Below are 287773 nucleotides of genomic sequence, written 5' to 3' on the forward strand. Positions count from 1 at the left end.
GGCCCTCAGCAATTTAGCGAGAAATAAAAAATAAAAAGGACTGGGGATGGTTCAGTGATTGAGAGAGCCCCTGGTTTCAATTCCTGGTACACACACACACACACAAAACAAACAAACAAACAAACAAAAACAGCACTCATCTTTTCCAAAATCTATTCTTTTGTGTTCATTCAGTACTCTATCATTAGTCAAGAAACCAAGCTGATAAGCCCTCATGTCTTTTTCTTTCTCCTTTTCCTTATTTCTATCCCCACTCTATCCATTAGTTGCTCACTTCTATCTTTCTGTGTCTGAACTGTACTGCATTCTGCCACCCCCCAAATACTCCTTTCCACCACCATTTCTTTAACACAAATCTATTGAAGGTCCCCATTGGTGCTCTGTTTCCTAAATGTATAAAAAAGCCCTGTCCATATCTGGACATCTTTGAACTTAAAAAATTTTTAAATATTTATTTTTTAGGTGTAGATGGACACAACACAATGCCTTTATTTTTATGTGGTGCTGAGGATCGAACCCGGGTCCCACCCGTGTAAGGGAGCGCTCTACCGCTGAGCCACAATCCCAGCCCCTGAACTTAAAATTAAGCAGGGAAACTTGGAAAAGTTACATTGACTGAATGGAAGATCAAAGAAGTATTTAAAACAGAGATACCAAAGTGAAATGAAAGTAATTTGGGGCCCTTTCTGTGATCAATGGGTTCTTTGTTGAAGTGCATCTCAGTTTGGTGTACATTCAAGGGTTTTCCAAGATATTGGAAATGTATTTCCAACATATTTCCTTTATATCTCCTTGGTCCAATGAAGTTTGGAGAGTGTGAATGACAAGTGTAAATGAAGTTGTATGGATGGTTATTTAATTATTATGTAGTTCCATGTCTGGATGGTTATTCAATTATTATGTAGTTCCATGTCTGAAGTTCAAAAGTTCTGAATAAATGGCATGCAAAAAGACACGTATGTAAAAAAAGTATACCATAAAAAAAATATGGCCCAGGAAATGTGTGGCAGGACTGGAGAGGTCAATTATTACAAGAAGTATGTGTCTAGATTTGGGAAAGCCTGCTGAGAATTATAGACTAAACCTGAATAAGATAACTGAGATGATTATATGACTAGGAGAAAATAGAGAATTGGGCTAACAAAGGAAAATGCAACACAGAATACTAACTACACTAAGAAATTGTACATGTTCACTAGTGGGAAATTGCATAAAGTTTTGTAAATCTAGCACTAGGAAGGGAGGAGCTTAGAGAGAACAGTGTGCAGTAGAGGCAAAGATGCTCCCCTGTGAGATGAAATGGTTTTAAAGAGAGTCAAGAAACAAAGACAATTTTGGCACTCTCTACTTAAAATTAATTTAATAAAGTTTAAAGTCTTGTTGATATAGTTGGCCATTGTGACAGAAATGAAGCTATCAATCCCAAGTGAATTCTGAATCCATAGCACACGGGGATGTTCAGGTTGTTTAGAAATTTCTTTGCCACTAGGCTCAGAGATAATCATTACCAAATTAGGCTTTCCCCACTCAATATATACTGTATATATGCTAGCAGATTTATCTTAGTTCTGGCCTTGTTGCTCCTTCACTAAGGAAATTTGTTTTAGGGCTGGGGTTGTGGCTCAGAGGTAGAGCACTTACCTAGCATATCTGAGACACTGGGTTCGATCCTCAGCACCATATAAAAATAAAGATGTATATAAGTAAATTTAAAAATTTTTGTTTTCCCATGGAGTCAAGAGTAAAATTTCAATGCAACATGCAGTCCAGCTTTTAAAGAAGTACCATAAACATATAAGAAAACTGATTTTGGAGCAAAAGACCTGGGTCCAAGTACTGGTTCTGACAACTATCTACGGTAATTTGAGGTCTATGGTCAAATTATTTTAATTCTGAGAGCTAGTTTCCCCATCTGTAAAATGTAGATTATACTCAATTTCACCCCATTGTGAAAAAAAATAATATAACATATGTCTGGTACATAGTATCTCATTTTATAGTTTTCCACTTCCCTTATTGACTCAGCTTCAACCTACTTTCTAAGATTATTTTTGTCAGTATTTCTCTTCATGCATTATTCGTTCCAACCAAATAGGGCAGTTTCCTGGAATCCTTCCAGATTCTTCAGCGATCTTCACTTAAGTTTATTCATTCAAAACATATTCATCAAAGGTCTGCTGCGTCCCAGGAAGATCCTAGAGAAAACATGTTTTCCTTCTAGACTATCATCCTTCTCCATGGACTGCTCTTTTCCTCTATGTATCAAAATTCTGACTTCAAAAATTAACATAAATCCTTCCTCATTCATTCAACAATGACTTGCTACAGACTATGTGCAGAGTCCTGGCTTAGGAAGTAAGGATACTCATTCATATGAGATCTACAGGGGATAAAAACAAATAAAGAAGGCTAAAATAAGGGGTGCTATGTAAAAGCCCCAGAGTAGGGAATGCTTTGAAAAACATCTTGCATCACAGCACATATGGAAAGAGTTCTTCACTAGCTGCCCCATCCCCAGTTGAGGGGATCACTGTCCAGCCATTTATACTCCACTCACAGCATCCTTGTTGGGCTGGTCTGGATTGAGACCTAAAGAATAAGTAGATGATAAAAAGAAGAGATAGTTAGGCCCCTCAGTCATTCATTTAACAAGTTACTTATTGAACTTATACTGTGTGCCAGATACTGTGCCAGGGGCTAGGAGTATAACAGGGAACCCAGAATCTGTTCTTAAAGAGCATTTCCTCAAGTGGAACAGACAAATGGACACACACTTACAATAGTATGGGATCAGTGCTCTGAAGGAGATAAGCTCAGAGAGTCATGGGATCCCAGAGGGGGAACTTACCCAGGTTTGAGAAGTCAGTGATTTTCAGGGTGGTAAAATTTAAGTTTAGATGTTTGATTAGGTGGTAGATGTGGGAAGTGAGAGAGGTCTTTCAAGAAGGGAATAGAGGGCTTGGAAGTAAGGAAATTATGGGACATAGTCTTTTCCTATTCCAAAAACACTATATTCAATATACCATCTTCTTTTAGACCTCTGTGCCTTGCCCATGCTCCCCTTCCCTGCCTGGCTAACTCATACTTTAGGAGCCAGTCCAAAGGTCACCTTCTTTGTAAAAGACTTCCCCAGACAAAATTAGTCATTTTGCTCTCTGCTTCTGCAGTGATGACTCTTAATTTGTGAGCCAAATAACATTGTCTGACACTAAATTTTTTTCTGATATCTATAGTGACTTTATTAGAAGCTATAGTTATAAAAATGAAATCATGTTTTTATTAGTTTAACAAGCTGCCTTTAATAAAAGGGAAAATTACAGAATCAACCAAACATTATATATTATTAGTATCATTATTTTGATTATTAATCTACTGAAAAAACTGATGGCTGTGTATAGTGGCACACACCTGTAGTTGTAGCGAGTCTGAGGCAAGAGGATTACAAGTTGGAGGCCAGTCTCAGCATTTAGGGAGACCATGTCTCAAATAAATAGTTGGAAATACTGAATAAATAGTAATTTAAATAATTTATATTGCTAAGAACTACTTACTCATTTAAATTTCCTTTCCTTTTTTTTTTTGGTATTGGGGCTTGAACCCAGGGGTACTTAACCACTGAGCCACATCCATCCACATCTTTTTTTGAATTTACTTAGAGACAGGGTCTCACTGAGTTGCTTTGAACTAGAGATTCTCCTGCTTCAGCCTCCCAAACTACTGGGATTACAAGTATATGCCACTGCACATGGCTAAATTTTCACTATTTTATGCTAGGCTCTGAACATTTATTTAGGTTATAACTGTTTAGAAACATAGTTATTTATTAACTTTCTAATTGTATATTGGTGAGATAGAATGATTGAAATTTTTGAAATATTGTCTCAAAAATATGTAAGTACTTTCACTAGTAATTTTATAATTTCTTCATCAAGTCCAGCTCTTTAATCTTGTGACTGATTCCTCTCCCCTGGTATGGGATGAATATCACAGAAGAGGGTGCTCTGGCGCACACTCAGTCCTGAAACCTCTTGCTTTCACCTTTGAATCTGTTGTGAACCCTCCTCAATTTTGGATCCTAAAACCTGATTTGGCTCTTCTGACAATGACTCTGGGATTCTCTAGGTTGTTACTCTGGATATTGACTGATGGAGTACCCATTTATTAGTACTGATGAAAATTTAGATTTATGCAGTGAAGAAATTAGCATTAAGAATGCAAGTGTTAGAACAGTGCATGTCATGGGAGGCTGTGGCAGAAAGATCACAAGTTCAACATCAACCTGAGCAGCTTAGCAAGACCTTGTCTAAAAATAAAAATAAAAAGGGCTGGAAATGCAGCTCAGAGATGATATATCCCTGGGTTTGATCCCCAATACCTCAAAGTCAGTTATTTAAAAAATTTAAAAGTGGGGCTAGGGATGTGGCTCAAGCGGTAGCTCGCGCCTGGCATGCGTGCGGTCGGGGTTCGATTCTCAGCACCACATACAAACAAAGATGTTGTGTCCCCCGATAACTAAAAAATAAATATTAAAATTCTCTCTCTCCCTCTCTCACTAAAAATAAATAAAAAAATTAAAAAAATAAAAAATTTAAAAGTACTTACTAGCCAAGTGATGGCAAACCATAGCATGGTTTTTATTTCCTTTTGCAGTGAGGATTCAACTTGCTGTATGTTAGAACTTTTAATATTGCCCCACAAATTCCTAAGGTACTGTTCATTTTCAGGGCCTGGATGGAATTTGTTTCAAGTTTTGGAACCCAAAGATTGTAGAGACAATTTTGTGTGTGACTTGGCAGCACTCAACTATGCTGTAATAATATAGTGATGAACAAGGAAAATTGGAGTCTGACTTAATAACTATCTGTAGAATTCTGACTGACCACTCCTCAAGCCACTTTTTTGGATACCTATTTCCTGGACCTACAGCTTTCTTTCTTCCCCACTGCTGTAGTTCAGGCTCTCATTAGTCTCTACCTCCTATAAAAAGGGCCTCCTAACTGTTTTTTTTTGTTTTGTTTTTTTTATCTATCCAAGTATTGAGCCTATAATTTCTAAAACACAGATCTTTGGGATGACTTTCAACGGTCCACAGAATTAAGTTCTGGTTCTTGGGCTTTCTAAGTCAGCCCCAGCAGGAAGAAGCCTCTGTCATTACTTCTGGGCATTCTCCTTTCTGCTTTAGGTCCCAGCAGTACCTCCGCTGCTTGCAGTAAATACCCACCAGGGTAGGTAGAATTTTGTCTGGAGGGAGGGGATTTGAGGGCAGTCAACTAGGAGATTCATAATTATCGGTGAAGGGAAGAGCACCACGTGCAGACAGGCAATGGATGCCTCAAGTTTGCTTTAAAAGTACACCTTTTTTTTTTTTTTCGGGTCATAAGTAGATCACATTGTTGTGACCTTATGATCCCTTCTCTAGCAGAACACTCCAGACCACCGTATTCCAGCTTCTTCTAGCCACCCAGCATTTTACAGAACGGTCTTGTGGCTTTAATCTTCGGTTACCTTGGCCTGGAACGCCCCTGAGGCCGGGCGAGCGCTGACTCCCGGTCCAGTTCGCGCCCTAGCGGGGCCTTTTCCCTTCAGCCCCCTACGTAGGTCCTGCGCTTCCGCAATGGAGCGCGCTTGGTAATTCTAGTATAGAGTCGCGGCCTCGGTGGTGATCGGCCACTCTCTGCTTCCCCAGGCCGTGAGTCGTCAGCCCCGGGGAGCCGTGGCCGATGTCGCGCACCACGGGTCGCAAGCAGTTGGAGCTCCACATCCAGGCCGCGAGACGGTCCAGCCCCGGTCGCCGAGAATGAGACGTCTGGGTCACGTGACACGCCGATTGTCACGCGGGCGCCGCTCACCTGACCAGGCTCTCACGTGGCTCAGCCCGCTGTAGGGAGAGGTCACCGGCGAGCCATGGCAGGCCCCAGGCTTTGGTTTCCGCTGCTGCTGGCGGCAGCGTTCGCGACCTGGGCAACGGCCCTATGGCCCTGGCCCCAGTACATCCAAACCTCCCACCGGTACTACAACCTTTCGCCCTACAAATTCCAATTTCGGTACCACTCCAGGTCCGCCGCGCAGCCGGGCTGCTCTGTTCTCGATGAGGCCTTCCTACGCTACCGCAAAGTGCTCTTCGGTTCGGGTCCTTGGCCCAGTCCTAACTTATCAGGTGAGTCACACCTGCCCGATCTTGTTACCCCGCCCTGAAAGAGCTGCCTTGGGACAGCCCCCTCAAATCTCTGCAGACACCCACCTTTTGTTTTTGCCCAACACTTTTATCACACACTCCATTTCCTCTTGCCCTTCTCCTACTGCTTGCTGTCCTCTCAGGCACTCCCAGGTTTAGTCCATTCACCCCTTCACTCAGCTGACTTCTAGGGCCTGGCTCGTCTGTAATCCTTCCTTTGGCTATATTAGGTACTCATCCCAGAAATGTCTACGGTAGAACTGTAGTTCAACGAAGATATCAAATTGTGGAAAATTGTGCCAGTAGACATCTAAGATGAGCATTCTGATCATATTCAAGGGAGGCTGGGGCTCCATGAATCGACCAGTGCTAGGTAGAAGAGACCAGAGAAGACCCTCAAAATTGGTGAGACAAGATTCAAAAACTTATGCCAAAGTACATTAAAATGTCTGGCACATAGTACGTCCAGTAAATGTTTAAATTGTGAGAGAAATCAAAGAATACTTTCACAAGGAAGTGAGTTTCCAGGAGCCATTTAAAATGAGGTGGTAGGTATAATTAGCTGGGATTGAGAGGAGGGTATTCCAGGCCAGAAGAACCTTGAGCAAAGGGTTATGACTGAGCACAAAGTTCTAACCTGGTGAATGTGATGGGCTGGGGCCTGGAGAATGGGTAAGGATGGGATTGGGAAAGTATTCACACAGATAGATCTACCAGATACTTAGGACATCATTGTTCCTGAACAGAATAATCCCATCCCTTCTCTCAGTCCTTTTGTTCTAAAATGGAAGATTATCATGAGTATCTGTATCCTTCTGAAGGCATTCTTAGTATTTGCATTGCTCATCCTTAGATATTAAATAAGTGACTAAGTTAAGTGGCATTTAATCAATCTCCTAAAATACCTCTTTTGGTCATTCCATAACTATGGCTGCAACTGGCAGATATTTTGTAATTTTTTAAATTGGCTATATTAACATAAACGGCTACTTTGTGTAAAAGTTGTTAAGAAGGCATTGATATTTTTGTTTATTTCTAAGATCATCAAAAAGAAGATGATTTGGGCTGGGGATGTTGCTCAGTGGTAGAGTGCTTACATAGCATACACAAGGCCCCAGATTCAATCCCCAGCACTGGAAAAAAAAAAAAAATGACTTGCTGGTTTTATTTAGTATTGCCTTTCAAGTTTCAAATTAGAGCATTAGCATGTGATTCCAGAAAAAGGAGAATCATATGACTCCAACTCATAACCTAAACTCATGTTGCTCTTAGCTCATTATAGAATTATGGATACATTGAGATAACCTCTGGGTGATGCAGGAGAGAAACAGATAAGTTCAGGTAGCTAGGCCGGGGAGAAAAAAGAATGTGGTTAGTGTGCTTCACTCTAATTGGGCTAGTAATTAAGTACTTTGTAAGTATCCCCTGGCAAAGATACTTCCTGTATAATGCCGAGTTGCCAGTAAGTTTATTATTTTAAAAGCAAAGAGGAAGAAAGTATGTAGTAGAATTATTTTTCTTATGAAAGGTCATGTGGAAAATGGAAGGAGACATAGGGAGGAGTCATGAATAGATTGTCTTTGGAAAGGTGGTAAGTAGCAGGAGCACAGTTTTTAGCTGAGGAGCAAAATAATTGTATTTAATTTTGTATTCCAGGGCCTGGATTTAGTTAATAGGAGTCCTCAATTAACCTCTTTACAAGCTGCCCTGTTTTTGCCTTTATTACCTAAATCATAACACTTTTCCAATAAACCTGGATAATTGGAAGTTACGCCCAAGCAGCTCAACTTTCAAGGCATGTATGTGTGTGAATAGGCGAGGTAGTTTGAGCCTTGTATATATAAAAAAAAAAAATCTGAGTCTTATTTCCTTAAGCTCTCCTTCTGGCTTGGATATTCTGGAGGATCCAAGGTCTGAAATATGGCTTATTTAGGAGGCACCCAGAGAAGGTTATTTTATTATTTGTTTATGTGCCCTCAGGCACATTGCCTAATTTCCAGGCTTTTGGGTTGCTACTACTTTTTTTCCATATTTTTTTTTATTGGTGCATTATAGTTGTACACAGTGATAGGATTCATTGTTACATATTCATGGAGGCACACTTGTAACAATGTAATTTGGCTAATATCATTCCCCAGTTCCTCCTAAAATCTGCTTATATTCCAGGCATAAGAAAATAGTTATGAATGTTTTGCAGTCTTTGAAAGACTTTACAATAGAGGGAAGAACTGTTGATTTTAAAAGTAAAACGGGGCCAGGGGTATAGCTCGGTGGCTGAGCACTTGCCTAGCATTTGTGAGACTCTAGGATTGTTCTCTATATCACAAAAAATAAAAATAAGTAAAAAACTAAAAATAGCCTGAACCCCTGTGATACCCTTTTGTCCATTTCCTTCCACCCTCTTCCTCACTTCCAAATAGAAGAGTGAAGTAGGGCATGGGGGGGAATTTTGTCAGTTGATGTCTTGTTGGGTTAGTTTTTAACAGCAGGTGTGGACATTTGAGCTGTACAGCCTCATGCTAGGACATGTTGTCAATTTCTTAGCCTGTTAAAGGCATAAACATCAATCCCCTTCATCCTCAAGAAAAGGTCTACTCTGAAAAAAAAAAAAAAGAGGTCTAACAAATGAATTAAGAACTGTCCGGGAGGGGAGGGCTGGGTTTGTGGCTCAGCAGTAGAGCGCTCTCCTGGCACATTTGAGACCCTGGGTTCCATCCTCAGCACCACATAAAAATAAATAAACAAAATAAAGGTATTGTGTCCAACTACAACAAATAAATAAATAAATATAAAGACTTTTCTCCCTTTTTTGTTGGGCCACTGACAACAAAAGCAGCTAAAGAGAAAAGCAGAGGTGTGAGAGGTGTATGTGTGAAGAGTTTTCTGTACCTCAAGGTTTATGGGTCTTTAGTCCATAGAAATAAATTTATAGAAATAAGAGAATTAGATTTGATTTTATTCTCTTCCTAGGTGCAGTGCTTCTATCGTAAGCTGAGGCAGTGCTTAAATTTCAACAGTCAATTGAGTTCCTGTGGAAGTGTGTGCTCAGATGCAGGAAGTGGGGCTGCTTGTAAGCTCAACTGTCAGAGAGCAACCTCCTTCTTTCGTAAAGTTTTTGGGGTTGTGGGTGAGAAGGATACTTATAGGTGAAAAGTATAACTACTGTACTATTAAATCTGGTGGTAACTGGTAATAGGGTGCCACAGTAGTGGCTTTCTTCTTTTGACTGGAGCTTCAGTCCTAGATTGGGGTGGATTGAAGAGTTCAAGCCTATGTTCTTCGTTTCTTTTTTGTTTTTTATTGTTTTGAATACTTTTTAGTTGAAGATGGACACAATATCTTTATTTATTTTGAGGATTGAACGCAGTGCCTCTTGTGTGCGAGGCAAGCGCTTTACCACTGAACCACAACCCCAGCCCCACCATATTCTTTTATATGTTGGAATGTCACTTGTTGATCATAGAGGATAACCAAACACATGCCAGTGGAGTCTTCAGTCTCCTGTAAGACATTCATGAAAAACTCTTCCGAGAAGCTGCTCCTTTGATGCTGTTAGACCCCAAGGTAACCTGCCCTGGGCTACTCCAGCCAAATGATACACAATAGAGGTTTGCTCTGGAAAAACTTACTTATTGGAAAAAAAGGAAGTAGAAAATGGAAGGGAACTAGCATTTATTGAATGTCTGGCACTCAATGTTTATTATGCCCTTTAATTGTCATAATATCTTCTTGAAGTCAGTGTTATATCCCCATCTGTCAGAACAGGGCATCTCACAAAGTGACATGCCCAAGGTTATACAGCTAGTAGTGTTGGGGCAGAAATTCCAATCAGAACTGTTTGTCCACAAAGATTTTGATCTTGTCACTGTGCAGTCTTGAAGTAAAGTCATAAATATCTTTGACAAGCCAGTTAGCAATTTGGAAAACTACTGGCCTCTGGTAGGGTTAAGCTCTGATCACATCTTAGTGCTAATTGCTTCAAATAATAACCTCTGACATCTAATTGCTTATTAATGCTCAGGTGGTGAGTGTGTTTATTCCTGCCCCATTGTTATCAGATTCCAGGACCATTTCTGACTCCCTTCATTTTATCCCTTCTTAGTATAAATAGCATTTATTAACCAACCATAATTTGTCAATAACAATAGGTCCATATATGCGTGTGTGTGTGTGTGTGTGTGTGTGTATAAAATTTGTGTGGGACTACAAAAAAAATTTTTTTAAAGAATGTAAGATAATTTAGGAGATTCTTGGGGTTTACATCATCATTTGTAGTTTAAGAAAATGAAAATCTACTCTTTAGGTTTTTGGCGTTGTTCAAATTTAAGTCCCTGAAAATATTAATAGAATTACCCTCATCCTTGAAGAATTTATAGTCCCTGAAAGTGGAGATACAGATATATAATAAAGTGTGTGTGTGTGTGTGTGTGTGTGTGTATGTATGTGTGTGTGTGTGTGTGTGTGTGTGTGTGTGTGTTTTGTTCTGTGGTAACTGAAGTGTAGGGTTCTTTGAGGGCGTGGAAGAGGACACTTGACTCAAGGGTGGAAGCATGGGAGGAAGGTGTGTGTGTGTTTTGTTTTTTTTCCCCTAAAAATGCACCTTTAGTATATCACAGTTTCTAGGGTCAAGAACTTGAGAGTTACTTTGGTGGATATTTCTGATTCATACTCTATTATGAGGTTGCAGTCATCTGAAGGCTTGACTGGTACTTGTGCATCCACCTAGAAGGTGTGTTTTGAATGGCTTTCACAAAGTAAGAGTTCATGTAGACAGACATACTGTTTCCTGTAGACAGAAGACCGTATGAAAGGCCTTCAGGTGAGAATCTTTCCAACATATTTAAGAAACTGAAGGTCAAAGTATAGCTCTAGGGTAAATCAGTGAGTTTTGAAGCTAGATACATAATAGATGAAAGGCCATTAAATAAGAAAAGTAGTGAGATTAAACTCTGGTTGCATTGGGGATTTGTGGGAATAGGACTAGAGGAAAGCCCACTACAGTGATCTAGGTAAGAAATAATAGTGGCTGGAGCAGGATGATAGGTATAGGGACAGAGAATACTAGAAAAACTGAAGAGAGATTACTGGTGGTATGCTTGGAAGTTGTGAGGTACATTGGAGGGAAAGATGCTGAAGGATGACTCTCATATTTCTTTAGCAGTTTTGTTTTAATTGGTTCTAGAGATTGAACTCAGGGGCACTCAACCACTAAGCCACATCCCTAGTCCTATTTTGCATTTTATTTAGAGGCAGAGTCTCACTGAGTTGCTTAGCGCCTCTCCATTGCTGAGTCTGTCTTTGAACTTGTGATCCTCCTGTCTTAGCTTCCCAAGTTTCTGGGATTACAGGTGCGCATGTCACCAGCACCAGCATTCTTTATCAGTTTGAGTGTTCTCATTTGCATGTTGCTGCCTCACAAAGAAAGAGAAAAGGATGGAGTAAAAAGAGAAAGATTGATTAAGAGGTTGAGAGGTGAACTGAGTATGATAAAAAATTTCTTTTTGGATTTGTCAAGGGAGGTGTATCTTAGCAAACAGCTAGCTACATGGAACCAAAACTTGGGAAATGAGTTTGAACACTTCCAAAAGATAAAAGATATAAAGGTGACCATGGAAGGATGGTTGAGGAGGAGAAAAGGATATTGTTGGAAAACTGCTAAGCCAAAATGTGGGTTAGTTCTTCCTCCAGGGTATTAAAGTCATCTAGGTGGAGAGGAAGGCTTGGCATTAGAAACCAAAGTGTCCAAGTAAATAACAAAGTGACTAGGAAATTGCCATGTTGTGATAAAGAGAGGCTCTAGATTCAACAACTGGATGGCATGAGCCACAGAAGGGAGCTGTGTTTTCACTTGATGGTGGGGGATGGATGACCTAGAAATAGCACCAAGTCTCAATCTCGGTATGAAGAGACCTTGCCTCTCAGAACAAATTGTAGAGATAGTGGTGTGTGGTGTCTCTAGGGAGAGCCAGGCTTCAGTTAGAGAGTAAGCAAAAGTGCTGAGAATGGTTGGTAGTTAAATAATCATACAACAAAACTTCAAGAGTTATTCAAGGGTGGGTGATGTGGTCAGTAAAAAGGAAACATTTATGGGAACGGGAGTGTGGGACCAGAAATGGGCTTATATATTGAGCAGAGTGACAAAAGATGTTAGAGGTAGGACATTGATTTCCCTGACTGTAAGACTGCCAAAAATCTAAGTTCCATATACCAAATGTGTAAGAGTGTTTTTCAGTTTGGAAAAAAATTAAATTCTTATATCAAACACAAAGTAAATTCCAAGTAGATTAAAGATCTGAAGATTTAGAATATACCATAAAAGCATTAGAAGGAATCCTAGAATTTATTCTTATAATCCCAGGAGTAGAAGAGGCCTTTCTAAGCAAGCAAATAAAGAAAACTATAAAGGAAAAGACGAACATATTTAACTACATAAGAATTAAAGCAAAGAAACCACAAGATTAAAAAGATAAAGGTCAAAATGGGGCAAATAGTTGCAATCTTAAAAGATGAGGCTAAAATCTAGAAGAGCTCACAAATCAATAAAAGAAAATTAACCAAGAAAAGTACAAAGAATATAGTTAGTAATTGCAAAACAATGCATAAATTCAGTCATTATTAAAGAAATGCTAATTAAATTTGTGTTTTTGTTTTGTTTTGTTTTTAACCAGGCTGGCAAAGATGAAAAAGAATTGAGATGATCTAATGTTAGAAGGATGTGGAGAAATGGGCTCAGATATGTGGGTTTGGGTAAAAAATCAACGCAATAATTTGAAGAGTAATTTGGCAGCGTCATGACCGAACTTTTCACATCTTCGGCCTAGTATTTGCATCCCTAAGAATTTGTCCTATGGAAATCTTTCACAACTGTATATACACACAAATATTTGTTTATTAGAACATTGCTTCTAATATTAAAAATTTAGAAACCTTACCAAATGTCCACAAATGGGAGAGAAGTTAGTTAAGGAGTTTTCATCAATGGAATTTTATTTAGTATTTATAAATAATGGTGTGAATCTCTAGATATTGACATTGGAAGATCTATAAATCATTTTGGTAAATGGAAAAAAAGTTATATGTATTTAGATTCCATTTTTGTTCTAAAAATTAATATCAGTGTATTTACAAAAAATTGGAAGGCTGTTCAAAATGATGACTGCAGTTACCTCTTGGAATCTAGAATTATAGGAAGATTTTTCTCTTTCTAATAAGAGTAGGGTAAGGAGGGACAGATCAGAGTTTTTAAGTAGTGGGGAAAGGGAGCTGAAGATGTAGCTCAGTGGTAGAGTAGTTGCCTAGTAAGTATGAGGCCCTGAGTTCAATCCCCAGTACCATGTCGGGGAGGGGGGTTTAGAGAAAGTTGGGGGGAAAATGCCTTTTTTTTTTTTTGTACTGAGGATTGAACCAGAGGCACTTAACCACATCCCCAGCCCTCTTTTGTATTTTAGTTAGATATAGGGTCTCACTGAGATGCTTAAGGCCTTGCTAAGTTGCTGAGACTAGCTTTGAATGGAAAAAAAAAAAGTCTTAATTACAACTTAAAAAAAGAAAAGCAGCAAGATGGGAATGAGAGAAAGGGAAACATTCAGCATTCACCTGTGGACTGGAGAGAGTACACTATGAGTAGTTAGTCTCTGGAACGTGAAGAATCTTAGGACTCATGGGCAACTGCACCACAGTCTAAACTGAATTCAGCAGCACTGAGAAGCCCCAGACTCAGGACAGTCACCTTCTCATTTCCCACTTTACTGGATAAGAAGTTTCATAGGGATGCCTTTGCCTCCTCCCTTAGCCACACTGATGTGCTTCCCATGCTTGGAATGTATTTTCTCCTCTTGGTGCTTAGCAAACACAACTCAGGGTTCAGATCTTACTCAGAGGTTAAACCTTCTTCCCTTCCGGAAGAAGCAACAGTATGTACCACAGCCCTTATCACACTGTTTAGTAATCATTTGTATTTGTCTCTCCCACTAGAAACTATGAGCTCCTCAAGGGCAGGGACCAGGGCTTGTTTTTCTTTTTAACTGCCCCAGCACCTAGCACAGTTCCTGATGCACAGTAAGTGCTCAACATATCTTGGTTGGAATGAAGAAATGAGCAGGCATGAATGATTTCCAGGCCTCTCATTTGGCTGAGTGTGGGGAGATGAAGCCTGCTTGTGGTGTGTATGAAGCTGTGTATGTGTGGAGGTGGGGAGACAGCAAAGTGGGTGTGGGAATAAACTTTGGCATAGCCTAGGAGAGTATCAGGGAAGGGAAGACATTAGAGTAATAAGGTGTCAATGGCTGAGTTGACTTTCCTAGTTTTCAATCCAGAAGCCAAGCCAAATGCCAATTTGTAACTAAATCCAATGTGTTTCCTCCAATCTGCTAGGCCTCTGTGAATTAAGTGCATTAATATAATGGAAATGTCTTGATTCAAGAAGGAGCAGGGCTGGTGGAGGAAGAGGCTATTGTACATTAAGATAAAGATATATAGTTTCCAGATACCCTAATGCAGCAAAGAGTTCTCCCTTCCATAGAAGTGGAGATACCTATATCTTTGGACTTATGGACTTAGAGGTTTTTAGAATATTGTTTTGAAAAGTCTGTGTGTCTTTTTAGCATCCTCTAACCTAATAATAAGACTTTAGAAAAGTTCTAGGTTTGGGTATATAAAAGTGATCTCTATGTTAACCATGTTTCCCATTTATGCTGATTATTATGTAGCATAATCATTATGCATATGTCGCATAAAATGCACTTTTTTTTAATTCTAGTATCATTCATTTTTTCAGCAAACATTTATTGAATGACTACCGTGTGTCAGGCACTGGGAGTACAGAGACACTGAGATTGGTCCCTGCTGTTGAGGAACTCACAGCCTAGGTGAGGAGATAGACAAATAAACAGCATATATTAAGATACGCGTTATGAAAAATGTATGTGTACATTGCTTCGTGATCACATAGAAAGGTCTCTAAGGAAAGGGTGGGGAATGACAGAAAAGTTGTATAGAAGGAAAGCCAGAGTTATTTCTTAATGAGGAGAGGTATGGAGGGAATGCAAAGTTTGTTTCAATAGGAGGAAGCAATATATGGCAAGAAAAGTATGGAGAGAACACGGCATCTTCAAGGATCTGAAAAAGCTCATTGAGTTGTAAGTGAGAGTTTCTGCACAGGAGTAGGGAAAGACAAGTCTCTTCTGATGACTATTAGTGGCTTCTGAACTTCACCTCTAAGAGGCCATTTGTTGTTTTTTGGGTTTTTATTTTTGTTTTTATTTTTTTGGTATTGGGAATTGAACCCAGAGGCACTTTACTGCTGGGCCATATCCTCAACCGTTTTTTATATTTTATTTAAAGATGGAGGTCTCACCAAGTTGCTTAGGGCCTTGCTAAGTTGCTGAGTCTGGCTTTGAACTCATGTTCCTCCTGCCTCAGCCTCCTGATTCACTGGGATTACAAGCATGTGTCACTGCGCCCCAGGCTTCATGCTTGCTAGACAAGTGTTCTACCATTGAGCTATATATCCTCAGTCCTTTTCATTTTTTTTTTAATTTTTAGTTGTAGATGGACACAGTGCCTTTATTTTGTTTTATTTGTTTATTTAAATGTGGTATTAGGGATCGAACCCAGTGCCTCACACATGCTAGGCAAGTGCTCTACCACTGAGACACAATCCCAGCCCTCATTTTATTTTGAGACAGGGTCCTGGAACTTGTGATCCAAGAATGTGCTACTGTGCCTGCTCATTGAAGGGTTTTAAGCAGAGGCTGTCATAACCTGATCTTTATGTTGAAACACTCTAGTGGATAGTAGAGTGAAATGGGGTATAGATGGAGGCAGAGAGAGATCACCTGGGAGACGTTTTATAATCATCTAGGTGAGAAATTTCAAGATGCTAAGTTAAATCTTTGGCCCAATAGGGGCAGGGGAAGTGGCATGTGTTGAGAAAATAAGGATTTGGTCTGGGGCTATAGCTCAGTGGTAGAGTACTTGGCTTGCCTAGCATGTGTGAGGCCCTGAGTTCAATCCCTAGCACCACCAGGAAAAAAGAAAACAGATAATAAGTATTTTGTAAACATGACTTGAGTCTTTTTACTGTTGAAATCTTACTGCTCAGCAATGTTTGACACATTGGAAGACAGTTTATAAATATTATTTTGAGTGAATGAATTTGTGATCTACTCAGGTGGAAAGTGTGGTAGAAGGAGGAGGTTTCTTGTTTGGGTAAATAGACTGTGCTGTTATCAAAGCAAGAGAGAGGATCAGCCAGTGAGAAAAGAAAGAAGAGTTTTTGTATTTGTTTTTAAGATTCAGGGTGCATTTGAGATAAGCTGAGCAGAAACATACGAAGTCTAGGGCTCCAGAAGAATTAGCTTGAAAAGATAAATTTGTAACTTCAGAGTACTGTGGGAGTGGATGGCATTTCCCAGGAAAGTGTAAAGTAAGGAGAAAAAGAAATCTGGAAGCTTAGAAACCCTGGAGAACACCAGCACAGAGGGATTGGTAAAGGAAAAAGAGAATGAGGAAGCATATTCAAAGAGGAAGAAGGAAAATCAAGAGAGAACAGTGTCCCTCTAGTGAAGTGAGTTTGTCAGTATCTTCTGCTGCCAAGTGATCCCAGAAGTAGTGAATGGTGTCTAAAATATTAGCTCTCTGACAGCAGAGAATTTTGTCTGTTTTAATCACTGCTATATCCCCAGCACTTAGAAATAAGCTTGACACATAGTAAACATTCAATAAATAGCTGTTGAATGAATGACTGGATGAGTTGGAAAGATTCCACAGAACCTTAGTGAAGCCATTTTCATGGGAGTGATGGCAAGGGAAGTCAGATTATAACAGATTGAGGGGTACATAGGATGTAAAGAAGTGTGGTTATAAAGAGAAAACAAAGAATGACCACGTCCATGAGCACTTACCTTGTGCCTGACACTGAACTAAGCACTTTACATATATTAACTCATTTAATCTCCCCAGCAATGCAGTAAGGTAGGTACTATCATGAGTCCCATTTTACAGATGAGGAAACGACAGCTCAGAGAGTAAATAACCTGCCCAGGGTCCCACAACCAGAATTGTTAGGACCAAGATTTGATTTCAGATTTGTCTGTCCTTGAAGTTCAGCTTCCAACAGCCCAGGCTACATTTCTTCTAGAGTTTCTTTGTGACTGGAAGTTGAGAGAAGGGGTGAATGTTTGAGATGAACTACAGTTGAGACCAGGAAGACTGCAAAGATTTTAATGCTGATGGGAAAGAATTGGTAGAAAGAAATAACTCAAAGACTTTGGAAAAAAGAGAAATAATTTATACAAGAGGAACCTGAGGAGAGGTCCAGAGCACAGGTAAAAGGAGACCTCTTTCATCAAGATGGAGAGGAGAAGGTTAAGACAGGTGTGTGTTGCAGATATCTGGGGGAAGGGAGAAGGTAAGCTGGATGGGAGTTATTTTTTAATTATCTGCTAGGACTAAGGAAATTGGGGATCAACTTGAGGAAAGTGGTACAAGATTGAAATAGCTATTGTGGAAAATAGAAAAAAAAGTGATAGAAGATTTTCAGGGCAGCCTTGAGGGCCCAGCCAAGATGGGAGACCATGATTTTACAGTGACCCAATCCTGCTATTCTGTTTTTTCCCTTCCCTCTGATAGGGCTAGTAAGCCGGGATAAGGGGGCACAGAAGGCAGAGGTTAGATTGATCCAGGGTTGAGGGTTTTGCACACTGGATATAAGTAAAACTAAGACAGGTTGTTAAGAGTATTGGCTAGATTGCATCTGAGGTGATGGATGTCCACATCTAGGCCAACAGGAAGTTATGTGAGGCTGAGAGAGGACTAAAGACAGAAAGGACTTGAAGAGTTGTACAACTATAGTCTGGAGAACGTTCTATAGGGACTTTAATAATAAGAGAGTCCTTGTTCTCAGAATTCCATGTCCAGAGATGACCTGTCTATGATGAGGAAGGCAGAATCATGCCAAAAATGGAGAACAGACATAGAATGAACGGCATGTTATCTCCACACTGAGAAGACTAACAAAGGATAACAGAGATACTTTTGTTTATTTTTTATTGTAAATGCTTGTGTAGTGTTTGAATTTTTCAACTAGTGAGTACTACCATTTTTTTTTATCAGATACAACATTTTTTATACCTTTATTTATTTTTATGTGGTGCTGAGGACTGAACCCAGTGCCTTTCACTTGCTAGGCAAGCGCTCTACCACAAGCCACAACCATAGCCCCTACCTTTTTAATTAAAAAAAAAAAATGCAAACTTTTCAATGGAAACTCTACCTTCCCCTTCCCTCTCAAAGAGAAAGAGTTTAGATAAAAGCTGTGAGATGAGTGAGCTGCAGAGGTAGGAGGCTGTGATAATGAAATGGAACCTGGAGTCACGAGGTTTTAGTAGACGGAATCTTGTTCTGCCCTGCCATTGTTTACAGGACAGGAAATGGAAGTCCTGAAACTTGAATCTTACTCGGCTTGGTAGTAGCAGAACCAGAACCAGACCAGCCTTTCCTGATTTCCCAGCCCACTACTCTGTGTTCCTCAGCACCCGAGGCTTTAGAATTCCCTGCTGTCCCAGTGGGGTCCACGGTGCACGTGTGCATGTGATTGCCCGCTCACCTGGCTGTTTGCCATACCTCACTTCCCACATTTCAGTTCTCAGCACAGGGGTGTGGGTGTGGGTGTGGGTGTGTGGAGAGGCAGCTGGCTGGCCCCTGCCTATTTCCTGCTCTCTTCAGAGCTCGTACAGTGGCAACAACGAGGCGGAAAACCACAGTGATGATACTCTATTTACATCCTTTTAGATGACCCAGTGTCCCTCCTGTTTTGCCACCTCCCTCAAATCTTCTCTCTCAGAGTTTATCTAAGCAGCAGCTGAGCCTCTGAATATACTTCTTTAACAGCCACATGAGTCACTGAGAGCATTTAGGACAGGATTCTTTACCATAGTGGTGTCATTCTGGAAAAAAGTGCTTTCATATCCTTCAGATCATCCAAGAAAATCTGTGATCTAGGACTATAGACATAAGGAATAGAGTGCAGGTGTGTTTTAGAAAAATAAAAAGATAATATAAAAAAAAAAGTATTTTCCTATGTTCCAAGTGATAGTTCGGATAATCCTGCTGTTTGTGCATCCTCTCCTGTTTTGTCCTCAGGACAGTGACCATGGTAGTTGCATGTGGATGAGTTGGGATTTCTCCTCATTTGGCAAACGAAGGCCCAGAGGATTAACAGAAAAGCTCAGGACTTTTGCCCTCTTTGGATGGCTGCCAGAGATAGCTCCACACAGTGATATTGAGGCTCCCAGATGGGCTCAGTTAAAGGGGTGCCAAGGAGGCAAGGGGCATAATATAGTTTAAGGAGAAGGATTCTTTTATAGTTTTCTTTGCCCCTGCCATCAGATTAAGTCCTCAGTTTTCAGAATTTGTTGCAATGGATTTGGAGAGGTTCCCTGTCTGATTTGGGGTGCTTACGATGAACCTACTGATTCTGCCTTGAGAGCAGTCTCTGAGGCCTGAGAGCCTGGTTGTCCTTGCATGAAGAGGGGATGTATTTTTAGGATTAGGATATAGATAAAAGTTAACCATACCCAGAGTTGCCTCAAATTCCCATCTCCCTGCAGGGTTTAGGCAGGCATTGTTGGATTCCTTATTGGCTTGATTCTTGGCAGATGTGAAAGCTGAGTTGCAGTCATGTGGGAATGCTCAGGAGCTTTGAGCTGGCTTCCTTGAGATGCTCGGAGGCTCCCAGTTTTCTTCTGCTTGGAGAATGGGTAACATTGGGATTCTGGTTTGGTTCTGAAGTCTCTCTCTCTGCTTTCTTCCAGACCATCTATTCCTTACTTTGTAGTTCCAGAGAAAGTCATGGATATTGTGCTACCAGTGGTGTACATATGATTTCAGGAAAGAATAGGGAGGGGACCCATTAATTTTGGCACAATAAAATCAGAATCACAGAAAAAAAAATCACAGAAAACTGGTAGGAGGGTAGAAAGAGATGCACATTTTGACTATGGCATTTTTTTCTGCATAGACTGGGGTCTGTAGAGCTACGATATGTTAATTCATACTTGGTGGCTTTCGTGTTGAGCAGAAGTCTGCCTTGGATAGGATGGGGAAGAAAACAGGTTGGGCTGGTGATCGTGGGCCTTCTTTGAGGCATCAGCTGCATTCTCTGTGTGCCCTGTGTGTGGGAGGTCTGTCTGTGCCAATGTGAAGGAAGACCAGATGTTGAGCTGCAGCTTGATGAGAAGCAGTTTTTGAGGCCTTGGAATTGTGTGTTTGGCACAGTCTAGACAAAGTTAGAACTACCACCTAAATCATTCCTGTGTGAGTCGGGGCGGGTTACTGGGGAAGAAAAAAGCACAACCAGAACAAAAGTTGAACATGACCAGAAAGGGACAACACCATGGGTGAATATCACATCTTCCCTTTCCTGTCACCACAGTATATGAGCTGAGGGATTAGAGCTAGGAACCCTTCTGCAGGGTCTTGGTTTTTACCTATTGTTGCTAGTGGCAAGTCAGCCATACTGTTTACTCTATTTTTTTTTTTTTTTTTTTTTTTGCAGAAAAACAGGAGAAAATAAAGAAGAACAAGTTGGTTGTCTCTGTGAGCACAGCGGGATGTACTGACTTTCCTACTTTGGAGTCACTGGAGAACTGTAAGAACCACACTGCCCCATGTCCTAAAGAGCAGGCACTTGTCTGGAGATATGATTCCAGATGTCCTGACCTAAGCTTCTCATGACCTGAAGTGCCAAAAGCCATAGAAGATGAGTTTTTCTCATATGACCCTCTAACCAGTACTTAAAGGTCGGCTGCAGAGTGTTGCACTAGCTCTTCACTGAGTCCCATAGGACACTTACCTTTTGGACTGGGTACATTACTTTTTGAGGACTGTGCCAGAGTTTTGGGTTGTGTATGCTGAAACAAAGCTATGTCATTAGTCCTATGACTGCCTCCTATCTTTCCTGAGCAGCAGATTGGGAACCTTTCCAAAGTGAATATTTGAGTCTTTGCTTCTTTCTCACATTCTTAGATGAAGTAGTTGAAAGTCTAGAGAAAAAGGGGAAACAAAGGCTTTGGGAATGCTGGATGCTGGACTTGCCCCTTCAAACAGCCCTATCCCCTTTGCTGGTAGGAGATACCATACCTTCTGCTGGAGGCTAACAGGACCTCATGTTTTGGTTAGGGGAAAATGACCCATAATCTGGGTGTTGCTTGCAGAGAACTCTGCTCCAGCCTGACTCTCTTCATGCATCATCTGCCAGGGTCTGACCACCCTTCAGCAGCCTGCCAGGGGCTTTGCACCTCTCTGAAATATTAAAAAAAAAAAAAAAATGTGATCTTATTGTTTTTGTTTCTGTTTTATCCAAGGATTTATATAGACCATCTTGTCTATAGTCTGAGTAAACCTTAACCAAATAAATTATTTTTGTTATTTCAGACACCCTGACCATAAATGATAAGCGGATTTTACTCGTCGCTCATAGTGTCTGGGGAGCTCTCCGAGGTAACAAGTTGGGGCTGATTAAGGAAAGAGAAAGAGATGGGGGTGAGAGAATGATGTGGGAATATTGAAGTTGATGGGATGGGAGAACAGGACTGGGGCCCAGTGAATACTCCCAATATGGCTTTCTTTATAGAGACAGTTGGAGTTTCCCCATTCCTTGCTGCTACTTCCAGAAGCTCCCATGTGGCGCACAGTACAGGGGGAGAGTGCAGGGGACAGGCAGCTAGCTATGAGAATAAGCAGTACTATCACAAAAACCACCTGTCCATCTCTCACTCCAGGCATATGACTGGAAAGGGTCTTTGAAAAGGAAAACTAAGCCAGGTGCAGTGGCATGGGCTTGTAATCCCAACACTCAGTGGCTGAGGTGGGAGGATCACTTGAGCCTAGGAATTCTGGGCCAGCCTGCACACAGCCAGACCCCATCTCTTTAAAAAAAAAAAAAAAAAAGTGTGTGTGTGTGGTGGGGGGACTAATAAAAATATATACAGGTAAAAGGTATTTTCTGGAGAAAATGAAGGCTTACCAGCCTATAGGTGATAGGCCCCTACCCTTTCTCTAGATTTACTGAGAAGGTGTTTGGTCCCTAGACAAATACTTAGCCAGGTGCCTCTACTACTTTTGGTAAAGCCTCTGCCAGTGAATATGAGCTAATTCTCACTGAATTCTTTGTTTTAGTTGGGCTTTATTACACTGCCTTTCCTCCCTTCTTTGGAGATGCAGCATATTCCCTTCTCTGCCCTCTCCTACATTTTTAAAGGTGCTCCTTAGTTTGGGGAAGGGGCATGTCAGACTCTAAAGTGCTGGGTATCAGAGTGGGGAGGGGCCCATATCATAGGTTCCAATGAGCTTCACATTAGGTCCTGCTTGACCACTAAGGTCTTATGGATTCTTTCATTTCAAAATTTTGGGACTCTGGAGATCCTTCATGGATTTTCTGGTGGGTTTCTATAAGTGGGGCCTTAGCTGTTGAGAACATGAATCACTGTGCTTGCACCTTGATGGTCTCTAAGAGACTATGTCAAGGCAGTCCTTTGGGGGGGCAGTTGCCACCCAGCACACTTCAGCTGGTCTCAGTCACTACAGAGGAAGAGTAGTGAGTCCTTATCTTCCAGATCCAGCCTCAGGCTCCTTAGAAGCTCAATCTAATGATTACTTTCTCATAATTCAGTCTGAAAGAAGTAAGACCAGTAGACCAGGGTCCCTCTTATTTTATTCTCTTAGCTCCTAATGGGCTTTATCCATGGAAAGCTTTAACTCCTTGCAGTCTGGCTTGGCCATGAATTAGCCATCTTACATCTTTTTATTATTATTTTTTTAATCTTTATTTATTTATTTTTATGTGGTGTTGGGGATTGAACTGTGCTAAGCGAGCACTCTACAGCTGAGCCACGACCCCTGCCCCCATCTTACATCTTATTGTAACTTTAAGGCTCAGAAAATATGGAGGTGGTATATGAGTTTTGAAAGTTAGTGTGTTGCATGGAAAGGCACTAAAACTACCTTCCAAAATAAAATACAGAAGCAAAATGTAAACTGACTTCTTGGTATCTCCTTTTTATAAGTGTTGAGAATCGTGAAGCCTGCACTACATCCATTTTCACCCTATGCCTACACATCATATTCTGCCTTAGTTACAACTTTCCAAGACTCCCCAAATTTTCACCCTCTCTCCACTTCTCCACAGGCCTGGAGACTTTTAGCCAGGTGGTTTGGAGATCGTCTGATGGCGCGGTGAGTATGGGCCCTTAAAAAGTACTCCCTGGGCTGGGATTGTGGCTCAGTGGTCGAGCACTCATCTAGCATGTGCAAGGCCCTGGGTTTAATCCTCAGGATCACATAAAAATAAGTAAATAAAAGAAAGATAGTGTGTCCAACTACTTCTAAAAAATTTTTTTAAAAATAAAAAGCGGGGGGTAGGGGGCTTCTTTATGCACTCTGGGATTTTCTCAAAAGTCCTGGAAAATAATGAGAGTCCTGGGAAGATTTTGTTTTGATTTAGATGGGGTCCTAGTGGATTTGGATAAATATTAGAGGAGATGTGAATGGAGAACTTTTTTGATAGATTGGTCTATTTAGAGTGACTATAATGGATTATTCTGAATCATTTAGTAGTGACCTTGATACCACATTGCTTTGAAGAAAATAAACAAGTTAACAATCAGGAAAATCTAATCTGTATGGGACACTTGTATTTGGTATATGGGACAGTTATATTTGGCTAAGTGAGATGTTTGACCTCTGGGAGGGTGGCTGCTTATGGTCTTTGATTGGTGGAGGGCATTGTTTAGGGACATAGTTATTCTTACAATATCCTTATAGTTATTCATAGGTTGGCTTTTCAGGGATCTTGGGATAATCCCTTTGAATTTTGACATATTCAATGTTTGATCTGCACAGTTCTTTGTCAACAAGACGAAGATTGAGGACTTTCCTCGCTTCCCTCACCGGGGTTTGCTGTTGGATACATCTCGACATTACCTGCCACTGTTTAGCATACTGGACACACTGGTACACAGGCCTTAAGGCTTTATTCATGCATAGAGTTCTGGAGCCATGGGGCAAGGGATTGATCAGGTTCCATATTCCTAAAGAGTAGGGGAGAAATATATGTAACTCTCGAAGCCCCTGGGGAAAATGTAGACGTGACCTGCTCCAAGACTCAAAAAATATCATGAGTGGTTTAAATCTATGCCACAGGTTACTATGAACCAATGTTCAGTCTGTTTCCAAGAGTACAGTGAGAGTTTTAGGGAATTGGCTCCTCAGCATTCTTTATGTAGGATGAAGTCATAGGAAAGATGTGTTTGAAGCCTCAGCTGAGGAAGTTCCTAAGTCTGTTGAGTTTAATGTGGATTCTTAGATAACAGTTGCTCATTAGTTCATGGGTCTGCCTTTTCCTTTCCTCCTCTGGTGGAACCAAAGGAGTTGACACATGGTTCAGAAGCCTCAGATTTATGAGTTTGGGGGAAACCAAGTTCCCAGCAGGTATCATGATTTGATAAACATCAGTCACATAACCCAATGCATATGGTAGGAAGAAGTAAGTGTAGGTCCTAAGACTATCTGGGGACTTTTGGAAGATAACAGCCTACCATAGTAGTTACAGTGTTCATCTCTATGTGGCCAGAATTCATCTTTCAGCTGTCTTTGGCTGTGTCCTAGGAAAGAAGAAATCCCCTGAGTCACCCCTCCATGCCAGGCCCTTTCTGATGAGGTGGTTTGATAGGCTGTATAAATCTTTCACTGCAGCTGGGGCAGGTTGAGGCTTGTTGGGGTGTGTGGAATTGCCTGCCAACCTGCCCAGTTTGAGGCTGAAATCGGAGAAGCTGTGATAGATTCATGGTGTGTGCTCTGACCTACAGGATGTCATGGCATACAATAAATTCAACGTGTTCCACTGGCATATTGTAGATGACTCTTCCTTCCCATATGAGAGCACCACTTTTCCAGAGCTCACCAGAAAGGTATGTCTTGTTTCACTCAGCCTAAGCTTATAATAGGTCCCTGGCTGAGCGTGGCTAGAGCCCCTGCTGGCAAGGACAATAGCTCTTATCCTAACCAGACACACTGACAGAGGGAAAGGACAGTAGCTTTGGAATCAGGACACTTGGATTCGGGTCCAAATTTTGCCATTAATTTGCTCTATGACCTTCAGAAGAAAATTTGCTGTCCTCATTTGCTTTTTATTTATATTTATTCTGTTAAATGGAAATAATCTCTACCTTGTTTATCTCACTGGCATTATGGTGCTCAGATAAAACAGTAGATGTGATAATGGTGGGGGATTATGATAAAGATTCTTGAAGATAGTTTTGGTATCTGGGGAGTGGTGGAAGCATTTTGAGTATCTTCTATTCTGATAGCCTTCAGGAAATAAGATCTGAATCGTATCTTATGCCTTCCAGGGGGCCTACAACCCTGTCACCCACATCTATACAACACAGGATGTGAAGGAGGTAATTGAATATGCTCGGCTTCGGGGTATCCGTGTGCTGGTAGAATTTGATACTCCTGGCCACACTTTGTCCTGGGGACCAGGTAAGAATAATGTTTGGGATTGGAGGGATCTTCTGATGGTTCTTAGAGTGGGGCTTCAGGGCATTGGCTCTAGGATGTGGCATGTTCCAGTTGTGGTCCTTGGAAGAATGTTTTCTATAAACTTTTCTTACCTGGGAATTTAGATAGGGAAGAACTTACTTTTGGATGGACAAAGGAGTCCACTTTTTATTATTAAAATATGGGCAGATTCGTCTCAGATCCCCATGCAAAAATTGTTGTGCCCCAGAGCAGATACTGAGGAATCTAATCTCATTAGAATCTGATAGAAAGAAGCTTGGGGTGGCCTCCAGAGGTTATTCAAACAGCCACTACTCCTGCTTACTCTCTTTTTCTGTGTAGCTCCTTTAACTAGGTTTTAGTTTGGACTAAAACCTAGTTAAAGGAAGATTTTGAAAGAGGCTGCCACCTGGTCTCAACCCCAAGAGGGGAAGCCTCTGGGCCAAGAGAAATGCCCCTTAGGAAATGTAGAATTCTGCGTAATAATTGATCCCACAAAGAGGAGGAGATAGGAAAGATTGTACCAATTTGGCTCCATTAGGCTCAGTCCCCTTTATTGCTTAAGGCCATTTGAGAAGAAATGTCCTTTTGGAGCAAGGGTGAATTCTATTGGAAGCAGTGTGTCGAGGCAAGAGTGTATCCATTAACAGTTGTCTGGTTGTAACCCAGCCTGTCTCTGATTGTGAACATGTTCATATTCCTTTGATTGTGACTGAAGAGGTGGTCACAGTTCCTATGAATGCCTGTGTGTGACATTTATGAACACAAGTGTCTCACTCTATGAGACTTAATGTCCTTACATGTAGAACTAGAGTGTACATGGGTCTTTTTCTTTTCTGGTTTTTTTTTTTTTTTTTTTTTTTTGGTACTGGGGATCGAACTCAGGTATTTGGAACACTGAGCCACATCCCCAGCCCTATTTTATATTTTATTTTAGAGATAGGGTCTCACTGAGTTGCTTAGCACCTCACAGTTGCTGAGGCTGGCTTTGAACTTGCAATTCTCTTGTCTCAGCCTCCCAAGCCACTGGGATTACAGGCATGCCCACCATACCCAGCTTTTTCTTTTCTTTCGAGACAGGGTCTCACTAAGTTGCCCAGGCTGTCCTCAAACTTGTGATCCTCCTCCTTCAGTATCCCAAGTATCCGAGATTACAAATGTGTGCCACTGTGCCTGGCTGGTTCTGACACTCATGTGGGGTTCTCTGTTGGCTTAGGTATCCCAGGGTTATTGACTCCTTGCTACTCTGAGTCTCGGCCCTCTGGCACCTTTGGACCAGTGAACCCCAGTCTCAACAATACCTATGAGTTCATGAGCACATTATTCCTGGAGATCAGCTCTGTCTTCCCAGATTTTTATCTTCACCTTGGAGGAGATGAGGTTGATTTCACCTGCTGGTATGAGCCCTTTGATCTTCCCACCCTCCCTGATGAATTGTTTACTCAGAGTAGAGGTCAGCCCTGCATAGCTGCCTGGGTCAGCTGCTGCTGCTTAGGGCCTAACCTCTAGGACACAGCAGTCTGTCTCAGCCCATAGAGGCCCTACCTGACTTTGGCAAGGCTGTCAGTGCAAACCTCTCTTCCTCTGTATTTTCAGATTCTTGAGATATTTGTGGAAAAATATCCCAGCTCAGAATTATCTTGGAAGAATCCAAGATAGAGATAAATAATCCCCGTTTACATAGGCTTAAAATAGTCTGATTGAAAAATCAAGAAAGAGAATTCAAGATTAATAGATAACAGTGTACAATTAATATTAAATCATAAAGTCCAAACCCTCAGATCTAGTGAGCTTAAAAGAGGCTGTGAGGGCTTCATCTAGAATTAGGCACTAAAGTTGGATTCAGGGAAATAGTTTGGCTTTTGGGACATGAGGAGTGGAAAATATTTTTGGAAGAGAACAATGTGAGCAAACAGATGTCAGGGGACAAGGATTTGCAGTAGGTAACAGACAGCAACTCTTGGCTCCTGCTGGAACAGCAGCAGATGGGAAGTCAGAATCCAGTGTGCTAGAGCTCCCAGATGAGTCTTGGACCCTAAGGATGAATGTGAATTCTCTTTGGGGGTTTGGATTTCAGACTCTTTCAAACTCAAACTCATCCTTTACATATCTTGTTTGGTCACACTTTGCTCATTTACAACTTTTGAGATCCTCAGTGATTTGGCTCTTTTAAGTGAAAAAAGATAGTTTTAAGAGGCCAGGTCATTAACCATCAGGCTATAGGCCTTTGGGGTGGTAAAAGAATTAATTTTTTATTTTTTCTTGGGATTCAGGAGATCCAACCCAGATATCCAAGCCTTCATGAAGAAGAAGGGCTTTGGTGATGACTTCAAGCAGCTGGAGTCTTTCTACATCCAGACGTGAGGAAGGAAGGAGGGTAGAGTGTGTTTGGGGCTTACCACTTTCCATATCAGGGCTGGGCCCTGCTTGACAACTCTATGGGCACCTGAAGGGTCACCATGCTCTATCTTTTCAGGTTTGGAGTGGTTGGGTACCAGCCTTGGGAAAGAAAGATACCTTCCAGTCAGGGATGGGCCCCCTGGCCAGGCTCAAGTCCTAGAGTACGGACACACAGCCTAGAGCCTGTCTGAGCTGAGCAGACACTTTCTTGACACTTCTCTCATTCCCAGGCTGCTGGACATCGTCTCTGCTTATGGCAAGGGCTATGTGGTGTGGCAGGAAGTGTTTGATAATAAAGTAAAGGTGAGCCAAGGGCAGAGAAGAAAAGGAGCCTCCAGTGACATCTACCTCTGGTCTCCCTACTCCTCCCTTGCCTCTGCAGGGACCGATCCTCCAGTTTGGACTAGGTTTTAAAAGGTCCAGGCACTTTGGCCGTCTCTCCTTCCCCCTTTAGAAAGACTGCACAGGTGTGAGCCCCAGGTTTAGATGTCAGGATCACTATAGACTAGAATCACTGGTTACTTGAGATTCCTGAGACTTGACTTGATGGGTTGGATTTTCCTTCCTGAATCAGAGACTAGGGTCTAGGAGAGGCAGATTGCCTTCATCCTTGGACCCTAAGGATGAATGTGCCTTCTCCTTCATTATTGTTCAGTAAGATCCCAACCCTTGTCTTACCCCAAGAAATATCTGGAGACTCTTGGACATCCTGAGCCCCACTGCTTGCCTCCTTTGGCTCCCAGACAATATTACTATCTCCATGTGGGAGAGGAGAACAGCAGAGAGCTATCTTAGGGTTCTTGGACTCCTTAGCTCTGCAGTGGGGTATGAGCTCAGTGGTTAGGAGTCACAGAGCTATCCTTTGTGCCAGGAAACAGAGGGTACATACATAACACCCTTTAGCCTAGTTTGCTTGCCTAAGAAAGAGGCCCAGAAATCTTCTCAGTTCTATACCATTAATGCCCTTTGACCTTTTGCAACAGATTCGGCCAGACACCATCATACAGGTATGGCAAGAAGAGTTACCAGTAAACTACATGAAGGAGTTGGATCTGATCACTAAGGCTGGCTTCCGGGCCCTACTTTCTGCCCCCTGGTACCTAAACCGTATAACTTATGGCCCTGACTGGAAGGACTTCTATAAAGTGGAGCCCCTGGATTTTAAAGGTGAAAGCAGGGCACTCTCCTTGCTGACCAAAGATGGCTGGGACTCAGGAGGGAGGCAGGAAGCTCTGGGCTAGACATTCCTAGAAATGAAATGACCTGTCTGCAGAGAGGGCCACATTGGGACAGTGGTGGTAAAGGAAGCCTAGAGTTACACCTCTCACGGGCCCACTGTGGTTTCCCCTCAGGTACCCCTGAGCAGAAGGCTCTGGTGATTGGTGGAGAGGCCTGTATGTGGGGAGAGTATGTGGACAGTACAAACCTGGTCCCCAGGCTCTGGTAAGGGCTTTCTGGAAGATATGGAGGGTTGGGCTTGAGGGCAGGGGTCCTCCTTTTCACAGTCAAATCCATCCAGCCACTTCCACACTAGTACCTTCCTTTTAGGCCTGAGAGAGTAGGTGCATTGCATTACATTCTGTTTTGCATGTAATACTTCCCGTGTGACTCCATATGTCCCTCAAGCAACCCAGTAGGTATGTGGAGTAGTGATTATTATCACCACTTTCCAGATAGAGATAAGGACGCCTGGAGAACATAGGTGATTTGCTCAGGTTCCAATACTAAGGGTCCATGATACTTATAAGATTTCTCTCTGCTATAGTAGCCTCACCAAGCATGGCAGGTGTACTGAGTTTACATTTGAAAGACATCTGCTGCTGCTGTCAGTACCAACTAATGATGCCTTTAAGGCTTACTCTTGTTCCCATTTCTTTGGGAGAGGAGGAAGGCTAGATCACTATCCACATTTTAACAAAAACGGAGCTGGGCCCCAGAACTGCCTGGGAACCAATCAGCCAGGCTCTCACTTGGAACAAGGTGTCTATCACATTCTTTGGTTTTGCGCCACTCTGGGGCCTGAACAAAAGGCAGTAGCCTGTGGATGTCCAGCACCCTTCCAGGGAACACAGGGCCAATCTGCCACATACATTTTTTCCTTCAGGCCCAGAGCAGGGGCTGTTTCTGAAAGGCTATGGAGCAAGAGTTCAATGACTGATGTGAAGTTTGCCTTTCAACGTTTGTCACACTTCCGCTGTGAATTGCTGAGGTAAGCAGGCTTTGGGTCCTTCCCAAAGTGGGTGAGGCAAACTCAGAGCTTGGGATCCCTTACTGAGAAGAACAGAATGGTAACAGTAACACTTACCTTTTGACAAGCACTGTGCTTTACAGTGTACCTTGTCTCACTGGATTTTTACTACAACCCATAACGTAGATAAATTTTACCTCCATTTTAGAAACAGATGACTGAGGGGCTGCGGGTATGGTTCAGTGGCAAAGTGTTTACCTAGCATGCACGAGGCCCTGGGTTCCATCCCCAGCACTGCAAAAATAAAATAAGATAACTATAGCACAGAGAAGTTAAGTACCTTGCCCCATAGTCACTCAAAAGCAAGATTTGAATGAGGTTGGCTTTTATGAGCTCTCATGATATCCATGCCTTTCGGCCTTATGAGAGTCATTTTCTTGGTTTAGTCATTGACAAGGTTTTTAGAACATAGGGAACATCGCTTAGTTCAAAGTCAACTTTTGGGTTAAGAGTCAAACATCCTGGGGTCTAAGGCTCAATAGTCTGTGATGTCCTGGATGATTGTTAGTAGGTTCCTTGCCATCTGTAAGCATGTTGCCGCTAAAAGAGATTGTCAGGGCTTCAAACTAGTGAGTCTAAGACCTAAGGACAGGTGTTCATGCCCAGTACCTGGGCTGGACAGCACCTCAGTCTCCACCATCACTGCTTTAAGCATATTAGAATAGAACCAAGAATGGATGGCTAACCAAGAGCACTGGACACCCCTCAAGCATCTACATCTTCCAAAGGGACTAAGATATCAGGGGATGAGGCACAAACATAGGCAAGCTAGAAATAGGTGTTTCCCAGATCACCTGGGTACCTATTTACAATACAGATTCTTGCCAACACTTTGTCTCACCCCAAGTGAGAATCTCTAGACGTGAGATCTGCAAGTAATTTTGGTACACGGTGACCATTTGAGATTTACTGAAATGGGGAAAGAGGCTTTTGACTGTGGTAGAGGTGTTATTGGGGGTATAAGACTATGGGGCTCACCTTGTTATTTCTTCATGTCCTCTTGCAGGCGAGGTGTCCAGGCCCAGCCCCTCAACATAGGCTACTGTGAACAGGAGTTTGAGTAGACCTGAAGCAGCAGCCCCAGGCACCAAGGAGGGTGCTGGCCCTAGGAGAGCAGTAGTGGGGCCAGGCTTCCACTGCATCCTGGCCGGGGGAAGGAGCCCCTTGCCCACGTGCCCCTGTGCCTGGAGAGAAGAGGGTCAGTGCTGGCACTGGTGTTCAATAAAGAGTGGTGTGTCATTTTTCTATATGCAATGTGGATTATCTGTGTAAAAAGAAAAGGGGGAAAAAAGTGAATGGCCCTAGGGTAAGGGAGCATCCAGGACTAGCCTCTTAAGAGCAATAGAGCTCAGCAGGGCCCAGCCAGGTTGGGGTCAGGACCTGCCCCTTGAAGGGTCTTAAAGTTGAGGGCTGGGAATGAGATCTGTCGTCTTTCTACTGCTCTGCTTGGCCTATGAGTTACGTCAATCCTTTCCCACCCCCCATTCTCAGCCTGGTCACTTCACTTCTGTGTCACCACCTCCAAGGTTTTTTAATATATGGGGCCTGAAGTAGTGGTGGGCAGAAGCAAGGGCTGCAGCCATACCCTTCTCCCCAGGCAGACTCACTTCCCTGTCCTGAAGCTGCTACTCTGCCTTGGGTTTCTTGCAACTTCAATTTCATTTAACCACTATTTAATGTTATTGAGCCCATATTGTGGTCCAAACACTTTGAAAAGTTATTTAATTTAAAGGATTTGTTCCTCAAAGGCCCTTGTTAACTCCAAAATGATGTAGATTCCAACTCCTTCTTTCTACCCTGTTTTTATTTAGCCCATAGCATCTTCCCAGGAAATGGATAGTACAGTTGTCCCTAAGGGGCAAGAATATGGGCACATGGCTCTGGAAGAAGGATTTTGCACACGTGACCTGTTTTTTCTCTAGATTTCTCACTGTGGATCAGACTGCCCACTGGTGGTTTCCTGTACAGTGACAACATAATCTGAAAGCTGGGGCAATGGTGGGCAGAAATCCTTGAGATTTCTTTGGACCTATTCAGTTCTTTTGCCTCCCAGGCTGGGAAGACAATGGAGAAGTTCCAGGCATTTCTTTCCAAAAGCTTCCAGTGTGGTAGATACAGAAGCTCAGGGAAGGTAGGAGTGAGAAGGGATCTGAGCACCAACCTATAGTTCCTCAATCATGTTCTTTGGGGGGGATCTGATTGGAGGTAAGCCAGCTCTGACTCTTGTGCTTTTTCTGCAGGGAAAGGGTGACCAATTTCTATTAACATAATTCTCTTGGAATTTTCACTGTTAAGCCTAATCAAGTCTAAGATTCTAGTCTAGAGAGCCATAGGCTAAGGCTCCACACCTAAGGAGCCTCCTTACCACTAATATTCAGAAAACTGGGGTGGCCCCAGGGAAGGACCCTGTAGAAACGCTGCTACTCTTCAAATCCCCCTGCTTCTCTCCTGATTATAACTATAGTGCTCCTATTTTTTGGAATAATGTTCAATAAAATGAGCAGATACTATTGTCAGTTTTAAGTCAATGAAAAAAATCATAAAAATATCAAGTTACAGCACAAAGGTTCTGGGCTTTCTTAGTCTGATTGTAAACATTTTCTTTATTGTTATGTTTACCATTAAAAAAAATATTGGTCAAGACTATCAGTGGGCGGAGGAGCATGCTGGACCCCCACCTCCACCATTGTCTCTCTGGTCCATTAACCTGAAGAGATCATCATTATATCTTGAACTCTCCACAGGTCAGAATCAGTGATCCACAGAGAGCATCCAGTCTCTTCAATACACAAATCAGTGTTTCCCCATCTCACCTCTCCTCACTTGGGTTGTGCACTTAATGTCCCATCTGTACAGGCCTAGAATACTTGGGCTTGCTAGTGTTCTCTGTGCACCACCTGGGGGCAGGAAAGTGCCCAGATGGTTCCCTGGCTGCAGTCATCCTGGGAACAGTCCTCACCCATCCCCTGCTCTCCTAACTCTATTAAGGAGGCAAAGTGGGCCCCGAGGAACAAAGTAAGGGAGCAGATGGAGACCATTTGTACCCCTCCCTCCTTGGTAGCAGTTGAGGCTTTGTGCCACATATTATCCCTTCCAGGACTCTGATCCAGAGTGGTGTTACTGATGTCTTCAGGGGTATGTCAGTAGATTCCTTTAGGGATAGGCTATCAGGATTTAGGGAGCACGGGTGTCACCTTAGCATTAGTTATGCTCTGTCATTGCCCCCAGACTTCTAGGACTGCAGGGATAGGAGGAAAGCTGAAATGATGCTGGGAAAGGGTGAAATGAAGGATTTAGACTGAATTTATGTTTTATTGATGTAGAGGCATATGCTTATGGCAACACTCCTAGCATTTTTAATGTCCAGAGTTTTGTTAATAGCTTTGATAAGCTTAATCAATACAGGACATGACAAGTATGTGTCATTTTTTTTTTTCCACTAAGAAAATAAGCAAGATGGGATGAGATTTTGGCTCAGCGGTAGATCACTTGCCTAGCACATGCGAGACACTGGGTTCCATCCCCAGCACCACATAAAAATAAATAAATGAAGTAAAGATATTTGGAAAAAAAGAAAATAAGCAAGAATTAGGTGCTTTGTTTATTAAAATAAACCTGTATTTTTCCTTTATCAATAAACTCTGAAAGGTTGAAAATTAGTATCCTTTCCTATACTATTATATAGTATAACATAAGAGATTTCTTTGGACCTATTCATGTAAATAAATACATATTAACTAATTTTAATGAAATGTGTACTTGTTGAATTTCTTCATTACTATTCACTCTGTATATACACATGCTATAATGTGTATATGTGTATACCTATATGTACATACATATAGGACATACATAAACATACCTCTTCATAATTGTCTTAGTTGTTTCTAGAAATCCTTTTTGAAGCAGTCCATGGGTGTGTTTCTAATTTTTCAATCTGATTTTTTTAAATAAACAATGTAAATGAACTTGCCTTTTCTTTACAGTAATCATTGAGCTCTAATCACATCCATGTTATATCTTCCTTAAGCCCGTAAATAGTCTTATTTTTAAATTATTTTAAAAGGTTCAAACAGAAAAGTGTAGAGGATCAAATAATATACAGTATAACCACTGAACTCTAGCATATCTCAGTAATCTTATTTGTTTCTGGATTGTATTTGTAAAAAGATGAAGCCTACATATGTCCCCCTTCTCAGTTCTATTTCCTTCCCCAAAAATAACTCCTTTCCAGAATTAAATCTCATCTTCTCTGGAGTACCTGATATGTAGGTGTGATTTTTCTTCACTGTTAGTAAATTCTTTATGAATCACTTTATAACAAATTAGAAAGGGGGGTTATGAAAGTCACTCAAAAAAGGGTGTGTGAGGTCTGGGGTTATAGTTCAGTGATGGAGCGCTTGCCTAGCATGTGTGAGGAACTGGGTTCGATTCTCAGCACCACATAATAAATAAATAAATAAAAATAAAAGTCCACTGACAACTAAAAGTATATATTTTTAAAAAAGGGTGTTTGAGAGGAGTCTGAGCTGCTGCCAGCCAGGTGTGGGTGGGAAGGGGTTCTCTGTTCGACTGCTTGCTCCTCTGGAGTATATAAGACAGAGCATGTGGCCAGGTGTCTGGATAATCTATTATGAAACAGGATCTTTGAATGTAGAAATTCAGAGAAAACTGCTGATGTTTATGTAGTCTCATGTAAGTCAGAATTCTAAATGGCAATGTATGTGGAGATCCAGCTAGGGGAATGAAAGTGCTTTGTCACTTTTAGGAGTCTGCATGTCAGGCACTGTTACAAGCACTACAAATAGTGGTTTGGGGGCTGGGGGTGCAGCTCAATGGTAGAGCACAAGACATCCCCAGTACTGAAAAATACAACAGTGGATGTTAACTTATCTCATTCCAACTGATGAGGTAGGTATCAATATTATCCTCATCTGACAGATAAGGGAATAGATGTAGGAAGGTTGAGTGACTAATTTATGGTTACACAACTACCCTGAGACAAGATTTGTACTCTGAGAATACAGCTCCAGGCTCAACTAGCTAATTACCTTCTAGAGCTGGCATCCATGGGCTGCTGCCCCACTTCACACCAGATGTTTTCATGCGCCAACACCATATACAGATGTACCCATAAAGCCAGGGTACTCTGCTGTATCTAGGCTCAAGTCCATTTTCTCCCCCATCTTTTAAATGAATAAAATTAAAACCTTAACTGTTTTCTTCACTTAAGTTGCCTGAAATAATCAAAAGTTTATCTCCAGAGGCTGAGATTGTATCTCAGTTGAGGAATGCTTGCCTTGCATGTGTGAGGCACTGGTTTTTGATCCTCAGCACCACATAAAAATAAATAAAATAAAGGTATTGTGTCCTTCTACAACTAAAAAAAAAATTTCTTTCAAGTTTGTCTACTGGGGGCTGGGGTTGTGGCTCCGTAGTAGAGTGCTTGCCTTGCAAGTATGAGGCTTTGGGTTCAAGCCTCAGTCAGCACCACATAAAAATAAATAAAGGTATTGTGTCCATTTACAACTAGAAAAAAATTTTTAAAAAAGGTTTGTCTCCATTTCTCTACTTCCCATTCAGGCCTCAGAACCCTGCAGGGCCTCTCTCACCTAGGCCAGCAATAACCTATATTTTGCTAAAGCAAGGGGCATCTCTTAATAACACATTATATGTCCTTTCCTTGGACTTTTCAGATTTTGATCTCTCCTTTGAAATTCTTCCTTGCCAGACTTCTGTAAAACCGTTTTTCACTAAGTGTTCTCCTCAGCTTTCGTCATTCTTTCCCAAACTCTGTTGCTGTCTCCTTCAGCAAACCCGCATCCCACAACTATTTAAGCCTTTAAGGATTTGTCTTTTTTCTTCTATGCAATCTCATTTATACTTGGACAAATCTTCAGCCCTCTCTGTCATCTGTGTCTACCTATCTACCTACCTATATCTATCCATCCATCCATCAATCATCTGAACTGCTGGTAGCCAATATCTACTTCATTTCACCCTAATGTCCAACATAAACTTTAAGTTCATGTCCTAGGCAGAATTTCTCTTTTATAGCTTCCTACCCAACCCTCCAACACTATTCCAGTAGCTATTACAGCTGAATCAAAGAACTGTCTTTAATTTCTTTCTATCACAACTGTCACCAAGATGTGCTCACTCTATACCATAACTCTTAAATTCATTTACTCTTTCCATTTCTAGACATTGCCACTGTCTTTGTTTAGGCTTATCAACTTCCTCTGGATCCTGACAGACATATCTGCTTCAAACCTTCCAGACTTATTTCACGTTTTTTAATTTTTCAAAATGAACGCATTGTCCAAATCGCTCCTTCAAGATGATATGTCTCCTTACTATGATCTATGGAGGATACATGCCCACCCTATGGGGGTGAAAGTTCACTATATCAGAGGACACCCATAAATTCTTTCTCCATTCACAGCAGCTACATCAGTAATGGCATCCTTCCCAGGATGGGACTAAAAAGGTCACTGTCCTTAAAATCTGACACGCCACCAAAGCCTGCCTTTGTTGCTCAAACCATGTCTGTTAGAGCACTGAATAAGTAACACTAGGGGAAAAAAATGATGTCTCTAGAGCTCTCCATAATAACTTCCTATTACTCTACATGTTTTAGTTGCAAGGAAATAAGCTGGCTTAGGCAAAAAGATAACATTGCCTCATTATATATTTCCACATATATATTCAAATGTTTGAGTTATAGCAGTCTAGATAAACAACAGCATGCCTCCTGTAACAGAAGTAGAAAACTAAGCCAGGTGTGGTGGCACATGCCTGTAATCCCAGCAGTTTGGGAGCTGAGGCAGGAGGATTGTGAGTTCAAAGCCAGCCTCTACAAAAAAAAAAAAAAAAAAGCAAGGCCCTAAGCAACTTAGCAAGACGCTGGTTCTAAATAAAATATTAAAAAGCACCACTTAGCTCAATCCCTGGTTAAAAAAAAAAAGTGAACAATTATATGATCCCAGGAATAAACCTATTAAAATATGTATAAGAACTTTATGGAGAAAGTTATTAAACTTTTGGAAAGATATAAGAAGACCCAGATGTAGAATGTTCTTGATGATTCAATATTATCAGGATTTTAAATTAATCTGTAGATTCAATGTGATTCCAATTAAAATCCAATTTTATTGTTTAATTTTGGAACTTGAAGCTGACTTTAAAGTAAGTGGAATAACAAAGGGCCAAGAATATCAAAGTCAATTCTCAAGTAGGGAAACATTTGCAATGTGAAATAGAGTTGACAAACAGCCAATACATTTTTTCTTACTGGTCTCATTTATTCTCAGATGTATATGAAACTGCAGATAATCAAAGACAAAATCTTGAAACAAAGTCAAAGGAAATATGACATTACCTATAGAGGATCAAGGACAAGAATTACATTGTAGGGGGCTGGGGATGTGGCTCAAGCGGTAGCGCGCTCGCCTGGTATGCGTGCGACCCGGGTTCGATCCTCAGCACCATATACCAACAAAGATGTGTCCGCCGAGAACTGAAAAATAAATATTAAAAAAATTCTCTCTCTCTCTCTCTCTCTCTCTCTCTCTCTCTCTCTCTCTCTCTCTCTCTCTCTCTCCTCTCTCACTGAAAAAAAAAAAGAAATTACATTGTACTTCTCTTCAGAAAACATGTGAGGAAGAAAAAGAGTAGAGAGAAATATTTAGGAAGGAAAGAAGAGCCCAACCTAGAATGAAGAAATTAAATAAGATCTAAATAAATGGAGAGGCATTCCATATTTGTGGATAGGAAGAGTTAACATTGATAAGCTGTCAGTTATTTTCTAATATGGTCATAGATTCAGTGCAATCCCAGAAAGCTATTTTATGGGTATTGACAAGGGGATTCTAAAAGTTTTTATAGAAAGGCAAAAGACCCAGACTATCCAACATGGTATCGAAGAAGAACAAAGTTGGAGGACTGACAACATTCAACTTTGAGTTTTACTATAAAGTTACAATAATCAAGATAGTTTAGTGTTAGGTGAAAGTACAGAGGGATAGATCAATGGAACAGAACAGAGAGTCCAGAAATATACGGGGCTTTAACAAAGAAATTGATGTAGATTCTATTTAATAAATGGTGCTGTTGCAAGTGGACATACACAGATAAAATATAAACATAATTATAATTCATGGTGCTAGGCATGAAACCCAGGGTGTCCCATATGCTAGGCAAGTGCTCTACCATTGAGTCTACAAACCTCAGCCGCAAATGGAAATTTTAGAACTGAAAAAATACAACAAAATGGAAAACTCAATGGATGAGCTCAGCATTAAATGCCAAAGAAAACAAACAATCTGTGATTTTGAAGATAGAACAATAGAATTTTTCCAATCCAAATAACAGAGAGAAAATAGACTTAAAAAATGAACAAAAGATGGGCGTGGTGGCACAAGCCTATAATCCCAGCAGCTCAGGAGGCTGGGAATGTGGCTTAGTGGTTAAGTGCCCCTGGATTCAATACCTGGTACCCACTCCCCCAAGAAATTAATAGTCTCAGGGACCTGCAATATTAACACAAAAGATCTAACATTACTGTTTGCATAGTCTTAGAGAGAAAGGAGAAAAAGCATAGGCCCATACAAGTACTTGAAAAAATAATGGCTGAAACTATGAATATTTAGCAAAAGACATAACTCTACAGATTAAAGAAGCATAGTGAAACCAAAAGGATAGAACCAAAAATATGCACAACAGGACACATAATAATCAAACTTCTTAAAGCTAAAGACAAAGATAGAATTGAGAAAGAGATGTCATCTGACTATAAGAGGAAAGCAATTTGAATGACAGCAGATTTCTTATCATACTAGGAAAATCAGAAGGAAGTGGCACATTTTCAAGAGGCTGGTGTTGTGGCTCAGCAGTAGAGCACTTGCCTAGTATGCATGAGGCTCTGGGTTCAATCCTCAGCTTCACATTAAAAATAAATGAATAAAATAAAACTATAAAAAAGAAAAAAAGAACTGTCAAGTTAAAATTCAATGTTCAGCAAAAGTATCCTTCAGGAATGAAGGGAAATCAAGACATTCTCAGACAAAGGAAAATTTAGAGAATTATCACCAACAGAACAACTCTAAAAGGATAACTAAAAGAAATTCTTAAAATGCAAAGAATATGAAAGAATGAAGGAATTTTGGACTACTGGAAAGGAGGAAAGAACAATGAAAAGAGGAAAAACATGAGGAAATATAACAGACTAATTCTTTCCTGAGGTTTTACAAATGGTGTTTCAATAACATTTCCTGATGTGGTTCTAAAAGTATGTAGAGGAAATATTTAAAACATAAATGGGGGAGATGAAAGGGACTTACATGTATGTAAGGTTTCTACACTTTACTCAAACTGATAAAATATTAATGGAAATAGACTATAATAAGCCATGTATATACAAGTTACTCCAGGAAGGCAGGAGAGAGGAATCAGAAAAGAGAACAAAAAGAAAACGAAAAATTAAATGTCAGACACAGCCCTAAAATATTGATAATTAAATGTAAGTGGCCTAAATATATCAACTAAAACAAAGATTGTTATAGTGGGGTGAATAAAAGACCCAGCTATATGATATTTACAAGTTATTATAACTGTGAGGCTAAACATATAGCTCAATGGTAGAGTATCATGCATGAGACCATAGGTTTAATCCTCAGCACTGAAAAATATTATTTATACACACACACACACACACACACACACACACACAGTTACATAGTTTGGTTCAAAGCAAAAGATCAGAAAAAGATATACTTTTCAAACATTAATTAAAAGAAAGCATAAGCGCCTATGTTTTAATATCAGATAAAGTAGCTCTTGGAGCAATAAGTTTACCAACAGAAAATGTGGCACATAATGGTAAAAGGGTCCATCTACTAATAAGACACAATTTTACATGTATATACCCCCAAAATGGAGTCACAAAATATATGATGCAAAACCTAATAAAACCAAATGGGATCTACAATTATAGTTGGAGATATAAACAACTTTCTCTCAATAATTGATAAAACAACTAGACATAAACCAGCAACACATAGAACTGTACACCATTAATTAACAGACTGTAAATGGTACATAGAGACACTTTACCATGTGCTTGTAGTCACAACCCTTGGAAAGTTTGAGGTAGGAGGGTTGCATGAGATCAGCCTGGGAAACCTAAACCCCATCTCAAAAAATAAACAGCTGGGCACAGTGGTGCACACTTGTAATCCCAGTGACTCAGGAGGTTGAGGCAGGAGTATCACAAGTTCAAAGCCAGCCTCAGTAACTTAGTGAGGTCAAAAGCAAATCAGTGAGACCCGTGTCTCTAAATCTCTAAATAAGATATAAAAAAGGGCTGGGAAAAAAAAAAAAAAAGGGCTGGGAATGTGGCTCATTGGTTAAGGCCCCTGGGTTCAATCCCCAGTACTCCCCCCCAAAAATCCCCCAAACCAAACCAAGAAATACCCCAAACACTCAACCCAGCAATAGCAGAGTCAACACCACACTTTTTTTTTAAGAGAGAGAGAGAGAGAGAATTTTTTAATATTTAGTTTTAGTTTTCAGCGGACTCAAGATCTTTGTTTGTATGTGGTGCTGAGGCTCGAATACGGGCTGAATGCATGCCAGGCGAGTGTGCCACCGCTTGAGCCACATCCCCAGCCCCACACATTCTTTTCAATAATCTAATCAACAAAACATTTTCCAAAATAGATCATTTTCTGTAGGCAACAAAAGAGACCTCAACAAATGCAAAAGAACTGAATGGTGTAAAAGAAAAGAGCAGTAGACTCAAACTAGAAATCAATAACAGAAATAGAACAGGAAAATCTCTAAACATCTGGAAACTATACAACACATCTGTAAACAAAACAAAACAAAACAAAAAAACCCATAGGTCAAAGAGAAAATCTCAGGGAAATTTTAAAAATACATGAAAGTAAAATGTTCTGGTTACCCATTTTATAATCAACTAATTATAAGGAGAAATTTTCTATTAAGAGAGAAAAATATTTTAAAAAAATTATGATTTCTGAATTTGAATGTTGGTTTAAGAAATTTTTTGAGGAGCTGGGGATGTGGCTCAAGCGGTAGCGCGCTCGCCTGGCATACGTGGGGCCCAGGTTCGATCCTCAGCACCACATACAAAACAAAGATGTTGTGTCCGCCGAAAACTAAAAACTAAATATTAAAAAAAAAAATTCTCTCTCTCTCTCACTCTCTCTTAAAAAAAAAAAATTGATGATTGGGCTGGGGATGTGGCTCAAGTAGTAGCGCGCTCGCCTGGCATGCGTGCGGCCCAGGTTCGATCCTCAGCACCACACACCAACAAAGATGTTGTGTCCGCCAAGAACTAAAAATAAATATTAAAAATTCTCTCTCTCTCTCTCTCTCTCTCTCTCTCTCTCTCTCTCTCTCTCTCTCCTGTCTCACTCCCTCTATAAAAAAAAAATTGATGATTCCGATTGTTACTGATGCTCTTGGGCATTTCTTGAAGCAATGATCACATGTTGTGCTAAATCTATTAAAACAATAAAATTAGGGCTGGGGATGTGGTTCAAGTGGTAGCACGCTCGCCTGGCCTGCGCAAGGCACTGGGTTCCATCCTCAGCACCTCATAAAAACAAACTAAAGATTGTGTCCAACTAAAAAATACTTTAAAAAAACAATATAATTAGCACTTCTACTGAAAGAGAAGACTTTTGCGGAACAAATATATAATTTATAAACTACTGCTACTTTGTCCAAATCACTGGCCCATCAAGAAAATACCTAATCATGTACAAGAGTAATAAAAATCCATTGGTTCTGGTATTTTCCCAACCTTCTGTCGTAATAAAATAAACACAGCTTTACATATCATTTTTGTTTTTATGAAAGTGTATTTGTTAAAATAAAAGGCAAACATAAAATCCATAAATACAATAGTAACAAATTGCAATTTGATTTATAGCTTTTAAATATTTAAACACTCGATACGTCTATTTCCATATCCTCCTTGCTTTAGGCCCAGCAAATGTTAGGGGCGGGTCTGGCACTAACCTCCTTGACACTTAAAATCTCAGCATCCTTTTCCGGAAAAGGGGAATAACACTCCCGAGCTCACAAAATTGGAATGAACCAGGCACCCGGTGCGTTAGTAACCTGTGCTTAAAAAATAAGGGTAATATAAGTTTTCTCACTCTTTGGAGAAGGAAATCACTGTTCAAAGAATGTTTGGGGGTTTCTTTTTCTTTCTTTCTTCTTTAAAAAGTCTTCCTTTTCTTTTTAGGATTCAGGGGAAACGGGTGCGTTTGAAGCTCGGCAGTAAGGAAATAGTTGAGGACATCAGAGAGATGTGTAATGGGGAGGGACGGGATCTGCTCAGTGGGACTGGCTTAGGTAGTGGGCAAAGAGAAGAGGAATCCCCATCTACCTCCGCAGAAAAGGCTCCAGCTTTTGGAGGTGTGTGTGCCTGCATTTGCCTGTGTGTGAGGAGGGGATTAGCTCCGACTCTCGCAGATACCACCACGCATGACGAAGCTACTTCCCTCTCATGCGGTCCAAGGCGCACACGCGCCATCCACGGCCACGCCCGCACATTCTCGACACATACAGAGCATCAGAGGGTCCTGTTGCCATAGCGAGCAGCAGCGCGTGAGCCCGGCCGCCCCTCCCGCCCCTGGCAGAGCCTGGTCAATTCCCACTCTGATTGGCCACTGCTTCCTCATTATGCAAATCATTTGCGTAGACTCAGCGGCCAGCTGCCTGACGTCACCAAGCACGGGGGCTGGGGCTCGGGGCTTGGCTCCCGGAGCTCGGGCCGGAGCCCAGAAAGCGCGGCGCTGGGACCTCAAGCCAGACCCCAGCGTCCCGCCGCCTCGGCTCCGGCCCGCCCCGCCCCGGCCCCGCCCCCTTTCAACCCGCTCCACCCCTTCTACGCCCCTCCACCCGGACCCCGCCCCCTGGGCAGCCCCCCTCCCTCACCACCCGGGCCCCGCCCCCTCCCCCCTGGCCCTCGCCACCGGTCCAGGGAGGGGACGGCGGGACAGGCGGGACCGGTGGGACCGGCCGGAGGGCGGACTGGGCGGGGATATGGCCGCGGCGCCCGGAGGGTCTGCGCCGGCCGCCGGCCCCGGCCCGCGCCTTGGTTTCAGCACCGCGGACAGCGGCGTCGGCATGAGCGGGCTAAACCCAGGTCCCGCGGTGCCCATGAAGGACCACGACGCCATCAAGCTCTTCGTGGGGCAGATCCCGCGGGGCTTGGACGAGCAGGACCTCAAGCCGCTGTTCGAGGAGTTCGGCCGCATCTACGAGCTGACGGTGCTGAAGGACCGGCTCACCGGCCTCCACAAAGGTGCGCGGGGTCAGCTCAGCTCAGCCCAGCCCAGCCCAGCCCAGCCCAACCCAGTCCAGCCCTGACCAGCCCAGACCCAATCCAATTAGAGTGCAATCCAGCCCAACCCCAGTCCCAACCTCAGCCCCAACCCTAACCCTACCTAGAGCCAGTACAACACCACTCCATTACCTGCCCCACCTAAGCCCTGTCCCCTCCCTAGATCACAGAAACCCCAACCAAGAATTTTCCCTGGGGCATCCTCCCCCTGATCATCACTCTGGTCCGCTAACATGTTCTTCACATTTACCTCCAAATTCCTACCCTTTGCCTATCATATCCCAATAGTCCCTGCCTTTCAGTTGAGCCTCTTCACCAGTGCTCCCATCAGATATCCCAAATCCTAGAATTTGGAAACTTATTCCATCGTCTAGCTCTTGAATTACACACGATCTTATGAAACCTGAGCCCAAGCATTCCTTACCCCTCCACTGGGTGCCACATCACTCAGGCCTAACCACTCACATATCTTAGGCTTGCATCCCTCCTCTGGCCTCCAACTCCAACCAACCCCCAGAGCCTTCATTTGACTCTTAGATTGTCAAACTCTTCCCTTCTTCCCTTTGAACCCAAACTCTTCCCTTCTTCAGGACCCAGGCTTGTCTAACTCACAAAATCCAATTTATTTCCCAGGAGGCTCTCAGTTCCAAATGCCACCTTCTCTCAATATTTGACAATAATCTCAATCTCTCCTAACCTTTGTCAGAATCCCAACACTCTATCTTTTCCGATTTGAGTCCACAACCCTGACCTCAGCTGGGAATGCTACCACCCTGTGTCCCCTTTATCTTAGGTTTCCCCTTAGGTGAATCCACACTTCTACCTTCCTTTAACCTCCCTTTCTTTACTCTTCTTTTCTCCTTCCCAATCCTCTTGATGGCCTACTGCTTCCCTTCTCTCACAGGTTAGTCCCAGATCAGAGCACTCTTAAGGTGGGTGAGGCTGAAGAGGAAGAAGGGGAAATCTTCTCCTTGCCCTTGCTAAAAAGACAGAAGCACCATGGTCCTGTATGGCCACACCCCTTTTTTCCTGTAGAGAGAGGGAGGAGGCTTGTTTACATGCAGAAAAGTCTGTCCAGGCTGGGCCCGAGTAACAGAGCCAGAGTCATGTGCCATTCATTGACAGGGAAAAGGAGAGAGAATTTGAGGAGAAACAGTTTGTGGTTTCAAGGTTTTGATGGTGAAGGATCACAACTGTCCTTCGTGAAATTCCTAAGAGAGGAGTGGTGGGCCTTGGTTAACAACTAAAAGTAAATTCCTAGGGGTTGATTGCCACCTCTTTTCACTTGAAAGACCTTGGGAGTTCCTTGGCACACTAATGTAGGGGCTTCAGGAAAATGCCTACAGAAGGCCAGGACTGTCATCTGGGTGGGGGTACAGCTTCCACCCTTTGGGTTGGGGTTATGTTAAAGAGTCCATAAAAGGACAATGTCACACCATCCAGACTCCTTATGATGTAGCTTAATTGTCTGTCTGACTGTCTTTCTACTTATATTAACTTATTTTCTTATTTTTCTGGATATTGATTTCAGCATGTAAGTACAAAGCTAATCTTTGTAGGCTATCTTTATAATAAAGGAAGTGTATAGAATATCTTTAATTCTCATTCTTCTCTCTCAAACATTATTAAAGTCTCTGAACTGTTTCCTCATTCTCTCTTGCCCCATTTAGCTTTAATTCTTTCTTGTCTCCCCCCCACACACACACACACATTCATCTGTCCCTCAAGCTATACTTCTCTGGATTACTACCCTTCCATTCTTCTTCCTTCTATTCCAGGTAGTCCATAGGCTCCTTTAAGTGGCAGCTGAGCCCCCGAACCTTTCAGACAGCTTTCCCCTCCCCACATTCTGATTCTGACATCAGATGATATTGGTTTTGTGGCAGAAGATGGAATAGTGATGTAAGAGGAATAGGGTGTTTGTCAATTTATTTCCAACAAACCTGCATCTTTCCAAGGCAAGTGTTGCCTTGCAAGGTGATCATGGAGGGTCTCCAAGTCAACATTTTCTGTACCTTCTCCACAGTGACAGTGACATCTGAAAGCTAAAGTGACTCATTTTCCTCTTGATGGCTGGGTACCGATGGAGGCAGCCATAGTGTCTTGAAAACAACCCCAGTATGAGAGTTAGAAAATTCCAAATGCTGGTTTGGTGATGTAGCTCAGTGGTACAGTGCTTGCCTGGTATGTGTGAGGTCTAGTTTAGTTCCCAATACAGAGAGAGAGAGAGAGAGAGAGAGAGAGAGAGAGAGAGAGAGAGGAGGGGAAAAAAGGAAGAAGAAGAAAGGAAATTCCAAATGCTGCCCTCCTACTGACACATTCTCTGGGTTTCAGTTTCCCCACTGATGCTATAAGAGCCTGGCCAGGAGTTCTCTGGAGATACTTTGAATGGCAGATAACTCACCCATCTTAAGGAGAGAGCTCCACAGAAGAAAATGTTCCCATTGACTTTTCTAGTCTACTGAGGACTAAATGGGAAACTACATTAAGCTCCTAATGGCTTCCCACATCCACTTTCTCTTCCTTCAGCCCCTCTCCTTCCTATACTCAAAAGGCTTTTTTTAAACACACACACAACACACACACAGATCTTATCATATCACTAAGACCCTTTAGTGGTTCTCCATTGCTCTCAGAAAAAGTTCAAAATCTGATTGAGGCCTGTAAAGCTATATATGACCTGATTCTTGCATATCTCACTAGCCATATCCCCATTCACCAGCCCCTAACCATATTAGCCTCTTGTCCATTTCCCCAACACTCTAAATGCTTGGCTGATACTTCATATATGCTTTCCTCTGCCTGAAATAATCACCAGCCTCTTATCACTTGCGCTTGGTTCAAGAACTCAATGTTCTTGTTCTTGAGGACTCAGTGTCTTCTTTGAGACATTCTCTAACCCTTTGGGCTCAGTTGTCCCTCATTATTTGTTGTCTAATCCACATGAAAGAAGGGAATGTATCTATCGTGTTGCCTCTCTCTCCCCTAATCCATCAAAATATTCTACCATAATGAGTAAGTATTCAGTATTTTCTTTTTAAAATTTTTTAGTATTTATTTTTTAGTTGTAGTTGAACACAATACCTTTATTTTATTTATTCATTTATTTATTTTTATGAGGATTGAACCCAGAGTCTCGCATATGCTAGGCGAGCATTCTACTGCTGAGCCACAACCCCAGGCTCCCCCCCTCCGTCAGTATTTTCTGAATGAATGAGTGCTCATGAATGTTTAAAAGGAAAAGCTGTCTGCATCAGTGCTTCTTAATAGACTATTGAAAAAAAAAAAAAAGAAAGAGGTGTAGGCTTGTTCCTCTGCCTCATTCCAGACTTTCCCTTCCCCATATTTCTTGACCCTTTTAGAGGAGTCAGATTTGGTGTACAGTAACCCTTTGAGAGGCCCTATCTTGAAGCCCTGGGAGAGTTGAAAGATCAAGCTCTTGGATAGGATTAGAGGGTCCCTGAAAGCTCCCACTTACATAAAGCCCTTAAACTAGAAACATCTTCCAAGCCTCAAATTAACCCATTCCCCAGCTTCAAGTTTAGTAGAGGGAGGTCCTAGGCTTAGCCTCAACCCTGCTCTTCCTTTTCTGCCTCCTCTCATCTGAAACTGAGTTGGGAAGAAGTTGAGGCTGATTCTAGGAGACTCGGTGAGCCTGTATCAAAAAAAAAGGGGGAGTCTGAGTTAAAGATGAAGGCAAAGCTGCTTATGGAGGTTTAACCCCAACAGACTTACAGCTGGAGTGGGGAGGGGAGCTGTGGGATTGTATGAGCATGTGACAGCGTGTGGGTACATATGTTCCCTGGGCAGGAGGGCAGGAGCAAATGATAAGAAGTCAGAGATATCAGTCCTCAGGCATATGAGGACCCTCCTTTCAAAGAAAGTGGAAGATAGAAAAGTCTACTCAGAAGTAGTGTTCTTGTTAAAAGGAGAATGGCCTTAAGTTTGTTGAATTAATGGGGTGTTTCCAACAAGAGTATTTGGGGGTTTTAGGAAACAACCTGAGCCAGCCTCTTCCTCCTCAGGCTGTGCCTTCCTCACCTACTGCGCCCGGGACTCTGCTCTCAAGGCCCAGAGTGCACTGCACGAGCAAAAGACCCTGCCTGGGGTAAGTTCATCAAGATTTGGGGGCTGGAAATCACCTCAGCTGGGGACAGTGCCCTATATGCATGCCAAACCAGCAGGTGGAACTGATTTGGGACAAAAGACTAGAAGCAGAATCTTCTTTCTAAGAGAGGGCTTACCTATGCCATGAACAACTGCAAGTTCTGTGTTAAATACCCATTCTTCTGGCTAGAAAATGGGCTCAAGATCCTTGGGTCAAATATTCCACCGCACCTCTTATGAGAAGAATCAATATTGTGGGCTAAACTAAAAATTGTTCACACTGGCCAAAATCATGGCTTTGAGTGTTCTTTGTCATTGGAGTGAACATGTATGTAGTTACATGGGAGAGAGGATCTGCTAGGCTATTACCTCATTTTCTCCAGTTCTAGAATCCCTGATAGTACTTCCATCTGGTCCTCTTTCTTCAATGGTTTTTAGGGATGCCTTGACTCACCCTGATTGTCCTTGCTCCACACTTCAAACTCTTGGCTAAAGTTAGGGGAGATCTGATTCTATAGGCAGCTAGGCTTACAGGTACCAATCACATCTGGTCTGCTCTTTGCTAATGAATAATCACTGGACAAAATTAAATGGACCATGTATATATGACATTTGAAAATATATCCTACTGTCATGTATAATTAAAAAGAACAAGTAAAATTTGTTTTAAAATAGCAAAGTGGAATCTATTGCCCATATGGTAGAAATAAGAAGTAACCATTTAGAGCCAGCATGGGTTACCAAGATCAAGTCATCCTGCTAATCCTGGTTTTCTCTTGTCCCATGAGTGGTATGGCTAGAACAAGAGTACTATTCAAATGCCATGGGCAGGCCAAACCTGGGACTTATGTCCATTCTAGGTCTCAAAGTTAAGAGGGTTATTATTTTACCAGAAAGATACCTGGATAAAGTGAAGGCATAAACTATCACCCCATGATATACATGGTCTATGGGGTGATAGTTTGAAGGAATTTGGGATATGAAATGGAGAAGATAGGATCTAATGGGGACTTTAATAGGGGGGCATCACAACACAATAATTAACAATATTGGTTTTCTTTTTTTAAATATGCTATATGTATTTTTTAAGAGAGAGAGAATTTTAATATTTAGTTTTCGATGGACATAACATCTTTGTTTGTATGTGATGCTGAGGATCGAACCCGGGCCGCACGCATGCCAGGCGAGCACGCTACCGCTTGAGCCACATCCCCAGCCCAAGAATATTGGTTTTCAAGCTTTACAGACCTAGATTTTGATCTCAACTCTTCCATTTACTTATAATCTTGAACTTCAGTTTCCTCATTGTTAGGAGTGAGTACTAACACCCCATACACTGGACTATAGTGAGAAAAAATTGAGGCTTAGCAAGTGCAGTAAAATTTCAATAATGGGCTGGAGTTGTGGCTCAGTGGTAAAGCACTTGCCTCATACATATGAGACACTGGGTTTGATCCTCAGTACCATGTAAAAATAAATAAAGATCTAAAAATTAAAAAAAATTTTCAGTCAGGCATAACTGTCCACATGGAAAGAGGAAAAGCTGGGTCAATCACCAAAGAGAAATTCTGAAGAGGGATTTGGTTTTCTACAGGTGCCCCAGACATCAGGATCAGATCAGGGAGTATAAGAAACAGATACTAGCATCATCTCAGTTTAATGAAGTCACTTCTGTGAACTGAAGCTGTCCAACAATGGAACAAGCTTTGCCAAGAACTGATCAAGCTGTTGATCAGTTTGTCTTGCTGACTCTCCTAGAACCAATCTTAGTAACTGAAACAATCTGACTCTTAGGGACTTAGTGCCAAGTTACACCAACCCAACACCATCACCAATGCTCTGTATGTAGGCTGTGGAGTCAGACAAATATAGTGTGGATCCAGGCCCTGTCCTGTGACCTTGGGCAAATGTCTACTGCTATGCCTAAGTTTCTTTACCTGTAACTCATAGGGTTATAATGGTTATGTGAGCTAAGTGCTTAGCATAATTCTTGGCAGAAAATAAGCACTCAATATAGGTTAACTGGTGTTAGTATAGCTCTAATAGTAACAGCAGCATTAGTTGAAATCGAAGAAGTCATCATTGTATCTAACCATGGGAGCAAATTACTTCTGCTGCTAGAACTGAGAGTCAGCAAGACAAACTAACATCACTGGAAAAAAGCAAAGTGGACCATATATATATGATATGTTCAGAGAGAGAAGGAACAGGTGGATATGAAATGGAGTGGGACCATGGGGGAGGTTCCACAGGAGTATGGACTAAGCTGGAGAGATCTGCAGAAGGCAACAATTGAAGAGGAAACTTTGGGTGCCAGGCTAAGGGATTTGGATTTTACCCTAAAAGTCAATGTGAGGCGCATGCACACACACACACACACACACACACACACACACACACACACACAGACACACAGTAAGATGAACTTTTGGATAAAAATCTTCTCAACAGATAGGCGTAGTGGCACATGCCTGTAATCCCAGCAGCTCAGGAGGCCGAGGCAGGAGAATCAAGAGTTTAAAGCCAGCCTCAGCAACTCAGCAAGACCCTGTTTCAAAATAAAATATAAAAAAGGACTGGGGATGTTGCTCAGTGGTTAAATGCCCCTGGTTTCTATCCCTGGTAGAAACAAACAAACAAATAAACAAAATTTATCAAGAAGCCACAGTGCTCCACTAGGTCAGTGGTGCCTGGAGAGCACTATAAAGATGAGAGCAACTGAGATAAGAGCTGTGAAGTCTGAAAACACTGGGAGAACTGCTGGGGAAGAAAACAAAATATTAATAACTAACAGTTATTGATATGGGTGTTCATGGTAGTTTATATGTTCTAAGTCATGTAATCCTCTATGAAGAAGGTATTATTATTGGCATCCCCATTTCACACACAATAAAAGAAAACTGAATCTTAAAGATCAAGTGACTTGCCCAAGGTCTTGTAGCTACTAATGGGAAGATCTGGGATTTGAGAAGTTAGTTTGATTCCAGAACTCATTCACGTAACTTCTGTACTGTTACAAGAGTCAACCTAGTGGTAGACAGGGTTATTGAGAGGATGGCAATTGGGGACATCCTCTCACACCCTTCCATCTGCTGGCCTCTAGTGTGCCTCAGCTTCCTCTGGTTCTCCCAGTCTTGGCTTTATTCATTCCCCTCTCCACTTAACAAAGTGAAAATTAATATTTAATTATTCTCCTAAGTGAAAATCAATGGCTATGTTGGCCAGCCCTAGCAAGGTCCACTGTTATCAGTCTTTCCTCCCAGCCTGTCAGGGGCAGCAGCAACTGGCAGCAGTCACCTGGATTCAGGCCCACCAGCTTAAAAAAGAAATGAGTGCCCAGCCCCCTAGAGGCACTGGGTCCTGGGCACAGCTGCCATCTGCTGGAGAAGCAAAGATAAGGCATCAATCTGAGTTTTTGCTGGAGTCAGGCATAATTTTCCACATGGAAAGAGGAAAGGCTGGGTCAATCCCCAAAGAGAAAGCCTGGATCTTCAGGGTGATTTCATGGGGTCTGCTCAACTGAGACCTCCTTTTTGCTCCCCTCCACTTTCCCACTGCCAACTTCCAACACCTATCAAAGCTTGGTTCCCTACTCAGGACTTCTGTCAAACCTAGTGATATGTCACACTTGGCCCCATCTTGGGTAGCATCTGCCCCATAAAGCTGGAGCTACTTCTAAAGTCTCACTTTAGGCTTCAACCCAAAGAGAGTGAGGCCAACTTCATTCCTACTTTCTGGGATTCCAAGAGTGCCCCCTTATTCATCAGTCTCTCTGCCCATGGTATCCCTTCTTTGGGGTACCTATTCCTCAAACACCGTGCAAGAGGTAGACATAACTGAGTAGGGGAGTACATTTGCTTTTACAGGTTGTGCTCTGCACTAAATAACTTGGGTGGAGAGGAAAAATGTAAACTAAAATTCAGCCATAGTCTATTGGCCAAACCATACATATTATTATTGCAAGGCTGTATCCACCCAGAAAAAGGGGAAAAATTTTTCTTACTTATTCCCCTGATTGGGGAGTGATTTTAGTAATTTATACAAAGGCACTGTATGTGCATGCAATCACTCAGGGAAGGCTTTGCTCTCAAGGAGCCCAGGAATAATTCAACATGTCTCATTAGGGTTTATGTTAGACATGTAAAAGAGACATCAGGAGTGGAGAGGAAAGAGCAACTTTGCAGAGGAGAGGCTATATGAGCTGAATCATGACCATGTTTCATTATTTTTGAGGGTCTAAAGACCTAAAAGACAAAGAAGTGTTGAGAATAATATGAGAATGGGCAGGAAGATGTTCAGCAAAGGGGATTGAGACTACCTGTGAAGAGTATTGTGGAGAATATTGGGAATGAGTTTTGACAGTCAATCAAAGATCTTGGGCTTTATCAGGAGGCTTACAATAGGGAACAATAGGTGAATTTAAGAAGGGAAGAGTTAGGGAATGATTTTTAAAAGATTTCTCTAGCTACAGTGCGAAGGTTGAGTTGAAGAAGGAGTAACACTGGAAGCAGGATGACCTTTTCAGATAATGTCACTTGAGCATAGGCTAATGATGATGTATGCTGGCATAGAACTGGGAATAGGGCAGGAATGTGGAGGACAGGATGGACTTTAAAGCTATATAAGACATCCTTAGAGATAGTAGGACCAATAGGACCAGATAGCAGATTGAATTAGAGGAGTGGGTGAGGAAGAAAGGAGTGCAAAAGGTGATGAAATTTGTGTTTGGTTTTTGATCCACTCTTTCTTGCATCTCATGGCACTTCTCCCAGACTCAGCAATGGTCCCTTCTCTGGGGAATTTGTGATAAACTCTATTTTATGGGAAGAAGGAGCACTGAGGGTACAAATGTTGAGTGGAGAAGGAATAGTTGATAGTGGTACAAAAAAATCAGAAGAGCTAAAGTGGGCAATGTGGAGCACAAAGGCAGAAATTTTAGAGAAACCAAGCAGTGAGTTGGGGGTAGGGTCTTGTTTTCCCTTCTGATTTCTGGATCAGAAGCACCAGGACCTTGTGCACATCTGTGCCACCCATGACCTCCCCCTTCCATTGCCTCGAATAGATTGTTCTCTCCTCTCTGCCTTGATTTCTCCTTCAGGGACCTGAAGAAGCCATGGGCTCTTCACCTGAGAAACTCTCAAGGGAATAGGTGTCCAGCTAGGGAAAGAGCTCATCTGAAGTCACACAGCAAGTTCTTGGCTGAGGAGCTAATGCCCTCTTTTCCTCAAAGGGGAATCCCAATTACCTCACTAACTCCCAGATCCCTCCCCTGATGATGGCAGAAAGAAAGGCAGGTTAGGGTTGCCCAGGAAGCTCATGTGGGCAATTCTTTTTCTCTTCCAGCTACACACAGAATCCTGGATTTCCTCCACAACCATTGTTCTATGGGGACCGGGGTTTAAAGCCCTGGGGAGTACTACTATGTATTCATCCTCCTGGGCTTACCTCTTTGGGACTTCTCTGCACCTCCAAACTCCCAAACAGCCAACTTCCCCAATTCCTGAGCCATAAACCTGAGTCAGACAGTATTTTCTATTTCCCTTTGTCCCACATCCAAAACAACTATATAACTATATAATTTGTCCATTTACTTCTACCCTGGTCCAAGTCCCCTCACCTTCTACCTGTATTGTTGATCTTCCTATTTCGAGCTTCCTTTCCAAGTCTTTCTCTGTATAGTGACAACTATGGGATGCTCCATAAGACAAAATTGTCAAAATCATTTCCCTACTTAAAGTCCTCCCTGGATATTTATTGCCTTTGAAATACAACAAAATCAAAATTCTTTGATATGCTTTTCACAGCCTGCCCTGCCCCAGCCCCTGGGTGGATTTCAATTTCCATTAACACACACACACACATACACACTCCTAATAGGCAGATAAATGAACAAACAAAACTAATCATATCTGATGTACCTACTAATATCTAGCCATTGTCATTTTCACCACAATCCTGAAGGACAGGATCATGATCCCTTTTTTACAAATGGGGAAACTGAGGCTCAGAGAACTTGAAGAAGTTGCCAGCGATGTACCCAGTATTTAAATCCACATCCGACTCAAAAGCAATTTGCCCTACCCTGGCTTTGTCTGTGCTAATGTCAGAAACCTTGCTCCTATAGACTTGCAGCCCATATTCCAGCCAGCTAGAATGCTCAGCTGTCAACCTACCTCTCCAATTATCTCCACATGGCCAGTGACCCTAGGCCTGTAAGACTCATGTCAAAAACTTCTTCCTCAAGGAGCTCTTCCTGAGTTGTGTCAGCCTCTCCAGCTGGAGTCAGCCTAGTCCACAGCTCTTCACCTTGCAATGTGTCAAGGCCCTAGTCCCTCTATGCCTCATTATTTGTGTTCCTGACTTAAGGATGGAGTTGAGAAGCACAATATAAAAATCCTGGACTTCCCTGTCAGATACAAAACTGGGAGAAAATCTCAGCTCTACTACTTACTCAATCATGTGATCTCAGACAAGTGATTTAATGTCCCTCAGCCTCAGTTTTCTCATCTGCAACATGGGGACAATGGTATTATTTTACTGTACAGTTGAAAGAATTTGGAGACAATGTATGTAAAGTGCTTGAAAAAGGGCCTGACACATGATAGGTTCTCTGGAAATATTATCTTCCTCTCTATGAGCCAGTGAGGAGAGGGTCCTCATCTAGGTCAACATTGTTTCCCCTGAAGGGTCCAACCTGGGACTTGTCACAGAGTTCAGGACATGCTGGTAGCATGCCTAAGTGTGGAAGAGAGTCTTCTAGCCTCAAGGACTGGACCCTGCCTGGCCCATGAGGGAATGTGTATGAACCACTCAATGTCCACTCTCCATCAAAGGGTGGTGAAGTGGGTGGGAGGAGGGAAAGGGGCATCCCCCAGAGCACTAGTGAGCACCATCTCCCAGGAAACCCAGCCTGGGAGGCAGCTGCCATGGAAACCACTGCTGTCACATGTGCTCATCACTCTAGGCTCCAGAGAGAAATTCTCAAGATCTATTTAAGAACTAATAAAATAATGATGGTCTTGCTCACCCTCACTGCCCTCCACCCCAGGCTTCTACCCTCCTTACCAAGCTTCTCCCCTGCCCCTCCTGCATCCTCTTCCTGCCCCCTCATTCCTTCATTTCCTTCCCATGTTCACCAGTTATTCTCTTTCCTTGCCCCTTTCTAGGTCTGTCTCCTACTTTCTTTCATAATTTCTGTCTTTCTGTATTTCTTCATCTCTCCCTGTGTCTCTGCTTTCCATGGCTCTGTCTCTTGGTCTCTCCTCCACAATCACAGGTGGCCATGCTCAGGGACGGGTCCTGTCCTCCTGGTCCCTGTTCCAGGACAGTCCAGACCTGTCCAGCTCGCCCTGATCTGCTTGGATTGATCTGTCATCCCCTCTAGACTGCAACCTGAGTCCTGTCGGTGTTTCGGCCCCCACCCACAGCCTGGTACACTGCAGGTGCTACACCACCAGCGGGTGGGTGTGTCAGAGCCCTGGGTGGGAGGGGGATTGCACTGGTTCAGGCTTGGCCTGTTTTCCTTTCCTTTCCTTTTTTTTTTTTTTTTAAATAAGTCCTCCCCACCCTTCTACCTCCAAATTTGATCCAAAGGAAATTGCTCAACTGTGACTGCCAGGGCGTTACCATGGTTACTGGGTAGCACTTGTGGCTATGGTAACAGGAAGCTGCCTGTTGTCTCGGCAACAAGCACATTGATAGGAGATGGAGTGGCCCCTGATTGGTGCAGAAGCAGTGCATTTCCTGAGGGGAGGGGGTCAGATCATCACCTTCTCAGGCCAGATGGGCATCAGTACCCCTTCCTCCATGAACTGGAAGGCCGCTGTTCTTCCTCCCGGCACTCAGCTGTCTTCCCCCCAACAATAATTCCTTACATCCCACGCACCCAACTCTTGGCAGTTTACCAAGACCTTTTGCATCCCCATTACCTCATGTGATCCCCACAACACCCATGAGAGGAAGGTGAGATGGGGATTCAATCATGAATTCACTTAGGGTGGTTGGGGGATGGGAATGTGGGGGGTATATATTAAAATCACCTAAGAGTTTTTTCAGAGTATACAGTCCCCTAACTAAGATTAAGAGTCTAATATGGTTCCCAGGTGATTCTTAACCACCTATATAATCAGGGAACCCTTGAATTAAAAGGTAAAACGGGTTGGAGGGGGGAAAGCAATGGATGGAGAAGTCAAGCTGCTTTCCAGGTTTAGAGCTTGGGTGATTTGGATGGAGGATCAGGTTTGGGTGAAAAGATGAGCTCTGGTTTGGGTATGTCGAGTGGAAAATGCCAGTGGGCCTTTCTAGTCAGGATGTCCAGCAGGATATTAAGCAGCTGGGAAAATGGGTCTGAGGATCAGGAGAAAATGTGGGCTGTTGATGCGGAGCTCTGAGTCATCCTTGTATGGATATAGTAGCTGAGGCTGTGTGGATGAGACTATCCAGGAAAATTAGGAAGAGTGAGACAGGCAAGAGCCGAGGAGGGTGACTTAGTGAACGCCAGCATCTTCAGGAGAAGAGAAACCCAGGCAGGGGATGGAGAAGTGAATTCAGAGACTATGGTGATGCAGAAGTTTGGGAGAGTTTTCCTTATTTGATGAATTGAATTTGAGAAAAAGAGAAGCTTACTTAAAGTCAGACAATCATGAGATGGCAGGGCTGGGCATAGATAGCACTAAATATAACCCCCATCTTGTTTAATCTAAATAATATTTAACATTATTTTCTCAGTTTTATATGTAAAACACAAATGTACAGTTTCAATTAAACCCTCTCACCCAGTTCCTCTTACTCAAAGTCTTAGATGAGTCTAGGAGCCATGGAGACAGGCCTTACACAGCCCAGCCCAGAAAGCAAAGCAGAAGAATCTTTTTAGTTGCCCCATTCTACCTGGTGCATGCCACTGAGTTTCCTCCCCCTCATCCCTTCAGGTCTCAGCACTTTCTAAATTCCTGGGTTTAAGGAAGGGATCTTGGAGAAAATCAACAATCCTAGTAGGAGTGGAGGAGTGTAGAGTTCAAAGGCACTAGGGCTCAGATCTTGAGGAGTCCAGGGGAGGATGGGGGTCCCAAGACCAGGCAGTTATGCTGAATGGGTATGTTGGTCCAATGTCTTTCAGATGAATCGTCCGATCCAAGTGAAGCCGGCTGCCAGTGAGGGCCGAGGAGGTAACTTTCCTGTCTGCTGAACCTCAGGGTATCACCCATGTCAGGGACGGTGGGCCCACTCCTGGAGTCAGTCCTACTCATAGCTGATTAATAAATACCCCCTGGGTCAGGGGCCAAGAGTTGTTCAACCCCAGAAACAGCTCAGCTATCCCAACTCAGACATGGGAAGAAATGGGAGCCCAAACCCAGAAGATGCAGAAAGGGGAGATTCAGATGCCGGGGACAAAGGAAGGAAGCTTTTGCCACCTTATCCTTGGAGAGCAGTTGCTCCTGTTTTACCAGGTAGAAATTACACGTTTGTTTTGAAAAATGAGTCTGGAGTTATTCTGCCTTTCTAGATTCTTCTGATTCCAGAAAATCAGTCCACTCTGGGTTGAGGCCATTTATTCCTTCACTGTACTTGCTTGGTTACTTTTGATAAACAATCAGGATGGGATGACAGACTTTGCAAGCCATAATAAAGAACTTGATTTTATGCTGAGGATCATAGAAAGTCTCCAAAAGTTTTTTAGAGAATATTTCCTAGTAGAGAGACTACCTCTCCTTATGAACAGGAATGGTAGAGATCCAGACTACCAGCTGGATAGTTGCCAAGCTGGAAATGCAATAATGACTTCTTTTGTCAGTTCTTGGTGTCTTTCTCACCCTTAGGTCTTGTATCATCCCAGGATATCTGCCTGTAGAATATCCTTCATTGACATCTGCTGATCTCTGCCTTGAGTAAGACTCTCTCCATGTCTTACCCAAATCAGCCATGGCTTTGTTAGATGAAAGAAGCTGCCCAAGATCAGGAAGAGAAAGGAACCCAATTGAAATGAACATTTATTGACCCCTACTAATTCTGCACACCTTCTCAGACTTCAGTTCAATGTCTACACTCACAAGGGCTCTGGCAGCTTCATGGTTCCATTGTGGAATATTCCCTTCATCTGTTCAGATTCTCTGGGCTTTAGTCTCTGACTCTTGATCTTTGGTCAAGATGCTATACCCCCATACTTTGTCTTGGAGAAATATTTTCAACTTTCCTCCCCCTTCTTTCTATCTCTCTCTCTCTTCCTCCCTCCCTCATTCTCTCTCTCTCTCTCTCTCTCTCTCTCTCTCTCTCTCTCTCTCTCTCTCTCTCACACACACACACACACACACACACACACACACACCCTCCTTTCCCATATCATTCTTGCCAGTCAGATTTTTGAGATGTACTAGGCTGTATAAAAATCTTCTAAATCACATGTTCTAAGAATTTCTGCTCCTTGGGAAGCTCTATTAGGCATCAGGACCAATGTTGGCCATATTCTAACCTATAAACACAAGAGAGTCCCACAGATAAGTCACCCAAAAGTAAGTTAGTAAGTGAGAAGCAGACAGGTTCATCTGTAGTTCATCTAACCATCCAACCAATATCTTCTGAGTAACTTCCTCCATGAAAAGAATACAATGGTGAGCAAGGCAGTCCTGGCACTTGGCCTCATGGAGCTCCAGGCTATGAGGAATAGAGGTCACAATTGGGTGTGATCAATGTTTCTCAAGAGAAAGTGCAAAGGGATTATGGGATTACAAACAAGGTGTACCTAACCCCCTCTGGGAGGTCAAGATGAGTTCTCAAGAGGTAACAAAATTTAGTGATATAAAGTGAGATCTGAAAGGTAACAGGAAGTGGTCAGAGAAAGGAGAGAAGTAGTAAGTCTCTCATGCAGAGGGGATAGTATGTTCAAAGGCCTCAGGCAACTTGATGCAACTTGGGAGTCTTCTTCAGGAACTGGGTCTACAGTTACTGTATGGAGTCCCACGTATCCATCAGCATTGCAGCAGAACAAAGGAAGTCTTGTGCTAATAATGCTTCTTATTGACCTTATGGCCTCAGTTGGGGTGTTATAATTTTCTTCCTCCTTTTGTACACGTTATTGACAAATTCTATACATGTGGCATACCACCTATATACCTATTCAGATTCAAAACAGCTCAACAGGGCAGGAAAAGCAAATCTAGCTGAAAAGTGGGCAGTCTCACAGCTAAATTAATAACTTTAGAATTTATGTGTTGCACAGATTTGGGGGGTGGTTAATATGGATTGAACCCAGGAGTGATCTACCACTAAGCTATATACTGAATCCTTTTTAAAATTTTATTTTGACACAGGATTTCACTAAATTGCCTAGAAGTTCTCAAACTTGAGATTCTCTTGCCTCAGCCTCATGAGTTTCTGGAATTCACAGGTTACACACATACTTCTTGACAAGCAATGTATCTTCAAGTAGCATATATTCTAAATGTATCCATAAATACTCCTTGCAAGTTTACATGGTCAGGTCTCTCAATTCCTCCCTGCTCTCTGCTACATATTTGGGAGAGAGAAGTATGTAATTAAATCTTGTAGAAATAGTTGGGCTTTTATAATTTTAAAGTATTTTATTACTAACTGATCTGTTATATAATGTTGTTATTAATCAAAATGTGTTACTTTTTTTTAGTGCTATCATATATCTCTTCTGACATGAGTTCAACTCTGCTGAATTTTAACACAATTTTTCTCAATGCTTGGGAAATTCAATTCAAGATGGTATTAAATTTTTGCTTTTGAAATGTAACAGATGATACAACTGTGGGACAGCCTATCCCATTCAAGTCCTACTTTTGTTCTTCAAACATTCTAAAAACTTAGAAGTAATGATCACATCCATGTTGATATATTTAAGCCAGTGAGCCTGTATATTTTTATTATCCCTCTAATTAAAGCCATTAGTTTACAGATGATTAATAATGGCTTCTGTATCTGATAAGGATAGTGGTATCAATGAAACCTGAATTTAAGGGATATCAAAACAAACATAATCTTCCAAAATTCCACTATGTTCTTCTGGAAAGGATTATAATTCTTTTCTTTCCATAAAACAGGGATCAACAATTCAACTATTCATGTATTTCAAAATGTTAACCTGAGATTATCTGAGGTCTGAAGGAGCCTAGGTAGGTAACCCAAATGGGTGAGATTCTCATGACATAATAAAAATTTATACTTTGATTACATTAAATATTGGCAACTTTTTCAGCTTTTAAAATGGACTACAGGTGCATGCCTGTAATCCCAGTGATTCAGTAGGCTTAGACAGGAGCATCAAGAGTTCAGAGCCAGCCTCAGCAAAAGCGAGGTGGTAAGCAATTCATTGAAACCGTCTCTAAATGAAATGCAAAATAGGGCTGGAGAGGCTGGGGATATGGCTAAGTGGTCAAGTGCCCCTGAGTTCAATTCCCGGTACCCACCCCCATCTCCACAATGGACTAGTATAGTGAAAGCCTAATGAAATCTATTGAGTTTGTTTCTTTGGCCCAAAGACGGTTACTTTTCGTCATCTGCCATAAAGGAACATTCCACTTTGCACACATGAGCTTTTGAACAAAAATAGTTATTTTATCTCCTGACTCTTGAATTTCAATGCCAATGCAAAAGAGTAGCAGTATTTGTACTTTCAATTAATAAACATGAGGTTTGTGGTAGAATAACTAGCATATGTGCCATATTTGTATTACTTTTAGAAATTATTGGTAACTCTTGGGAATTCAATGCCTACCACACAATTGCAATACAACAGGATCTGCCTGAGGAAGATGGGAGGTTCTTATTCTTGCATGGCTGACCCCCTGTAGGATTGGTGGCACTTTTCTCAGTGCCAGATGTTCATCCAGGCCTTCATAGACCATATTATTTTAATTTATCCCAGCCAGTTCCTATAAATTATGCAACCAAGTTTTATACTGTTCAGATATTCCATATTCTGTGCCCAAATTTTACATTTTGTGGCAGTTATATGTTGAACAACTACTATTAAAGGAAAATGAATCTGATTTTCTCCTAACATAATAATGGTGCCCATTTTTACATTAAACAAACGTGTATAAAAACTTTTCCCTTTGCATTTGGATGCATTTAAAGGTAAACATTAAAATGTTTGTCTAGGCAGGGTGCAATGGCACTCCCATTGTCCCAGCTAGTTGAGAGATTGAGGCAGGAAGATGACTCGAGCCCAAGAGTTGGAGACCAGTCTGGGCAACAGCAAGATCCCATTTCAAAATTAAATAAGTAAATAAATAATGTCTGCCTGCATAAAAATCCAAGATTCATGTATTTCAAATGTTAACCTAAGATTATCTGTGGTCAGAAGTAAGGATCAACAAATTCCTCAGACAATGGTAACTAAATAAGTCTGTTTTATTTGCTTTCAGCATGGTAATGTTGATTTTTCTTAACTTACATTACTCTACATTGGAAACACTAATAATAAGTTAAACTGTAAATATACTATTACAAGAAATGTATTTTTTTAGTCATAAGGCAAAATCCACAATAATCAATTGCCTGTATATTTTCCTCTCTTTCAAATTTCATAATATAGAATCAATAAATTCATAAATCATATTGGTGATTGCTCGGCTTATTCTACTTCCCAACTTGGCTGTATTTTTTATCCAACAAATATATCTAAGTTGCCTAAGATATAGAAATAGGCTAAGTAATCAATTGGTACACTCCTTCCACTTTAGTTTTTTTATTTTAATTATTTTTTTATTATTACTATCATTATTATTACTTGTAGTACTGGGTATTGAACTACATCCTCAGCTCTATTTATTTATTTATTTATTGGTAACAGGGATTGAACTTAGGGACACTCAACCACTGGAACACATCCCCAGACTTTTTTGTATTTTATTTAGAGACAGCTCTTATTGAGTTGCTTAAGACCTTGCTAAGTTGCTGAGGCTGGTTGAACCCACAATTCTCCTGCCTCAGCTTCCTGAGCTGCTGGGAATACAGACATATGCCACCATGCCCAGCTCCTGGCCCTACTTATTTTATTTTGAGACAGAGTCTCCCTAGATTGTCCAGGATGGTCTCCAAATAGGGATCTTCCTGCCTTAGTTTCCCAGGTCACTGGAATTACAGGTATGTACCACTGGGCACAGCTAGTTTTTTAAAAAACTTTCAGATTTAAAACATTCACAGAGGATTTTAAAATGTACTTTGAGGCATCTCTTTTTTATTCTTCTTTATTTTTTGAGATGGTTCTCATTATGTTGCCTAAGGTGCTTGAACTTGTGATTCTCTTGCTCAGTCTTCCAAATAGCTTGGATTATAGGTGTGTGCCATACCACCTGAATTTTGCATCTCTTTTTTAATCTTGAAATTTGATTTAACTCAAAAGTCAATTATCTGTTTTCACATTATCCCTCATACCAACATACTATAATTAAGTAATTTCTGCCTGAATTTGCATGGAGTTGCTTACATATCAGCTTTTAGTTTTTTTAAAAAATAAGCATATATTATTATCTTGTCCAAATTCTTTCTAGGATTACACTTTATTTAGTGTCTAACAATTAATATAACTCTGGGCTGGGATGTAGCTTAGTGGCAGAACACTTGCCTAGTATGTTTTGGGCCATGGGTTCAATCCCAAGTATCCCCTCAAAAAATACCAACTAAAAAACCACATTAATACAACTAATGTTTGAATTAAGTTTAATAGTTTTCTCTTTCTTTTCCTTTTTTTTTTTTTTTTTTTTTTGTGTGTGTGTGTGTGTGGTTCTGAGGATTGAATTCAGGGCCTTGCTGTAACCCCAACCCTAAATTTGAATTGTGAAGTAGAATTTTCAGAGTTTTATAATCCTGGGACATATTATCTGACTTAAATTAGACATGGACCTTTGCAAAAACCATCTTATACAGTTGGTTGACAGTCATATCTATCTTTGGTCTTTATACTTATTTAATTCTAGAAAGTATTTTTCCAAGGAAGACCTGACTAGTTAGGTTTCACAGGAGTGCTTGAGACTTTGGCCAAGTTAACTCTTCACTTTCTGAAATATGTTCTACCTCTGAAGGTAAAGAGAGGTGCTTTTCTGTAGTTCATTTTAGAGCAGATCACCTAAAGGTGATTGAGGTAACTATTTTAAGTCATGGCTGTGGAAAACTCTGGCAAGCCTCGCATAATGATACTGTCTTTCAGGTACATATGTGTAGCCTGCAAAAGGAAAATGCATCTGTAGAAGCTAAGAGTCTTTTATTTTAAAGGGACCAAGCCATACTTAGTCCATCTTTTTCACCTCCTGGCTTTCCTGAATCAGGATGAAAGGACAGTGGAATCTTTGTTCTGTTTATTGCTCCAGGTCTCTTTGCTGTACCTTCTTTAAAGCCCTTCTTTATTTTTTATTTATTTTCTTTTGGTGCTAGAGATCAAACTCAGAGATGTTCTACCATTGAGCCACATCCCTAGCCCTTTTTATTTTATTTTATTGAGGCAGGGTTTCACTAAGTTGATTAGGGTCTTGTTTAGTTGCTGAGGTGGCTTTGAACTTGCTATCCTCCTTCCTCAGCCACTTGAGTTGCTGGGATTACTGGTGTGTGCCACCACGCCTGGCTCCTTCTTTATTTTTTATTTATTTTTAAAATATTTTTTTAGAGAGAGAGAAGAGAGAGAGAATTTTAAAATATTTATTTTTCAGTTTTCCGTGGACACAACATCTTTATTTTATTTTATGTGGTGCTGAGGATCGAACCCAGCGCCCTGCGCATGCCAGGTGAGCCCGTTACCGCTTGAGCCACATCCCCAGCCCCTTCTTTATTTTTTAATAGTAAAATACACATAATGTGAAATTTATTGTCAGCCACTTTAAGTGTATTAAGTATATTCACATTGTTGTGCTATGGATTTCCAGAACTTTTTCATCCTGCAAAACTGAAACCCTGTACTCATTAATCAACTCCCCATTTCCCCCTCCCTCTAGCCTCTGGTGAACACTATTCTGCTTTCTGTTTCTATGAGTTTAACTTATCCAGATACCTCATGTAAATGAAATTGTACAGTATTCATCTTTTTTGACTGTCTTATTTCACTTAGTGTAATGTCTTCAAGGTTCAGTCCTGTAATATGATGTGCAATAGAATGTGCTACATTTCCCTTTTTTATTGTTGTTGCAGATAGATATGATACTTTTATTTTATTTTATTTATTTATTTTTATGTGGTTCTGGGAGGTAACCCAGTGCCTTAAACGTGCTAGGCAAGTGCTCTACCACTGAGCTACAACCCCAGCCCTCCCTTTTTTTTTTAAAGCTGAGTAATAGTACATTGTGTACAATATATATATATATATATATATATATATATATATATATATATATATCACATTTTGTTTATCCAATCATCTTTTGGTGGACATTTGGGTTGCTTTCCCCTTTTGGTTATTGTGAGTAATGGTACTATGACCAGAAGTATGCAATTATCTCAATACTGGTGTGTTCCACTGTACAATTTCTCAGAAGACAAAAACTGCATGATCTCACTTAGGAGTGGAACTCATAGAAGCAGAGAGTAAAATGGTGTTCAACAGAAGTGGGTGGGAGGGGAGAATGGAGAAAAGGGAATATGTTGGTCAGAGGACAAAAGTTCAGTTAAACAGGAACAATAATTTTTGTTGATATATTGTACAGCATTGCAACCATAATTAATAATAATGTACTGTACATTTCAGAATTAGAATTTAATCATTCTCACCATAAAAAAGTTGAGCTGGGCATGGTGGCACATGCCTGTAATCCCAGCAGCTTGGGAGGCTAAGGCAAGAGGATCGCAAGTTCAAAGCCAGCCTTAGAGAAAGTGAGGTACTAAGCAACTTAGTGAGACCCTGTCTGTAAATAATATACAAAATAGGGCTGGGGATGTGGTTCAGTGGTCAAGTGCCCCTGAGTTCAACCCCTGGTACCAAAAAAAAAAAAAATCAAGTAGTTGAGGTGATGGATATGTTAATTAGCTTGATTTATCATTTTTATATATGTATAATATATATATGCATCACATAGTATCCCATAAGTATATAAAATTATTATTTGTCAATTAAAATACTTTTTTAAAGTACCAAAACAGACTTTGCTTTCTATACTTTGAAACATGAACCCAAAAGTTGTTGCTGAATTATATGGTAATTATATTTTTATTTTGGGGGGAACTGCCATACTGTTTTCCCAACAATAGTACATAAAGGTTCCAATTTTGCATTCCCAACAATAGTACATAAAGGTTCCAATTTCTCAACATCTTTACTAACATTTGTTATTTTTTTTCTATTTTTTAATAGCAATCATTCTAATGGGTGTGAAGTGATACCTCATTATAGTTTTGATTTGCATTTCCCTAATGATTATTAATGTTTAGCATCTTTTCTTATGCTTGTTGCTCATTCATACATCTTCTTTAAAGAAATGTCAATTCAAGTCCTTTGCCCATTTTTAATCAAAATTTTTTTGTTGTCATTATTGAGTTTTAGGAGTTCTTTATATATTAAAACATTCAGATACATAATTTGCACATGTTTTTCCCATATCATAAGTTGCCTTTTCACCCTACTAATGATGTCCTTTTATGAATAGAAGCTTTTAATATTGATGTATCTCAATTTGTTTAGATTTATTTTTGTTGCCTGTGGTTTTGTTGTTGTTGTTGCCATATCCAGGAAATGACTGCCAAGTACAACATTATGAAGTTTTCCCTGTTTTTAAGTGTTCTATGTTTTTAGCACTTATATTTAGAATTTGATACATTTTCAGTTAATTTATGTATATGGTATAAGGTAAGGGTTTAACTTCATTCTTTTGCATGTGGATATCCAGTTTTCCCATCCCTATTTGTTGAAAGACTGTTCTTTCCTCATTGAATTGTCTTGGTACCATGGTTAAAAATCATTTGGCTGGCTGGGCACAGTGGCGCACGCCTGTAATCCCAGCAGCTTGGGAGGCTGAGGAATTCAAAGCTGTCCTCAGCAAAAGAAAAGGGCTAAGCAACTCAGTGAGACTCTTGTCTCTAAAAAAAAAATACAAATAGGGTTGGGGATGTGGCTCAGTGGTTGAGTGCTCCTGAGTTCAATCCCCGGTAATCTCCAACACCAAAAAAAAAAAAAAAAAAAAATCATTTGGCCATAAAAAATGAGTATTTATGGACTCTTCTATTCTGTTGGTCTATATTGGCTGTCTTTATGCCAGTAGCACAGTTTTTTTAATATTTATTTTTTAGTTTTAGGTGGACACAATATCTTTATTTTATTTTTATGTGTGCTGAGAATCAAACCCAGTGTCTCATGCATGCTAGGCGAACATGCTACCACTTGAGCCACATCCCCAGCCCCACAGTTTTGATTACTGTAACTCTGTAGTAAGTTTTGAAATTAGGGAATTGTTCTTCTTTTTCAATAATTTTTGGCATTTGAGGTTCCCTGAGATTACATATGAATTTTAGGATGAATTTTTCTATGTCATTGGGATTTTGGAGGAGATTACATTTAAATCTGTAAATTGTTTTTAGTGGGGTTGCTACCTTAACAATATTAAATCTTCCAATCCATGAACATGGGATGTCTTTCCATTTATTTTTGTCTTTTTTAATTCATTCTAGCAAGTTTGTAGTTTCAGTGTACATGTGTTTATAAATATTTTATTCTTCTTCTTCATGCTATTATAAATGTAATTGTTTATTTAATTTTCATTTCAGATTGTTAATTGTAAGTGTATACAAATGCAACAAATTTTTGAGCATTGATTTTGTATCTTGCAACTTAAATGAATTAATTATTTATTCTAACAGCTTTGGGTTATTTGTTTTTAAAATTAATGTCCTTTTTGATGTTTATCATATCTAGACAGGAGTCTCTGCCTGTCCTGGATATTCCTTCAGTCAATTTTTTAGTTAGAAGAAGCCAAGCAGGCTTCTTCTGCACTCATCACTAATAACACCAGAGGAGAGGTGCTTTGCTGCCACCAGCAGGACTTTTTGAGATGGTATTTGGACAGAAAGGTGAACTAGTATTTTCAGGATAGGTTTAATAGTTGATACTCAAAGGCTGAAACCTTTCCCTATTCTGTCCCTACAATCATGACATCCAATCAATATGGAGGGGAGTGGGTGTGAAGGGTTTAGAAACCAGAAACTTGGACACCTGAGGCACAGCCTCCTTTCTTGAACATCATCCTGGTTCCCTTTCTAAGGAAAATGAGTTCTTTACCTATTAGGAGTTATTTACATATTAAATGAACTAGACTAACTCTGTGTGGATTTAGGGGCTCTCGAACCTGTTATTTTTTGTATTAGAATTCCTGACTCACATGACCACTGTGCCAAGGCAGTTTCATGGAGGAGCCTATGGGAGCCCAAGCCACTTGTTTAGGGTTTAAAAATGATTTTAGAGAAGAACAAAGAGTACACACTAAATGAAAACAGGAAAATGCAGTTATACCATTCAACTATATGGCTTTCCAATCCTACAGTACTGGGGATTGAACCTACTCTCTTCTATGTCTCATCTCCAGACTGATGATGCCTTCTAATTCCTTCTACTCAAGGGAGGTTGAGCCTCCATGTTTGATATTCCCATTTTTCTAGGGACCTACCCACAACCCATGGGATGTTTTTATTCAGACCTTCCTGACCTGCCCCTTGTAGTATCCTCCCCCTTGTTCCCCTGGCACTGGGGATTGAACCCAGGGCCTTGCACATGCTAGGTAAATATTGAGTCACATCCTCAACTCTTTTTATTTTGAGACAATATCTCACTAAGTTGCCCAGACTGGCCTTGAATTTGCAATCCTCCTGCCTCACCTCTGGAGTAGCTGGGATTACAGGCATGAACCATCATGCCAGATTTGTAATATCCTCCCTTTACCAAACTGGTAGAATTTGACCTAGAGGAGATGATCAATCCTGTATGTAGGCATCAATCAGTTCCACATCTTCAGGGATGTGGATTTGGAAGCTACTCTCAGGTACAGCCTGTACTTTCTTTGATTGGGTCTCTTGAGAAACTTATTCCACTATTTTTGGATTACCTGAGGTTCATGGTCACTGTGACCCATTGCATCCTCCTGTCAAACATTTTCAAATTTCCTGTGAAGTAGAAAAGACAATTCTATATCCAATGTGATACCTAGGAAATAGGCAACATAGATCTGAGCCCATCGTGGGTGATCATTTCAGTGTCAAGTCCTATATAGCCCAGTAGTACAGAACCATAGGGTCAGTACCCTGACATGAAAATGGAAATTCTTAATTCAGTATAGTCTCATTGGAGAAAAGGATCAGAGATTTTCATAGATTATTACATGAGCTTCAACTGACCATCAGCAGCAGAAAAAGCAACAAGGGGAAGTACAAATGAAGGCTCAGATCATTACTGTCCATACAAATTTCTTTCCTTTGTAGGGAGCTTCATCTGAACCTGTGATCTCTTTCCTTACATATGGCTAATTGGATTCTGGTCCATGTGGTGTGACATCTTATCTGGGTGCCATCAACATCTTATAGACCCTATCCAATGATACAGCTACACTATAAATTGGGATTCTGTGAAGCCCCTTGTGACTCTGGAAGTCCCCAACATCTTCTCTAGTCTCTTCTAGGCCTTCTGCTGCTACATTGTCATATCTTAGTGTCAGACCTAAGAACATAGACTTCTGGGGTTTGACTCTTTGTCTAAATAGACCTTGTTCCCCAATGTCAAGGCAAAATAATGAACATCAGATTGGTCAAGGGATTCATGAAAGACCTTTCCTGTTCTCTCAGGTTTTGAACAGGATGATCTCAGATCCCTCTGCACACTATCTGGCACTCTATTCTTTATCATCCATGTTAATGGTTTCAAAGGGCTTTCCTTTGAGCCCCCTCTATGGGGTTATAGGAAAAGATTAAGCGGGAGGGATTTTAGTCCCCCTTTTCTGGTTTCAGTCAGAGAAGTTCTACTTTCTCCCTAAATTTTGAGCCTCATCCTAAGATTTTTATTGAAACAATGTATTCTACCACTTAAAAAAAAGGTTGAGAAATCAAAGATCTGTTTCAAGGGCACTATTCTGTGGCTAACACTCCCAGAAGCAAAGAACACTCACTGGATTGTATGCTCACCACCAAAGGTCAGCACCTCCTTCAGAATTTCAGCCATAGGTGCGTTATCCATTCCCTTACACACAGGATCACCAGGCAGTACCCCTCTCTGGACAGAGGGTGGATTCTGCTGAAACATATTCCTCCTGCCACATATGAACTGCAGCCTCTGCCCACCACACAGACACAGCATTGACAAACATTTTAGGATCCCCAGGGCAGCTAAGGCTGAACCCCAAACAAACCAGGTGAAATATGGACACACACATAGCCTTGTTGATATTCCCATTGCTAACTTTTATTGATCTATACTTCCATTTCACTGTTTTGGACTTCAATCTGTGACCCCTACCAGACTTGTTTTCTCTGTACACAGAATTCAAGGACCCTATCTGCCTAGCCAAGTTTGGCAAAGAGTAAAGGAGTTTTGGATGGATTTTTCTGAGCTCTAAGATCTGAAGATGAAGCCCAAAGCTATATTCCCACCCATCCCTTCTCTTCTAACATATATCACTCCATACATAGGCAAGCCCCATCCCAAATTCAGAGGTTTACTTTAGTGTAAAGAGGAAGTAGACTTAACCAGCAGGGTCAGTGGTCTGTACCCTCTATCCTAGAATCCTGGATAGTGTTGCAGAGGCCTAACTTCATTTATGTGCAGTTAGTACCTGGTTTCTAACCCCAACCCTTGAGTTTTCTTTAGGGGACACAGACTTAGCTTAAAGTCCCTTTCCTGCAACTCTACCACTCCCATAGCCAGTGTGGGTATACAGAGGGATCAGACTTATTTTTAGGTGGTCATCTAGGTCTATAGGCAGAATTTGTTTTCCCATAGCATGAACACTTGGAGAAAAGATCGGGCAAGAGAACAAGGGAAGTCATGGAGGGGTTAACAGGTTTCAGGGAAGGCTCTGGAAACTAGGAGAGGGGATGGATTGGTAGAAGTGGGAAATAAGGAAAGGGTTCAGATAATTCATCAATTGTAAAGGGGCAAATGCTAATGTTGGAGGCTCAGAAACCCAAGCTTCCTCTATAGGCCCTTGGGAGACAAGACCAGGTTGGATTTAGTGCTGGTGGTAAGGATTCATCATTCCACTGCTCAGTGTCTTGAGGATGAGGTAGTATAATAAAACAACTGTTTTCTGCTCTTTTAACTCACAATTCTCCTTGATTTGAGCAGGAAGGGACATTGATTCTAGCCTCCAGGCTGACCAGCAAAGGTGTACATCTCTGGACCCAATCTGAATACAAAGGCCTTCTCTGAGTACCCCTCCCCTAATATCTCTAGGAAGGTCTGAAACAGCATCTCCCAAACTAACAGAAATGCTAAACATAAATCGATGCATATAAGGATCTACTGGCTCCAAGTTATCAAGACTATATCACTCCCCACAAGAGCAAAAATGAATCTTTCTGGGTTTCTCCAGGACCCAGGTTTTCCTGATGGAAATCTGAGCTGAGTTCCTTTCCTCTAGATTGGCCTATCTTGCTCCTTAAAGAGACCCAACCTTGGAGTCCCAGGGCCTTCTCATTTCCAACACTTCTTTCCTAAGAGCTAGATTGGTTAGCTACTTTCTTTCCAAGCTCTTCAATCTACTCTGGGGTGTCCAGGAAGATTTAGAGTCCCCAGGTCATTCATGGCTTTGTCCCCAGAGGACCGGAAGCTGTTTGTGGGGATGCTGGGCAAGCAGCAGGGTGAAGAGGACGTCAGACGCCTGTTCCAGCCCTTCGGTCATATTGAGGAGTGCACAGTTCTGCGGAGCCCTGACGGGACCAGTAAAGGTGACATGAATTGCCCACTGGGATTACCTGGTGACCTTTTCACACTCGGGGCCACATGATCCTTTGGCCTCTGTAGCCTGAGCCACCCATCCCTCTGTCCTGCCCCAGGCTGTGCCTTTGTCAAGTTCGGGAGTCAAGGGGAAGCTCAGGCGGCCATCCAGGGTCTGCACGGCAGCCGGACTATGGCGGTGAGGGCGGGTGCCTGGGCCGAGGGTGAGGCCAGTGGGGCGGGACGGGCTTCTCCTCCCCCATGAGCTCGGTACCCTGGGTCAAGGGCCTGATGGGGAAGGCCCTTGACCCAGAGACTGGGCTGGTATCAGAACCAGTCACTACGGCCTACCCTGCCCTACTCTGTCCAGGGCGCCTCGTCCAGCCTCGTGGTCAAGCTGGCAGATACAGACCGCGAGCGAGCGCTGCGGCGAATGCAGCAGATGGCTGGCCAGCTGGGTGCCTTCCATCCCACACCACTGCCACTTGGGGCCTGTGGCGCCTACACCACAGCGGTAGGTGCCTGGCTCAGGCAGCACCGGTGGGCAGGTGGCTGGGCCAGGTTAGGGGTTTGGGAACCAAGGCAGCCCTCCAACATGTCCTTGTTACTTCCCAAAGATCCTGCAGCACCAGGCAGCCCTGCTGGCAGCTGCACAGGGCCCGGGCCTAGGCCCTGTAGCTGCAGTGGCAGCCCAAATGCAGCACGTGGCGGCTTTCAGCCTGGTGGCTGCGCCGCTGTTGCCTGCAACAGGTATGACTCTAGCACCCTTGAGCAGCCACTGGGAGGGGTGGGATGGGCCACAACCTGACTCACTTACCTTTTTCACTGCCAACAGCCAACTCCCAGCCTGGCAGTGGTCCTGGCACTCTCGCCGGTCTTCCAGCGACCATTGGGGTCAATGGATTTGGCCCATTGACTCCCCAGACCAACGGGCAGCCAGGCTCTGACACGCTCTACAATAATGGGCTCTCTCCTTATCCAGGTGGGCCACCCCACCCGACTCTGCCCAGATCTCCCTTCAGTGGAGTAAGGAGCAGGGAATGGGGGGCAGGGCCTTGCTTTGGGGAAGGGGTTCCTATTATCCCTGCTGCCTCTCACAGCAACCCACCACCTCCCACACTCCCCGAGTCTCTCACCTGACCCTGCCCACTGGCCTTCACCGTGGGCCTTGTGCCCCTCTCTCCCCAGCCCAGAGCCCTGGTGTGGCTGACCCCCTGCAGCAGGCCTACGCTGGGATGCACCACTATGCAGGTTTTGCTTGGCGCTGCGCGGCCTGGGGGGGTTGAAGGGCCCCAGAAAGAAATAGGGAGATTTGTGGGGAGGTTTAGTGTCTGTTCTGAAGAGTCAACCCTCCTTTCCAACTCACCCCAAATCTCAACAACCTCTCTTGGGACAAGGGTTATGGTGGACTGGGTTGAACTGATCAGAAATGGCTGGGGTCCTGTTTGGGGGATGGCTCCAGGGGATCATTGCCCACTCCCACCTCTGTCTCCAGCAGCCTATCCGACGGCCTATGCCCCAGTGAGCACAGCTTTTCCCCAGCAGCCTTCAGCCCTACCCCAGCAGCAAAGAGAAGGTGAGGGACTGGGGGCTGGAGTTCAGAGCCTGGGTGGGGTTGGACTCAGGGTCCCTTCCCTTAACCAGCCTGCTACTGTTCCTGCAGGCCCGGAAGGCTGTAATCTCTTCATCTATCACCTGCCTCAGGAGTTTGGTGATGCAGAACTCATACAGACATTCCTGCCCTTTGGGGCCGTTGTCTCTGCCAAAGTCTTTGTGGATCGAGCCACCAACCAGAGCAAATGTTTTGGTGAGCTGAGCCCCATACCTTGGCTTCTCCCACTCCTAGCCTCAGAATTCCCTTACAGACTCTACAATAAGGCAGTGATTTCCAGCAGCTGCATATGTGGCACAAAGTGGGGTCACAGGCCAGTGATGGAGGCTAAGCCTAGACAAAGAACAAATCTTCTTTCATGTTCACTTGGGAAACTTAGGTGTCTAGAATGTATTCAACCAGGTCAGAGCTTTGGAGTTTGACAAGAGCCAGAATCATCTGGTTCTGGGACCAAAGATACCCTCCAACTCCAACTACAATTCTGAGGACTAGAATGGGAGTAGTAGAGGGAGACAGCCAATCCAAGCAGGGAAAGACAGGGAAAGACCCAACCAACACACTGCCCCACTTCTCCCACAGAGTTATCTCCCATCCTTCCAAGAATCACGCCTTAGGAATCTCCGACCATCTGCATTTATGGGTGGGCTTCTTATGTATATTGCATGCACACACGTAAAAATGGAGAGGTATTTGGAACTGGCCTGAGGAACTTGGGAAATGAGGGGGTTGGTTAAAAAGAAAGGAGGCCCTGCTAGGCAGGTTTAGCAGCTAACCTCTTTGCCCACCCCCATGCCCAGGGTTTGTTAGTTTTGACAATCCAACCAGTGCCCAGACTGCTATTCAGGCCATGAACGGCTTTCAAATTGGCATGAAGAGGCTCAAGGTCCAGCTAAAGAGGCCTAAGGATGCCAACCGGCCTTACTGATCTGCTCTCACTGACTAGCCACAGAAAGGTGAGTCTCAGATGGATGCCAGGCAAATGGGATAAAGAGAAGAGCCAGGACTAGAAAGAATCCTTGGATGGAGAGTTTTTCCTTCATTCTAAGGACCAAGATAAATTAGACAATATTCCTGTCTCCATAGGCTGGGAGATACACAAAAGGCCCTAGAGAGGGCTCTGAGAATGAAAGTTTGGCTAGTTTTTAAAGAGTCTTATAGCCTGTGTTCTGACTTTACACTGAAGGTGGTAAAGAACCATTGAGGAGTTTGAACAAAGAAGAGACAAGATATAAGGGCTGAGGTAATGACAGTGAACTCGGAGATGAGGGGAGAGAAGCAAATATACTCAAGAGGCAGTATATGCAGGCCAGGTGGGTGATGGACAGAGAGATGACAAGTTCTAGTTTCTGGCCAGGTCATGGGTCCTTAGAAGGCTGTCTGCAACTTTTAGAGGTGTTCTCACTATCCCTTAAGGTCCACCTGGCCTTGCCTCACTTATACTGCTCCAGGAACCCTTTGCAGGGGCATTGGGAATCATCTGCCTAAGACCCAGGATCTGGCGTTGGTGTACCAGGATGCTGCCAAGAAGAGAGGTCTAGCTACTCATCTACATTGTCATTAAGCAGGCAGGCTGCTCTTGTTTTTCCCTCTACGGTGATTTTTACCTTCCCCCTCTCTCCTTATCAATTAATACCCAACAACAGAAACTGACGAGTGAGAAGAAAGGGAAGAAAAAGCACAGAAACGCTGGAGCAGCCCTTCCGGAAGGAGCAGCTGCAGATGGAAGTGGATCAGACCTGAGGCTGGCGCCTGGGGCTCAGGCCACTCAAGGATTGTTCTTATCAAGTGGGTTGTTCTGCACCTGTGGCAGAGAGCTCAGGCTGTCAGGGCAACCAGGACTGGTTGAGAACTGACTGTCTGGGGAACCAGCAGAGGGCCTTGGGGGTGCCAAGGGCTTCTCTACAAGGGAAGCCCAGATTTACTTCTTTCAAAATCATATCATTCCTTAGAGTTTAGGGACCAAAGGACTATTGCTTTTTTTAAGAATATATATATATCTATATCTATATAAATTAAAACAAACAAGAAAAAACCACAAGAGAAATTAAAAAAGACAGTATAGAGTCTCATAAAAGCTGCCTTTAAATATCCCTAGGAGACAGGGTGAAGGAGACCTTTGATAGCACCAGCCTAGGCAATGGGAGGGCGTGGAAAGATTGTCTTGTGTCTCATCCCCTCTTAAACCACTCCCCCACCCTTCCCTTTTCAAGATAATTAAGGACTCAAGAGGTCCAGGCTCATAAAAAGAAGGTTATGGAAGCAGTGAACCTATAATCTCCAATCTCCAGCCTCAGAGGTCATCCCTGAGGAGGCCCCAAGAGGGGTTCAGGCCTGCCTTGATTCTGTCATCCTACAAGGACTCCTGGGCAGCAGAAGTGATAACCTCCCTTTCCTTCTCAATGGCTTCTCTCATGGAACCACTGCTTTCCCAAGAAGGAAGAAAGAGGGAGTTTTGGCCACATGAGCTTTTTTCATCCCAGTCAGTCCAAATAGACAGAGGCCTTGCCTTTGGCTGAACTGAGACACCTCCTGTTTCTCCTCCCCTTGAGCCAGCCCCAGTGTCCCCTTGCTCCAGGCCACCTTCTGTCTCTTAAATTTCCCTACCTATAAAGTAGATTCAAGATATACGTAGAGGGCTGTGACAACAGACTTGGAAGGTTTGCTACTGTATATACTGCCATTGAGAAGGGGATAATTTTCAATATGTAGAAGCTTCAGAATTAGGGGTCCCTGTTTACCCAGGACCTGGGAGGGAAATAGATGTTTTGCCAAAATACTTCTTCATTCCTTTAAAAAGTACATCTTTCCTATGCAAGAGTGTCTCATATGTGCTTATCCAAGGTGCTTTTAGATGGTGAGCAGTGTTCAGCTTAGAAGTGGTGTGTGCTCTGTCTGTCCGTCTTTGTCTGTCTGTTGTATCCAGTGGGTGCCATATAAAGCTGATCAATGGTGGTGCTTCCTGCCTGCTTCTGTGAGATGGGCAAAAGATTCCGCTTAGAAAACCGTGATTCACCTTGCCTTGGTCAGTCTTTCCTGTGCCCACAGGCCCTGCTCATATTTTTCCAGGGGGATAATTTTCTCTCTACCCCATAGAAATGAATTAGCCTAGTCTGAGGCCCCAGCTGTGTGTGGGAGCTCTCTAGTTCCCAGATGTTGCTGATGTTGGAGGTCTCTGATCTGATAACAGTCAGACAGTAAAGAATGTGGGGTGGGGTCAGAGGATTCTTCCTTCATATGGTTTCTAAGAAAACTTGTTCCCACCTGTTCCTCTTGTCTTTGACTCATTTTTGGAGGGAATGGGAATAAAAATTAACATTACCAGGTAAGGCTCAGTGTACATCCACCAATAATTTTCATCAGAGAGAGGAACCAGTGCTAAGGGGATGTGTATACCAGCATAATGCTGACACATAGTTGGAGTACCCTGGACACAGGTGGGGATATGCAGCCCCTGCACACTCGAACAGATATTCACCTAGAGGAAAAGAGAGCTCTCAGTGTTAGGTGCTAAACATGGTTCTGGGTGCTGGGACTTAGGTGCAGACTACAATACCTGGATAAGGGGAAAGACAGGCCATGAATGCAGTTACAATGGAGGGTCACACAGGGTCTGTGCCAGTAGGAAGAAGAAAACCAAATTTGGGCTTATTGGTAGGGGAGATCAGAGAAAGTCTTTCTGAAGGAGATTAAGAAAGAGGAGTGTAATCCCAGCGGTTTGGGAGGCTGAGGCAGGAGGATCACAATTTCTAGGCCAGCATCAGCAACTTAGTGAGGCCCTAAGCAGCTTAGCAAGACTCTGTCTCAAAATAAAAGATAAAATAAAAGGGCTGGGGATGTGGCTCAATGGTTAAGTGCCCCTGGGTTCAATCTCTGGCATCCAAAAAAATAAAAAAAAATAGAAAAAAGAAAAAAAAAAGATGTAGGCGTGTCACCAAGGATAAACTGGAACAATTTGGACTAAGTCTTTGGAAAGCTGCATCATTTTGAAAAATTATTTTTATCTACCAAGAAATAATACTGGTTACCATTTATTTCATTGTCTACCATGTTTCAGATAATGGGCACACCAGATAAGACTGACCCATTTCTATTTCTACCCTGAATCTTAACTCATTTCTGAGTCATGTTAAGACACTTGCACCAAAATGACATTTAGGATATTTTGCTTCATACTATAGGGTGTGAGCTAGGGACTGGCCAACTGACTCCGTAGTTTCAGAGTTTAATATGATCTAGACCAGGGGACAGCAAACTATGAGCTTGTGGGCCAAATTTGGCCTATGGCCTATTTTATATAATGTACAAACTAAGAATGGTTTTTACATTTTTAAAGTGTTTTCTAAGCAAAGAAAAAGAAACAAAATGAGACAAAGGCCATAGGTGGCTCATAAAGCCTAAAATAGTTATTTTCTCCTTTAGACAAAAAGTTTGCTGACCCCTAATAAAATTGTAGAAGACTTGCATAATGTCTGAATTTGAAAAATATGGTATTTGTGTCTCTGTTTGTGTGTACATGTATTAGTCTATACTTTTTTCTGTTGCAAGTATCAAAAACTCAAACCTGGTTAAGCCAATAGGAGATTAATTAGTGTACATAACTGATAAATCAAAGGATGTGTCTGCCTTCAGACCTGGATGTCTAGAGGTTCAATGATGATTTTTCTATTTCTTGACTTTACTTCCTTCTTTTTGGTCTATCTAGCTCTAGCTCTGAAATCCTAGGGACAACTTTGGCCAGCTTTGGACATGAACCTATCTCTAGGATGGAAGATTGGGCCACCATAATTGACAACTTCACCAGGACTGTGAGGAGGAGAGAAATGGGTCCCCAAAGGAAGGAATGATGGGCAGATAAGCAATATGTGTTCAGTATATTTCACCCTTTATTTCATCCACCTATACTTTTCTTAATAAGCATACAATTTCAAAATGTACCTGCCTAATAATGCAGTGATTCTAAACCCAACCAAAAACATACTCACCCACTTCCAGTGGTAGAGAAAACAGTGTCATATCTAGTTGCTTTACTCATTCAGGGTCTCTTGATCAGGTATGGATATGAATTATTAAGATTTTGCAATTGATAGCTAAAAGATAAGTTTAGTTATCCCTATATAATCAATATGAAATAGCAGAGGAAAATGGGATCACAATTTTGAAAAAGTCTTCCATTTGGAATAAGGGAGAAGAGAAAACAATCTCTAATCTACAGCGCACAGCAAGCGCATCCTTCTAGACAGTGGAGTGAATTTCTTATCAATAAAATTAATTGGTCTTGGTCCTTTCCATGGGGGAAATATCTCCTTTATCCATTGTTGTTTATGGACATCCCTAAGATGACCCATCTATAACTGTAACATCCCACTTCCCTCTGACATGGTTTTGGGATAAAGATTACGTTAGAAATCCAGCATGCCCAGATCTCTCTTTATCAGATATGTGGATTCTCTGATTCCTGGGCTCTCTGTGAACTAGTAACCATCATCAAGAATCTTTTTTTTTTTTAATTTAGTGAATGAGAGTAGCCAGGGGAAATTTTTTTTAAAGAGAGAGGGAGGGAGGGAGGGAGGGAGGGAGGGAGAGAGGGGGAGAGAGAGAGAGAGAGAGAGAGAGAGAGAGAGAGAGAGAGAGAGAGAGAGAGGGAGGGAGAGAAAGAGAGAGAGAGAATTTTTTTAATATTTTATTTTTTAGTTTTCAGCGGACACAACATCTTTGTTTGTATGTGGTGCTGAGGATCGAACCTGGGCTACACGCATGCCAGGCAAGCTTGAGCCACATCCCCAGCCCCGCATCATCGAGAATCTTGCTGATACTTCTTCCAAGAGTTTTTTTCTAGCCTTCAGAAATATGGTTTACATCTCTAGCATCACACTTTAACTATTCCTCTCAACTTCATGGCTTCCATAGTGGCCTGTCTATGGTGGTGCTCACAAAGTCATAATTTCTATTTGACTCATGGCTCATTCATGCTCCAGTGACCTTGGCCCTGATCAGTCAAAATTCCTTAGTGAAGCCAAACATGATGGTGCATGCCTATGATCTCTGTGGCTCAGGAGGCTGAGGCAGGAAGATTGCTAGTTCAAAACCAGCCTCAGCAACCTAGCAACTTAGCAAGACCCTAAAAAACTTAAAGACTCTCCCAAAGTAAAATATACTAAAAGGGCTGGAGATGTTTCTCAGTGGTTAGTGCCCCTGGGTTCAATCCCCAATTAATAAAAAAAATCCTGAGCAGTGCTAGCTCCTAGGCCTCAGTCCCAAGGAGATTCTTAGGACACTACTGAAGCAACCAAGCATACACTCATTCTGTCCAGCAATAGGCAGCTTGCTTCACTCCTCTCCCTCCAGAACACAACCTATTATTACACTGAGTTTAAAGCACCAAAGGATACCTGAGGAAATTCTTTCAGTTGACACTGATTATGGGGCCCTCTGATAATCTCTAGAGCTTGGGGACTGTCAGGAGAGTCTTTAGCCTTCAGCAGCTCTCCTATAATGAATTTCTCTCCTTGGATGCAACCTGGGTGTCCTGGATATGAGGAGCAAAGACTTTTGGTCTGAGATGGGTTTGGTGACCTCTGTCCTTGGAAATGGCTCTCCTGTGTACTCTGACCAGATCTAGAGGCTCACCCCTGTCTCTGTGCAGCAATGACCTCCAAAAGAGGGTGCTATGGATGTGGAGATCACAGAATCTCCTTGATTCTTTCCAATTTTAGTTCTAATCTTCGGTATCTACTCTTCTGTGCTGGCCCCATTGTGACATGACAAAACCCAGCAGGGAATCAGAGGCTATTTGTGGCCTCTGGGCCTCCTTGCATGGTCAGTATATTTTATATTCCATTACACAGACTGGTGTTCTACCTCTTGGGTTCAGGGATCTCAGAGCCTATGCAGGCCATGCAGCTACTATCTTCCAGTCTGAGGCCTGGATCTGGATTTTCCCATCCAGGCGATATCCTGGAAGGCTGAGTTGGGTAACTAAGTCAAGTGCAAACTCAGAAAGGGCAGAGGGCCACTTTTTTTCTTCCTTCAGACACAGCTATTAAAATGTCCTCCACCTTTTAGCAGCTTGGATTGATCAAAGCCTTTAAGTGGCCATCTGTTGATGGAACTTTGAACACCTTCTAGCCTCCTGCCCTCTAGCTACCTAAGAGCACAGAGACCCAGAAGACAGCCTGCAGGCCTAGGTAGGGCTTTTCCCAAGGGATGTCTTAGATGCTCATCAGAAAATGCAGAGGACCATGAAGAAAGCCTGTAGAATGAGCCTCAGCTTCTTGGAAAGTAGTCCAGAAATGACTTGACCTATGACCTTGTCACTGGGTTCCTGAGAGAAAGCCAGGGGTCAGGGCTAAGTTCCCTGCATTTGAGAAGGAAAAATCTGCTGTGTTCTCAGGTCTTTTTACTATCCAACTATTAGGAATCAGTATTGAGATGGGGACATTGATTATGTCTCTATGTCTTAACCCAGTCCTCTAGAAAACAGATTCTGAGGCAGAGGGCCAGAATTAAATGATGACTATTTGGGAAGGTGGAAGCCTAGGATAGGGGCAGAGAGAGAAGTGCAGAGAAAGGAAGCAACGTAAGACAGTGTATTACTGTGTTCACTACTATGTCACATAAATCATGAAGACAGAGCAGGTCACATGACAGTCACAAGTGTTTGCTAGGTACATGGTGTTTGCAAGGAGAAGCTGCAACTTGGAGCAGTTGCCCAATAGGAGATTTTGGAAGGAATTTATCCATCTGTTCTCCTCTCATCTGTTTTCCACTGGCCAAGGTACACCCCACAGAGAGCTAATTCCCCTAAACTTAACAGTAGCATTATTTGCTGCCTGTATGGCTTCTGGGGAAGTCAGCTCTAATGGCCTGCCACATGGAATTTCCACCAAAGTTGTGAAAGTAGAGAGATTACATGGTTTAGGCATGGTACCACCCAAAAGAGAAAAAGGGAGGTAACCTAGAGAGTACAAGAAAGTGCATGAGGATTATGACCAATATATTCCACCTTCTTCCCCAGGATTCATAGTCAAGGACCCCAGAAATCAGGCCACAGGCACTGCCTGAATTCAAAGCCAAATAAATCTTATTTAACTGAGGGGGTAGAAGCATTCAGTCCCTCCCCTTTCTGGAACTTCACAAGCCCTAAGCTCTAGCCTCTCTCCACCTCTGTGTTTTGTTCTCATTCACCTTAGCTTAGAGAAGAGGATTTGACTTTACATTATGCAAGATGCATGATTATTTGGCCCTTGGCATTCTGGATTTCTGGCCTAAGGCAGAAAAGGCAACTCTAAACAAAGCTGTATAGTGTTCTAATTCTGCCAGCATGGTGGAAAGCTAAATTGCAGGATCTTTTGGAAAATCTCAAGAAGAGGCCAACACACTCCAACATCTAGATAATTTTTTTCTAGCACGTCCCTGAAATCTCCAATTTTTTTTTTTGGTACTAGGCATTGAAATCAGGGACACTTGATCACTGAGCCTCATCTCCAACCCTATTTTGTATTTTATTTAGAGACAGGGTCTCCTTGAGTTGCTTAGCACCTCGCTTTTGCTGAGGCTGGCTTTGAACTTGCGATCTTCCTGTCTCGACCTCCTGAGCAGGGGTCACAGGTGTGTGCCACCACACCAGGCAAATCTCCATCTCTAATGGATGCATTATCTACATCTCAATATAAAATAGAGTTTAACTAAATAGTGTGTGTGTGTGTGTGTGTGGGTGTGTGTGTGTGTGTTTACTGGCAGATTGAACCCTGGAGTGCTCTGCTACTGAGCTATGTCTCCAACCCTTTTATTTTATTGCTAAATTGCCTAGCCTGGCCTCAAACTTGCAGAACTCTTGTATCAAGCTCCTGAGTCATTGGAATCACAAATGTGTGCCATGGCACCCAGCTAACCAGCTAATTTGACATCACCCAACAGGGATTTCTAACTTCCCAGTCAAGAGTGATCAAATCATCACTGACTCCATTTGACTCCAGTTCCAGCAATTACACATTCCATTGTTTGCTTATCACCTTTCATTTCTATATTAGCACTAATGTAATTACAAATGATAGTAACTAATATAAAATAGCTTAATACAAAAAGGGAACTGAGAAGTGAATAGCATTACTGACCTCAGGCAGGGCCGAACTAGAAGGCTCAAAAAATATCACCAGGTCTCTCTTGCTCCATCTCTCAGTGCTCTGCTTCCCTTTAAGCTGTGGCTCTACTCTTTTTCCTACCAGATAAGTACTCTCTCCATATAGCAGAGAGAGCTGGGTGCCAGCAGTTTCAATCTCATATCCTTTTTCTTTTTTTGGGGGGTACCGAGTTTTGAACTAACGGGGACTCGACCACTGAGCCACATCCCCAGTCCTATTTTTGCATTTTATGTAGAGACAGGGTCTCACTGAGTTATTTAGCTCCTCCTTTTTTTCTGAGGCTGGCTTTAAACTTGTGATCCTCCTGCCTCAGCCTCCCAAGCCGCTGGGATTACAGGCGTGCACCACCATGCCCAGCCCAATCTCATATCCTTGTAACACCATGTCCTCCAAAGCAAGAGAGCTTTGATAGGGAATATTATGATTGGCTCTACTTAGGTCACAAACTTGTACCGGAACTAATAACTTTGGTTGGAATGATGGTCTCCTCTACCTGACCTGATGGGTCATGTATCCATCTCTATGGGGCAGAGATAAAGGTGGCATTGTGACTATCAGTCCCATTAAGTACTTACGAAATGTGAATACATGCTCTGCATGACCTATAAGAATGTTTAATTTGGCCTGGCTGGAGGTTAGATGCACATGAAAGGGCAGTGAGAGTCAAGTAGGGACTAGATCCAGAGAAAGTATATAAATTTTATGCTAAGGGCAGCAGGGAGCCATTGGAATGTTTTAATCGAGAAGTGATATGATCAGATTTGGATTTTAGAAAGATCCCCAGGCAGCTAAGTGGAGAATAGATTTGAGCAATACATACTAGATAAAGAGTCTAGTAAGGTTGCTAGTGAAATAGTTCTACTGATGAGGAGTCGTAATATAAAGGGACTGATTTAAGATGTATTGAGATTAAATTTAAGATGTTTAGGGAACTGAGTCAAGCTGGTCAGGGTGATTATAGACATGAAGCTTGCTGTGTTTACTAACATGCTGAGCATATTGCTTTTCTTGCTTGTCTTCCTCTATTACTACCTAGCCATCAGCAATCCCCAAAAAGGAATGAAAGTGATGGTTCCATCCCAGTGTTCCAAGAGACAGGGTGAGGCAAGATGGAGGGTGGGAGGGGCCTTCACACTTCACTTCATCCCCCTACCCATCATAGCATGGCAGCAATTATTACATATGAATTCTTCCAAAAAACTCAAAGTATTCCTTACCCATGGAACAAGAAGCTGCCACTGAATCGGGGCCAGTTTAGGGGCTGCTTTTTTCTGTTGTCTCCCCCTCAATAAAAAAGTAAACATATTGGTATTCAGGAGGTAGCTCAGTGGTACAGCACTTGTCTAGCCCATTGAGGAGCTGGATTCAATCTCCAGTTCCATAAAAAAATAAAAATTTTAAGATTTTTACAAGGTAAAATTGATTCAGTTTAAATGAGGATAGAAATCTAAAATTCTTCCTTCTCAAGGTTCAGGCTGAATAAATCATAGATGATATTTACTAAGGAACATAAAAGAAATTTAGAGTGAGAAGATGAGTCTGCCTGTGAGGTATCCAAGTGGAGCTGTTTCAAAGGCAATTCATCCAAAAGGCAACTTGAAATTCAAGGTTAGGATGGAGATATAGATTTTGGAAGCCCAGTTTATAGGTGTGTGTCTCTAATGCTGATTTAAACAGAAAACATTTGTTGGAAGGGCACTAGTTTGGGTACTATGATTCAGGTAGGAGACCCAAGATTAGAAAATAGGTAGGAACAATGGAAGGCGAGTTCACCAGAACCAGCCCAGCAAGAACATTGCTCCTGCTGTTATCTTCAGACACTGGATGTCACCACCACCAATTCCCACATCACAGCTGCTGGGCATGAGATTAGGCTGAGCCTACTGTGGCAACTGTCACTGGGATGAATTCTCCATGGTTTTATTTCTCTGAATCATTTCAGAATCTCCATTTCCGGGGATTGCTTGGCTAAGCCTAGGTCATATGCTTCTGTCTTACCTGCTGAAGATCTGGGAAAGTAAAGATCCAAACTTTTGGTGTCTGTCATGGAAGGCAGGCTCTGCTTATCTATATGATTTGTAACGTAAGAAGAGGATTCAGATTCTGAGAAGCCTAAAATGAGCTAGGTCTGCTTCACCAGGGTGCTGTTGAAATCACCGGAAAGCATGATAAGAGAAAAAAAAAAAAGGCTTATGCTGGCCTGTTTTCTTATTTAAATAGTAAATTAAGGAAAAGGAGTCTATTAAGAATGCAGTGAAGGAATCACATGAGAAAGAAACTGGAAGAGGCTATTTCAAAGGAGCCAACAGAGGTTGAGAGGATAGGATGATCAACAATGCCGAATGACATCAAGTGGTTTACCAAGCCTGAATATTTCCAGTGGACCTGGCAGTTCAGAAGTCATTTGTAATTTTGGCGAAAGCATTTTCAGTAGAGATTCTGGGAAGACTCAGATGGCACCCATGGAAGTGTAGATGCAGAGTATAGACTACTACTAGAAGCTTGACTGCAGGCAAGAAAAACCAGTAGCATATCAGATTAAAACAGGATTTTTTTAAAAGGTTGGGCTAATTGATCATATTTGTGTGCTAAGATTAAAGAGTAGAAAAGAGGAAAGTGTTGAATATACATGAAGGAAAGGGTAAGCAAAGGAGCAGTTAGCAAAGAGGCAAAAAGGAGATACAGATCACAATGAAAGGATTAACCTTGGATTTGAAGGGAGACCTCCACTCGGCTTTGTGAAATATAAAAGATGGGAGAGAGCCAATGTCAGGGGAGAGAAAGTGGAGGCAGCAACCCTCATGGCCTTTATTTTATCTGTGAAACAGAATGATGGATGGTGTGGAAGGGATGCTTGTTACACTGAGAGCTCAGCTAATGAGACTATGTATTGGGTACAAGTTAAGTGAGCTTAAGCAATTTGTTCTAGATAAAGAGTGATTCACAGAACTCCAAGGTCAGAGGGCCTCACAAAGTGTCTGAGAAGCCACCAGGAGCTAGAGAACTATCTTGTCATTTCTAGTTTCTACTTCTCCATGCTTCATTCTGTGTCCTAGAATGTCTTTATCCATTCTCATTTCACATAATAGGTGGGAGATGGATAGAGTCTAGTTAGAACCATAATCTCTCAGCCCTATTTCAGATTCCCAGGAGAGAATATTTGTTTAGTATAGATGAGATCAGGAATACACTTACAGTTCAATAAACTGCAACCAGGGTGCCAGGAGTCACAAAATACAAAAATGGCCCTGAAGCTTGTGGATTTGGAGTGTGAATGTGGGAAATATAATTTCCAAAGAATGGGCTCATGGGCTGGACTAACCTAAAATGGTTTCCACTTACAAGCTCAAGTCTGTAGGACTGAGTGGTTTCCTTCATCCTAGTTTAGGATGAGAGAATAGAGAAGATACATAGTTAAAATTACCCATGAATGTTTTTTTTTAAAGATTAAGGTCAATCATACTAACAAAAATGCCATTAATATGACTGACTTAAAGACATGGAATGGAGGGGCTAGGTAGTAGCTCAGTGGTAGAGCACTTGCCTAGCATGTGTGAGGCACTGGGTTCAATCCTCAGTACCACATAAAAATAAATAAATAAAACAAAGGTATTGTGTCCATCTATAACAAAATATTTTTTCAAAAATATCGGGAATGGATAGGAAAATAAGCAAGGCCAGGAAGGTCCTGAAAAACTATGAAGCAGTTGAGATTCACCATGAGTAACTGAGTAGTTGTGTGAGATGGTAAGGGTTCAGGAGGGGGAGTCCTGGAAGGTTATAGAATTCTGGAGTTGAACATTTCACTGAAGGAGTCAGAACTCCTGTGCCTACCCAAAAGTGCTGTATTCACACTCCCATACACATGTGGTTCTCAGAAGCTATTATGGGACCCTGCATTAGGGAGTAGGACCAACTCTTTCCCCAACTACTCTGACCTTCTGCACTCTGCAATTGGGCTATATTCCTTACTTTTTCAGTTATTATATACAATGGGTGTGTCAAACTGAGATACTGTTGTGGCCCAGGCTGAGTGGCAAGGTGAACAGAGGTGGTCATTGAAATGAAAATCAGTCAGAAAGGGGCTGAAGATATACAAATGTAAAAGAGAATCCTTACTGGGAAAATTCTGACATAAGTTCAGAAGCAATAAATATGGCATGTGGTTTTTTCATTTAGGGTTAAGGCCCTCCTTGTATGTGCTGTGTCCAGCTAAAAAGAGGAAGTGAGGAAGAGGAGTATGTCCAAGATGAACCTTTTCCCATGAGTGCTGATGGAAAAGAAGGTTATATGGGAGCCCAAGACTGGTAAATATGAGAGGAAGTCTGGCCATTTCTAGGGATAATAACCATAAAACTACAATTTCAGCTTCCATTTATGGACTATAGATGCTCCTCAACTTACAATGGGATTATGCTCCAATTAACTCATTTAGTATACCTAACCCACTGAAAGAACATTATACTTAGCAACAGGGCACTACAAAGTATCAGTTGTTTACCCTCTTGATCTTGTGGCTGATTGGGCAACTTTGATCAGATGTTCTGCCCCACTGAGAGAGACTGCAGTGCATAATGCTATGTCCAAGAAAAGTACAGAATTCAAAGTATAGTTTCTATTAAATAGGTATTGGGTTTGAACCATCATAAATTAGAATGATCTTAAGTTGAACCATGTAAATTGGGACATCTGTACTTCCTAGTCAAAGGATTATGCTATTTACTTTTTGTGTGTGTGAGGATTGAATCCTTGCACATACTTAAGCAAGCATTCTACTACTGAGCTACACCCCCAGCCCTCTTTAATTTTTTATACCTTTGTTTTATTTATTTGTATGCGTTTTGCTGAGGATCAAACCCAGTGCTTCACACACTTATTTTATTTGTGAGTCATCATCTAGCTAAATTGCCCAGGCTGGCCTCAATTTGCCATCCTTCTGCTCAGCCTCCGGAGTAGCTAGGATTTTGGTGGTGTGCTGCTCGCTCGGCTTGCTGGCTACTTCAAATGTATTAATTTTAATCCTATGAAATTTCAGGTATTTGTGCTCATTTGGGGAGCATATATACTAAAATTGGAATAATATAGAATAGATTAGCATTCCCTGTGCAAATTCATGAAGCATTCCACATGAAAAAAGTTACAAATATTTGTTTATATCCTACAAAAATGGTTCAAACTAATACATATGGTTTAAGCTAATACTACCTCATTATACCTTCAATACAACAGCCCTGTGAAATAGGCATTATTGTCTCCAGTTCAAAGAAGAGAAAATATTGGTGCAACATGTCTATAATCCCAGCTACTAGGGATCTGAGACAGCAGGATCACAAGTTCAAACCCAACCTGGGCATTCAAGCAGACCCTGTCTCAAAAAATAAAAAGGACAGGGGACATAACTCAGCCATAGAAAGCTTGCCTTAACATATGTGAGGCCCTGGTTCACGCCCCAGTATCGAAGAGACGGGGGGGGGGGGGGGGGGGGGGGGGGGCGGACGGGGGGGGGCGGGGGGGGGAGAAACGGAGAGACACAGAAAGACAGAGACAAGGGTAGAATGAATAAAGACTCAGAAAATGAAAAGTTTTTATTTTAGATTGCACAATAAAGTGCTGAAACCAGGCTTTGAACCTACCTTAACTTAGAAGGTGAGGGTACTTTCCATACTGAAGCTACCAGGGGAAAAAATTAGTCAAACTGTAAGAATTAAAAGAGTCTAAGATATTTGACTCTCACTTTCTAAAGAGATTCTTGGAGTCAGTAATACCTGGGGAGAGGACGGGGCTCTAGGCCTCTGTGGGCCAACTCCCAGCGTTCAGTAAGGAGGATCCCTCCCAGCAAGCAGGTGGATTGCCTTACCTGCACATTCCTCCGAACCACAGAGGGAGCCAAACGCAAATATTCCTCCTTTGGAGAGCACTCCGCCCACTTCCCGGAGCCTCTCTTCTTTCTCCACTCCCCCCCCTCCAACCCACTGCGCAGGCGCCACCTTCTCGCTCCGTACCCCTCCCAACTAGCTACTATTGGACAAGCGCCCTGATACTGGCGTCCGGAGCGGAGGCGCGCCCGGCTGCCGGCCGCGCGGCGGTTGGTCAGGAGAGAGACACGTGATCGCGGTTGTCGTGGCGCGAGCGTGCGCAGTGTGGCCCAGCGCACCCGTGACGGAACGACTAGGCGTGGGGTGCGCGACCTCGCCCGCCCGGCCTGGTCCCCGCCCCTTGGCCCGCCGCTCCGCCCCCGCGGGGCGTCCCGGGCCGCTCGTCCCCTCAGCGGCGGCCGCGCGCGGCCCGGGGTCGCCGTGAGTACTCGCGAGGCTGGCCTGTGGGGCGGCCACCACGGGGACGGGGCGGGGCGGCCAGACCGCTGGAAGGGTGTGGGGTCTGCCCCGCCTCGGCGGCGGGGGATGAAATGAGGGGTTTGGACCAGGTGGTTCTGAGGGTGGCTCCTAGACTTAGGCTTCGCTCAGGCCGGGCGGCTGAACCACAGAAGCGGCCAGAGCTTTCTTGGGAAGGCAGGGGTTGGGTGTCTGGGGCTTCAGATTAAACCCGGAGAACTGTAACTGCTGCCTCAAGGGAGGCCCTAGGGCCTGCCCTAGAAGTGCGGGTGGCAGGGTGTTTTCAGGACCAGCCGCGTTCTCTCCTTCCGCCGGGTACCTGGGGTTGCGCTATCCTGCGGGAATCGCCACTCCCTGGCTCTTCTCTTCGCTCTTTGTTTAATGGCCTAGCCTTTCTGAGACTGGAACCCTCGGTATAGAGGGGAGTTTTTTTGTTTTTTGTTTTTTTACTTGCCCAAGACCACAAAGTTGGGAGTCAAGCCCAGAGTTTAAATGAGGAGATCAGAAGCTTCTCTGACTAGGCGTAGAAGATCCCCATGAACCTAGGGAAAAAGACCTTTATGATCCAGATTTGAGTCTTATTTACATTTGGTTTATTCCCATGGAAAGACATAAAGCATTCCATGGTAGTTGTCATCATTCAAAATAAACACTAAAGTTAACAACACCTTTCTTTGGGCATTATTCATATAGTCTATATTTGGCCCAACTTCTTGTGAAATACTCCCTCTTTATTTTATCATTTCAATAAAAAAGACATGTCTTGCTGAATTCATGAACAATTCCCTCAATTAATTAGTCTCATCACATGAATATTGGATGTAATTTGGACTTGTCAAATGATATAGTTCACCTATACTCCTAACCTTAAGCAAGTTGTATGACTTCCATATACCTGAGTGTATCTGCATAACATGAAAGCTTTGAACTAGGTAAACTTTCAACCTTATTTCTTATTTAAATGATTCTATGAATTCTATTAAAATGATCTGTGAATTCTGTGACCTACCACCTGCTTCCCCCCCTCCCCCCACTCTGCATGTTTTCTTTCTCTTTGTCTTGGGGATCTATCTCAGGGCCTTATGTGGCTATACTCTCTAGCTCTTAAACCCACTCACCTCTCTGAGAATGGTATTGAGAATAGACAGTAGAAGTCCCTTTCACTACATTAGCCTGGTTTGAAAATGCCAGTAATTTCTGAACGTCTCTTTTTGGACAGGAAAAACTCTCTGCCCTGAACTTTTTTTTTTTTTCCTCCTTGTGAAAGCAGCAGACGCTGAGCAGCAACAGCCTTTGGAGAGATGCTGAGTTTTTCTTGACTTCTACAGTGATAAAGACCCTGAAAAAGTTACTACTTCTGGCCTGTGTGGCCATCATCTTACCACTCATCCCCCAAGACAACCCAGCCTGAACATTAGTGCCTCCCTCTTTATTCCTCTGTGATCATCCAGATCAATGCTTGACTGTTTATTTTCAAATTTCACAAGCCCAGCCCCAGATCTTCATATTCTGGTTCTCAGCTGCTCTTGAAGGTGAATGAAGTCTTGCTGTTTAAAATCTGTTTTTGTTTTTTTTTAATGATTTTTGCCTATGCATGGAGGTGGTTTAGGTTATTATATGAATGTCTTGTTTGACTTAGTTATAGAGCAGAGAGCTCATTATTCAGTTAATATGTTAAGGAACTAAGAGCATAGTGAAAACAGTTAAAATCTATGCCATAGGGGGCTAGGGATGTGGCTCATGCAGTAGTGCACTTGCCTGGCATGCGGGCAGCCCGGGTTCGATCCTCAGCACCACATACAAACAAAGATGTTGTGTCCACCGAAAACTAAAAAATAAATATTAAAATTCTCTCTAAAAAAATCTATACCATAGAACTTACATTCTGATGGGAGATAAATGTATGCTAGACTGCAGTAAGTATTTTGGGAGAAGAGAAATAGTGCTAGTATATGTTGAATTGTTGCTATTTTATATAGGATAGTCAAGGTGACCTTTGAGCAGAATGTGGATATGTGCATTGAAAGGGAACAGTGGAGGCAACAGAAGTTTTTTAGGCAGTTGTTAGGGTAGCTTTGCTATCTACCATTTAACCCTTCATAGTTTAACAGATGTTTTGTTTTGTTTTTCCCTGCTGCATGTGGAGTCTTTAGTGGGGCAAAAAGTTGCTTGGTATACAGTTAGAGGTCTTTAGGAGTAGAAACAAGCAGGAGAAAAGGTTAGGGGTTAGTGTTTTTTTTTTTTTTAATGCATTTGTTGGGATCATTATGGATTTTTTATTTGGGGACTAGGTTCCAAGATGATCCCAGGGTTATTTTGTCCATAACAATTCAGACCATGTTTATTTGAGGATGTTCAGTATTGTTGAGGACTTTGTTGGATATGATTGTCGCATAATGGCTTATAGTAATATTGATGTTTTAAAAAACATAATGGCTCACTATTGAGAAATGACGGAGAAAAAGAGTGATTCTGGTTCTTAATTGTGGTGAGGATTGGTATGGTGAAGAATATTTAAAAATGAACTGGTTAGACAGAATAGCATAAACATTTGATCTGCCATCATCACATTTGGCTTTGAGGTTATTGTAGCATTATGAAGTAGAATAGATCCTTGTTCCAATCCCAGCTCTGCCATTTGAATTTAATGGCAGTACCTTATGTTTGTATAGTGTTTTCATGGTTCATTATCTTTATTTCATTTTATTTTTTGGTTCCAGGGATTGAACCCAGGAGCACTTAACCACTGAACCACATCCCTAGCCCTTTTTAAAGGTTTTTTTTTTTTTTTTTGAGACAGAGTCTCACTAAGTTGCTTAGGGTTGTTGAGGTTGGCTTTGAACTTGGAATCTTCCTTCCTCAGCTTCCCTAGCTGCTGGGATTAAAGGCATGCACCACTGTGCCTGGCATCCCCAGCCCTTTTTATTTTTATTTTGATGTAGGTCTCACTAAGTTGCTTAGGGCTCATCACATTGCTGAGACTGGCTTCAAACTTGTGATCCTTCTGCTTCAGCCTCTCAAGTCGCTGGGATCACAGGCCTGCACCACTGTACCTGGCATTGTTCATTACCTTTAAAGAAAGACATACAAAAGTGAATGTGTATACATGTAAGTATATCTCTTTACATGTAATAAAAGTTTACCTGTGTGTAAGCCATCTAGCTATTAAGTGGTGATAACTAGTTGTTATATGCTTTCCACAGAACAGTGACCTGTTACCACAGTAGCAGAGTCTGATATCCCCGGCAGATCTCCAGTTGCTTCTAACATCACCTCCCTCCCTTATCTCCCTTTGTGGCCTCCTAAATGCCCATCTCGTTGGCCTGGGGTCAGTTGGTGGTATGGAGGGGTGCTGCCTAGCACTGACCTGGGAGTGTGTGTGACCTACTGACCCAATGGTGAGAACTGACTCCTTACTTCTTCCAACTAATCATCCAGTGGGTAGAGTAGACAATGTGCTGACTTTATCTTTCCCCAGTATTTTCTCTCTTGCCCTTTTGGAAGAGTGTGCTATCTGAAGTTAAATAAAGGAGAAGGGGCAGGAAATAGTATTACTTGGGGGAGAAGTGTCTGTGTGTTTATGTGTTTCCTTAGGGTAAAAGGGGTGAGTTAAATACATTAAGAGATAGAAACAGAATAATGAGATAAGAGAGCTTACGTATACTTGGGTGCTTCCTTGGGTAATGAACTAGAAGAGGCCAGCTTATACTACAATCCAGATATACTTAGAAATCAACTTTATCATTGAAGTCTTTTGTGTCCCTCCCTCATTGGCTACCAGAGCCTTGATCATACGGAGAGTTAAGAAGGCCAAAATTCCTCACTATTTTGTTTCTCAAGTTAGAGCTATGCCTTGGATATGATCAGATTCAGGAAGAGATAGACTTGATAAAGGGTGAGGCAAAAAGTGTAATGGGATTAAGGCTTTAGTTATTCTACCCTAAGGAACCTTTTCCTGTTCTGTCACCCCACCATATTCCATGGAATGAAAGGGACTTGAGAAATAATTGTATCTTTATTTCTCATTATTAGGACATCAAAGGCCAGTTCTGGAATGATGATGATTCAGAAGGAGATAATGAATCAGAGGAATTTCTCTATGGTGTTCAGGTGAGGTTATATTCTTTATAATATTCAATGTTGGGTGGTCTTGATTTTATTCTCTGGATACATCAAGAATGAAAGAAGTTGTCCTGGAGCAGTGATGAGATGAGGATATAATGTTGGTATGATCTAATTATGGTCTTGTCAGAGCTTATCCCATGTCTTTGCTCCCCTAGGCTGGGACTTATACCTGTTACAGAATAAACTACATCCTCTGTAAATGAAAGCCATATGTATTTTCTTAGGAACTTTTTTTTTTTTTTTTTTTTTTTTTTACTTATTTCACTAGCCAGTGAGGATTATTCATTAGGGTCAAGTCTTAAAAGGACACACTCTTGAGCAAAAATGCTCACACTTTCAGAACGCTCTTCAGATAGAACTTACTTGAGTTAAAATCTGTACCCTTTAGCCTATCTGAGTTTTAGCAGGTCAGTGCCTGAGAGGAAAAGCTAAAGATTTAAAGAATGTGAACTCCTCAAGAAAGGCTTACATTTGGTCTTCAGAAACTTTCTTAAAGTGGTGATGTAGGAGGAAGGGATTTGTCAATAAAATCTCTAGCTAGGGCCACCATCAAGAACTCCTTTATATAAGTAGCTTTCACTTCCCTGTACTGCTGCTGTTTGTATCCCTCTGTTTCTGGTGTATCTTCATGTTCTTTTTATTTTTGTCTGTCTTTCCCTGTTTATATATCCTTTTCCACCCCTCCTACCACCCTACATTTTCTGTTGCTGTCTTAGGGGAGCTGTGCAGCTGACCTGTATCGACACCCACAGCTTGATGCAGATATTGAAGCTGTGAAGGAGATCTACAGTGAGAACTCTGTATCCATCAGGTAGGACTCTACTTCAGGATGGCAGGGGAGCAAGTCACTTATTTTTGAGTTGTTAAAAGGCTAAAGGTTTTTTTTCTTTTTATGTTGTGATAAGGGGATAAATGGTGAGCTTAATGATAAAATTTGCCCAAAATACTGATGCTTGGCTAACAGGAGGTATTGGTAGTTTTACTAATACTTTTCTTAGACGTTCCCTCTTAGCCAGGGGCACCTACAATCCCAGCTACTGGGAAGGCTAAAGCAGGAGGAATGCAAGTTCAAGGTCAGCCTTAGTTGCTTAGTGAGACAGTGTCTCAAAAATAATAATACCATAAAAATAAAAAGGGCTAGGTGCTTGTGGGTTTAATCTTCAGTATGGCCAAAACAACAACAACAACGATAATAATAATAAGTAAATAAATTTTTTCTTATCCTAAATTCCTGAAAGTCATTAATTTTACTTTTGATGTAAGAAGAGTTTCTGTTCTAGAGAAAGCCCTGATCATATAAGTGGCTTGAGATTATCCAGCTAAGACCCTAAATACAGACTGTATTCTAGCCTTTCCTCTCCACTGTCCCCAGTTCAGTTCTCCTTCTGTCTCAGTTTCTGTTCCCTTCTTTCTCCCTTAATGAGACTCACCTGTGGTTGCCTGTATCTCTGTAGAGAATATGGAACTATCGATGACGTGGACATTGATCTCCACATCAACATCAGCTTCCTCGATGTAAGTGGTGCTAGTACCTGCCAACAACATGTCTATCTGGACTTGTGGATTTTGTCATGTAGGCCAGGAGTCTTGTTCCTGAGTGCTGTATTTGGAGCACAGGTTCTTCATCTCTGTCTTTCCTAGACCATCAGCAGACAGTGGTGTGTACTGTCATGTGCATGTATGTGTTGCATAGGGGAAACTTCAAGTCCATTCCAATTGTAAACTGGAAATTTTCCCTTATTCTTTTAGGAGGAAGTATCTACAGCCTGGAAGGTCCTCCGGACAGAACCTATTGTATTAAGGCTGAGATTTTCTCTCTCCCAGTACCTTGATGGACCAGGTAAAAGCAGTGATTTGGGCAAGTGGGTACTCTGAGTGTGGTCTAATCTAAAGTTCTAAGTTAACTGAAGTAGAAAAAAACTAGGAGTAAGGCCCTTGGGCTCAATCTCAGCTGTTGATAGGGAATTTTCAGTTTCATGTCATTGATGTCTTCTTGATAGCTATCCCTTAAAGGCCTTCTTGGTTAATGAAATTGTTTTCTAGTTCTAAGATATCATTTATTCTTCCCTTTCCTTCAATTTCCTACTGAGAATATTTGAAATTGATTAGAGAGCTTCCACAATCTATCTACCTCAGAAGTTTTTCTCTTCCACATTATTATTTAGAATATGCAGTAGCTACTGTTTTTAGACTGTGAGGAAATTATTCCACTGAACTATGACTTTTAACTCCAAGGAGGATAGAAATATGTATACACTAGGAACTTTCTCTTCTCTTTGCAGAACCATCAATTGAGGTTTTCCAGCCATCGAATAAGGAAGGGTTTGGACTGGGTCTTCAGTTGAAAAAGTAAGAAATTTGATTTTTTTTTTTTTTTTTTGGTCATGGATATGTGAGGGAAAGAGAGATGGACACATGTGTTAGTCAGCTTTTTGTATCTGTGGTAAGATACCTGAGATATTCACTTTGAAAGTAGGAAAAATTTATTTTGGCATAGAGTGTTAAAGATTTCAGTCCATGATTGCTTGGATCTGTTGCTTTGGGCCTGTGGTAGCATAGTACAGCATGGTGGGAGTGCATGGTAGAAGAGGCCTGTTCACCCAATGGTGGAAGGGAAGAAGGAAATAAAGAAATGGAAAGTGAAGGCCTAGGGTTTCAAAATCCCCTTCAGGGACATACCCTCTGACCCTAACTTCCTCCCACTAGGCCTTACTTTATAAAGGTCACATTTTTCAATAGTGCCATAAGTTGGGACCAGACCTTCAACACACACCAGACTTTTGGGGGACATCAAAAATGTAAACTTTAGCAACACATGTGCATGGACAGAGCCTTGGATCGAATGTTTCCTTTTTAAAAATACCCTTTTGAAATAAGCCCAGGAAAAACTAAGAAACAAATTTTGGTAGCATTATTTATGGTTGTAAAAGGGAGCCTATGGTTCTTGAGTATCAGACCTTGAGAATTCCTGGAAGTTAAGGAGTAGTTCATCACTATTTAGCATTTAAAGAAAGGTCAGGCATGGTGGCACATATCTTTATTCTCAGTGAGGCAGGAAGATCTCAAGTTTGGGTTTTTTTTTTTTTTTTTTTTTTTGTACAAATTCAATGTTTTATTAGTGTGAATGTGTGTGTTTTTTTTGTGCCCTTTAAAATTTTTACTTGTAGGATTGCAAGTTTGAGGCCAACTTCATGTAACTTAAAAAAAGGACATGGTCAGATTAAATTTCAGAAAAAGTATTCTGGTAACTTTGTAGTGGGACCAGAACTAGTTTAGTATGAAGCTTTTATATACCCTTAGACATGAAATGATGAAGGGCTGAGCTAAAATATATCTGTAGATTAGAATAGAAGTGAGAGCTGGTTCAATGGGTAGAGCACTTGCCTAGGCTTAAGTCCCTAAGTTCAGTTCTTACTAGTAAGTGAACAACAAAAAAAAGAATTGCAAGAATGGAGATGAAACAGAATGATTTTGGGGGTATAAGTCAATAAGACTGGGCTTAGATATTTTGTATACATTCGTAAGAGCCAAGGAGTAGTGGAAAATTACTTTAGATTTCCAGCCCTCCTGTCTAGGTAAATTGTGATGCCACCAACTTTTTTTTTTTTTCTTTTTTTTTTTTTTAAGAGAGAGTGAGAGGGCTGGGGATGTGGCTCAAGTGGTAGCGCGCTCGCCTAGCGTGTGTGCGGCCCGGGTTCGATCCTCTGCACCACATACAAACAAAGATGTTGTGTCCTCTGAGAACTAAGAAAAAATAAATAAATATTTTAAAAAAATATTCTCTCTCTCTCTCTCTCTCACTCTCTCTCACAATCTCTCTTTAAAAAAAAAAGAGAGAGTGTGACAGAGGGAGAAGGGGAGAGAGAGAAAAATTTTTTTTAATATTTATTTTTTAGTTATTGGCAGACACAACATCTTTGTATGTGGTGCCGAGGATCGAACCCGGGCCACACGCATGCCAGGCGAGCGCGCTACCGCTTGAGCCACATCCCCAGCCCGATGCCACCAATTTAAATAGGGATATAAGAAGAGGAGCATGGACTAGGATGTAACTCGGTGGTAATGCACTTTCCTAGTACATGCCTAGCTCAGGCCTCCAACACCACAAGGAAAAGAAAATAGCAGATTTGTAGCATGAGAATAGATACCCCCGCCAACCACCAGTTTCTTTTTGAAACTGGGTATTGAACCCAGGGCACTTAACTACTGAGTCACAGTCGCAGGCCTTTATATTTTTATTTTGAGGCAGTCCCACAAAGTTGCTCAGAGCATTGCTAAGTTGCTTAAGCTGGCTTTGAACTCATGATCTTCCTGCCTCAGTCTCCTGAGCTACTGGGATTATAGATGTGTGCCACTATGCTCAGGTGATAATCCAATTTTAAACATATTAAAGGTAACTTTAGGATATGAAAATGGAGATGGCTCATATACAGTGTGTATATGAAGTATAGTTTGTTATGTATAAGAGAGTTTAGGGTTGAAGATAGTCATCAGCGTGTGGATAGAAATTAAAACCAGTGAATATGAGATAGCTAAAGGGAGAACATGATAGAAAAGAAAATAGAATCAAAGGTAATATACCTTTTAACACTTACACAGAATACCCAGGAAACCCAAGAGAAAGAAGAAACACTAAAGGTAGGTCAGAGAAGAATGGTATCACAGAAGATAAGGCAAGACAACTTCTTTATCGAGGGTCAGATGCCAGTGAAGATCTGTTAAGAGGAGAATTTTGAAGTTTCCATTTGATTTAGCTTAACAATGAGAACAATTTTAATGGAATGGTAAGGTAGGAACCACAGTAATTTGAGAATTGAATGATTGGCAAGAAAGTAGAAACAATAATTATGAATTGGGAAATTTAGATGAGTTTAGAAGGGGAAAAGTATGAGATACTTAGACTGAGGTACAGAAAGTTGAAATTTTTGGGGAAAGGAACCAACAAGAGACAGGAATGATTGATAGATTGAGGTTCCTAAAAAGGCAAGAAGGGGCTGAGATAGAGCACAAATAGAGAAATTGTCTTAAATAGGATGTCACTTTGGTCCAGAGAGTGGAGGGATTGAGGTCAGGGTGGAAATAGGTATTATAATAGGATTAGAAAAATTAAAGGAGCTGATATCTGATGGCTTTCTCTAATTAGAAGGGAAAGAGATTGTTGGCTTTGGTTGAAATTAGAAACTTGAGAAGTTGAATAATTATATTGTATCAGAAATGATAAAACTGTTCAAGGACAAGTGAAAGGACTGACAAGTCTGGGAGTTGGAAACTATAATTATAGTATTTCTTTATTTGAAATACTTCGGATTAAACCTGGGACCTCACATATTCTAGCCACTAAATCCCTAGTCTTTTTAAATTTGATTTTGAGACAGGGTCTTGTGAAGTCATGATTCTGGACTCAAATTGTGATCCTCCTGCCTCAGTCTTCCAGGTTGCTGGTATTACAGGCATGTGCCACCTTTCTGGAAACTGTAAATTTGGGGATGTAGTGGTTTTTTTTTTTTTTTAATATTTATTTTTTTAGCTGGACACAATATCTTCATTTTATTTTTATGTGATGCTGAGGATCGAACCCAGGGTCTCACACATGCTAGGCGAGCACTGTACCACTGAGCCACAACCCCAGCCCGGGATGTAATTTTTCATCTAACAATGTCAGTATCTTTTATGTTCCTAGTTCTTTTCTTCACTATTCACAAGGCAGAGTGTGGTACTTAATTCTGTCCTCCCATCTCTGTTCTTCTTTCACTATAGTCATTCTTGGCAGTAAATTTCAGGTTCACAGCCTTTGAAGGCTCACCTTTGAGATCTCCCTGAAAGTGCAAAAAGTATTTCAGAATTTTTCTGATCCATTTACATAGTCAATGGGAGAGTGTACTATGATCTACTTTTTCTCACAGTGGATCCAATGGAATGTACCCCTTTTTGAGTTTTTTGTCTTTGGCTTAGACTTTTGGCCTAGGACCTACTTCTCTACAGTCCCCTTCTGGGGTTCATACTGAGTCTTCATTTTTATCAGTTCTTTTTACCTTCACTCTCCAGGTCTCCCAGTTTCCCCATCATACAGGACTCCATGCTGAAAGGCAAACTGGGTGAATCAGAGCTACAAGTTGGGCGCCTCATTTAGGATGGCATTTAAGATAGTAATTTCCATGTGCTAAGGTCACCTCAAGGCAGGTGTTCAAGCACACATTCCACTATCACAATTAGTTTTGCAGTCTTTGGAATTAGATTATTTGCCTTGCCTATTTCCTATTTCTTGACCTTCTCCTTTGCCTGATCTTGCCTAAACCTGTTCTCTTTGATTCTTCAGGATCCTGGGTATGTTCACATCCCAACAATGGAAACATCTGAGCAACGATTTCTTGAAGACCCAGCAGGAGAAGAGGCACAGTTGGTTCAAGGCAAGTGGCACCATCAAGAAGTTCCGAGCTGGCCTCAGCATCTTCTCACCCATCCCCAAGTAAGAACCCCCTTAGCTAATCGTCTGTCATCACCTCAATCTTGTTTTAGCCTCATTCCCATCTTCTGGAATACATGAAATAATTTTTTCTGTCTTCTTTCTTGGTCCTCCAAATTCTGTACCTTTAACTACTAATACCACTCACATGGTTTTGTCCCCTTTGTGACCTTACTCTTCTGTTCCTAGTCCAATGTTCAAACCTCATCCTGTATGTAAAATACAATAATTCTGAGCTCACGGTAATATATTTGGAGATGTGCATGCTGATCTTTCCATCTTGTCTTCCTTTGGTTCTTATCCTTATTCCCTGTCCTAAGGAGGCAGAGTTATGGAATAGGCACCAACTCCTGGCTCTTATGCAAGGGCCCATTGATTTATTATCTAGGCTGGAAATAAATATTGCTCCATTCTTTGACCCTAGATATACATTGTTTCCTTCTTGGTTATCTTCTGATCTTCCCAAAGGCAGACACAAACCTAGGTTTGTAGCTTCTCGGGCACCATTATTGACAGTCAGATAGTTGATATTAAGCTCTTCAGGATACAACTACTTCTTGCCAGTGTGTAGCACTTAATCCTTCTCTTTTATGACAGAGAGTAAATGAACAGGTCTCCTCTCCAAGGGATTGTTTCAGACCTGGTGTTAATGCCTAAACTTTGCCTTTACCTCCCTTCCATGTCCCAATCTGAAAAAGGTACAGGTAATGAGGTACAAATCAATTCATTTAGTTGGTGTGGTGGTGCATGCCATTCAGCCATTTGGGAGCCTGAGACAGGAGAATTGCAAGTTTGAAGCAGCTTCAGCAATTTATCTAGACCCTGTCTCAAAAATAAAAAGGTTTTGAGTGTAACTCAGTGGTAGAATGCTCCTGGGTTCAATCCCCAGTACCAAAATATATAAATCCAATACTGTGATCCACTTTTTCTCATAGTGGATCCAGTGGAATGTACCCCTTTTTGAGTTTTTTGTCTTTGGCTTAGACTTTTGGCCTAGGACCTACTTCTCTACAGTCCCCTTCTGGGGTTCATACTGAGTCTTCATTTTTATCAGTTCTTTTTACCTTCACTCTCCAGGTCTCCCAGTTTCCCCATCATACAGGACTCCATGCTGAAAGGCAAACTGGGTGTACCAGAGCTACGAGTTGGGCGCCTCATGAATCGTTCCATCTCCTGTACCATGAAGAACCCCAAAGTGGAGGTGTTTGGCTACCCTCCCAGCCCTCAGGCAGGTCTCCTGTGCCCTCAGCACGTGGGCCTCCCTCCCCCAGCACGGACCTCTCCTTTGGTACATGGGCTGGGGAGGATTTGACTTGGGTATCAGGAGGGTGGGATTGGAAATGTGGGAGTGTAGCTTTTCAAAATGGGGTGGGGTTATTAATGTATTATGAGTGAGTAGAATGGCACACATTTTTTTAATAGTTGAAACATAGATCTAAACTGTCTGACTGCCTTCTCTGGTAGTAGGCCATAAACCAGAGAGAGACTGTAGATGGGCAAGTCATGTTTGATTTTATTAGACTGTGGTTAACTTGGTAGTTAACTTCTATACTGATCTGTTCCATCTACTTTGGAAAGGATTAAAGATGAGTTAACACTAGTCTAGAATCTTTGGCAAAAAATGTCTAAAAAAAAAAAAAATCTCTCCAGCTTTGAGGTTGCTTTTTTTGAAATAGGACTTAGTAATTTTAGGAAAATCCTAGGTGATGGGTCAGTGAGGTCTTTAGAGGCCCCTGCTTCATAAAAGATTTATGAGGTCTTGTCTTTTACTTCCACCAGGTCAGTGGTCACTGCAAGAACATTCCCACTCTGGAGTATGGATTCCTTGTCCAGGTAATTAGGTCTAAAGCTTCAGTCCAAACATCTTACTTATTGTCTGACCATATGATCCCCTAAAATCGCACTGCTCTTTTAGTCAGTTAAATATTTCCTGAGTTGCTTTGTTCCCAGAACTATACTAATAAGTATTGAATGGATAAAGAGAGAAGATATAGTTCCCAACCTCATGTATTCTCAGCATGGGTTTAATCCCCAATATTAGGACTAAAACAAACAAAAAACTTACAGAATTATTGGAAACATTTAGGATCGGGTACAAATATACTGTGAATTTTAAGTATATAAAGTGTTTTTTTTTTCTTTTTTTTATTGGTTGCTCAAAACATTACATAGTTCTTGATATATCATATTTCACACTTTGATTCAAGTGGGTTATGAACTCCCATTTTTACCCCGTATACAGATTATATAAAGTGTTAAGAGAGGTATTGACACTAATTTTTCTTGCAGTCCCCAAATCCCTTGCTTAAGTGATCTTCAGTTTCCTTAAAGATGTTTTTCACTGCTAAGCCAATGCTGATCATTTACATCTTTCAAAAATCTCTTTACTTCTTTGAGCTTTCAACATCTCTGTGTCACATACCATATGTCACATACCATTGTAAGGAATTTTGTTGACATACCACATCTCCCCTATTGGAGTCTAGCATCTGAGACAATCTTTCTTGATAACATAGTAAAAGAGACCTTTTACAGAGCTGAGTACATAGTAGGCATTTAAAAAAACCTGCATTAAATGAATTAGTAAAACCCCTTCCATTTCTGTTACCAGCTCATGTGAAATGGGACAACTTGATTTATTCACAAACAGTATGTTAAGGCATTGCTAGGAAAAACATATTAGGATATTTCTGCATGAATTCTCAATTTGTACTACCTTCCCAGCACAGAATTCTTTTTTCTTTTTATTTAGTTTTGAGGGGTGTGTACTGGGGATTTAACCCAGGGGTGCTCTACTACTAAGCTACAGCCCCAGCACATTTTTTTGTTTATTTTGAGACAAGGTCTTACTAACTTGCTGAGAGCTGCCTTAAGTTGCTAAAGCTGGCCTCAAACTTGCAATCCTCCTGTCTCAAAGTTTCCCAGGTTGCTGGGATTAAAGGCATATGTGACCAAGCCTGAACCCAGCACAGAATTTTGTTGGTGATTTTGACCAGTGAATTGGCTAATTGTCTAGGTAGTTGAAGTCTTTTCAGGTCCCCTTGCAATCTGATCTTGGATTGAATACTCACCTATACTAAAGGGCAGTCTGTAGTGAGTACATCTGCTGTTACTAGTTTAATTAGCACTTGCTTATGCTTATGAAATGCTTTCATGAAGATAACCTTACTTTTTGCAATATCCCGATGAGGTGAATATTATCTTACTTTATAAATGAAGGCATAGATTAACTGCCATCCATAGTTACATTTGATACTAAGAAGTAGAAGTCAGTTATTAACTCAGGACTTTAAATCAAAGGTCATGACAGGTTTTATTTTTATAATAATATACAGATTTAGCTCTGAAGTAGAGGCATCAGTTGAAATAAGTGCAATGCCCAAGAATCGATTCTGCTTTAGGCAAATGGCTGGAAGGGAGGAGAATAGCTAGAATGCAGCGTAAATTATTTCCTGCATCTAAAAAAATTTTTTCTATACTTGTGCGTGAACCTCTAAAATATGTAGACATCTGTTCTCTCTCCAGATCATGAAATATGCAGAGCAGAGGATTCCAACATTGAATGAGTACTGTGTGGTGTGTGATGAGCAGCATGTCTTCCAAAATGGTTCCATGCTTAAGGTATAGGCTCCTACCCTGTGACCTTTTTCCTCCGCCAAGACCCCTTCATTTACTTCTCATCTCTCTTTTCTTCCTGGGCCTATGGTAAAGAAGGGATTCTGTCCCCAGAGACTCTAGAATTGCTTTTCTCAGAAAAGAAGTCTAATCATGTTTGGAGAGATGAGGATATGATAATGACCTTGAGGAAATAGTTCCCATGCAGCATTTAAAAATAGGAATCAGATATTGACAAGATGAGTGGATACAATACTATCCTCTGGAACTCCCAAGTCTAGATGGGTGGATAGTCAATTATAAATCATAATATATGCTAAATGTATAGAAGAGATACAAACAGTGTCATGGAAACTTGGAAGAATTATCTGACTACCTGACAGGTCAGAGAATGGTTCATAGGTAGATGACTTAACTCTCAAACTTTTTAGTAAGGCATTTTAATTAGATATAATACTTTTTGATGGTTTTCTCCTGATACAAAGGACCCCAAATTTCTACCTTATTCTGCAGTGGTCTAGGGTCAGACCTGTTTCTCCTTACATTTTCTCATTGCATAACTTACACCTATATTGTATTGTTGAATATGTTCATTCAGCCAGCTGTCTGTACTCGTGAACTGTGTGTCTTCTCCTTCTACACACTGGGAGTCATGTCTGGAGCTGCAGAGGAGGTGGCTACTGGAGCAGAGGTATGAGGAGAGGGAAAAGCAGCTGAGGAATTGGGATCAGGAAAGTCAAGGGAACCCAGCAATTTTACTCCTTGGAATTTAACCTCCAAAAATGATTTCTTATGTAAGGATGTTCACTAAGTTATAAAGTTTATAAGAAAAAATGAATACAACACCAACTATACAAAATTCAGTTAAAGAAATTATGGTATGCCCTTATAGTAGAAATACTCTATACTTATTATTTATGGATAGAAAGATGTAACATAGTTATATAAAAAAGTAAATATAAAGCTAGGCATGGTAATATGTGCTTGTATTCAGTCTCAGCTACTTGGGAAGTAGAGTCAGGAGGATTGATTGAGCTCAGGAGTTTCTCATGCTTGGCATTCATGAGGCCCTGGGTTCAATCTTCAGCACAAAAAAAATGAAAAGAAAAAACTATTTACATAGTAATAAATATCTGGAAGGATCTACATCAAACTTAATTAGTATTTACTTGTGAGGAAATGAGATTTGTTTGTGGGTGGATGATATTTATCTTTAATCAAAACTTTGTTATTACTTGAATTTTTTCATAGTTTTATTACTTAAATCTATATAATCAGATTGCATTTTCTAATTAAAACAGCAGGAAAATATGTTTTTAAAAAGAACAGAATAGAGAAATGTTAGATGCCGTGGACTTCAAGAACTGAGCAATTATTTAAGCTTTGCCCCTTTTTTCTTTGCCCTAAGGTGGTGGATCTGCTGGTGGCCATGTGTAGGGCAGCTTTGGAATCCCCTAGAAAGAGTATCATCTTTGAGCCTTACCCCTCCGTGGTGGACCCCACTGATCCCAAGACTCTGGCCTTTAACCCTAAGGTACAGTTGCTTGGGGAGAAAGTCAGGGATAAATAACAGAAATAATAAGAGATAGTGGGAGACTATAGACTGCCATTCTGGCATATACAACAGCTTGGATAAGGGACAGAAGAAATGGAACAACTGTTTCTTGGGAACTCTTGAATCCTAGTGTTTAGCTGTGTCAGCTGAGTTCATCAGAAGAAGGGGAGAAGAATTCATATTAGTTAAATTATTATGGGAAGAATTTTATAAACTTTGGAGCCAGACAGACATGGATTTTATTTGAAGTTCTGGTGCTCTCTAGTTGAATGGTGTCAGGGATGGCATTAATGTTTTCTTACCTATAAAAGTGGATAGTATTTACTTTGTGGATTGTCATAAAAATGAGAGATAATGTATGTAAAGTACCATATTAGGATTCTCCAGAGGGAACCTAATATAAATATATATAATAAGAGAATGAAAGAGAGAAATTTATTATAAGGAATTGCCTCACATAATTACAGAGACTGAGAAGTCCCAACATCCATAGTCAGCATGCTGGAGACTCAAAAAAAACCTGTCACATGTATAGTTGCTGTCCCAGACCAGACGCCTGAGAGTGATCAGACTCAAGAAGAAGCCATTTTGTAGTTCAAATCTAAAGGCAGGAAAGATTGTTATTCCAATTCAAACAGGATGATTACACTATTATTCAATTTGTGGAGTGGGGAAAGGTTAGCCTTTTTGTTATAGCCTTTTCAAGTCTTTAGTTACCTGATTGAGATCCACATTAGGAAGGTCAGTTTGCTTTACTCAGTCTACTGATTCAAATGTTAATCTGAACTACCCTCACATACCCAGAAATCCTGTTTGATCAAGTGTCTAGACCCCATGGTCTAGTCAAGTTGACTCATAAAATTAACCATCACAAATATATACGACAGAGGCTGGGGATGTGACTCAAGCGGTAGTGCTCTCGCCTGGCATGCGTGCGGCCCAGGTTGGATTCTCAGCACCACATGCAAACAAAGATGTTGTGTCTGCCGAAAACTAAAAATAAATAAATAAATAAATATTTAAAAAATATGTACATATATATATGACAGTTTATCACTGTTACTATCATTGCTTTGTCAGACACTATACTAGTTTCTCTACATACATTATTTAATTCTCAAAACATTTCTGTACGGGTAGTAGGGATTGCTATTTTTATTTGCAAATAGGGGCTGGAGGTTTTGCTTGGTGGTAGAGTGTTTCCGTAGCACTACAAAATTAAAAAAAAAAAGCAAAATACACGCACAACTGAAAAGCCATCATTTTTAAGCAGGGATACTAAGATTCTAAGAGGTTAAGTCACTTACCCTGTTATTTTGAACTAGCATGTGATTCCAGAACTGACATTAAACTTGTATTCATTCTAAAGCATACAAGTCTGTTTCCTTAAGCCCTCTTAGAGGTCTTTGTACATCCTACTTTGATTTTCTATGCTTTTCTCTCTCTTCTACTTTTCTTCATCTGATTCTTTTCTTCCCATTGATTCTCTACAGAAGAAGAATTATGAGCGGCTTCAGAAAGCTCTGGATAGTGTAATGTCCATCCGGGAGATGACCCAGGTATTCTGCTCTCTATGTTCTCTGCCTGCCCAGTTTAAGTGCCCTATTCTGTTTGTATAATTCATGGGAGTGGGGGTGAAGATTTAGAGAAGCTACTCAAATTCATGTATTTTTTCTGCTGTTCCTTCTGTAACCTTCCCAATTCTTGTTCTGTATTTTATTAGCTCTCTTACTCTTTACTCTTTTCACTCCTAATGTCTTTCTCAATCTTTATCTTTACTGTTAAATCCTCACAAGTTGTTCAAAATTAATGTTTTTTGAAAATTCTTAGAGAATTAGAGAAATAAGGGAAAGAACTCTGCCCAAGGTTGGGAGGGTGAGGAGGGGGGCTTGGAGGTAAGGAACTAGACCCAGGGGCCTACATCTTCTGTCCTTCCAGGGGTGGGGCAGCCACATGGAGCAGTGACCATCCTTTGACTCAAGGCTGTTCCTCACCAGATTTCCCCACCCCTCGTCTGCAGTCTCTGCATGAATAGACATTCATTTGTTCTCACATTTACAGGTGGGCCTCTTCTCAGCAAATCCTATATATCACAGTTGAGATTAACACAGAATGTACACTTAGGAGGGATGATTTACTTATCAGAATGACTTTGCTTTATGTAAAGATTTACTACAGGATTCCTTAGCCTAATCTTTCTGGGACATTGATTTTATTTATTTTTTGATTTACAATCAGCTTTTTAGGGCTGTAGGAATTGCATAAAATGAGGGAGACCCACCTGCATGTTGTTTTGTAAGCATCTTCAGTCATTTTCGTATTTATTTTTGAGTCTTCCTAATCTGACTGGGGCTCCTTGAGGGTGGGAACCCCCATGTCCTCTTTCTCTATGTGGCGTTCAATACCCTTGCCCTGGGTTCTGATGTCAGTTTATGGAAAGTGGGAGGGCTCCCATCTCTCCTGGGAGATAATCTTATGATAATTGTCTTACAGGGCTCATATTTGGAAATCAAGAAGCAGATGGACAAGCTGGACCCCTTGGCTCATCCTCTCCTGCAATGGTATGGATAGAGTGGTTCACCCTTCTTGGGGCAATAGAGAAGGGGGAAGGTTTTAGATATAGAGCCTGCACCCCTTAAAGGTGGTTTCAGTATTCTTCACAAGGTTTTAGGCAGTATGGATTTTTTTTTTTTTTTTGAGTTTTGCTATTGACATATCATGCCCTGACAGAAATTTAGATCCTACATAGAGTTCACAAATTTTTTTTTTAGTGTTCCATGTTTCCTAGGCTGGGGATATAGCTCAGTTGGTAGAGTGCTTGCCTCACATGCATAAGGCCCTGGGTTTAATCCCCAGTACCCAAAAAAAAAAAAGTTTCCCAAAAGATTTGTTTGTTTTCTTAATTTTTTTTTTTTTTTGTTTCTTTGTTTTGGTATTGGAGTTTGAACCCAGAGATGCTTTACCACTGAGCTACATCCCCAGCCCTTTTTTTTTAAAAAAAATGTTTACGTTTTGAGACAGTCTCACTAAGTTGCTGAGGCTGCCCTCAAACTTTTGCTCCTTTTGCCTCAGCCCCCTGAGCCACTTGAATTAAAGTGTGCTCTGCTATACCTGGCTTTTTTTTTTAACATAAATACATACATACATACATACATATATATATATACATTTATTTATTTATGATTCTGAGTATTGAACCCAGTGCCCTACATGTGCTAGGCAGGTGCTCCACCACTGAGCCACAATCCCAGCCCTGGCTAATTTTTAATTGACAAATAAACATTGTATGTTTCTCATAAAAACATGATGTTTTGAAATAGGTATGCATTGTGGAGTGTCTCAGTAGAGCCAGTTACCATACTCATTAGCTCACATAGTTATTTTTTATGGTGGTAACACTTAAAATCTACTCTTGGCAATTTTCAATGCATTTTTATTAAATATTGTTGTTACTGATAGGTTTTTGAGTGTTCCTTGCACATAGGAATTAGCTGACTTATTAGTCAGCTAAGTTTTCTGTGCATCCTGAGAGGTCTGTCTATCCTGTCTTCTTTCCTTGTCCCGGCATGTTCCCTGATATTGAATGTCTAGAGTCTGAGGTACTGTTGTTATTCACTTCTATTAGCAAAGATTCTGAATATTCCTACTGCCTGCCCTCCCTGACCATGATTTCTGTTTTGTTTTCTTGACAGCTTTCTTTTTCTTGCTTGCCTTTCTCTTACTAGTCAACCTTTGACATCAGTTCTTCTCAGTGCAACAGCTTCCTCCCTTTTGCCAAAAAGATTGCTCTGGGGGCTGGGGTTGGGGCTCAGTGATAGAATGCTTGCCTAGCTAATGTTAGGCACTGGGTTTGATCCTCAGCACCACATAAAAAATAAATAAATAAAACAAAAGTATTGTGTCCATCTGTAACTGAAAAAAAAAGAATTTAAATAAGAATAAAAATGATTGCCCAGGCATAGGGCTGATATCAAGTATATGGATGAGGCACAATAAACAAACTGTATTCACTGTAGGAGAGTGCTGTCTTGCTGAGACTTCAATATTTTATGCCTTTGTCCTCTCCTGTTCTGAGTACAGCCTGTGTACAGCCTGGTCTGTCCTTGACTTCTCAGGAAGTTCATTCTAGTTTATTTTGTTTCTTTCTCCAGTTTAGTTCGTAACTTTCTTTTCATTTTCTCCATCTCTGAGAGTCTTCAGCCTTCTCTGAGCTCAGGCAAGATGGCTCCTGAGACCCAGTTCTGAGACTAAATCTCTGGTTTAAGTTGTCATCATTCCTAATTCAGGTCTCTCCTTTTATTTCTCTTTTTTTTTCTTTTTCTATTTTTTAAAAATAGGTGACTTCTTGTAGGATTCCTTTTGTTCCATCCTTTTCTCTCCTTGGATGTAGTGACTTATTTCATACCCTTTCCTTTCTTTATCCATTGTTTAACTCCCAATAACTAACTGTTCTCTGGACAGTAGGTTCCCTTTTAAAATTTTATACATGAGCATTGTCACTCAAAAGGAATATTCAGATAGTGACCTGGATTTATCACACAATTCAACAATGCTGTAATTCTTGCTTGTTCTCCCAGGGTCAAAGGAAGACTGTTCAGGATAACCTAACCCTATACTTATTCTATCCTTTTCTTTTTTTCTCTGTTTCTTCCCAGGATCATCTCTAGCAACAGGTCACACATTGTCAAACTACCTCTCAGCAGGGTAAGTGATCATTCTTCCTCTAAACCCTTCAAATTTGTGGTGAAGGGGCAACAGGGGTTCCAAGCCAGCTGATCACATTAGCCATATTGGCTCTGTATGTCAACATAATCTTTGGACCTAATCATATTTCTTTGTTTGGGGTCAGTTTAAGCCTAATTTGTTCCCTATCCCCAACCCTTCCCTCCCTGATCTCCATTTCTGCTCTGTTTTCCTGACCGCACCCCCACCCTGGGCAGCAGCTGAAGTTCATGCACACCTCACACCAGTTCCTCCTGCTGAGCAGCCCTCCTGCCAAGGAGGCTCGGTTCCGGACCGCCAAGAAGCTCTATGGCAGCACCTTTGCCTTCCAGTGAGGAGGGTGGAGGGTGGGCAGCAGTGGGCCGGGGGTGGGGGTGCCTTTGAGGTATGAATTTATATTACCTGTGTCCCTCAACTAGTTAGCAAATATTTATTAAATGCTGGTAGATGCTGTAGAGGATAAAACGAAACATGACATGGTTATGTTATCAACTTGTTTATGATACAGTTGAAGAGAAATGATACTTATAAAATGACATAGTTGAAGGAACCAAATGGAAGGGGTGATAGATTTCAAAACTTTGAAAGGAAATCCACAATTTATGCCTAATTGCGGGAGGGAAGAAAGAAAGAAAGTGTAAAAGCTAATTTAGAGGGAGTGGTAGTGTTCTTAAAGTAGTCTGGACTGGAAGGCCCATTTGGAATTAGTAATAAGTTTGACGGGTTTGAGATAAATTTGTTGAATTTGAATTATCAGGAAAATAGGCAAGTGAAAATGTTGAATCAGCAGTTCAGTATTGAAAGTTAGGATGTGATTAGCTGAAGGCCAGAAGAGAGGATAGGATGGGAAATGCAGATACTGTGTTTAACCACAAACATACATCTACTTGCCTGTGACTATCCATGTGCATGTCCATCTCTAGGTGTGTTTGTGCCAATCTTAATGTTTCGTGTGGGTAACCATGGGTGGGGATGGCACTCTTGAAAATGCTCTGGAAAACCTTATGCCACAAAGAATCATATATTCTACCCTGCTTTGCAGTGGGTCCCACATTGAGAACTGGCATTCAATCCTGCGCAATGGGCTAGTCAATGCATCCTACACCAAACTGCAGGTGAGACTGTGTCTCTTTCTTTTTTCTCTCCATCTCTACCTACCCCACTAAGTTTTGAGGAAGGCAGCTCTAGAATACTCAGATGTTTTTGCCTCCACATCCTGAAGCTTAGTCTGGGGAGCTTCCTTAGAGGGGAAGTTGGAATTATACGTATAGAATGAACGTGGCTATTGTCTATTTGAAGTTGGGCTGTATTTTTTGGTGGTTTTGGGAATGAGAATATACATATAGTTAGGGATGCGGAATTGCTGGTTTCAGCTACTGCAATAGATTCACATTAGATAGAACTTCTCTATTTATGTGGCTATTTAGGAATTGATATGAAGACTTGTTTCTTTACCCTGAGAAACTTCAGAGAATGGTTGTTGTTCCTCCTCCTGGCGACCTCTTCTATAATTCCTGTTGGAATCTGCCTGTATGCCAAGGCTTGGGGATAGGACTGTGGATTTTGAGGGACTGACTCAGTGACTCTACCACTCCCCACTCACCAAGACATTAATATTTAATATATAATAGGCAAACAGTTTAATGTAAATCCACTTTTCAACCTATCAGTTTTATAAGAGTAGGTGCCTACTATTAATTTGAATGTATGAGAAGGTAGATGGAGGGACAGAGGTCTGGATAAGCCTTGTGGATGCCTAATATATAGCCATGGGAGGGCCCAGGCTCATATGTTCATCCTGGTGTTTCCCTGCAAGCTGCATGGAGCAGCCTATGGCAAAGGCATCTACCTGAGCCCCATCTCCAGTATTTCCTTTGGATACTCAGGTAAGAAATACTCTCTGGCCACCTTGACTCTATTTACATTGTATCCATTTGTGACAACATGATCTGTGCTGTCATCTTCTTCCCCATTGTGGATATTTGGTCTATGTCAGCTCTCTCCTCAATCATGGACACATAGTCTGTCTCTACTTTCTCTCATTAGAACTTTAAATTCTATTTGAGGTGAGGTCAGATATTGTTAAAAATGGTAGTTTTATTAATTGTAGGAACTTGGGCCCTCAGAATGGGTTAAGGAATAGTTGGGAAGTGAAACAGGGTTTTTGTAGACCATAGTTGTCATGTTGGCAGTTGTGAATTGTATGCTTTTGTGCCTGTGACTTTATGTGTGAATATACCCAAAGGCTTGAATTCTTTTCATTGGCTTATATTTCTGGAGACCTTGTTCTGTCAACCACTTTTTAAAAGCTTAACTGTTCATAATCAAACATTGTTCATAATATACATTGACTACAAGAAAAAGAAGTATGTTATTCCAAAGGTTAGACATGAATGAGGTCTAGAGCCTGGTGAAGAAATGAGTCCAGAGTTGTCTAGCTCAGAGATTGGAAAAAGAATATGACTTAGAATTCTTAGCCTTCCTGGTTCATGTCTCAGTTCCTTTTCAGACTGCTTTTGTTTCTTTTTTTTTTTTTTTTTTTTTTGCTACTTTATCAGTATAATCTCTGGATAAAGAATGGCTTTCGTGTAGTTACATGTCAACTGTATGAAGGCAGTTGTACTAGATTCTTTGTAGATTATTATTTAGTATTCGCAGTGATTATAACAATTGTAAAGGTCAGAAAATAAATGACCAGAATCTCAGAACTGGAAAACTCTTGTAACAACTGAGTAAGTCAAAGAAGAAGAAAGGAGATGATGTAGGTAAAAACCAAAATCAATGAGATAAAGCAGATACAGTACATAGGCTACTTAGAATTTAGGAGCACAAATAAATATTGCAAACAGAAAAGTAATATAATTCTAGATATAACAATTTTATTTATTTATTTATTTATTTTTATTTTTTTAAATATTTATTTATTTTTAGTTGGCGGACACAACATCTTTGTTGGTATGTGGTGCTGAGGATCGAACCCGGGCAGCACGCATGCCAGGCGAACGCGCTACCGCTTGAGCCACATCCCCAGCCCTAGATATAACAATTTTAAAAGCTAATGAGTGAATTCTGAGTTGGGCATGGGTGGTACACACCTTTAATCCCAGCTACTCTGGAGTTTGAGGCAGGAGGATTCCAAGTTCAAGGCCAGACTTAGCAATTTAGCAAGACCCTGTCCCAAAATAAAATAAAAAGTCTTGGGGTATAGCTCAGTGCTATAGTGTTTGCCTAGCATGCATGAAGTCCTGAGTTTGGCACCCATCACTGCAAAACAAACTCTGTAAATTTTATATCAATAATTTGACAACTGACAAAAAAGATGAACTCCTAGAAAAATATAACAATAAAATTGACTCAAAAAGAAATCAAAAGCCTGAGTGGCCATAAAACTATAGAAGAAGTTTACATTTTTCCTCTAAAAAGCAACACACCAAGCCTAGATTTTTGCCTGCCTTCCTTCCTTCCTTCCTTCCTTCCTTCCTTTCTTCCTTCCTTCCATCCTTCCCAGGGTCTCCATCATGCACAGACCTATACCTCCAAATTCCAGATTGCACAGACCTATACCTCCAAATTCCAGATAGTTTTTTTCTTTCATTATCCTCCTCTTTCTCTACCTTCTTCTTTTTCCTCTTCTTCCTGCTATCCCTCTTCCTCCTCTTTTTAAAAATTCTTTGTTTTTCAGTTATAGATGGACACAATACCTTTTTTTATTTATATGTGGTGCTGAGGATCAAACCCAGTGCCTCACATGTGCAAGACAAGCACTATACCACTGAGCCACAACCCCAGCTCCTTCCTCTTCTTCTTCCTACTTTTTCTCTTTTCCTTCTTCCTCCTTCTCCTCTTTCTCCTTTTCCTCTTTCTCTTCTTCCTGCTATTCCTCCTCTTGTTCTTGCTCTTCGTTTTTGTAGTGCTGAGGCTTAAACCCAGGGGCGCTCTACCACTGGCCTCAAACTTGGGTTCTCCTGCCCCAGTCTCCCGAATTGGTGGGATTACAGGTGTGCACCATCACATCAAGTTCCCAGATAGTTTTATAAGTAGGTTTTTGTTTTGTTTTGTTTTTTGTTTGTACTAGGATTGAACCTGGGCCACTTTGCCATTGAGCTATATCCCCCATCCCTTTTATTTTTTTATTTTGAGACAGTGTCTTGCTTATTTACTGAGGCTGGCTTTAAACTTGGAATCCTCTTGCCTCAGCCTCTCAGGTTGCTAGGATTACAGGCATGTGTTGCTGTATTCAGCTATAAATGAGTCTTAAACCCAACTTTCAGGGACCAAATTATCCTAATCTTTATACAAAGTGTTCCAGAGAATAGAAAAAGATGGAATTACATATCATAAAAGATGAACTTCCATTTGACAAAAACAAAGTACAAACCAGGAGAAGACTCTTGGAATACTTATTACTAGCTGCCACTGCTTGGGAGGCTGAGATAGGAGGATCACAAGTTCAAAGACAGTCTCAGCAGTGGCAAGGCGCTTAGCAACTCAGTGAGACCCTGTCTCTAATAAAATACAAAATAGGGCTGGGGATGTGACTCAGTGGTTGAGTGCCCCTGACTTTAATCCCTGGTACCAAAAAAAAAAAAAAAAACCAACACATGTTACCACATAAGATTAGTAATAAAAATGCAATTTACAGATTGAGGATGTAAGCTCAGTGTTAGGACATTTCCTGTGAAGCCCTGGGTCAGTCCCCAATGCTACCAAAAAAAAAAGTGTTTTGTAAAAATTCTTATAAATCAGAAGCAAAAGACAGCCTATTGAAAAAATAGGCAAATGACATAAACAGGCATTTCACTGAAGAAGTATTTCATATTCCAAAATATGAAAAACTGATCACCTGCAATTTATGAGAAGTTAAGACCAAAATGACCTATTTAGTACCCATGTGGATTGGCAAGTATTAAGAAATCTGATACTATTTTTTATTGTGCTGACAATTGTGGATCAGCAGAATCTCCTTTAATAGTCTATGGAGATATAAATTGGTGTGACCATTTTAGAAAGCAATTTTTGTGTTATTTCATAAAGCTGAAGAGATTTATCACTGTTGACCCAGCATTTTCATTCCAGCATATGCACACCCAAAGATGTATACAGGAATGTATAAAACAATATTATTTATAACAGCAAACCTTGGAAACTGCCCCAGTGCTCATCAGAAAATGGATAAATACATTCTAGTGTAATATTATAATTAATTGTTATTCAGCAATGAAAATAAATGACAGCATTAGAATGTAACAGCATGGAAAAATCTTAGTAACATGTTGAGTAAAGAAGTGAAATTTCCAAAAGACTATATACTGCATGATGCCTTTTTTATATTGTCCAAAAGCAGACAATATTAAACACTGTCTAGGGATATATGTATATTAATTAAAACTAAATAAAAAAGGGAAGAAGAAGGAAAATGAAAGCAAAGGAATAATAACCCTGGATGTAAGTCAGTAGAAGAGTGGTTTCCTAGCATGTATGAAAACCTGATTTTTTTTTTTTTTTTTTTTTTTTTAGAGAATTTTTAATTTTTACTTCCTAGTTCTCGGCGGACACAACATCTTTGTTGGTATGTGGTGCTGAGGATCGAACCCGGGCCGCACGCATGCCAGGCGAGCGTGCTACCGCTGAGCCACATCCCCAGCCCTGAAAACCTGATTTTGATCCCCAGCACCACAAAATAATAATAACCCAAATCTCAGGAGTGTGGTTACCCTTAGATATAAGTCACTTGGAGTTCTAGTTCTTGGACTTAGTTATTGGATCAGGTCTCTACATATTTATTATCCTGTTATAAACAGTGTTTCATGAAACAAAGGTTGTGAGTAATCCACACAGGGTAACTGCTGATACATATTTATTGAATGTGTGCATGAATCTTATTGTGTGTGACTGAGGTCTAAACTTGTCTGAATTCCTCAGTTTTTACCTTTGTCTCATCCTGAGGAGCTCTCTGATTAAGCTCTCATTACTTTCTGAGTAATGAGATTCTTTTGGCTTAGTGCCCAAAGTTTTCCTTCCTGGCCAAGTGTGATGGCACATACCTGTAATCTCAACTACTAGGAGGCTGAGGCAGGAGGACTGCAAGTTTGAGGCCAGCCTGGACAACTTAGCAAGACCCCATCTCAAAATGTCTCAAAAAAATAAAAAGGGCTGGGGATGTAGCTTAGTAGTTGAGCACCTTTGGGTTTGATCCCCAGTAACTCAAAAAGAGGAAAAAATATTATTTTTTTCTGTTTTCTATTTCCTTTCTTTCCTTCTCTCTTCTCCTAGAGGCCTTTGTTTACCACTAAGTACCTGAATACTTGTAGTTATCAGATGGAGCCAGGAATCTCTATGGACTTCTTGTCTTTCCTTAACACTTCACTAATTATATATAAACATCTAATATCTCTGTCCTCCTTTCCTCTCAGAAAGTGGTGATTACAGATCCACACTATTGTATGATTTTATTACTGGAGTATAGGTCATCTAGTCCAGTTCCTTATTACTTTACAGATAAGAATGCAGATATGCAGAAAAGTTAGATGAGTTTCTCAAGGTCATATGGCTATGAGTAGCAGAATTAGGACTGGAATCCAAATCTCCTGACATCTAGACCATATTATCACTCTGTTGGACTGATAAGGTGGGCTTTGCTTGAAACACTGGGTCTCTGAGATCCCTGTAGGTATTTGAATGTTATATAACTTTGAGTGAGATGTGTGCAAATGTCTTGCCTTACCATAGTTATTCTGGCATTTGACCAACTATCTTATGTTTCCTTCTCCATTCTCAGGTTTTTTGGTTTTTTCTTCCTTAGGGTACCTTTAGCCTGGTGACATTGGGTACCCCTTGAAGAGGGAGCAACCATTTGATCAATGGAGCCTTAGATGATTTGGCCACAGTGTGCAGGTTGAAATGAGGGACAATTTGAAAGGAGTTGGTAAACTCCATCTGTTTAAGTCTTGTTTGGGGACTTCTGATAAGTGCATTATCTGAACACCAAGTATCCAGAGATTATTATAAAAACTATATTCTCAGGGGATGCTGTTAGACATGGAAACAGAAAGATCATTTGGGTCATTAAGTATAGGACAGTACACAGGACTGGGATGAGACAAGATTTGAGTTATGTTATAAGCCCCATCTCTAAGATCCACTGTAGAAATCAGATTGTTCTTTCTTATCCTCCTGTCTTCTTCCTCTGGACTAGAACTTGAATGGGATTTTGTCTTGGAACCGTGTTGCTGAAATAGCCAGGCTGAGGTAGTCATATTTGGATGCAGAGCTGAACCTTGTTAAAATAACGGAGATGTAGAAATTGACGGATGGTAAATATACTCTAGAAGGAAGGAATTGGCAATTCAAGCTGAGAAGTTTTCATTGTTCTGAGTTTTGTTCAGGCCATGAATCTTTCATGACACTTTAGTGTGAATGCATGATGAGTTGACATCCTGATCAGTGAAGTATGTCAGTCCGATGGTCATCCCTCCCACTTCTACACCGTGGCTATCACAAAACCAAGAATTGAAGCAGAGTGGAGCTAGTACTAATAGGATGGTGATATATGAGTTCTGCTATGACTTGTAACTATGGCATCATTTTCATCTTCGTCAGTCTCCCTCTTTGTCAAACACATGAATACACACACATACTCTTATCCCTACCTGGGTCTGTGATAAAGCTAAGTACAGAAACTGAGGTCCTATCCTAAGGCCAAAAAGATTTGGGAGTAGGGACACAGGCATTGTTTCATGTTTATCTAAAAATTCTGGTATAGTCGATAAAGTTATAAACATTGATTCTTTATTGTGGCGTAAGTATGATGGAGGATTTATGATTTTAGATAATGTGTAAACTAGAAGGAATTGGCCCTTCTTTCTCAAGACTTGAGAAAAAAGGTAGGATTCTTCAGTTTAGTTGCCATTATGATCACCTGTGGAAATTTATCATGTAAGTGCTCTGCTTTCTCCTTTTTTTCCTGAATGACTGAACAGAATTTTTTATGTAACTTTGAGACTAGAGCATATCTGAATTGCTCTGGTAACTTCCTCTCCATTCATTTCATTCAGCTTGTCAATCATTTGACACTGAGGTATTGATAGCTGATTCTTCTAGTCTCCTAATTCCTGGCTTATTTCCAGTGTTATTCCATTATGAATAAAACCCTTCATAGTTCCCTGGGGTTCTGAGGATAAATTCCAGTTGCCTTTAAATGACCTACAAGGGTAGCTTACCTTTCCCACATCATTCGTTGCAATTCCTCTGCCATTCTGTACAAACTAAGGCACATGACTTTATTTTTCCTGCAGATTTTCCATATCTATTACTTCTGCCCAGAATACTTGATCCCTTTAACTAACTCTTCTCAGTCCTGTAGTTCTCAGCCTGTCACAAGGACAACTTCTTCAAACCCCTGGGTTAGGCATTTCCCCTTCTCTGGATCACACAGTGCTCTATAATCTCTTCATCACAACCCTTACCATACTGTGTTGTAATTACTTGTTTGTTGCCTGTAATTTCCACCAGACTAAATTCTGTGTGAGCAAATATCTTGTTTTATTTGGTTCTGTATTGCCAAGTGTCTAGCTCAGTACCTGATACATAGTAGGTATTTCAGTAAATATTTGATTAAGGAATCGATGATTGAACAGAGCTTGCTGTTCTGTGACAGGAATGGGAAAAGGACAGCACAGGATGCCCTCCAAGGATGAGCTGGTCCAGAGATATAACAGGATGAATACCATCCCCCAGGTATTATTAGTTGGCTCTGTTGTAAGGAGGTAGGATTCTTCTCTGGGGCTAGTTTAGGTTACAAAGATGGGTGGGGAAAGAGTGGATCTGGGGTGATTTGAAGCTCATTTAAAAGAATCAGGTATGCCTTCAGGTGGACACACTTCCTGAGTAACATGTGGTTTCTTTCCTAAGTGTGAAAGCAGAGACTGAGTTTAGATGAAAATGTAAAGATAAGTTGGATACAGTGGCTCATGCATGTAATTCTAGTGACTTGGGAAGCTGAGGTAGGATGACTGCAAGTTCAAAACCTGCCTCCCCAGCTTACTGTGAGGCCCTAAGCAACTTAACAAGATAGAGCTCAGTGTTTTTTGGTTTTTTTTTTTTTTTTTGTTTTAAGAATTCCTCCTCCTCTTCTTTTTTTTTTTTAATTGTAGTTGGACACAATACCTTTATTTTATTTATTTTTATGTGGTGCTGAGGAGCAAACCCAGCGCCTCGAGTGTTCTACCGCTGAGCCACAGCCCCAGCCCCGAGTGCCCCTGGTTTAAAAAAAAAAAAAAAATAGTAAAGATGGAAGCCTTGGGCCTATCCAGACTGATTATGGGAAAGCAAACTTTTGGAGGGTGGTTGGAAGCTCAGGAGATCCCTAATCCCTACCCCATTATCACCAGCTAATGAGCCTGTTTGGGGAAAGCCCTAACAGTATATTTGGTTTTGTTCACCTTTGCCTCCTCCTTTTTCAGACTCGATCCATTCAGTCAAGGTTCCTGCAGAGTCGGAATCTAAATTGTATAGCACTTTGTGAAGGTAGGTAGTTTGTCCAGTCCTAATTTAATTGGTTTTCCAACCTTCATTTCTGATTCATCTTTGATATGTGATTCAGCCAAGGGTGATGTTGAAGCATCATGTCTTCCCTCCCCTACCTGGACTCTGTGCCTTAAGCATCATATCTATAATTTCTGGCCTCCTTCTTCCCAGTGATTACATCTAAGGACCTCCAGAAGCATGGGAACATTTGGGTGTGCCCTGTGTCCGACCATGTCTGCACAAGGTTCTTCTTTGTGTAAGTCTAATAGGGACCCTGGATAATACTTGAAGAGTGAGGGTGGTGGTACTGGGAAAAGTCCTTTTCCATTATCTGAGACTTGTCTCCTGCTGCATGAGTAGAGCTAGCACTGGGACTTTGACCTTGGAAGATGGGGATGAGTACAGATCACTGGGATCTGTTTAGAGGAAACCAGATAAGCTGAATCCCTTTCATCTTTAAAAGTAGCAAGGGTTTTAACTTTGGGATGGGGTGTCTACCTTCTGAGATACAGTTCTACTACTTGGCATTATCCAGGTATTATTCTCCCTTATGCTCACATTCGCCCTGTCTTTGGCAGATATGAGGATGGTCAGGTGGGCGATGCCAACATTAATACTCAGGACCCCAAGATACAGAAGGAAATCATGCGTGTGATCGGAACTCAGGTTTACACAAACTAAGGGGGCCCCAGCCCTCGTACCACCCTGTTCCCCCAGGATACATCTGCCCTCATTAAAGGGCTCAGTCGCAGCAGGTGAGGCTGCCCTGAGGAATCAAGAGGCCATTGTCAAGGGGCAGGAAAAGGATAGAAGAGACAACCTTCATGGTGGAGACTGACCCAGGAACCATTCCACATTTGGATGGCCCAGACTGATTCCAACCCCTGATTTGCCCAATTGACTTCACTCTGTTTGTAAATAAAACAATAAAATGGAAGGTGCTGTGGACTGGATATGATCACTGTGGTCTGAATAGCCTTGGCCCAGAACCTACCCCAAGGTTCCAGAGGGGGTGAGTGGGAAGAGTGGACTATTCCCATAGTCAGGACTATTTGTGTTGTATGAAGTCAAAGCTGAATCCTTTTAATGTTGTATTCTACAGATCTGTTAGCATTTGTATCAATGGGTAAAGGTAGAAAATCTATCAGTCATGCAGATGAAACTGAGAATAAAGAATACCATTAGTGATTGTTAATCAAGATTTAAAAGGGCCTTTGAGGCCAGAGTAACTCAGATTTCTAATAAGTGCAGTTTGGGAAGAGCTATATATACAGTGACACAAAACTGTAATCTAGCTTCTTAGGAGACTGAGGAAGGAGGATAAATTTCAGTAAGTCAGCAAGACTGTATCCCAAAATAAAATTTAAAAAAGGACTTGGATTGTAGCAGGTGTGGGCCCTGGATTCAATCCCCCAGTACTGGAAAACAAAAAAGGTGTGTGTATGTGGGGGTGATAGTCAGAAGAAGATTTGCAATGGGAATCTCTGTAAGGAGAAGATGGAACTCACTGAAACAGTTATCTTGAAACAGCTGCCTTCCTTCACCACCTTGGTAATCTTGGAAAATTGGGGTTTTGTTTAAGAAAGGCTGCTGGCCTTTCAAGCTGTACTTCTTAAAGTTCTAAGCATTGCTGAGACATAATGGATGTTTCTGAATATTTTATGAAATATTAATAAAAATGAGCATATAAGCACAGAAAATGCAAAACACATTCTAAATGCCTGACTTTACAAAGGTAGATTTTTAAATTCTGTTATAGTTTTTGATTTATAATGCCTATTCTAGACTATGTATTGTCTTTTCATTACCTCTGCTGAACTTTAGAAATACTTTCTTACTTAGATACCCTATGCTCTTTGAGGGATTTTTTTTTTTTTTTTTTTAAATACTGGGATGCTTAACCACTGAGCCACATCCCCAGCCCTTTTTATTTTTTATTTTGAGGCAAGGTCTCACTAAGTTGCTTAGGGCCTCACTGAGTTCCTGAGACTGGCTTTGAACTTGGGATCCTCCTGCCTCATCCTCCTGAGCCACTGGTATTACAGCTATACCCAATTGCTCCTGGCTCTTTACTCCTTCTTGATCAAGACTACTACATTCTAGTTAGGTGTGGTAATGCTCTTCTCTAGTCCCAAGTACTTGGGGGAAACTGAGGCAGAAGTATCACTTGAGCCTGGTTGTAGGCCAGCCTGGGCAAGCCAGTGAGACATATACATAACCCCATCTCAAGAGAATAAACAAATAAACATCTACTATGTTCTGACACTGTAAGTTTCCTAAGGCTCTCGGTTTAGGAGAAATACCTCTTTCACCAAGTAAATTACCTATCAGTGAGCCCACACTAACTGAAATTTCTGTCTCCTGGGAGAACCTTTGCAACTCATCTGTGCAGTAATTCAGATAGCTAACACTTCTTATTTCTTACTAGGTTAAGTGTTGGGTATTATGCTAAGCATTTTAATAATTTGTTTAACATTTTATATTACTGTGTGTTTGGCATTGGTGAAAGCTCTCACATACATTGGTTCAATTCTCATAACAAGCCTATGTTGCTGTTAGGTGGTATTATTGATATTTTGTAGATGAGCAAACAGAGGCACAGAGGACAAGTAATTTACCGTATCTACAACTAGTGACAAACAGCCTGACTCTTAAACTAATATTCTGTGGCTTTCAAGCTTTTACCGATACTTTTTTTTTTTTTAAAAGAGAGAGTGAGAGAGGAGAGAGAGAGAGAGAGAGAGAATTTTTAATATTTATTTTTTAGTTCTCGGTGGACACAACATCTTTGTTGGTATGTGGTGCTGAGGATCGAACCCGGGCCGCACGCATGCCAGGCAAGCGCGCTACTGCTTGAGCCACATCCCCAGCCCTACAGATGCTTTTTTCACTTAATCCTGATTAGAAAATTGGTTTTCTTTAGAGAGCTTATTTTTTTAAATATTTTTAAAGCATTCTTTTTTTTTTTTTTAACCTTTATTTGTTTATTTTTATGTGGTGCTGAGGATTGAACCCAGTGCCTCACACAAATTAGGTAAGTGTTCTACCACGGAGCCGCAATTCTAGCCCTTCTATAGAGATCTTAATGGGCTACGGTAAATTGGGCTTTTTTGTTGGTGGTGGTGATGTTTTTTTTTTGTTTGTTTTAGTACCAGGGATTGAACTCAGGGGCACTTGACCACTGAGCCGAATCCCCAGCCCTATTTTGTATTTTATTTAGAGATAGGGTCTCACTGAGTTGCTGTTGAGGCTGGCTTTGAACTCACAATCCTCCTGCCTCAGCCTCCTGAGCTGCTGGGATTACAGGTGTATGCCACCTTGCTCAGCATAAACTGAGTTTTTAACCAATATCCCCAACTCTAGAACCTGAGCTCTTTAACTACTCTTTTACTTCCCTGGAGATTCTCAAAAAGTCCTCAGTGGTGTTCCTGGAACTGGATGTAGTAGGTATGTGGCTACTGACATGGTATAACTACGTTTTTGTTCAATTTCAGAATTTGTTAATAGATTTTTCTCAATTGTAAGCATTTCAGCATGTGATATGGCAAGTAGTAGGAAGTGATGGGATAAGAAGGAATGAACTAGAGTATACCAGAAAAACAAATAACTGAGCTAGCCTCATAGTATCTCCTTAAAAATAGCATATTCATAATCATAATCTTTCTATGCCAATAAAATTATAACAATTAAATAGACCATTTCATAGTGCTTCACAGAAAAGCAGGACTTTGTGGATCTGAGAAGTTTGTAAACCACAGATAATTGTATATGATAAAATTCAAAACATTAGGTAAAATAAGTCCAATTAAAACATCGCAAACACAAGAATGCCTTAATGGCAGGGAAACGTTCTGGAGAGAAACCTTCCCGCAGCCTGGAGGGAATATTTGAGTAGGGTTTTCCCTTTCCCCAACCTGGTCCTGTCTACCTTGGAGGTGAGGAAACTGGATGTCTGTTAAAGCCAGGTGTGAGCAACAAGGCATCATAAGCCTTCTACCTTTCAAGTAGATCTGGGTTCAAACAGCATCACTTCTTTTAGACCTGGACATACTTGGTTAGGGATAGAGGCAGGAAGAGAACTGTTTTCCTCAATTAGTTCCAGTTGGAGAATAGATGGCTGTGATTCTGGACTGAGAATTAAAAAACTGAGTTTAACCTTCTTGTCCTTCCTCTCCTGGTAATTTTCCATTCAGGCTGGGTGTGACCATGACTTAGTTTGTGGTGAGGATGTGGCCATCCACTGGGGAGGAGCCTGCTTGCTTCTTTCATTCTGGCTGGGGAGAGGGAGAAGAATCTGATGCTGAGTCATGTCTGGTTTACTTTCCAGCTTCTCACAGGAGGATCCTGGATGGAGGTTTGGGGATGTTTCAGCTTCTGGTACCAATTTTGGGTACAAAAATTCAATTTTGGAAAAGAAGCTTCATGTATCATACAATGTCTCTAGAGCCTTCTGTCCCCAGGAATAAGGTAGACTTCAGTTCATATAAAGGGTCATTATCCTCCCTGGAGCACAAGACTTTCCACAAATTGAGTTTCAGACCACCCCACCTCACCCCAAGATGGAGCCAGAAATGCCGCCTGTTAAATTAAAGTCATTGCCTATGAAAAATACTTTACGTAAAAGAGGACTCAAAGTCTACTTAATCCTAGCTGTCCTTGGGACAAGTAGGTCAGGTAGCTGGCAGCCAGCTGGCAGCCAGTGTACACAGGCCATAGACAAGAATGGAGAGTGTGTCCAAGGAAAAAAAGAACAGGAGGACTTATGGTGGGGAGGAACCTGATGCCTTTTCTTGTTTTCCAAATCTCAATTGTCCATGTCCCCTTCCTAATCTTTTTTTCTTTTTTGTCTTTTTTAGTTATAGTTGGACATAATACCTTTATTTTTATGTGGTGCTGAGGATTGAACCCAGAGCCTCACACATGCTAGGCTCTTGTTCTACCGCTGAGTCACAACCCCAGCCTCCCCCCTTTCCCCAGTCTTATTACAATGTCAGGATCTTTCAGGCTTTACCTTCTCCTAGGGTGAAAAGTGACAAAGTATACCCAGGCAGATTGCTTTTGGGGGGTAGGGTCTGTTTACACTTCCACATATATTTTGTGTATACTTGTAAGGATTAAGGAGAACGCAGGATGTGATCCATGGGAGCAACTTGGTAGGTAAGTTTAGACTACCCTTTACAAGTGGTTTCACTTTCCAGTAAGTCCTAGCAGTTCTGGGCTACAGAAAGATGGTTGGAAGTTATTAGGCTGACAGTCTCCAGTCTCCTTGGCTGAGGCAGTACTCCATTTGACTGAAAAAGGACTCCTCAGGCTTCTCCCTGCTTCCAAGTGCTTATGCATTTTACAGGATCCTCAGAAAACCTAGATAAACAATTACATTAAAAACAAACAAAAAAACTTCCCAGGTGCAGTAGTGCATGCCTGTTATCCCAGCAGCTGGGGAGGCAGGAAGATTGTAGGTTCAAAGCCAGCCTCAGCAATTTAGCAAGGTCCTAAGCAATTTAGCAAGACCCTGTCTCAAAATTTAAAAAATAAAAAGGGCTGCAGATGTAGATCAGATCCCGGTACCAAACAAAACCAAACCTTCCTTCTTCTTGGAATGGCCCTCCCATACCTTCTCTTTATCATAACCTGTGTTCCTTGTGTAGCTCAGATATCTCCTCCATAAAGCCTTCTCTTTTTCACACAGATAGCCTGTTTTCTCTTTTTTTTAAAGAGAGATAAAATTTTTTAATATTTATTTTTTAGTTTTCGGCAGACACAACATCTTTGTTTGTTTGTCTGTGATGCTGAGGATCGAACCCGGGCCGCACGCATACCAGGCCAGCATGCTACTGCTTGAGCCACATCCCCAGCCCCGCCTGTTTTCTCTTTATCCCCAACTCCAAAGAGCCAACTTTTTCTTCCTTCTAGGGTATGTTTGGGAAACTTCTGATATACCACACTGGTATGCCTGAAGGGATTTTAGGATGCTGAGGAGGGCATGGAATAAATATAAAAGTCTACCTGTTCTGGTTCTATTAAGGGCAGATAAAAGTCCAAAGTAATACATATTTCTGCTTTAAACCTGACAATAAAGGCTTATGGGCTATCCTGGTTATCTGTTGTTCTGGGATAAATAACTCTGCTATATCAGACAAAGACCAAGATGTCACATAATCAGTGAGAAAACCTGTAATCTTACCCTCTTCACCAGGGCCAAAGCTTGTCTTTGGGCTTTGGATTGGGTTCAGTATTACTCAACAAGAACTCCCATTAGAGAGTCAAACCATTAAATTCCAGATTCTTGGGGCTGGGGCTGTCGCTCAGTGGTAGAGCGCTTGCCTAGCATGCATGAGGCCCTGGGTTCAATCCTCAGCACCCCATAAAAATAAACAAAATAAAGGCATTCTGTCCATCTACAATTTAAAAAAATTAAAAATTAAAAAAAATAAATTCCAGATTCTGTGGTCAGCAATACAAACAAAACAGGAATCCACACCTCTAGTCCAGTGAACCTAACCTCCTCCCATTCTGGCCAGATCAGTGAACACAGTGGAAAGGGTCTGCTCTGGGCTGAAGGGCCTATGTCCTTCTGCAACTTGGTTCCCTGTAGCTCTAGGATTGTGAGTATTCAGAGGGCTGGCTGAGAGAAGGACAAGCTTGAATTCAGAACCATTGTTTTAGCACTGGTGACCAGGACATTTTTTCAAGACTAGTCAATTCCCAGAGAAAGGCATTGAATTGAATTCATTGACATTATACCATCTCATTAGATACCACTCCATGAAGCAAGAATTGTCTTCAACTTTTTTTTTTAATCAATGGACCTTTATTTTATTTATTTTTTATGTGGTGCTAAGAATCAAACCCAGTGCCTCACATGTGCTAGGCAAACACTCTACTACAGACCCACAGAACTTCAGCCCTCAACTTGCTTTTAAGGAACTAGATTCCTAAATAAGTTATAGGATATGGTCATAGGACTAGAACTAAGATATGCTGTGCTGCTTCTCAACAAAAATGAAGACAATTACCTTAAAGCTCATGTGACACTTTCACTATACATTTAATGTGAGCAAGGATATGCTGGATTAGTCTCTGCCAGATTCTTATGGAAAGCATTTTTATAACTGTTATATCAAAATCTGCAACTGAAGGGCAATAGCTTGAAATCAGATTAATGCATGTACGCCTCAATCGTGTAAATAAAGCCTTGTTTGGACTGGGAAGGATCTGAATCTCCTCAGGAGCAGGGCTTTATTCCCTTGCAACTTTATGTCTTCTCATCACCTACCTACAAGTAAGAGGACTAGAAAATGTTTACAGGGAAAAAATTCAAGGCTTTATTTCGTTACAAATTTATTTGTAGGCTGTCACTTTCTCCTCCCAGTTTATCTAACAGGAAGTGCAATGAAGGCCTGTGATTCAGTGCAGTCAAGTGTGTCTGCCTGAGCAGGTCACACCCATTGGGATGAGTTTCCAGGAAAAAGGAAAAAAGAACCTAAGAGAACAAACTCCACATTGTCAATTAGACAAAATTGTATCTACTGTCAAAACTTGGCTGAATAAGAATGAAAGCTGTTTCATCTGTAATTGCTCTCATCACTAGTTGTTGAGACCACGACTGCGAAATTCCAAATTGCCTTGTAGAAAATGTAAGGAAAGCTTCAACAATATTGATTTAAACGCACAAGTGCTGACTCCTGTGGAGATTATTGGCTCTAATGCCCTGACTTGATATTTCCTGATGGTCAGTTTTGCACTAATATCAACACTTTTGATTAGCTTTCTACTTTTTCGCCCTTGTTCTGTAGGGTTCCAGGCCCTACTAAAATATTCATCAGGTCCCAACCTGTTTTTCCTTTTTCCAGAGTTGCGCTCCTAATCTAGTTGCGATCCCCTTTTCTTAGGTCTCCCTACTCCGGGTTAGAGCCTGAGCTCAAATCATCCACGACTCTAACTACCTAACTTGCCCGTTCAGTCAATTGAGAGTGTGCTGGTGCGGGCACCCGAAGGGGTGGGAAATCCTAGGGCGGGGCCGGACTAACGCTGCCTAGGGATCTATAAACCTGGGCACCGCCCGGGCAGGCCTGGACAGCTAGGGCGGCCTGGGCCAAGCGCCAAGAGAAGAACCCCTGTCCAGTCGCCCAAGTCCGCAGCAACAGGTGGCCCAGGCGCCTGGGGGTCTGGGTGGGAGGTATCCGGGGACCCGAGGGCGGGTCCTGCAGTCTCACCACTTCCCTATTGGCCACAGTCGCAAGTCAACTCGACTTTTGTATCACGTATCCTTCCGCTACTGAATGTAGTCCTCCCCAAATGGAGAACCTGCCCGTTTAGCCTTCGTCGCATTTCCTTCTGAAGGTGCCTGCGGCCGGCAAGGACGCAGGGGGGCGGGACACAGGCAGCCGGGAGCCGGGATTGGGTGAGGGGTGGGGCTGCGGAGGGATTGCGGCGACGCAGCCTGCATAACCTTGAGGTGAAGGCAGTGGATTCCCGCAAAGAAGCTACGCGTCCAGAGACTTCTGAGCCCTTTCTGCTTTACAGCGCACCCGGAGCCGGAGCACGCCGGAGGTGAGCGGGCCGAGAGGCTGGGCCGGCGGTCCCCACTTAGGGTCCATCCGCCCGGCAAGCGCGGAATATGGGCCCTCCAGGTCACTCAGACTAGGAACGGCGCAGCATTCCGGGGATCTTGGATCCTGTCGGGGTTGGGAGAGAAAGGCTACTCGTGCTCGAGGCCTGCTTCTCAAAGACCCCGCTTCCAAAGTCAGACGGGTCCTCCAGTCTTCCCCCTCCCCCTCATGCAGGTTCCATCTTTTCTTTCTCAGTCTGGCTCCATCCTCGCCTATTATTCTTAATTGGTTCCATCCTTGATTCTCTTTCCCTTCCGCTTGGCTAAGTTCGTCTCTCTTAATCCTAGTTCTTTCGTTTCCCTCATCTTCAGCCTCCGTGTTCCCCGCATTCTGTTGCTTTCCTTGTAACGTCCCCTTGAAACCATTCCTTGGGTTCTTCTCTGTCCGTTCTCCATTCAGGCTGGTCCGCGCTTCCCGCGCCGGTCCCCTCCTCATGGCTGCCCCTCCCCCCTCCATTCTAGTCACGTCCGCTCCTCGGCATCCCTCCGACTCTTTCACGCGGCCTGGGTCCCCGCCCCTCCTCCTCCGTTTCGGTCACGTCCCCGCCCCCTCCATTCTAGTCACGTCCTCTTGCTTCCCCTTGGCCTTCCATTGCAATTCTGTCCCGCTTCTCCATCGTTGCTGGAGTCCCAGGTCCCAGTACTGGGCGGGCAGTGGGCCAGCGCCCTACGTGCAGTGGTCTGCGGATGGGCAGAGGCCGGTGAGGATGCCGTGGTAACCCGAGGGGATGCAGCAACTGCGCTGGGCGTCGCTAGCGGGTTATGTAATCTGAGTCTGCTCCGTCACTGGAGGAAGGAACCGGGGCTGCTCTTGCGGCGCGTCCCTTTTTTTTGTGCAGCGGGGGGGATTTCTCCAGCGGCCTGTGAGGCCCTCTATCTCAGCCCCTGCCCTGCAGGGTGGCCGCGAAGACTCACGCACTCCATCCTGTGGCTGCGGGGCTGCACGTAGCGGCTCCCTCTGGACCCGCCCAAGTTTCTCAGAGGCAGCATCCACTTCCTTCAGCTATGGTTCACAGTTTTTACCAAATGCGCCCGGATGGTAGAAAGCAAAGACCTCAGCATAGGGAGAGGGAATGTTACAGGAAAGGTAGGCAGTCTGTGTTCACTCCAAAGAGGTATGGGTCAAGGGTTGTTGCAGGAAGCGGGTTGAAGACTAGGATTGCTAGAAGGGTCATAACCCATAAAGATCTAATTAGGGAAACAATTTATCATTGATCAGTGCTATAAAAAAGATAAGAATTTCCAGCCGGGTGTGCACGCCTGTAATTCCAGCTACTTGAGAGGCAGGAGGATCACATTCATAGCCAGCCTCAGCGAGACCCTGTCTCTAAATAAAAATACAAAACAGGAATGGGGATGTGGCTCAGTGATTTCAATGGCTGCGCCCTCCCCCCCCCCAAAAAAAAAGAAATAAAGGAAAGAGTGAAGGTCGTACCACTCCAAAGTTGGCACACAAGGTTTGAAGAAGCAGGAAAGCACCTTCAAGACTGAAAGCTATTTTAAAACTCAGAGATAGGTCCTTTGGCTGTTTAAACCTAGGGCATCCATCTTGTTCTTTATTCTAAAGTGAGCCTGATATCAAAGACCCAGGCCTGGTGGACGAAGGCATTCTGGAGTTGAAAATGGGCAATTGAAATCAGGTGTAACTACTAAGATGACTGATGGCAGAATTCATCCCCTGGGCCTGTTTGCTGTGGGAAAACTGGGAGTAACATTTTCCTCATGAATGGTGAAAAGGCTGGTTTTTGGGCACATCCCTTCAAGTATGTGGAATTAAGTGTCTAATCTCTAATGAGGTGTCCAGAAGAAATGACATTCATGTATTATTTTGTTCACTGCACAATTAGTTAATTCACAGTTGTCTTGAGGGTCTGAACTTCTCATTTTCTCCTTGCTATCCCCACACACATGCTTTTTTTTTTTTTTTGGTAGATGGACACCAAATCTTTATTTTTATGTTGTACTGAGGATGGAACCCACTGCCTCACATGTGGTAGGCAAGTTCTCTACTACTGAGCTACAACCCCAGCCTCATACAGTTAATCTTTGGGAGTTACACTCTCTAAATACTAAATAGCTCCTGGAAACAATTCTCCTGAGAGATCTTGGTACAGTGTTTACAAATTACAGTTACTTTGCACCTCTCTTGGAACAGAAGTTCTTTGGTCTCCTGAGAAAGGATACCTCTAGATAAAGGCAGTGGTGGGGGGTCAGCCTATGGTGTGGACTTTAAGGGTAGAAACAAACTTGCACCATACCAAAACTAAACTCTTTCATTCAGGTCCCTGATTGCTCCAAGGGGGTTTTAGGACTTGCTCAGCTAGCTTTTAGGGTGATGTTAGGATGGGAGGCAGGGGGAAGTCGCCCCCTTTTGGCAGTACTGAGGGTGTGGCCACTTCTTTGGGTACAGAGGAGGTCCTAGGTCAAGACCCCTGGGGCAGCATTGTTAGCAAATAATTTGCCCTCTGGTGGCCAGAGGGTACTCTTGGTAATGCAGTAGGGGCTGTTCTGTGGGGAAGGGTAATGTAACTCATCACCAGATCTGTGGGGGATGCTGTGTGGGCAAAATGACTCAACCTTTCAAATTATCTGCTTTTGAGAGAATTCTCTTCCTTGGGTAAGTGGGGAAACTTCACTGTGGTTTTTGCAGGCTTAAAAAATGCCCCCCTCCCCTTTCACTGAGTCAAATAATGAAACAGCATACATTTCCCCAGTTAAAAATGTCTCACTAAATGCAGAATGGTTGGTCCAGGTGTCACCAGGCTCTCTGTACTGCCCTAAGAGATTAGGTGAAGGGAGCTGTGCCCAGGTAATGCAGTCTTCTATGTTGGGCAAGGCAGCCTCCCATGGGACATGAATAACAAATAACTTCTATGAACTCGTTTCTGAGTTATTGTACTTAGCTGAAATATATGGGTATTCATCTCCTGTCTAGTACAGCTGCTTTACTTAGAAGCCTTACATTAGAAATAGTTTTAGTGTTGAATTTATAGTTTTACAAACAGAATTAAGGACTGCATCCCCAGTGACTTCGCACATTTGATAGTTGACTCCAAACAGCAGCTTACAGAAGCTGCTTGTCTTTCTTCAATTATTGTGACATTAAGGTGGGGTCACAGGAAAACCCATTTTATTTCTTAAAGCTGTGTATTTCTTAACATTGAGGCAACAAAAGAAATTCGGAAATGGCTTTTTGAGCAGGAAGGTAGGAAAAAAAATATCTTGCAGCATTTGTAAGTTGTAAACTCACATTACTTAGGTTTTAGTTTGCTTCAGCTTTTATGTAGCAAAGTCAGGATGGCCAAGACTAAAACAGATCAGGTTAGAGGAAAATGACTCATTTGATAATTACCTCAATTTCTGAATCACTCCAAATGCTTAGTCAAATCCTAGTTAACTGGTGTGCCACAAGAATGAGTCGTCCTGTGAGCAGAGTTTTATTGTAACCTTGCTGAGGGTTTCTGTGAGATGTTTATAAGTTTTATTTGATTAAAAACTTAGAGAACATTGAGTTGTCATTTTTAATCAATTGTGGAACAGATAAAAATAGAGTTGATAGAATGTATTAAAACCATTCTTTTTTTTATTTTTAGTTGGACACAATACTGTTATTTATTTATGTGGTGCTGAGGATCTAACCCAGGGCCTCACATGTGCTGGGTGATCACTCTTCCCCTGAGCCACATCCCCAGCCCAAGACCATTCTTAATACCATATTAGTTTCTAGAACTCACATTTTACACTATAGCCAGGCTTAGACTGAATAATTGAGTGGTCTAATTATTTGGGTCTCTCTTTTTTTTTTAATTTATTTATTAATTTATATTTGGTACTGAGGCTTGAACCTAGTGCTTCATATTTGCCAGGCAAGCCCTCTAGCACTGAGCCACAACCTCAGCCTTACTTGGGTCTCTTAAAGAAGCTGTTGGGGAGAAGGTGAGCTTGGGCTGGTGGTGGTGTGCAGCCTCTGCTGACTCTTCCTGCCTCCTCTCTACTCAGAGATAGGGGCCCTGGTAGGGCTGCAAAGCAGTGCCATGAGACCACGCCCCTGCAGTGGTTTGTGCCGCTCTGCACGTAGGAGGGAGAGCTGGGTTGCAGTACCTCTGGTGGCCTCTGAGAATCCCCTGCATTTTGTCCATAGGCAAAACTCCTGGGAAGCTCTAAGCCTCTCTTTCCTGGTGCCAGCAAGCAGTGTTTGGAATACATGCTGGGGCTCTGGTGGGGAGATGCTACCACCAGCTCTATATACTAGGGCACTGAGGTTGCTGGTTATAGCATTTCACAGTATGGACCAGCTTAGGGGAACTCTGCTGGCAAAAAAATTCTCTGAAGGGAATCCCATCCCTTCCAAACATCTTTAATTGACTTACAGTTCATATTTCTTAAACTTTAAACAATGTTTAAACTCTGGAAATTAGTGCAAGGAAATTTGCCTCAGCAGTGTCAGTCATGACACATAAAATGCAGAGTCTGTCGTATCCATTTTGGAGAGGAGCCCAGGCGTTTAGATTAAGAAGTAGGGAAATAGAGACTTAAATCCTGCTATCCTACCCTTTGGTAATTAACATTAGAGAGCAGACTAACAAATATCACTTATCAGCTGGGCAAACATTTTTCAAGTCTGACAATACCAAGTATTAGCAAACATGTGGGAAGGCAGGAACTCACAGTACTGGTTGGTTGAAAGTTGATACAAAGACTAGGGTTGTGGTTCAGTGGCCAAGTGCTCGCCTAGCTCATGCAAAGCTCTGGGTTCAATCCTTAGCACCACATAAAAGTAAATAAACAAAAATAAAGGTATTGTCCACTACAACAGCAACCAAAAAAAAAAAAAAAAGATGATGATACAGACAGTGTGGAGAGCAATTACTAGGTTTAGTAAAATAGAAATAAACATTCTCCATAACTAAGAATTCCATTTCTGGGATATAGAAGCTCACCATACTATGAGTTGTTATAGGAAGCATACTATGTTGTTATAATATTAATAGGGGAAATTGGTTTAATGCCCAGGGCAGGTGGTTAGCTACCAGTAAGGGAATACATAAATGATCTGTTTGTGCAATGGACTGGTATGGTAGTTCACATGAACTAGCTGGATTCTTATACCAACTGGATGGATCTTAAATGTGCCGAGTGAGAAAGAAGTTATTCAGTGATATGCACAGTACTCACTTAGGATATTAAAAATGGCCAGTGTATAGATAAACTGCATGAACTTAAATGAACTAGGAATATACAGAATTCATGTTAGTGATTTGGGTGCCAAAATTAACAATAAGGACTAGGGATGTTAAATGGGAAGGCTTAGAGGAAACTGGAGTGGGAAGAAAAATGAACTGTATAAAATTGTTATTTTTAGAAAGTCTGAGGAAAATAGAACTCATTGTTAATGGTCAGTTCTGGGTGGTAGAAAAACATGTTAGGGATGTTTTTTTGTTGTTGTTTTGTTTTGTATTTTCCCTCCCTAATTAAAAAAAATCCAAAATAATACAAGTAAACCTGTAAAAGCTCTTTAGGGGAGACGCTGGTGCTAACTAGGTCAGTACTCTTGGATAGCTGTCACTGCTTTTTCTCAAGTCCTGTCCCCTACCCCAACGTGGTGTAAGGAATCTCCTTTAAAAGCTGAACCTCACTTTATTCAGGCCATAACCCTGGCTTTAGAGGTCTCTAAATCAGGGTCCCAGGTTCCTGGCAGCTTCCAGAGTTTGGGAATCATGCCTAGAAGCACTAACCCATTGCTTAAGCTTATTAAGAATGCACCATGTACCAACACAGCAAAAGCTTCTCCCAAAATTTCCACCTTCAATGCTCTGCTCTGGCCATCTAGGATAGAACCAAGGAATCCTTGGCATTTGAGGGCATCCAGTGTTCTGACTCTGGACTTCCTGTCCGAAAACGAAAACCGAGTGGTAGTGGTCTTTCATTTAACATCAGTTTTTGTGGGGTTTTTTGCCCTATTCCACACTGTAGTTTGAAATAGTTCCTTAGGCTCCTGCTGATAGGTTTATGTCACTTATTCTAACCCTGAAGAATAAAAGAACATTGTCATCTGCCTCCCCCTATCCCCAGCAGGAGAATTTTTCTTGACCCTTCAAATGGGTTCATTTTCTGTTTAGCTGGTAACACTCAGATGTTGCCTTCTGTTACAGGCCCTGCTTGAGGTAGAGAGTAGACTTCAGACTGAGATCTCTTCGCTAAAGGAGATTTTATTGTCTGTACACAAACACATTGCTGTGTTTTAGGATGAACAGACCTTACCAGAGTCCCGTGGCTAGCTCATCACCCAGTTGGTGTTTCCATAGTCAGTCTTGGAGACTCTTCTTCTCTTTTCCATCTTGAGAAAGCAGGCTGACCTGAAGGCCAGCATATTATGGTACAAACCTTTCTGATGGATGCTGGAGTTCTGAAGAGTTGAGAATTAAAAGCCCTTCATGCTGGCATGGAAAACATGAGGAGCTTTTGGATGTCAAAGCAAGGAGCTCTTGGACCTCCTAGCAATATTTGAGGAAGAAAGTGGGCTTGAAGTGCCATCATTATTGGGTTGGTCTGTATGATGAGGTTGGTATTGAAGCATAATTGGTACAGAGAGCCCTGCTGATTGAAAATTGGCTTAAACAGATGAAGACTCATAGGCCAAGTTAGTTTATTAGGGCAGAATGATTTGAATCATTGTGAAATGTAGAGTTGATGGAGTGAAGCATGAATCTTTTCCAGCATAACCTGGACAATAGTGCTGCCTGCAAGAAGCAGAGCATTTGCTATTTTTTTAATATGGTTCTACCCTCTGGTTTTTGAGGAATGGTCAAAGAATTGTGTCTGGCACAAAGGAAACTAATATAAGAGACAACTAAGATGAGATGGGAAAGGGTAGAATGGGGCACCTGGAGTTAAGCTGTGCTGTGCCTGCTACCACCTGTTAGCCCAGGCTAAGCCCTCGAATGGTGTCTCATTTCTCACAGAGGAGAAATGGCTCTGAGGAAGATCCTACTGCAGGGGCTCAGGCTCAAGAGTAAGCCTTTGCCAGTACCTGGGCATGGTGTTTGCTGCTATCAGGGAACACACCAGGCTTCCATTCTCAACTGGAGGTTGGCTTTGCATGTCTGTGCCTCCTGAGGAGGAGGATGCAGTAGTGAATCCGACTGGCATGGGTGGGGCCGCATGTCCTGGCAGACACTGTCCAGGCAGCCGGCAGGCAGAAGAGGAACATTTCCCAGAGGTACACCCTAAGAAACCAGGGCTGCTATCTGGGGCCAGGGGAGATCCTAGAGGATGTTTTACCAACAACTCTAGGTGAGAAGTGGGAGGGATAGGCAGCTTGTGTTGGGGAGCAGAGGCTTTTTTTTTTTTTGGAGAGTCAGGAGGGCTCTAAGCATGCTCTTTTTGACTACTGGTGTGTAAATCTACTAAAATTCCAAACACATTTTCATTTCTGTACTTAATAGCAAAACAGTAGAGCTTATAGACTTCAGATTTAAATTTGAGATGATGAAATAGGGTCTGTTTGACGCCAATATATAGTTGCTAATGGCATTATCCTGGTCCTGGAGACAGCCCTGCTATACTAGAACATCCTTGTCACAAAGGTTCTGTGCTTGAGAGTAGACTAAAGAGGAAAAGAAATTTGCTGGATTTGGGCATGGAACTAACAGACTTTTGGCATGGAATTGTCCTTTGGACTCTATTACTTTTTTTTTTGGCCTCAAGGTTCTCGGTGGATCAGGGTTGACCTTCCTAAGTCATTGAAAGTGGCCTACAATGCTTCTGTGGTTTAGGGCCCAAGGCCTCTGCCACATTTAAGCAGAATATTTCTGAAGGAAAGAGCAACAGTTAATACCTGGAACTTCATATTTCTTTTAATTCCAACAATTTTATAGGTGATTGTAAATATATTACTTAAAGAAAAAGTATACGTATAATTCTTTTTTATAAAAATATTTAATGTTAGAAATTTTATTAATAAGGAAAAGAAAAAAATTTGCTGTAGTTCTGCCACCTAGACAACATACTGTTAAAAAAGAAAAATTTGGTATATGTCCTTTAGACCTTTCATGAATGTTTAACTTGGTAGCCCTTTCTCATAGTGGGGGACTAGGTTCTTCCATAGAGTAGTGGGGTGTTAGTAAATCACAGGTTAAAGAGACTTCAGGGTGAGGGGGTTTTGGGGTGTTGGGAGTATAGCATCCCAACAGGAACCAGTAAGACCTCACTTTTAACTTGTGTATTTTCTATTAACAATTTCTTAGAATGTTTCTGTAGTTCTCTGTATCATAGCTGAACCTTTAGGTGTAGCTTCTGCTCAGACACCTGATTATTAAGGTAACTTTCCCTTTACCCCTAAGAGCTTTAATTACACTCGGCTTTTACCTTAATCCTTGTACAGTTCTCCAGGGCAAACCTTATTCAGCTCTGAGCGATGTATGCAAGTGGGGCCAAGGAGCAGCCAAGGTGCTGAGCCAAATAAAGAGGGATATATCACCGAAAACCCAAGCCCAGGGAACCAAAGGTATGACTTGATAATGAAGTGGCCCCAAGCTAGTCTTTGAAGGAAGACCAAAGGTCTAGAGGAGAGCCAGTTGATGGGTTTTCAGGAGAATGGAATGGATCTTGTGTTCTTCACAGTACAGTCTTTGGACTGAATGACATTCTGTGGAGGCTACAGAAAGGCCTTTGTGTTCTGGTTGGCCTGATGTGCCAACTCAATGATGTTCCCTTAACAGCCAGATTTTCCGAAGCCCAACTGGGAGCCCTGAAGGCTTATGAGCCATGCCTCCACCATGAGTGTAGATCAAGGGGCCCTGTTAGTAATTTAGGAGTTCCTCAGACTTGGGGAAGCTGGAGAGGAGGTATAACTTTCAGAAAGGGCTTAAATCAGACAGAAGGTCATCACACTGAACTGCCTCCAAGTACTAGAAGCCAGGAGATACAAAACCAATTAGTCCTGGAGGAGAGGACTGACTTTCTTTTTGGTACCTAGTATATATATTAGAGGGGTAGGAAAAGCTAATTGAAATCAACAGTATATTTTCCACCAGGAATAGTTAGCTAGTATCTTCGTTCCCCTTTAAGAGTTTTCAGTTCTGAGCTGGGCATAGTGACTCAACACCTGTAATCCCAGCCACTTGGGAGACTGAGGCAGAAAGATTCCAAGTGTGAGATCAACCTCAGAAATTTAGTGAAGCTGCCTCAAAATAAAAAAGGAGTGTAGCACAGTGGCACATGCCTGTAAACCCAGCAGCTTGGAAGGCTGTGACAAAGCCAGACTTGACTTTGGTGAGGTGCTTACCAACTCGGTGAGACCGTGTCTCTAAATAAAATACAAAATAGGGCAGGGGATGTGGCTCAGTGTTGAGTGCCACTGAGTTCAATCCCCGGTACAAGGGAAAAAAAGGAGTGTAGAGGTACCTCAGTGGTAGAGTGTCACTGGGTTCAAACCCCAGTACCACTGCGGGGGGAGGTGAAATTTTAAAAATTCAGTTTTATAGTTGAAGGCTTGTAGCCATCAGTTTTCCCATGACTGGTCACCATTGGTCGCAAAGCTCATTGGTCCTTTACCAAGCCTTCTTGGAGATGGCAGAGGTGGTTTAGATGCATGCTGTCCCTGAGTAAGGGTCCTTGATTTGAGGCCCTGCTATTTGGGGAAAGGTGGAGCAGGGCTAAGGACAGGCTTATTCCTAACCTTTGGCCAGACCCCTTTTTAGAGTAGCCCTTGTTCTGAGGACTTTGAGAAGGATGTCCGGCTTCTGGTTCACATCCTTCCCTGATAGTTCTTCAAATGCTGCCCCAAATCCTCCTCTTGATTTCTGTACTCTAATCAGCTAACCAAACACTGGAAGCTTCTCCTGAATTCTTCAGACTCTAATCGGGTAACTCACCGGCTCAGTGAGTTTAGTTGTAGGTCAGTAATAAAGTAAAGCAAAGGTCAGGACAATTGTAGAGATTGTGACCTGGGCTGGTTAATTGCCTGGAACAGATGGTCCTGTTGTTGAGAGGCAGCACACTTGTCAGACTTAGAAAGAAAGGAAAGCAGGTGGAACATTAAAAATTAGTTGGCATTTCCTTATTGGGGCTATCTTATTAATATAATTGTAAAAATTTGACATTACCTTGTGTGTATTACTAGGGATTGAACCCAGGGCCTCACATATGCCAGGCAAGTGCTCTGCCACTTAGCTACGCCCCCCAACCCATTTGTAGTGACTTTCTCTATTTTTTGATACCAGGAAGTTAACCACTTTATCAAAGGCACTTAACCACTGAGCTACATCCTCAGCCCGTTTTTTATTTTTCAGACAGGGTCTTGCTAAGTTACTGAGGCTGGCTTCAAACTTGCAATCCTTTTTTCTCAGCCTCCCGAGCCACTGGGATCGCAGAAATGCACTATTTGCCCAGTTTGTAGTGACTTTAAAACTGAATCAGTACCATTGTGATTATCCTTGGTTTTATTTATTTGTTTATTTTTAATATTAGTTGTAGATGAACACTTTATTTTGTTTATTTTTATGTGGTGCTGAGGATCGAACCCAGTGCCTCACATACGCTAGGCAAGCACTCCGCCACTGAGCTACAGCCCCAGCCCTATCCTTGATTTTAATTTTATTGCTTTGCATACATATGAAACTTCTCAGACCAAAACTAGGGGTGTGTGTGTGTGTGTGTTTCTTTAGAATCCTGGGTTGAAATATTTTGCATTCAGGGTTCTCTTTCTAGTTAAACTTTTCTTCCTGTTGATGGGGACTACATTTTGTTCCTATTATTACCTTGTAGGAGCTGAAGAATAAACTTAGATGGCACTCTGAATAGTGAAAGCAGCTAGTAAGACTTACTGGGCAGTGGTTGTTTCCATAACCAGGGAAATTGCTTGGGTTTGGGTGAGGTCTATAAAGGGGCTATGTGGGTGCTTCACACCAAAGCAGATATTTGTAGCTTTGAGACCACTTACCATACAAAGATCTATACTTATTAAGGAGCTAAAGTATGAGGTACAAACAAGTTGTGTGTATCACTGGAAGATTGGTTACAACTTCCTTTTATGAAAGTTTCTTCAGTGCATGTAAAATGGCGTTATTTATAGGGTTGGTGGGAAAGCCATCAAAAGTAGATTCCAGCCCAGTGTAAGAGACCTGCTTACTCTGAGTCCCTGGGAAGGACATGGATTTTGTACATGGAGTTTGTACATGGAGTTTTGTACATGGAGTTTTTAATTTGTTCATTAAGGTTCTTCCCATTTGCTCACAGTTGTGGGAACCCTTTGCCCAGTTTGAAAAATGCCCACATAAACAGAGCATGTCTGGCCTCCCTGTGGCTTGTGCACAAAGCATGCTTATTGAGTTAATGTGTAAGCAGGAGATATCCTCCTGTGCCAAGTGGCATATGAACCACTTCTCAATCTAATTGCTCTCTCTCCAATTACCTCGGACCCAGGACCTCAGAAGAAGCCTCAGCAGCCATGTCGAAGCCCCATAGTGAAGCCGGGACTGCCTTCATTCAGACCCAGCAGCTGCACGCAGCCATGGCTGACACGTTTCTGGAGCACATGTGCCGCCTGGACATTGACTCTCCACCCATCACTGCTAGGAACACTGGCATCATTTGTACCATTGGTATGTGGGTGTGTCCCTCCCTCAAACACAGACTTCATGTGACAGTGGCTAGTTCTCTCCTGAAAAGACTAAACAAATGTTGTAGCACATAGGTGCTCAGTGAGATGCTACATAGATTTCTTTTAAAAAATTTTTTAGTTGTCGATAGGCCTTTATTTTTATTTTTTTATATGTAGTACTAAAGAATTGAACCAGTGCCTCTCAAATGCTCAGGATGGGCTCAAACACTGAGCTACAACCCTAGCCTGCTACAAAGATTCTTATGGGAACTGAGGTCAAAAGAAGTTGCAGTAAAGTATCCTGTATTTTCTGCTATAGGCAAAATTTAGAGGATGTCCTTTCTTTTTTTTCTTTTTTTACTCAATGCCTTTATTTTTATGTGGTGCTGAGGATCACACCCATTGCCTCATGCTAGGCAAGCACTCTACCATTCAGCTATAATTCCAGCCCAAGGGTGTTCTTTCTCAGCAGATCTTTATAAGAACATCTCAGAGACCTAGAAAATATCATTTTGACATGCTCGATGCCACCAAGGTACTATGGTTGGAAGTCTGGATGAGCTTCAGGGAGGGCAAAGAGGGCTGGCCAAATCTTCCTTAGGCTTTCCTTTTTAGTTAGGGGCCTACAGAATTTGAAGGAAATGGGAGGAGTGTACTCCAAAATCAAGAAAGTAGCTAGCATAGTAGTAGTCTTTTATGCACTTTTGAAAGACTTTCGTGCTGTCTAGGGGAGGAACCATTTAGAGAAAAAAAAATTAAGATGTCAAGACATTTTAAGAACTTAAGCAAATTTATTGTTTTCCTACTTGTACATCCTTTTTCCTATTATGGCTCTTTTTTTTTTTTTTTTTTTTTTTGATAGGCCCAGCTTCCCGATCAGTGGAAATGTTGAAGGAGATGATTAAGTCTGGCATGAACGTCGCTCGTCTAAACTTTTCTCACGGAACTCACGAGGTGAGGCTCAGGTGGATAGTGAGGTTCTGCGGACAGCTTGTAAGAAGCAGAGAGGGAACTTCACATTTGTTTAGCCACAGTAGATCAGGCATGTATGAGTCTTGAGTTTCACTGTGAATGAGACATTGTCTTTACTGGCCGGTCCCTATTCTCCTCCTTCTCCTTCCCATCTCTACTGGCCAAGTCTCCGTAAGCAGACAAAACCTGATTTGTCACTGGCCGTAATTCTCCCATGTACCTAGGCTACCAGTAGCACTCACAAAGGAAGGCATGGAAGGGCACTCCTAGAAACTCCTCTCCTGTGGTGAGCTATGGTGTCTTGGCCACAGCACTATGTCCACTGTTGCAAGTTAGGAACCAACTCTCAAGCACTAACACTATCTGGCATGCGATAGTCTACACTCTCAGCATTGTTTTCACAGCTACCCCTTGCCAAGGGTCCTGGTGTATTAAAATAACCAGTCAGCACTCCTCAGGAGCCTGGTGGGAATGGGGCTTTACTTAAACTAGGACCAGGTGGCAGCTGTTGGGAAGGCTCTGTTCCCAAGTTTGGAAGAAACTCATTCTGAGCAGTGGGGAGTAGGAATGGTGCAGTGAGATGGGCTGCTCCCTGAGAGATTGTGCCTTTTTAAAACCTTTAGACTTGACATGGATTTCCCACAGTCCATGGGATCTCAACCTGTCCTTGATGGACCAGTCATGAAAAAAGGAAGCTTTACCCTGTCTTCACTTCTATACTTCTATTTAGAGTAAAGAAAATGCTACCCTGTGTGGTCAAGTGGTAAGGGGGTTGCCCTCTGGCCTTTGGAAGTTGGTATTAAGTTTGGACTAAAAATAAGTCCTCACAAACAGCAATCCAAGAAGTGAATTCCTCCTTTCTGGGAACATGAGACTCTTCTTCATAGACTCCCAAACCATGTTCCATAAACAGCCTATGGCCTGGCGGAGGCTGACCCTCAAATGTCATGGGAGCTAGACCTGGTCCAGCAGACACCTAGGCAGGTTAAGCATAACTTTGTTGACATTCTGTAATTGTTCAGGAGGGGACTTTTCAGCAAATCATCAGGAATTAACTATAAATGATACCTTAGCTTAAAGATAATGCAAAAGTGGCTGGGCATGGTGGCACACACCTAAAATCTCAGTGACTCTGGAGGCTGGGGCAACAGGATAGTGATTTCAGTTAGCCTCAGCAAATTAACAAGGTCCTAAGAAACTTGGTGAGACTCAAAAATTAAAGGTAAAAAGACCCGGGGATATGGCTCAATGGTGAAGTGCCCCTGGATTCTATCCTCAGTACCCAAAAAATACAACAATGAAGATCTGCTCACCATTGATCTCCCCTGCTGGAGTCTGTCACTGTCTCCCCATGCAGAAGAGGGAACAGAAATAGATTTTGAGAGTTGACCTTTGATGAGGCTTTATGACTCCTTCCATCCAGTAAAATAACACCGCCCAGATCTGAAATGGCAAGGGCTAGTGGTATTTGCTTCATCTGCAGGACAGGGGCTGGCTTAGGAGAGGTGTTTGGAAATTATCCATACTTGAACTCTGGTTCCAAGATTAGAATTTTTTTTTTTAAGTCCCTCTTATAAGTTTAATTTTAGGCTTTACATGAGATGAAGTTTTCCCTGAGATGTGGGTTTTGGAAACAGATCTGAAACTGTCCTAGTATTATGTAGTGACATGTAAACAGTTTTAATTTGGCTGCATTTTAGGACTCTTACTTCATGCCCACCTTCAACTAGAAACTGGGATGTACTTTTCTGCTCTTTGACAAGTTTAAGTACTCTTCTGAGAACTTTGAAATTGCTTTCTCTCTTGCTTTCTGATAGAGGGACATCATGTGTCTACTTCTGGTCTTCTGACAGCTTTGGCAGTGTCTCTAGCCCCCACTTTTGGCAGTTCACATGGGCAAGATGTGTACTTGCTGAACATGCGCTTCCATAATGCCATGTTGGCTAGAAAATACTGACTTTTAAACAACCTAAATTTAGAGCCTTCTGAGCCTTCTACAAGGACAGCACTGATGGCTGGCTCTTAACCATTTGATAACATGCCAGCCAAACCACAGCCACCCACAGTGGGTGACACAACACATCTCCCAGAAACATACCAAAGATAACCCACATAGGTGATTTAAATAATACCTAATAATCTAATCATTATTATAATATACTGTTTTACCTCCCCCAGACATATTTGTCTTTAAAATAAATGCATATTTATTTAAAAGACTCAGTTACAAAAATGTAGTATACCACTGAAAAAAGTTAAAAGTTTTATAAAACCTTCAAGTTGTATAAAATAGAAAGTATACAGAAACATTGTCTGACATAATTCTTTAATGAAAGTTGAGAACAAAATCTAAAGTATAATTAAGAAAACTTCTAAATGCACTTATTCTAGGAAGCAGAAATCTCAAGGTAGATGAAATATTTCATCTCAAAACACTTGAAAAATAACCTAAAAGGGCAACAAGAAGGAATTGATCTTATATAAAGGCATAGCTTAATACGAAAGAAATTTGTCAGATTAAAAGTTGATGCTGTGTCCGGGAAATAGATAAATGGAAACTTCTGGAAAGTCTGATCAAAAATATGAAGATGCTGGGCTGGGAATGTGGCTCAGTGGAGAGTGCTTTCCTGGCATATGTGAGACCCTATGTCAATCCCCAGCACAAAAAAAGGAAGTAGTTCATATACATTAGAAGAGATTTTTAAGGTCAAGAAAGACTTATTATATAAATACAGGTGAAATTGACTGTTTTCCAAGAAAATATATTTATTCAAAAGGTAGAGAATATGAGTAAACCCAATCACCTTAAAAAGTTGGAAAAGTGAGTATGACATCTAGCTTCCTTAAAAATGTTAAAGAGACAAATGATGCAGAGCAAACCTAATGCTTTGTACATGCTAGGCAAGTGCTCTACCAGTAAGTTCCACCTCAACTCAAAGCAAAATGACTTTAATAGCTAAATTTTGTATCCTTCAAGGGACAGTTTAATTCTCCATTACACTGTTCCAGAGATTACAGAAGCACAGAAATCTCCCCCATGTTCTTTTAAAACCAATACACTGACAGGGACAGACAGGGAAAGTATCAAAACCAGACTAACCAGGTTAGTACTAATGGTTAGTACTCTAGACCAATCAATCTTACTTAGAAAGATGGACAGAAAGCATAATAATCTAGTCATTATTATAATATACTGTTTAGCAATTCAAATCCCATAGTGTGTTAAAGGAATTTTATGACCCATGATCAAGAACATTTTATTTTAGGAGTGGTAGAGTTCTACAATGGGATTAAGTAAGAATGGTCACTATAAGATTATGATGATAATATGTAACATTTATTAAATAATGACCATATACTTGACTCCATTCTGGATACTTCATATGTTCTTTAACTCATATCAAATCAACTCTGAGGAAAAGGCATTTGACACCAGGGTGCATGGCGCATTCCTGTAATCTCAGCAGCCTCAGAGTCTGAGGCAGGAGAATGCAAATTCAAGGATAGCCTCAGCAATTTAGTGAGGCCCTAAGCAAGTTAATGAGATTCTGTCTAAAAATAATAAGAAAAAGGGCTGGGGATGAAGCTCAGTAACTTTGAGGACTTCTACAAAACAAACCAGTGGGTCATTTAGAGTGTGAGTTCCAATCTGAGAATTTCAGACATAGCCTTTAGGCAGCACAGTCTTTAGAGATTAGATTATGGCTCCAGCTCTGCACCAACCACCTGCAAATAGTAAGCAAGCCTGCTTGCAGTTGCTGCCCTCATGGACAAAGTTGTTTAAAGGACAAGGCCCATAAAGTGCTCAATTAAGTACCCCTGTTATCAGTAATGTGTCACAAGGATTATAGTATCTAAGAGCTCTTTTGGCGTCTTATGTTGATCAAGTCTTTTTTTTTTTTAAATCTAACAGTAGTGGCAAAGGGAAAGGGCTTTAAGGGAAGATTCAAACCAGGATTTATTGCAAGTGAAGGGGGGAATTCCTTCAGAAAAAAGCATCTGACCACCTTTTCCTATTCCTCTCTAATTAGAACTCTAGAATGTGATTATGTAACCAGGTCCATGTGACCTTAGTAATGAATTATTTAGCTTGGACCACTTTGAGCTTAAGTCAACAACTTTCAGTTTGAATTGTAGTTGGGATCAGTAGAGAAAAAGCACATAACCTGATCCTAATAGCTAGGGAAATCTTGTCCAAACACAAGTCTTGGGTCTTTTGCTCCAGTTTTCTGCTTTATTTGCTTAGGGTTCTCAGTGAGTCCTAGGGACAAGAGAACATTGAAGAGACACAGATGAGATTTGTTCAAACCCTTGGCTTTAGTGGGGTTTTGTTTTTGTTTTTGGGTACCAGGATTGAACTCAGTTTCACTTGACAATAAGCCACATCCCTAACCCTATTTTCTATTTTATTAGAGTCAGAGTCTCACCGAGTTGCTTAGCACCATGCTGAATTGCTAAGGCTGGCTTTGAACTCTTAATCCTCCTTCCTCCGCCTCCCAAGCTGGGGTTACAGGCATGTGCCAGTGTACCTGGCCTCTTTAGTGGTTTTTGGTTGTAGTATTCTGAACATTCCCAAGACTGGTTTAAGGCTGAGGACATTAAAGGGAGTGTATAGAGGATGCCCAGTATATGGACAGTGAGAATAGAGGATGGTGGTAGAGGTCTGGAACTTCCACAGGCTTTTCTAAGTGATCAGCTTCAGCTCTGGGGCAAGGAATGAGTTGGATCCAGGTGTGAGAGGACACTTATCTTCCCCCTTTCTCTTAGTACCATGCAGAGACCATCAAGAATGTCCGTGCAGCCACAGAAAGCTTTGCTTCTGACCCCATTCTCTATCGGCCAGTTGCTGTGGCTCTGGACACTAAAGGACCTGAGATCCGAACTGGGCTCATCAAGGGCGTAAGTATCTTGGAGAAAGAAGGTAGCCCCAGAAATGCCTCTTTGATAGTCTGTCTTGCCTGGATGCCTTGTTTTGGTGTGCAAATGAAGGTCTTGTTTTCTTCATTGTTTTAAAAAATTTTTTTGATCTAGTTTGCTTGAAAATGGTACTACAGAGGAGCAGGTTTTTACTCTAAAAGCCACTCCCAAGTGTCTCTCACTTTGAGGAGCAATTTTTTCATATCTTTCTTCCCCCCATCATTGAGTAGTATGACATCATTCTTTCTCTGGATTATTCCCTTGAAATCTATGAAGTTAGGGAATAAGAGCATTTATTCAAGAAGATAAAAGTTTTCTTATTACTTTCATCTGAGATTTGAACATTGTTCCCTGGGGGAAAGAACTTTTCCATTCCTGTCAGATGGTGGGTTGCTAGCTTCTGCAGTCTGGATTCTTACATTCCCTCTTGTTACATGTACATAGAGCGGCACTGCAGAGGTGGAGCTGAAGAAGGGAGCCACTCTTAAGATCACTCTGGATAACTCCTACATGGAGAAATGTGATGAGAACATCCTATGGCTGGACTACAAGAACATTTGCAAAGTGGTGGAAGTGGGTAGCAAGATTTATGTGGATGATGGACTTATTTCTCTGCTGGTGAAGGAAAAAGGTATGTGTGGGGGTCAGGTTCTAAAAACATCCCATTTCTAAAGTTTCTTGAAATAAGGAAGTCGGGAAGCAAGACTGAATCAATACATTCTTAGAAATGCCTTTCATAACCCATTTATCCTCAAAAACCACCAGCCCAGCCTAAATGCAAACCTGCAACATATGAGAAGATTTCCTCTTTATTTATCCTTTATGCTTCTTGACTGTCTGCTTGCTTGCTTCCTTCTATATTCCATCCATCAATATGATGTAAATAGGACTGTTTGTGCCTAGGAATCATAGCTAAAATTTAAGTAAATTTTTTTTTTTTTTTTTTAGTTGTAGATGGACACAATATCTTTATATTTATTTGTTTATTTTTATGTAGTGCTGGGGGTCAAATACAGGGCCTCACACTTGCAAGGCAAGTGCTCTACCACTGAGCTACAATCCCAGCTCCTTAAGTAAACATTATATTTGGTCATATATTTGAGTAATTTTAAAACAATTTTATGAGTAGGTATTATTATCCTTACTTAGAGGTGAGGAAACTAAGGCACATAGACTGGCTCAAGGTCACACAGTTAGTGGACCTGGGATTTGAATTCTGGTTATGGTTCTAGTGCCTACTGTGTGCCTCTGAATGGAGAGAAAGGGCTTGCTGTCTGCTACTTGTCTTCCAGTTGAGATGTTCCCTCATTGCTCTCCCTCCCCTCCCTACTCTGTTTTGCATAGGTGCTGACTTTCTGGTGACAGAGGTGGAAAATGGTGGCTCCTTGGGCAGCAAGAAGGGTGTGAACCTTCCTGGGGCTGCTGTGGACCTGCCTGCAGTGTCAGAAAAGGACATCCAGGATCTGAAGTTTGGGGTTGAGCAGGATGTAGACATGGTGTTTGCATCTTTCATCCGCAAAGCATCTGATGTCCATGAAGTTAGGAAGATCCTGGGAGAGAAAGGAAAGAACATCAAGATTATCAGCAAAATTGAGAATCACGAAGGAGTTCGAAGGTAAGTCCCCAATCTTCCCCACTTCAGTTCCATTTCAGCATTCTGAAGGGCAAGATTTATCCTGTGACTACACTTGCCTATCAGAATGTGGCCTCCCAAGATTGATCTAGACTCATTGAATCAGAGTATCTTGAGAGAGCAGAATAATTGGTGTTTTTAAGTTTCTCATGGTTTTTCAGGTGAATGGGATGCTGGAAGCTTGGCATTGTTCCATGGGCCTGGGGACAAGCAGTGGAGTGGACTGTGGACTAGGTCACCAGGTCCAGGGCCCTCATGCTCTACTCCTGAGCAGGAGCAGTGTTGGCTAGAATAGGGAAATAGCAGATACTTAGAAAGGGCCTCCTTTTTGACATTTGGAAGCTTAGGGCCTTTTGGACTTCATCTAGAAAACAGCTGGCCTGGTGATCAATCTAATTCTGGTATGGTTTGTTCAGCTTCCATTAGGGAAACATGGGTCCTCTCCAGGTTCAGATTGTTCCACCTGAGCTTAACCATTTTCCCAGTGCTCACAAAGTAGAGTCAAATGAGTACAATCAGTTTTTAGTGACACTGCTAAAAACCCAGACTTACTTGTGTGGTTAGGAGTGTCTTGGGAGGGTGAGAAGAGCAACCTCTAAGCCCACTGTTATGATCTTACTGCCCTTAACCTTTGTTTAGGCAATTTGAAATTCTCCTCTTTGCCATTCTATTAAGCCATGGTTGCTAATTGACTTTGGCTCAAACCACATCAGGCAAAACCACATGGGAAGGAACCACCATAAAATGTTCAGCCTTCAAATGTTCTTGGCTAAATGAGGTTGTGCGTTTTTGTGTCAGAAGCAATCAGCAGGCCTTGGATTTACTTTCTTCCTTGGAAGTGGTGATTGGACAGTAGAGATTGTAGGGAGATAATCAAAGGGGCTCCTTATAGGAGGCAGACAGAGAGGGAAAAGGAGCCCATGGGACTTCCGAAGAGACCTTGTCCCTTCCCCCTGTTTCCCCTCAGTGAAGTATCCATATTGGAGTTGAAGAAGCCTAGCAGAATTGTTGGCCCATCCTGTGTGGCTGAGATTGCTGGAAAGTTTTATCTCTTCTACACATCTATGGTGACATTATATATGGATATCTATGTCAGAGAATCTCTGACATCTTCTGGTCAGTAGTTGTACTTGTGGCCCTTGCTCTCTTTATCTCTTCCCCATTTTCTCATCAGATTTGATGAGATCCTGGAGGCCAGCGATGGGATCATGGTGGCTCGTGGTGATCTAGGCATTGAGATTCCTGCAGAGAAGGTCTTCCTTGCTCAGAAGATGATGATTGGGCGGTGCAACCGAGCTGGGAAGCCTGTCATCTGTGCTACACAGGCATGGTCCCCCCTCCTGTGTTCTCCTGTTCATTTTCACATGCTTCTATGGGAAAGTTGTAGAGCCTAGCTGGTCTCTTCCTATGTATGGACCCTGTGGCACTTAACATACACACTCATACCCCCACCCCCTGGTGCGCTTACACAAGTTGTGCTCTATGAACCTACACACTATGTCCCAAGGATCAGCTTATAGTCATTTGTCTCTGAAGAGAGCACAGGCCAAGTCTTATCAATGCTTTGTCCTTTTCCAGATGCTGGAGAGCATGATCAAGAAGCCCCGCCCCACCCGGGCGGAGGGCAGTGATGTGGCCAATGCAGTCCTTGATGGAGCCGACTGCATCATGCTGTCTGGAGAAACAGCCAAAGGGGACTACCCTCTGGAGGCTGTTCGCATGCAGCACCTGGTGAGTAATTAGGGCCCACCCTGTGCCCTAGGCTTCCAGCTGGTATGGAGGCAAGCTCTAGCACAGAGCTTTTTAGGCTTCTGTATCCTCTTAACCAGGGTCTTTCATGGTCCTCAGTCACTGCAACAAGAGTAAAGGAGTGGGGGTGCAGGGTGCCTCCTGGTTTGTTGGTTTGTTTTGTCTTCCCTTCACACACCCTCTCCTATTTCTGGAGGCATCCTCCATCAGACATCACACAGTGTTTCTGTGGCTCCTTTCCTTGATTTAAGTCCTGGGGTACTGATATAGTACTTTTAAACTCTGGACAGTCCAGAGGGCCTGAGTGCCTCTGCCCTATTCTGAAAAAGGCCATGCTCCCAGCTGTGCTTACTGTTTGCCTTCTGATTTGATTCCCCACCTGTGGGCCTGCACTGGTGGGTGTTGCCCACATGAGCTGCCTGAGCTGGCCTTGCATGGTGCCTTCAGCATGGAATCTACTTTGATGTGCAGACCAAAAAGTGACATCAAGTGACTAGTGGAAAGGCACTGAGCCTTGCGGGCTTTGGACTGAGAACTTCTGGGGAGATATGGGTGTTCTTTCTCCCTGAGAAGGAGTTCTTAGAGATTTCCAGCTTGGTTGTGTCCTTCTGCTGCTCTGCTTTTCAGAGATAAGAGTTCCAGTTCCTTTGTCCTGCTTGATCCCTCCCTGGAACTTTCCAAAGAATTAACTTAGGGATTAGTTTTTACGGCTGCTTGTGCCTGATAATATAAGTGTTATGAATTAACTTTTTCCTGGTAGTTCTAGGTCAGTCTCTATAACATACACCTCAGTGAAATTTCCCTGTATCTGTTCCCTTTCTAGTCAACAAAAGAAGCTTGCCCTTTAGCCCTTTGTGTGATCCCCTTTTTGTCAGGTCCCCAAATAACTGAAAAAACAAACCAACTCTGTACTAAGTATCTCTTTTACTTTATATATATCCTGTTACTGGGCTTAAGTAGCCTTCTGGTAGTGAACTGAGTTCCTACCCAAGATGAAAGTGCCTCTCAGCCTATCACCTCTGGAGCAGCCACCTTTCTGCATCTCTACATGTCCCCCCTCTATGTCTTGCTTAGTTATGTGACTTTTTGGCCTCAGGGGTTGGAGGCTGACCTTGACTTGATTTATAGAACTTTGAAACCAGATTGTGAGTACTGTTATATCTTTGGACAAGTCAATTAATATCTCAAGACCTTGTCCTAAAATGGATTAGCTGAAATAATTAATTATAATCTTAACATTAAATATTCCCTGCCATTATTATTAAATATATCAAATCCTGTGTCCACATAATCTTCATATCTCCCATTACTTCAGTTTGTAGTTGCAGGTTACATGAATATAAAGCCTGGGTTTGAGCACAGGTCTGCTGACTTCAAAACCAGTCTTGTCTCCTGCATCATTGTACTGAGGAGAGGTCTTTATATGGGGACTGTAGTGAGGTCTGGGTTCTGAATTCCATGTCATTTCTTCCATACCCTGGTCTTTCTGTGAATGGACAGACATCTTAGAGCTTCAAGGCTTGGATTGCATGGCACTGTTCAGAAGATAAGTTATGAGGTCTGGGCCAGGTAGTAGCTGCTCCTCCAGGTGGTACAGGCCTCTCCTTTCTATCATCAGTTAACACTGGCCGCCACAGCCTCCCTTAACAATTCATGGCTTTCTCCTATGTCTAACCGATGCAATTCATGACCCATAGTTAAGAGCTAGGCAGTACCAGGTATGGTCCTATTTCCTGTTCATGTCCACTATCCTTTGGGCTGCATGCACTCCATTCTTATAAAAAGAATACTTTTAACCTGGTATACCCTGGCACGCATCTGCTTATACTACTGAATTAATAAGATGGTATTAGTCTTATCTACTGTTCACTAAGGTATTGGTAATGGCATTATAATCCTCTAAAGCTTAAATTTTCTTTCTTAGTCTTTATCTGAGCAGGCAGTCTATAAATAACTTACTGGCTTTCTCATGACCATTTTAATCATTAGATTTTAATCATGTCTTGTTAAACATGTCTGCATGCTTCCACAGGCCTCCATATCTTCACATGGCTGTGCAACGTGCCCCTCGCAAGTTAGCCAGTTTCCCTTCTCCTAATTTGAGAATTCAGTTGTGTAGCTCTGGCTTTATGTTGACCCCAGCTTTGCAGCGCTGTTCAGTCTGTTTCCATGGCAGGCCTTGGAAAATACACTTTATCCATGAGGCAACCCTACCTCGTCCAGACAGCCATGTGAGGAAGGAGGCCCTGTTTCTTGCTATAAGCTGTGTCATGAGGCAGCGTGGTCAAGTCCTCTGCCAGGGAGTAGTGTGGGTTCAGTCTAGGCATGTCTTTATGTCCAGCTGCTAGAGCCTACCCACCATATTGCTATGGCTCTAACCAAAAAAAATCCTTCTACGATGGAAGTCCCAGTTTCCCCTATATCAGAGGGGAAGAAACATCAGTTGAAGCACAAAATTCTCCATACCTCCTAGAGCAGGTGGACTTCTACCATTCTGCCTCTGTGTCTGCCTGAACAACAGATTTAACCTAAGGTTAAATCTTACGTCGTTCTTACCTTACTCTCTTATTAATTCCCCATTCTATCTTTCCATGTGTTGTCTCTTGTTTGGTTTGTTTTTTTTTCCTTCTTTATCCCTTTTCCTTGCCCTTCCTTCTCCTAAACCTTACAGATAGCTCGGGAGGCTGAGGCAGCCATGTACCACAGCAAGCTGTTTGAAGAACTTGCACGAGCCTCCTGTCTCTCCACAGACCCTATGGAGGCCATGGCCATGGGCAGCGTGGAGGCTTCTTATAAGTGTTTAGCAGCAGCTTTGATAGTTCTGACGGAGTCTGGCAGGTAGGGCCCCAAGGGCAGGTACCACTGTAGGATAACCAACTTCTTGCTTGCTCCAGCCAGCCCTGCACTTGGCCCTGGCACACAGCCTCTTCTCATCTGCAGGAAGGCAGCCAGGGAGGTCATGACAAGGCAGGATCAAAGGGTCCTTTGTTTCAATAGGCATGGTAGAAGTCACAGGCACCTGGTGAAGGACTGCTTCCTGTGGAGTTTTGCTCTTGCTCATCTCCAAACCTCCAGTGACTATGCTCCTGTTGGCCTTTGTGCCCAGGGATATGTTCCTTGCCAGCTGTCTGTAACTTTTTCCCCACCCTTTCCCTTTGTGACAAAGCTCTGTCCCCCTCTTGTCCCTCTGGACGGATATTGCTCCCCTAGATTGCCCGTGAGGCAGAGGCTGCCATCTACCACTTGCAATTATTTGAGGAGCTCCGCCGCCTGGCGCCCATTACCAGCGACCCCACAGAAGCCGCCGCCGTGGGTGCTGTGGAGGCATCCTTCAAGTGCTGCAGTGGGGCCATTATCGTGCTCACCAAGTCTGGCAGGTAGGAGGTGGCAGTGGCTCCCTGAGGACACCCTGGTCTGGTGGCACCTCTCCTTGGGGGTCCTGGGAGTCATGCATTGAACATTACTCAGATGATGCTGAGTCAAGGTAAGGACTGTCTAGCTGCCACCTTCCCAGCTCCTTCAGTCCAGGATCCCAGCATGGGCAGAGTTCCTTCCTCGCGCCTGGAGGACTATAGTATAGGCAGCATTCAACAAATGTGTTTATCATTTGGATTCAAAGCAAATGATTCACAGTGAACTATTAAAAATTGTATAATGATGGATAGGCTCTAAGTACCAACTGCAAATGGTTATTTGATATTTAAAAGCTGGTCTTCTAGCTTTTAAATGGTGCACACCAATAATCTCAGCAATTTAGTGAAGCCATAAAGAACTTAGCAAGATCCTGTTTTAGAATTAAAAAAATGTGTGGGTGTAGTTCAGTGGTAAAGGGCCCCTGAGTTTAATCTCCAGTATTCTTCCTTTAAAATAGCATAAGATAGGGGCTGGGGTTGTGGTTCAGTGGTAGAGCGCTCGCCTACCATGTGCGGGGCCCTGGGTTCTATCTTCACCACCACATATAAAGATATTGTGTCCAATATAACTAAAAAAAAAATTAAAAAATAATAGCATAAGACAGCCAGTTTTGTTTGTAGTATTTACTGTGTACTTTTTAAAAAATCATTTGGAAATTAATGCTGTTCACTATGCCCCTATTTGGTACACTGGTTCCTATTTGCACCCCAAAGATGAGTCTGTCCTGTCTAGGAAAGGTTGCTATGCCATTTTGCTGGTATTCTTTGTAACTAAGGTATACAGGCCTGTGGTTGGCCTTGGATTTGAGGTTCCTTCCTAGCCTGGGACATTGTCTTACTGTCTCTCAATCTTCTAGTCTGGGGAGTGTGCTCCTTGACCTCGACAGCAGGATGGGAAGTGTTTCCTGGAGGTCAGGGTAAAGAGGAGAGACAGGCAGTGCCCATGCACTGAGGAGTGGCAAGTGGGCTTCCCAAAGCATCAGGATACAGGGACAGGGTCTGTGTGGATTCCCTCAGCAGAGGCTCCACGCTCTTGCCTAAACAACCATTAGGACTGACCTTTGTGGAAAGGGCCAACCCTTGCTATTTGGCTATTTTTAGCTCTAGTCTTCTGGGATTTCACTCAGCTGGACTGGACTTCAAGAGCTATTTCTCCCTGAAGGATGTGTATGGAGGCCAAACTTGAAGCAGTGTTCTGCTATGATCATCTTAGATTTCCCTGACACCTGTTGTGTGTCCTCAGAGCTTGCCTTCTAGGGCCCAGTTCCTTCTGCAAGGCGCTCCCCAATTTCTGAAACACATCTGCATCTTATGTATAGTGTCAGTGTTCAAGGAAGCAGTTGGCAGGGGAATTTCAGAGGTTCCTGGACATGCTTCCACACCACCATTCTGTTTTTGCCTTTTGTGTAGCACCCAGAGTTCTACCTGCTCACCTGGGTTCTATATTATATCATAGAACTTCTAAGGTTTCTTTTGATATTCGGGTTTGAACTTGAGGCTCTAAAGTCCAGTTGCTGGCACTACTTGGGGGACCTGGGAACCATGTGGGGTAGGGAAGGGGATATAACAGTTGAGAAGTGTCATGTTGTTGATTCCCCGAGGGCTGGTCACTCTGCTGCAGGGTGTTTTTTAATATTTTAGTTGGACACAATATCTTTTATTTATATATTTTTATCGGTGCTGAGGATCAAACCCAGGGCCTCACACGTGATAGGCAAGCCAAGCCACGATCCCAGCCCTGTGCTGCAGTTCTTTGCCCCTTTTAAGAATCGGGTGCTTTTCACATGCTGCTTGGCTTGTAGCTGTTGGCTGGCAGGAAGAGCAATGGGTGCTGATGAGGTTGGGCCAGGGCTGCCTTTCTGTGCCAAATGGTAGAATTTAGAGGTTCTGGCAACCAATGGGCCATGTGGGGTAACTGGGTAAGACTGAGAATCCCACATCGGGATGATCAGCCAATGGGAGGGGATGGAATGGAGGGCAAATAGCAGCATAGCCTTCTGGAGGGGAAGATTCAAGATTAGGAGCTCCCCAGCCTTGGGAGGCAGTTCCCTACTTTCCAAGGGAGGCCCCGGGAAAAGCTCTTTCAGGCTGGCGAATTGAGTTGGATTAGAGTGAGCTACTGAAGGCCATGTTGTGCTTCCTGGGAGGCTTCTGGGACACTGTTTAATGGTCTCTTCCTGTTCCCATTGCATTTCAGGTCTGCTCACCAGGTAGCCAGATACCGCCCACGTGCTCCCATCATTGCCGTGACACGGAATCCCCAGACAGCTCGCCAGGCCCACCTGTACCGTGGCATCTTCCCTGTGGTGTGTAAGGATCCAGTCCAGGATGCCTGGGCTGAGGATGTGGACCTCCGAGTGAACTTGGCCATGAATGTTGGTGCGTAGCTGGGAGTAAGGGCTGGAGCTTAGAAGGGAAGGAGTGATTGAGCTCTGGTTTTTCTGAGATGCTGAAGGTTTGGGGAATACAAACGGAGGCATGCAAACCCCATCCATTCTGGGACAAGAAGCCCAGCTGACTGCTCTTCATACTCAATGGAAATGTTTTTTCAGAATCCTCCCATCCTATAAAGAGAATGTAAGGGAAGAGGGCTCTTTGAGGGGTGAGGCTAAGCATCTTACTCCTTTTCTTTAGTCTCCCACTCTGGGGCACCAGATGAAATTAATTGTCTATTACTTGGCATCTGCTTATTACTGAGGTTTTCTTTATATAAAATTGACTAGGGCTACTGCATGGTGGAGTGGCGCACACAAAGATTTATGTGTTGATGTGGTCTTTGTACCCAAAACCTAGGAGGTCATGGGATGAGATGAAGCAGCTACCTTCTAAAGTATAAACTGAATGATGTCCAAAGGTTCCTGCCAGCTCTGCCACCTGACCAGAGGTTACTCTCTTCCCCTTTCCCTGTGTGGTTGGCACCACCTTGTGGTGTGAGGGAGTAATTGTTCGCCAGTTTTGACTAGTGGCTGCTGATTGCTTTTTTTTTTTTTTAATACCAGAGATTGAACCCAGAGGTGCTTAACCACTGAGCCACTTCCCTGGTCCTTTATATATTTTATTTAGAGACCTAGGGCCTTTCTAAGTTGCCGAGGCTGGCTTTGAAACCATAATCCTCCTGCCTCAGCTTCCTGAGTTGTTAGGATTATGTGTGCCACCAAGCAGGGCTTCTTGATGTGGGCATTTGCCTCAGGTTCGTACCTGCTTGGCTTGGTTTTTATTCACCAATCTTTTTTCTTCAGGCAAGGCTCGAGGCTTCTTCAAGAAGGGAGATGTGGTCATTGTGCTGACTGGATGGCGCCCTGGCTCTGGCTTCACCAACACCATGCGTGTAGTACCTGTGCCATGATGATCCCTGGATCCCCTTCTGCCCCTGCCCTATCCCCTTCCCCAACCCATCCATTAGGCCAGCAATGCTTCTAGTGCTCACTCTAGGCTGTAGTGTGGCACTGGTGGGCTGGGACACCAGGGAAGATTAAGTCTGTTTTTAGACCCTGCTCGAGTGGGATAGCCAGAGCCTGGCTGCATCATGTGGTCCCACCCAAAAGGGGGCAAAAGAGGAACGTAAGACTGGAGGCTTCCAGAGCTATGGAGAAAAGGTGACAACTCCTTCTCCTCTAGTTAGTTCCTATAGAGAGTGGATGCCCAGAGAACTCCTAGCCCTGGCCTGGGGTCAGGAGACAGCCAGCTGGGGTAGGAGCTTAAGGTGTAGGGCAGTGATTCCAGTGTATGCAAACGGACCCTGACACTTATTTGCTTCCCCAACTGCCTCAGCCTCCCCCACTCCACCTTGTTGTGCACTGTGTTGTTCTCCTGCACTCCACTGGGCTGATGTTCGTGCTGCAGAAAAACGCTCCACCCCCTGCCTTCCATTTTCCCCACACTGCAGCCACCTCCAGGCCTGTTGCTATAGAGCCTACCTGTATGTCAATAAACAACAGCTGAAGCACCTGTTTCTTTATTCTGCTTGGTGGGGGCTGGGGGGGTGGCTGAACCCTGCCCCCTGAGCAGGTGGAAATGGCAATAGCTGTGTGCCCTGTGGTGGGAGTTTTAGATGACTTGCCCATCTGCAGGATGCAGAGGCAACTAGGAAGGCAGTAGCTTACTACCTTGAGTTGCAGATTACTCCCAGCATACTGGGGACTGGGCTGGTTTTGTCTAAAACTTCCCACCCCTGGGTAATGCCTTATTTGGGCCAAAGATGGGAGAAGGCAGGCACGAAGTTTCTCCTGAGATTACACTGGTGTGTAATCCTAGAGTGAAGTAGCCCTTGTACTAGTTAGTTGGTTTTCCACTTTGGTCTGCCTGTAGTAGAAAGCTATTTTCTTTAAATTATTATTAGTTATTGGTGGAATTTTATGAATTTATATGTGGTGCTGAGAATCGAACCCAGTACCTCACACACGCTAGGCAAGCACTCTACCATGAGCCATAACCCCAGCCCCAGTAGAAGGAACTGAGGTTGAGTCCCTGCTCTCAGATTCTGCCCTGAGGTGCAGAAAGTTTGTGTACAGTTTCCCCCTTTGGGTCTCTGTGTGTTGATGGCTCTCTTCATGATAACAGCAGGATCAAGGTGGGCGGGTGGGTAGAGTAAGAATGGGATTGAGTGTGTCCCTCTCCTGAAACTCTCAAGACCAAATAACCTGGTGGGGAAAGGGGCCTGCAGGCGAGCAATATTAAAAACTAAAACTTCTGGGTCCATTTGTAATTGCACAGCTCAGCCCAGTTCATTGTTAGTTACACCAATCACTGACCTCTTAATAACTGCTTCCCAACTCAATGCAGATTCCTTGTAAAAATAATGCTGGGGTTGTGGATCAGTGGTAGAGCACTTTCCTAGCATGTGTGAGGCACTGGGTACGATTCTCAGCACCGCATATAAATAAAGGTCCATCCACTAATAAAAAAGAAATGCTGGGCCTTGCATTCTTGGTGACCTGGACTTTTGACTGTCATGTTAAAAATTCTCCCTGTTGTCCCAAATTGGAACACCCTGGATCTCAACATTGGGATGGGTTGTAGGAGTGCAGGATTGCGTTCCTGTAGAGGACATCGCGCTCCAAGACTAGGAGGACAAAATTAAAAAGGGGCTACATGTGAGGACCCGTAGGTATGTAGACCTGGGCTCTAGCTTCCAGGACCTCACGTTCTGGGAATCCAGAATGCGGGTCTGTGTAGAGATAGGGGCCTCACCTGGGCGGTCAGGAGAGGGGAAGTCTTGGCCAATGGGCTGGCCCGGCCCACAGAGCAGCCAATTGGCGGGTGAAGGCGGGCTCTGCCCGGGGCGGGCGGAGTCTCGGGCTCTGGGTCCCGAGCGCGGTGCCGGGTCTGGAGTAGGCGCCGGGATGACCGCTCTGAACCGGAGCGAGGCCTCAGAGGCGGACAGGTAAGGAAGCTGCGGCCCTGGGACTGGGTCTGCGACTCCAGAAGCCACTTCGGGGGGCTCAATGTCTCGTGGAGCAGAGCAGCTCCGGGGCCCCACACCACCTCAGGGCATTCTGCCCCCAGGGCAGGCACTTTCTGACTGCGGGAAAGCGGCTTCGGGTCTAGAGCGGCACCTCGCGGGCTGGGCGCCTACGGAGCTGTTAGGTGTTCGTGTGGGGACGGGATGTTTCTGAGGGTGCCGAACCTGGGGGCTGAAGTTCGGTCCCGGTGGCATTAGAGCAATGGAGGGCACAGTCTGAATCCACCGCTACCCGCCACCATCGCTGCAGTTCGTTCGTTCGTTCGTTCGTTCATTCATTCATTCATTCATTCATTCATATATTTATTTATTCATTACCCTCCATATCGATCAGTTCCGAATGCCCTCCACTCAAAGTCTGTGGCTTCCCTGCTGGCCCCTTCAGTGTCTTGCCGTTTCCTCTCTGCCGGATCTACACTTGTAGCGGCTCGCAGCTGCCCGGGAGTCAGCGCGGAGCTGTCCCAGCACGACTCGGCCGCGCCCGCCCGTGCGCCAGGCTGGGCGGGCTGGGGCCGGTCTTCAAGCCTGGAAAGCTGGTCCAAAGTCGACCTGGGAGGAAGGAAAGTTCTTGCAAATGGGGAAGAGTAAGGGGCTAGAACAGACAGCAAGTGGCATTGCAGAGGACATCAAGAATTGTGGGTTTTGCTCCATGAAGTTTTGGGGACCTGGGAATGGGATTATATAGGGAAAAATAGTCAGTGAATGAAGCTGTAAATTCCTGCCCCTGCCCAGGTCCCAACACCAGTCTGAGCTCCGGTGGACAGCCCTGCACCCCTGGCCAGGTAGCCTGGAGCCAAGTGGTGTAAATGTGAGCCTGTGCCCAAATCAGCCCTAGATCCACACTGTTCCTGGGTGTGGATCTAGGGCTCTCCCTCTGCTCTGTCCTTAAAAGGCTTTGGAGGGCTTCTAGCCAGCTTCATTTGTTCTTGCTTTGCTTGTCCCCTTCCTCACCATACATGATTGTTCAAAGATGCCTGTCCTTGCAGAGGTCAGTCTCCTATGGAATGATAGAGGGTAGTCTGACAATTTGTGCTGTCTCCCTACCCCTGTACACCTCTCGCTGGCACTGAATTCAGTTCTTTTCAGAATAAAGACAAGGCAGGGTGGAAGAGGTGGAGAGGAAAGTGTCCCTCCCATTCTATAGTGAGGGGACCAATTTGTCCCTTCCACGATCTTCTGGTCAGGTTGGCCAGAGTCCCATCCATTCCATGCTGCAGTCACTCTTAGGTTTGAGGTAATAGATGGCAGGCATTGAGGGAAGCCTCAGTGGGCATCTCTGAGACAAATGGGCAGATCCAGAGAGCGAGGCTGACAAGGGCTGCCCCTGAGCTTCCAGGAGAGTTTCTGTCGAGGCCAAATGGGAGTTCTTCTCAACTTCTAGTTGAGAGGATTTTCTAAATAAGCTAGAGAGATCAGCCTGGGCCCCATCTATTCCTTGATGTTGCTGAGCTTAGGTTGAATCCTCAAAGCTAAAATTTAACACAGATTAGAAAGACCTGTATTCTAATTCATCCACCTAGGATGCTGCCTCACTCACTAGGGTTAAGGTCACCGCATCTAAGATGATTTAAGCTGCTTCCCTGCCCCTCCCCATCCCTTCTTGAGCTGCTAGTGCCCGCTGTGTTGGCTCCACCCAGTCCTTAAGCTGGTTAAGCTTTTGCTTGGCCCTTGAATGCCACGTTCCATATTTATAGATTGGCATGAGGTGCCTCACTCTGGAAATCAGTCGTAAACCTCACACTGTTCCTGTTTTGCTGTGACTTGGAGCAAATTGCTTCCCTCTCTGGCTTGTTTTACCATAAGGTAAGGATATGGAACTCCTTGATGGCATTCTCCATGCAGTTGTTCAGGGATTCTGCCTACTAGTGTGTTTCCTCCTCCATTTCTGAAGGTGTTTCATTTCTTCCCATAATTTCCCCTTTGCCCTGATTGCCCATGTCATCAAGAAGTGCAGAATTCTACTTTAGTATCTAGTGTCTGAGTCTGAACATGATTTCTTTTTCTTTTTCTTTTTTTCCGAGAAACGAAAATAAACTCTCCTGATCCTTCAGCCATCTCTGATGCAAATTTGACATAAAGTCCATCTTGGCCACTGTGCCAATGCTCACCTGAGCTGCAGGGCATCAGTTTGTCACCGCCTGTTATCACCAACCTTTGAACCTTTGATTAACTCCCCAGCTATTTACTAGTGGAGGAGAGGAAGGATGAGAGGAAGAGCAGAAACCCCTGGGAATGGAGCTTCCTGGGTAATTAAGAAGTAACAGCCTCCCTGGGGTGTACCTGTCTGCTATGGCACAGATTCCAAAGGAAGGCATTGTTCTCCAGAACATAGCCTCTAAGAGACAAAGTGTTTCCTCTTCCCTCCTCCCACGACTACACATTTTTATTAGTTGGGGAAATGCTTGATTAGAATTTAGGACTGGAATGTTTTAATAATCTGTGGCAGTTGAACCAATCTTGAAATCCTTGTCCTAAATTATTGTTTCCTCAGTGATGTTTAAAATTATATCATTAATTTTTATCTATTTATTTGTTGGCTTATTTACACTGTTAATATTTTAAGCAGACATGAGTTTTTGGTTGGCACTATTTTTTAAACCTGAAAACCAAAGTACTTAAAGAATTAGTTTAAAATCAAACACAAATTGCTTTTCTCCCTCAAGTATTGACATAGCCTGTCAAAGATATATTTAGTAATTGTCAATATCCTTCTGGCATTTTTTTCTCTGACTGAGGGTCAGAGCCTCAGTGTAGATGGTTTGCCTGAGCCAACCTTTGTTCTGGTTATAACAATTTCTCTCTCTCTCTCTCTCTCTCTCTCTCTCTCTCTCTCTCTCTCCTTTTTAAATTTGTTTTAATTAGTTACACATAATAGTACAATGACCTTGACATATCATACATTTGAAATAGATGGGATATAATACCTCATTTTTCTGATTATACAGGTTGCAGAATCACATTGATCATGCATTCACATATATATACACAGTAATAAAAATGTCTGTTTCAAACAATTAAGTATTTCTAATAATGTTCCATGTAACCAAATTACTTAAAACTTGCTGATGATCACTTATACCACACAAAACAATTCAATTTTTTTTTTTTTTTTAGTGCTGGGGATCTAATTGAGGACTTTGTACATGCTAAGCATTTGCTCTACCATCGAGATACATTCCCAGCCCCTAAATTTTTGAACTTTTTAATAAGGTCATTTTTATAATTATACATTACAGTACTATTTGTTGTTACATATTGATACATGCACATAACATAATTTGGTATAATTTTTGAATTTTCAAGAACCTCTTCAGAAATTTTATTTTAAAATAGCCCGGTTATATGATCTCAGAAATGATGTTCATACAGGGCTTCCTTCATTACCAAATTGAAAAACGTTAATATTTTTAACTGCTAACTGTTTTTGCCGTGGAAAGTCTCAAACATACACAGAAAAGGAGAGAAAATAGTGTAATAAGTGGCATGTGTCCATCACCAGCTTCAACAATGATCCAGTCACAGGCCAAGTTGTTTCACATGTACCTCTCTTCTCCCTCCTTCTTTTCTGGATTGTTTTGAAACATACCTAAGTTATTATATTATTTCATCCGTAGATATTTCAGGTGATCTATAAGAGGTAAAATCTTTAAAAAATATTATGACAATATCATTATTATGGGGCTGGGGATGTGGCTCAAGCGGTAGCGCGCTCGCCTGGCATGCGTGCGGCCCGGGTTCGATCCTCAGCACCACATACCAACAAGGATGTTGTGTCCGCCGAGAACTAAAGAATAAATATTGAAAATTCTCTCTCTCTCTCTCTCTCTCTCTCTCTCTCTCTCTCTCTCTCTCCCTCTCCCCCCTCTCTCACTCTCTCTTAAAAAAAAATATCATTATTATACCTTAAAAAATGTCAGTAACTCCTTAAAGTCAGCATTTGAATTTCCCCAGTGTCTGCTAACTGTCTTTGTACTATTTGTTTATTTTAATAGGAATTTAAATGAGGTTTACATAATTAGTTGACACTGTGAATATCTGTATCTCTATAATCCTTACACTATAGGTTCCCCTTCCATTTCTTCCTTTTTTCTTGCAAAAACTCTAGGTTATTTGTCCTGTATCATTTCCCAGTTTGTTGATATTGTTTTAAATGTTCCCTGACTCCTGAATTTCATATAAATTGGGAGTTGGATCTTGATTCTTGGTCCAATTTCAGGAACATTGTGAACTTCAAGAAGCTTACACTGTTTGTTTCTTTCTGTTTGGGGGATGTGAGTAGCCATTGATGATTATTTAATTAGACCCATTATTTAATTAGAGATTGAAAATGGTATTAATCTAATTCTGTCATCTTTATTCATTTATTACCCATAATCTTTCTATAAAAAGAAATGCTCCCTCTTCAACTATGTGTTTACTCTGAAGTATAGCTAGTACTAGATAGGCAAAATAAATGCTTGACTTTTTCCTCATATTTACTTGTTTTCAAAATCATGAAATGGGTCCCTTGTATACACCAAAGGTAACCAATGAGTAATTTTATATTACTATGGTATCATGGTTTTAAATATGTTTGAATATTTAATGCATATTTTTATATATATTTGATATATATGTTTCAGATCCTTGTAGACATCATTTTTATTGATGCTCAAGTTGACCTTTTTTTTTTTTTTCCATTAGTGCTGGGGGATAATACCCAGGGCTTTATGCCTGCTAAGTGTGTATCAATTTTTTTTTGGCCGGGGGTGGGGAGAGTAGGGGGGATGGCGGGGGTGGAGTACCAGGAATTGAACCCAGGTGCACTCAACCACTGAGCCACATACCCAGCCCTATTTTGTATTTTATTTAGTGACAGGGTCTCAACTGTGTTGCTTAATACCTCACTTTTGCTGAGGCTGGTTTTGAATTCATGATCCTCCTATCTTAGCCTCCCGAGACTCTAGGATTACAGGCCACCTCGACTGGCTTGATTTTCCCATCTTTAAATTGGCTCCTAAGTCTTTGTGCCACAAGGCCCGACTTTGATGGCTTCCTTTCTTTGTGGTATGTTTAGAGGTTTTAGGCTCATTTGTGCATTTCCTACCTCTATCTGGAATCAGCTGTATCTCCAAGGATCCCAGTTCCTTTTAGCGGGAAATGCTTTCCAGAGATCACAGATGAAGCACCAGGGAGGTGTTCCATGCTAGCTGTTTATTATTTTTAAGTGATTAGTTTTGAAGTTTCTATTTTAAGCCCATTTCGTTACTGATTAGACTAAACAAGTAGTTTAGATCATTTTGGAGTTATCAGGTACATTGAGAATCTAATAAAAGTGAAATGCTCTCTTTCCAGAAATATGCCCCTTTATTCAGACCCACTCTTTGGTCCAAAACCCTAGGACCTCACCCTTACCTGCTTCCAGGGATGTGATTTACCATAGGCTGTCAACTGGGTCCGTACAGATGGGAGAAGACTTTAGAGGATTAAAAATAACCAGTTGGCTTGATATAAAAGCAGAAAGTGGGAAAGCTAATGGACCTTGCAGATAAAACGAGAGAAGAGAAAGTAGGAGTGGTCATGGCCCTGACTGCACTGATCTCACAAGGAGCGATCACTTTTTATCAAAGAAGGAACACAAAGACAAAAGTTCATTCCTCGGTGAAGGATCACTAAATAGAGCACAGTCCATTTGGGTGTTGGAAAGTACTTTTTGATAATCAGGACCACAGTGACATACCTAAGAAATGATATTCACATACATGCTCATTTTTTTTTTTTTTTTTTTGGGTAGGTATTGAACTCCGGGACACTCAACCACTCAGCCACATCCCGTATTTTGTATTCTATAGAGAGACAGGATTTCACTCAGTTGCTTAGTGCCTCACTTTTGCTGAGGCTGGCTTTGAACTCGTGATCCTCCTGCCTCAGCGTCCCAAGCCACTGGGATTATAGACATGCACCACCATACTCGGCACATGCTCACATTTTTAAAATTCCTGTTATCTAAATACAATTCCACCTTTTTTTAATCACTCAAATATTTATTTCTTTATACCAAAAGAAATATAGGTAACACTGAAGTAGGTTTTTGTTATGTTTTGGTGTCTTTTAAGTCATTCCCAGATTTGTAGTCAATGTGATACAGTAGGAAGGGCCTGAGCTTTCAGACAGACCTGGCTCCAATTCTTGTTCCCTAAGTTAGTGCTCTGAGTTGTTTGTCCTTCATGAATTCACATCGGGCCTCCTTCAAAGGTCCTCAGGCTATGTAATGGCCTGGTACACAGTGTGTGCTCACCAAAAGGTGCTTTCACAGCAGGGCCTCCAGCTTGGAGAACCTCTGTGATGATTCTACCCCACCTGGCTCTGAAAAGGCCTTCCTGGTTTTGTTTTGTTTTCCTTTTCAAGGTGCAAAATTTAATCAATATTTATTTATTTATTTATTGGTGTCTGTTGATTGATTGATTCGTGCTAGGAATCAAGCCTAGCACCTATGCATGCTGGGCAAGCACTCTATCACTGAGCTATAGCCCTAGCTCAAAGTTCATCTTTAAAAGTAAACTTTTTATTTGGAGATGATTGTAGATTTATGTGAACTTTTATGAAATAATACAGAGGGATCTCACGTAGTTTTCACCCAATTCCCCCAGTGGTAATATCTCACAACCAGATAATTGACAGTGAGATAATCCATTGATATATAGACTTTATTCAGATTTCCCCAGTTTTACATGTGTGTGTGTGTGTTGTGTGTGTGTGTGTGTGTGTTTAATTTTGATCGATTTTATCACATAAATTTGGCCAAGTTCATTTTTTAAAGTTTTTTTTTTTTAGTTGTTGATGTACCTTTATTTTATTCATTTATTTTTATGTGGTTCTGGGAATTGAACCCAGTGCCTCACCCGAGGCAAGGGCTCTACCACTGAGCCACAACCCAGTCCCACCAAGTTCTTTTTTTTTTTTTTTTTTTGGTATTGGGGATTGAACTCAGGGGCACTGGACCACTGAGCCACATCCTTAGCCCTATCTTGTATTTTTTATTTAGAGGCAGGGTCTGAGTTGCTTAGTGCCTTGCTTTTGCTGAGGTTGGCTTTGAACTTTCGATCCTCCTGCCTCAGCCTCCTGAGCCACTGGGATGACAAGCATGCCCCACTACGCCTGGCCCAAGTTCATTTTTAAAATGAAGTCTCTCAGGCTGGGGATGTGGCTCAAGCGGTAGTGCGCTCGCCTGGCATGCGTGCGGCCTGGGTTTGATCCTCAGCACCACATACAAACAAAGATGTTGTGCCCACTAAAAAATAAATATTAAAAAAAAATAAAAATAAAATAAAATGAAGTCTCTCTATAGTTCACATTAACCTAGAACATATTTTTTATTTTATTTTATTTTTTTAATATTTATTTTTCAGTTCTCGGCAGACACAACATCTTTGTTTGTATGTGGTGCTGAGGATCGAACCCGGGCCGCTCGCATGCCAGGCGAGCGCGCTACTGCTTGAGCCACATCCCCAGCCCCCCTAGTACATATTTTATGAATAATTAGACAAGAGGAGCTCAAAGTCTCCAAATACAAAGTAATGAAAAGGAGAAAATTAATTACCCTAATTTGATCAGCACATATTATATATATGTATCAAAATATTACAAGGTGTCCCCATCAATATGTACAATTATTGCTGTTAATTAAGGTATTTTTAAAAATATTTATTTTTTAGTTGTAGGTAGACACAATATCTTTAATTAATTTTTATGTGGTGCTAAGGATCGAACCCATTGCCTCACGGATGCTAGGCAAGTGCCCTAGCACTAAGCCACCACCCCGGCCCCCCAATTATTTTTTAAGTTTAAGGAGATAGAAAGGTTAACTACCATGATTTAATCAGTACACACTGTGTATATGTATCAAGTTATCACACTGTATTCCATAAATTTGAACAATTAAGATAATTTTTAAAACTTAATATAAAAAGTAACATCTAAAAACATTCTAGTTGTCTGCAAAATCGAAACTAAACCCAAAATAAAACCAAGTTTCTTTTTGTCTTTGAGTTTGAGGGTTTCCACGTAGTAAAGGGGGAGATTTTAGGAATATGGAATTTCAGAGGTGTTTATTAATTAATATTACTGTGGCTTTGAAATTATTTTTGTTTTCTACATTTTTATTCTTTTCTTTATTTTTTCCCATAGTACTGGAGTTAAACCCAGGGATATTCTCCCACTGAGCCACACCTCCAGCCCTTATTTGGATCTTTTTTTTTTTTTTTTTGAGAGAGAGAGAGAGAACTTTTAATGTATTTTTTTTTTTTAAGTTTTTGGCGGACACAACACTTTTGTTTGTATGTAGTGGACACAACACCTTTGTTTGTATGTAGCCCGGCGTAGCACTCATGCTACCGCTTGAGCCACATCCCCAGCCCCAAGACAGGATCTTGCTGAGTTGCCCCTACTGTCCTTGAATCTGCAATCCTCCTATTTCAGCTTCCCATATCTCTGGGATTACAAGTGTGCACCAGCTTGGAGAACTAGCATCTTTTTTTTTCCCATTTATTTATTTATTTTTAATTTTCTTTTTCTTATTTCTTTGTATTTTTTAAAATTATTTTTGCCAAATGAAACTTACGGGTTTATTCTGATCATAAAATATAGGCAAAGTATACAGAAGACTATAATAAGAAAATAAAATGCATATGAAATCTCAACTCATGGAGAAAAACATTGTGGATTTTAGTGATATACTCCTGTATGTGTTTTATTATACATTCTGTTCTCTATAATGTTTCCTCGATATTATATAATGCTCTTTCCTTATTAATAGTGACTTATTTTTAATAAATTTTAATAATAAATATTGGTAAATATTTTTGATGCTTACATAGCTTTCTTTCTTTCTTTCTTTCTTTTTTTTAGTTATTGGTGCACTATTATTTATTTCTTTGTTTATATGTGGTGCTGAGAATCGAACCCAGTGCCTCACACATGTTAGGCAAGCGCTCTAGTGAACCACAACCCCAGCCCACATAGCCTTCTTTTTTAAATTTTTTTTTTTTAGTTGCAGATGAACATAACACCTTTTTAAAAATTCATTTATACATAGTGCTGAGGATCGAACCCAGTGCCTCACGCGTGCCAGGCAAGTGCTTCACCGCTGAGCCCTACCCCAGCCCCTTATATAGCCTGCTATTCCATTGCTATTCTAAACCATAATTTGTGCCCTATCAATGGACACTTATATGATTTCCTTTTTTCTCTTCTAATTGCACTTTAGTGAACATTCTTATTATATCTTCAAATTTGGGTACAATTATTTCCTATCAATAAGTTGTTAGATGGTCGAGGGCTAGGGCTTAGTGGTAGAGCACCTGCCTCACACGTGTGAGGCACTGGGTTCGATCCTCAGCACCACATAAAAAAAATACATAAACAATAAGTCGTTAGAAATGGAACTTAGGGATCAGATATGCATCCACATATAAAACTTTTTCCACACTGCCTTACCGTGGACTTATGTGATTGCCCCTTTGCCAATAAATCAGAATTATATATTATTAAATGTTTAAACCAAACAACAAAAGAAAAATTATTAAATGTTTAAACTTTTGAAATCTAATAATTAAAAACGTATCATTTCTACCTTTTATTTTATTTTAAAATGTCTTTATTGTTTTTTTTATTTTAAAATGTCTTTATTGTTTTTTTATTTTAAAAGAATTACCCAGGCTGGGATTGTGGCTCAGCGGTAGAGCGCTCGCCTCACACGGGTGGGACCTGATTCGATCCTCAGCACCACATAAAAATAAAGGCATTGTGTTGTGTCCATCTATACCTAAAAAATAAATATTAAAAGAAAAGAAAAGAAAAAAAAAGAATTACCCATGTAAGTTCCAACAAAACAGAAAATTAAACAGAAAGGAAAGAGTGAATATAGCCCAGAATTCTTTCTTTTCTTTTAGTACTTTTTTTTTTTTTTAGTTATATATGGACACAGTACCTTTATTTTATCTATTTATTTTTATGTGGTGCTGAGGATTGAACCCAGTGCCTTACACGTGCCAGGCAAGCACTGTGCCACTGAGCTACAACCCTAGCCCATAATTCTCTCTTTAGATAGTCATTATTGTTTAATATATACCCTTAATATACTAAACCCAAACTGAAACCAAGTTTCTTTTTGTCTTTGAATTTGAGGGTTTCCACATAGTAAAAGTGTAATTTTTAATTTATAGATGACATCATACTTGCTGATTTGTACCTACTTAAACAATACATTTTGGAATTTTTTTCATATTAGTACATGAAACCATATGCTGTTCTTTTAGTCAATTGCACAGGAATCCATCATATTATAAATACTATTTTGGTATTTATACATTTTTCCCGTATAATCGTTAACCTTATAGTATACATTTTTACCTATTCATTTATTTCCTTATGCCAAGATTCTTAAAATGGACTTAATGGATTAAAAGATTTGCATTTCTTAAGACATTTGATATATATGAGAAAGTTAACCCAATTTTTAGTCTTATTATAGGTATAAAGAATGCCTATATTGCTGGCTGTGGTGGTGCATGCCTGTAACCCCAGCAGCAACAACAACAAAAGAAAAAGAAAACACCTAGGATTTATCTCTTTATTCAAGTCTTCTTTAATGTCATTTAAAAAAAAATTTATGATTTTACTTCTTTTAGGTTTTTCTATGATTAATATAATAATTTCCCCCATTATGTTTTATAACTATATTACAGGTCTACCAGGAATCTACTGAATTGTAAGTTGATCTTGTAACCAGTAGAATATTAATTAACTTGAGGTCTTAATTATGTATCTGTCTCCGTCATAGCTCTCCCTAACCCCGTGTCCAAATATAAAAATATCTGAGCCTTGTTCTAATGTTTTATCAGTTGCTTGTGTGTCATCTAGGTTTTTTATCTTAAAATCTTCCAAAAATTCTTGTTTCATTTTAATATACAAGCCTTTTGTTAATCTTTCTTGCCTTTGTACAGTGGCTAAAACTTCTAGAGCAGTATTGAAGAATGGGGGCTAGAGCGGCATTTCTCCCAGGTTTCCCCAGTTACACAATCCTGGGTTCTCCCTGGAGGAGGAGGCCCCAGGACGCAGCAAGCTCCTTAAGATAGATCATTGGTCAGAAATCTGAACCCTCAGCCCAAGCAAAGCCTGGGGAATTCGGAGGTCTGGAGCCTGCGGCGGCACTTGGGGCCCAACCCTTGGGTGTGCACAATCAGGGACAGCTACCAGCTTTGGTGTTGGGTACTGCTCCAGGAGTGGGGCTTGGATGGGGCGGGGGCTTCCCTTCTGCCCGAGCCAGCTGGTGGGGGGCGGCTGCTGCAGGTCTCCTGGTCTGTGCAAGCTTTGGCTCTGAGTCCTGGGGACCCACCAGCCCCTGACAAAGGGTTGGCCGCGCCAGGCGGGCGGGATCCTTTGCTTCAGGCGCCGCCTTGGGAGCCACTGAGTGTGGCGCTGGAATTCTGGGTGTGGCTGCCCTAGCTGGACGTGGAACCTTGGGCTTCCCAGCTGTTTTCAAGGCAGGAGCAGCAAATAGATTTGTGATTGATGCCTGTGCGTGGAGGTAGGGCAGGTGAGGGTGGCTTGAACAAAGGTGGAGGACAGCCCCTGCCCTCTCCCCTACTGCAAAAAACACCCTGTGGGAACCAGGAAAGACAGGATCCCATCGCTTGTCTGTGGTGTGTGTCAGGGGTGGGGGGGGGATTGTTGTTTGTGTGTGTGTGTGTGTGTGTGTGTGTGTGTGTGTTTTTTACTGCAGGTTGAACCCAGGGTTGCTGTACCACTGAAATACATCCCCAACCCCTTATGCTTTATTTTGAGAGAGGATCTCACTAAGTTGCTGAGGCTGGCCTCGAAATTGTGACGGGTTTCATTGTGCAGTATCCTCACTTGTGGTCAGAGGCTTGTCCTCACTGCCCATCCCCTGGAGGCAGTCCCCACCTGGGAGGAAGGAAAAAGGAGTAGTCTTTGCTAAAGTTATCCATCCACTAGCTAAATTCGGTGTCTGCCTTTCACTCCTGCTATTACTTGGCCACAGCAAACTTCTACACTGCTTTCCCACTTCTTCTTTTAAACACGCCTTTGGTTTCCATAACAACCTATACAGCTGAATTTGTTGCAACTTTTTAGGTCACTGTCTCTTAATCTCTTCCACACAATCTCTGTGTGGTTCTTCTGGTTCCAGGTTTCTCTCCTCCTCCTCCTCCTCCTCCTCATTTTCATTGAGATGTAATTCACACACCTCTCTGTCTGTCTGTCTCTCTCCCTCTCTCTCTCTCTTTCTCTCTCATTTATTTATTTAGCTGTGCTAGGAATGGAACCCAGGTCCTTGCACATGCTATTCACAAGTTCTTCCAATGAACCACACCCTCGGCTTCTCATCTTTTCAAAGTATCCATTTCAGTGGTGTTTAATATATTCACAAAGTCGTGTAACCATGACTCCTCATTCCAGAACATTTCTGTCATCCCCAAGAAGAAACTATATGCACTATTGGAAGTCACTTCCCATGTTCCCCTTCCTGCAGTCCTCAGTAATTACCAATCTACTTTCTGTCTGGATTTGCCCATTTTCATGTTTCCTGTATATGCAACCATATGATGTGTAGTCATTTGTGATTGGCTTCCTTCATGTACCTTAATGTTTTTAAGGTTTGTGCATGTTGTAGCATGGGTCACTACTTCATTTATTTTATGGCTGAAAAGAAATATCATATTTTGTTTATTTCTTCAGCAATTGATGAGTGTTTGAGTTGTTTCTTCTTTTTGGCTATTATATATAGTGCTGCAATGTGCATAATTTTTTCTTTTCTTTTCTTTCTTTTTTTGGCAAAAGGGTATTGGGAGGGGTGCTGGAGTTGGTTCAGTGATAGAGCACTTGCCTGGCATGTATGAGGCCCTGGGTTTGATCCTCAGCACCACATGTAAATAAATAAATAAATAAAAAGACTCATTGACAATTAAAAATATTTTTTTTAAAAGGGGGTATTAGGGAATGAACCCATGGGGGCTCCACCACTGAGCTACATCCCCAGACTTTTTCAGTTTTATTTTGAGACAGTTCTTGCTATATTGCCCAGGCTCTCTTCAAATTTGTAGTCCTCCTGCCTCAGCCTCCCGGGTCACTGGGATTACAGACCTGTGCTACCATGCCTGGCTGTGCATACTATATTGTGTGGACATATGTTTTTAATTCTCTTGGGTAAATAGTTAGGGGTGGAATTGCTGGGTCATGTAATAACTGTTTAATTATTTGAGGATCCAACAAACTGGTTTTCAAAGCAACTGTACCATTTTACATTCCCTCCAGCGATGTATGAGGGTTCCAATTTCTTTACATCCTAACACCTGTTGTTGATTATGGTCTTCAAGGAGGAGGTATGCAGAAGCATCTCCTGTGATTTTGACTTCCTTTCCCAACATCATTAGTGATGTCAAGCATCTTTCTATGTGTTCATTGTCTATTTAATATCTTCTTTGGAGAAATTTTCATTCAAATGTGTTCATTTTTAATTGGATTATTTGTTTTTATTGTTGAGTTGTCAGAGTTCTTTTAAAATTATGGCTTAATAACCATATATAACAAACTTTACCATCTTAATACTTTTAAGTATGCATTTTAGTGTTAAGTACATTCACATTGTTGTGTATCCAATCTCCAGAACATTTTCATATTGCAAATCTGAAATTCTATACCCATAAACAACTTCTCCTTTCCCTCCTCCCTTAGCCCTTGGCATCCAGCATTCTTTTGGTTTCTATGATTTTTTTTCTTGGTGGTGCTTGGGATTAACCCAGGAACTCATGCATGTGAGGGAAACACTCTCCCAACTTGCCTATATCCCCAGCCCAGTTTCTATGAATTTGACTGCTTCAGGTACCTGGTGAAAGTGAAATCAAACAGTATATGTCTTTTTTTTTTTTTTTTGTACCAAGGGTTGAACCCAGGAGTGCTTAACCACTGAGCCACATCCCCAGCCTTTTTTATATTTTATTTAGAGACAGGGTTTCACTAAGTTCCTTAGAGCCTCACTTAGTTGCTGAGGCTTGCAATCCTCCTGAATTTGTAATCCTCCTGCCTCAGCCTCCCGAGCAGCTGGGATTACAGGCATGCACTCAGTGCCTGGCTGCATTTGTCTATTTGTGGGTAGTTTATTTCATTTAGCATAAGGTCCTCAAGGTTGTAAAAGTTTTCTATATATCTTGGATATTAGTCTTTTATCAAACCTATGATTTGCAGATATTTTCTTCCATTCTTTGGTTATCTTTTCTTTTCTTTTTTATTAAAGAGAGAGTGAGAGAGGAGAGAGAGAGAGAGAGAGAGAGAGAGAGAGAGAGAGAGAGAATTTTTAATATTTATTTTTTAGTTCTCAGCGGACACAACATCTTTGTTGGTATGTGGTGCTGAGGATCGAACCCGGGTCACACGCATGCCAGGTGAGCTCGCTACCGCTTGAGCCATACCCCCAGCCCTCTGGTTATCTTTTCTAATGATATTAGCAAAAAAAGAAATTCTGATGAAGTCCCATTTATCTGCTCTTTTTCTCCCATTTCTTGTGCTTTTGGTATCATATCAAAGAGACCATTGCCTAATGGTTCTCGAAGACTCACACCTATGTTTTCTTCTAAGAGTTTTATAGCTTTTGCTTTGACATTTTGGTGTTAATTTTTCTATATAGTGTAAGATAAGGGTCTGCCTTCATTCTTTTTCATGTGAATCTCCAGCTGTGCCAGTGCCATTTGTTGAAAGATCATTCTTTCCCCCCATTGTCTGGCATTCTTGTAGATAGCTTCTCTTCTCTGTGCCTACTTTCCTGGAGGAATCTTACTAGCTTCTATTCCCATTGGGCCACTAACTCAGAAATCTGTCCCTCTAGCCTAGACTTTTCTTTGGAGCTCCTCAGTCATATAGGACTTGACATCCATATAAGTGATATCTTCACTTCAATGTATCTCCCACTTGTTCAAAACTGAGTTTGTGGTTCTTTCCTCCAAACATGCTCCTCTTCCAGGTATTGTCCCCTGTTGTATCTCAGCAAGATGGCCCAGTACCCTACTCGCTTAAGCCAGGCATCTTCTAGAGTCATACTTAACACCCTCTCTGTTTCACCCCACATCCAACTGATCACTGAGTCAGGTAGATTCCATTTGGAAATAATCTCCTTAATTCATCATGGCCCTCCATCCCCACTGCTACCCAGTCCTAGAAATCATCTGTCTGCTGCTAGGCTACAGGCTCCTAACTGATTTGTCTCCATGGGAACAAAGGATGAGAGAGTTACACAGTGGATTTCACGTGTCTATCACCTGGCTATAGTAACCTGCAATGTAAGGTCATCTCTGTTTTATCAGCATTTACCCCCCCCCCCGCCCCCGCCTTTCACTTCTGTTGGATTACTTTTATTTGTTTATTTTTGGGCTACTGGGAATCAAACCCTGGGGCACTCTATCATGGAGCTACATCCCTAGTTCTTTTTTTTGTTTGTTTTCAGAGGACACAACATCTTGGTTTGTATGTAGTGCTGAGGATCGAACCCAAGTCGCACGCATGCCAGGCGAGCGCGCTACCACTTGAGCCACATCCCCAGCCCTACATCCCTAGTTCTTTATATTTTCTCTTGAAACAGGATTTCCCTAAGTTGCCCAGGTTGGTCTCCAACTTGTGATCCTCCTGCATCAATCTCCCAAGTTGCTATGATCACAAGCATGCACTATGGGCCTGACTTCTGTTGGATTACTTTGAAGCAAATCTGTACATCAGTGCATTTTTAACATACAATGTTGATACTACACTTCCCTGTTTAAATCCATCTTTTCATTAATTCCCTGTTACTTGTAAGACAATGACCAAAACCCTTAACTGGGGCCCCAAGGGCCCTGCATGATCTGGCCCCAGCAACCTCGGCAGCCTCATTGCTCACTGCTTCACTACTCACCTGTACCCTCCAAACACAAAGGCCTTGTTTATGGACATCATACATGTCCTGCACATTTGGCCTCAGAGCCTTTGCATGTGATAACCCTCTACAGTGACCCCCTCTCCAATTGTCATTTTCCATCTGGTTAGCATTTATTGGCTATCTGCTCAAATATTGTTCTTTAGAAAAGTCTTCCTGCTTCCCAGGGTTGAGTCAGGACTCTGATAGAAGCCCTTCTAGGACCCTGTGCTTTTCCTTCATTGTATATATTACACCATTATAATTATGCATTGGTTTATGTAAATATTTGCTTCATGTCTGCCTCTCCCAGCAGACATGTTGCAGACAGTACCTTGCCTTACCTCCTAGTACACATAACGCTTGCCCAGATCTGAGAGAAGAGCAGACATTCAATTGCTATTTGTAGAAGGAAGGTAGAAAGGAGAGAGGCTGGCAGCTCTCTGAGGACCAAGCTCCTGCCAGCCTCTCGTGGGAGAGGAGTTTTTCTGACCACACAGGGCTGGTGGCCATATGTAGTTCAACCCGTTCCTGGTCTCTGCTTCCTTCCCCTCAGACATTTGTTTTCCCTCTTGTGCTGAGATTTTCTTCCCTCTTTGCAAAGGAGTAACTGAGGCCCAGAAAGAGAGTGTGGCTTACTCAGGGACCCTTAGCCAGTGAGGCACCATTCCAAGCCTGCCCTGTCCTCCACCCCTACCCCTGGGCTCTTTCAGGACCCAAGAGCATTCATACTTGCCTGTGGTCCCGAGGACAGCCTGGTGGTCCACAGACCCACAGTAATTCTGAGATAGGTGTCCCAGGGTGGTTGGGTGGGGTATGCTGGATGGCATCCCCAGTGGACAGAGCTGACTTGTCCCCAGAGTAGCCACACCCACTGGCAGCCCTGAGTGGCGGTGTCTGAGCAGTGGAGGCTGTCTGTGGGTCTCCCCCCTCATCAGAGTGGACACCGGGAGCACAGGAGTGCTCTGTTTCTTACTGAATGCGAGTCTGTTTTTAGACCTGAATGACAGGCTTCTTGTGTAGAAATGGCCAGGCCCCAAGTGGCCTGCCAAGAAAAAGTGGTCTGTCACCAGGCCCGGGGGTGCCTGCTCAGACAGATGCTGTGATGGCAGTGGGCACTGTGGGCAAGGCCAGGAACAGGCAGGGCACTCTGCAGGCCAGCTGCCTGCTTGACGATGTGTCTGGGCTCTGGAGGAGATCCTGGCTCCCCCCCCCCCCAGGAAAGCCTCCCACTTTCAGCTGTTTGTCCCTGTCTGTCTCCCTGGTGACTGTGCTCACTCTGCAGGCCTTTGAGCTACTGGCAGGAGGGATAGGCAGCAATTGCTGGACTCAAACCTCTGGAGGCAGGAGGAGAAGGGAGGGATCCTGAGCATGGCTGGGCCTGAGCCATGCGGGTGTCTGCGGGCCCAAGGGGTGGGAAGCAGCCCCTGGTGTAACAGGTATGAAGGGCCTTCTCCCGCTGGTTGCTGCTTCTGTGGGTTGCAATCTCCAGGGAATGCAGGGCATGTGTGGAGTTTTGTAGGTGCAGTTGGGACCAGAGGGGCCCTGGTCCTCGCTTCCCACAGGGAGATGCACCTCTAGGTGTCCTTTCAGGAATGGGAGGCTCTTGGCTCTCAGTGGTGCTGGTGGGATGTGCAGTTAAGTGGGCAGGGTGAAGCTCATGGTCCACCCTGGACTGGACTGTGACCTCTCTCGGATCCTCACCGCAGTCCTGAAGATCTGCAGGTCAGATGTGGGAGCTCCCTCCCCAGCCCCATCTTATAGAGACACAGACTCAGAGTCAGGGAAGTTCGAAGCAAACCTGAGTGAGTCGCTCCCACTCCAGGTCTTGTGTCCATGTCACGAGGGTCCATTGCTTCTAAACAAACGACACAGAGGAGCTTTTCAGCTGGGAGAGTTTTAGTCAATAAGTGGTTCTTGAGCACTTACTGAATGCCTGGTGCTGTGTGAGGCTGTTGGGAATGAAAGGCAAATGGGACATAATCTGGTGGGGACACAGTGATAGAGTAGGCAGTGTAGACCCAAGATGTGTCTGAGCAGATAGTGTGTGGACTGGGAGGGAGGGATCAAGTTTCAGGAAAGAGGGGTCTTCTCTCTAGAGATTCAGGTCCTGCTTCAGGGAGGAGGTTTTGGGGTTGAGGACAGGGTTTCCGTATTGGGCAAGAACAGCTAGCTCTACAGAGCCTAAGCACTTCAGCACCCCACCCCCAGAATTCCATCCCCACATGGAGCTGGGCCTCTCTAGTGTGCTTTGAGAACCCGGACCTGAGTAAGGAGGTCAAGGAGCAGGGAAAAGGGGGATGGAGCCCATTATCTAGGGGTAGTCTAGTCATCCAAGTGGCAAATGTCTGGGTGGACCAGATCTGGCTCTAGCAAGAAACCCACCAAGGGTAGGAGGTAAGATCAGCTTTGCTGTCAGCTCCTCCAGCATCCACTAGACAGGAAGACCCAAAGGTTTCTGAGACGCCTGTAGGGAGGAGCTCTTGTTAGCACCAGAGCTCAAAGGAATCCTTGTTTAGCCTGAATCCACCTCCACCAAGGACTGGGCCAACCCACTCCCTCTCCTGAGCCATTCTCTCTCCCAATTTGTTTGATTCTTTGAGTAGAGAAGACTGGGAGAGGGGGGAGTTCTGATCTAGGGAACCCCAAACCCCAGAAGGGCCCCTGCATGGTCATCTCAGCCCAAGAGACATCCCTTTTGTTTGGAGTCTTTGGGGGAGAGTGAGGGCTTTGCCAGGGAAAGTCACAGGAAGGGTACAATTCCAGGTCCCTCAAATCGTCCAGCCTGTGCTTCAGTGGAAAGAGTACTTTCTGCCAGACTGGAATATGGATCATCGCTTCGCAAGGTCCCAGGTGTGTGCTCAGGAGCAAGGTGCTTTTCCTCTCGGGCCTGCTTTTCCATCTGTATAATAGGATGATGCCATCTCCCTTCAGAATGAGAGCTGAACTGAGGGCAGAGGGATCCATGAGCTAGATCTCCTTACCTTCCTTCTTTCTATGGGCCACCCCAGGAAGAAACATGGCTTCCTGGGCTAATGGGGCATGTCTTGATCTGAATACTTTCCTGAGTTTTCTGCTTGTCCTGGCCCTCAAGGCTCATGGTGGGTATGAACTTTTATAATTTGTTTATTTATTTGTTGCTGGGAATGGAACCCAAGGCCTCATGCATGCCAGGCAGGTGCTCTACTGCTGAGCCACACCCCCAGTCCTCATGAAGGGTTTGGCTATGGCTGTGGCCCAGGCTTGGGTGTTAGACAGACATCCTTGGAGCCCAAGCCTGTATGGATGAGTCACAGAGCCCCTTCTGCCTCCGTTCTCCACCATGGAGTGTGGGTGGTACCACTTGCTCTATGTCAGTTGCCTAAATGATGTCATCTACAGTGTGCCCTAGTTTGCAGTCTTTGGGTAAACCAGGCAAGGAGGTTTCTTGTTGGCTGCAAGTGCTGAGCACTGGAAGAAGAATTAGAAGTTAATGGGCAGCCAAGGAAAGCAGACCTCCTTTGCTGTCTCCCAGACTCTGGGCTTGGACTGTGGCCCCCTGTCTTTATCTGCACCTTTCTCATTACCTCTTGCCTCTGGGTGCTCCCAGAAATTCTGCTCCAGATCCACGAAGCTAGGTCCCCTGCCGTGCTCTCCCCTACCTGTTCGTTCTGGCTGCACATCTCTACATCTTGTGTTTCCCAGTTAGGATTCATTAGAAAGGGAATTTGATGGGTCAGCTCCTGTCACAGGAGGCTGCTGGTCAGCATGCATATGACTTGGTTTGGGTCTGCAACACACCTGTGGTTCTGTCCACTGTGGTCAGGATCACTTATTAGGTCTTGTGAAAAGGGGTCTCCGGCCCTCCACATACGTCCTTCAACTCAAAGCTGCTCCAGGCAATGAAGGGGAACAAATTAATATGCCAGTCTAGGTGTCCTCAGGCCCCTTCCTAAGAAGTTAGGTTTGTGACTACACAAAGCACCTGCCCCTTCCTGAGCCCTTTGTGGTGGGATTTGAACAGAATGTCTGAACTGGGACCCAGTGAGTATCCTCCTGATTCCTCCACACCTGCTCACTAGCCCAACCTCCCAACTATGGGAATTTCTCCCCTTTTTTTAGTCAGTGGAAAGGGTGTAGCAGTTTTCCTAGATATGGAATGTCATCTTTGAAAAGAAAAAATGAAGTGCAACTTCTGTGTAAGTACAGAGATAGCAATTATAGGATTATTTTTGCAAAGGAAGGAAATTACTTTTTACTCTCAATTTTCAGTGTGTTGATGATAAACCTGACTCTGTCCACCTCATCCTAGCTAGCCCTCAGGGGAGGTTTATTAACTAGTTTCTGGCCTGTGTGTCAGGACTGTGATTTTTAAAAGAACATAATGTGGCTCAGAGTTGACCTCTGATATGTGGGAAAGCTGTCTTGTCACTTCCTTAGCACAACCCAGGACATGGGCTACATGGGCTTAACAGACAAAGGAAATCTGTATTAACAAAAGGATGCCCTGCCTGAGCACAATGGAAGGCTCAGGATGATCAGGACCTGAGGTCTTGAGCCCAGGCAGATGGACTGGCCTCAGAGAGGTACAGTATGCTTTTCCCTCTGAGCCATAAAGAAGGAGGAGGCAGAACTTTTCTAGTGGTTTCATTTTTGTTTTGTTTTGTTTGTTTGTTTTTTAGTTGTTGATAGACTTTTATTTATTATATATGGTGTTGGGAATTGAATCCAGTGCCTCACACATGCCAGGCAATTGCGTGACTGATGAGCCCCAGCCCCAGCCCCTCCAGTGGTTTCTTAACACTGGCTCTGGGTTCACATCACTTGGGAGCCTTTAAAAGCCTCAAGCTAAACATACATCTGCCTTGTGACCCAGCCCAAAGTGTTTGCCCAGGAAAATGAACACTTGTGCTTACAAGAGTGGTACTAGAATTTTCATTCCACTTTCATAACAGGCAAAAACTGGAAAGTGCTCATGTGCCTCAATGGCAAACACAAAAATTGTATACCCATACAAAGGAATTGTAAATCCTAGTGAAATCACACACTTCACAATCACACAAAACTGTGATTCTTTCAAACACATAGCTGAGTCAAAGCAGCCACATAAAAGAGTGTGTAGGTATAATTCTGTTTACACAAAGTCCCCAAAGAGGCAAAGGCAATCTCTGTTGGAAATCAGGATGATGGTTTTCCCTGGAATTTGAGGGGACAGGCAGTGAAACTAGAGAGAGGAGGAGGAGGTTCTGGGGGACTGGTCCCTGGGTATGTGTTCATTTTTGAGATGCATTTAATTATATGTGCGCTTTTCTATATTTAAATTAACTTTAATATCAACTTAAAAATATATAGTCACTAAATGCTACCCCCAGAGATTCTGATATAACTGGTTGGAAACAGGACTCAAGCATCTCTCCCCCCCCCCCTCTAAAAAGACTTGCAGGTAAATTTTAGTTATAGATGGTCATAATACCTTTATTTTATTTATTTATTTTTATGCTGTGTTGAGGATCGACCCCATTGCCTCACATGTGCTAGGCAAGTGCTCTACCACTGAGCTACAGCCCCAGGCCCTTTTCCGGTGATCCTACTGTGAATCTAGCCAGCTCCATGTTAGTGCTAACAGGAGAGTGGGGACCTTTTCTCTGTGAGGAAAGAGGTGAGCTGTGTGCTGAGTGGGAGGTAAAGAAGGAATGAGGAGACCTGGGGAGCATTTAGACCACCCTAGAGGGAGGAACCCCAAATCTAGGCAGCTGAACCTCAGCTTTCGAAGCTCTATTCTTGTGTCTGGATGGCTGCTTCCATTGTTTGTGGCCTGTGTGTCAGGACTGTGATTTTTGAAAGAACATAATGTGGCTCAGAGTTGACCTCTGATATGTGGGAAAGCTGTCTTGTCACTTCCTTAGCACAACCCAGGACATGGGCTACATGGGCTTAACAGACAAAGGAAATCTGTATTAACAAGAGGATGCCCTGCCTGAGCACAATAGAAGGCTCAGGATGATCAGGGGTAATCTCAGGGGTCTGTGCTAAAATGCATTTTTTGATTTTTCTGTTTTTTTTTTTTTTTTTTTTGTACTGGAGATTGAGCCGAGGGATGTGTAACCACTGAGTTGGATCCCAAGATCTTTTTATTTTTTTTTTTTATTTTAAGACAGGGTCTCACTAAACTGCTTAGGGCCCCACTATGTCACTGAGGCTGGCCTGGAACTTGCAGTCCTCCTGCCTTAGCCTCCCAAGTTGCTGGGATTGTAGACACAATTGTAGATTGTGCCTGGCTATGATGCTTTTCGTTTGTTTGTTTGTTTGGAGAATAGTGCTGTTTTCAGATCTCACCCTGGAGATCACAGAGGCCTAATGTCCTGGCTGGCTGTGGGAGAGCTGGCTGCGGGAGAGGTGGAGCTGGCCCTGGGTATGACCTGCAAGATACTCTTGTATTTCAGATGTCCATGAGAAGTCAACGTGGGAGAGTGTGGGCATCTCCCTGGGGGAGGAGAAGCCCCAGGGGATGACCCTGCTGCCAGTTGTAGAGAAGGCCACTCCTATGACCACATAGGCCAAACTGTCTCAGGCTGCCAGACCTGACTGGGGTTTTTGCTTCAGTGGTGGCCACAGGCGTTGCTACTGCCAAAGGCACCCTGGGTCCCAGAGGGAGGTCTGTCCTAGGTTAGGGAGAGCTGGGTGTGGGGAGCAGGCTATGCACAAACAGCCAACAGGAGGGAAGCCACATGGACACTGCAGTGGACACCAGAGAGGTCCAAGTGGCACTTTCTTTCTTTCTTTTTTAATATTTATTTTTCAGGTGTAGATGGACACAACACAATGCCTTTATTTTTATGTGTTGCTGAGGATTGAACCCGGGTCCTGCCCGTGCTAGGCGAGCACTCTACTGCTGAGCCACAATCCCAGCCCCCAACTGGCACTTTCACCGAAACACCCCAGCCCGTCTGGATGGCTTTCTCCTGATATCTCCCACCTGAGTTTCCCCTTTGATCCCTCAACCGGTGTGGATTGAGTACCTCATGGTGCAGCCCAGAGCTCCTGGAGGGAAGAGTCCAGTTTTGGTGACCCTGCCAGCTCCTGTCCATTTCTCCCTCCTTCTTTCCTGCTGGGTGTCAGACATTCTTTGTGTCCCTTTCACTCTTATTGCCTTGCTTATCTCTCTTTTCTCTTTGGGTACTGTCATCTCTTTCTCTCTGTCCTTCCTACCTTCATTCATTTAGCAAACATTGGCTGTGTGCTGGGGATGCAGAAATGTAGCAGACACGCCCCTGCAGGAGCTCAGAGTCTGAGGGAGGCAGATGAGTAAGCAGACAAACGCAGTTGGGTCTGGTAAGTGCTGGGGCAGCAGCATGCAGGAGGGACAAGGGACCACGGAGGAGGGAGTAAGCTGCAGCTTTGCTGGAGGAAACCAAGGAAGGTTTCACAGAGGAGGTGACATTTGCTTTCCATAGGACCAGGAATTTCCCAGGTAGATAGGCATGGTAAGGGATTCCAGGTAGAGCCCTGTGAAGGGTGCCTGAGGCTGCATGGGAGGGAGTGGCAAGATGTGAGGAAGTGGAGGGGAACTGCAAGGCAGTGGGCAGGAGAGGGCAGGGTCAGAGCTGGCCCAGAAGGCCCTGCTGGCAGTGTGGCTGTACCTGAGAGAGGCAGGTGTGTAAGAGCGAGGTATGTTGGGGCAGGTGTTGTTAGGGAGCTGTTGCCAGCATCCAGGAAAAAGACAAGAGCGGCCTGGGCTTGCCTGGTGTAGCAGGAATGGAGAAACAAAGATGATCCTGTGGTTAAGGAGTGGCAAGGCTGTGGAGGCCAGGTGGGGGTGGGAGAAGAATGAGTAAAGACTTTGGCTGGGTATCTGTGTGGATGGTGGAGTCTTCCGTGGATATTGGGGCTCAGAGGAAGCAGGTTTGGGGGGATGAGGCTGAGTCCACTTAGATGGATGCATCTAGATGGCAGGGGATAAAGAGTCAAGGTTGGAGAAGGAGATTTGGGGGTGTCTGCCAGGTGGCAGTATTTTGATCCTGGGGGAGGCACGGAGAGCAGAGTGCATAAGGCAGGTGCTCTGCGCGGTCTGATCCACGAGATCTGTGAGATCTGTGGGAGATTTGCATCTCTAGGTCCCCTACTCACTGTGCCTCTCCCTCTCCTCCTCCTTCTCTTGACATCTCCCATCAAGTGCTGGCTGCCTATCCCCACGCCTTCCTGTAGGGCGGGCCCCATACCAGGCTCCTGGTATGGGGACCGCCCTACAGGCTCAATAAGTATTTGTGGAAGGAATGGAGTGGGCAGGTGGCCCGGGTCCCACACCAGCCAGTGGGGCTTGGGACAGCCAGACTCTGCCATGCCTTCCAATAAGCTGTCCTGTGTTTGGACCAGAGCTCAGCAGTGGAAAGGACCTCATATGAATTTTTCAGTCTTGAGCCCTCCCTTTCATGTTAAAAAGGCTGCCATTCCCCTGCTACATCCCCTTCATAACTGTAATTACTTTTGTAGTTTTGACTGAAAAAATAAATGTAATTTCAGGATCCCGCACCCTATATTAACTCCACAGTTTAAACGTGGGGTTAGGTTGGGATGGGATGGATGGCTAGAAGCTATGGTTTATGACTCAGGAGGTATATGACCCAACTGGCTATGGGGGGAGTGTTCATAGGAGGAAGGGAAATGGACAGAGGCTGCCAGCAGTCTAGGGGCCCAGGCTAAGCTCATGCTCTTGAAGCCTCCTCCTTGGCCTTCTGTGTCACAGCCCAGTTGGTCATTGGGTACCCCTGTGTCTGACAGGTTCTTCTGGTGAGTACTGGACGACCCTTTTCCCCAACCTTTACATGCTCACATGTAAAGAGGTTGCTTTTAGTTTAAAGATATTTGAAAGTTCGTTGTCCACAAGTGACTCCAACTTACCTCCATGATTTTCTTCATGGAGATGCAGCCTTCTTCTGTTGCCTCATGGTCAGGTCTGCCTCCTCCAACCTTATCATTTAGCTCCCTCCATCCATTGACACACTGTCACCTTGCTCCTGCAACAGGGGCTCAAGGGAATCAGTGATGGTTGAGGAAGAGTTCCTGATCTCCTGAAGCCCCTGAAGATGGACGGTCACAGCACACCAACTCATGTCACAGATGCCAAGGGGAGACTTCCAGTTAGGGTGCCGTGAGTGCCTTCAGGCAGGGGCTCCCCGCCCAAGTTGCAGGAAGGCTAAGAGGAGGCTTTAGACCTTAGGATTTGTCATTTGGACCTTAGGATGAGTCAGGTTTAAGATCCAGCCAAAGGTATGGTTATCCATGCAAGAATATAATCCTGCCCAGTTTATGAGGTTCTGCTTGCCTTTCTCTGGGAACCCTTCTGTGACTATTTAGTCTGCAGGGATCTTGGTTCTCTGAGCGCCTGCAACCCTGAGAACTTGAATCTAACTTTCCACTTTTTCCCATGGATAACCTGTTGTGTCTCTTTGCCACCCTTTAGACTGCAATATGTGTTCTTTGGAGTCAAGTCCACATCCTTTTTCTTTTTTTGGCCTGGTAGCCCAGGAGACTCACTGAACTGCAGGAGCCTACCCTATGCAAGGTACACACCAAGAGAGAAACAGAGATGAATGAGAGAGATGGGTCTACCACACAATAATCAAATACAAGTATAACAAAAACACCACAGAGGGGTTGGAGTTGTGGCTCGATGGTGGAGCACTTGCCTAGCATGTGTGAGGCACTGGGTTCGATTCTCAGCACCGCATAAAAATAAATAAATAAAATAAAGGTATGTATAAAAAAAGAGCAATGTGGGCTGGGGATGTGGCTCAAGCAGTAGCGCTCTCACCTGGCATGCGTGCGGCCCGGGTTCGATCCTCAGCACCACATACCAACAAAGATGTTGTATCCGCTGAAAACTAAAAAATAAATATTAAAATTCTCTCTCTCTCTCTCTCTCTCTCCCCCCCTCCCCCATCTCTCACTCTCTCTTTAAAAAAAAAAAAGATAAACTTGGAAAAATATTTGCAAAAATGATAAATGAAGGATTAATATTCTCAATAATTTATACAAAACAAGACTCATAGATGAAATTCTAATAGCAAATATATATTTGGGAAAAAAGTACCTAGTAATAGCTTTTTTTTTTTTTTTTTAAAGAGAGAGTGAGAGAGGAGAGAGAGAAGAGAGAGAATTTTTAAAAATATTTATTTATTTTTTTTAGTTCTCGGCGGACACAACATCTCTGTTGGTATGTGGTGCTGAGGATCGAACCCGGGCCGCACGCATGCCAGGCGAGCGCGCTACCGCTTGAGCCACATCCCCAGCCCTAGTAATAGCTTCTTAATCCACTAATTTCATTTCTGAGAATGTATCCCACAAAAGGACAGTGACATAGGGTTTCTCATGAAATCATGTTGAGCAACAAAAATACAGTATGTAAATTATATGCAATACAATTAATTTATATAATTATACACTTTTCATAATTTTTTAAAGTTTATTTTTTTAGAGAGAGAGAGAGAGAATTTTTTATTTAATATATATTTTTTTAGTTTTCGGCAGACACAACATCTTTGCCTGTATGTGGTGCTGAGGATCGAACCCGGGCCGCACGCATGCCAGGCGAGCGTGCTACCGCTTGAGCCACATCCCCAGCCCTCATAATTTTTTTCTTTGGGTGATTTTTAGAGATTTTTATTTTTTGGTACCAGGGACTGAACCCAGTGGTATTTAACTACTGAGCAGCATTCCTCCACCCTTTTTTACTTTTTTTTTTTTTTTAAAGAGAGAAGTGTGAGAGAGGGAGAGAGAGAGAATTTTAATATTTATTTTTTAGTTTTTGGCAGACACAACATCTTTGTTTGTATGTGGTGCTGAGGATCGAACCCTGGCCGCACGCATGCCAGTTGAGTGCGCTACTGCTTGAGCCACATCCCCAGCCCCCCCTTTTTTACTTTTTATTTTGAGACAAAGGGTTGCTAAGTAGCTTAGGCCCTTGCTAAGTTGCTGAGACTGACTTTGAACTTGCAATCTTCCTGCCTCAGCCTCCCAAGCCACTGGGATTACAGGCATGGCCACCATGCCTTGCTAGGAATTTTTAAATGGCTGATTTTGACTTTTGTCAAAATTTGACCTGTGTATTTTATATTTCTCATATTCTCTGAAATGAATGTTAAAAAAGTCAAGGGAAAAAAATCCTCTGTGAAGTGTGAAATGATGGAAACAAATAAATCTGGAAAATAACCTTTGAGAGTCAAAGGGTCAAATCATTAGCATAATCTGTCATTTCATAAGATTCAGTAAAGACAGTCCTGTGTTCCTTAATAGTGGGGAAACGTTAAGTGTTCTGAGAAATGCATTGTTGGATGATTTTACTGTTGTGCAAACATTTGTGGAGTGCTTTCACAGATTTAACACAGCGATGATGTCACAATGTTATATAATCTTATGGGATCACCAATATATATGTGGTCTTCCCATCATAGACCAAAATGACTTGTATATGTTGAAGAATGTACCAAACCCTTTACAAGTTTGAGGACGGAGGCTGATTTATGGTAAGGTTTCCTGGCTCAGTATCTTAATCTCTATAATGGCATGGTGGGAGGGACCCAGACTAAATGCTTTCTGAAGGTCTCCTGGCAGATCTTGGACTAAGTTAGTAATTTTTTTTTTAAATATGGGGATTGAAAACAGGGCTGCATTGCACTGAGCTAAGTTCCTAGATTTTTTATTTTTTCTTTTGAGTCAGAGTCTTGCTAAGTGGCTTAGGGCCTCACTAAGTTGCTGAGGTTACCCTCAAACCTGAGATTTTTCTGTTTCAGCCTTCCAAGTTGCTATGATTACTAGCATGTGCCACTGCACCTGCCCTGACTTAGTCATTCTAGTCTTTTTTAGTTTGTCCAATCACAAGAGCTGAGTGTAACAATGTATTGGGATTTTCAGGTTTCAGATTCTAGTTCCTTTATGATGGGGGAACACCACACAGGATCTTGATACCTATTCTGGACCACCATTCTGCTCTGTCTTGGCCCTTCTTCCTTCTCAGTCCTTGGGGCCTCTCAGGTGGAACTACTCTGACTGCTCAGGTTTTACTGTTGCCAAATCTGAGGGAGCAGAATGGGGGAACCCTATTCTTCACAACTGTTAGGTAGAGGCAGGAACTCAAAGGCTTCTGGGGAACCCCACCTGTTCAGGGAGAGTATCTTCGAATCTGAGACACTTAAAAAATTTTTTTTTCAGTTGTGGATGGACACAATACCTTTATTTTATTTATTTATATGTGGTGCTGAGGATCGAACCCAGTGCCTCGCATGTGCTAGGCAAGTACTCTACCACTGAGCCACAACCCAGCCTTCCTGGGTCATTTTTGAAATGATTTGGCTGTCGTGGTCCATGTCTCCTGACTGTCTGAAGGTGACTGAGGCCACTTCCTGGTATGGGCCTGCTCTTCCCCTCCCAGCCACTCTCACCTGTGGGTTCACTGGAGTCCAGCTCCAATGTTAGCTGCATCATCAGTTCCTTAGCTTTGATAAGGCCACCCATGCTCAGCAACCTTTCCCAGAACCTGACAGTTTATAGTAATGCTGCCCAGGCACTTCAGTAAGTGGGTCTTTCAGTCATAAGTAAGTCTCAGAGTCTCCCCTGCCAAGGTGCCTCCTCTAGAGTGAGGCTGGAGATCCAACTCTGCTGCTTCTCACAGCTGCCTGGTACTCAAAACGAGATGGACAGATTGATTTCCTTCTGGTCCAGGCATTGATTAAACCTCAGGCTTCCAGGAAAAACCCTATGGGAGAAGCCCCACTCTGTCATTGCTATCTCTGAATTGTGATGTCTTCAACCTCATCTTGGATATTAGGGCCAGTCTGGGGTGGTGGACAGAGGTAGCTGTCCAGGTCATGGTGTTTCCCAAATATCCCCCTTCCTGATGTGGGCCTGTTTCTCCCTAGCAACCAACAAATGCATGGAAAAATGGTATCTCTGAAGAGCCCTGTGTCCTGCACGGAGACACCAGTCAGGGTTCAGGAGCCCCCAGAATACAGGTGAGTCCCCCCACCCCCAATCAGAGGCACATGCAGATTGAGGAGTGGAAAGTCCTCAGGAGGTGATCTTTTAGAAAGGGGATCTTAGCAGGTCTGTTACATTGGGCATAGGCTGCCCAGGGCCTCTTCCTGCCACCCCTCTAGCTTATCCCAATGCATTGGGACCTAGTAGAGTCTAGGCTTCTCAGGTTACCAATGGCCTCCCTGCCTACTTGTCCTCTAGCTAGCCTGGTCAGGGAAAAGGTTTGCCTTTCAATACTGGCTCCTCCCTTAGACTGGTAGCCTCCATCAATCTGGATGAGCTTGTGCTGAGTCCCGAACTGCACAGCTCCAGGCCACCAGGAGGAGGCTGCAAGGGGGCCAGGCCTGCCAGATCAGGCCCATGGCCTGGCCCCAGAGCTGTGAGTCTAATGTCTCCACCTCAAACCTCCCCCACCAAAAAAGGTCACCATCCCTATACTGACTGTTCCTCTGCCTACTACCCTTTAGCCAAAGAAATGGGAGAGCTACCCATGGGTGGGTAGCTCCTGAGCATCTTGGGAGACTGAGGCTCAGGCTGAGCATACTTCTGGTGGGTGACGCTCATGTCTGTCTGGGAAGGAGGGGTCTCAGTGCCTACTCCCTGCTTCCAGGAGTGCCTTCCCCAGGAATGAGCTGTGTGCTTTCTGTGAATTAGAATTTTGAACTTAGAATTTTGCTGTGTCCCCTTGAGAAGGGCTCTAGTCTCCATCTCTGCCCCAACCTTCTGGCTCAAAGCCAGGCAGAATTGGCTCTGAGGATGCATGGGCAGGGCTCAAGGGTTCTTTGTCCCTGGAATGGAATGTTTCCTTTGCAGTCTGTACTGGCCAGAAGGCTTGAAGGGTGAAGAGATAAAGAAGTGTGGCCGGGAAGGGGTAAGTGTGGGGAGACTGACTTCCCACTGCTCACCAAAGCGGGGGTGGTGCCCTGGGCTGTCTGAATTCAGTAATGACTTTCGGCCACTAGGTTTGTCAGCTGGAATCCAGGAGACCTAAGTGGGTGTCCCTGCCGGGGTGGGAGTGGGGTGTTCCCCGCTCCATTTGCAGGCTGCCTGTCAGGATTCAGCGTTTCCAGGGGACAACCTGTGCTTGGAACTCAATCCTCCACACCCATTGGCTGTTTATTGGCCACTTCATTTGAAGTCCCTGGATAGGGGGCTGTGGCATTTTTCTTGGTGACTGGAAAAGGGTCCTTTTGGTGGTTTGATCTCCCTGGGCTTCTCAGATTCAGCCCATGTGTTTGCAGACACTACTGAGTAAATACAACCAGCAATACCACAAGCTGTTTAAGGACATCCCCTTGGAGGAAATGGTTCTCAAAGGTGAGCTGTCTCCCTGGTGTGGCTGCCAGGTGCGTGCAGTGCCTGGGGCCCAGGCACTCTACTCTTGAGGCTCCAAGGCACAATTTAGATATGGGAACTGGTTGCCCTTTGGATGCAGTTGGTACTTCTTCCTCCAAAAGTGTGAGAAGACTGGGCTGGTTTGGGATAGGAAGTTGAATTTATGAAGTTTTTCTTGAAGAAAGGTAGGATTCCTCATTTATTTCTGTTCTGTGTTTTATCAGTGACTGTTGTTTCCTGCTCATGCCCCTCACTGAGCATGTGCACAGTCAAGGCCCCAGTGGGGCCCAGCAAGAGGTTCTGCCTGGAGGTAACAGAAATCCAGGCTTAGAGACTCAGGCAGGAACCTGCTTGGACCTTGGAGCACCTGGGGGGATATACTGATTGGGGCCTGGGATGGAGACAGGGAGTCTGAGAAGGGAAGATGCTGAGGCTGGACTCTAGACTCCTGATTGTGAAGATCCAGGCCTGGGGCTTCTTGAGCTGACTTACTCATGGCAGTCTTTTCTCCTGTGACTTCCCAGTGTGCTCCTGTGCCCTCCAGAGGGACCTCCTTCTCCAGGGCCGGCTCTACATCTCCCCCAACTGGGTCTGCTTTCATGCCAGTCTCTTTGGCAAGGATATCAAGGTAGTCATGAGTGGTAAGGTTGTTATATGTCCCAGTGAGGACCCAGCCCCAGCCCAAGGAAGGGGCAGCTCCCACCCTGTGGGCATGCATCTAGTCACGCCTTCCCTCTGCATGCTGGGCACTTGGTGAAGCCTTTCACTTGTTGGATGAGAAGCATCAAGGTATCTCATCTGGTATCCAGGGAAGTAGTCCTGCCCCTACTAACAGGGTCCCCGATCTTGACCCTCCATGTAGCTTAAACAATTCATAGCCAAATTACTCTGTCTCTGGGTATCTCAGAAATGCCTTCAGAATCAGAGAGGGATGTCACATTTACTTGGACCCTATTTTGGCAAAATAGAGTGCAGGGAACTCCAGGAAACTCCACAACCTAAGTGTGGGATCTACCAGAGATCTGCCTACCACGTTGGTTGTATTCTTGGTCTATTAGATAAAGGTTCATATCTAGATGAGAATCCAGAGTGGCATGTGCTATCATCCAGGTGGGACAAGGTGTTGGGGATAACTGGAAGAGAAGCCTGGATGAGAGGGTGGAAATTTTAAATGCTCTTCCATATGAGGTCAGCCTTCTGCAGGGTGTCCATGCTTAGATCATTGCCAGCTATGGCTGGGGCCCTATGCAGGGAGCAAAGGGACTGTGTCCTTGGGACTGAGTCCTGAGAGAAGTATGCCTCTCCGTTTCAGGTGGTCATTCCTGTGGTATCTGTGCAAATGATAAAGAAACACAAGATGGCACGGCTCCTTCCCAATGGACTGGCCATCACTACCAACACCAGTCAGAAGGTCAGTGAGTATCTGGTCCAGCATTCCTTGACAGTTTTTCCACACTCCAGACTCAGGAACCCACTGCCTGTCTCTGGCCCACTCCCAGGCCTTTATTTCTTCCCACCCTGCAGCTTTCCAGTGGATATTTCAGGCCATATAATAAGCTATAAGAGACAGCCCTGTGTGCAGGGTGGGGTGGGGGGAGGTGTTCTTATTATTGAGTCTCAGTCCATATCCCTATGGGCCTGACCCCAATTCATGGAGGTGGCCTGCTGGCACAGCAATCTCACTACTTCTTTCTATTTTTTCTCCATGTCCCAGTATGTCTTTGTGTCACTTCTTTCCCGGGACAGTGTGTATGATATGCTGAGGAGGGTCTGCACCCACCTACAGGTATGGAGCTCAAGGACAGAAGTTGGGTCAGGGGGACTATTCAGGACTGGACCCCAGTTTTGGGACTAAGCTGTTAAAGGAGGTCAGCCTATCTTTCCAGCACAGGGAACAGGACACAGGAGAGTGAATAAATGCTTCAGCTAAGTGAACTGTGAGCATATCTGTTTGAGGCCAGTGGGCCCTCGAGTGTCCTCATGTACCTATATGCACTCACTTATGTACAAATAGACAGGAGCATGGGGCAGCTTCCCAATATGGCCTACAATCCTCTCTGGCCTGTGGTGAGGAATGGCAGTGGGGAGGGGTTGGCAGAATGGGAGGTTAAGTTGTCTTGCCCTTCTGCTCTAGTATGGAATGGGGGGACCTGCAAGCTCTGGGAGCTGAGCTTCACCAAAGACAATATGGCATATTTGGAGGTAAAGTTATCTTGGAGAAAATCGAGGCCTCCGCATGTCCAACCTTGCCTGTTTCTTTTCCTCCTCAGCCTTCCAGCAAGAAGAGTCTGAGTGTAAGAAAATTTCCAGAGGAACCGGAGTGTGAGTCTCTGGTGAGAGCTGAGGTTGGGAGCAAAGACAGCTGAGAGTATTTGTGGCTCCGAGGCTTCAGGGTCTCCTAGAACCTGAAAAACCAGGTTCAAAATCCAGTGGCCATGCTGTGCCAGAGGTCCCCTAGACTCCATGCCACACAGAGCTGCTTAGTTCCTTTGCAGACTTCTGAACAGAACAAAAGTCTAGGCCCTGGAACAGCATTTAGGTTGAGTCCCACACCTGTATGGATGCAGGGCCTGGTGATTCATCCTCTTTCCTTTGACAGTCAAGAGGAACTCCAAAAACTATCAATTTACAACCCACACTGAATTTAGGTTTGCTGAGGTCCCAGCTGTTTGCTTTGGTATCTGGGGACCTGGATAGTCAGAGCCAAGTTTTTAGTGAAGAGGTAGATGTAGAAATGATCCCAGGGTGTTTGGAGCCTGCTCAGTAACTATTAAGCATTCAGCCAAGCATGCAATATGCATAACATTGTGCAGGGGACAGAAGGTGATGTTCCCATTTCTATTGATAGAGACCTTAAGTCTCCCCTGTCAATGTCAGTGATTTGTTCAGAGTTAGAGACCAGAAAAGAGGAGCCATAATGTACGCAATATAAGGCCTACCGTGCCGATCTTTTTTAGACTCAGATCTGAGAATGTACCAGGATTGACTTATCTAAGAATCTGCTGTAGTTCTAACTAGTGGCCCTCAAAGACATTGTTTCCTGGCAGAGGGACTATTGTCACAGAAAGGAGAACAGATTGGAGAGATATATGATTGGGCTATGACAATTGTCCCCACCTGTGAATTTGCTTCCATTCCTGGCTAAGCATCAAGGATGAAGGTCCCTAAGGGTCTGAAGGTCCCATGACTCCCATATTGGTAATATCTGGAGGAAGCCTTGGTAAACTCTTAGGGCAAGAGGGATCCCAAGGGCAGTGGTGAGACAATTTCTCCTGTCTTTTCTGCAGGAAGTCCTCATTCCTGAGATGAAGTGGAGAAAAGTGTGCCCTGCCTCCAGATCCCTGTCACTCCCTGACAACATCCCTTGTATCCCTCAGGCAAACATGGACTGCACAGACAGCTTCTTCCCCTCCAGGAAGCCTCCAGGTTCTGGTGATTCAGGGGACTTATCTGTGGCAAGCATTTACAGAGGCCAGACTTTCTTTGAGTTCTGTGAATAAGGCTCGACAGAGTCAGCAGGGCTTCTGAGAGCAGTTTCTTTCTTTCTCCAGATCAATATAGAGAAGTCAGGAGCCCAAGTGGCTTCAGCAAATGAGGGGAGGTGGCGTATCCCAGGCTGGCTGTGGTCCTGCCTGCCTAGGAAGATGCCTAATTGCCCTCCCATTGCAGAGAGTGCAGCCTGTGAGGACAGGGAGCTGGAGGAGCCCATAAGCAACCGGGAGCTGAGGCTCTGGGATTCCTGCCTCCTCAAAGTTGTCTTCATGCTGTAAGTGACTATCCTGGGGAAGGAGGACAGACTCACCTGGGGAGTCTGGATATTTGGAACAGGGGTCTTGGAGAGCGGAGAGGTCACTATCTAGATCCAGGAGAAGATTTAAAGCAAATGTCAAGCTTTTGGGTAGTGTCTGAAGGCTTCATGACTCGCCCTTCTATGGCAAGAGAAAGTTTTACTCCTGAAACCCTATAATTTAGGTGTAAGGCTGTGCAATGGGGAGGAAAACTGTTGAGGAAAGGAAAAGCTGCTGCCCAGGATTGGGGAAGGGAGATGGTTGGCAGAATTGGAGACAGCCATCAGATAGCTTTTGAGAAGTACTGACCAGGGGAAAAGCATGCTTATCCCACTGCCCACTAGGGAAGATTCTAGACCTCCTGACTTGTTTGTATCTCTTTCTAAGGACCAGTAAAGTAGTGGTGGTAAGTTACATGCACAGCCAGACCCTGATTTTCCCTCATCTGCCTCTTCTGACTCTGTGGGCTGGGTGATTGTCAACCTCAGCACCTGCAGGGGCAGTGGGCCTGCTACCTTAGGAAATCTTAATGGCCTCTTAGAGGAGACCCAAAAAGGACCAAGGTGACTGGTCAGAGGGAAGGTGGGACAACAGCTTTGGCTGTCTGGCCAGGTCTCACCTGAAGGGCCCAGAATTCCTGCCAGGCTGTGAGGACATTTCCATACGGATGAATCTCAGGACTCCTCTGGGAAGAATAATGCCCAGGCCTGAGGATGGCTGCAGGGCAAAGAGTTCATTAATTGCTCCAATTGCAGGAGTAGCTTAGTTCACATACCTATTTCCAGTGAGCCTCCCCAAATGCGTTTTCAACTCCATTTTGCCCATTTCTCAAGGATCTGCTTCTTGGTCATGTCCTCATCCTATCTGGCATTCCGCATCTCTCAACTGGAACAACAGTTATGCTCCTTGAATTGGGATGCTCCAGTCCCTGGGCACAGGTGAGACTCTCTTTCTCCCTAATACCTTTGGGATTGAGGGTTAAGAGTCCAGTTTTCCCATTACCTTGGGTGGACTTGGCAATGCTATCTGCTGGTTTGATGGCCCTAAGCAAGATTGGGTAGTGTATGCAATGTATTCAGATTCTATTGTGGACTACTCTCAAGGGGGAAAAAAGGCTTCACTGGCCCTTCTGCTCATATCTGTCTTCATTCTGGGCCCTTTCTCTGGTTTAACCATTCATCTCTCCTATGTGCAGGTAACAGCCAGTTGGCCTTTGTCCTCCTTGTACCTTCTCCAAGAAGAATGCTCTGGGTGCTAAGTCTCCAACGATACCTTTGATTTATGCTGCTGCTGTGCTGAGACTGAATATGAAGGAAAATATTCTAGATTCCTCTCCCCCAAGTCTTCTTCCTCCCTCAACATGTGATCTGAAGTACCTGTTTACAAGTTAATTGGAGCCTACAAATTTTGGACTCAAACTAAAAGCTAGATTTTTGGAACTAGCAGAGGAATTCTGTACACTAACTTTTAGCAAGCACTTCAATGAAACAAAAAATTAAACTTGCTCCTTGAAAACAGTTCTGGCACACAGCCAGAGCCCTGGGGGCCACTTCAAGGGCCAAGGGCCATGCTTTGATGCTTGGAATGTGGTTCTCTATCACATGGCCCACTCCAGTGTAGGCGGGGAGGCAGAGACCAGTACATAAATCCTGTGTGTGTGTGTGTGTGTGTGTGTGTGTGTGTGTATGTGTGTAAGTGTGTGCTCTGCTCTCTCCTAATACACGGCTCTTGCTTGGGACACTGAGGGTCCCTGCTATGGAGATTCCAGAAGGAGATGAATTTTCTTGCTCCAATTAAAGCTCTGTGCTGGCCCGTCATGAGAAGTCTAGGCAAACCTGAAAAAATGTTATCCACAGCAAAGGATGGTAGCAGGGGCTATGAAGGAGAATGGAGGTTCCCAGTATTCCATGTCCCCAGCTATTATTTTCTGATGAGACAGGTAGACTAGGGCCTCTGATTACCTGTGGTCACCTACCAGGTATTAGGTCTATCCCTGATATTCTCAAACATCTCCAAGGTATCCCAGGCCCTAGAAGCAAGTGAGGGGAAGGGTAAAGGCTTTGATTTGAGCTTTGCTGGGTACTCCCTGCCTGATTGCCCAGATCTCAGGCATGCTGGGGACACTTGCCTGGGCAGCCAAGAATTATGGTGTTGGGCCACCACAGGGCAGAGTTCATTCATGTCACCTGCAGTCAGCAGGCCATGAGGGAAGGTCATTTACTCCATGGGGTCTGTTCCCCATGAATAAGGTGCAGGTGCACTGGTTCAGTGCATGGACTAGGTGAAGGGGGTCTGTCTGATACATTTGGGGACAAGAGACATAGGGGACAAGAAGAGTGGATACAATGATGGTTTTGCTTTGGAGAGTCTTCCTCTGTCTGCCCTCTCTGTTCTGAAAAGAACTCTGGCCTGATCTCCCTAGGACTCTCATCTGCTAAGACAGTACCTGAGGAGCTTCCAGAAAGGACTTGTAAGGAGACCAGAGATGTGAGGGAAAGGCACTGGTGGTGGGTGGGCAGTGTCAGAAACAGCTACTGTGTTCCCGTCTCTGATCCCAATATGTTAATCAGGAGAGGAAATCCGCATGGAAACTATTGATCACAGACTAGAGATCATCTTTCCTGTTCATGACAAATCCAAATAAGTAGTGGAGGAACTGACAGTAGGTGACAAATCCCTGAGCTCAAACCAGAGAGCTCTTCATCCTCACCATGTACTGCCGAAGTCTGGCTTGGCACAAATCAGGAGCCACTTGTCAAAAAGAAACTAACTTTATTTTTAGAACTACAAACGCCAAACAAAACAGCTCCAGGGAAAAACCCTCAGAGCCCAACTGCCACCACCGGCTTCCACAAGCCTCTCTCCCCCACACCAGCTTCTCAACCTCCCACAATCCTCCTCCTCTTGAGGCCGATTGGCTGGGTTGCGTGGGCAGAGCCAAAGAAGTCACCCAATGAGCAGCTCCGTGGAGGAGCCAATCAGCTAGATGTTGCTGGGGCAGCTGTGAGCCAATCATCAGCTGGCAGTCTGAAGGGCAGGGAAACAGCCCAATGAACATCACCGCAGAGGAGCCAATCAGCTAGATGTTGCTGGGGCAGTCTGAAGCTTGCTGGCAGCTGGAAGTTTGCTGGGGCCCCTTTGGCTGTGGCTCTCAACATCTCCCCCTCTCTGTTTAAACAACAAGCATGTGGCTTATGGACCGTGCCTGCCTTAGGTTGTCCAATACATATGGTCCTTACCCGTCTTCGGATGAGCTGACCTCAGGGCGTCAGCCTCCTGTCTTAGGTTGGTACCATTGTAATTGGATCTTACCCGTCATTGACTACCGGTCCAGTACAGCCACATCTGTGGAGAGGTCTCAGCGGGGGGGGGGGGGGTGAGGTTCTTTGCCTCACCTCTGTTGACCCCCAAATTTTAGCTGAATGATCATGACAAGCAGAAGGGAGGAAGATATACCAAGTCAATTGACGGCTCCTTTTGGGAAAATTGTACCACCGATGATATCATCAGCAAAAATACCCCAACACTACCACAAGTCGCTGCACCAACAGATAGTTCACAATGCATACAAATGACACATAGTTCTGTAAGCAGTTCAGTGCAAGTTCTGTAAGCAGTTCAGTGATGGCTATTGCAGAAACTGTAGATTAGTTTTTTCTTTGTCTTCACCGGCACAGGGATGAAGATAGGAATTCTGGCAATAATGACTAAAGAAAAAATTAGGTAACATTCCAGAAGACACTAAAAGAAAACAATTTTCTTAACAATTTATATTATCTTCATCGGCACTGGGATGAAGATAGAAATTCTGGCAATAATGGCTAAAGAAAAAATTAGGTAACATTTCAGAAGGCACTAAAAGAAAACAATTTTCTTAACAATTTACATTATAGTGAAGAGAATTATTAAATATAATGAAAACGAAAGGTGAGAGTAAACAAACAGATCTGTTAACCTCCTTTTTTGTTTACATATTAAAACAATTCTTAACAGTTATTTACCCAATTTAAATTAAACCATTTAAATCACGTGAATAAAAAAAAATATTTGGATCCATCTTTTCATGAGCGCTCATCATATATGATATATGGAAATACGTACATTGGACATACATAAATTCAAACATATAACACAAAACACAAGTGTGCACACATAATATAATACATACAACACATAACATAATAGTAAAGGCCTTATAACTTTTTACAGGTAAAATCTCTATTGCAATGTTTAAAAACTCTATAGTCAAAAAAAAATAGAACTGATCAGCAAAACATTAACCTAGGTCTGTATGAGCTCAAAAAAATAAAATAGAACTTCATGATATGGGAAAGGGCAATAATAAAATAGATATTGAAAAAAGCATCCTGGTTCTGTCGCAGATGTAAGGATAGCCAAATTGGAGTTTTGGATATCAGCTATTATGGATTTGAGCTAAATCATCTTCTTTTTGGTCTGTAGAAATCGCTTTAGTTAATCTCTCTGGAATCCAAATCGGCTGCTGTTCTCTCTGTGGAAACACAAAAACAGACCCCCGACTCCAGACAATCACTGGGTCAGGATTTTAGTTAATCTCTCCGGAATCCAAATCAGCTGCTGTTCTCCCTGTGGAAACACACAAACAGGCCCCCGACTCCAGACAATCACTGGGTCAGAACCTTGGTTAATCTCTCTGGAATCCAAATCGGCTGCTGTTCTGGGTCAGAACCTTGGTTAATCTCTCTGGAATCCAAATCGGCTGCTGTTCTTCCTGTGGAAACACACAAACAGACCCCCGATTCCAGACAATTACTGGGTCAGGACCTTTCCATTGTCCTGTTAGAATATCTTTCCAAAGTACCTTGGGCTTATGTACATTTTTTGGACACATATGCCTTTCTGCAGCACTAAGTCCTGATGAATCCAAATTTAAAAAGTTTAGAGTAAAAAGCGTTATTTTAAGTTTATCTTTGGGGAATATATACCCCTTCCCAATTCCATCTTTTTGCTTTAATAAGTACATTTTAATAGTTTGATGAGCTCTTTCAACTATGCCTTGACCCTGTGGATTGTATGGGATTCCTGTTATATGAGTAATGCCAAATGATGAGCAAAATTGTTTAAAAGAAGTAGACGTATAACCAGGGGCATTATCTGTTTTTAACTGTTTTGGAATGCCCACAGTGGCAAAATTTTGTAAGCAATGAGCTATAACATCTTTAGTTTTTTCACCGGCATGAAGGGAGCCCATCAAAAATCCAGAAGAAGTATCAACTGTAACATGCAAATATTTTAATTTTCCAAATTCTGGCAAGTGTGTGACGTCCATCTGCCAAATATGGTTAGGCATCAATCCTCTAGGATTGACTCCAAGATTAACTTGTGGTAAAAAGGTCACACAATTTTGACATTGTTTTATTATTTGTCTAGCTTGTTCCTTAGTTATTTTAAAACGCTTTTGTAAAGTATTAGCATTGACATGGAATCTTTCATGAAAATTTATAGCTTCTTCTAGTATAGAGAAAATATGTATGTCACGTGTAGTTTTATCTGCTAAATCATTGCCCAAACTAAGGGCTCCAGGCAATCCTGTATGTGCCCTGATATGTCCTATAAAGAATGGATCTTTTCTGTCCCAGATTAAACTTTGTATAGTGGAAAACAAAGAGAAAACAGTAGAAGAAGGGGAAATTCTACCAGCATCTTCAAGGGATACTATAGCATTAACTATATACTGGCTATCAGAAAATAAATTAAATACAGAATCTTTAAACATCACAAAAGTTTGTAATACTGCATTAAGCTCTACCTTTTGAGCTGATTGTTTGGGTACTAAAAATGTAAAAGTTTGATTAGGTGTAATTATTGCTGCTGTACCATTATTTGACCCATCAGTGAATATATTTGGAGCATTCATGATAGGTGTTTTTCTTGTCATTTTTGGAAAAATTACAGGATGCAATGACCAAAAAGACAATAAAGGATTAGATGGTAAGTGGTTATCAAATGAAACATTAGATTTGCACATTATTATTGCCCAAGTATTTAACTCATTAGCTAATTCATCAATTTGATTCATAGTATATGGAGTAATAATTTTATGGGGAGAAATTCCAAACACTGCCTTTGCTGTTTTTATTCCTTTGAGTATTAATTGTCCTACAGCCTCAGGATACCTAGTAAGAATAGTGTTAGGAGAATAAGATAAATGTATCCATAATAATGGACCTTCTTGCCAAAATACTCCTGTAGGAATATTTTTTGTTGGTAGTACAATAAATAATAAAGGCAAACTTATATCAATTCTATCCAAATGCATATTTTCCATATATGTTTCAATGATTTTTAATGCCTTTCTTGCTTCAGGCGTTAACATTCGGGGTGAATTTGGATCTGATGGACCTTTTAGGATATCAAATAAAGGTCCCAATTCTCCTGTTGGAATACCTAGATAAGGCCTTATCCAATTTATATCTCCTAATAACTTTTGAAAGTCATTAAGTGATTTGAGTTGATCTACTCGTATTTGAATTTTTGGTGGACGGACCATGGTTGAGGATAATAGAACTCCTAAATAATTAATTGGAAAATTTAATTGCACTTTATCTATTGCTATCTCTAGATTATAATTTTTTAATAAGTTTGTAAGTGTGGCATAACATTCTAGCAATGTGTTTTTAGCTTTGTGTGCCAATAACACATCATCCATATAGTGAAATATTTGTAGTTCAGGATTTTGATTTCTAAGTGGCTGGATTACTTTGTTAACATAAATTTGACACATAGTTGGGCTGTTAGCCATCCCTTGAGGGAGTACTTTCCATTCATATCTCTGATCAGGACCTTCATGATTTAGTGCAGGGATAGTAAATGCAAAACGTGGACTATCCTCAGGATGAATTGGAATTGAAAAAAAACAATCTTTAATATCTATAACTAAAACATACCAAGTTTTTGGCAAAGCAGACAATTGAGGAATCCCCGATTGAGCAGGTCCCATAATGACCATTTCATTGTTAATGGCTCTTAAATCTTGCAGTAATCTCCATTTACCAGATTTCTTTTTGATGACAAAAATGGGAGTATTATGGGGAGATACAGAAGGTTGTATATGTCCTTCCGCTAATTGTTGTTTGACCAGATCATGGGCTACTTGTGTCTTTTCTTTAGTCAAGGGCCACTGAGGAACCCATACTGGTCTTTCTGATTTCCATGTAATTTTTATTGTCTCAGTGGCCCTTTGTGAAAATCCAACCCATGTCTGTCTGTTCCTTGATCTATTTGTATTGGTGCTGCTATACATTGTTCTTGTCTTTCTAATCTTTTTCCTTTCCTAAAACCTTGTCTAGCCATAATAGTGGGTGCATTTTGATTGATATTATTTGTTAATGTCAAACCTAATTGATCTAAGACATCTCGTCCCCATAAATTTACGGGAAGATAATCCAATACATATGGCTGTATAGTTCCTTCACATCCTTCAGGATCCTTCCAATCTAATAGCATTGCACTTCTATCGGGATTAGTCGCCACTCCTAGGCCTCGAAGCGATTGAGTGGCTTGTTGTAATGGCCAATGTTTTGGCCATTCTTGACGAGAGATGATGCTAAGATCTGCACCTGTATCCAGTAGCCCATTAAATTCATGTCCTTGAATATTTAGTTTTAGCATGGGTCGAGAATCTAAATTTAAAGAAAGCATAGCCCAATCTACACCTGTGGAGCCTAATCTCTTGGAACCTCTTTCTACAACATGACTGGAAAATTTATCATGTAGGCTTGGTATTATTAGTAACTGTGCTATTCTATCTCCTGGTGAAATTACTGATATACCCTTTGGAGAACTGGCTATAATTTTTATTTCACCTTCATAATTGGAATCAATTACCCCAGGACTTATCAAAAGTCCTTTTAGAGTAGAAGAGCTGCGTCCCAATAATAAGCCTACTGTTCCTTTGGGAAGAGGTCCTTTTACCCCTGTGGGAATGATTTGAACTCCCATCTCTGGAGTTAGTACTGATTTGGTGGAGGCGCAGATGTCCAACCCTGCGCTCCCTCTGGTTTGTCTGATGAGGGATCTGATGTGCTGGGCACTACCCTGACGGGGTTGCTGGGGTTGCTGGGTTCCTCCAGTGCTCCGTATATTTGTGGTTTGGGGCCCCGGAGCATTGGGGCCCCCTGTCCATTTTTTGGCAACGGAGCCTGATGCCTTTGTCCACGATATTGTGGATAAACACCTTGTCCTTGTTCGTTTTTTGATAATGGAGTACCCTCTATGGTGGTTTGAGGACGGTATTCATTAGCCCAATATAATGGAGTACCCTCTATGGTGGTTTGAGAACGGCATTCATTAGCCCAATGTCTCCCTCTACGGCATCGTGGGCAAATACCCGGTATTCTACTTGTTTGATACCTAGTTTTGTTAAACCCTCCTCCTATGGGGCAATTCCTTTTAAAATGTCCTGTTTTCTTTTTGATGACAAAAATGGGAGTATTATGGGGAGATACAGAAGGTTGTATATGTCCTTCCGCTAATTGTTGTTTGACCAGATCATGGGCTACTTGTGTCTTTTCTTTAGTCAAGGGCCACTGAGGAACCCATACTGGTCTTTCTGATTTCCATGTAATTTTTATTGTCTCAGTGGCCCTTTGTGAAAATCCAACCCATGTCTGTCTGTTCCTTGATCTATTTGTATTGGTGCTGCTATACATTGTTCTTGTCTTTCTAATCTTTTTCCTTTCCTAAAACCTTGTCTAGCCATAATAGTGGGTGCATTTTGATTGATATTATTTGTTAATGTCAAACCTAATTGATCTAAGACATCTCGTCCCCATAAATTTACGGGAAGATAATCCAATACATATGGCTGTATAGTTCCTTCACATCCTTCAGGATCCTTCCAATCTAATAGCATTGCACTTCTATCGGGATTAGTCGCCACTCCTAGGCCTCGAAGCGATTGAGTGGCTTGTTGTAATGGCCAATGTTTTGGCCATTCTTGACGAGAGATGATGCTAAGATCTGCACCTGTATCCAGTAGCCCATTAAATTCATGTCCTTGAATATTTAGTTTTAGCATGGGTCGAGAATCTAAATTTAAAGAAAGCATAGCCCAATCTACACCTGTGGAGCCTAATCTCTTGGAACCTCTTTCTACAACATGACTGGAAAATTTATCATGTAGGCTTGGTATTATTAGTAACTGTGCTATTCTATCTCCTGGTGAAATTACTGATATACCCTTTGGAGAACTGGCTATAATTTTTATTTCACCTTCATAATTGGAATCAATTACCCCAGGACTTATCAAAAGTCCTTTTAGAGTAGAAGAGCTGCGTCCCAATAATAAGCCTACTGTTCCTTTGGGAAGAGGTCCTTTTACCCCTGTGGGAATGATTTGAACTCCCATCTCTGGAGTTAGTACTGATTTGGTGGAGGCGCAGATGTCCAACCCTGCGCTCCCTCTGGTTTGTCTGATGAGGGATCTGATGTGCTGGGCACTACCCTGACGGGGTTGCTGGGGTTGCTGGGTTCCTCCAGTGCTCCGTATATTTGTGGTTTGGGGCCCCGGAATCAGGAGCCACTTGTCAAAAAGAAACTAACTTTATTTTTAGAACTACAAACGCCAAACAAAACAGCTCCAGGGAAAAACCCTCAGAGCCCAACTGCCACCACCGGCTTCCACAAGCCTCTCTCCCCCACACCAGCCTCTCAACCTCCCACAATCCTCCTCCTCTTGAGGCCGATTGGCTGGGTTGCGTGGGCAGAGCCAAAGAAGTCACCCAATGAGCAGCTCCGTGGAGGAGCCAATCAGCTAGATGTTGCTGGGGCAGCTGTGAGCCAATCATCAGCTGGCAGTCTGAAGGGCAGGGAAACAGCCCAATGAACATCACCGCAGAGGAGCCAATCAGCTAGATGTTGCTGGGGCAGTCTGAAGCTTGCTGGCAGCTGGAAGTTTGCTGGGGCCCCTTTGGCTGTGGCTCTCAACAATGTACCACTTTCCAGGATTGAGTGTAGAGCCTGGCCTTGTGTGTCGTTTGCACCAAATCTGTGTGTCTCAGGTGAAACTCGCTGCCAGTCTTCCTCACAGTGCCACACTGGATGAATGCCTGTCTTTTTTTTTTCTTTAATTTTGGATATGGCCCCCTTCATTGCTCTTTTTCACCATATTTTTTGGGAAACAATGCTTCTTGCTCTAGTGCTTTCCCTCCCTGGTCCTTGCTGAAAGGCAGAGAGAACAAATCCATTCTCTGAGCCTTGCTAGGTTGAACTAGAGGCCATGAGAGGTGCCAAGTCATGGTTGGATGTGCCAAGAGGCTGGTGAACTTGGTCTCCCTCCAGACCCCAGCCTCAGAAAGGGCTGGAGATGTACTATAGGGTAGGTGGCTTTGGAGACACGCTTGTGGTCCAGGGTTTTGAGTGGCTTGGGTTTGCCTGTTCCTCCAGAGGGTCCTTTCTCCATTTCTCTCTTTGTCCCCTACCCTGGTCTCTGGGGCTACTCTATGTTCTGTTGGGCTCATTTATAAACTATAAGTATTTATACATTCCTGCTTGCATTGGCTAATGCTCCTCTAATTGAGAGTTTGGGATCAACCACACTAAGGTTGTTCCACTGTGGCATTAGCCTTTGAAAATTGTTTAATAAAAAAGAAAAACAGATTTTTCTAGTGTCCTGTGATGTGGAAAGTTCATTTTGTCCTTTGAGTACTCATTAGAGGTCCTCTTACTGACATACTCAGCACAAAGGAGACTGATGGAGCTCAAGTCAATTCCCAGAATCCTAAATATTCTACAAATCTCAAATGACTTAGTTGAGCTGACTTAGACCTCAGGCATATAGGGAAGGATGAGGATGACCACAGCAAACCACTACAGCCTTTCTCTTCTGTTGGGTGGACACAAGGAATGCTTCCTCATTTCTCCAGAGCACTCCAAAGCAACGTCCCTGGCTCAAATAGTATTTGATTCAGGAAAATCTGTGGCATTCAAAGCCAGACAATTCTTGCAGTCTTTTCTACAACTTATAGCCTAGGGAGGCTAAATTCCATATCACCCTTTTCTTTCTCCCAGCATTGCCCCTTTCTAGTAGTATATTCATTCAGTAAATATTATTGAGCCCAGATTCTGTACCAGCTGTGATGCTGGGCATGGGAGGATCAGCAGTGAACATACCAGGTGGTGTCTGTTTCTCAGAGGCACTTAACTTATATCCCATGTGCAGGTAAGTGTCGAGTAGATATGTAGACAAACAAAGAGAACTGCAGATTGTGATGGGGTTACATGAAGGAAAAAAAATGATATGAGCTGGGCATGGTGGCACATTCCTATAATTCCAGCCACTCAGGAGGTTGAGGCAGGAAGATTGCAGGTTTGAGGCCAGCCTTAGCAATTTAGCAAAGCCCTAAGCAACTTAGTTTTAATATTGTCTTAAAATCCAAAATAATAAGGGTTGGGGATGTGACTCAGTGATAAAAGCACCCCTGGGCTCAATCCCCATTCCAAAGATAGAGTGAGAGAGAGAATAGTAAAGCAGGCAGGATAAGAAAGTTTATATACTCCCTGGGTATCATAGTTCATAGATGAACATTTGAGTCTACTAAGTTGTTTTAGTGGTTGCTGAAACCAAGTTCTTTCCCTGGATAAAGGAAATAGACACCTGATGGAAAATATGGCTGGAGATCTACATACTTCTGAAGGACACAAAGAAACCAATTCAATACAATTCTTTTAAAACATGTCCCCTCCTTACTCTTTTCAGGAACTGCTTCATAATGACACCATCACAGAGAGGGCATATAACCACATATTTATAATTTTTAAGTTGAATGAGCTGATTTTATAAGGGATAAACAACTACCTTAAATTTGGAGAAGTGGAGATAAAGACATACACATGGGCAAAGCCTCAGTTCTGCAATGTGAGCTCTACTCAGAGGGGAAGGGTCACAGGGAGCAGGAGTTTTGGTGAAAAGGGCATTTGGGAATGAAGGGAGCCCAGGGAGGACTTCAGTCCAGGAGAGCCGTGCTGGGAACAAAAATTGCCCTATCCTAGAGGCCCGACCAGCCCACCATGGCCTTCCCACCTGGTTCCATGTCATTAGAAGACCCACTGGTGAGGCCTTGAAGCCCTTGCTGGTCCTTTCTCCTAGCTGCTGGGCCACAGAGTCAGGGAGTCCTAGGCCAGACACATGTCTCCAGGAAGGATCTCTGGTTTGTCTTAAAGACTAGACTGAGGCCAGATCCCCAGCTCAATGCAAGGCTGGTTGTTTCTTTCTGAACAGGAAGAGAGGAAAAGTGACCACTAGGTGGCAGCAAAGTCCAGCAGGAAGACCTGGAGCCAAAGAGGTAACAGATTTGATTCTCCTTTCTCAGAGCAAGATCCCTGCTGTCTCCTTGCTGGATGAAAAAGGGCCCAGGCTTCTTCCAAGTCCAGCGCGCCCCCCTGTGCAATGGAAGAAGGGACTCTCCAGGCCAGCTCCTGTGGCCATTTAGCCCTTAAGGAATAGTTCTATCCCTTTCTCCTTTGCTCCTCCCGCTCCCCAAGCCTGAGGAAAGGCCAGCAGTGATTCTGAAAGGAAAGCATTTCCAAGGGCTCTCCAGACTTTCTGAAGGCCTGTCAGGTATGAAGAACACGTGTGTGTGTGTGTGTGTGTGTGTGTGTGTGTGTGTGTGTCTGGGCTGTAAGGGTGGAGGGACAAGGGTGAAGAGCTCAGCTTCTAGGGTACAAAATCACTGGCTGTTCTCAGGGAACAGAATTAAAGAAATCTGCCCCCCCCCACACACCATACAGTGTGATTTCAGGATGGTAGTGACACTATCTCCTTCTACTTTACTTAGAGAGCATGAGTTGGACCCCAAAGCACAGAGGTTTGAAATTTAACGGTTGCTTACGCTTCATCCACTGGAGGCGAGAGGGAGGGAGGCAGTTAAGCCTCTGAAACCATAATCCATAGAAACTAGAGTTCATCCCTCTGCGTGCCTGACCTCCACAGAGACAAGGAGCACCTGGCGCCCAGCAGGGCTCTGCATGCTGGGCTGCCTTCGTGTTGGCAGGGTTCCTTGCCTTCCCGGAATGTGTTCCTTCTTGTTTGCCACTCAGTGCCTGGCCCAAAGCCAAACCTAGGCTGCTGGGAATGTGATGCCCCCACTCACTTCTCCTCTCACAGGATCTGAGACGAGGCTCTCTTCCGTCTGGGGGAAGGCCAAGGCCACATTACAGCCTCACCCCCATTGATATGACTTCCCTAGGGACATCAGACCCTCCAGTGGCTTAAAGCAGAAGTATCTGGGGGGAACAGAGCTGGGTCCCCAGCAATGTAGAAAATTTGGAATGTTGACATCCTATTGGCAGCCTTCTAAATTGGGCCAGAGTGGGGTGGGAAAAGAATTACTCACAAGCTGTTCATTAACTTGCTAAATGCAGGAAGGTTGGCTTAGGCACCACTTTGGGAAAATGTGACACCCACTGCTCCTAGATTCAGTCTAGCATGAAGGCGTGTTAATTGGTGTAGGATTTCTGATGGAAGTTTTTCTTTGTTGCTAGTTCCAGATACCAGGCTAATCTGAATGGTGTTTTATCTTTAGCACATAACTATATTTAAGCAATTTATTAAGTACTTTCTATGGACTGCTGAATATATGCTTCTATAGATACCATGACACTATCATTTTCTGAGTACCTGTGTACCAGGGAGTTCTTATGCTTGTTATATCATTTAACTCTCAATGATATGGTTTTTGTACTTTATACTGTGAAAACAGAGATCAATAGGTCAGAAATTCAGTACTGACCCCTTCAGGGAGTTTAGTGAGGGGCACCTTGAAGGATTAGCTATGTATGTAAGACCAGTGAGCCCAGGATAGGTACAGACTGACTGACTCAGTGGCACAGAGGCGTGCAGCATGTGTGGGCTTCAAAGAATGAGTAAGATTTGGATCAGAGGAGAGATGTGGGGAGGATCCTCCCAAAACTTGTGTTTAGGGGATTGTGTCAGTAAAAGGACGGTGGGCGCAGAGGGTGGTGCCAGTGAAAACTTCAGAGAAGTAGAGTTCCTGCTGCAGAAAAGAAGTGTAAGTAAGTAAATTTCTTAGGATCTAAATACCATGATGAAAAAAGAGACTTGGTCTTCGGGGCAGTGAGGAGCTACTGGAGCTGTTGCAGCTTAGGTGTGATGAGTGTATTTGATGGTTTAGGAAGATTGGTTTGGCAGTGGAATATAAGGTGGTTTAAAAGTCCCAAAGAATAATCTAGATTGTGGTTTCAACTTCAGCACTACTGACATTTTGGGCTGGGTAATTCCTTGTCATAGAAGGTTATCCTGTGTATGAACACTTAACCGCATCCTTGCCTCTGCCCACCTGATGCCAGTGTAGCTCCCACCTCTGACTGCAACAAACAAAAATATCAACAGACATTGCTAGATATTTCTGGGGTAAGGGTGGGGGTGGAAAAAGACTGTCCCTGATTGAGAATCATTAGCCTGAATTGCAGGAATTTAGGACCTGGACCTTGGAAGTTTTTTTTTTTTAGTCATGCTAGGGATTGAACCCAGAGCCTCATACTCTACGACTGAGATATGTCCCCACCCTTGAGCTATTCCTCTGGCACAACAAGTATTTTCTTAATATACTGCATCAGTCTATTGACTTTTAGAATAGCTGATACAAGTAAAAATGGTTTACTTGTCCAAGGAAATTTATCATCAATACCAAAGAATTTAATGGCATTAAAAAAAAAAGGCCTTCAGAAGTAGATTATTTTGCACATTAGAAACCTCTAGAGGATGATCCAGAACCACAGATAATGTGCTCTGAACTCATTAGCCAGAAAGCCGTTCCTGCCCAACCCCCTAAGTCACATTTTACTGAAGGGCCACTTTGAGTAAGGAATGCCTAATCCCAATCTGTCTGCAGACAGAGAAGCTACTAATCTGTAACTTTCCTACATTGGCATTCACCCTTCTAGAATTTTGTTTTTGTCAATTGGTAGAGCCTGGCCAGTCAGTGAAAAACTTGATTTACAAAGATGTGTCTTTGTCTAAAGCAGGACTCAGTGAAGGACAGTCTACTGGCCAGATTATTTTTGTAAACAGTTTTATTGAAACACAGCCACACCTATTTGTTTCTGCGTTGTCTCTAGATATTTGTGAGCTCCAAGGGCAGAAATTAGTAGTTAGAATAAAGACTGTATGACCTATAAGCCTAAAATGTTTACCATTTGACCTTTTAAAGAAAAGTTTTTCAATTTCTGGACTAAAGGAAAGTGCCTGTGTTTTACAAAATTGTGGACTCTGATTCTCATTCTGTTGGCAGGGGGACAGATTTTCATTCAAAAATTATAATTGAGTGTCTATCACAGGCTAGGCATGGTGCTAAGTGCTTGGGATATATTATTGAAAAAGGCAAATAAAGATGTTCCCTTTATGGAGCTTATATATTCTAGTGGCCAGGGGAGGGAGAAAGACAATCATCAATGAAGATAATAAATTATATGGTATGTCAGAAGGAGATAAATGCTAACGGGAAAAGAGAAAAAAATAGAATAAGAAAAGGGGATACTGGAGAAGTTGGTAAGAGCTTGCCATTTGAAGAGGGTGGTCATTGAGAGTCTATTTGAGAAGCTGATATTTAAGCAAAGATTTAAAGGAAGTGAGAGAAGAAGCTTTGTAGAATTTCCCAGGGAGAGTGAATAGCAAATGCACAAGGTCTAAGGTGGGAGAGTGCCTGGCTTGTTCAGAAAGAGCCAGGGTACAGGCACAGCTGGAAGAGAGAACAGGAGAGACAGGATTTGATGAGCTCAAAGTGGGGGAGGGGAGGGAGGTTATCTAAGACCACTATACGAATTCTGGCTTTGACTCCAGATGAAAAAGGGAGATGAATGAGTAGTAATCTTTTATAATATAGGTCTTAAAATGATAATCCTTGGCTGCTAGAGAGGAAAAGATAGAAGCAGGGAGATCAGTTAGGAGATTTCTGTAATAATTTAAGTAAGTGATGATGGTAGTTCTGACGAGGGTAGTAGAAGTGGAGATGGCAGAAATGGGTAGATTCTGGATATATTCTGAAGGTAAAAGCAATAGGATTACCTGTGAACTTAGAGATGACATGATTTTAGAAAAAGTATATTAAGGAAGACTCCATGATTTGGGGCCTGAAAGGATGGAGATGAGGAAAGCCAGGAGTGGTACAGCTTTGGGGAGGAGGATCAGAAATGTAGTATGTTAAGTTTGAGATGAATTTTAGACATTCAAGTGAGGATGGCAGATGGTCAATGGGTTATATGAGTCTGGATTCAGGAGAGAGACTGGGAGATAGAAATTTGGAAGCTGTCAACATATGGATGGCATTTTAAAACATAAAACCGGATGAGATCATCAGGGGACTGAGTGTCTGTTGAAAGAGGAGAGGCTGGAAGACTCAGTCCTGAGGTACACCATATATGAGAGATGGGAGGAGGGAAAAAGAAGCAACTGGCAAAGGAAACGGAGTAGAACCTGATGAGGAAGGAGAAAATCCAGAAGCGTTCAGAGTCCTGAAAGCTAATTACCATACATCAGGGCAGCGTCTGTGACAAATGTTGCTAATAAATCAAATTTATTTTACTGTGGCTCAGTAAATGCTTTCTCACTTGAATATAACCCAGAAGTTTCTGACCTGGATAATCTCAAATAATTTAATGTTTACAGTCATTCTTTCAGCATAAAAATGGCCCAACATCCATTTCCAACCACTATGGGAAGTTCTGAGACCTCAAGTTCTCCAAAGATTTCTGAGGTTGCTTCTGTATCTCCTGGGTCAGAACATGATGCAGCCTGCTTGTCCATGGTCCTTTGTTCCTTTGGCTGTTGCCTTTTTGCTTTATGATGTACCATTCCTTATATCCTTCATTTCTCCAAATGACTTGCCACAAAGATGTTTGGATGTCTTCGAATTGTCTAAAAGGTCTAATGAAGGCTAAGTTAATGAAGGCTATACTACAAAGTAGAAAACTTCAAATTTGACATATAAATATTTGGTTGTAGAAATTTAATAGCCATTCTTTACAATAGTAGGAGACTTCTCAATGGCCCTGACCTCCAGTAGGCTCCCATCTTTTACCCTGTTTCTAGGATGTGTCTCATCTCAGTTCTCTTTACTGATCCTCATTCCACTTCTTTCTTTCTTTTTTTTTGTTAAATAATTTTTAGTTGTTGATAGACCTTTATTTTATTTATTTACATGAAGTGCTGAGAATCAAACCCAGTGCCTCACACATGCCAGGCAAGTGCACTACCGCTGAGCCACAGCCTCAGCCCCCCACTTCTTTCTTTTTTAGGCCCCGTTCTTTTTCTCTAGGGTATCCAGTGAAAAATCCAGATTTTTTCCCATATTATTATTTGGAATAATTGACATCTCTTGAATCCTCCTTAGATAGATTAAACCCAAGGAGCCTAATTTTCTTAATCATACAGATCCATCTAGAGGTTTACCTCAACAAAACAACAAGCTCTCTCAAGAAAAAGCTTGTCATACTTGAGGAAATCAGTAAGGCTATTTTTAAATTTTTTATTTTTTGAAATTTATTTTTAAAAAATTATTTATTTGTTCTAATCAGTTATTCGTGGCAGCAGAATTCTCTTCAATTCTAAAATTTTATTTTTATATAAAATTTTTTTTTAGTTGTAGATGGACGCAACACCTTAATTTTATTTGTTTATTTTATGTGGTGCCAGGGATCAAAGTCAGTGCCTCACGCATGCCTAGCAAGCGTTCTACCACTGAGTCACAACCCTAGTCCTAAATTTTTATATTTAATAGCATTTTTATTTATTTATTTATTTTTTAGATGTAGATGGACACAACACAATGCCTTTATTTTTATGTGGTGCTGAGGATCGAAGCTGGGTCCCAACTGTGCGAGGTGAGCGCTCTACCGCTGAGCAACAATCCCAGCCCCTTTAATAGCATTTTATGAAATAAAACAGGAAAAATAGTACCACTAAAAATCAAGATAGAGGGCTGGGGTTTGGCTCAGTGGTAGAGCACTTGCCTAGCATAAAATAAAATAAAAGTATTATGTCCATCTACTATAAAAACATTTTAAAGAATCAAGATAGAGCATAGCATGTTGGTTAGGAGTTCAGGTTCTATGAAAAAAAATATATAATTTTTTTAGATAACTCCCTAGCTATATGTGAAAGGGATATAAATCACTCATATGAGATGTTTGGGTGTCTTTTAAAAAATTGAGCCAGGCATGGTTGTTCACATCTGTATCTCCAGCAACTAGGAGGCTGAGGCAGGAGGATCACAAATTCAAAGTTCAGCAACTTAGCAAGACCCTATCTCAAAAAAAATCAATCAATAAATAAAGGGCTGGAGATATTATGCAGTGGTTAAAGTGCCCCTGGGTTCAATCTCTGTCACCGCCCACCCATCAAATTGACACATTTTACCTACTTATGGATTACTGATTTCACATTTTAATTCCCGTTTTGCATTCCTCACGGAGAAAATTTGAAATAAAAAAGATATTAATGGCTGGGCGTGGTGTGCAATCCCAATGGCTCTGGGAGGCTGAGGCAGGAGGATTGGGAGTTCAAAGCCAGCTTCAGCAACAGGGAGGCACTAAGTAAAACACTGTCTCTAAATAAAATACAAAATAGGGCCGAGGATGTGGCTCAGTGGTTGAGTGCCCGAGTTCAATCCCTGATATCAAAAAAAAAAAAAAGAATAGTTATTAACGAAGAGTGTTTATAGTGCCACTATTCATAACAACCTCAAATAAGAGCTAACTAAAAAGCCCGACACTGTAGGCATGGCTAAGAAAATCACAGTCTACTAACTTGATGTGACCCCATGTTACCTTTAAGATAGTGCTTTCGAAATGTGAAAATCTCCAAGAAATTAGCACATCAATTAAAGAGCTGTTCATGGCTAGATTTACATAGTGAATTCCTAATTTTCTGTGAAGTGGTTCATCAACCTCTCCCCCATAGCTTTCTGTTATGCAATCTTGAAAAGTTACACTGATTATGACATTTTGATTTTTGCTGCTATGCCATGGAATGAATTTGACTGTTTTTCTTTAATAAATAGCTTTTATATCATTTGTCCATTCAACAAATAATAATGAGTATTTCTATGTGCAAGACACTATATTAAGCAGCAGGGTAAAGATGTGAGACCTGGGGTGGGGGCTGTAGCTCAGTGGCAGAATGGTGGCCTAGCACATGTGAGGTACTGGGTTCGATCACTAGCACCACTTAAAAATGAACAAATAAAATAAAGGTATTGTCCATCTACAACTATAAAAAAAATTTAAAAAGAAAAAAAAAAAAGATGTGAGACCTGGTCCCTGGCCTCCTTGGCTCTTAACAGTGTAGCCAGAAAGAGACACAACACCATTGAGAGGATTGAGAGGATTCATGATGCCAGGCAATCAACAAGAAAGTAAACTGATCTGGTACATCAAGCAAGATTTCCCTTAGGGTTGGGTGCAGTGGCATACACCTGTAATCCCAGTGGCTCTGGAGGCCAAGGCAGGAAGATTGCAAATTCAAAGACAGCTGCAGCAATTTAGCGAGGCCTAAAGCAACTTAGACCCTATCCCAACATAACAAATAAAAATGACTGAGGATGTGGCTCAGTGGTTAAGCACTCCTGGGTTCAATCCCTGGTACCAAAAAACAAAAACAAAAACAAAAACAAAAAACCAAAACAAAACAACCCCCCCTTCCAAAAACAAAAAACAAAACAAAACAAAAAAGCCAAAAGATTTCCCTAGGGAGAGACTATATCAGTTCCCTTTTGAGGAGTATGGAAAACAGAGAGGGACAGAATAGCAAATAGGAAAAAGGAAAAAGGGCACCCATCGAAAATAAGAGTGAGCTGCCATTCGAAGAAACAAAAGAAGGGAAGTACCAGATTATGCTTTATTGATGGTACTGGCAGAATGTAGAGTGGGTAGGGAATATGAACCCTGGGAGACCAATTTGAAGTTGTTGCTGCAGTCCAGAAGAGAGAGAATGGTTGGGTTCAAGTGGTGGCACTGTAGAGAAATACAAGGATTTAAAAGATTCTTGTGCTGGGTGTGGTAGCACAGGCCTGAGACTGGGGAGGCTGAGGCAGGAGGATCAAAAATTCAAAGACAGCCTCAGTAATTTGGCAAAGCCCTAGACAACTTAATGAGACCTTATCTTAAAATAAAAAATAAAAAGGGCTGGGGATGTGGCTCAGTGGTAAAGTACCGCTGGGCTCAATCCCCAGTACCAATAAACAAATAAATAAAGGATACTTGTGATGTAGAATCAACAGGATTAGAAGGTTGATAGATGTGAAGTCTGTGAGAGAAATAGTGAAGGACGGCTTCTAGATTTCTACCTAGAACTGGGAGGAGCGGTAGGTTTGATGGGGGAAAATGAGTTTGGGAGATTTTTTTTGTGTTTGAGAATCTTATGAAATACCCAAGTGAGGGTGTCCAGTATATAGATAAATGGATGTACAGGTTGAAGTTGGGGAGAGTTCAGGAGAGAAGGTCTGAAGTACCTAATCTGTCATACCATGGGAGTGAATGGGAGAGCCTAGGAATCAGGTACAGTGAGAAGAGAACTATATGATGTAGAGAAGAAAATGAAGCTGGCAAATAGTGATCAAAGAAGGAAGACAAAACTAGGTTTCACATCAGTTAAAGGAAGAGTGGTTTGAAAAGGAGGGTTTAATGTTGCTAGAAGGCCTAATAAAATAAGGACTAGTGATCTTAGAATATTTTTGTTGGAGTAATGGGGGCAGAATCTAGGCTCAAGTGGGTTGAGAAGTGGGAGGGAGGTGAGGCATTGTAATACTGATTATAGACACTGTAGATCTGACCATGAAGGGAAGGAAGCCAAAGGTCAGTAGAGGAGACATGGGGAAAGATGGGGAGATTTTACACATTTAAATGCTGGTGGAAAGGAGCCAGAAGAGGATGTTGACAGATATGTGAAGGAATTGTTTGCACAAGATCCCTATGCACAGATGGAGGAATTAGGCTTAACTCTGAGGGTCATTGGAAGAGAAGTGAAGGCTTCAAGACCAGTACAGAGTGGCTGGGGCTGTAGCTCAGTGGCAGAGTGCTTGCCTAGCATGTGTGAAACACTGGGTTCGATCCTTAGCACCGCATAAAAATAAAAAAATAAAGGCATGCTGTCCTAATGTATAAAACAAAGCCACAACTACAAAATAAATAAAGATCAGTATAGACACAGTTAAGTTTGTAGATCTGTTGTCAGGAAAGTTTGAGGAGTTCATCTCTGGTGCCTTCTTATTCTCTTAGAAGTAGGAGAGTGAGGGTGGGGTGAGGACTTTGCAGGTTTAAGGAGGAAGTCTTTGACTTCCTTTGACACTCTGGAATGGTAGTTTTCCCCTGCATTAGAACATTTCATTTAAGTGAGTTTTCCTTAGTGGAATTTCAACCTCATTTTGGAACTTATTGATCAATTTTTCCACTTATGTGCAGAGCACTCTATCTTTGCTTAGTTCTGATTTTTTTGATGCAATGCAATTCCTAAAGGCTTTTTTTTTTTAAAATGGGGTTCTCCACACTGCTTTTGTTTCACTTTCCATCTTTTATGTACATGGAATATGAAAGGTGATTTAATACAGGAAATACAATGTAGGGCTTTTAAAGTGCCTTGGATCAATAGGTTGATACAAGGATCGGATCCAAATATGACCTAATGTATAAAACAAAGTCAGTTATTATATAGGTCCTGCTGCCTAGCAGTTGAAATAATTTCTCATTATTGGTTTCTGCAATATACCAGAATACATGAAATATAGAAAGTGAAGCAAGATTACATTTAAAATGTTCAAGTGAAGGATTCTTGCCACCATATTCTTAGAAGAGAAAGGAGCAGGTGGAAAGTGTGAGAAGGCAAGATGGAAGCAATATGACTGAGTTTCTCATTCATAAATTGAGAACATCATCAATTAGAAAAAAAGAGAATTAAATGAGATTTTGTGTATAACCTTTATAATGTTCAAGGTACTTTATATACCTAAAGATGCATTTATGTGCGTGTGCATGTGTACACATGTATAAAGTACCCTGCACATTATAGTGATATAAAGGTTACTTGATGCTATTTACTATCCTTGAATAAATTTCTTTTTTGTACCTAACAATATTTTTATCAGGCCTTTTTTTCTAATAGCTGTTTAGTTCCATGGTAACATAAAACTACGTTTTCAAACTTGCTATAGTCTTAAAATAGAATTGGAGAGTAGGACAAAAGGGAAATAAGGCTTGAGTATCTATCATATGTTTTACGTATGATAGTACCTGCATACACAGACTGTCTTTATTTTGCAGATAAGGCTCTTAATCTAAAACTTGCCTGAGGTTTTAAGTTTATAAGGCAGAGCTTAGAGTTGATTAAAACATTTACTGTTCTAATACTACACCATGTAAATTCTGTAATTATTTTTTCTTTTTCTGTGAAAGAAAAAAAATGCATTTTTAGTTATGAGTAAATAACCATGAGACCGAGAATTCTTCTTTGCCATTTCAATGGGATGCCTATTACTAAAACATAAGATCAATATGGATATACTAAAAATTATGGTATAGTCAAAATAATAAGGTACCTGTCAGAAATGTAATCCACTTGTAATTTTTAAATTATTCTGAGCTAGTTAGGACCAATTCTTGTGAACTTCAACAGATACCTAGCCAAGGGCAGAGATATTTGTGTTTTAGACAGTAATAATTAGAAAACACAGTGATGTACATATTTGAAATAAGTAAAAAATATTTTTAACCACTGTCTACAGCTAAATTTACATATGGTGACTGTTCTTAATTTTACACTGAAATCTACAGTTGGACAAATGTGAATATATTCATGATATAATACAAAAGAATATTTGAAAGCTTAACTGTTTTGAATAACCTACTTTCCTTCTGAGAATTTTGAAGCTGAATTTTGCATTGTGTATCACTTTGATTCTAAAAATGGAGTAAAATACCAGCCAAAAATATATTTTGTATCATGTAACATTTATTAGTGTACGGTCAAGCTGGTGCATAATTTCAGGGCTTTTTATAGTTATCTAGTGAAATACAAGTCAACTCTTAAATTTTCCTGTGATTTATAATGTCAATATTTACAAAAGACATACTTCAAAGTTTTGTAGGTTCATTGCTAGGTATTTATAAAGGAGACCTTAGATTTTAAAAGACTTATTGATATAGTTCAAAAATAATTTATTTCTGTGATGAATCAGAGAATTAGGAAGACTGCTCCCATTATACATTAACTCTCAAATGGGAGACAGTCTGGCATTTAAACAAACATATTTTGCATTATCAGAAAGACAAGTTTTCTCAGAGATTTAACTCTTTCATAGTCTAGACTAGCTTCCTAACTCAAAATTTTTGAGTCACCAAAATAAATTGCTTTCTTATCTTTAGCCACAATTACAAATATTGCCTATCAGCAACTTACATTATTTATTCTTCTTGCTGTCCCCTACTATTTCACTCTATGGTTGACAGCCAATTCCTAATCTTTTTGTTGTCTCCCTCTTCTATTAGGTCTCTCTTTTATCTAACACATAATGACCTAAAGTGGAAACTTTTGTAGTTTTCTGACTTTTGGTTTCAACTCCCATTCACTCAGGCCAGCTATATAACCTCTGTATATTACACTTACTGTGTTTTCCCCTTCTTGGCTAAAAGGAACTGAGTTACTGCCTCTGTGGTCACTGGGTGGTGAGGTTATTTGGGGCCATTAAGAGTTGGGGGCAGGGTTAGGCTAGGGAGGTAGTTGAAAGAAGTTTCATAGCTGAAGCTAATCTTTAGTTTGAGTCCCCTAGGTACTGCAATCTAATTCTCATGAGGAACAGAATTAATATGTGTATTCAACTCATCATCTGATTGTTAATTATTTGAAACAACTGAAAAAAACACATCCGTGGTTTTGGGTGAATAGTATTTCTTTTTGTTTTTGGTTCCCCATTTTAAAAATTACATTGTCTGCATTTTGAATTAAGTGTGTGGGCTGAGAAAGATCACTCTTCTTCCTATTTAGAAAACCAACTTTAAATTTCAGCCATAATAGTCCTGAAATTACCATGATATAACTGAAGACAGTTCTGTGAAATTAAGGATAGAGTAAAAACCATAGCTATCAAAAATCAAAAGTATTTATCTGAAATAACTGGTATCTTGGGGAGTTATCAGCTATAGTTTTAGAACCAAAGACCTTTGGACATAAGGAGAGAATGTGTGTATGACTAACAAGGCAAAGAAAAGCTGTTATCAATCTAGAGTGGCAAGTCTACTGAACAAACTAAAAGATCCACAACAGCCATTTATTTTAACAAAGATACTCAAGATTTCCCTTCTTAGAGCATTCCAGGGATCAGATGGAGCAAGATGGGCTACCATCATTTTTATCAAATATTTGCAAAGATTATGCTGATAGTCAGGAAAGTCTTTGCACAGTGAATGGAAGATATCACTGAGATGAAAAACTGATTCTCATACTATTAATTAAGTTAGGCCTTGATCTGTTTCCAACAAATGGAACTCTTTAATTATGTAGGCCATGCAACAAGTTTTTGGTTCTTCTATCATTCTCTTGCATTCCTCTACGTTTCATATATACTTGATTTGTTTTACAGATGACTGTTTTTCCTTTGGAATAAGCCTATGTGGATAAGAGAGACCAAGTGAATTAATTTTACACCAATAAAAACACAAGTCTTATTTGAACCTCATGTATATTAAATGTTAAGATTGTTTTAAGGTTTTGGTGCATAATTTCAAGACATTTTTACAGAATATATTGCTCTCAAGTCAGGGTTAATGTGAAACTTTCCACTAAGATAATGCAGAAGATGACATTCTTAAAAAAAAAAAATTAAGCTTCCTCTACCAGGCATCTTCCCTCAGGCACTGAGACTGGGGTCATTCAATAAATGGGGAAGGGCAGAAAGAGGAGACTTCTAAAGTCACAGATATTCTTCAATAGCTAATTTTTAGCAAGTCTGGCAATGAGATCTTTCCATTCTTTCCTCTTCTTTGTGATGTATGTAGGGGTAAGTAGCTGCAGTAGTGATTCTGGCTGTTGCCTAAAGAAGTTCTGACACAAAGCCTCAGTGTTACATATCACGTACATCCCACAGTCATAGCTGTTTTGTTGAGCAGGGGCTTTCTCTTCCACAAAGACCAGTTTGTCTCCTTTTCTGCCTAAGAAAGCCTCTAGTTTCTCTGCTACCTGCTTTGCATGAAATGAGTTGCTTCTGCTATGGGAATCATAATGAAAAAAGCTATTTTTATCTTGGAGATAAACTAACAAACTCCAGTGGGTTCCCCCTGCTGCCTCATTAGAGTTATCATTGATGGCTAAAAATACAACTTTCTTGTGGGGAAGGTCCAGGGGATGAAGGAACATGGCAATTTCTGATGGGTTGTTAGTACATTTGATGAACTGGGTGACTTCAGGGCTGATGAAGCAGACGTGGTCAGAGCAATCACAAAACTGACTGTTGGCAAAGTACTCAAAGGCAAATCCAATAATATGGTCATTGAGCCAGCTTGGAGGATCTAATAGTGAGACATCTGATTGCCGCAGAAGACTGTCCATATAACTCAAGACTACAGGGTCCATTTTGTACGGACCAGTGCTGCTCAGAAATTCCAGGAGCTGAAGGAGAGACAGAAGACAATATTTACTGTTGAAAATAAAGCCAGGATGTAAATAGTACCTACTTTTATAGGGTTACGGTAAACATAAAGTGTTTAGCAATAATGCCTGGCTAAGAGTAAACACTCAAGAAACTTTAGCTTATGTGTTGTATATGAACAATTAGAATTAAAACTTTGGCATTTTTCCATGCAGACAGGAAGTATGAAATTTTAATTTTGTATTTTAATGCAAATATTGGCAAACTTGGTTAAAATCCTAGCTAATCTTCTACCAAATACCAGAGCAGTGGCTCTTCAGTAAATATGCATGATACGAACAACAAATTAGTTGTTATATTAGTTATTATTTTTATGTGGTACTGAAGATCGAACCCAGTACCTCACATGTGTGAGGCAGGCACTTTACCACTGAGCTACAGTCCCAACTCCTTCTTTTAACTTTAGTTTTCTAAAGATGACTTTAGGGGCTGGGGTTATGGCTCAGTGGTGGAGTACCTGCCTAGCATGTGTGAGGCACTAGGTTTGATACTCAGCACCACATAAAAATAAATAAAGTGAAGATATTGTGTCCATCTACAACTAAAAAATTATTTTTAAAAAGATGACTTTAAAGGGCCTGAAGGAAAGATCACTAATTATCAAGGGAAACAGTTTTTATTTCAACATTACTTTTCAAGAGGTAAAATATTGCTTCTTCCTTCCATAATGGAAAGTAACAGTGGTTAGAGTTGTAGTTAAAAGGAACTGTAATTTCAAGAACAGAAAATAATGAGAGTAATGAAATTTATCCTTGATTCTGCCCAGCTATGAGCATAAGTGATATGTCTTTGCTCATTTCTCATCTTTAACCTCAGAGTCAGGATAAAGACTATGTAACACTTATAATGTAAGTTAGAAATTCTTTTTTTAAATATATTTTTTAGTTGTAGATGGACACAATACTTTTATTTTATTTTTTTTATTTTTATGAGTGCCTCACATTGTGAAGCAGGTGCTCTACCACTGAGCTACAATACCAACCCCTTCTTTTAACTTTTTGAAAGGTAAATACAACATGGGAATCAGGAGAACTGAGTCTAGCCCTAGTTTTACCATTGATTTCCTAGTATTATTTTGAGCAATTAAATGATTTTTTCCTTGTTTCTGTCATCAGTAAAAAGGGCATCTATTTGCCTTACACACCTCAGAGAGTTGTAGAAAAGGACAAAAAATTTACTTGATAGTACCAAAAGAGTTTAAAAAGCATACAAATAATATTTATATTATCAATTGGATGATATTAGTAAGGTACTCAGAAAATCCAGAGAGAAGTCCAAGCCAATCAAAGCAAATGAGGTTTGGGAATAAACATTTTTATATATCATCTTGTACAAATGATAGAAGGACTAACCTACAGCAAAAGCAAAAAGTCTGGTGGGATAAATATGCTTGATTCAAGTCAGGGAGAAAAAAAAAGGCAACAGGTCTGGTGAATGTAGAAGATGACATAACAGTTGAACCTACAGACTCAACAGAATTAACAGTTAACTGCTATGCATTGACCTGGCAACACAATATCTTCCCCACCCCCACATTTATTGGGGTATTTCAGTTGTACATTTTTTGGGGGGTACTGGAGTTGGAACTCAGAGGCAGTTGCTTAGTGCCTTGCTTTTGTTGAGGCTGGCTTTAAACTCATGATTATCCTGCCTCGGCTTCCCCAGCCACCGTGCCAGGCCAGTCATACATATTGATGGGATTTACTTTACATCATCACATCATCATATATGCACACAATATAACAATATAATTTGGCCAATTTCACTTCCCAACACATCCTCCCTTCCTCCCCACCTTCCAGTTTTTGGTCTCTCTCCTTTATGGATCTCCTTTTGACTTTTAAAGAAATCTGCCCCACTTTTATTTTCGCTTTTCCTCTCTAAGTTTCCACATGAGAGAAAACATATAACCATTAACCTTCTGAGTCTGACTCATTTTTCTTAACATGATGGTCTCTAGATCCGTCCATTTTCCTGCAAATGCAGTAATTTCATTTTTTAAAATGGCTGTGTATATATAACACATTTCTGCCCCCCATTCATCTGTTGATAAGACACCTAGACTAGGTTCCACAGTTTGGCTGTTGTGAATTGTGCTGCTATAAACATGTGTATGCATATATCACTGTAGTATGATGATCTTAATTCCTCAGGATAAATACTGAGGAGAGGTACAGCTGGGTCATATGGTAGTTCCATGCCAAGTCTTTTGAGGAACCTTCATACTGATTCCCATAATGGTTGTACTAATTTACAATCCCACCAAAAGTGTCAAAGTGTTTCTTTTTCTCCACATCCTCTTTAGCACTTATTATTTTTGTATTCTTGATGACTGCCATTCTAACTGGAGTGAGTTGAAATCTCAGTTTAGACTTGATTTTCATTTCCCTGTTAATGACAATGAACATTTTTTCATATATTTGTTGGTCATTTGTATTTCTTTTTTTGAGAAGTGTCTTTAATTAATTTCCCCATTTATTAATTAGGTTATTTGATTTTTTGGTATAAAGTTTTTTGAGCTCTTTATATATTCTAGATATTAATCCTATCAGAAGAGTAGTAGCAAAGATTTCCTCTCATTATGTAAGTTATCTTTTCAGATTCCTAATTGTTTCCTTTGCTATGCAGAAGCTTTTTAATTTGATGCTGTCCCATTTATTAACCCTTGGCATCATTTCCTGAGCTTTATGGGTGTGAATGAGAAAGTCATTGCCTGTGCCTAAATGCTGGAGTGTTGACCCTATGTTTTCGTCTAGGGGTTGCATAGTTTCTGGCCTAATTCTGAAGTGCTTAATACATTAAATTTTTTTAATATGTATTTTTTAGTGGTAAATGGACACAATACCTTTATTTCTATGTTTTTAAAAAATTTTTATGTAGTGCTGGGTATCGATCGAACCCGGTGCCTCATGCATGCTAAGCAAGCACTCTAACACTGAGCCACAACCCTGACCCCAAGTGTTTAACCAATTTTTAATTGATTTTTGTTCAGGGAGAGAGGTAAGGGTCTAGTTTCATTCTTGTACACATTGATAACCAGTTAGTTGTCCCAGCACCATTTGTTAAAAAGGCTATTTTTACTCCTATCTATGTTTTTGGCATCTTTTGTCAAAGATCAGATAACTGCATTTGTACCATACAAAGCATATTATAAGATAACAATAGTACTCCTGTAAAAGACAGGGCTAGAATTATGATGTCAATTTAATTAATTCTACCATTAGACCAGTTATTTTGCTATTTGGTTATACTATTATAACATGCAACTTTGTGACTATTATTTTTATGTAATCAAAACTATGCCAAAACCTTTATAAAAAATAAATATACACTTCAAGAAAAAAAATCTAGAGTAAATTAAGTAACTAAGGAGTATCAGGGCTGAAGTTGAGGCTCAAGAGGTAGCGCGCTCCCCTGGCATGCGTGGGGTGCTGGGTTCGATCCTAAGCACCATTTAAGATAAAATAAAGATGTTGTGTCCACCAAAAAAATAAATTAAAAAAAGGAGTATCATGTACACATGGTATATCATGATTTGAACTACTGCAGAAATAATATACAGCTGTTGATGAAAAATATGTATTTATACATAAATAAGATGGTATGAATTAAAATTTTCTTAAGAAGAAGGAATGAAAAAGGAATAACCAGAGCAGTGATATAAACTGGAGCTAGGAACAAAGTTAACGAGGCATAGAGCATATTTATCATGGGTGAGCCACAAATTTGGCTCTAAGGTTTTTGGCAACTAACCAGAGAGAGTTAAGTTAAACATTCACAATGTTCATGAGGTAAAAACAAGGCAATTGCATAGAAGAGGTAAAAGATTTCTTTGTATTAAGGTCAGATATTTTTTCTCATGGAATTTTTATAAAAGTCAACACAGTGTATCTTAACAAATATGTCCATAAATATGGGGCATGATGGCTGCAATAGTTTGGTAAGGTTTTTCTCACAATGATCCTTAATATCTAGTCTGACACCAAATGAGCAAATGGCAATTCAGTAAAAGCAATTTGGTGGAGATCAGGTACTCAGTTTACTGATATGTCTTAATCTAAGAGTATATTAATACAAAAGGAAATGTCTACATGTGGGTCAAGCAAGGCTTCTAGATACAGAACCCCACTCCCCATGCTTTCAATGAACACTGTATAGTATGAGTACCAGACTGCACAGCTTGGCAAATACCCAAGGACCTGTTCTCTATGCTGCTAGCTGAAATCAGATCTGCACCTTTATAGCCAGCTGGAGATAGGAGCTTACAAAGAGAAGAGAGCTTGAGTACAATCATCTCACCTTGGAGGGAGTGTCCACAGGCAGAGTGAATATTTTCAAAAACAATTTTTGTGGGCTGGGAGACAGCTCAGTGGTAGCGTTTGCCTATTGTGTGTGAGGAGGACCTGGGTTGGACCTCCAACACCACACACACACACACACACACACAAAAAAAAAAAAAAAAAAAAGAGTTTTGTTTTTGAGTTTTAAAACATCTAGCACACAAATAAAGGATTAATCAAAACTCTAATTCAATTTCATACAGCATGAATATAATAATTAAACTCCCAAGACACTAATGCAAAGAAAACTAAACTAGCCTTTGGCCAAACCCCTCTCAGCAAAGAACATGAGCTCTAAACATTTCATCTAAAGACTTGAATTTTAGATTCAGTTCTGTTACTCACTGGCTGTGTGATCATGAATAAACTACTGAATTTTCTCTTCTGTAAAGTGAAACTATTAATACACAATTTTTATCATAGGGTATTTGTCAATATAACGTAAAGAAACAAGTAATTAGGTTTTTAAAAAAATCCCACACAAACTATTTTTAGATGTCTATCATGTGATCAAGAAATTTATACTCCAGTACTCATAAACTGTATTTCATTTAACAAATATTTACTGAATGCTTCCCATGTGCTAGGGGCTAAAAGTACAGAATGAAATAGCCACAGTTCTAAAATTCACTGGGTTTAAACCTATTTTAAGGAACACATATTGCATACACAATTCTTTTAGTCTACACGTCTGAGCACCTAATATTAGGTGTTGTGGGTGATACAAAGATGGTTACAGTCAACAATGGAGGAAACCAGTAAGAGACACAAATAAAACATATGGAAACTTGGAAGGAAAAGTTAACTTCTGGCTAAGAGTTTTTTTTTTTTTTTTAAAGTGCCCAGTCTAGGAAAGGATTCAAGGAGAAAGTGGCATAAAAGTGGGCTCTTGAAGGGCAAGTGGAATTGGATGCATGGAGAAGGGCATTAAGGTGGTAGAGAACAAGGAAAGTGCCTCTAAGTGTGGAGAGAATCTTGAGTAGTCCAGTGTGGCTGAAATGAAGTGGGATTAGGTGGAATGTAGATAAGGGTGGAGTGTAAGTGAGGGTTAGAAGAAGATTATTAGAAGCTAAGAGATGCAGCACTCAATTTCATGTGAAGGAGTTTAGAATTAATACTGGAGGAAATAGGTGTTATTAATGGCTAAGTCAATGCTTTAGGAAGATTAAGAATTCAGTTATAATATATGGAATTAATCGATAGGGAGAGAAATTGAAGGCAGAGATCAATTAGATTTTTATTGAAAGTAAATGTTTGTTGGCTGCAGTGGAATTGATGGCTATAGTCAATCCTAGCAGCTAGGGAGGCTGAGGCAGGAGAATCACAAGTTCAAAGTGAGCCTCAGCAACTAAGCAAGCAAGGCCCTAAGTAACTTAGTAAGACCCTGTTAAAAAAAGAAAGTAAATGTGGGAGGTAATGACCTAAAAGAGGTAGTAGGAATGGAAAGGCAAGGAGGAAAAGATGCTACAGAGAATCAGTAAGATTTAATAGGTGATAAGAAGAAGGTGGATAAGAGAATTAAGAAATAGCCTGAGGGTTTCAGCTGGGGTGACTGGGAAGCTGATGATATCATTATTAGTGGGTTGGGATAGACAGGAACCTAAGAAAAGAAAATGGTTCTAAGAAAAGAACCATTTACATCCATCCCAGGAATACCTCCTTTCTATATCATGAGCATTGTTCATGGCATATCTGAGTTGCAATAAATGTAAGACATATAAATGTAACATTAGTAAAAGGGAGTCAGAATCTACAGATTAGGGGAAAAAGAGAGAAATGAGGCCTCCTAAAATTTACTTACTCTCTGTAACATTTCTACTCTTACTTTGGCTTTCTGCTTTCCTGTGTGTTCATGATAAATCTCTTTAGAATTAATAGACCTGTGTGTTTGGTATTAGTAGATGGTTAGACTGGAGGAGTAGCAAGAAAGATGACTGAATTGAGGAAGGGGGAGACAATGACTTCCTCATGAAGTTCTATTAGTAAAATCCTACAATTGTTTTGAGGCTAGGAAGCTTTGGGTCTAGGCTCTGACTTTGCTACTTGCTATCTATGCGACCCTGGGAAAATTTATCATTTTTCCAGGACTGTAAAATGAGGTAGTAAAAAAAACTTGTATAATATTGCCAGATGAACTAAAAATATGAGTGAAAACATTCAGCTATGTTGTCTGGTATATAATAGGCTCTTGTTTCCTTCCTTATTCCTTGTATTTGGAGTGGTAATGATGAGCCCTAAAAATCTTGAAAATAAAGCATTTGTCTCTTTATATAAAGCCACAAAGTCATCAAAGATAGATATCTGGCATGACTGTGCTCTTGTGCTTTATCTTTGATATAAGAGTGAATGCGGGGCTGGCAGAGTAGCTCAGTGGTAGAGGGTATGCTTAACATGCAGGAGGCCCTGAATTTAATCCCCAGCATTAGAAAGGGTGTGAGAGAGAGAGAGAGAGAGAGAGAGAGAGAGAGTGTGTGTGTGTGTGTGTGTGTGTGTGTGTGTGTGTGTGTGTGTGTGGCCAGCGGCGGAGTTGGGTAAAGAGGAAGAAGAGAAATGCTAACTCCAGAGAAAATTGCTCTCTCAACCTGAGAGTACAGCAATAATATTAATGTTATCCGTATACACAAACCCTGTGATTTACAAGGTTTAGTTTATTGTATCTTTCAACATCTGTAGCTAGATGAAGTTAATTTTAAGTTCAGAGTGTAGAACACTTCTCTAAACAGATTTAGTTTTAGTAGGAGAACTATTTCTTTCATATTAATCTCAAAATCTTTAAAATGTACACTACTTTAATATTTTGTTAAAAAGCAAGGTAATGAAATAAAAGAAACTAAAAGGGAAAATTAACAATTAAATAGGAGCCATTCTGATTACCTGCTGATATAATTAAGGGAAGAAGCTGCTAGTTCAGTAGGAAAAACATTAGGCTGGGAGCTTGAAGATCTGGGATTTAGTTCATATTTGCAATTAACCAGTGTTTGACTTTGAATAAAACAATTCATCTGAGTCTCAGGTTCATAATCTGTAAACTGAGGGGTTTGGATGGAATAAATATTGGTTCTAGCCAAGGAAACAGGATAATCATCTATGGGCATTTTAAAGAGCATATATGATCTTTATCTAGGAGTAGAGGGTTTTTGTTTTTTGTTTTTATTTTTGGTACCAGGGATTGAGCCCAGGAGTGCTTAACCAGTGACTCACAACTCCAGCCCTTTTTTATATTTTATTTAGAGACAGGGTCTCATTGAGTTGCTTAGGGCCTTGCTAAATTGCTGATGCTGGCTTGGAACTCACAATCCTCCTGCCTCAGCCTCCCTGGAGTCTAAGATAACAGGAATGCTCCTGCCTCAGCCTCCCTGGAGTCTAAGATAACAGGAATGCGCCATCACACCTAGTAATAGAGGATATTTTAAAGATGTTTCCAAATAATTCTATGATTTCTTCTTTTTTGGGGGAGGATACCAGGATTGAACTCAGGGGCACTCAACCACTGAGCCAAATCGCAGCCCTATTTTGTACTTTATTTAGAAATAGGGTCTTGCCATTGCTGAGGCTGACTTTGAACCAAGATCCTCCTGCCTTAGTTCCCAAGCCACTGGGATAATAGGTGTGCATCACTGCACCTGGCTAATTCTATGATTTCTAAAAGTGTCATCTAATTCTACATTCCACAACCCTTAAGTCTAAGCTTTCATCTTTGTCAATTTTTTTTTTTTCCTTTTAGCAGTACTGGGGTTTGAATCAGGGGACCCTACCACTGAGCTACATCCCTAGCCCTTTTTATTTTATTTTTGAGAAAGGGTCTTGTCAAGTTGCAGAGGCTGGCTTGAACTTGCAATCCTCCGCCTTCCCCTCCTGAGTTGCTGGACTATAGGCATGCACCACCAGCACGGCCTGCTGTCTTATTTTAAAAAAATCCTGAAGAATTCTAATTTTCTAGTCCAAGGATTAACAAATATAGCCTACAGGGCAAATTTGGGTCACTGACAGTTGTTTTGTAAATAAAGTTCTATTGGAAAAAAAAAATCATCATTTGTTTACCTATTGCCTTTGACTACTCTTGAGCCATCAGGACAAAGATGAGTAGCCTATAAAGTCTAAAATTTTTAATGCTTGGCTTCTTAGAGAAAAATTTTGCTGATTCCTATTCTATACTACTGTTATGCAACCTATTGTAAACTTCTAAGTTGAATTGCTTTTAAGATACTTCTGGGGGCTATTTGGGGGAGATTAAGTACCCTTTAACTAGAGAGGCTACTATTTCTTGCTGCTGCTACTTTTGGGGGGGTGGGGTACTAGGGATGCTTTACCACTGAACTACACCCCTAGTCCTTTTTTATTTTGAGACAGGGTCTCACTAAGTTGCTTAGGGCCTCACTAATTTGCTGGGGCTGCTCTTGAACTTGTTACTCTCTTGCCTCTGCCTCTCCAAGTTTCTGGGATTGCAGGCGTGGCTCACTGCGCTCAGCACTGTTATTTCAATCTGGAGTTTTATGAATAGAAATGTTAAAAATACTAATTACAGTGGATATAAAAAAACTACTTTGTAGATATATACATAAATATTTTGTAATATCAAAAATTTATCAGGGTCTTACATTAACAAGCATTTCATAAGGTCTACAACAGTTTTCATAACTCCTAGGGAAATCTGCTTGTTGGTTGTTGAATAAAGTAGTAAAATCCCGATAAGTCTATTTTACTGTAAAGCCCAACAGAAAACATACTGAAGGGTTGGGGGTATAGCTCAGTTGGTTGAGTGCTTGCCTCACATGCACAAGGCCCTGAGTTCAATCCCCAATACCAAAACAAACAAACAAACAAACAAACAAAAACATACTGAGAACTATAACCTTCATTCATTTTCCCCCATAATTATTCTCAAATGTCCCTTAAAAACACATGGAACAGCTTCATTTGGTATATTTTTATAAACACAGGGTACAGTGTTTCTACTCATTTTAAGTGAAGATTATAAAGGCTTTTAGTAGTTTCTAAATGTAATTCTTTTACTTCCTTGGTTATTGTTTCAAGTTATATCAAACTGCAAATGCTCACAAATGTGGTCTGTGCTTCTCTAAGTGGATGTGTGACTATGTGCTAGCAGATATCAACAAACCACCATCAAGAAATAGAATAACCACAGTGCATCTTCCTAGAGGTTAAATTTCACCAGTTTGAGGGGCCAAGGGCTAAACAACTTAATTATTGACAAAATATTTTAGTAATTTAAAACATTCTAATTATTAACATAAACATGCATCTATTGTAGAATAACATGCAAAATCAACATGAATTGAAAAAAAAATAAGAGATTCCCATAGAACTTCTGCACCTATGGCAGGTAATTTTCTCAATTCACTCTCTTCTGCTATCTTGGATACTTAGTGGAACAGTCCAATTTTTGTCCACAATTGATGTAATGTAAACCCCTAATTCTTAGGAATCAGATTCCTAATAATTAAATCAAGGCATGAGTACAAGCTTTTGCTTCTGCAGCTTAAATGTGTATGAAAAATATTTACTTAAGCAAATTTATTCAAAGTATATTTAGTGGTATCTTTTTAAAATTTTTTTTTGTAGATGGACACAATATCTTTATTTTTTTAATTTATTTTTATGTGGTGCTGAGGATCTAATCCAGGGCCTCACATGTATTAGACAAGTGCTCTACCACTAAACTACAACCCCAGCCCTATTCAGTAGTTTTATGGTTGCAATTTTGCATGTAACAATCAGCCTGGAAACAACCTAGAAAAATATAAACATCATCCTTGAGTTTTCTATTCTCTTCATACCTTTATCCAATTGATAACAAATCCTGTTGATTCTATAGCTAAAATGTTCTGAATTTGTCTAGTATATTCCATTTTTACCACTATTGGCTTAGTCAAATTGATCATTTCTTGTCTAACCTAGCCTAACAAGTCTCATCTCTACTCATTATCCAGGAAATTCTCCATATAGCTGTCAGAACAATTGTTTAAAATTTAAAGTTAGGTCATGTTTATCTCCAGCTTAAGACCTTGTATTAGCTCCCTACAATATGGCAGGGGAAGGAGGGGGAGCAAATTTCCTATTCTAGCTTACAAAACCCTATATACCCCATGTAACAAGCTGCTTTCCTAGTGTCATCTACCATTACTCTTCTTTATGGTCACACATAACCTAGTTACATCCATATTTTTATTCCTTAAACATGCTGTACCATACTTTTTCCCACCAGAGAGCTGGTATACTAGCTATGCCTGGAATTTCTAGTGTCTGCAACTTCTATTGGGTATATCTCAGTTTATTTTATTTTGTTTTTTATTTTAGAGAGGGGGTCTCACTAAGTTGCTAAGGCTAGTCTAGAACTGACTATCTTCCTGCCTCAGCCTCCTGAGTAGCTGGGATTACAGGCACACAGATCACTGCTCTTGGTTTTAGACCTGTTTTTTTTTTTTTTTTTGGCAGGGGGATTCTAGATCTGTTTAGATGCTACTTATTCACAGAGGTCTACTCTGGAGACCACCAGTTACTTCTCTATCACTCTAATTTCAATTCCTTGTACAGTATTTGTGACTAAATAGTTTAAAAAATATGTATGTATATGTATATATATTTGCTTGTTGAATATACTCTACCCCTTTCTCTTTTTCCCTCCCTCTCTAAAGCAAGAGTGAAAGCTCCATTAAAATAAGGGAACAAGGGACCTTGTCTGCCATTCTAACTCTAGGACCTGAATGCTTGTCAGGCACTTGTCAGTAAATAATTGTAGAGTAAATGAATAAATAATGGAGTATAGATCTCAATACTATGAATCAAATTCTAACAAATGTTTACATTTATAGAAATTTAGAAGTACAACAATCTTTACTATTCCTACAAATCTAACTATACTCTATATAAGAATTCTTCGTTTCTGTTAGGAGTTTGACTCACAATTAGCTGTGTGATATTGGGACAGAAATAGATAAATCAAGGAGCAATATAAAAACAAACCAATGTAGAAAAAAATCAAAACAAACCAATGCATATGTCAGAAATTTAAAATATGTTGGTGGAACCATTACAAATCAATGGGAGAAATTATGGATTGTTCCAGTGTTTTCAGTGAGTTCCACGGAACACTATGTTCTATAGCAGTGCTGTTCAATAGGACTTCCTGTGAAAATGGAAATGTTCTTTATCTGCAATGTTCAATACTGTAGTAATTAGCCACATGTGGCTACTGAGTACTTAAAAAGGTGATCAGTGTGACTGAGGAACCTAATTATTTTATTTAATTAAAATTAAAAATTTAAATAGCCACATGTGGACAGTTGCAATGGTGCATACTTGTAATACCAGCAACTCAGGAGGCTGAGGCAGGATCACAAGTTCAAGGCCAGCTTCAGAAACTTAGTGAGATCCTGTCTCAAAATAAAAAATAAAAATGACTAGGGACTTAGCTCAGTGGTAAAGCATCTCTGTTTTCAATCCCTAGTACCAAAATCAAACCATACCAAACCAAAACAAACCACATGTAACCAGTAGCTAGTATACTAGATAGCTCAGTAGCATAGATAAGAAAAAAAGAAAAAAGACTATATAGTTAAAAAAGTTGGAGAAATGCTAAATCCTAAAACTCTTTATTAGAGATTTATAATACACACAAGCACAATGGAGGCTAGGAAAAATTTGAGAATAAAAAGTTCATTTAACTGTTTTTAGTTTGATTTTTCCCACTTTTTTGACATGAAGTCGATTTAGTTGTTGTTGTTGGGTACCTATTGACACCTTGTCTGTGCACTGAAGTAGAGGATATACTTGCTTGGTTTTTAAATAAATGGCACTGTGATAACTTGTTAACCATTTGACTAAAAATAGTTAGAATTGTAGAATGCTGCTTTATATCAAATTATATTCTAGAAAGATGTGTGTTAAAAGGGAGAAATATGAGAAATATGAAACAGAGAAAACAGAAGCTAATGCATTCATATTACTGGTCAATAAACACATGAAAAGACACTCAATACCTTACTAGTAATCAACGAAATGAAAGTTAAAAAAAAATAGGTAATTCATGCAAGTTAAAACTAGAATTCCTTTTTCATCTAATCATCAAATTAGCAAAGATGAGAATACTACTAATAATTAGCATTGTTGAACCTAAGGAAAAATGAACACTCTCATTTTGACAGGAATGTAAACAAAAGCAATTTTGGGAGGGGGGGACCTGAGCATCAAACTCAGGGATTCTTTACCACTGAACTAATGATCTGAAGTCCTTTTTATTGTTTGAGATAGGGTCTTGCAAAATTGCTGAGAATGGACTTGAACTTGTGGTCATCCTTCCTCAGCCTCATGAGTTTCTGGAATTATAGGTGGGTGCAATTGCAAAAGCAAGCTTTTTGAAGGGTAATTGGACATTACATTTTAATTTCTTTTCCTGCTGTCTGAAGGACTGAACAACAGAGGTGCTTTGCCACTGGCTATGTCCTTGGACCTTTCGACTTCCTAATTTTAGACAGGGACTTTCTAAATTGCCAGGGATGGCCTCAAAATTGAGATCCTCTTGCCTCAGCTTCCAGAGTAATCAGGATTACAGGTATGTACTACCATGCCCAGCTGACGTTACCTTTTAATACTTAAGAAGTGTACATATGCAGGGATTATACTTTTAAGCATTTATCTTACGGGAAATGTTATACTTGTAAAAATAGCCACACCAATATTTACATCAGAAAAATTATAAACAACATGGAGTTAAAAAGATGACTGATATGTTTAAATAATGGGGTTCCTACATAATGAAAGTTTTTAACTATTAAAGTTGTAGATGTAAATTTATTGACACAGAAAAATGTTCATACTATGTTATGAAAAGGGCAGTTACATAAAATTTGTATATAATAAAAATATACACAAAATAAGAACAAAATCCATTAAAAACTTTCTTTTAAGAAATAGGATTAGGGGCTGGGGTTGTAGCTCAGAGGTACAGCGCTCGCCTATTATGTGCCCAACCAGAACTAAAAATAAATAGATAGGAAAAAAGAAAAAAAAAAGAAATAGAATTAATACTTTTTTGCTTCTTCCCCTTTTTCTGCAGTGCTGGGGATTGAACATCCCTTTCTTTTCCTCTTTGGTACTGGGAAATGAACCCAGGGGTGTTCCACCACTGAGCTACATCCCCAGCCCTTTTTCTTTTCTTTTCTCTTCCTCTTTCCTTTCTTCCTCCCTCCCTTCTTTCTTTCTTTCTTTCTTTCTTAGTTTTAGTTGTAGATGAACACAATACCTTTATTTTATTTATTTATTTTTATGTGGTGCTGAGGATTGAACCTAGTGCCTACACATGCTAGGCAAGCTTTCTACCACTAATCTTCACTCCCAGCACTTCCCAGTCCTTTTTGAGATAGGATCTCATTAAGTTGCCCAGGCTGGCCTTGAATTTGCCATCCTCCTGCCTTAGCCTCCTGTGTAGCTGGGATTACAAGTGTGGGTCACCACCCTCTTTCTTTTTAAAATGAACACATAAACAATACAACTATTTCCATTTGGGGGAGGGGAAATTATCTCCTTGTAGGTTTATGCTGACCTAAAATATGCCTGTTTCTTTAATTTACAAGTCTTACTTCTTCTTCTTCTTTTTTTTTTTTAGAGAGAGAGGGAGAGAGAGAATTTTAATATTTATTTTTTAGTATTTGGCGGACACAACACCTTTGTATATGGTACTGAGGATTGAACCCGGGCCGCACGCATGCCAGGTGAGCACACTATCACTTGAGCCACATCCTCAGCCCTACAAGTCTTACTTCTATCCTTTGGAAAAAACAAAGTCTATCTTTTCCATAATCTGCAAACACAATTTAAATATAATTTGCTGTTTACAAAACATAAAAAAAATCATGCCCAACTTTTTTGTTGTAGAGGGACACAACACCTTTATTTATTTATTTGTATGTGGTGTTGAGAATAGATTCTAGTGCCTCACACATGCTAGGCAAGTACTCTACCACTGAGCTATACAACCTCAGCCCTACATCCAACTATTTTTTTTAAAATGTTTATTTAGTTGTAGATGAACACACAGTATCTTATTTTTATGTGGTGCTGAGGACTGAACCCAGTGCCTCACAAGAGGCAAGCACTTTACCACTGAGCTACAGCCTCAGCCCCCACTATGTCCAAGTTTTAATGTATGATTCTATTTGAACTTTCACAAAAAGAATCACATTCAAGACCAAATGTGTTTTTCATGGCAGCATAAACAGAAATATTTCAGGAAGGAAGTTCAAGCCTTGTTTTGGGGCTTTAATTTCCCCCAATTAAATACTTCCTTTTAGTGCTAAGCCTAAACCACTGGAAATTTGTATAATGTGACATGTAAAAATTAACATCAAGATTTATATTACCCTCTTGAGTGCAGAGATTAGATTTTATTCATCCTTATATTTTCAGTGTCTGATAAACTAGAGGAGTTTTAATAGGTGAATATTTTTCTTGAGCAGAATAGAGAAATGAAATTCTACTTTGAAAAACTCCTAAAAACATGCAATTGTTACAAACATAGGAAATGTTATTTATTTTAGGCCTTATAAATTAAAATGACATTTCTTTTTTTTTTCTTTTTGTACTGGGGATTGGACTCAGGGGGCACTTAACCACGGAGCCACATCCCTAGTTCTCTTTTGTATTTTATTTAGAGACAGGGTCTCAAGTGAGTTGCTTAGGGCTTCACTAAGTTATTGAGGCAGACCTGGAACTTGCAGTCCTCCGGCCTCAGCCTCCTAAGGCACTGGGATTATAGGTGTGCGCCAGCTTCTAAGTAATAAAAAATTCTTAAAAAGTTTTCTAAGTTTCAAGGACTACTGCTGTTATCAGCAATAATCTTGATTTTTTTTTTTTCAGTCTGTATTGAACCACATTACTACCCAATTGCTTCCAATCATGTATTGGATAGAAAGTCAAAATAGGTTAGTTGTGTTGAAGGAGGTGGCCTCTTAGGGAATCTGGTTCTGAAAGTTAAAAACTTTCTTCTTTTGGATTAGTAATATTCAACCCCCAAATTCAATTTTTTTGGATAATGTGATTATACAAATAATTTGGGTACTAGTAGGGATCTGAGCAGTAAATTTTTAATATAGTCTAGAATTGATCAGTTTTGAAAGAGATTATCTGGGCCTTGAGGACTTTCCTTTTTGATTGTCAGTGAGGTTTACTTACCCAAAAGGTTTAAAGGATTGTTAAGGAGAGAGGAGTCCTGGACTTAAAAAATCAGAAATGATGGGCTGGGGCTGTAGGTCAGTGGTAGAGCACTTGCCTAGCACCTCTGAGGCCCTGAGTTCGATCCTCAGCACCATGCAAAAATAAATAGAAAAAAGGTGTTGCGCCAAAAAAAAAAAAAAAAAAAAAAGAAAAGAAAGAAATCATAAATGAAAGCTTCATACAGGTATAGATGAAATTTGATTAGTGAAGACCTTACTAACATTTTTGAACCTATATGTGCGGTAAGGCCGCTGCTTTACAGTGCTAACAATTCACTTATAATACTAGGGTGGGCTTGCCTTGACCATAAAAAATGCTAGTTGACCCCACACTGGGGTGTGTATCATCATTAAAAGGTATGTAATTTTATCCAATATATGTTTCTTTAGACTGGTCATCCCACTGAGAAATAATTCATCAGTCTCTTTAGCAATTATTTCAAGATTTGATCTCTTACAAAATGAATTAATTTATGGGTTTAGTCTCTTCATTCCCTTCTTTTGGCAATTAACCAAGACATTGTTTTATTATAATTTTTTAAATAGAACTCTAGTCACATTATTCTTCAAAATTGTAACATTTTTCTACTATCTATCAAATTAAGTAAAACAGCTTGACATTCAGTGATTTCCTCAAAAAATTGCCTGATTTTTTTTTTCTGGTATTTTTCCTATATACTATATACTTGTTTCTATATACTATAGGAACAAGATCATTTCTCCTGTAGGTTCTGGTTATTAGGCAATAGTGGGTTAGTACTAAGTGGGTTGTTGTCCCAGAAGAAGGAACAAAAGAAAACCAGCTCCCCATCCTCACTTCAACAGAGATGATGGGATGGGAAGTAAACACTGCACTACCATGTTTCTGAAACAGATCTGTCATGCTGTTGTCATGTAAAATTATTACACTTGGTTATCTTAAAACCAGGATCTATAGACCAGGATGTGCTAGAATTTCAGACTTCTATGAACTTGGTCTAGGGAAAAAAAAAGGCATATTCATTTTTAATTTTCTTCAATAAGTACAGGCAATAAATTAGAGTAGTATTAACAGTTTCTATGTCTTTGTCTCAAAATTTAACTTATATTCATCACTACTTTGAATTATATAATTAGGCCTGCTGCTGGATGATATTTAATGCACAGAGAAGTGCATGTGTAACTATACCACACATTTAAAAAATATTTTGAAGACTTTCAAAAACATTGATTTTTCTCTTTATGTATTTTACTTTATACATCTAAAAGCATTTTTGAAAAAATATTTATTTTTTGGTTGTAGTGGACACAAAACTTTTATTTTATTTATTTATTTTTATGTAGTGCTGAGGATCAAACCCAGGGCCTTGCACTCTACTGCTGAGCTACAACCCCAGCCCCTTAAAAGCATTTTTGAGGTCTATTCCCAGATCAGATGGCCAAAGAGACCCAGACAGTAAAAGAGGTTAGGCACCTTTGTATTTATAACTATTAATTGCTTATATTATCTAAACTCTTGGGCATGGAATTCACAGCTCATAATCTGTTAACCCACTTTATCATCTTCGTCTCTTCCCTACCTCTACTCTCTATACTATGCTCTAGCCATATTAGACAACATCAATGCTTCTTATCTGGTGGCAGAGAGACAAGTTTTTGGTAGACAATACTAGCTAATAGAGAGCCATCATGCTGTTTTGGGCTTTACCTTTTAGAGCTTTTCTTTGCCAAGTGCATTTTTCTTTGTCCAACGGTCTGTTTCCCCTAATACTTGGTGATCCTAATAGGGTTATATTTTAAATATCAAATCTTGTTCCTAACTTAAACGATTAATAATAGTAGACACCCCTCTAAATTTGCAAGGCACCAGGTGAGTGGATGTTGGTCAACCCCAGAATCTGGTAAATTGGCTTAACTCTGATGCAAGAAAGGGAAAGAAAAGACAGCAGTAAGTGGGGCAGACTTCACTGAAGATTGAGGGATGGAACTCTGATGAGAGGAAAGGCAGGCATAGATCTGCTCAGTTCCCAGAGCAGTTATTCAAAACTTTCAGCACTCTGCTCAACCCTCTCATTCTATTCTCAACTCTGTTGTCAAATGACCCCCATCTTCATGTTACAGAGCCAACTCCACCAATTTCCTACCCTTCTCTACCTCTCATTTTCTCTTCTCTAGTTTGATGGACGGCAATCCTCAATATTAGTCATCTGGGGAGGGTTAAAAAAATTCTGATTGCTGGCCCTTACAGTTTAATTGGTCTAGAGTGGGGCAACTTAAAAAAAAAAAAAAGCTTTCCAGGTGGTTCTAAAGAGTACATAAGGTTTTTGGCTGGGGTTGTGGCTCAGAGGTAGAGCGCTTGCCTCACATGTGTGTGAGACACTGGGTTCCATTCTCAGCTTCGCATATAAATAAGTGAATAAAATAAATGTTCATTAGCAACTAAAAAAATACATAAAAGAAAAAAGTACACAAGGTTTAGTTCACTAGGTTTCTTGATACATTAGTCTTCTTCATCCTTTAATTGTTTATGGCTCAATGGTACACTTTAATTCTTAAAAAAAAATCTCATCTTTAAAGAAAACATTATTGGGGCCCACATTATGGTTCCTAATTTCTCTCCTTTAAGATAAATCTTATAAAAGGGGTAGTTTAAAAGGAAATCTACACCAATATGGTTTTCACCAATTATATTCTAATCCCCTTTTACTCTTCCAGGCCTGTCACGTGTTTTGTAACCATCAAACTTTCCACTTGTACCCCCCCCCCCATTTCTTTTACAAGCTACTGCTCATTAGTCTTTTAACACAGTACTTTGAGTCACCCAAAGGTCACCTGGGAAAAGTCCTCCTCTATAAACAGGGGTCTATCGTCTGTGCTCAGACAGCATCCTGTATAATTTTACTGTGCTACCATTGTGGAATCATCGTCTGCAGTTCAAAGAGCTGAGTATTTCTTTCGCGTCCGACTTTGGAACTTAAAGCATGGAAAACACTGAAAGAAAAGTCTGAGGAATGAATGGAAAGGAACCGCAGGAAAGGGAGGCTGGAGGCGGGGACAAATGGGGGAGGGGGCGTGCCTGTGTTGGGGGCGGAGGCTATGACGGGCGGCGTTGAGAATCTAGCGGGAGCACAGAAGGGGGGGGATACACTAGTTTGGGGGGAGGACAAAGCAATCCACAACCGGGACAAGCTCAGACAAACCGAAGTGGGAAGCAGGTTTCTTACCTGCCTCAGGCTTCACCACCCCAACCAGCCTTCAAGCGCCTCAGTATTGACCGGAAAGCGAGAGCTAAGGTCGCAAACCCAGAGTTTCTTTCCCCACCCTTGCGACATTCCTCTCTAGTGGAGGGAGAATGTAACTGAGTTCCTAGTCCTGCCGTAAGGTGAGGAAGAAAAATCTAGGCGTGGCTTCCCGGGGCGGAGGACATAGGGCGTGTCTGCGCAAGCGCAGTTGTGCGTTCTGGCGTCGTCACGTGCGGGGGCGGGGCCCGGCGGAGCCGGCCCAGGCTGGCAGTAGGGGGCGTGGGAGTTAAGTGCGCGCGCGCCTGTTCTCCTGCAGCCGAGGAGTCGCGCGGGGCGGGGCCGCGTGCGCGGGGTCGGGGGCGCGCGGGCCGAAACGGACTAGGGACGCGGCGGCGGTTGGTGGTGGCCTTAGGAGAGTCTTGCCCGGATTGTGAGAGGCGGCGGTGGAAGCACTCTCCGCACCAGCAGAGGCAGCGACCCCGACTGAGGCGGCGGGCCAACGCGTGCTCTCTGGGCGGGGTGCGGCGGGGGATGTGCCTGCCCCGGCCGGGCGGAGTCTCTCTGACAGGGCGGGGGATGCGCGGCGGCCGCTCGCCCGGACCTTGAGGCAGTGGGCCCACCCTCACGCAACGGTCCGACCCTCGGTAGCCTTGGCTCCTGCTGCCTTCTTTGGCCAGACCCTGGGGCAGAGGGTGGGAGGCAGCTTCCGCCCAGGAGGAGGGAGTTGTGGTGGCCACCGCGGCGCAGCCCGAGGTAAGACCCGCCCCAGCGGCCCTGCCGCCGAGCCCGGCCCACGTCCCAGTCTCGCTCTTTGGCTCCCGCTGGGCCGCCCCGCCCCAGCGGAGACGCCCCACGAACGGGTCTGCCTCGGAGCCTTATTGACTCCTGATCTGGGCCGGGATTCTCCAGAGACCCAACCCCTCGTATCTTCCATAGGGTAGACCTCGGTTGGTTTTCCAGCCTCAGCTGCAATTCTGTCACCATTCCCCGTCCGCGCCTACCCGGTCAGAACCCCCTCAGACTTCCAGGACTCAATATTGAGTCTCCAGACTTCATTATGCGGGACCCGATCGTAGTGCCCGAGACACGGCCACTTCCTAACCAATTGCGACCCCCAGCTCACAGGTTTCCCAGATAGGTCGCTGCCCCCGCCTTCACTTTTTAATAGGACTCTCCCATCCCCTCCGCCCAGTTGGCGTACTGTCTAGCCACCTAGCACGTCCCCTACCCATCGGGGCTTTTGGACAGCTTGTGTTGGGATGCTCTCACCTCCACTAGATTAGGGTCAGCCCCTCTAGACACCATCACAGCTTTGGGTCTCCTTTATCCGCTGTTATAGTGTCTCCCAAACCTTATCTTTCTGTTTGCGATCCTTTTTTTTTGATTGAAAATGCTTTGCCTCCAAATCCTGATTTAGTCTAGAATATTCCCCCAGTGAGACTAAGGGGACCGAAGTGAAACCCATGTTTGGAGGGTTTGTTCTCGCCACTGAAAGTGGAGGGAAAGGAAAAATTATCTATCGAAGCACAGGACATGCTGTGTGTGCCATTATAAGGTCGTACACCCTGCTCCTCATATTATTTCGTAGAACTAAAGAATTAGTATAGATCTGAGACTTTATGGGCTTCTATAAGGATTAAGTCTTATTACACCAATGAATGTATTTTTTCCATGTATCATCTACATTACCTCCTTGTAGATTTCTACAGATATTTTATACTAGTTTTGAAAGATATTAGGGGACTTTTAAAAAAATTTTTCTGTTTTTGAATTGGTTGGGAAAATATTTCTATCCGTCCTTAATCCCTGAAAACTTTAGTATCATACTAATAATAATTTTCTTCTACCTAGCATTGCTGTCTTCTCTAAGGAGCAAGTACAAAAGTCATGCAATGAGACTGGGGATATAGCTCAGTGGTAGAGCGCTTCTAGTATGTGTGAGGCACTGGGTTGGATTCTCAGCACCACATATAAATAAATAAAGACCTATCAACAACTAAAAAAATTTTAAATTAAAAAATGTAATATTTATTGTGTCATTACTAAAAGCTTTATCAATAATAGTAAAATATTGAAGATTGTACTCCTGAGCTGTCAAGAAGGAAATAGTGTTGCATCAAATGATCAGTCCATAATTTTAACTTTTAAAGGGATAAAGGATAAAAAACTGTAGTCACTACTTTAAAACTTTTTATGTGTATGTGGACAGAGGGAGAAAATCATATTGAAATTATGGGTAATAAGTAGACCTAGTATAAATGTCAAAAGGTTCTGGAGCGTAGTGTAGTAGAATGGTTCTCTTCCTCCTTAGTTCTCTAGCCACCCATTTTTTTCCTTAGAACAACCTCTTCCCGGCTTCTCATGTATCCTTCTTGTGATATTTCCAGCATTTACAAGTTCATATGGTATATTAAGACACAACACACATTAGTGGTTGCATACTATACACTTTGTATATAGCTTGTTTTTTTCCACTTAATTACTGGATCCTAGAGATAATTTGATAGACGTATGGATATCATTTACTGGCTGGATAGCATTCCATTTTGATGAACTTGAGGTCTTTTGCTTTTATAGAAAATACTGCACATTTTAAAATATGTCAGTTATATGTATGTTTTAATACATGAAGTGAAAAAAATTCCTGTTTCTTTTGTGTTGAACCTACATAAAAGGATATAAGTAAGTTTCTGATTGAATCTCTGAGCTACAATAGTGTGACTACTTTTTGATATTTAATTTAAAAATCAAGGATTTACAATTGGTGACTGAAATTATCAGATATGCATTTTTTTTTTTTTAAAGTCACTGACTTCATGGGCTGTGGTTGTAGCTCAGTGTAGAGTGCTTGCTTCACATGTGTGAGTCACTGGGTTCAAGTCTCAGCACCGCATATAAATAAATGAATAAAGTAAAAGTCCATCAACAGCTAAAAAAATATTTTTTAAAAAAGTCACTGACTGCAGTGATTAGGGTGGACTGAAGAGTAGAGTAGGCTTAAGCTTTAATATCAGGAGGGTAATCCAGACAAATGATAATGGGTCTGAACTTGGGACTGAACTTGGTGATTTACTTGGATTCCAGGTTGGGGAGAGTGTGTAAAGATTTCTCCCTGTGCCTTTCAGTTGAGGTAGGGAGCCACATAAAGGAATGAGATTTTTATTAAAGAGGGACAGAGGGGTTCACATTGTGGGATGTAAAGTTTGGTTGGATGTGGGTCCTTCAGGTATAGATGGTCAGTGGACAGGTGGATTTGTGGCTAAAACTTGCAGTTAACAAGTGCTGAGTTGGTAGTGATAAATTTTGGAGACAAAAGCTTATAGATGAAAGGAGAAAAGGTTTAGGACAGAAAACTAACATTTAAAGTGCAATATTTTAATATATATGTTTAAAATTTTTAAAAAGCCTTATTGTAAGTTAAGCATCAGTAGTGAAATTCACTATATATGATGTTTTAACATATTTTCCTCTTAATTTAGTGGTGTGTACTTACTGAGGAAAGTAGAGAAAACTTAGGTTTTTTTTTTTTTTTTTTTTTTTTTTTAAATGGGGAAGGGTTTTTGCTACGTTTCCAGGCTAGTCTTGAACTCCTGGGCTTAAGTCATCCTCCTGCCTCAATCACCTGTGGAACTGTGACAACCAGTGTATTCCACTGTGCCTGGTTCAACTTAGGTTTTTTAAAAAGTACAACTTTAGGAGAAATTAGTAATATAAACATCTTTTTTCCTAATCATTTGGAGTATACTATGTAGTTGTTTAACTTTTAATATTTGCAAAGAAGTGCAGGAACTTTGAAAATATAGTTTGCCAAGAATGTTAAGGTTTTTAATTTGAATGATGTTTTAGGTGTATTAACTTAGTTTGAAATAAACATTGAAGACTTTTCCAACATCTTTAAAACACAACCTTGACTTAATGTATTGATTCCTAAGTCCAGGGTTGCTGTTTAGAGCTCTTGCTTCTCTGCTCTGTACCTCTGTAAATGACTGCCTACTGAATACTGAATATCTTCACCTGGTTTCACATTTCACAGGCACTTTCAAAAAAGTGCAAAAGAAAACTCTCTTCTGCCTCTTTCTCCAAAACAGTTGCGCATGTGTGGGTGGGCAAGTACGCAGATGAAAGTGCAACAATTTTTTTTTCTTCCTCCTCATTTGCTACCTTTATTAATACCTTCATGAAGCCTTTAAGAACTTTGTGAATCATCTTCCACTAAATTCTGAACCTCAACACTAACATTAACTTTGTTACAAGTCTTGAACATTTGTTCTCATATTTCTGATCATTGGTTATTATTCTTTATTACTCTTTTGTTGTCTCTATTTTAACTCAAAATGCCTGTTGTGCTTCTGTAATGCTTTTTAAGTGTTCTTTTTTCCCCTAAATATTTATTTTTCAGTTTTCAGTGGATACAACATCTTTATTTCATTTTATGTGGTGCTGAGGATCAAACCCAGCGCTCTGTGCATGCCAGGTGAGCGCATTACCGCTTGAGCCACATCATCCTCAGCCCCTTTCTAAGTATTCTTGTTGACTTCTGTTCTCCGCCTCCTTTTGTCATACTCTCTTTTCATTCTTTGCACTATGGCTAAAGTAAGTGTTCTAATACTCTTTTATTAGGCCCTTTCAGTTGCAAGGAAGAGAGAAGTTATCTTAAGTAATGGAATGCTTTTTTGAAGGAAACATACATGCCCAAGGGAACCTAGGAAAAGCCAAATAAATTTGTTTCAAGAAGAATGGAAACCTAATAAAGTTGTAAGCAGGAGAAGACAGATTTCACTTTATTTATTTATTTTTTTTGTGGTGCTGGGGGTTGAACCCAGGGCCTTATGCATGCTAGGCAAGTGCTGTATCACTGAGCCATAGAGGCAGCCCTACATGTGCTCTTTTGTTGTCTAGCTACTCTTTCTTTTTGGCTTAATCTTTCTCTCTCCTCCAATTTCCTCCTCCTCTATTTTATTGCTTCCATTTATTCCTAGTTTCTATTCCTTAAAACTTCTTTGTTGCTCCTGTGCCAACATCTTGCTTTCTGGCTGCTGTCCCCCCCCCCCTTTTTTTTTCCCTTCCTTGCTGCTAACTTTTTAACTTCAGCTCCTGAGCTAACTTCTTAGTTTTCTTAGGATTTTCTGGTTTAAATTCCCAAGAATCCATTTCTCTGGCTTAGCTCTTTTTCTCATTGGTTGCCAGCAGGACATGGATAATGAGACCACTCCTGGACACACAGTGTTGGCTGTGTGTTCATCTGTACATATGGATGTGGGGCAGATCATAATGGTGAAAAGTATAGGGCTGTAAGCAGTCAGGCACTGTAATTGACATGTATAAATTTAATCAACCTTTCCAGTTGAAAGATCTTCAATGCTTTCTTATTGCTTTTAGGATACAGTTTAAAGAAGCATGGCATGTATATAAGGTCATTTATTTTTTTGGTTTTTATTTTTTGTACCAGGGATTAAACCCAGGAGGTGCTTAAACACTGATCCACATCCCCTGCTCTTTTTATGTTTTATTTTGAGATAGGGTCTTGCTAAGTTGCTCAGGGCCTCATTAAATTGCTGAGGCTGGCTTTGAACTTGTGATATCTTGCCTCAGCCTCCCAAGTCACTGGGATAACAGGCATGTACCACAGAACCTGGCATAGATCATTTATGATCTGACTCTTCTCTAGATTTTCTTTCCTTTTGCCTCAAATTCTATGATGCGCTTTCACTGAATTTAGATTTCCTGTCCTGCAAGTGCTTTCTCTTGTCTTTACATTCAGCGATTCTTAACTTTTTCTTTGCTTGGCTAATGCTTGTCTGATCTTTAGGACTCAGTTCAAGTGTATGTTCTGTTTTTTGGTACCAAAAGTGCTTACCCTCTGAGCCACATCCTCAGCCCCTGCCCCAACCCCCACTTTATTTTGAGTCAGAGTCTCACTAAGTTGCTCAGGGCCTCACTGAGTTGTTGAGGTTGGCTTTGAACTTGTGATCCTTCTGCCTCAATCTCCCAGGTATCTGGGATTTTGGGTGTGTGCCACTGCGCCTGGCTCAGGTGTATCTTCTTAAAGTGCCCTTTCCAGATTAAGATAGGTGCCATTCCTGTGTATTTATTTCTATTATAGCTCTCTGGTGATATTGCCCAATTATTTGTCTGTTTTCTCCACTAGTCTTTAAGTTCTTTGGTAAAAGAGATAGTGTTGGTACTTTATAGTAAGTTAGGTTTTTAGATTAGGGATTTTAAAAAGTATAAGCCTTTTGGGGCTGGGGTTGTGGCTCAGAGATAGAGTGCTTACCTACCATGCATGAGGAACCGGGTTCAATCCTTAGCACCACATAAAAAATAAAGCTAGTGTCCACCTATAACTAAAAAATAAATATTTAAAAAAATAAGCCTTTTATAAATTGTAGATGCTTCTCAACCTACCATGGGGTTATGTCCTGATAAGCCCATTGTAAGTAGAAAACACATTTAACAACACCTAATTTTCTGAACATCATGGCTTAGCAACAAGTATCCTATAGAGTATTAGTTGTTTACCCTTGTGATCCTGTGTGGCTGACTGGGAGTTGCGACTTGTCACAAGGTAGGATTGCAAGAGTACTGTACTGCATTTCACTAGTTTGGGAAAAGATCAGATTCAAAGTTTGAAGTACTGTATCTACTGAATACATATTTCTTTTACACCATAATAAAGTTGAAAAATCTTAAGTCGAATCATTGTAAATCAGGGACTGGCTGTATACAAGAAGAACATAGATGATGAAAATTCAGTATAACAAACATCTACATCAAGATACAAAATATTATTAAAACTCTGTAAACTACCTCTTCTAGTCATTAATCCAGTTCATAGATTTAATTTAATTTAATTAATTTATTTTTTAATATTTATTTTTAGTTATAATAATATCTTTATTTTATTTTTATGTGGTGCTGAGAATCAAACTCAGTGCCTCATGAATTGTAGGCAAGCGCTCTACCTCTGAGCCACAACTCCAGCCCCATAGATTTAATTTTATAAGGTATAACTCTTTTAAATTGATTTTTTAATTGGCACATTATAATGGCAGTATACATTGTGACGTATTCCTACATGCACATAACATAATTTGGTCAATGTCATTCCCTGGTATCACCCCTTTTCCTTCCCTCCTCCCTTTCCAGACTACTGGTTTTCTTTTTAATTTCATGAGATAACTTCCCTTTTTTCCTCCTCTTTGTTCCGTGTGTGAGAAAAAACAAGACCTTTGACTTTCTGAGCCTGGCTTATATCTTGACATAATGCTTTCAAGTTTCATTCATTTTCCTATGGATGATATAATTTCTTTATGGCTGAATAAAACTCTGTTATGTATATTTACCACAATTTGTTTTTCAGTACCAGGAAATGAATCCAGGGGTGATTTACCATTGAGCTACATTTCCAACCCTTAAAAAAATTTTAAAGTAATTATGCAAGCTGGCCTTGAATTTATTATGATCCTTCTGCCTCATTCTTCCAAGTTGCCAGGATTATAGGCATGAGCCACTGTATGTGGTCACTGTATTGCATTTTCTTTATCCGTTTATCTGTTGATGGGCACCTAAGTTGGTTCCCTGTCTTGGCAATCGTGAGTTGTACTGCTGTAAACATAGGAATGTGTGCATTGCTATAGTATGCTTACTATCTTATTATCTTTTGGATAAATATCAAGGAGTGATATAACTGAGTCATATAGTGGTTTCATTCCTAGTTTTTTTGGGAACCTCTATAAGGATTAACATAGTGGTTGTACTGAATCACAATCCTACCAATAGCGTGTAAATGTTCTCTATGTCTTTGTCAGTATTATTATTTGTAAATGGCAAAACTCCTAACTTGTAGGTGTCTCTGCATATTTTATAAATATATCTTTAAATATACAAGAAGGCTAGGTATTAGAATTTTGACCCCATGGAAAGAACATGTATAATTTTTACATTATAGAAATTTTGGCATATTTTTATGTAATAGACAAAATCACATACTAGTAAATAATTGTGGGATGTTTGTATTTAGGAGAGTTTTCTTGTTTATAAGTTAAATATTTTAGAATAGTAAAAAAGAATATGATAGATCAAAGTATTTTTGCTGAAAGTGGCCTATTAATTTTGAGTAGTTAGCATGCTTAGGATTGGTATAGTAAACATGTAAAAAGCACTTTCCAAATGGTGTTTGGCCTCTGGGTTTTACTGTGAATTATGTTGCTAGCATATTTTGGCAATGGGGTCATCCAGCGGGCAACCGGAGTATAATTTTACAAGTACAGTAAGGAAAGTACTAGCTGTCCTTGTGTCATAGATAACAGATTTCTAAAAATTGGTTCTTTTTTTTTTTTTTTACAACTAACAGTAATTTTAGAGTGTACTTTTTCCTCAGCTTTGATTTTTAAGATTATATGGTTCTTTGAATATGAAGCTATTCTTTTAAATATGCTTTTTTTCTTAGTTAGGCTTTTCTGTCTGTTAATCTTAAATCCGTTATGCCCAGTTAAGTGGAAAGAATATGGACTTTTAAACCTAGATTTCCAACAGGTTTTGCTTGAAGTTCCAGCCTCATCACTTTTGAATTGTCATTTAAAGGAAAGTCACTTAATATTTGTGAACTTCAGAATGTTGATAGTTCTTATCTAAAAGATAATTGTTAAACATCCCCCCCCCACCCCCGCCCCTATTTTTTTGTGACAGGGTCTTGCTGTATTGATTGTGGTCTTGAACTTTCCTGGGCTCAAGTAACTTCCTTAGTCTCCAGAGTAGTTGGGACTATAGGTGTGCACCTTTGTACCTGGTTGGAGTTAAACGTCTTACGTAAAACACCGACTATGTAGTAGATACTCACAAATATTCCTTTTCCTCCTTGAATATGTCTTGATTTTTATTATGTTTAAAAATGAGATCAAGAATTTTAAGAATTTTGTTGTGTGGCTTTTAGAATAATTGGCTAGTCAAAGTTTGTTATTAATAGAAGTAAATATTAGGCTAGTTTACTAGCTGTCTTTCAAGTATAATCATTGTTCAATACAAAATAGTTCAAACACACTTTTGATCTTAGTAAGATTAATGAATGTTAAATATATTTGATTCAGCATGAGATATAATAAGATGTATTTTGTTTGCCAATGACAAACATTCCTTAAATCATTGACAGATTTTGGTACTATTTCTGTTTGTAGTGTGTTAAGTATTTGTTTGAAATCTGTTTACTTTACCGATCAAATGATAGTGGGTTGAGTAATCTCTGGATTTTTTTTTTTAAATGTAAGAGAAAGTTCTTCAGGTGACTGTAGACATTTATTTGTAAATAATATTTGGTTCTTTTCCTGTCCTCTGCTTTACTTTTTTTAATAATAAAAAACTTAAAAAAATGTAGAAAGTTGAAAGAAGACAGCAAAAGAATGTTAATATGCCTGCAATTTGGATTTACAAGTTAGGGACTGAAGGTGTAGTTCAGTCATAGAGTGTTTGCCTAGTATATATGAAGCCCTGGGTTCAATCCCCATCAAAAAGATGAAAAGTAACACTCTGCCATCCATGTTTGCTTTATTGTTTCCTATGTGTATGTGTATTTTTGCTGAAACTTTTGAAAATACGTTGTAAATATGACAAGTTTACTTCAGAATTCTTTAGCATATATTTAAGAACTAGATTTTTTCTTTTTAAAATTTTTTTAGTTGTAGATGGACATAATACCTTTATTTTATTTTTATGTTGTCTGTGAGTCGAACTCGGTGCCCTCCACATGCGAAACAAGCACTCTACCACTGAGCAACAATCCTAGCCCCTTAGATTTTTTTCTTAACATTACCACTTAAGAAACAATAGTACCCCCAGTAACACTTAATATTCAGTCTATATTTGAATTTTCCTAGTTGCCCTTTAAAATGATTGTTTAAATTAGAATTCAATTATTTTTTGCATTTAATTTGTCTTTTAATCAAGAACAGCTCCTTCTCACAGTCCCTTTTCCATCACCCTGAAATTTCTTTGAAGAGAGCAGATCAGTTACCTTGTAGAATGGCCTGTTTTCTAGAGTTATCTGATTGTTTCTTTGTGCTATTGTTTAACTTGTTCTTCTGGTCTCTGTATTGCTTGTAAACTGGCAGTATGTTAAGGCTTGATTATATTCATGCTAAAAAATTTTGGCAAGAATACTTCATAGGTGATGTTATATATTATGTTGCATATTATGGAGGAACATACCAAGTGTCCCATTGTTAGTGATCCAAGTTTAATGAGGTTTTAGGTGGTATTTGCTACGTTTCCATTTTAAAAGTATGTTGTTTTATACTTCTACAATCAAGCATATAACTTGTGGGAGTGATAGTTTTATGATTTTAGCATCCTTTGTTGATTCTTAGACATATAATTGAAGGTCTCAAAATGGAGGATTTTTCTAATTCTGTAATTCTTGTACATTTACTAGCTATCATGTTTCAATTAGCAAGAGCTTCATAACCTTGATCTATTAGAAGTGAATTATAATTACTGCTAGAAGGGAAGAGTAAATGCTTAATTCCTTCCTTAATTTTCAGGATGTGTATTTGTCATCTACAGTGGTGGGAAATGAGTTTTTGAATAGTCTCATGGTTTTTTTAAAATTGTAGTTTTCATTTTTTAAAAATTTTCTTCCTTTTTTTAAAAATATAATACCTTTATTTTTATGTGGTGCTGAGGATCGAACCCAGTGCATACATGCTAGGCAAGCGTTCTATCTCTGAGCCACAACCCCAGTCTATCTTTTATTTGTTATGTTACTCAATTATTTTTATAGACATTGCCTTTAAAAACAACAACAACAACAAACAACCCAGGGCCTCACATATGCTCAGCATGTGCCTTACCACTTAGCTACATCCCCAGTGTTTCCAAAAAGTGTTGAGACAAGGTCTTGCTAAGTCCACGTGGTCTACAATTTGAGTTCCTTTTCCCTTCCAAAGAGCTGTGATTACAGGCATGCCAGCCACTGTGCTTGGCAAGATAGTATTCTTTTTGATGCTTGAATCGTCTCACATAAGGATAGTGGGACCCTTTCAAGCAGGCTTCTGAGTTCTTTTTTGCCCAAATCAGTTAGTTTTTGAGTCAATCCTTACTTTTGGATTCAAGATATTTTGGTTCACTGTGGACTTTTTTTGCTTTAAAATCAACAGTTTCTTGAAGGAGCTTTGTTTCCTTATTGTGGAGGATTAAATTTAGAATCCAGTATCTGGATATCAAGTATGCTTCTTCTTATTGTGCTATCTTTGCTTCTAGGCCCCTTTAAGAAGGGGTGTGTGTGTGTGTGTGTGTGTGTGTGTGTGTGTGTGTGTGAGTGAGGGAGAAGTATATTGTCATATTGATCTAATTAAAATTTAACATTGCAGGTTTCTTTTTTGTTACATTAGTTTAAATTTCTTTTATATTGAAATCTTGTTTTTTATTAACATTAATACATTTGATTTTTTTCTAAGTATGTGGAAAATAGTTTCAAAATAAAACTACTCTGTGAAGTTCAAACTTTCTTTGCATTTCTTTTTTTCTTTCTTTCTTTTTTTGGTACTGGGGATTGAATCCAGTGGTATTTTACCACTGAGCTACATCTCCAGCCCTTTTTATTTTTTATTTTGAGACAGGGTCTCACTAAGTTGCTTAGGGCCTCACTAAGTTGCTGAGGCAGGTCTTAAATTTGTGATCGTCCTGTCTCAGCCTCCTGAGTTTTTGGCATTACAAGTGTGCACCACCATACTCAGATCTGCATTTCTTTTGGCTTTAGATTATACCCTATATACTTATTGTTATGAGTATTATGTTGAGAAGTAACTTGAAAATTTTTCTTTGTGTGATTTTTTGCCAATTTGATAAGCAGCTAACTCTACTTATTTTTCATTTTATAATTTGCTTCCCTTGGTTTTTAATTTTTTAGAGTATGTAAAGTATTTACTTAGTTCAAAAGGAGAAACCAAATGAAAAAGTAAACTTAGGACTCTTATTTTCTTAAATCCATCTCTTCTCTGCTTTCTGTCCCCCTACAAATAACCAATTTTGAAAGTTTTTAATTAATCATTCCAATATTTTTTCCTTCAAAAATAAGATGTAGCATAGTCTCCATTTATACACCAGAATTAAAATATGATATATACTGTTTTGTACCTATTTAAATTTTTAAAAATTTTATTCAGTATATTCTGTACAAAAACATCTTTTTCATTCTTTTATTTATTCATTTTTTTTAGAGAGGGAGAGAGAGAGAATTTTTTAATATTTTTTAGTTTTCCGTGGACACAACATCATTTTATTTTTTATTTTATGTAGTGCTGAGGATCGAACCTAGTGCCCTGCGCATGCCAGGAGAGCGAGTTACCGCTTGAGCCACATCACCAGCCCCTCATTCTTTTTTTTTAAATGGAGACATAATATTCTATGTGAGTGTATCATTATCTATTCAACAAATTTGGTTCTGCTGCATATTTGTATTTAATCTTTTGAACTGTGTATAATATAATAACTAAGTAATGCATATTGAATAAATAAAATTTCTTTCCCAAGTAATTGAGAAAGAGTTGATTTTTTGCCCAGAGAGGCTCATCATCAGAGAATTTTGTTGTTGAAAGAATTTTAAGAGAAATAGATATTTTTCACATGCAGTTGTATTTTCATGCCTTTTAATATTAGGGTATGGATGATAGTGAACGTTAACTTGCTTTGTTTTATGGTACAAGGGTTTGAAGAGATAATAGATGATTTGCTTGCCTGCTTTTACTTTCTGTGCTTCCCTGGCTTCTTGAAGCATTGGAACTAAAACTTGATGTGTTAGGTGTTTTTACATGAGAATAGTTAAATATTCCGTCCTCAGTGGTTTTTCCTACAACCTCCCCTTATTCTTTTTTCCTTAACTTTAACTTCCCCCTTGCTCTCTTCTGCCTTAAACCTCCCAGATTATAAGGTTCTAAGCATTCTATACTTACAGTATAGTAAGGCAGAATGTGTAGTCTGTTAGGAGAAAGAGATTAATTAGGAAAATTACCAAAGGGATGGGAGAGAATGCCTGTTGGATTACAAGGAATTCAAGCTTTGGGGCTTGTGGACTAGAGATTGGAAGTTGAAGAATCTAACCACTCAAATCTAAATTTTCTTTTTTCCCCCACAAAAGTAACAGAATTTATTAGCTTAACAGAAAGAAAGCAGAACTCCCAAAGGAGAGGAGTCCTAAGAGAGGGATACCATAAATTGTTTTTATTCTAGTCATTGAATGGAATTTGTTTCTTTTTTGGTACCAAGGATTGAACCCAGGAGTGCTTAACCACTGAGCCACATCCACAGCCCTTTTTAAAATTTTTATTTAGAGACAGGGTCTCACTGAGTTGCTAAGCATCTCACTGAGTTGCTGAGGCTGGCTTTGAACTTGAGATCCTCCTGAGCTGCTGGGATTATAGGCATGTGCCACCGTAACATGTGCCACCGTAACTGGCTTGTTTCATTTTTTGAACAAAATATTTGAGCACCTACCATGAGTATGTTGCTGTGCTGGGCACTGTGGAGAGTAAACAATATTATGTAATTAATGGTAGTTTTTTATTATTTTTTAAAATTGTATACACCTAGGTACCAGACTTGCTTATGTTGTCTTATTGTATCAAATTCTCATATCAATCATATGCAATTGTTATTTTTGTCTTTTTCACTTATATTTACATGAGTATGTGTAAAACACATACAGTTTAAAGAAAATTATGAAGTAAATATTTATATTGTCCATTGCTCAGGCCAGTATACCAGAAGTACTCCCCTCTTACCTTCCCTCCACTTGTCAACATATCCCTTTGTGGAAGTGACTATTATCCTAATATTTGTGTTCATTATTTCTTCATAATTTTAAATGCCAAGGGTACACCTTTATATGCCTTATATCCTTATGTAGGTTTTTAAACTTTATACTGTGTATTTTATGTGATTGAAGAAATTTCGTTCAGCATTATATTTGTGAAATTAATTACATGTTGTTGTAGTTATATAGTTCATCAGATTTCATTGAGATAAAATGATCCATTGGAGTACAGGTGAGTTTATTCATTCCAGTTTTGGTGAACATTTGAATAGATTTCAATTTCTTGCTTTTACTGTACCGATAGTGCAGTGGTCAGTACTTTTTCATGTTTGCATGTATGCAGATGGTTCTCTAGCCTGCCTAGAAGTAGAATTTCTGGGTCTCAACATATGCATATACTCAAACTTTAATAATGGCAAAGAGGTTTTCAAAGTTTTTGATTCAGTTTATACCTCCATCAATACAGTGTGTGAGAATTTCTGTTGTTCTGAATCCTCCTGAATACTTGGTGTTAGCTGGCTCTAATTTTTGCCAATCTGAAGGTTGTGATGTTATCTCATTGTGTTAATTTTCATTTCCACAGTTATTAATGAAGTGGAACGTCTTTTCATGTTAGAAAATATGTCATTTAAATTTCTTCTTGTGAAATATATGTTGAACTTGTTTGCCCAATTTTTGCTATTAGGAGGTCTTTTTCTTACTGATTTATTAGAAATTCTGTGTATGTTTTGGATACTAGTCCTTTAGTTATACGTGTTATCAATATCTTCATGTTGAAGGAGAAAGGAATATAGGGGACAGTGTCCACGTCACATTGTAAAATGGTAAATGGCATGGGATATATACTAGCATGGCCGTCTTGAAAAACACCATGTGTTAAACCCACTTATTACTGATTTTTATTTAATTGCTTTTAGAGAAAAGAATCTTACGATTTCAGAGTTTTTTCTTTTTCTGGATCTGTAATTTAAATACATGTTAGATTGTTCAACTTTTCCTTCCTTCCTTCCTTCCTTCATTTTTTCTGTGCTGGAGATTGAGCCCAGGGTTTTACAATACAAGCATGCACTCTATTGACCTATATCCCCAGCCTTATCACTCATTCTTATGTTTCTTTTTATGTGTTTCTTCTTTCACTATGGATTATTTCTTGATCTCTTTTAATTTACTCATTCTTCTCTTAAGTGATTCTGTTTTTAATTTTAATTGTATAATTTAAAAAATTCTTTTCAGTTCTTTTCACATTTGCTAAGTCATTTTTTATGATTATTTTTAGATATATAATGCTTTCAATCTTATTTTTATTTTAGACAAATAAAATATGTATTTGGTTTCTGATGTCACACAAATAAGAAACAGCAAATGAGAACAGAAGGGTATTTATAGGTTGTTAGGCTGACAGCATGAAAAGCTTATCTATAAACTGCAAGTAAAGCAATCTGGTGATATCGAGGATGGAGACACATAATTTTGCTCTTGTTAGTTTCTATTAATATCACTTTGTCATAAAAAATTAACATTTATTATGGGCTTCCAAATTTGTACAAAATGTATAAGACCTGTTTGGTTTATTCTGCTTAAAAGGATCTGAAGTACTCAGGGTAGTGACCTATGCCTGTGGTCTCAGCTCCTGGGGAGGCTTAGGAGAATTGCTTGAGCCCAGGAATTTGGGGCCAGTCTGGACAACATAGAGGAACCACATCTCTTTACAAAAAATTAAAGTTAGATATTTGTTGAAAAAATAATTTAATCCAAATTATTGAAATAAAAACTTATAATATTTAGAGAGCTGCCACACTGTCTTCCAGAGTGCCTGTGATATTTTGCACTTCCACCAGTAGTGAATGAAAGTTCCTGTTTTTCAACTTCCTCATCAGCATTTGGTGTTGTCATTGTATTGGATTTTTGCCATTCTAATGGGTTTATGGTGCAAACTCATTGTTTTAATTTTTAATTCCTTAGTGATATCTGATTTTGAGTCTCTTTCATATGCTTATTTGCTATCTGTACATCTTTGGGGGGATGTCTTCAGATCTTTTTTCTTTTTTGCTCATTTTAGTTGGTTTGTTTTCTTGTTGTTGAATGTTAAGAATTTGTATATTTTGAATACCGTTTCGTTATTATATATGTATTTTGGAAAAATGTTCTTTTGTTTTGTGGCTTGCTTTTTCATTCTCTTCACAGTATCTTTTGCTGAGCAGAAGTTTTTAATTTTAATGAAGTCAAATTTGCCACTATCATGGTTTGTATTTTTAGTGTCATATTTGGAGTTACCACCAACCCTAAGATGACTTAGGTTTCCCCATGTGTTCTTATCTTCTGGGAGTTGTATAATTTTATGTTTTCACTTAGGTCTATTAATTTTTGTGAAAGATATAAAATTTGTGTCTAGATTCTTTTTTTAAAAATATTTTTTAGTTATCAGTGGATGCAATATCTTTATTTTTATGTGGTGCTGAGGATCGAACCCAGTGCCTCATGCATGTAGGTGAGTGCTCTATCTCTGAGCCACATCCCCAGTCCGTGTCTAGATTCTTTATTTTAGTTTTTGCATATGACTGTCCATTTGTCTCAGCACCTTTTTTTTTTTTTGGTCAAAAATCAGTTGACTTGGGGTTGGGGTTGTGGCTCAGTGGCAGAGTGCTTGCCTTGCACCTGTGAGGCACTGGGTTTGATCCTCAGCACCACGTAAAAACAAATAAACAAAACAAAGTTAGTTTTAAAAAATCAGTTGACTCCATTAGTATGGGTTTCTTTTTGAGCTCTTTATGTTCTATTGATCTGTTTGGGTATTACATTGTTTTTCCGATACCAGCTCCCAACATTCCATTACTGGGGATGGAACCAAGGGCCGTTCAACCACTGAGCTACATCCATAGCCCTTTTTACTTTTTACTTGAGAATAGGGTCTTGCTAAATTGCCCTTGAACTGGTCTCGAACTTGAGATCCTCCTGGCTCAGCTTCTTTTGTAGTTGACATTACAGGTGTGTGCTACCACTCCTGGCTTCCAGTACCTGTTATCTTGATTGTTAGCTTAGTAAGTTTGATGGTCCATAGTGTTGGACCTTGTTTTTTGTTTTTTTTCTTTCAACATTGTGTTAGCTATTCTTGTTTTTTTTTTTTTTTTACCTTTCCATATAAAATTTATAATAAATTTGTCAATATCATAAAGTAATTTTGCTGAAATTTGGATTGGTATTGTGTTGAATCTGTAGATCAATTTTGGGAAAGTGTGTGTGTGTGTGTGTGTGTGTGTGTGTGTGTGGGTGTGTGTGTGTTGTGCAGGGGATCAAACCAAGGACCTTGTACATACTAATCAAATGCTCTGCCATTGAGCCATACCCCTAGCTCAGGAAAGTTGCTTTTTTCGGGGGGCAATACCAGGGATTGCACTCAGGGGCACTGAACCACATCCCCAGCCCTATTTTATATTTTATGTAGCAACAGGGTCTCACTGAGTTGCTTAGCACCTTGCTTTTGCTGAGGCTGGCTTTGAACTCAAGATCCTCCTGTCTCAGCCTCCCAAGCTGCTGGGATTGTAGGTGTGAGCCACTTTTGAACCATCCAGATTGTCAAAAAGTTCCTTTTTTGGTAGGTGTGAACTCCATATTTGGAACAGATCCCATGGGGCTGCAATGGACATGGCCTTCATTCCAGGACAGTCTTCTAGATATCTGAGTATTGTGGGTGTGATATATAGGCTACTGGCCTTTAGGAGAGGCCATGCCTACCTTCCAAGTCTCAGAGTCCTCCTGGGTAAGAGGTGCCCCTGGAAAGGGCTTGGTAAGTGTGATAGTTTGCTCTATAATAGTAATGATGCCACCTGTTTATTCATTCATGGAACAGATAAGGCCAGAGCTTTATATTCCACTTTTACAACTGTATGACCCAGCACTTGACTAGCTCTAGTTTACTAATGGAAGAGGAATACAAAGGCTTAGAGAATTTAGTCTGCCCACACTCATATTGTTAATAAGTCATGGAGGCTAATTGGAACCCAAGCAGACAATCCCTTTTTTTTACAATTTGTATTTTTTTGTTTTTGTTTTTTTTGGGCAATCCCTTAGCTCAGTGGGTTGAATGTTTGTCTCACAATTAGTATTTTAATAATACTGAATCATCTTATTCTTGAACATGGTGTATCTGTACATTTATGAAGAATTTTTTTCAAGAAAGGTTTATAGTTTTCAGTTTAGAGGTCTTTCACTTCTTCTTCTTTTTTTTTTTTTTTGGTACCAGGGATTGAATTCTTGACCAATGAGCCACATCCCCAGCCCTATTTTGTATTTTATTTAGAGATAGGGTCTTACTGAGTTGCTTAGCACTTTACTTTTGCTGAGGCTGGCTTTGAACTCAAGATCCTCCTGCCTTAGCCTCCCAGGCCGATGGGATTACAGGCATGCGACACTGTACCTGGCAGGTCTTTGACCTTTTGTTAATTTTATTGCTAAGTATTCTGTTTTGATTATATTATAAATATTGATGTTTAAATTCAACTTTCTATTGTTTCATGTAGTATTTAGAAATATATTCATTTTGTGTATATTGACTTTTTTATCCTTTTTATGGGGGTTTGCTGGGATTGAACCCTAGGGTGCTCTGCCACTGAACTGCATCCCTAACTCTTTTTAAAAATTGAGACAGGATTTTGCTAAGTTGCCAAGGCTAGACTCAAACTTTCCATCTTTCAGCCTGTCAACCTACTGGGTGGGATTACAGATACACATGTGCCATCATACTGGGCTGAATTTATATTTTTTGAACTTGCTGAATTCACTGTTAGTTTTACTTGTTTATCTGTTCCTCTGGGTCCTCTTGTATCTGAAGAACATGCTATCTGAGAATAAATATAATTCTTGCTTCCTATATTTATGCCTTCAGTTTTTTTTTTTTTATTACTTGCTTCATGGTACTGGCTGTTACCTCTAGTTCAAAATCGAATAGAATTGATGAGAATGAACTCGGCTGTCTAGTTCCCAGTATTTTCTTGTACTCATCATTATTTTCTGCAGATTCAGACTTCCATTTGAGATTATTTTCCTTTGGTCTGAAGAAACTTCTTAAATTGTATGTCTGCTGCTGAATTCTTTTAGCTTTTGTCCATCTGAAAACATACTTAACTTTCAAAATGATAGTTTCTCAGAGTTTAGAATATAGGTTGTCCATCTTTTTTTCTTTCAGTGATTCAAATATATTACCTATTATTTTCTTGTTTCTACTGTTTTAATGAAAAGTCAACTGTCATTTTTCTTGTTTCCTTAAATATAATATGTCCTATTTCTTGGGTACTTTAAAAAGGTTTTGTTTTTGATTTCCAGCAATTTTGACTGTGATGTACTTGGGTGCAGTTTACTTTTTGATTTATTTGATTTCTGGTTTGCTGTGTTTTTTTTTTTTTTTATCTATGGGTTTATGTGTTATCAATTTTGGAAAAGAGTCTGCTGCCATTTCTGCTGACCCCCATTCTCTTTATCATTCAGTTTGTTTGGTATTGCCTCACAGGTGTTTTGACTCTGATCCTGATCTTTTTTTCTTTGTTTCATTCTTTTTTTCTCTGTGCCTTAATTTGGATAATTTCTTTTGATTTTTCTGAATTCATTATCTGTTCTCTTCATTATTAAGCCTGTTTGGTGAACTTTTCATTTCAAATATCATATGTTTAAGTTGAATATTGACTCTTTTAAAAATTTTTTTTCATTTTTTTTGCTACAATATATTAAATCATCTCTATATGTGATTGTATACATTACTGTAAGATCTTGGTTATTTTTATAAAATTTAAAAGTTTTAGGTCATTTCAATTTGAGTCATCGGTAGGCTTGTTTTGACTTTTTTTTCTCTTACCTATGGGTAACATTTCCATGAATCCTCAAGTATATATTATATATCCTTATGAATATCACATATAAAACAAATAGTAAGAATGAAGTTCTTAGTTGCTTCCTCCTGGAAAAAGACATGCCAATTCTTCAGACAGACCAAAGGGTTAGGAGTTTCTGTATTTATTCTTACATGAAATTGAATTATATATTGACTGGATTGCAACTATAGTTTTGGTTCCAAGTTGTTTTTGCCCCCTGCTCCCCCCACCTTTGGTACTAGGGATTGAACCTAGGGTCACTCTGCCACTGAGCTTCATTGTTTTTATTTTTTATTATAAGATATTGTCTTTCTTAGTCACCAAGGCTGTCCTTAAACTTGGGATCTGGGCTGGGGCTGTAGCTCTGTGGCAGAGTGCTTGCCTAGTATGTGTAAGGCACTGGGTTTGATCCTCAGCACCACATAAAAAATAAAGGCATTGTGTTGTGTCCATTTACACTTAAAAAAAAAAAAAGTAGTCATTTGTTTGTTTACCTAGAAGGGGCTTGTTCCTGAATGGAATTGAGTTTTTCTAATAATACTTTTGTGTATTCTCAGTTGTCTGGGTTTTAAAATTTTGATTTTTTTTTTAAGTTTCTCTAGCTTTTTCTTATTTTAAATAATGGGAATGTTTCTCTCTAGTGACCTATATTCTGACTGGAAGCAGAACTCTCAGTATTTCTTTAAATTTATTTTTATTTATTTATTTAAAATTTATTTTTTTTTTAATGTAAGAACTTAATCATTCTCTAGTTCTAATGTCATCAACCTAGGCTGGTTGGAGCCCACCTCACAGAGGTACTCTTCCTCAAGGAGTACCCTAATGGGCAGATCTGCTTTCTAAGCAGTGGCAGAGAGAGAGAGACAGAGATAATTTAATATTTATTTTTTAGTTTTCAGTGGACACAGCATCTTTAATTGTATGTGGTGCTAAGGATCATACCCAGCGCTACACGCATGCCAGGCGAGTGCGCTACCGCTTGAGCCATATCCCTAGCCCTTTATTTTTTTTTAATAATTTGTCAAGGTTCAAAAGTATTTTTTTAAGTCCTTAATAAATATGAACAAATTTGCTGGCATACTGAGATAACTTAAGCTTTGCTTTTCTTCTCATTCCTATTGAAAATGTATAAGGCATAGTTTTATTTATTTTTTAATTATAGTACAGTAGTGCTTTGTCAAACCTAACTTTCCATCACTTAATTGTTTTCCTCTGGGTTTTACTTTTCATGAATAAAAGGTAGGTGATGTTATGATAAGTTTTCGTTATGACTGATTTCATTCCACAAGGTTGGAGTTGAATATTTTGGACATATGACCCCATATGACCTGCAAAGCCTACAATATTAATTGTCTTATCCCTTATAGAATTTTTTTGACCCTGGCACTAGACCATGATAAAATGCCAGTGAATAATATTTCAAGTTAAGTAATTTGCCTTAGGTCACATAGCTATTTCTCTGTACTTTTTTTTCAAAATTTAGTAGAGTGTTTTACTTTTATTAAATTGTGATACCAAATTCACATATCATTTGCCATCGTTGGCATTTTCTGTTGGTTTGTTTCTGTTAGTAGACACCTCAGTTTTGTTTGTAAAAGTTGTTGAAATGAGAAAGATTATATCAGTGCTTTTTTTCTTCTTTCATATTTTTTAAACTCTCAAGGAACTTTTGTTATAAAATTATTGCTCCTACAGTCAGCATTTTTACTGCTGTGATCAAAAAAGACCTGACAAGAACTATGAGAGGAGGTAAGGTTTATTTTGGGGCTTAATAGTTTTAGACAACTCAGTCTGCGGGTGGCCAACTCCATTCCTCAGGGCCTAAGATGAGGCAGAACATCATGGCCAAATTGTACAGGAAAGCAGCTGGGTACCAGGAAGTAGAGAGAATAGAACATTCTCCTTACTACAGACAAAATATAAACCCCAAGGGCATGCCCATATTAACCCATTCCTTCACCCATATCTCATCTGTGTATAGTTACCATTCAGTCAGTCCCCATCAGTGGGATGATTGGCTTTTACAACCTTATCATTCCACCTCGAAACTTTCTTTCATTTCTCACTCATGAACTTTTGGGGACATCTCACATCCAAACTATAATAGTTGTTATGGTAAACTTTTGCTAAATAGCTAATCTCAGTTATCGAAATGTGTATGTTTCAAAGTATGACTTCTAAACTTTTAAAAATTTTTTAATTATTAAAATATTATTATTTTTTAGTTGTAGTTGGACATAATACCTTTATTTCATTTGTTTATTTTTATGTGGTGCTGAGGATTGAACCCAGGGCCTCACACATGCTAGGTGAGCACTCTACTGCTGAGCCACAACCCCAGCCCCTCATTTACTGTATTTTAAGTTAGATTCCATTAAGATACCAATAAAAGGATATGTTGGCTCTGATGAAACAAATTTACTAGAGAAGGTGGTATACTGAGATTTAATGGTGTTCTATATGTATAATATGAATTTTTATTCATTTTATACATATAGAATATATGTATAATATGAATGCATTCTGCTGTCATATATAACAAAATATATTATTTGGCTGTGACTTTTTTTTTGTTGTTGTTCCATGGACTTTGATAATTATTGGTGGTAGTTCATTGAGAATGAGTATACTTTCTGATTTTTCTGTTTCAGGAATCACATACATGATTTTTAAGTTTCTGGGGCAAATGTAGCAAGTCGTTGACCTTCATATAGGTCTTATGATCTTTAGAAGTGAATCTATTAAGTTAATGGAAGGTCATACTTGAAGAGTGGTAGGAGATGGCTTAACTTCAACATGTGGGAAAAAAGTTTGTTATATCTCCACAGTGTCCTAAACATTTGTATTATTAGAGGGTAATATTATAAGAATAGATTATTAACCATGAATGGTCTTATATTTTATTATTTATTTGCTTTGCTGGGGATCAGAATCTGGGCCTCGAAGTTAGGCAAGTGCTGTATCACTGAGCTACACACTTAGCACTATGAATGGCTTTAAAAAGAAGGATAAGATGTCTTACACAATAGCTAAACTGTGGAACCAATCTAGATGCCCTAGATGAATGGATAAAGAAATGTGGTGTGTGTGTGTGTGTATATATATATATATATATATATATATATATATATATATATATACACACACACACACACACACAATGGAATATTACTCAACAATTAAAAAGAATAAAATCATGGCATTTGCAGGTAAATGGATGGAGTTGGAGAATATAATGCTAAGTGAAGTTAGCCAATTCCAAAAAAACCAAATGCTGAATGTTTTCTCTGATATAAGGAGGCTGATTTGTGGTGGGGTTGCGGGGGGAATTAGGGAGGATTAGATGAACTCTAGATAGGGCAAAGGGATGGGAGGGGACGGGAGGGGACATGAGGAATGAGATGGACATCATTACCCTAAGCACATGTATAAAGACACTAATGGCATGAATGGTGTGAATATACTTTGTATAAAACCAGAGATATGAAAAATTGTGTTCTATATGTATAATATGAACTGTAATGCATTCTGCTGTCATATATAACGAATTAGAATAAAAAAAAGAAAAACAAAGAAAATGAAAAGACAAGCCATATACTGAGAGAAAATGCTTATAAATCATATGTCTGATAAAAGAAATTGTACCTAGAATTTGTGAAGAACTCTTGCAATTATTAAGAATAAAGACAGCCAACTTTTGAAACAATGGCAAAGAAAAAAACATTCTTATTTAGGGTAGAAAAAAATAATTAACAATCATTGCTTGCCAACACTTACATGCTGCTTACTCTGTGTCAGATATTATTACTAAGTTCTTTTCATATTTTGATTTCTCTTACACTAACACACTCTACTAGAAAACTGAGGTACATACTCAAACTCTATTCAATGCAATAATAAATAAAAAAAAGATCACAAATGATTTCCATGTTTTTCAATCCATAGTTAATTTCTGTCATCACATTTAAAAAAATATTTCTTTTAGTTGTACACAATACTTTGTTTTTATTTATTTTTATGTGGTGCTGAGGATCAAACTCAGGGCCTCACACGTGCTAGGCACTCTACCACTGAGCTACAACCCCCAGCCCCCCTCATTTATTTTTTAATTAATTAATTAATTTGATTGAACCAAGGGGTGCTTAACCACTGAGTCACATCTTCAGCTTGTTTATTTTTTAATTTTATTTTGAGACAGGGTCTCCCTAAGTTGCTTAGAGCCTTGCTGAGTTGCTGAGGCTGACTTTTTTTTCTTTTTTTTTTTTTTTTGAGAGAAAATTTTATTTAATTAATTTATTTATTTTTATTGGTTGTTTAAAACATTACAAAGCTCTTGACATATCATATTTCATACATTAGATTCAAGTGGGTTATGAACTCCCATTTTTACCCCAAATACAAATTACAGAATCACATCAGTTACACATCCACATTTTTACATAATGCCATATTAGTGACTGTTGTATTCTGCTGCCTTTCCTATCCTCAACTATCCCCCCCCCTCCCCTCCCATCTTCTCTCTCTACCCCATCTACTTGTTTATTTTCCCATTCCCCTCACAACCTCTTATATGTAATTTTGTATAACAATGAGGGTCTCCTTCCATTTCCATGCAATTTCCCTTTTCTCTCCCTTTCCCTCCCACCTCATGTCTCTGTTTAATGTTAATCTTTTCCTCCTGCTCTTCCTCCCTGCTCTGTTCTTAGTTGATCTCATTATATCAAAGAAGACATTTGGCATTTGTTTTTTAGGCCTTTGCTAGCTTCACTTAGCATAATCTGCTCTTGTGCCATTCATTTGCCTGCAAATTCCATGATTTTGTCATTTTTTAGTGCTGCGTAATACTCCATGGTGTATAAATGCCACATTTTTTTTTTTATCCATTCATCTATTGAAGGGCATCTGGGTTGGTTCCACAGTCTAGCTATTGTGAATTGTGCTGCTATGAACATCGATGTGGCAGTATCCCTGTAGTACGCTCTTTTAAGGTCTTCAGGGAATAGTCTGAGAAGGGCAATAGCTGGGTCAAATGGTGGTTCCATTCCCAGCTTTCCCAGGAATCTCCATACTGCTTTCCAAATTGGCCGTATCAATTGGCAGTCCCACCAGCAATGTACAAGAGTACCTTTTCCCCCACATCCTCGCCAGCACTTGTTGTTGTTTGACTTCATAATGGCTGCCAATCTTACTGGAGTGAGATGGTATCTTAGGGTGGTTTTGATTTGCATTTTTTTGACTGCTAGAGATGGTGAGCATTTTTTCATGTACTTGTTGATTGATTGTATGTCCTCCTCTGAGAAGTGTCTGTTCAGGTCCTTGGCCCATTTGTTGATTGGGTTATTTGTTAACTTATTGTCTAATTTTTTGAGTTCTTTGTATACTCTGGATATTAGGGCTCTATCTGAAGTGTGAGGAGTAAAAATTTGTTCCCATGATGTAGGCTCCCTATTTACCTCTCTTATTGTTTCTCTTGCTGAGAAAAAACTTTTTAGTTTAAGTAAGTCCCATTTGTTGATTCTTGTTATTAACTCTTATGCTATGGGTGTCCCATTTAGGAATTTGGAGCCAGACCCCACAATATGTAGGTTGGAGCCAACTTTTTCTTCTATCAGACGCAGAGTCTCTGATTTGATATCAAGGTCCTTGATCCATTTTGAGTTAACTTTTGTGCATGGCGAGAGGAGGGGATTCAGTTTCATTTTGTTGCATATGGATTTCCAGTTTTCCCAACACCATTTGTTAAAGATGCTATCCTTCCTCCATTGCATGCTTTTAGCCCCTTTATCAAATATAAGATAGTTGTAACTTTGTGGATTAGTCTCTGTGTCCTCTATTCTGTACCATTGGTCTACCCGCCTGTTTTGGTACCAGTACCATGCTGTTTTTGTTACTATTGCTCTGTAGTATAGTTTGAAGTCTGGTATCGCTATACCGCCTGATTCACACTTCCTGCTTAGAGTTGTTTTTGCTATTCTGGGTCTTTTATTTTTCCATATGAATTTCATGATTGCTTTATCTATTTCTACAAGAAATGCCGTTGGGATTTTGATTAGCATTGCATTAAACCTATAGAGAACTTTTGGTAATATCGCCATTTTGATGATGTTAGTTCTGCCTATCCATGAACAGGGTATATTTTTCCATCTTCTAAGATCTTCTTCTACTTCTCTCTTTAGGGTTCTGTAGTTTTCATTGTATAAATCTTTCACCTCTTTTGTTAGGTTGATTCCCAAGTATTTTTTTTTTTTTTTGAGGATATTGTGAATGGGGTGGTTTTCCTCATTTCCATTTCAGAAGATTTGTCGCTGATATACAGGAATGCCTTTGATTTATGCGTGTTGATTTTATATCCTGCCACTTTGCTGAATTCATTTATTAGTTCTAGCAGTTTCTTTGTAGACCCTTTTGGGTCTTTTAGGTATAGAATCATGTCATCTGCAAATAGTGATAATTTAAGTTCTTCTTTTCCTATTTTTATGCCTTTAATTTCTTTTGTCTGTCTAATTGCTCTGGCCAGTGTTTCGAGAACTATATTGAATAGAAGTGGTGATAGAGGACATCCCTGTTTTGTTCCAGATTTTAGAGGGAATGCCTTCAATTTTTCTCCATTCAGAATGATGCTAGCCTGAGGCTTAGCATAGATAGCTTTTACAATGTTGAGGTAAGTTCCTGTTATCCCTAGTTTTTCTAATGTTTTGAACATAAAGGGATGCTGTACTTTGTCGAATGCTTTTTCTGCGTGTATCGAGATGATCATATGATTCTTGCCTTTAAGTCTATTGATGGTGGTGAATAACATTTATTGATTTCCGTATATTGCACCATTCTTGCATCCCAGGGATGAATCCTACTTGATCATGGTGCACAATTTTTTTGATGTGTTTTTGTATCCAATTCGCCAGAATTTTATTGAGGATTTTTGCATCTAGGTTCATTAGAGATATTGGTCTGTAGTTTTCTTTCATTGAGGTGTCTTTGTCTGGTTTTGGAATCAGGGTGATGTTGGCCTCATAGAATGAATTTGGAAGAGCTCCCTCTTTTTCTGTTTCCTGAAATAACTTGAAAAGTAGTGGTATTAATTCTTCTTTAAAGGTTTTGTAAAACTCCACTGCATACCCATCCGGTCCTGGGCTTTTCTTGGTTGGTAGTCTTTTGATTGCTTCTTCTATTTCATCCATTGATATTAGTCTGTTCAAATTGTGTGTATCCTCCTGACTCAGTCTGGGCAGATCATATGACTTAAGAAATTTATCGATGTCTTCACTATCTTCTATTTTATTGGAATATAGGTTTTCAAAATAATTTCTAATTATCTTCTGTATTTCTGTAGCATGTGTTGTGATATTGCCTTTTTCATCCTGTATGTTAGTAATTTGAATTCTCTCTCTTCTTCTCTTTGTTAGCATGGCTAAGGGTCTGTCGATCTTATTTATTTTTTCGAAGAACCAACTTTTAGTTTTGTTAATTTTTTCCATAGTTTCTTTTGTTTTAATTTCGTTGATTTCTGCTCTGATTTTAATTTCTTGCCTTCTGCTACATTTGCTGTTGTTTTGCTCTTCCTTTTCTAGGGCTTTGAGATGAAGTGTGAGCTCATTTATTTGTTGGTTTTTTTCTTTTTTTGAAGAATGACCTCCAGGCGATGAATTTCCCTCTTAAAACTGCTTTCATTGTGTCCCATAGATTCCGATATGTTGTGTCTGTATTTTCATTTATCTCTAAGAATTTTTTGATTTTTTCCTTTATGTCTTCTGTAACCCATTGATCATTCAGTAACATATTGTTCATTTTCCATGTGATGTAGGATTTTTCCTTCCTTCTTTTATCATTGATTTCCAGTTTCATTCCATTATGATCAGATAAAATGCATGGTATTATCTCCACCCCTTTATATTTACTGAGGGTTGCCCTATGGCATAATATATGGTCTATTTTTGAGAAGGATCCATGTGCTGCTGAGAAAAAAGTATATCCCCTTGATGATGGTTGATATATTCTATATATGTCTAGGTTATTGATTGTGATATTGAGTTCTATAGTTTCTTTATTCAACTTTTGTTTGGAGGATCTGTCCAATGGTGAGAGAGGTGTGTGGAAGTCACCCATAATTATTGTGTTATGGTCTATTTGATTCTTGAACTTGAGGAGAATTTGTTTTATGAACGTCGCAGCACCATTATTTGGTGCATAAATATTGATAATTGTTAGGTCTTGTTGGTGAATGGTTCCTTTTAACAGTATATAATGTCCTTCCTTATCCCTTTTGATTAACTTAGTCTTGAAGTCGATTTTATTCGATATGAGGATGGCCACCCCTGCTTGCTTATGAGGACCGTGTGCGTGGTATATTTTTTCCCAACCTTTCACCTTCAGCCTGTGTATGTCTTTTCCAATCAGATGTGTCTCCTGGAGGCAGCATATTGTTGGATTTGTTTTTTTAATCCATGTTACCAGCCTATGTCGCTTTATTGGAGAGTTTAAGCCATTAACGTTTAGAGTTACTATTGATATATGTTTTGTACTTCCAGCCATGTTTGATTATTTATCTTTTTTTAAAAAATTTAGTTTGTTTTTCCATGATTAGCTTTCCCCCCGCCCTCTGTCTTTACTGAGGCACTTTGCACTGATGGTTTTGGTTGTTGTTTTTCATTTCTTCCTGTGTAGTGTTTTGCTCAAGATGCTTTGCAATGCTGGTTTTCTGGCTGCAAATTTTTTTAGCTTTTGTTTATCATGAAAGATTTTTATTTTGTTGTCTTACCTGAAGCTTAATTTTGCTGGATACAGAATTCTTGGTTGGCATCCATTGTCTTTCAGTGTTTGAAATACATTGTTCCATGACCTTCTTGCTTTCAGCGTCTGTGATGAAAAATCCGTTGTTAACCTTATTGGTTTAACCCTGAATGTAATCACCGGGGCAAGCTTCTCCTCTCAATACAGGGGAACCAATCACTGTGCAGCAGCTCCTACTCCCAGACTGGGTGGGTCTCCAATCTTGTGTGTCTAGGGCCTTCTCTTATGTCTAGTCACTTCCCCAGTTTTCCTCAAGCCAGGCCCTGCTCAACGGGGATGCTTACCACAATACTGGCTACACACCAGGTCTGCTGCTCCCGGGAGCCATGTTTTCATGAACAACTGGGCACATTCTCCCTGTTTGCCATTCCCTCAGACCATAAGTTTGTAGAACTTAGGGCTGAGAACGCTCAGCGAATTTTGCTTGCCCTCTGGTAGCCACGCCCCCGGTAGCTGGTGAAAGAGACCTCAGTTAACTGTCAGCACTGATGGGAGCAGTAGCCAGGAGTTCCGTGCCGTGGGTCCCGCGCCACTCGTCCAGCGCGACTCCTGATTCCCTCGGTTTGGCTATTGTGCTCTCGGGAGAGCTGGGAGGGGCCCTTAAGGTTTCCCCACTGTGTGGAGAGGGAAGGCTAGGGGGTTACACACCTGTTGCCGCTGGTTTCAATGAAATTATCTCCTCCGCCGCATTCTAGTGACGTCAGTTCTCTGCCATGGTGGTATTCCGTGAAAAAGGCGACAGTTCGTTTCCCTTTGCCAGGTGACCAATGCAACGGGTGGATCCTGACTTGCTCTCCCAAGACCGGTTTCAGTCCTTTGGCCACTGCCTATGAAGTCTCGGTTGGCATTTACCTTCGTAGGTTCAGAAGGGCCGACCAGTTGTTTCAGCGGGATCGTTTAGTGCTTAGTCACAGCAGTTTGTCTCTGGAAGTTATTGCAGCGGGCTGGGGGGGGGGGAGGAGCCAAAGGAGAAGGCCTTGATTTCCGTGGGAGCCGATGGCCAGTCGGATTCTTCAGTAAGAGGGGCTTCAGCCATTCCCCTGAGAGGGAATTTTAATATTTCATTTTATTTTTTGGCGAACACACCATCTTTGTTTGTATGTGGTGCTGAGGATTGAACCCAGGCCGCATGCGTGCTAGGTGAGTGCGCTACCGCTTGAGCCACATCCCCAGCCCCCGCTGAGGCTGGCTTTGAAATTGTGGTCCTCTTGCCTTAGCCTTCTGAGCCTCTGGGATTATAGGTGTGCACCACTGTGCAGCCCATCCCTTCATTTATTTCTACCACCACTGCTACCACTCTCTATAACAACCATGACCTTTTTTTTTTTTTTTTTTTTTTTAATTATTTGTGGTGTTGCGGTATGAGCTTGGGCCATGTGCAGATGTGGCAAGTGCTCTAAATTGTGCTATACCCCACAATCCTTATTATTTTTTGCCTGGATTAACAACAAGCCACTTACTGGAACATTTCTTCCACGTTGACTCCTTCATTTTTGCCTTTAAAGAAATTCACTGAGTACTATGGGTAACTAGAATACCATGCCTAATCCTTGTAGTATAATGACAGTTGAACTACTTACTGCTACAGGCCGAATCTAGGAGGTAGCCTGGTTTTGTACTGTGAGCTAAAAATGGTTCTGGCAGTTTTAAAGTGTTCTAAAACTAAGTATGAACAAAAAATCCTGAATAGGGGTCAGAGATTTTATGTGGTCCCAAAACCTATTATCTGGCCCTTTACAGAAAAAGTATTTGTAACTATTTTAAATTATTTTGTTCATTTGTTGCCCACCCCCACCTTTAGAATGCTTTCCTCTTCAAGAGTCTTGAATGTGGATTGTTTGGAATGAAGGAATTGAGCAACAACAGTTAATAAAACGAACATTGGAATCATTATTAAAAGGTCAGACAAGACATAAAAAATGTTAGTAGGGACAGAGACTGAAGAGTATGTAGGACTTCTCCCCAAGTTACAAAAAGAGGCCATCTGCTTGCATGACTCTAAAAACCCCTCAAATCATATAAATTGAGGATTCACATATACATGTGACTCTCTTGAAGTGATCAGGAGTATACACATCTAAAAAACCACTAAGTACCTTAAAGATATCACACTATGGAAGCATGTATTCCAAAGAAGGAGTAGTTAAGTTGAAGGGTATTCTTAGACCATACTCCCAATTAAGTACTTTATTTTTGTGTATAATCTTAATGTAATAAGTGAAGCTGAGTATTTTGATGTGCATTTTATAATCTTTGAAGGTATCTGTCTTGTCATTAGTGGTCCCATTGGTAAGCTCCCCTCATCTCTGATTCTTAAAAATCAAAAGAACAGGTACGTAAGTGAAGGTACATCCTGAAATAACTTGAAGGGATAAAAATTTATGAATATGTAAATTAAGTAAAAAAGAATCACTTTTTTCTTTTGCTTTGATTCCATATTTACTACTGGATATAAGTAACATATATTTTTATTATTTATCAGTATCCTTTTATTCTCTTCCTCTTTGGTGCTGGGAATTGAACCCAGGGCCTTGACAGAACCTAGAACATGTTAATAAATGTACTGTATCACTGAGCTATACTTCAGTCCCCCTATTCTTTTGTGTACTTCAACACCCAAATGTTTTACCAGAAATTATTTAATTTCTTATGAACCTCTTTGGGTACTGGATATTGAACCCAAGGACACTTTTGTCACTGAGCTACATCCATAGTCCTTTTTATTTTTTGTTTTGAAGCAGGGTCTCACTAAGTTGTTGAGGGCCTTTGTTAAGTTGCTGAGGCTGGCCTTGAACTTGCAATCCTCCTGCTCAGCCTGCCTAGTTCACTGGAATTATGGGCAGGTGTTGCTTTGCCAGTTTTATTTGGAGACTTCTTTTTTTTTTAATATTTATTTTTTAGGGATTCAAGCATGCCCCACTATACTTCCTTCCTTTCTCTCCCTCCCCCTCCCTCCCTCCGTGTCTGTATGTCTCTCTCTCTCTCTCTCTCTCTCTCTCTCTCTCTCTCTCTCTCTCTCTCTCTTAAATAGTATGGGGGTGGGGGTTGAATTCAGGGGCACTTGATCACTGAGACACATCCCCAGCCTTTTTTTTTAGTATTTAGAGACAGGGTCTCACTGCTTAGGGCCTGGATAAATTGCTGAGGCTGGCTTTTGAACTTTTGATCATCCTGCCTTAGCGTCCCAAGCTGTTGGGATTACAGGTATGCACCACTGTGCCGGGCTCTTCACTCTTATAGTTAGTGATTATTGCTTTCTGTTTTCTGGTTAAGAAACTTTGTCTGCTCTAGCTAGGTTCATGAAAATATTATATGATCTTTTCTAGAATGTTAACATATTTCCTTTTATGTTCTATGAATCAAATTAATTTTTTCTGTGAATTAATTTTTCTAGATCTCCAATTGGTACAGGACCATCGTTTTAAAAGGCTTTTCTTTTTCCAAGCTGAAGGGCAGTGTCTTGTTTTAAATGAGGATATTAGTCTATAGGGGTTTTGTTTCTAGAATCTTTCTGTTTTTCTTTCTACCAAGTACCATGCCGTCTTACTTGTGGCTTAAGTAAGTCTTGATTTTTGGTAGTGTAATTCTTCCAACTTTGTTTTTAAGATTGTCTTGGCTATTCTAGATCTATCAGATTTCCAATATATATTGAGAATCAGCTTGTTAGTCTGTTTAAAAAACCTTCCAGAATTTTGTTTGTGATGACACTTAATCTATAGATCAGTTTTTCATTAAGTAGTATTATTGAGGTTAAAGATCTGCATGAACTTGTGTTTCTAAACTTGATGCTTCCATCTATATTGCTAGGTGGGTTTCCTGAATCAGTATCATCATTGATTACCTCCTTGGAAAGTAATTTTGATTACTTGCTGATTTTAAAAGCTAGATATTGTGAAATTATTGTTTAAAACAGGTCTTGCAGTAAGAAGATAAAACAGTGTGCACATATTATGCGTGAAAATAAATGAGAAGATCAGCAGGAAAAAGGGAAATAACTATAGTGAAACTGAATAAAATGATTACCTCAAGCATTAAAAATGATTGCTAAAATACCTTAAAGTGTATATGAATTTGTTTTTTCCTTCAACAAATTTTTTGAGCTGTGGATGCCTATTGATAAAAAGATAACACCTTTACCTTTTAAAAAAATATTTATTTTTTAGTTGTAGTTGGACAAAATACCTTTATTTATTTATTTATTTATTTATTTTTATGTGGTGCTGAGGATTGAACCCAGGCCCTTAGATGTGCTAGGCAAGTGCTCTACCGATGAGCCATGACCGCAGCCCCAACTTTTGCCTTTTAATGGGGATATTGTACAATAAATAAATCCCCAAATAATGATATAATTTTAGATTAGTGTATCAAGTTCTCTGATTAAAAATAAATCAGGATAAGGGGAATAATGTGATGGAGGATAGGGATGAGTTTTTTTTTTTTTTTTTTAAGATAGATCAATAAGGAAGTTCTGGGTATTGAGTAAAAAGTCCTTAGTGATATGCAAAAAGACCCAGGCAGAGGGAGCAGGAAGGAAATATAAAGGTTCTGATGCAGGAATAAACTTAAAAATGGTAAAAAGATCAGTGAGACTGAAGTAGAGTGAGATGAAGATGAAATTTGAGGGATCCTTTTAGGTTGATGCAGGGCTTTTAGGCCACAGTAAGAGGTTTTATTTAATTGTAGTAAGAAGCCATTGAAAGCTTGAACAGGAGAGTGGTGGTAGATTTATCTTTAAAAAGGGGTTAACTCTGCTATGTGAGAAACTTAGTTAAATGATAAAAACTAATTCAAGTAAGAGCACAGTAGTTGGCTCAAACTAGATAGTAGAGGTGGGAATGAGAGAAAAGGTTAAATTTAGGATAAATTTTAAAGGCAGACCTGTAGTACTTACTGATAGATTGAATGTAAGAACAATTTCCTTATAGAATTCTTTACAGGAGAGGGTTTGGAAAAGATTTATAGTAGTACATTAGTCAGGATAACTAAACAACACCTAAGGTTTCTACACAATTAAAATTTATTTCTCATATCATAATCCAGTGCAGGTAGATGGGGTTACTCTTCTCCATGTGGTCATTTGGTACCCAACATCCTTCCATCCAGAGACTATTTCTCCTGGGACTTTTTACCTGGATCCTCTTCATTCTTCCAGCAGACTAGAAAGGGCAGGTCCTATTAGAGGTTTTTATTAACTCAGCCTGGAGGGAATGTGTATCACTTTTGCCTGGCATTCCCTTGGACCAGAACTTGGTCACATGGCCACATGTAACTGCAAGTAGTTCTACTTACTAACATTCACCAGTAGATCTCTGTGGTGAAGGAACGCTAGCTGTGTGCCTAGGAAGAGGAAGAAATTGATTTGTAAACAGTATTTGTGCCCTTTTGGGGGAAAAATCACTATTAATTACATAGTTTGCAAAGTTTAAACTTTCAAATATTTATATACATGAATTCATGTATGTTTATACATGTGATAATACATTATTTGGTACTGTGTTTATTTGTGTAACATTTAAAATTTTTTTTTCAGTTGTAGACACAATATCTTTATTTATTTTATTTATTTATTTTTATATGGTGCTGAGGATCGAACCCAGTGCCTTACCCATTATAGGCAAGTGCCCTACCACTGGGCCACAACTCCAGCCCATTTGTTTAACATTTTTATAGTAAGCCCTGAATAATGAGGAAACGGGAATATTAGGTCTTGAACATCATTTTCTCATTAGTTACATATCTAAAATTCAAAATGTTTTATTAAATTTTTTCCCCCATGGTATTTATAGCTAAAGATAAGTCAATACTGGGTCTTGCCTTGATATTTGATACTTGATATTTTCCCTTCTATATGTACTGGTAAGGTTTTTTTTCTCTTTGAGTTATTTTTTTTTTTTCAATAGTAAAGTTAGGTGTTTTTTTTTTTTTTGCATGGAGGATTGAACCCAGGGGCACTTAACCATAGAACCACACCCCCAGCCCTTTTTATTTCTGTTTTGAGACAGGATCTCACTAAGTTGCTTAGGGCCTCTTGTTGAGGCTGGCTTTGAACTTGGTATCCTTATGCCTTAGTCTCCCCAAGTTATTGGGATTGCAGGTGTATCTGTCTGGCAAGATTTTTTTTTTTAATTTATTTTTTAGGTGTAGATGGACACAACATAATGCCTTTATTTTTATGTGGTACTGAGGATTGAACCCCGGTCCCACCTGTGCTAGGTGAGCGCTCTACCGCTGAGCCACAATCCCAGCCCCTAGATTTTTTTTTAATGTACATTTGCTTCATTCATTTCTACTTGTCTTGCTACTGAAATACAATATATGATTCTACTTACTAACATCAACCCTATGATAAAGCAAATATAAAAAGAAAGGATGTTTTCTTTTCCTTGGAAAATAACCTTGAGAACTTGAAAAAGAAGTAAAAACTAATATATTTTTTGAAAACCAAATTTTACTAACAGAATCACTCCATTAGAAACTTTAGTTACTTCATTTTTGTCTTTTAAACTGAACTTCTAATTTAAAGGAAACTTTGTATTCACTGTTCTCATTTTTCACCACAGTTTTCCCCTATAATTAGTCCATCCTTACTCAGTCCAGTGAATAACATCATAAACTGGCCTACTCTGAACCACACCCTACTGACCACAGCAACTGTCTCACCACATTGTTCCCCTCTGTTAACATATACTTTTGAAGTTACTTCATTGGGAGAGGGAATGAAAAGAATATTTAATAGTTTTCTTTATAAAAAAATATAGTAAAATGTGATTGCTATATAAGTGTTAGTAGTGGGTTTAATTTCTTATGTGCATTGCTTTTTTCAGTTATCCCACATCGTTTTAATATTTTTTCCTGTTGACTTGAAATGCCATATTAATTCATCATAAAGTAAATCCTCAAAGAATTTTTTTTTTAATCTTCAGGCCTAAATTTTTGGATTTGGAATGTAATAATTTATTCTCTCCTGGGAAAATCAGTGTTCAACTTAAATGGCAATGTATGTCAAACTTATTTTTGGTGAAAACAGTAAATTTTCTGTGTTTTTTGACATAAGATCCTGGTCGTAAAAATCTCATTATCCAAATCTGTTTAATTCTTCAGTTTGGGTGATGAATTGCAGTGTGAGGGGTTACTGCCTTGCTTGAATCTATTTGACTCCCCAAGTTTGAATAGAAAATAACAAGATAGTAAAGGAAATATTCAGAATTTTACTCAAGTATATTTGGTTCTTGAGTTTAAAATTGTGAGATTTTTTTTTGGACATCAGGAATTTGGATAACAGGATACTTATATTCTCAAAGGGTATTACATGAAATGCTACCTGTTACAGTAGGTTCTCTTTTGATTATAGAGAAATCTGTCTCACATTGGCTCAGGAAATAGAAAGGAATTAATTGGCATACTTACTAAGGAAGTTTACTGGTTGAATTTATTTAAACTACTACTGAATTCATTGGCCTAAATATATTCTTTGTCTTACTTTCATTTTCTTTTATTATAGAGAAGCTTCTATGCATTGAGGATAGATGGAAGACATCATCTCTAGCCTTATCTCTCTAGCTTACTAGCCCTAGTGGAAAAATGCTGCTTTCCCAATAATTGCAGGAGAAGTTCTAGTACAGAATTTTAGTGACTACCCACTGTGGCTGGGCAAAACAAAATAAAGTGATTGGCTCAGCCTGGGTCACAGCTAATTTCCCCTATCTGGAGGATGAGATCTGTCCATTCAAACTGTTGAAAGACTTTAAACTATGTCATTTGACTAGGAAGAAGAGAGAGTCTTTTGAAGGAAAATAGTACTTTTACTAGAAGGTTACTTACTGGGCAGGCTAACCTGATATTCCTATGCTGTTGTGTCATGTGATAATTAATTTCTACCATCACTTTTCTTCAGTTGAAACCTATGAAATGTATCCTCATTCATTACCAATCTAGTTTTTACCTGGCATTCATCTATTGTTATGTATCTTATCAGTAATGAAGATCAACTGATAGGCACTCTTGTCACATGTCAAAATCTGTTTCTCCTCTCATTTTGTTTCTTTTTTATTCTTTTGGTAAAAGAAATAGTCTTTTTTTCTGAGAAGCATCTATCAACCTTTGATCTAATTTTAAAAAAATATTATTTTTAGTTGTACACAATAACTTTGTTTATTAATTTTTGTGTGGTGCTGAGGATTGAACCCAGGACCTTACATTTGCTAGCCAAGTGTTCCACTGCTGAGTTACAACCTAGCCCCTTGATCTAAATCTTATTTAATCTTAGTTACCAGAGAACATTGATTCATCAGTTAGACCTCTTTCTTCAGTTTTCAAGTTTTTCTTCTGTACTTGTTCCTGTGTGTGATCATTGATTTTGTTCCTAAGCCTTACTAATAAATATTTCACTAAAACTGCTTCTCCTCCTTTTCTGGATAGCAGATTTGGTCAGCACTTGCTCGTCTACTTATTTGCCACTTTATCTCTTCTGCCTTAACTTCTTATTAAAGTTTTTCTCTGTTTCCTACCTCTTTCCAAGGCCACAGTGGTATCTGGAGACCTTTGTCTCAGACCTGAACCTTGAATAATGGTATATAAGGGCCAAAAGGGATTTCTGGGATAGTCAGCTCAACTTTTTTTTTTTTCCCTATTTTGATTGATATTTCAATTATACCAACTTTCTTTTGGCTAGTTTTTACATGGTATATTTCCTCATCTAGATTTTTCTGTCTTGTGCTATATATTTGTGTCTATTGGCAGTGGCATAGCTGGATTTCAAAAATTTGGTCTGATAATCTTTGTCTTTTAACAGGAACATTTGCATTTAATATAATTATGGGTACATTTAATTATTAAAAATATTTGTTTTATATTGTTTCATCTGTTCTAACCCCCTTTCTTGCTTTCTTTTGAATTATTTTTACTTAATTGTTTTCACTCTATTGTAAATAATAATAATAATAATAATAATAATAATTATTATTATTATTATTTTAGTTAAGTGGCTATCCTAGCAGAGGGTCTGGCAAATTTTTTCTGTCAAGAGCCATATAGTAAAATTTTTAGCTTTGTAGACCATATGGTCTCTCTCCTAACTACCCAATTTTGCCATTGTAAATGCAAAATCATCCATAGATAATAGGTAAAGGAATGAATTACAGAAGGAAGGATAGATAAAGTCATCTAGGTAGAAAAATGTCAGCTAGATTCTTGGAGAGTATTTTAACTTTCAAAATGAATAGTGGATAAAGAGTTAAAAAAAGTAAATCAGAGAAAGCCAATTAGGAAGATTACATGAAAAATAATCTTCATGTGAGAGCAGTTCAAGAATCAGAAGTTAATTGCCTTTAGACATATGCTATGTTGTGTGAAGATGAATAAAAGGCCTCTGAATTTAGCATCTCTTTGATAATTGGTGACTATTTCAAAGAGTATTGAGAAGGGGAGCTGTGTGTGGGTTCTTAAATACTTGGAAATATAGTCATTTCCATGTTCTGTTCTCTGGACTATGAATAACAGAGTTGCCTAGATTTCCCTTGGAAATGTATATTTTTTAAAAAGTTCCCCAGATGATGCTAACAAATGCTTAAGTTTGGAAATTACAAATATAGATTTTTTTTCAATCAGCTTAGCAAAGACTGACTTGACATTAATATGGATTTGTGAGTTATAATTTTAGGCAAATTCAAACACAAAGCCATGACTTAATACAATAACAAAAGAAAATTATATTAACATAAGTGGGAATAGAAGACTGTGCTGTGGCTGTTGCTGGAAACCTGCAGTTAAAGCAGCTGAAGAGGTTTTAGCTTCTTAGAGGTAATGGGGAGATGTAATTGAAGTGGGTTTACTGTTCGAAATCACAGCTTAGGATAGCGCTCCTCTTTTGAGAAAGAAGGAGTTTAGTTTTAGGGTTGTCATATTATATAACCTTAAGAATCAGATTGTAGTCATTTAGTGCATTTCTTGAAGTAATGGAGTTCAGCCTTCCTGCTGTAAGGAGTACTTTGCTTCCGTGAAGCCTTATTCTTAGGGATTCAGGAGAACAAAAACATAGCAGAGCAGACTCCTGATTCTACTTAAATAACTTTTAAAAATATTTTTTTGGGATAATTGGGGAACATTTAATATTGATTAATATTAAAAATCATTAATTTTAAGCTAGATGCAGTGGAACATGCCTGTAATCTCATCTGCTTGGGAGGCTGAGACAGGAGGATTATGGGTTCACAGTCCCCTGGACAACATAGTGAGACCCTGTCTCAAAAAAAAAAAAAAAAAAGTTACTTTTTAAAGGTTCAATTATGGTAGTGTCATTGTTTGAAATAAAATAGTAAGTGGATTCTCAGTGTTTGTATGAAAAATGAAAGTTTCATCTGAAGTATACCTCCAAATATAAATTCTCAAACATAAGAGACCATCTCTAGTGCTAACAAAGATACAAAAATCAGCAATCAGAAGAGCAATTCAGTCTGGATGATATTAAAATATTAGTCCTAAAAATATTAAGTTTTATATTTAGAATTTTAAAAAATGAGTGAGAGTAATAGCCCTTATATTAAAACAGTTGTGAAATTTAAGTAGGTAGAGAAAAGATCAGGTGGATATGAAAATGACAAATTTTAGAAGTGAAAGAAATCTGCAGTTAAAGCAGCTGAAGACACCAACAACATAGTGTTCATGAGTGGGAAAAGTCAATAATGTTCTTTCCAATATTAATCTATAAAAATGCAATTTCAAAATGTCAAAATATATTTTTCATGGTAGTAAACGTACTTATGTTGAAATTATTATGGTAAATAGCCAAAGTGAAAAACACCAAATTTTGGAGATATGTTCTTAATATATGAGAATTTATTATAGAATTGTGATAATTAAGATGGGCTCAGGGATAGACAAATACAGCTGTGGAACAGAATATAAAACCCAGAACACATTGTTAGGTATATGGCAAAGGCGGCAAAGGTGGCATTATATATCAGTGCACAGAGAGTTGACTATTAGGTGCTGGTTAATTGTTAATTTGAGTTGGAGTGAAATAATTAAGAGCCCTGTCTTACAATAGCCTGAAAATAGATTATGTGAATTAAAGACCTAAAAACAAAACAAAACAAAACAAAAAAACCCAGAAAACCTAGGCCTTTTGTAAGAAAATATAGGATAACTTTATGTCCTCAGCATAAAGAAGTATTTAAAGAAAAACTACCAGGAGATAATAAACTTTAGAGCCAGACTGCCTGCTTTTAAATCTTTATCATATTCTAATTATGATTTTGGGCAAGTTATATAATCTTTCTGCATTTGTTCTATCATTTGTAAAGCGAGGATGACAGTAAGGGAAGAATTGTAAAGATTTATGTGAAGTAAAATGACTAGTGAAAACAAGTATGCATTAAGAATGAAATACAACTGTTTTTTCCTGTTGTTTACTAAAAAACAACCTGGATGCAGAGTTGCATTTGTAATCTCATCTATTTGGGAGGTTGATGAAACAACTTTGAGGTTGAGGCCACCTTGGGCCTTTTAGACTCCTGTCTCAAAAAATTGTGAGTGTTTCAGGTTTGGGATCAAGGTCTGAGGTGAGGGTGGCAGGCACCATGTCCAACTGTGAAGGTAGCAAGAAGAAGCCCCTGAAACAGCCTAAGAAGCAGTCCAAGGAGATGGATGAGGAAGAAAAGGCTTTTAAACAGAAACAAAAACAAGAGCAGAAGAAACTTGAGGAGCTAAAAGTGAAGGCCACTGGGAAGGGCCCCTTGGCCACAGGTGGAATTAAGAAATCTGGCAAAAAGTAACTCGTTTCTTGTGCCTGAAATGATGGTGACTATTAATTCCATTCCTATGAAACACCAGTACCCCCACTGTAATATCTTTTGCCACCTATAGCTACAATGAAGTGTTGTGTGGAGTCTGTTGTAAATTTAAGAATAAACTTTTGTTAAAAAAAAAAATTGTGGGTGTAACTAAACGATATTCTGTTTGCCTACCCTGAGCAAGGCCTTAGGTTTAATTTCCAGCACCACAAGGCTGGGGCGGATGGGTGGAGAGAGAAAAGATACAAAAAGGACAAGCTATAAGGAATCAATAAATTTTCTCTTTTTAAAAGTAAAAACTTCTAGGGGCTGGGATTGTGGCTCAGTGGTAGAGCGCTCACCTCACATGTGTGAGGCCCTGGGTTCGATCCTTAGCACCACATAAAAATAAATAACAACTAAAAAATAAATAAAATAAAAAATATTTTAAAAAGTAAAAACTTCTCTATAACAAAATGTGTTGTAAATAAAAGAGGTAAGTCCCTGGTTGATAGGAGATTTTGCCACACAATCAACTGAAAGCTGATTAAAATACCAAAAAAATTAATATATGAAAAACTCATTTAAACTGATAAGGAGAAGACAACCTATTAAAAAAGGAGATCAAAATGAAGGAGCAACTTAGCCCAAATGGCAAATGAGATGGTTAGAGTTGCCAGTTCTCACTAATAATCAAGGAGATGCAAATTAAAGAATAATCTTTTTGATTGGCAGAAACTCAATATTCTGACAATACTTCCTTTTAGTAAGGAAACAGAAAAGTCTGAACTCTGCTACATTTGTTTGAAATGGACATTAGAGTAACCATTTGGAAAGCATTTTGTTAATATCTGGCAAAGTCAAGATACTCCAAATGCAGTAATTTTACTCTTAATTATAAAGAGAAAAATCTAGCAACTACACATGAGGAGACACGTGTGAGAATTGCAGCATTGTTTTCATAGTGTAATGTTGGAACCATCGTAATATTCACTAGGAGGGCAGTGAGTGAATTGATTAACTGTGGTAGAATCATGAAATGGGATGTTATTTAGCCATTATTGAACTTTACATCTGTTAATAGGAAAAATGATATTAAACTAAAGTGAAAAGTAGACTATAGTGTGATAATATTTCTTAGAGATTAAAAACAAAACAGTATTATATATAAATACAAAAACATGGAATAATAACTTCTGGGTAGTGGTCATCTCGTAGAGCAAATGAGGGAGCTTTAACTGATTTTAATACATGTGTTTATAAAAATGATCTTGAGTGAGCATAGCAGTTTTCAAACTTGTTGAATTTGAGCAGTAGATATATGGTTGCTTTTTATATATTCCATAATCTGTATATTTGAAATATCATCTAGGAAAAATATAACAAAATTTCTTGATTAGAGGATTTTGACAAATATTTGGTAGTATGATATTGAAATAACTGAATATTTTTATTGTTTTTAAAAATAGCACATTATATGTTAAAGGATGAAATAACTAAAAAGAGGAAGGTTGATGATAAATGAGAATTTTTTTTTGGTAGGACATAGTACTAATGGAGATAATAAGAAATAGGTTTTGTTCTGGAAAGGATGTGGAACAATTTTTCTCTACACAGCAACTGAAGAATAGAGATGAAATGAAAATAAGAATAAATTGAGGTTGAGAAACCACTTGTAGGTAATTATTTTCTGAGTGAGGTGTAAAAGAGTAGTGTTTGGGGAATATGAGAAGATTGATAGGGTATGTGGAATTGAATGAGGTTAGGTGGAAAGGTAGAATATTAACATCAAAAGACAAAAGGAGGTTGAATAAATTTATAATGGTGCCTACTTATATAATATTTTCAATTTGGCTCAGTAAGTCCAGCAGAATCTTTTTCTTACTCTGGTCAAACTTGTCTGTCCTCCCATCTTGGGCAAAGAGGAGAGTCAAAACCCAGAGTTCTTTGAAACTATGTCTATTTACATAACAGGTTTCTCTCATTGCTTTCTTGATTATAATGCTATTTTCTGATCTTTCTGTAATTAATGTATTTCACAAAGTTTTTGCACCACTGAAAGCATTCTTTCTTGTTTTTGCATCATCTTTAAGAAATTTGGGTGCAAGGTAACTAGCTTTGTATAATTATTCTGTCTTTTAGTCCAGTCCTTAGTGAATAAAGAACAAACTTGGTTTTAATTCCAAGTAACTTAGAATCATTTGAAATATCAGAGGATATTGTACTTTTTAAATTCTGAATTGTTGATAAAACAAAACATTGAAATGTATGTATATATTTTTTGCCAGTTACTGTTTTAGAAAATACTCATTATTTGAACAATAGGATGTAGTCTCAATGAGACTATTTGCAGTACTTGTTCCTGTACTGAGAGTTAGAATTTTGTGTTCTAAAAGATGTATGTAATGAATGTGTTTGTTAAGTCTTTCTTTTTTGAGCGTCAGACAGCAGTGTTTAATACGACTTGTAAATGTTTCACGTCTTTTATATTACAGTTTTTTTACCAAGAAAATGATTTGCATGATCTTGAACAACACATACTATTTATGCTGATGGGACAGGATCCAATATGAATATAAGTGATGGAGGAAGACGACGCTTTGAGGATAATGAACATACATTACGTATATATCCTGGGACAATTTCAGAAGGGACAATCTACTGTCCAGTTCCTGCCAGGAAAAACACCACAGCTGCTGAGGTGATTGACACTCTTATAAACAAACTTCATCTAGACAAAACAAAATGTTATGTTTTAGCAGAGGTAAAGGAATTTGGTGGAGAAGAATGGATTCTCAATCCAACAGACTGTCCAGTTCAGCGAATGATGTTGTGGCCACGAATGGCTCTGGAAAATCGCTTAAGTGGAGAGGACTACCGCTTTCTTCTGCGGGAAAAAAACCTTGATGGATCAATCCATTATGGTAGCCTTCAGTCATGGCTACGGGTAACGGAAGAACGACGTAGGATGATGGAACGAGGTTTTCTTCCACAGCCTCAACAGAAAGACTTTGATGATTTATGTAGCTTACCTGACTTGAATGAGAAAACTCTCTTAGAAAACCTACGAAATCGCTTTAAGCATGAAAAAATTTATACCTACGTTGGCAGTATTCTAATAGTTATTAACCCATTCAAATTTCTTCCTATTTATAACCCCAAATACGTCAAAATGTATGATAACCACCAATTGGGAAAACTTGAGCCCCACATATATGCAGTGGCTGATGTAGCTTATCATGCTATGCTTCAGCGTAAAAAGAATCAGTGCATTGTGATTTCAGGAGAGAGTGGTTCTGGGAAGACTCAAAGCACAAACTTTCTTATTCACCACCTTACTGCACTCAGTCAGAAAGGATTTGCCAGTGGAGTAGAACAGATTATTCTTGGAGCTGGACCAGTACTTGAGGTAAGTGTATAGAAATAGTTTTCTTATCCTCAAATATATCTTTAGAAAATACCTGGTAGATGTGAGAAAATGAAATAAAATGAAATATAGAATCACAAACATCACTGTTATCAAGGGAAACAGGAAGATGGCAAAGCAGAAAGGTAATGTGGAAGATTGAAGGGTGTGAGAGCAATAAAAAAATTTTTTTTGAAGAGTATCTTTCGGTAAGTCATTAGTGATGCAAAGATAGAGATGACTGGAATGATATCCTTTTCCTTAGAAAGGTAGAAAGCAGAGCAGGACTCCTGTAATTTGGTATGGAAGTAGGTGTTTGGGGAATATATTCTTGCTAGTGTATTTGTGTCTCTGTAACCTTAATGAGTGCCTGGCATTGAAATTCTTAATGATTTAAGAATATAGAGACTAGCCAGGGTTAATGGCACATACCTCTGATCCCAGCAACTTAACTCAATTGCAAGTTTGAGGCTAGTCTCAGTAACTCAGTGAAGCTGTAAGGAATTGAGTGAGACCCTATCTCAAAATAAAAAATTTAGAAAGGGCTGAAGATGTAGCTCAGTGGTAAAGTAACCCTAAGTTCAATTCTTGGTAACCCTCACCCCCCAATGTAGAGATTATTGTTGTGTGGGATGCCGTGGAAGTATTACTATCATGTTGAAAGAGAATAACAGAAAGACAATGCATTGATCTCACTTATATATATAATCCAAAAAAGTCAAATGCATAAAACAATAAAATAATGGTTATTAAGAACTAGGGGTTAAGGGGCTGAGATTGTGGCTCAACAGTAGAGCGCTCGGCTAGCATGTGCAGGGCCCCGAGTTTGATCCTCAGTACCACATAAAAATAAATGAATGGAATAAAGGTATTGTGTTCTACAACTAAAAACAAACAAACAAAAAACAACAACTAGGGATTGAAGAGATATTGATCAAAGAGCATGAAACCTCAGTTACACAAGATGAAAAAGTTCAAGAGCTTGGGCTAGAGATGTGGCTCAAGCGGTAACGCGCTCGCCTGGCATGCGTAGGGCGCTGGGTTCGATCCTCAGCACCATATAAAATAAAATAAAGATGTTGTGTCCACCCAAAACTGGAAAAAAAAAGTTCAAGAGATCTATTTTACAACATTGTGATTCCAATTAATAATAATGTGTACTTGAAAATTTCTTAGACAATAATTTACATGTTCTTATAATAAATATGAGTTAATAAATATGTAAATTGCTCAGTTTGCCTATTCCGTATTATGTAGATAAATGAAAACATCATGTTGTATACCATCAATATATAACTTTTACTTAACAATTTACAAAGAAAAAGAGAATACAAATTTTCTTTTAAACCTGAAAGGAAGAGGTCATATTACTCTGTGTGTGTGTGTGTGTGTGTGTGTGTGTGTATGTGTGTGTGTATATGTGTATGTGTTTTATGAAACTGAAGATTGAAACCTAGTGCCTCACACATGCTAACCTGCTAGGCACTGCTTTACCCCACTGAGCTACGTCCCCAGCTGTTTTTAAATTTAATTGAGACAGGATTTTGCTAAGTTGTCCAAGCTGGCCTTAAACTTGAAATCCTCCTGTTAGCTTTTTTTGTCACTGTGACGAAAAGACTGGGAAAGAATAATTTTAAAGTATGAAAAGTTTATTTGATACTCATGTTTCAGAGGTCTCAGTTCATAGATGACCAACTCTACTCTTTGGGTGTGGAGGTGAGGCAGAACATCATGGTTGGAGTGTGTGGTGGAGAAAAGCTGCTTAGGATGTGGCACCAGGAAACAAGGGGGAGGGAGGGGCACACTGTAGATGTGGGACAAAATATATATCCCTAATCCCTAAAGGCGTGTCCCTAATGACCCACCTCTACCAGCCACACCTTATCTGCCTACATTTATCACCCAGTTAATCTAAGTGGATTAATACAATGACCAGGTTAAGGCTCTCATAACCCAAATATTTCACCTCTAAGCTTTCTTGCATTGATTTTCACATGAGCTTTTGGAGAACATCTAATATTCTAATTAATAGCACCTCCTACTTTACCTGCTTAGTGGCTGGGATTATAGGCATGTGCTACTATGCTTGACTTTGTTGTGTTTTTAAGAGATTTCATGAGGTCTAATTGAACTACAATAAACTGTACATACTTAAGGTGTACAATATGATAAATTCTTTTTTTTTATTGGATCTTCCTGAGAATTGAATTCAGGGGCACTTGACCACTGAGCCACATCCCCAGCCCTTTTTGTATTTTATTTAGAGACAGGGTCTCACTGAGTTGCTTAGCACCTTGCTTTTGCTGAAACTGGCTTTGAACTTTATCCTCCTACCTCAGCCTCTTGAAAATGTCAAGTAGGGAGAGAGAAAGATGGTGGAATATAACTAGGCAGTGACTCTGGATTCCTAAATAGCTCAGAAAGGAGATGGTGAAGGAACAGTTGACTAGAGAGCTGGATGAGAGAGTAAATGCTCTAAGACCCAATGTTGGACAGTATGAAACTTGAAGAGTTACAGAGGTTATCAGAATGGAAAATAATAAGGACAGAGTTCCTTAATCTTGAACCTGAACTAGGGTGGTGTGATGGGGGAAGGAAATGGAGAAAAAAGGAGAGGAAAAGCACACAAGATCACTTTCTTAACAGTTGGAATGAAAAACCGACAAAATTGATATGTGATAGACAACAGGCGGAATCAGTGAGGAGATCAGGCAGTTTAATCTAAATTTTGGACTGAAAGCCATTCTTGCTATGGCAGCCATTTTGTGGAGTCCACAGGTGGTCAGCCTCTCTAAAATAAATAAAAGAGCTTCTCCCTACCTTCAGATAGCAACAGATAAAAATAGAGGGAGTACCTCTGCATAAGCATGTCTCAGTTATTTATCTGGAAGAAACTTGAAGGATCCCTACTTGCCCAAAGTTGCCGAAACACCTTCTTCCTCGCTGAGGACAAGGGAAGTGGGGTGGAGCAGCCACCAGAGCTGGTCATTCCCAGGAAGTGCTTACCTGACCCAGCCCTCCATACATCTTCCACAGGAATTCAGAAACCAGAATGTATGCCCATGATTCACAGCTGTGGGCAATGAGAGCTCATGCACAGGTGGAAAGGTTGTTTTTGTTCTAGACAGTGGAGGGGGTTGGCATCTGTGATTTTTAATCAGCTGGGGAGCTTGGACTGGCTGAGCCTATTATTGGTGAGCAGGGACACTGGTCCACAATCTGCTGGTTTAGGGGAAACACTTCTGCACTGCAGACCAGCCACATGAGCCTAGAACCACTGGTCCAGTGCTTGCAGACAGACACCAGGATCTGTGCTACTTTGAAGAGAGCGTGTGGAGGTGAGCGGGTGCCCAATAGCCCTGAGCCAAGTACTGGATGCTGTTGCATATAACAAAAACACCCAGCAGATGCAGCAAAGCAACCCTCTGAGCATCCAGCCTTAGGCCCCTGAGCTAATAAAAGGAGAACTGGGGGCTGGAGTTAGTGGCTCAATGGTAGAGTGCTTGCCTAGCACGTTTGGGGCACTGGGTTTGATCCTCAGCACCACATTAAAAAAATAAAAAGATATTGTATGTCTGCCTACAACTAAAAATATATATATATTAAAAAAAGAATGGAGAGCTGGGTGGTGGAAGTACACAGCAACCAGGGATATTACTCCTGTTCTCAATATAAAAAGTAGACCAAAATACAATAATACTGGGTGATTTCAGCACCCCTCTCTCATCATTAGATAGAGGTCATCCAGACATAAACTAAGTAAAGACTCTTCAGGAACTGACAAATACTATTAATCAAATGTACCTTACAGACAGCTATAGAATGTTTCATTTATCAACAACTTTTTTTTCCTCCATATTTTAGGGCACAAAGGAAATCTTAGAAATACAAAAATTTTAGAGAATTCCTTGCATTCTATATGAGATCATAATCAAATGAAATTAGAATTCAATGACAAGACTAACAGAAACCATTTTAACATCTGGAGATTGAATAGTAGATTTTTGATTTTTGTATACCGGGAGTTGATCTCAGGGCACTCAACCACTAAGCCACATCTCCAGTCCTATTTTGTATTTTATTTAGAGATAGTGTCTCACTGAGTTGCTTAGCACCTCACTAAAGTGCTGAGTCTAGCTTTGAACTTGAGATCTTCCTGCCTCTGCATCCCGAGCCACTGGGATTATAAGTGTGCATCACTGCACCTGGCCTGAATAGTATACTTTTGAATGAGGAATGAATCACAGAAGAAATGAGGGGAGAAATAAAATTCTTAGAAACAAATGAGAACAGAGGTACATGTATCAGAATATCTGGGACAATATGAAGGCAGTTATATAAAAGGAAAGTTTGTAGCACTGAATTTCTACATTAAAGAGAAGTATACCAAATAATAATCTAATGTTATAGCTCAAGGCCGTAGAAAAATTCCAAAATCCATAGAAGACTGGAAATAATATTAGAGCCAAAATTCGTGAAATTGAAAATAAAAACAAATTATCAATGAAACCAAGAGTTGTTTCTTTGAAAAGGTAAATAAGATTGATAAAACCTCAGCCAAACTAATCAAAAGAAAGTGAAGACTCAAATCAAAATTGGAGATGAAAAGGGAAATATCACAGCCACTTCTGAAATCTAGGGCATCATTAGTAACTATTTCAAAACTCTGTATGATAATAAGCTAGAAAATCTTGAAGATATTGATAATTCCCAGTGATATATGACCTACCCATGAACCATGAGAATGTAGAAAATGTAAGCAGACTAGTATCAAGCAATGAAATTGAAATAGCTATTAAAAACTTTCCGAGAACAACAGAAAAAAAGCCCAGGATCAGATGGATTCTCAGCTTAGTTCTACCAGACCTTTAAGGAAGATAATGTTAATTCTCCCGAAATTATCCCATGAAATAGAAGAGGAGGAAACACAAACGCTGCCAAATTCCTTCTATAAAGCCACTTTCACCCTGATACCCAAACCTGACAGACTCATTGAAGAAATAAAACTTCATACCCACGGGCTGGGGTTGTGGCTCAGCGGTAGAGTGCTAGCCTAGCATGCACAAGGCCCTGGGTTCAATCCTCAGCACCACATAAAAATAAATAAACAAAGGTATTGTGTCTAACCAAAAAATAAATATTAAAAAACCTTCAAAACTTCATACCAATATCCCTGATGAACATAGTTGCAAAAATCTTAATAAAATATCGGCAAGCTGCATTAAAAAATCACATTAATAGTGCATCATAATCCAATGATTTTCATCCCAGTGATGCAAGGTCATTTCAACATACATGAATCAATAAATGTAGTTCACCACATAAATAGAGTTAAAAAAGCATTTGACAAAGCCTAGCACCCATTCATTCATCTTTAAAGCATTAGAGAAACTAGGAAGAGAAGGAACTTATTTCAAAATTGTAAAGGCTATATACAACAGACCCAAGACCAGCATACTGAACAGAGAAAAATGGAAAGCATTTCTCTAAAAACAAACAAGACAAGGATATCTACTCTCACTACTCCTATTCTAACTGTAGCCAGACCAATCAGGCAAGAGAAGATAATTAAAGGGATTCAAATAGGAAAAGAATTCAAATTATCTTTATTTGCTATTACCATGATTTTATATTTAGAACACCGTCCCTCTTCCCTGGATAAAGAAAAAAAAATGTTACCAGAAGACTTGTATTTTTTTAAATTTATGTTTTAGTACTAGAGATTGAATTCATGGGTGCTTAAACACTAAGTCACATCCTCAGCCCTTTTTATTTCTTGAGTCAGGTTTCAACGTAACACATAAAATGATGTAAAATACTAAAACATGCTACACTGTGGATGAACCTTGATAACATTACACTAAATGAAAGAGCCAGACACACAACTATATATTGTAGGATTCCATTAACATGAAATATCCAGAATAGGTAAATCCTATGATAGAGCAAAAGAACTGATAGTTTATAGGGATTGAGGGAAGAACAGCGGGGAGTGACAATGTAATGATATGGTATTTTGGAATAAAAATTTTGGAATTAGAAGTTAATAGTTGTGCACAGTATTGTGAGCATACTAAATACTAAATTCTATACTTTAAATGGTTAATTGTTTTTTTCTGGTACCCAGGGATTGAACTCAGGGACACTTGACCACTGAGTCACATTCCCAACTCTGTTTTGTATTTTATTTAGAGTCAGGGTCTCACTGAGTTGCTTAGGGCCTCACTTTTTTTTGCTGAGGCTGGCTTTGAACTTGCAATCATCCTGCCTCAGCTTCCTGAGCCTTTGGGATTATAGGTGTACACCACTGCATTTGGCTTAAGTGGTTAATTTTATGTTTTGTGAATTTCACCTCAAAAAGAAAAAATCCAAACAAAGGGGTCAGAAATAGAGAAATTAAATTGAGAAACATGGGAATATTAGAAAAGAAATAAGAAGATAGATTAAAAGGTAACCATGAGAATGTCATCAAGTGAAATAACATAAAAACCCCAGTAAAAATCTAGAGATGGTCATATTACATAAGAAAGAAAATGACAAGTTGACTGCACATAATTCTTTAAAAATAAACAAGCTAAAAGTAAAAAGAAAAAAAAATGTTGTGCTAAGACTAGTCAAAAGATAGTTGGGGGTGGGGTTGTGGCTCAGAGGTAGAGCACTTACCTAGCAGGTGTGAGGCACTGGGTTTGATCCTCAGCACCACATAAAGTAAAATATAGACATTGTGTTCACCTATAACTAAAAAATAAATGTTTTTTAAAAAGTTGGATCTCAAATAATTTAGATTATATACCACACTAAGATATTAAAAAAATAAAAGCAAATTAAATGTAAGGAAAAGTAAAAATAATCAAATGCTAGTGCTTCATATAATAAAGGATATTAAAATAAACTTAGCCAATGTGACAATTTAAGCAAGTTTTTTGAAAGATTCAAATTATCAAAGTTCACTGGAGAAGAAATGGATAATAAAAAGTGCTTATATATACTTAAAAAATTTTTTTAGTTGCTGATTTATTTATTTATTCATTTTTATGTGGTTCTGGGTATCGAACCCAGTCCTCACACTTGCTAGGCAACCACTCTACCACTGAGCCACAAACCCAGCCCTGTATATATACTTTTAAAATTGAAAAAAAAATTAAAAATATTCCCACAAAGAAATCTGGGTCCAGATCACCATTAATCAATTCTAATACTTTAAGATGGAAAAAAGTTTATACTTTCTATGCAAACTGTTTCAGAAATAGGAGGGAAGATTTCCCAACAATCTATGAGACCAGAATTATCCCAAGGGGGGAATAATTTACAGAATACAATACTCCTCATGATAACAAATGCAGACATTCTGAACAAAATTTTAGCAATCTGAATTTAACAATAAATTAAGATACTACACTTAAACCAACTAGTATTTATCCCAGGAATGTAAGGATGGTTTAACATTTGAACTCCCATCAATGGAATGTACTATATTAACAAACTTTATATACATATATATGAAGTATATAGTACAAATATATCTCAAATAGGCCCAGAAAGAGCAATTCCAACATCTATTCCTGATTAAACACAAAACCCTGCCTGTCATCACAATTAATAAAGACTGAACACTTTCTTTTAACATCAGAAAGAAAATTTGGATGTTCCTTTCACCACTTCTATTCAATATTATACTGGAGTAGCCAGAGAAATTGGGCAAGGAAGGACAAAAGACATGCAGATTGGGAAAAAAACAAAAACAAAAACAAAACTTTTCTGTTTTTCAAATTGTCTGTGGAAAATTCAACCCACCAAAAGTGTGTATTTTAATGTGGTGCTTTTGGAAATGAGATTTTCCCGGGATTTGTGATTATTGTTTTTGTTACTGTTTGGTTCTTTTATGACTTTTGTGAAGTAATCCTGTAGTGTCTGTGTTCTTTTTTTGCATGAAGCCATCAAATTGCTGAGTGCCTATGACTCAGCCGGGCAGTTGTCAATCTGCCTTACTTTTTACTTCCTGCTAACACAGAATCTGTAGTTCAGATGTGGATCTCAAGTCTTTCCTGAGCAGGTAAATATTCTTGAGTATGTGCAGTCTTGTGCATGTACACGACCTTCTAAATGCTCAGAAATATTTCAGATCTTTTCAGAAGCCACTTCACACTTGTCACTCACCAGCTGTTCCTTTAAGTGGTTTGGTGAGCTTGTGTTCTCCTACCTCCCCATCCTGTTATTATTACTATAGGCAGTTAGAATGTTGAAACACTTGCCTCTGATTCTTTTTGACACTCGTGGTGGTATAGAGAATATGGAGAGGCTATTCTCGTGAATGAGCTGAGATTTAGGGAAGTAACAGACAGTTCAAATTGTGGGAAATAGTATTTGGGAGAGCTCCGATTAGTGCTTTAAAAAAAAAAGGGGCTGGGATTGTGGCTTAGCGGTAGAGCGTTCGACTAGCACGTGTGAATACCTGGGCTCGATCCTCAGCACCACATAAAAATAAATAAACAAAATTAAGGTATCATGTCCACTACTTCTAAAAAATAAATATTAAACAAACAAACAAACAACAACAACAAAAAAACCCCAACTATTATTGTAGGATGTTAGTTTTCTCTTCAGTTTTCAGCTAGGGAGAGAGGGATAGTAATAGTGCAAGTGAAAATTCTACAATGAATGCTTTTTTAAAAAAAACTAACTTTCAATTATTTTTCTTTATTAAATGCCTTCCAAATGCCTCCCTCCTGAGGCTTGTTACAAGCCATTGGCTGACTTCCACAATTCTTAAAAAGTTGACTAAAACTAGTTTTTATCAGCATTCTTGTTTCTTTTATGTAGGAAAGAATTTTCAGAGGTTCTTACTTAGCTGTTTTTACTGATCTCACTTTCAGTGATCTTTTCAAAAATTGAAATTGCTGGGTTGTTTTGTAATAGGATATTAAACTTTTGTGCGTGTTTGTGTGCGCACGTGTGTAAGAAATCGTCAAATAGGTTTCCAGAGTTGCTGTACCATTTTGCTTTCCCACCAAGAATGTTAACATTTTAGTTGCTCCATATCCTCAGCAGCACTTGGCAATGCCAATTTTTCTTTCTCTCTTTTGAAAGCTATCTGTGCAAGGGTGAAGTAGTGTTTTAGTGGGTATATCATGGCCTTAGTTGGAATTCTCTAATAGCTAGTGATATTGAACCTGCTGTCTCATTGTTATTTGCCATCCACACAACCTTGTGATGAAATGTCTGTTCTAAAACTATTTCTCAGATTGTTCCAAATAACTTCACATAAGTGATAAAGTTGTAATCAGAATTTACAGAGCAGGTAAAGCTTCTGAGTGGCTACTGACGTTGTAAAATTGGGTAGAATTAGAAGCAGCGTATGTGAAAAAAAATGATTGATAAATTGTTCATCCACATTTAGGTGTTTCCAAGCCCACATTTTCCTTTTTAACCAAT

At 40.8% G+C, this 287773-nt stretch overlaps 8 protein-coding genes, 1 long non-coding RNA gene and 2 other non-coding genes across 46 annotated transcripts in view; 9 read left to right on the forward strand and 2 right to left on the reverse strand.

Moving 5' to 3' along the window:
• Positions 1-1332: 1332 nt before the first annotated feature.
• Positions 1333-5802, reverse strand: LOC120886188 (uncharacterized). Its single transcript, XR_005728961.2, has 2 exons — positions 5506-5802; positions 1333-2589 (listed from the first exon to the last, which is right to left on the reverse strand). It is a non-coding gene; the product is annotated as an uncharacterized LOC120886188 (long non-coding RNA).
• A 49-nt stretch (positions 5803-5851) lies between these two features.
• Positions 5852-31632, forward strand: Hexa (hexosaminidase subunit alpha). Its single transcript, XM_005316766.5, has 14 exons — positions 5852-6157; positions 20733-20825; positions 21611-21676; positions 23364-23410; positions 24077-24187; positions 25042-25143; positions 25585-25717; positions 26952-27132; positions 28009-28095; positions 28366-28438; positions 29119-29302; positions 29488-29578; positions 30240-30344; positions 31390-31632. Exons 1-14 carry the CDS (start codon positions 5905-5907, stop codon positions 31445-31447), a joined length of 1584 nt encoding a protein of 527 aa, XP_005316823.1. The 5' UTR covers positions 5852-5904; the 3' UTR covers positions 31448-31632.
• An 11708-nt stretch (positions 31633-43340) lies between these two features.
• Positions 43341-77621, forward strand: Celf6 (CUGBP Elav-like family member 6). 9 transcript variants are annotated; one of them, XR_013438707.1, is made up of 15 exons: positions 43341-43725; positions 47758-47872; positions 55256-55331; positions 56987-57035; positions 70606-70734; positions 70843-70922; positions 71094-71237; positions 71341-71473; positions 71559-71705; positions 71912-71974; positions 72219-72299; positions 72387-72530; positions 73133-73288; positions 73979-74120; positions 77038-77621. XR_013438707.1 is itself a non-coding variant. In XM_021728077.3 (14 exons), exons 1-13 carry the CDS (start codon positions 43464-43466, stop codon positions 73258-73260), a joined length of 1551 nt encoding a protein of 516 aa, XP_021583752.3. In that variant the 5' UTR covers positions 43341-43463; the 3' UTR covers positions 73261-73288; positions 73979-77621. The 9 variants fall into 9 exon arrangements, 8 of the variants coding, with proteins under 8 accessions (XP_021583752.3, XP_077905470.1, XP_040130272.2 ...); XM_021728077.3 differs by having other exon boundaries at positions 73979-77621; XM_078049344.1 differs by lacking the exons at positions 71912-71974; positions 73979-74120; positions 77038-77621 and having other exon boundaries at positions 73133-73287.
• Positions 77622-86516: 8895 nt separating this feature from the next.
• On the forward strand, positions 86517-86624 carry LOC120886992 (U6 spliceosomal RNA). The gene has a single exon (XR_005730168.1). It is a non-coding gene; the product is annotated as a U6 spliceosomal RNA (small nuclear RNA).
• A 4197-nt stretch (positions 86625-90821) lies between these two features.
• On the forward strand, positions 90822-118765 carry Parp6 (poly(ADP-ribose) polymerase family member 6). 5 transcript variants are annotated; one of them, XM_078049339.1, is made up of 22 exons: positions 90822-90915; positions 91840-91917; positions 92649-92743; positions 93387-93447; positions 93682-93772; positions 94215-94281; positions 98249-98398; positions 99473-99683; positions 100175-100228; positions 101921-102016; positions 102609-102701; positions 103419-103544; positions 105059-105124; positions 106059-106126; positions 108221-108269; positions 108506-108618; positions 109330-109402; positions 110104-110173; positions 116944-117023; positions 117749-117812; positions 117984-118068; positions 118391-118765. In XM_078049339.1, exons 1-22 carry the CDS (start codon positions 90904-90906, stop codon positions 118491-118493), a joined length of 1905 nt encoding a protein of 634 aa, XP_077905465.1. In that variant the 5' UTR covers positions 90822-90903; the 3' UTR covers positions 118494-118765. The 5 variants fall into 5 exon arrangements, with proteins under 5 accessions (XP_077905465.1, XP_077905466.1, XP_077905468.1 ...); XM_078049340.1 differs by having other exon boundaries at positions 108509-108618; XM_078049342.1 differs by having other exon boundaries at positions 99473-99623.
• A 5340-nt stretch (positions 118766-124105) lies between these two features.
• Positions 124106-124178, forward strand: Trnaa-agc (transfer RNA alanine (anticodon AGC)). The gene has a single exon. It is a non-coding gene; the product is annotated as a tRNA-Ala (tRNA).
• Positions 124179-126207: 2029 nt separating this feature from the next.
• Pkm (pyruvate kinase M1/2) lies at positions 126208-154655 on the forward strand. Of its 3 annotated transcripts, none has more exons than XM_013359045.4 (12): positions 126226-126365; positions 134807-134929; positions 137848-138026; positions 138888-138979; positions 143765-143896; positions 144359-144545; positions 145259-145529; positions 146722-146872; positions 147126-147278; positions 149968-150134; positions 152907-153088; positions 153949-154655. In XM_013359045.4, exons 2-12 carry the CDS (start codon positions 134844-134846, stop codon positions 154053-154055), a joined length of 1707 nt encoding a protein of 568 aa, XP_013214499.2. In that variant the 5' UTR covers positions 126226-126365; positions 134807-134843; the 3' UTR covers positions 154056-154655. The 3 variants fall into 3 exon arrangements, with proteins under 3 accessions (XP_077905474.1, XP_013214499.2, XP_005316810.2); XM_005316753.5 differs by lacking the exon at positions 149968-150134 and adding an exon at positions 150507-150673 and having other exon boundaries at positions 126228-126365; XM_078049348.1 differs by lacking the exons at positions 134807-134929; positions 149968-150134 and adding an exon at positions 150507-150673 and having other exon boundaries at positions 126208-126365.
• A 1329-nt stretch (positions 154656-155984) lies between these two features.
• On the forward strand, positions 155985-192055 carry Gramd2a (GRAM domain containing 2A). Of its 10 annotated transcripts, XM_078049351.1 has the most exons (14): positions 157694-157973; positions 166895-166917; positions 183537-183608; positions 185001-185093; positions 185929-185986; positions 186357-186432; positions 186975-187078; positions 187763-187861; positions 188165-188236; positions 188721-188783; positions 189738-189882; positions 190120-190216; positions 191072-191176; positions 191434-192055. In XM_078049351.1, the coding sequence occupies exons 4-14, from the start codon at positions 185011-185013 to the stop codon at positions 191435-191437; spliced, it is 906 nt and encodes a 301-aa protein (XP_077905477.1). In that variant the 5' UTR covers positions 157694-157973; positions 166895-166917; positions 183537-183608; positions 185001-185010; the 3' UTR covers positions 191438-192055. The 10 variants fall into 10 exon arrangements, with proteins under 10 accessions (XP_021583677.3, XP_021583676.3, XP_021583682.3 ...); XM_078049350.1 differs by lacking the exons at positions 157694-157973; positions 183537-183608 and adding an exon at positions 156038-156092; XM_040275516.2 differs by lacking the exon at positions 183537-183608 and having other exon boundaries at positions 157695-157973.
• Positions 192056-202574: 10519 nt separating this feature from the next.
• The window catches only part of Myo9a (myosin IXA), a 293301-nt gene continuing 208102 nt past the window's right edge, over positions 202575-287773 (forward strand). For 7 of the 11 annotated variants that reach the window (XM_021727978.3, XM_021727988.3, XM_021727985.3 and 4 more), the window contains exons 1-2: positions 235008-235471; positions 277431-278344. In XM_021727978.3, the coding sequence (XP_021583653.1) occupies positions 277505-278344 (840 nt within the window). In that variant the 5' untranslated portion in view covers positions 235008-235471; positions 277431-277504. Of the gene's footprint in view, positions 202837-235006; positions 235472-247010; positions 247117-277430; positions 278345-287773 lie in introns of those variants that run through there. The other 4 variants (XM_040275557.2, XM_078049353.1, XM_021727982.3 and 1 more) reach the window with 3 other exon arrangements.
• On the reverse strand, positions 214944-234880 carry Senp8 (SUMO peptidase family member, NEDD8 specific). 3 transcript variants are annotated; one of them, XM_078049354.1, is made up of 4 exons: positions 234701-234880; positions 233185-233256; positions 220226-220340; positions 214944-215886 (listed from the first exon to the last, which is right to left on the reverse strand). In XM_078049354.1, the coding sequence occupies exon 4, from the start codon at positions 215848-215850 to the stop codon at positions 215212-215214; it is 639 nt and encodes a 212-aa protein (XP_077905480.1). In that variant the 5' UTR covers positions 215851-215886; positions 220226-220340; positions 233185-233256; positions 234701-234880; the 3' UTR covers positions 214944-215211. The 3 variants fall into 3 exon arrangements, with proteins under 3 accessions (XP_077905480.1, XP_013213984.1, XP_005316808.1); XM_013358530.4 differs by lacking the exon at positions 233185-233256; XM_005316751.5 differs by lacking the exons at positions 220226-220340; positions 233185-233256.
• On the forward strand, positions 272133-277416 carry LOC120886525 (translation machinery-associated protein 7). Its single transcript, XM_040275561.2, has one exon. The coding sequence runs from the start codon at positions 274744-274746 to the stop codon at positions 274936-274938; it is 195 nt and encodes a 64-aa protein (XP_040131495.1). The 5' UTR covers positions 272133-274743; the 3' UTR covers positions 274939-277416.

The sequence above is a fragment of the Ictidomys tridecemlineatus genome, chromosome 5 (assembly GCF_052094955.1).
Source record: "Ictidomys tridecemlineatus isolate mIctTri1 chromosome 5, mIctTri1.hap1, whole genome shotgun sequence".
Classification (NCBI taxonomy): domain Eukaryota; kingdom Metazoa; phylum Chordata; class Mammalia; order Rodentia; family Sciuridae; genus Ictidomys; species Ictidomys tridecemlineatus.

Bases quoted from the DNA above. Each gene is read 5' to 3' on its own strand.
- Hexa (XM_005316766.5), top strand. From the start codon at position 5,905: ATGGCAGGCCCCAGGCTTTGGTTTCCGCTGCTGCTGGCGGCAGCGTTC. The intron at 24,188-25,041 runs GTACACAGGCCT...TCTGACCTACAG, and splicing joins TTAGCATACTGGACACACTG to GATGTCATGGCATACAATAA. The intron at 29,579-30,239 runs GTAAGGGCTTTC...TTTTTCCTTCAG, and splicing joins AACCTGGTCCCCAGGCTCTG to GCCCAGAGCAGGGGCTGTTT.
- Celf6 (XM_021728077.3), top strand. From the start codon at position 43,464: ATGGCCGCGGCGCCCGGAGGGTCTGCGCCGGCCGCCGGCCCCGGCCCG. The intron at 70,923-71,093 runs GTGAGGGCGGGT...TACTCTGTCCAG, and splicing joins ACGGCAGCCGGACTATGGCG to GGCGCCTCGTCCAGCCTCGT. The intron at 72,300-72,386 runs GTGAGGGACTGG...CTGTTCCTGCAG, and splicing joins ACCCCAGCAGCAAAGAGAAG to GCCCGGAAGGCTGTAATCTC.
- Parp6 (XM_078049339.1), top strand. The intron at 99,684-100,174 runs GTACATGGGCTG...TACTTCCACCAG, and splicing joins CAGCACGGACCTCTCCTTTG to GTCAGTGGTCACTGCAAGAA. The intron at 105,125-106,058 runs GTATTCTGCTCT...ATTGTCTTACAG, and splicing joins CCATCCGGGAGATGACCCAG to GGCTCATATTTGGAAATCAA.
- Pkm (XM_013359045.4), top strand. From the start codon at position 134,844: ATGCAAGTGGGGCCAAGGAGCAGCCAAGGTGCTGAGCCAAATAAAGAG. The intron at 144,546-145,258 runs GTATGTGTGGGG...TGTTTTGCATAG, and splicing joins TCTGCTGGTGAAGGAAAAAG to GTGCTGACTTTCTGGTGACA. The intron at 150,135-152,906 runs GTAGGGCCCCAA...ATTGCATTTCAG, and splicing joins GTTCTGACGGAGTCTGGCAG to GTCTGCTCACCAGGTAGCCA.
- Gramd2a (XM_040275513.2), top strand. From the start codon at position 173,479: ATGGCTGGGCCTGAGCCATGCGGGTGTCTGCGGGCCCAAGGGGTGGGA. The intron at 174,961-185,000 runs GTGTGTGCTCAG...GTTTCTCCCTAG, and splicing joins ATCGCTTCGCAAGGTCCCAG to CAACCAACAAATGCATGGAA. The intron at 186,433-186,974 runs GTGAGCTGTCTC...GTGACTTCCCAG, and splicing joins GGAGGAAATGGTTCTCAAAG to TGTGCTCCTGTGCCCTCCAG.
- Senp8 (XM_005316751.5), bottom strand. From the start codon at position 215,850: ATGGACCCTGTAGTCTTGAGTTATATGGACAGTCTTCTGCGGCAATCA.
- LOC120886525 (XM_040275561.2), top strand. From the start codon at position 274,744: ATGTCCAACTGTGAAGGTAGCAAGAAGAAGCCCCTGAAACAGCCTAAG.